The following is a 217,531-nucleotide window of genomic DNA, read 5'->3' as shown; positions in this document are numbered from 1 at the left end:
TCTTAACGCATGTGGTCTTTCCTTTGTCTGGATTAATCAAAGTTTTACTAGTATCAAATGGCTAAAATCTATTGTTAAAGAGACGCTCATAAATCAGTTTTTACAAGATTGGTTCAGGAATGTAGAAATTGCACCCAAATGTTTGAATTACAGAATCTTTAAGAAAAGCTTTGGACAGGAAATTTATCTTATGAAACTTCCAAATGATTTAAGATGCATATTTACAAAATTTAGAACCTGTAATCATAAATTACTTATTGAAACTGGAAGATGGAATAACATAGAAATATGTCACAGAATTTGTTCATTATGTAATAAAAACACTTTGGGTGACGAATACCACTCTGTTATGGAATGCCAAGCATTTTCTTTATTCCGCAACAAACAAATTGAAGAAAAAAATTCAACAAATGTTAATACTTATAAATTTGGGAACCTTATGAATACAAATGACATTGATTCATTAAAAAAAATTGTCCATATTTAAAAAAAATATATTTGCTCGTTTTATTTAACTCTGTACTCTTTTGTAAATGTTTTTTTGTACCTCATGTACCACTGATATGGTTTGAGAGAAATAAACATTAATTCATTCAAGTTTCATAAGAGTAAACTATAATTAACACTGAAAACGATCATTACGTTTAAAACAAAACATACCGTATTTTATCTAATAAATATAGTTTCATGATTTGTTAAACCATTATTAACAACTATTATCTATATTAAACAAATGTTGTTCATAGTTTACAGATACGAGAAAAATTTATTGTTAATGTTTTATGAACTTAGAATTAGCATTCATAAACTATATTTATGTCTTTCATATAAAAACTATCATTAACGAATCGTTTAACGATAGGTTACAGTCGACAAACCTAGTTTATTAACTGTGAACTACGTTTAATTCATTTGTTATGAATTGTCATATATTTAAGCATCTGAATCTATTCCAAACCTCACTAGCGAAAATGAAGCTTAAAATAGTTTAACAGGTGAGATGGTTTATAAACCGTAAACTGTAAGTAAAGGATCAATAACTGTTGTTACCTGTAAATCAATTCATTTCATTTTATTCAGATAAATATATCACATAATGCCATGATTACATTTTTAAAATATAACAGATAGAAAAACAAACATTATCTCAGCACTATGCAATTATATTTATAAACTGTGAATTAAAGATCAATAACTCGTAATTCATAGTGAACTACATATATTGTTATCTGTAAACAAAGTTAATTAGAGTTATCTGTAAACAATAGTTAATTAGAGTTATCTGTAAACAATAGTTAATTAGAGTTATCTGTAAACAATAGTTAATTAGAGTTATCTGTAAACAATAGTTAATTAGAGTTGTCTGTAAACCATAGTGAACTACATGTATTGTTTTAATTAGAGTTATCTGTAAATCATAATAAACTAATTGTTATCTGTAAACAATAGTTAATTATCTGTAAATCATAATGAACTACATGTATTGTTATCTGTAAACAATAGTTAATTAGAGTTATCTGTAAATCATAATGAACTACATGTATTGTAATCTGTAAACAATAGTTAATTAGAGTTATCTGTAAATCATAGTGAACTACATGTATTGTTGTCTGTAAACAATAGTTAATTAGAGTTATCTGTAAACCATAGTGAACTACGTGCATTGTTATCTGTAAACAATAGTTAATTAGAGTTATCTGTAAACAATAGTTTATTATTGTTATCTGTAAACAATAGTTAATTAGAGTTATCTGTAAACCATAGTGAACTACATGTAAACTGTAGTTATCCGTAAATCATAGTTAAATGTAGTTATCTTTAAATTATAGTTAGCTATAGTTACCCCTTAATTATTGTTAATTATAGTTATCTTAATAATAAAGTAAACTATATTTTCATGTATTTGTAAATTACACTACAGTAATCTGTAAATCAATGGTCAACTTCAGTTATCTGTAAAGTATAGTTAATTATAGTAATCTGTAAATCACAACTGTCTTTATAGTTATTTCTATATCATAGTTAAATAGTTATCCGTTTAAGATAGAAAATTTAAGTTATTTCTAAATCACAGTTAATGCGTCATTCTGCTTAATCACCAAAATACATCTACTTCACAATGTATACAAACTTTTACGAATGAAAAACATATTTAATCAGATAGTATAGATTCAAGATTTTTTAACAACATCAAATTAACGAATGTTAATAATAGCTTTTGGTTAAAAAACTTTGTTTTATGAACAATAAGTACGCAAAATCCACAAAAAGATAAACACGGTTATACATATTAAAAAAATCAGTTTGGCAGCAGAATACCTGATTTTGTTTTGGAGATTTACAGTTTCCTGTGTAACTATGTTTTATGATGTCTCTATAGAGAGGAGATCACGATGAAAACCATAGTGAACAATAGTTAAAATGACATTTAAAAAACCGTGAACCATCTCAAAAATCCATAAAACGAAATACATATTCAAAGCAGAGCAACACGGACCTCCAAATAGATAGATATAGAATCAGTAGCCTAGGAGGAGTGAGCATCCTTTGCTGACTGGTCACGCCCGCCGTGTGCTCTTTGTCGTAATCGGGAAAAAATAAACGGAAAAGTCCGTAGACAATTAGGTGATTAATTATGGTATAACAATTAGCATGAAAAACGTCAGTCAGTCAAAATCAAACATTGAACACGTATATCAAACATTGGCGCCCCGAGATTTTAAATTTTAGAATCTTAATGAACAGAATGTTGAATTCATGATATATAATTATTTGAAAGCCGTAAACTGTAGCTTACGAAGGTAAATAAAAAAGTTCATACATGTGTATTGATAATCTATTATTGACGAATTTAAATCATAGCTCATCTCTCAAAACCAATGTCAATATTGTTTACGAATATAAATGACAGATTACTATAATATACTGCTGAAAACTACAATTTACGAATGTGAAACATAACTTGTATGATAAAATTTATATTGTTATACTTTCATGTTAAATACTAAAAATCTGATTGGTTAAGACGCAGTTCATAATCCATTCTATTACCCTCAGCGTTAGCAACGCACTTAGCAACGGGTAACATTACAAATTGTTACATGCGCGAAAATTATGCGCGTACGGTTCGCTGTAGAATTCACGTTATTCCTATATAAAAGCAGTAAAATTTTCTTAAAAATTAAGACATTCAGTATAACAAAATAAATAGTGCCTGTTTGGGAGGATAACAATACAAAAATAAAGAAATGCAAAAAAAAAAAAAAAAAAAAACCTAAACCGGAATTCTGCTCAAAACGTTTAATGAAAATGAAAGTGTAAATGACATGACTTTTTTTTTTTGGGGGGGGGGGGGGGGCTTTAAATTACACAATATGTCATAATAATAATTTCCAGAGAAACAAAATTACTGTATAAAAATGCCGAAAAAAGACCCAACTGAATGGATTGTAAATTCTAGTTAACGTTCGATAAATCAAGATAATCAACATGCAGTGAAACTTAGTTCAGTGCTTTTCAGGAAGGATTAATGGACAGGACACCAATAGAAAACTGTAAGGGTATAAACTGTTTTAATTCTTTAAACATAGATTTTTCCAAGCCAGTATCTATACTACTATATTAAAATAATAGACTCGATTTTTTGGGCTTTAATACCGAGAAATCGGAAGAGTACTGTCTTTTGTTTTATATATTTTTAACATCATTGGTACTTGGAGATTACCAATTTGTTTTTATTTTTTCTCAATCAGGCTTCGCTAATTAATAATCAACAAAAATTCCTTTAAAAAATCCGGAAATCGTCTGAATTTTTCGGATTTTACAATCTTGCGCATGCGCATTAGATTCACGCTAAATCACGGGATGCTCTTTAGTTTATGTTTCCACAATATCACATGTGCATGGATAAGCTAAAAAAAACGATAATACAAATACGTGTAAATTTTCATTAAAAATTTGCTATATATTCTGTTCATGTAAGAACATACGGGATATAACTCTAAGTGCGTTTTATATGAACAATTCCGAGAGTTCTGAATGTCAACATGGTGTGCAAATTTCATGCATCTATTCTAAAAATGCCCGACATAATATCCAATGTCAACCCGTGCACGCACGGGTCAAAGTCTAGTATACTTTAATTTCTGTAGTGTGAAATATTTTCTTATACAAGGAGCTGTCATTATTATGTAGAATGGCTAGTATTAAGTTTAGAATACTCTCTTCGTATAACCAGAACTTCTCATTCTGTTTCTGAGAACAATGAATCTCTGCAGGCTATTACTATAAGACCAAATTAAACTGTTCTAGCAGCATATGCATGTGGCTGACTCTTTTCTACTTTTTAAATTTGTTTTGGCCTTACAAATGAAATATATATTTGAGATTAGATATATGCGAGTACAGTATTTCTGAGTTTTTATAAGACCGTTTTTTCTTACTTTCATCACCATGTTCACAATGATGTCAATATGTTCAGACCATCCTAAATTGAAAGTCGAGTCGAACTTTTGTGCTTCATATTCAAGTAAACAATCGTCAAACTATCAAACTAAATCTATGAATTAGTTTAACTTTTTAAAACTAAAAAAGTAGTTATCTGCTGGTTGAATATTATAGTAGCAATTTTTTTAAACTTATATTACATTGTAAAATCTTAATCAATGATTTCTTTTACTAACTGCCTACTGTTTGAAAACTGTTGTAACGAGTTATTGGTTTTATATTTTAGAGGACCGATGACTATTCTTTGGGAACTAAAAAATATTTGATGGAAACAGATCGATTTTTGTTTTTAAACATGTATTTTGTGTTTTCTTGATTAAATAGCTTGTAATCCGGCAAAAGAGCAATTGTCCGTTTTCAACAATGCAGAGAAGAAGTCCGAGTAAGTGTAATGATTGGTTCAACATCAGGCTTGGAGTAATACTATATGTAATGGTAATACATGGCCATGTATTAATATGTTTTGAGAGTAATGTTAGGAACGTGTAACACCACAAATTTAGCATTAAAAGTATTGGTAATGTAATGCATTACTTTCCAAATGTACACATTAAGGTATTCCATTATCAATGTTGTTGTGTCAAGAATTTCTTGAGAAGTATATCATTGAATTTTGTAGACAAGGCATACTTAAAAATACAAAGATACTCGGTGATAGGGGTCAGTTTTCATCCCTCTGGGTTATGGCCACTTTAATTTGACCTTTTTCCACCTAAATTGCAATTTCAGCCTGATTAGGATTTGTTATCAGTATTTTTAATTCAGTAAAATTATTTTTACAATTTTTTTTTTAATTATGCACAATGGTCGCACTGAATACTGAGAGGAATTACAAAAAAATGATTGTACAAAGCTGCATAAAGAAGATGGGGGAATAAGATGGTGCAACTGTCCATTTGGTTTCGTTGTAAAATACAATTTCAAATTTAACATATTTTTCATTAAAAATATTTGATTTGTTATAATACAAGTTTACAAAAGGGTAATTTCTAACAACATTCAGTTTGAAATATTAAAAAAACGATAAAAAAAAATAAATCCTAAAGTTTTGGTGGTCTCGAACCCACAACCTAAATACTCAAGTTCTATAGAGTTATCTAATGTCTGGTGCTCTAACCACTGAGCCATTTCATTAAAACAAAGTGCGTTGTTTAAAGAGGTTCGATCCTCTGATTTTGGGCAGCCATTTTGTGTCACCTCTAGTCTGGAAATTCTGTGTCATATATGAATTCTACTTGTAAATTCCTTTTTTACAATGCCAAATAAACTCTATTGAATAAAATAGTGAAGAAAAAATTCCATATTTAGAGAGTGTAGTAAGGGACTATATTTTGTGGCGGAAGGTTTTTAAGAAGAAAATGAACATTTTTCATAACTCAGTTGTTTTAGAGTACCGTAATTTTAGCTTTCTTATTTTCCGTGCAGACCAAATTTTCAGTTAGTTTATGCATTGGGATATCTTCGTATTGTTTCAAAGAATATATTTCAACAATATTTCAATATTTCTATCGACATATATTGGCATGTTTAAGTGATATTTCATAAAAGTAAAGAAAAAAATCAACTCCAATTTCCCCCTAAAATTAGCTTATTTCATGCCATATCTCAAAATTTACATTATAGACCCATACTTTTGGTTTTATTTTCTGAATATTTAAGTTTCTTTTGACAAGTCTGTCATAATTTGAGAAAAAGTTTGAGACTTTTAAATTATTTAATTGCATTTTGAATCGTTAATGAATAAAAAAAAAGTATTTTTTCAGTGCAAAAAGGTCAAAATATCAATAGGGTGAAAAAATTGCAAACTTTTTCATTATGATAATTTTAATTTTATTAATTCTAAATAATGTAAATTTGTATTTGATACCATGGTTCATTTCGATAAAAAATTATAGAGGGAAAAGCGATTTATGTGCAATTTGCATTCTCAGTGCAGAAAGGTAATATTAAATACACCGTAGCACCGAAAGGAGCATATAGACCCAAAAGTTTTGTTTTGAATTTTGGTTAAGATATGTGTGTAGATATTTAAAAAATACTTTAGAAAAAAACTTAGAGACTTTTGATCGCAGGATCCAACGTCCTTTTAAATGCCTAATGAGACGTTGGTCACGAATTTACAAACTTGTATTATTTTTCTAAAACGTTCAATTTCTGGGCTACAAGATGACATTTTTAAAGTATTGTGGGTCATCTCTCCAGATTTTTGTTGATTGAAATCGATCGGTTTAAATTCCATTAAACCGCATTTAAACTATGACAAGAATATGGAGTTCAGACCCACTCACGAAAGGAAAGCCATTGAAGTTATAAAAATGATACTATTTAGAGGTTTTGACATGCACACGTCAGTTTGAATCAACCTATTACAAGTATTTAAAATATTTAAGAGTTACAAACTGATGTTACGTTAAATATACATTGTTTTTATTATAAAAAAAAATTATCAGATTTAATATTTTAATTTTGCAGTATCTAATCATTCCTCATATGGGCATATTACACGCCTTATTCTCCCATCTTCTTTTTGTGTGACCTTTTCGCACTTAATAGACGATTTCTATAATAGTTACAATTTGATTTGAAATGAAAACTTTTTGAATATCAAGAATTTTTATAATATTAATCCAGTTTTCCTTAATATGTATTCAGTATCACTTTGACATACTAGTAATAAAAACTGGGGGTCAGTGATGTCAAATTTTAGATATATGGCTTCAAAGGCAAAATTTGGCTTTAAAAAATTGAGATATTTTCTGCATTTTTGCATGATTTTGTGCTAAACATCTATCACTCTCTCAATATTTAATTTTGTTCATGTCACACAGAACATATATAATATGTTACAAACCTATCAAATGTTAAAGATTTGAATAATGAATAAAGTATAATAAAAAGAAAAGTATATTGAAAATTCATAAAATTTCTTATTTCTGCCATTTTCGTCTTAAAACCTTCCACACGAAAAAATAGTCCCCTCAAAAGTTGTTTGTTTCTTGAATTCAAATGGATTTTCTTGATGAATGCTGTGTAAATATGACATAATAATATTTTTGTGGTGATTTAATAAATAAAATCACATTTATTTAAAATATAATGAGCATCTGCGCAAAGAAATCAAAACAAGAGGAGTGAGCTCGAGATACCGTGTATATCCGAGTTTTTTTCGCGTGTCACAAAATTTGCGAAAATGTGGAAAATATGTAGCATTTTTAATTTGCGTCAGTCATTTTTTTTGCAATTTTAAAAGTTTTTTTTATAGAAAATAATACAAGATATAATTTTTGAGTATTCAATAATTTGCGGTTTAAAAGAGATCGCGAAAAAAACCCGGAAAACAGATCATCGCGAAAATTACCGGATATACGGTACCTTAAGGTTTTGAAATGGTTAGTTAAGAGGGGTGAATTGTCATGGCCATTTTGAAAAGAAGAGCTCTATGGAGAGATATTGGAAAACCTTAAAAATTTAAAGTAAAAATAAATGGAGTTTTTCTTTATTAAATACCGGTAGTAGTTTATAGCTAGACATATCACTCTTAAAAATGTACATCTTCATTCCCTAAGGACTTACATGTATTTGAGATATTATACTCATGTACAACAGGGCACAAAATTACGGAAGAAACTAGTTTTTTATATTTACAACATTAAAATATCAATTGTAATGAATTATTCTTTTCATGTACAGAGTTGAACACTGGTAGCAATTGTTAATTGATAATATGCCGTCGATATACCTGAATGTTGAGTGAAACGCTGCGAGTGATATTTTTCACGTACATGTTTTTGAATAAATTCTGCTTCGTATGGATACAAAAGTAGGTCTGCTAACAATGGGGCACAATTGGTACCAATGGGAATTCCAACAGATTGTTGGAAGACCTGATTTCCCAAAACTACATAAATGTTGTCTATCAGATGTCTATCAAACATCTTTTAATATTCACTTCAGAGTACTTGTGTGCACAATCCGAATGGTTTTTAACAAAATAGTTTTGTAAATGACCGATGACAAGTTAATTAAATTTATGTGATTCGTTTTTATTGAAAAAGCAGCTATCAATGATGTCAAAAAGCCTGGACTTTAATTTATCGTGGGGGTGGTTGTATAAAATGTAGAAAAGTCGTAAGTTTTGATGCTAGTGATTTTGGGATTTCAAATTTTGCAAAAGTTCCTTGGAATTCTTAAGTATCCACATCTAATTTACACATTTACTATGACACAGTACACTACTCATAAGGTTTCTCCTTTACTGCTGTTAATATCTTGGTGAGGAGTAAAGAAAGAGGCTTGGTAGCACGTTTACTGGGACCCGCTATATATCTTTGTAAGGATTTTTATTAAGTTTAGGTCTCCAAGATAGGTAAGGTAATTAAACTTGAATTTGTGGGGTTTTTTTTTTGGGGGGGGGGTATTGAAAAAATGACATATGATTTTGAAGAATTTCCTCCAGAGAGAGAGAGAGAGAGAGAGAGAGAGAGAGAGAGAGAGGGGCTATGAGTTGGATTTCCACTTGTGGAGTCACGATTTTGGTGAAATTCTATTTTTCTATTTTTATTATTTATAATGCTTAAGAAATGCATTTCTAATGATCAAACGAAATTTGAGAGTCATTCGTGGAGTTAAAAGCAAGATACAGGGCTGACAATTCTTTGTTATGTAAACAAGGCTCGTGCCCTGTTTTTGTTTACATAGGTTCAATATACGAGTAAAAAAAATATTTAAACCTGATTTGTATATCTTTTAATTTATTTTAAGCATAACTAAACAGTTTCTAACGTTTAACACATTCATTTTGGAATTCTCACTTTAACATTCAAAATGTAAACAAACGCTTTGTTTACATAGCAAAGAATTTCAAGCTCTGTAACTTGCTTATAATTCAACGAATTACACTCAAATTTCGGTTTCCTAGTAAGAATGCCTTACTGAAGCATTGTAAATATTAAATTTGGAAAAATAATATTTGACCAAAATCGTGACCATACCCCTTTTAATCTAAGTTCTTCTAATATACAATTTATCTATTGAGCCTAACAAACAATGTTGTTTCCTGCTTTATCAGCAGGAAATTTCTACGGCAAACTGATCGTGTAATCGATCTACTTCTTTTTCACTTCTAAAATATCAAATTTAGAAGGATAGATGGTTTTCATATTACGCTTAAATCTTTTAATACGAGATTTTAACATGCATCGAACACCTTTAGTCCATTCCGACAACGTGCCAAGGTCTTATTTTCGTGTTTGCTCCATCGTGTTTTACTGTACAGAATTCATAATCTGTATGAAATAAGAATGCAAGTTGAAAGATCGGGGTTCCCTAAATTTTGGACCATTAAGAATAAGTAATTTAAGGTCATCATTATTAACTATATTAACTTCACTTGTAATGAAATGTCCAGCAGGACTATAGTCGAAGGGAGAGGGAAACAATAACACGTTGGAGGACTACCTCTCAGCTGCTCGATGTCGAGGCATTCTAAGGGTGTTTTTTTTTGTTGGTATAATTAAAAAGTTTGGATTCAATGGTCCATGTATCATTGAAGGAAACTAAAACAAATAGACCTTAGCTTAAAATATGGTGAAATACAAGACTGAACCTTTTTGTGATTGAATTGTCAAAATCAAGAGTAGGGTTGTTCACCATTCCCTTGTACAACTAATCACTCAGTTGTTCAAATCTGTATGGTTTACATGTTAACAGTGAACCATTCCTTGTAAAACACATCACTGAATTGTCCAAATCTTGGTGTATACTAGTTTATGTGTGGAACTGTGAACCATTTCTTGTACAATATATCCCTGAATTGTCCAAATCTTGGTGTATACTAGTTTATTTGTGGAACTGTGAACCATTTCTTGTACAATATATCCCTGAATTGTCCAAATCTTGGTGTATACTAGTTTATGTGTGGAACTGTGAACCATTTCTTGTACAATATATCCCTGAATTGTCCAAAGTTTGCCAAGATCTCCTCTGCTGTGCGAGATTGACGCTGTTTCAGTGAAATATACATCTCTGGGTGAAGTCGGGCGAGTGTCAATGCGTTCAATATATTCATATCTATTAGCCATTTACTGGACAGTTCACCATCAGAAGACCCCGCCCTTGTCAAATCGGAGTTTGTCACGTACTGCTCAAAGTCCAAGCTCTTGTTAAAACGGTTCTATTTGTAAGGCTGATCGAGAAGCGTTTTATGGTACACATCAATCCTAACACAAGGAATGAGAATGTCCGCTTAAAGACGAGATGTTTTGATAAGAATCAACACCATCCATCCCAATGTAGTAACTGTACATGCAAAACTCACCCCTTCATCCACAAACCAGAGTTATCTCTCTTGACATGAAAAAGCAAACAAAAGCCATGCTTGTATATCTCATTGTTTTATTATCTGTATTTTTTCTGTCATTTTATACAAAAAAACATTACCTGTGTAACCAGGTAGGATAAACCATTCTCCAACGAAGCATAAACGCTGTACAGCTCAATATTACAAAACACGTTAATTATTGTACTATGTAACAAATGATCTGTAAGAGTCAATAAAAATATGTAAGTATTCAGTACAAATGCACCAGGCCCATCCACCACGTGGGCAAGTATTTCATCATGTCTAAAAATAAACACTATCTTTTTTGTTTTGTCTATGACAAAGTTAAAATTGATCTTAACTCCAACTGGTACAATACTATAAATCTAACATTGTTCATGGTAAACAGTCTTATGATTATGTACAGAAGAAATTTAATCAACTTTCCTCCTCACTAAAATGATCCTTACATCTCAACAACATTGAGAAATGTAACATAGATATGCGAGATAAAAATATCCATGCATTTTTTTTTCTAAACTTGGATGTTTGGTATCACCAGTGCTAAATTGGACGCAAGTTTACACAAAGGCACTAGAGAGCAACTGGTGGGGGCGAAAAATCTGCATAAACATATACGTCTTGTAATAAAATACACAAAAATATAAAGGTTATAATAAAATGCACCAAAAGACTTACTAATGGAGATATACAAATGCAGCATCATTAGATGGCTTTTCTGTCAGCCATCATACCAACCCCTGATTCCACTGAATTCTCCTATACCACCTAATGCAGTGTCACCACCTGATTTAGTGTGACACCACCTAATGCAGTGTGACACCACCTGATGCAGTGTCACCACCTGATGTAGTGTCATCACCTGATGTAGTGTCAGATATCACCCAGCTCCGTGTTCTCAATCAAGTAAGTTCTCTCTTTGAAAAGTTTCATCATTTATCTGCCAGTTAACCATTCCCTCCCCAAACTTTTTGATTGCATATGGTGTCACTTTTGAATTTGTAAAACTTCCTATAAACAAATGGAATCGGTAACATCAGGGAATCAGGCGTTGGTATGACAACCTCACATTCACTCCACAAAAAGAAGGAACCTTAGAAACTCAACAGTTGGTATACAGCTCGCAGTCTGTACTTGCATAGAATACGATGGACAGTGAAAGGTCCACTGGTTTGGTAGAAGGCAAGATATCATGTCCTTGATATAAAACAATGAATAATCCTAGAACATTCCTGACTCTGTACAAGAGCTGGGGGTGTTTGTATTACTCTACAGGTGACAGGATCAATGTTTATCACATCAAACAGAATGGAGGGGGCGGGGTGGGGGTCGTAATGGTATAGTATGGTGTACATGTAGATATAGAGCTTATACTTCAGCATGCAATGATTACACATTTCATGATATATGTACACAGATCCAACAGAATACAGAGAACATCATGCATAGTTGTAATGGCGTACAGCGGACAGGGACAGGTGATGTGTACAAGTGGGTCTGGTGAATCGGTGAGGTTCAATGCTCGAATGACAAATACAATGCTTATTATACATCTGAGATCAAGGTTCAAGAATTAAATGCTACTCACTCTTCACTCTCAGCAGCACCACCTAGTGTCAACAAATGCAGAATAATGACTGCTCCCTAGCTTTATCAGAAGAAAGAATCAAGCTGATTGGTTAATTCAGGCCATGTCCTACAAAGTTATCAGTTTAAATGAAATATTTTATTTTGTTTTGTGGATGACTTCAAAATTCTGAAAATGGAAGTTATGTTCTTCTGAAAAGTTAATGTGTAAGAATCTTACGGATCCTAAATTCGTGGATGTTTATCTTCCCCCATTAGATCAGATATGAAACAGCAGTTAGTGAATCACATAAATAGAAGAATAAAATGTATGCCCACGTTTCTGTTACAACCTGGAGACTCTTAACAACCTAAAACATTGTCTCAGTCACAATATGTAAAAAAAATATCTCAACAAGAAATTTTCAACCACTTCATAAAATTTACAACTTCCTAGATTAAAATATTGTCATGTATAAAATATCAACATAGAAATGTAAACCAACAGTCAAGTAGAAGAAAGGGGAGGGGTATCCCTTTCTCCCAATATGTAGCATGATCAATCCATCTTTCTCTCTCTCCCTTTCTCTCTCTCTCTGTTTTCAATCATACATTCTTTGATTAAGCAAGGAAGAATTCTTCATAAGAAAGCTACAGAATGTTCAACGTTATCATCAGAACTCTTTTGCACAATTGTTAATTATAATAAAAAATTTTGTACACTTGTATGGCAACGATCTTAGCTATATTTTGTGACAGAATTCTACTAAATAGTACAAATCATATTTTGTGCAGAGTTTTTGTAAATAAAATCTGTTCTTTTGTACAACGGTAAAAACATAGCCAGTTTTGTTACATTAACTGTATAATATATTAACAAACTAATGATTCATATTTACACAATACTGGTAGAAATAAAATATTGATAAAAATTGTGCCAAAACAAATATATGACTCCACTTTAACATTGTAAAACAATGTTACATGACCCATGGAGATGAGGCATTTCAATTAGTTTACACCAAAGGATGATCTTTAACAATATTCATCATTTCATTTGAAATTACAATGAAAAGTGAAGGAGAAATCTTAAACAACTGTAAATTAGCACATAAGAACAGATTCAGAGTTAAAAATTCAGAAACGAATGCACAAGGCAAAAACCCAATACTTTATAGGAAAGTAGAAAACTATTCAAACATCTGGAAGTCAGACAAAGATGGGGGGGAAACAACAGATAAGCATCTTTCTATACAATAAATAGCTTTGCATATATAAAAAATTATATGGTTTCCAACAGTTTGCACATGATCTCTGTTTCCATGACAACAAATTATTAATTTTTCTGTAAGCAGTTCTGTTCCTGAGCTGCCTCGTGTGTAAAACTTTTGACGCGTATGGGGGCGGGAAAAATCGCCCAATCAGACGGAAGAGCCATGAGGAGAGGGACGTGGCACATTCTGTAAGCGACTTCATCTTGTGGCACTAGTTGCTGAGGCTATTTATAGCGTGTTTTTGGGGGGTGGGGTGGGGGTGTTAGTCTTTCACCAGTCTGTATATGTGATGCTGAGCCCCGTGTTCACTGGTGGACACTTCAAACACGTATGATATGCACATTAATGTTTCCTGGGTGTCTCTATTGCTGACAACCTGCAAAAACAACGTAAAGTTTCCTTTGAAGGATGAAATGGAATACACAAATTAAAATATTCATGTAGCAGAAAAGAATTTAGCTCAAAACAACAATTTTTTTCATCTTAATTAAACCTCCATTAACAAATCACAGCAAAATTGTAAGCCAAAAAATAGAAAGAAGAAAAAACACATAAAAAATTGTTCAAAATGTTTTAAAAAGGCAAATTTTCCTTAAAAATTATAGGATTTCTTAAGCAATATACAAATTTCAAACCCAAAACATTTTGATTGAATTGAAAAAAGTTGGTGACAGCAGAATAGTCTCCCTTTCTAAACATGTTCACTATATTCTTTTAGAATGTGTTAGATATAGAGCAATGGAAATTAAAGTTGTCAACCCTCAGGATTACCTTGTTTTTTTAATTTATTTCCCCGCCCAGTGTTACCTAACTTCCTGTATATTAGCGATACCATTCAGTACATTAAGACCATACAGTCCTATAAGACATACCTGTAAAATGGTTTACAGTTCTATAAGATGTACCTGTAAAATGGTGAAGTTTTCCAGTGTTTACAGTACTGTAAGACATACCTGTAAAATGGTGAAGTTTTCCAGAACACTGTTCATCATGTATTTCTCCGGTAGATGCTTCAGTTTGTGGATGAAGTTGATCATATATTCACACATCGGCGACCGGTTTATTCTGTACACGTATCGCCCATTCTCGTATCGAGGAAACTCCGTCTGAAAAATTCACAAAATAACCAAGTTGAAGACAATCTTCACACAACAAAATTGAATCACCATCAATCTAAACAGAATATATTACTGATAAAAAAAATCTTCCTATGTATCATTGTTTGTTACATTAGACAAACAACAGAAATACAGACTCAATTTTGATGCCGCGTTTGTGTAATAAACCTGACATACACTCACCTCTACCTTCTCCACGACCTGTTTACCAAATGAACACACTTTGGTGGAGCAAGTTATTGCCATATTCTCATTGCTTTCATACCTACAACACATAAACAACTATTTAAGACAGTTCATTTCATTATCTCTAATACATGTAAAATTTCAATTCAGCTTGTGAAAAATGCTTTGACTTTGTAAAACACATAGATATCAGTAAATTTTCTGTTGAATAAAAATAAATAAATGTACTGTGGAATCATTAGAATTCATGGTGGCTTAATTTTCATAAAAATTTTAGGTATCCTTTACATCCTTGACAAAAACAAATTAGAGTTATCTTTCTTACTGTAGCTGAAGCCGACACATCTATGAAATTACATCCCCACAAATAAGCCAAAAACCAACAATACAGGAAAATTGGCGCCCATGATTTTAATTGATGCCACAGTATATTATGAAAAACAAAAAGTATCTTTAGTAGTACAACAACACTTAAAAATACAGCTGGCTAAGATTGGACAACCGTAACAACTGGTTCTAGCAGGACTTAAATAGTAAACTGGTCCCCGATACTTACTGACTGGTGACTCCATAAAACGTCCCACTCTCGTCCTGTACATTGGTGTTAATGTCCGCCTACAAAAAACAAAGTCACAACACTTAAGACAACGGTTCAAATTAAAAGCAGTTTCAAGAATGATTTGGTTTTTCTACAAAGAAATTAATGAAAGAATAGCAATAGACTTTTATAAAATAAGAGTTTTTTGCTGGCATAACCATCTTTGTTCACCAGTGGTATAGTATATTTTCAACTTAGGAATATGAGAATAAACAAATGGAATTTTCGACGATCCGAAATGTGGTATAATTATCTGTTAAACAATGAGGGTAAAAAAAGAAGCTGTCTGATACACACCCAGAACTTGACAAGAAAGAACGCCGATTGTGGGCCTTTATCATACAATTCTTTGAGTCCGCCCTTCTTCTCTGGAAATTTGTCGTAGATCTGTCGTATATCAACCGCCTGCAAGAAAATTTAAACTTCAGGGGTTGTCTTTCTTGAATTAGAGTGGTCCATTTTTTACATGTATTTAATGTCAATACAGTTGTATTCCCTGTGGGAGAATCCATTACATGATAGCTTACCTCTAACAGAGGATCCGAGTAGCTGGCATTAGAACCAATGTGTACAAACAGGTGCTTGTGAAACTGAAACAAAGAAAACAAGGTACTTGATACCTTTCCAGGTAATTTGTCACCTAAAACATAGGTAAAGCCATCTAGTCACCTGTTCCAAATCCATTTATATTTCATGATAAAAACCCATTTACCCACCCCCTCATAATGAAAGTTCACACAAGTTCACCTGACCCAGGTATAGAATACTGTTGAAATAGAGTCGAGTTGCTCTCTCTGTCAAAGCGACTGAGAGCCTTACGCTACGCTGCTGCTGATTGGAGTTTAGAGTTTTGGGTACATTGGATGAATTATTAAACACAATGGATTGAATCATAGAACACTGTCTGTTTAAAATTTAACACAAGTTATTGACAAATAAGCCAGATGTTTATACATGATCAATTCTGCAAAGTTTGAAATGAAAAGTTCTTGGCAGATTTAATTGCTAAAGCAATGGTACAAAATCCAGCTCTACATGGACTTAACAGAATCTGCAGGACAGATTAGAACATATCCAGCCCAAGGTCAATCGTAAAACCCAGCTGTAGAGACCTGCGGTTGTCCAGGGGGAACTCACTACCGACTCACCGTATCTGGGTCGCGGGTTTGTTCTAGGAAGGCGGAGAACTCGACGAGGCGTAGTTTGGGGCCAGCGATGGATCGACCCTGCCAGGCTGGTGACACCGACTCGCTGTTCATTGATGTGGGTGGCTTCACATCCGGGTTATAGTTTCCAAACTGAGGCTTCACGCTACAACCGAACACATCGATATTAACCACTACAACAGTTTACACATAATCAAACACATTATGCACATTTCTTCTAATTGTACAAACATAGTATGTTTTCATCATTACTTGGGGTGTCCATAAGATCTTGGAGTCAATTATATAATAAATAAAGAACATTCACTTGATGCTTAAAAGTAGGAAAAATAAAAGTTTGTAAAAGGGATCGAAGAAAGTAATTGATCAAAACAATAAAGATTGAAAGTGATTATCAACAATCTACAATAGCTTCTAGATATACTTACTCCTCCTGGGGTCCCATGTTGTTTTGCCAAAACTGAAAGTAGACACAACAAATAAAAAATGATAAATAGAATCAAAACCTTCCAATTTAAAGGAATCTAAACAAATCCAGAAATGTTGCGTTGTGTTAAACTCGGCAATGTTTATATTTAGAAGGTATTGATTATTGGATATAGATTCTTTATTGAAAGAGCATCAGTTATACTCATCCGAAAAAAAAACAAGAAATAGTCTCTAAAAGTGCTTCACACTTCTTGGCAAAGTAAAATTTCTAATGTTCACTTGAATTATATCATACATAATCAATAAACTGGCTTTCTAAACATTTGAGTGCTTGTCTGATCCTGGCACTGGCCTTGAGCTACCAGGTCCTGACCTTCATGACCCAGATATACAAGACTCTGACCCTAATGACCTTGATCTACCTGGCACTGACCCTCATGACCCAGATATACTAGATTCTGACCCTCGTCACCTACATCAACCAGATGCTGACCTTCATGACCTAGATCTACTCGACACTGACCTTCATGACCTACATCTATCCTCTATTACTCAACATCATTTATAGCTTTATCTGATAAGTAAGTAATGTGTTAATGAAATCTAAATGTGCAAATTGCACTTTCAGTTCTTTGTTTCTCACAAGTACTTTTGCTGCTATTTACAGGAAACTATTTATCGTTTCTCACCTGGGAGCCGCTGGGTCCCCCTGGGTAGGAGGGTCTGACATTGGGCATTGGGATGCCCTGGGCCAGGGCTTTATTGTGGATAGCACTAGCGGACACGATCTGAGCCGATGACATGGATGCCATACTCTGGAGAGCCTTGTCTTTCGCGGCCTGATCCTGCATTGGGATGGACTGAAAACCAGAAAACAGAACTGACCTTAATCAACCGACATTACACCCCACAATGCAAATATTACAACTCACATATATTCCAATAACTTTCTTTAGATATGGATTATTTCAATGAGGTAATTCAGATACACACATTTAGCTAATATTGTAATGAAAGAAAACTCTGTATCAGCAATATGATGCTGTACAGGATTAGTTGTAGCTTAAAGTACAAAACTATGTGTCTAATCTCTATCTTTTAAAAGCTTGTAATTTCACTTTCTACATGGGTTGACAAAAAAAATCAATTAAAGATAAAATCATGGTTATGGGTGTAACAAAGCAGTTGGATCACCTTTTACATATAATTTATTTTCTTTTGTCAAACAAGTGTTGCTCTTTTTTGATAGGAGATAAAAAAGGTCATATTATATTTGAAATTATCTTTGGTGATTATTGAATTTGTTTGCCTTAGATAATATCTAAACAACAAAAAGATTAAAAATGCTGTGGAGTCACGATTCTGCACTTTACATGACAACATTTAATCAGAAAACTTGAGAGATGTCAACTATAGTCTGACTGATAAACAAACTTCTTTCATTAAAACTTTCATCTAAAAATATTATCTTGTTTCTTGGTTACATATAAAAATTTATGTAAGAAATAAACTACTAAGATTGAGAGGAAGACTGAGATTCATATTCTAGTCTGTAAAATCTACAGCTGAAGATGAGAATGAGACAAGAGTAGTTTGTCGATTGACCCCGGCCCTCTGTTTCAGGGAAGAGCTGAAGAGGACCCCCCCCCCCCCCCCGAGTGGGCAGTCCCATGTCGATTGACCCCGGCCCTCTGTTTCAGGGAAGAGCTGAAGAGGACCCCCCCCCCCCCCCCCCCCCCCCCCCCGAGTGGGCAGTCCCGGGCCTCACCTTGAGCTGGGCCTGGATCTCCTTGGCTTTCCGCCGCGCCAGCACCTGGATATGACTGGACACTTGTTTCCGTGTCCGAGTTTTTCCCGTCCGTAGTTTGATGTAACGAGCAATTAACTCATTTCGACCTGCAAAGGATCAAAAACTTTATTCAATAAATTTTATTTATGCATGATTCATAATTTAGATATAGTTATTAATGAATTCATGCAATATTGAATTGACCTATGTGTCATAAGTTAATCTTGAATTTATGCACTGAGCATACATATCTAAAATAGAAGTTAAACCGAAATAATTCAGAACTATTTGGAAAAGACACAATACTTATGTTGCCTTGATTAAAAATAACCCTGAATGTTATGATTTTTAATAATCTGAGGATGACAATGCTCCTTCTTTATTTTGTATGCTATCAACAGTTGGATTACTAGAGTTCTTATCTTAAGTTATTGTTAAGTTTTTATTCTTGTGATGGAGTAGAATTAATATTAAATAGATTTGAAAATATTCTTTCACACTGACAGAATACTCTCAAATAAACAGCTAAACAAATAACAAAAGAGCTAATTTTTTCTCTCATTCAAAGGAAACACTCAATGCAAATTGTCTTGATATCTTGACTATAGAGGTGTGTGCAGGGATTTCAGGTGTGCTATCTCTATGAAGATTTCAGGTGTGTGATTTCCACCTGTCCACTTGATAATGCAGAGAAGAAGATAACTCAGCTATCGATCAGGGCTTCCCCTAAAACCCAAACACCAGGGTTTGATTGACGCTAAGATCAGCCCCTATCTCCTCGCCCCGCTCACTGCTGGTCACACAATCCCCGATATCTAGCCTCACTCTGCAGGCTCAGGTACTATTTATTTGCTCCGATATTAATTTTCTGTCTGACTGACAAATCATGGGTCACTCAGTAGAAGCTCTCTCCCAGATAAGTCCTGATAGTTGTCATGGATAATAGGCTTTGATTCAGTCATCCCTACCCCCATGCAGTACAACTGTGGAATTGACAGAGGGGTGGGGGGGGGGGGGGGAGGTAGACAACCATAGGGGAAAGGGGGAATAATGGAGGGAAATGAGGATTAGATGGTGAGAAAAGCAGCACAAAATTTGGTGAAAAAGTATGTGAAAGGCCCTACAATCATTTCTCCCAAGTAAATCTTCAAGTGTGTAAGCACTATACCAGGGTAGGGAGTGAACAGGATGATAAATCTGTCTCCTTATTACCCCTGTGCCGGTCAGTGGCCCACCCTTAGCATTGTTGTCAGTGGGCACATATTCCCTCAACAATGGTCTCCCACAGACCCGCCCTCTATCTCACAACAATACTGGGTGCTTTACGGATCTACAAAATGGATTAAATTTCATTGAACGGCCAACTCTAGTTGCTCACTAGTATGTTGAATAGAACCAAAAAATAAAATTCCCCTTCAGGTTTTCTTGAGAGCTCCATCAAACCTGCCAAACCATTGAAAACATAAGACAGAACAAAACCCAGTCTCTGTTGAACAGCAAGTAGGGTACCGAGATGTGTGTTTGTGTGTGTGTGTGTGTTTGTGTGTGTACGTTCTCTCTCTTATCTCCCCCTAAATCTCACCCTCTCAGTTTGTCTATTAATGTGTTCTTACTGCACACAGAAGAAAAATCATCACAGCTTTATCAATTAAAAACTTTCAAATTAAAACTGAATCAAGAAAATAAAACCAAATCTACCAGCTTCTACTGTGTGTATTAGATTCCTATTACTGCCCATGTCCTGTCTACAACAGAGTAAACAAATGGTGCATATACAACCAAGTTGCACAATGCGCCTGTCCCCAATATGACAGGTACATGTTGACGAGCTCATTACCTACTTTAAGGTAGAGTTACAACCTGCCCTATCAGTCACTTAGGTAAACAATATCTCTCTCTATTAGTTTTGCCCTAATTTTTTCCCCCGTCTTCCTACAGTGTATGCTTTGGCGCTTAGAAAACAGGTTGTGAGGTAGATCCCTGGCAGAGAACCAAACCTTGATCTGCATACGGAGAAGGGGTTTAACAGGGGGGCCCAAAGGGGGGAGGGAAATCATCGTCTATCTAATGTCAGGAGAAACATGAACTACTGCCCTGCCCAGGGATATTTATTTTCACGGACTATTTAAATGACTGGACAGAGAGAATTACCTGTATTTGCTCTGCTCTTGAAATGAATAAACTTTTGGTAAACATTTGTGTTGGGTTCTGTGTAGTGAATCCTAATTTAGGTAACAGGTATTAGTCATCGTTTACGTACACCTTGGCACTGCGAGATGACTCATCCGTGTAAGAAAAGAGCCTTTTTTTTCTCTTCCCCCGGTTTCCTTTACCTAACTATTGTCCTCGTGCGGTGTCTTCAGAAAACCTGGGGATTCAATTTCTCACTGTGGCTCATTAACCAAGATTTAAAACTGAAACCTGTAGACCTGCCTTACACATATAAATAGTATGGGGGATTTTTTTTAATGTTTTACAAAGTGCATCATGTAGATAAACCTATCGTAGCAGCACATCTATTTGAACTCTGTGGGCGTAATTTTTGAAAAACTTATCAGCTGTTTGTATAACATGCTCACCAAACAATATCACTAACTGAGGTACGCTCTCCAGTTAAAACTCTGTATAGAAGATTGACTTTCTTATGAAATTAAAGTACATGGTATTGCTCAACAGTAAAAATACATTGTAAAATCCTATAGTTAGTGGAGAGAGAATAGAGGCATCTAATGGTTACATCTAATCTGTTCATCAGTTGTAAACAATGGATGTCTGTGTACAAATAGAGGGGATAGGGGGGTGAGCATGAAACATAATGTCCCTCTGTAAAAAGTCTCCCTCTCTAAAAACAAACATGGCCTTTGTTGTTCACCATGGGCCCAAATGTTGATCAAACCCCTCTTCTGACGTGTCCACCTATCTCGGACAGAAATCTGTGAAACCTGTTCCGTATCACCTGGTCGGATTAGCAGGCGAGGATCATCCTACATTATCCCTCACCTGAACAATATCCCAGTGTCTAACAGGGGGACCGCAGACCGGGGTCAGTACTCAAACTGTAAAGTCAACCACCTAGCTAAAAGATGTCAAGTCAGCACAGAGAGAGAGAGAGAGAGAGAGAGAGAGAGAGAGAGAGAGGGGGAGAGAGAGAGAGAGAGAGAGAGAGAGAGAGAGAGAGAGAGAGAGAGAGAGAGAAAGAGATGCTTTGTCAACCACCTAGCTAAAAGATGTCAAGTCAGCACACACAGAGAGAGAGAGAGAGAGAGAGAGGGGGGGGGAGGTCACCTCATTAACCCTGTACTTTGATGAATCAGCTCTCAGTTATGACTGAGCTGTAGCTGAGTTTTCACATATTCAGCATATCTCTGTAGGCCTGTCATCAGCTGTGCTGACATTTCACCCCTGATAAATGTCATCAATAGGTGATCTTAGCCTCCTGCCTTCAAATTATCAAGTTATATTTATACACAAATGAAAGGCTGTCCAATTTTTTTCCAAAACAACTAATTGACTTTGTCATCTTTTTCTTGAACCTCAAGTTAACCCCCTACCAGACTCGGAGGGACCCAGGTATTGACCCAATAAGTTGTGTCTCACCTGTACAGGTTCTGCTAATAGAAGGAAATGACCCAGCACTCTCCTGACGCAATCAGAAGCTCTGTCAAACCTGATTTACGTCCAGTCATCAAAATCTAATTATTGAGGCCCAAACACAACAGAAAGAAGTCTACAGGCACTGATAGTAGTGGAGCCCATTAATGAGATTCACTCCTGATGTGTGAATAGAGGACTTGATTTAATAAATTAACTCACTTCCTTATATGATCAATTCTATTATTTATGTAGCCCACTTAATGTTCAATGGCTTTACATTGAGGAGTCATTCCATGTGTTTTTTCTCTAACTTAGTGATTTAAAAAAAAAGGGTCCCAGTGTCTTATCACTTCACCTGTAGTGTCCTCACAATATCTGTTGTGCGCCTCATCCCTTCTAGCATTCTTTTAATCTCTCTCTCTCCTTACAGTATATCTCTCCATCCTCTTACTCTCCTTTTCCATTCTGTACATCTTCACTTAACTGGACTAAGATGCATCAATTTTCTCTCTCTTTCTCAATTCCTACCATACATCTTCCTCTTTCACTCTCTTGATCCTACCGTACATCTCCTTCTTCTTTCACTCTCTTTCTCCTTACCGTACATCTTCCCCTCGTCGGACAGGATGATTTTCCGTCGCCCGCAGGGTGGATAGATTGCTAGTGCCTCCTGAAAGCTCTGTTCAATGTCTGGGCTCCACACCCCCTCCGCATCATTGGACAGGTCATCGTTGTTGTTGGCCTCGGGGCTGTCCGGATCATCTTTGGGGAGGGAGTCCCCCAGATTCTCGCTGTTCCACGCTGAAGACATCCAGCCCCCTCACCTGTAAGGAGACACACAGGTCAAAAACAACCCAACGAAATGACAAGTACTTTGTACAAGAACATATAACTCAAAGCAAGAATCTACAGACATATTCATCCCAAAACAACTCTCAGATATACGGGATGTACAATTCTGTTTCACATCATGAAGAAAATTGATTAATAAAATCCAAATTGATGAGACTTCCAAGTTGTGAACTTTTTTGGGATCCACAAAATTTCATAAACCTTAATCAAGTAAATATATTTAATTCCCTACATTAGAGTGTTGACATTTCATTTTAATGCTACAACTAGTGTTCTACATGGCACAAAGATAAATTTCCTATCTCAGGTTTATAAATATCTTCCATTTTAACTCGTTTGTGTTAGACAGTCATTAGATTATTTTTACTGTCATACACAAAAGATACTTTGTTATCTGTGACCTTACCCCCTTTTTTCCAGGGACACCTGGACCAGTGACAAGAGATTTGTTTTATTAAGACAGCCCCAAAACAATAGATTTCGAGGTTTACTCATGTGTTTGTCTTTGAAAAGAAAAAAAATGATCAGAAAAGCCCTAGCTCTGTTCCAATGTATTGTCTGTTTAATAATTAACGATCATTAACAAAACAATTACACAATTAAGCCTTTTTGTGGAACAATTACCTTGGACCCATTTAAAAACTTCAATGACATCATTTATAAAGTGTCTATAATTAAGACCAGGATTAAGAAATAATTGATTGCACCAATTTAAAAAAACATTTAACAAAGTTTCCAAAAAAACCAACTTAATTTTCATTATTTTACCCACATGCACAAAGTAGTCTCTGTGGGTCTCTGTTCTGGCCGTGAAACAGGACATACCGATCTCCAAAGCTCTCAACAGTCAAGAGGACTTGTCCTGCCTCAATGGGAGCACAACAAAAACATATTATCCAGCCTCTCTCTACACCCTCCCCCCTTCCCAAATCCATTTTTACCTTCCCTTCCCTTCACCAACAAAGGACCAACTTTCATTTTTCATGTCTTTCTTCCTCACTTCACATGGCAACTGTACTATGTATTTCACCACACCCGACATAAAACAAATAATTCATAGGCCAATATGAATTTATTGACCTAACTGTATAAATTGATTAAATGCATGTTTTAGTAAAATTGTGTAAGAAAATGGATATAATCCTTGAATAAACCAGACTTCATTTTGTCTGTTCACGAAGTTGTCATAACACGTTTTAATAACAAGTGGTCACGATAAACACAATACCAAAATGTCACAACAAAAACCAAAATCACCTCTACATATCAGCTGATTCCGAAACATTACGAAAAATGAGCATATAAACAAAAAAAGGCCAGATCTCTCATAGAAATGGCACAGAGTAGGTAAATCCAACGAGAAATTCCTGTACACAAATCGCTGGCCCGACTACCATACCTCCATTGCTACACCTCTGATATGCATTCGGCGGTCGGCCATTCGCTGTTTCACGGGACTCTACACCTTTATATTTGGGTCACGTTCGTTTTCCCGAACATTCAAATTTCATTAAAATATCCCACATAAATGATCTCATAACTTTTCGCTCAAAATGGAACTGCATCCCTGGAAAGTTCCAAGACGACTCAGGTGAACTTTGTAGAGGCCGGAAGTTATGCGAAGAAGTATGACAAGTATTCGAGGGATGCCAAGCTTTTCACGACATTACAGCCATGCCTTGCATAGACCGGCAGTTCTCGGGCGAATTTCAATGAAATTTGACTGTAACAAGTACACACTTACCTCTTTACGATAATTCCAGACGTTGTTAACACCTTATTTGAAAAAATTAAAATTTAAAACTCAAAAAAGACTCACTTCGAGGTATGCAAGGAATGGCACAAAAGAATCTGGACAACGTACTGACTCACTGCGCATTCACCTCGCGCATGGGCGGTGCTTGGACAGGCAGTTCGAAATGTAGACTAAGCTGTGATTGTTTACAAAACATTAACTCCATAAAAACAAACTACCATAGCTAAATATAATATTTTTATTATCGAATCATTACGCATATACAACAATGATTGGTATTCAGGCGACATATCTTAATATTTTGTTTATCATTACAATTTTGGGGAGCCAGAATGAACTACGAATTTCAGATTCTCCCAAAGGAGGACGCATTCGTAGCGGGGGCTTTTGTTTTTATGCGTAACAGGTAATCAGAAGTTTTGAGCGGGAAATGCGAAAAAAGTAAAAATAAAAATAAATAATTTAAAAAATATAAGCCCCTATCAAAAAAATAAAATATATAAATTAATCAATATTACTATATTGTTTGCTTTTTAAGCTACAAAGAGTTACAACGTTAGGTCAAAGTGGTCTGGTAAATGCTCGTTCTTAAAATGTAGTCAGCATTTAAAATACCCTTCGTCTGACAATAATCTAGAGATAAACTTGCGGATTGAATTTCTACACCTTTGTTGAATTTAACGATTACAATTTTAAAATGAAAAAAGTTTTAATAGTATCTTTTAAAGAATTAAGAGGATATATGTGTGGATTAAAATGAAAGAAAATAAGGAAATTCTCCATTGTTATATTCATGTATCAGAAATGAGAACATTAAAGAATTAATCTGCCCAGAATAAATCTACCCTTTTTATAACGGCGTGGGAGTAAATGAAAACAAAGCAATATAATTGGGTCAACCTTTTAAATAAACGAAGTGTCTTCAATTCAGAGGAAATACCAATAGGCCGTTATTACTCCAAAGTTTTAAATTAAATTTATGTTTAAGTGAATAATTTTTCATATGTGTAGTGTAAAATGAAATGACAAAAAAGGTATAAGATTCGTTCATTTGAATTTGAGTGCATCAAAAATTAGACAAATTGTTTTTTCTTCCATTTAAAAAGCTATCTCAAGTTAATATCGAAACAATCAATATCATATATAATTATATATAATTTCCACAAATTCTGTTTATTAATTTATTCTTTAAAACTTGGATAAGTGACTTCTTATGCACTTAAAAAATGGATAAGAGATTTTGACACCTGATCGCGCGACAGATATGGCGCATTTCACAGAGTCAATATTTTGCCATCAGAATGCAGAACCATTCGTCACTTCTGAACCAGGCTCTGTGACTCCCAGCTACAATATCACAAGTCCCATCACAGCGCGACCCGTGCCTAGGACCAGCCAATAACCCCTCAAACTCGAGATTGACAGTTTGTCAATTTTAAAAGCAGCGCTCCCCGAGGATATATCAGAAAATTATGTCAAACTGCCGGTAGATATCACGTTAAGCTGGATTACGCGGAAACCTTGTGATAAAATTAAAATTTATACTCTTTTTAATTATGTAGTATACACCATTGAAGATTACGCCTGCTTACATTGCCGTGTGCAATTTGGCGGTCTAGATATACATAATTTGGTGCTCGGCAAAAATTGATCAAACGCGCGGTTCGGTAAAAACGCTGTCCTTTACGAAACATTGCATAAAAATCATTTGAAATAACAATAATAATATATCGATAGTATAAAACTGTGTAACACTGACATGCAGCGAAATGCCACGTGCGATGTCCCTCATTTTTAACGTAGAATTACACTGAACTAAAATAATAATTCGGCGACAGAGACAAACATACTTGGCGTGAGCCGAGAGAAGTTTATCTGTGAAATTAATGTTCCAAAGATTCCTCGATCAGTTTCCTCCTGTCGTAATGATGATTGGGAGAATTAGGGCGCATTCCTTGGGATCGAATTTCCCCCCGTTTTAATTAACTAACCGAAAACACTAAGGGAAGGAGACCTACCCCCTGCGAGTTAATGTGCAGTTCATCCTTCACCGGGGCTGCAGTCGGCGAGTCCACCATTCCGATGTGGAAAGCTTCCTCACGAAGCAAGGGAGGGGAATTCTTACTATGTACAATAACTCCCCGTGAGAGAGTACTGACAGACATCAAGAGAGAGAGAGAGAGAGAGAGAGAGAGAGAGAGAGAGAGAGAGAGAGAGAGATTGCTATCCTGTACGGGATGTTTGATCACCACAGCGATTTATGAGAGAGAGAGAGAGAGAGGAGAGAGAGAGAGAGAGAGAGAGAGAGAGAGAGAGAGAGAGAGAGAGAGAGAGAGAGAGGAGAGAGAGAGAGAGCATTGCTACTAGTTAATAATAACTTTATTGTCGTGTGGTTATTGATAACATCAGTGAAGTACAGGCCTGTGTTGTAATATTAAAGTGATACCATATGTGAAACAATTGGCCCCGAAAGAGATAAACTAAGTCAACATTTGTTGAGGTTATCAAATAGAACAGAAGCAAAAGACAACTGAACTGATACATGTATTAATAAAAACAAATAATTAAACAATAAATAAATAAAATTACATAATGCAGTGGCTGCTGCAGGTACCTGTGAATCATGCATACTTGGTGGCTATACAGAACACTGCCCTGTCATTTCCTTGCTTCAGTACTTGTGTGCATCGATACTGAAGTGGACGAAAAACACAACACACAACAAAAATATTTGTTTTTGTTAATAAATCTCATTTTCTGGCTGTTGTAAAAATATTGGATGGTTCTTCAGCACTCTTTTTTCTTTTTCTCCTCTGTTTTAATATAACACACACCCTGTACAGAACTTATAATATTTAATACTTTGATAATTCTGTAACATGTAACAGAAATACTGGTGTAATAGATATGAGAGAGAGAGAGAGAGAGAGAGAGAGAGAGAGAGAGAGAGAGAGAGAGAGATCCTGTAACACAGAATACTGGTCTGCATTGTATATATTTTCTTGAAATAAAAGTCTAAATATTTACATAGGAGTTTTTGAGAGAGAGAGTACTGACAGACATAAGAGAGAGAGAGAGAGAGAGAGAGAGAGAGAGAGAGAGAGAGAGAGAGACTTATACATGTATTGTAGAAACAATTCGATTTATCTCTCATCAATGGATGGATAGCAGTTAAAATAGAAGGCATCCAAATTAAGTCAACCAAGAATTTTACCAGAATTAAACACAAGGAAACATGTCATAATATATTCCATATTTTTTATTTGCGGACAATAAACACTTTCTATAGCGGACTATATAAAAATATTAATAAAACATTTGTCAAAGTAGCACCATAAATAATAATGGATATAAAAAAGTACAACGATAACACACGCTATGAATTTCTAATTCAGACATAGAACAGACATCTTCTAAATGATACCATAGTACATAATAAATACATACACATACATTTCATCTTTACCGATTTTTCTCAGGTTAAGTAAACACATTGTCAGCATAAATGGTTTTGTTTTTAACTTCAAATAAATTTAGCAATCTATCAATAATATATTCCAATGACTGGAATCTGTACTTCTCAATTAAAAGACCAATGTTCTGAACTCATTTGATGCCAAAAACAACCCCGGTGCTTGAATCTTAGTGATGGGTGTTAATCGCTGGAGCATGTGGGCATACTATACTAAACGGGCTTGGGGCATACTATACCTAACGGCTTGGGGTATACTATACGTATCGGGCTTGGGGTATACTATACTTAACGGGCACGTAGGAATACCACACTAGTGATGGAAGCTGTTGGGGTATACTATACTTAACGGGCACGTAGGAATACCACACTAGTGATGGAAGCTGATCACCACAGGACAAACATCTTTTCTTTTGTTTTATCAATCTTACATAGCCTCCAACTCAGGTACCCAGAAATAAAATCGGAGGCTGAAATGATTGGTAATCTGGGATGTAATGACCCTATTAAACAGGCAGTTAAGGGGATCCATGCCAGCGTTTGTAATGCAGTGTCATTTACAATGACTGTGTTAATTTAGGTTCCTAGCCATAACCACCACTTTTTGGCAGTTGGTGTAATTGAAAAAAGGAATAAACTTATAACTGGGGCCTAACTTACAGCAATATTAAAAATCAGTGACATTTAGGCGGGATTAGAAAAGGCACTCCGTTAGATGATTAAAGTAGGCCTAACTCAATTACTGCCAGTCTCCACAGCACGGAGAACGCGTATCACTTCAGCATCAGAGGAACGGAACAAACATGTACGGGCAGGTATAACAAAATGTGGTAACACTGCGACATTAATGTCCCCTGTAATTGTCGTAACAACCAACAAAAGTTTGTGCTTTTATTTGGTCTCTGTCTCTGTACATTAATCAGGGTCCCTACCAACAGTAATTCAGCACAGGCATCTAACGGAATAAAAAGTGGCCGTAGCCAGCAGAGAGTAAAAAATTTACACAAGGTACATGTGTGTAGGTCTTACAGATAGACAGACCATCAAAGTGCATGTTACGTAACAGAGCTGGTAGCATTGGGACTGTTTCCCTGATGACTCACGAGTTGTCACAACTTCCGATCAAGGGCCTTCTCTGTTTTCTCTACAACAAACTTATCAAAGCTCCCGGGTTATCAGGCATGTCATAATTCTAACGACTCGGCACTAAACAGGCCAGGTAAAAAAAAAAAAAAACCTGAATCAATTCAAACGGGGTATACCTATTGTAATTCAGTAAATCTGATACAGCATATTGGAAATGACCTTGAAGTGAACTAATATAGTCAGAGGTCTTATGAAAAATCATCACATTGAGATATCTGTAACAGTCACACACAAAATGTTTTTTCTTAACAATAAAAATAAAATTTTGGAAGCCCACATAAGTCGCTAATTAAAATTGTCTCTACAAAAAAGAGAAGAAAAGAGTATAACTCTGTATTTCAGTTTTCAAAGCTCGAGGCAGTGAGATATGATTAAATGAGAGTTTTTCATTTTTTCTGCAGAGAAAAAACCCCAAGTCCAATTCCAACTTTGAAAACCGTTTTGTCTTTCATGTGGTTTCTGTGTCATGAGTATTCTTTACATCCTGATTGTCTTGGTTACAGTTTCCATGGTTACAAGCCTTGACCTTTGTACTTGGTGAAGATGTTGTATAAAACTCTGAGGGTGGACTTCAGATCCTGGTTCACAACATCTACAATACAGCAAAAATACGGGGAAATATCAGACAGGCAAATATAAGCTGTATCATTTAAAAATCCAAAAAGGAAAGATCACAAAGTGATAAAAGATGCGTTTAAGTCCAAGCACTTTAAATGGCTGAACAAATCATGTCTTTCTTTTTAATGTGAAACGTAAAACATTTCTAATCTAGACGATATCTATTGTAATTTAGTGGGGTTATCTGGAACCAGCCTGAATCCGACTGCCCCTGTAAGCTGGTACCCGCCCCCCGCCTCCACCTAACTACAGCCTATCACCGCGCACATTAACAATTCATCACTATTACTTTGAAAGGTTCATTAAACTTTTACTTAACAAATTTTTGATTTTGATCGAGATATTATCACTTTATTACTCAAATTCTACGAATCCAAATAGATACCATCAATACTTTATTTAGAAATTAATGTTTAATGAGCAAAAGAAACACCTATTACTCAAAACTCATATATTTACTTTGACAGAGTAACACACTGACTATAAAATGGATATATCTAGATAAGTTTGAAACATTCTAAGAAATCTTTAATTATAAGAAGAATATTTATTAAAAAATTAATCCATGGCCTTAACACTCCCTCCCCTCTCACTTCAGACATTTAACAAACACTGTGGGGTGGGTCATTACCTTCAGGCCGGGCCTTTGGTTTGGCGAGACCAGCATCCTGCATTAACTCAAAGGCAAAGTTCACATTATGGACCTGTAAAGAAAAAGACAGGGGATTAGAGAAAATGTATCATTCACGCAGAAGAGATAGAAATGTCATAAAAATCTCGGCTTCAGCATAAAAACTCGGAGGATCCCATCATAAAACGGAACGGAGGCCTGAGAACTGGTTCCCTTCTCTGACCGTGGGCGAAGCGGGAAAGGGGGGGAGAAACACCGCTGAATGGAGAAAGGAACATGAAGGATCTTAATGGGCCGAAGCCATTGTGTGGTGCCAGGCAATAAATTATCAATGAACTTGATGCTTACTGTAACTTATCTCAGTGAACTGAAAACGGCAATAAAAAACTCGTATAACCAGCCATTCAATTCAACCAGTCATCCAGTCTAAATGTCTTTGAGGTTTTTTGTAGGACTGAATGTGAAAGTTTTCATGAATGAATCTTGGTTTAGGTAAGAAGTAAATTATGTAAATGTTTCCACCATTTTTTTTTTTTTGTCCACGACAACAAAGGGCTGGCTCTTGTTTGTCTTTCTCCTATCTTTCTATAGCACTCCATCACTTCATCAGCTGCCTGACTGTGTATTAAAGCTTTTACCTCTCAGCAAACGGAAACTAATGCGTTCCCTACTGAATTTTAAACATAACGGATGATAACAAACTCCACTTATGAATAATTCATGAAATAAAAGGAGACTTTTTGGTCTTTTTCTCAGTATTTTTATTATGCCTACCTGTAGCCATGAATTAAGGTAATATATCATAAAACACATTCACATTTAAGATCTATTCAAATAATAAATTTACAACAATTGCTTGTCAAATTGTTTTTGACTCCACATTTTGCTTGAACAGAGATGTGCCTCATTAAGTATACATGGCCACAGATGGATGACACAACAGTACATCACCTGTACACTCCAACCTTCAGCACTATCTTCTGTGATTTGAGTCTTCCTTACTGAGTTACTTTAGAATTAGCAGAGGCAAGCTTATCACTATCTACAATTTTACTTCATTGACCTACCAAGCTTACTCCTATTATTTTTTAAATTACAGATCAAATTATACAAATGCAATTCTTTAAATTTAGTACAACAAAAATAAGTTTTGGACACAAATCTGAAAACTGAGAGATTGGCCCTTATTCATGCCCTGTAAAAGAAATTCTGCATTGATCGGTATGCTTTCATTACATCACATTTTGAATTTGATGTACCATTTAAACATGGAACATAATATTTCATTGTTAGACCCCCATGAGCCAGTGTTAAACCCCAGTTCAAAATCTATTTTAGTTCCAAAATTAAACCATATTTTATTTCTCTATAACCCCCTCCCCCTCTTTTTTCTTCCATCCTCCCCCTCCAAAAAACTCTCAGTCAGCATCACAGAATCCAGATAAAGTGCAAAATTCTGAAGATAAGGCGAAGTAAACAGACACTTGGCGCATTGCGTAATACAGTTATTTTTCTCAACGGGAGGGGCGAAACTAGGTTTCAATAAAGCCAGGCACTTTCCACTTTGTTTTCCTCCTCTGTTTACACTGACACTAATTCTAGTGACTTGATTTGCCCCTTACCTACATCAACTGTTCACAAAAAGGTTTTCTATATATATATCAGGTTTTACAAAAAAAAAAAAAAAATAAAGAAAAAAATTAGGTGTTGAAAATATCCCTCTACATGTAGCCCCAGCTCTGTTTCTTTTTTTACATGCTTCAGAGAAAACTTTTTTGAAAACTATTACTGAAATCATTCAGAGTTTCCAACAATTCGAATTTTTAAAATTTTCTCAGCATAATTCACCAGGACAATTCTGTGGATGTGCTCTAGTGGATAAATCCCCCATTCCTTGTCTTATCTAGTCCCATTCTAACTTACTAACCACTGGAGCCATCTTGTGCTGCTGATGCAATCTGTTTTCTTTGAATTATTTACTATTAATTAAGCTTAATTTGTTCTAACAAGTTCTCAGCTTTGAACATTTGCTTTTAGGGTCAAGGTCAAATGTTTTGTTTTCAAGGTCAAAATGAATCAACTCTTGCCAGTGAGTATAAACACTAGGTTAATATGGTGTACCGGTATACCCACTTTATCATCATTTAATACACTTCAAGAGTAATAACAGGTTCCCACTCTAGAAGATTAAGTCATTTTTAAAAAAAAAGTCATCACTTCAGACAAAAGTTTTTATGTGAACTAACTGAGCTATGATGGCATTGCTATATGTATCATGGCAAGTTCAAAATCATAATACATGTACTTAGAAGTAAAAGGTTTCAGGAGGGGGGGGGGGGGGGGGTGCCACGTATAGAATTTGACTTGTTTCAGGGTAGTTCCACTATTCAAAGATTTGTGTTTCAGGTGCTGATTTCTAAGTACACTAGGATATGTTATAGGTAGACAGGGCTGCCATTTCATTGAATCGGACTTGTTTCAGGGTGGTTCCACCATAAAGACACTCAACTACTGCTATCTTCCCCTACTGTCTTAAACAAAACACACAGAAAATGTATAGAAAATCTCACAAATCCATGTTTGAACTTTTTCAATAGAGTTCAAAAGGTCAAATTTGATCTGTGAGATTGGACTGTCTTATCTGAGCAATTGGGCCGATTCAAAAGATTCCAAAGCTCCTTCTTCTTGGTATGAGTCATTTCCGGGTCTTGAATCAGCGAAACAATAAGGTACCAATAAAATCCACAGAGCAGAAAAAATTATTTAAAGCCCATGAAACATTCATGCATATGCTTATTACATAATAGGGTACAACACCAAAGCAAATAAATTTTTTCCTTAAATCTTTGGTCACTGTCCAGATCAAGGGGTTTGGTACCTGAAATAAATGACTTCATTCTCTTATATACGATCTCTTATATCCTCATCTCATCAATTCAAGTCCTAAATTAGATCAGATACATGTATTCCTTATACTTGGTAATTTTTGGATAATTTTTCTAGCTATTTTCACAAATATTTCATAATCACACAAAAAAAATTGTGATATATATATATATATATATATTTATATATATATATATATATATATATATATATATATATATATATATATATATATATATATGAAATATTAGTAATTGCAAAAAACTAACTAAAAAAATTTAAAAAGATAACAGATTTACTTCTGTTTCACAATATTTGCAACTTGCATACAAAAAGGTTAATAGGTGGAATACATTTAGTCAGTATTTGTAGGTAGACCATTTTATAGACCATCAGTACTCCTCAGCTCTACCCCAAGATTAGCTGTAGGAGTGGGGTGGGGTGGGGGGGGGGTGGAGAGTGACAGGTAGTAAAGGGGTGGGGTGGGGGGCGGGGCGGGGCAGGGGTCAGGGTTAGAAAAGATGAAATGAAGATCCTAGCACAGTCAGGCTGCCAACAAACTACTCCACAACTTCAGATTCTTCCAAAGCACAACATGACCAGAGCTTCTCTTTTTCAATTGAGGCAATAGAAACCAGAGCTGCTATGGCTCCCACTTAAGCAAAAGAAATGTTCAAGGGCCCTCGACAGAGGGAGACTTCATTGCCCTGAATTCTGCTGGTCCCCAAGGTCATCCATTCATTTCATCTCCGACCTTAAAGTGTGCCAACTCACGGCAATAACACGGAGGACCTGCTAACGTACAAACATGGATGGCGTTACCTGCTAACGTACAAACATGGATGGCGTTACCTGCTAACGTACAAACATGGATGGTGTTACCGAGTTAATTTATTTTTCGATATATGTTTTTGCTATATAGGTGTTAATGAGTTATATTTATTTTAGTTAAAGTTAAGCATAAAGTGTGTTATATTAAGATCTATATGATTTTGCTAAGGTAATTTATGGAGTACGTATGTTGACAAGTTATTTTCATCTCTGATATTTGGTTAAGCTAAGGTTTAGCATGGTAAGTGTTTGAATATTAAGTTATTTCTATCTCCATTACATGATTTTGCTAATGTCAAGCATGACGAATGTTACAGATTTACTTTGTTTTTTCTTAGGTATAAGCCGAGTGTTGCTGAGTTATTTTCATCCCTGCTATTATTTTTTTCGCCTCTCCATCAGGGAAGTGATTTCATCATCAGGATGTACTGACCACATTCCAGATGACAAATCTGAAGTACCGTGACAAAGCGCCCCCTGTCTCAGCCCAGCGTCCCCCTCACACAGCGTAACACCGCGACCAGCAACCAAACCACAGAACCCCCCAACAGCCAGCCTCTCGCGAGAGTCAGCGGAAACCCCCACTCTCCGCACCAACTCGTCAACCACTTATATCTACATTCCTCGTCTGTAAAGGACCAGGAATTTTAAGATTTTTAAGTGTTTAGTACTTTTCATATAGGTTCAATGACAAAGATAAAATAACAACACAAAACTGATGACTTATATAATCTGTTGAGCTGCAAGACACTTGATGACAGTCAGCATATTAGGGGATTAAATAAAGAACTCACTTCTTCTTTGTTTGCTTAGTATTTTAAAGGTTTGTCTGTCTGTAATTAGATAAAAATAAAAAACTCATTTATCCTTTGTTTTCTTAGTACATTATGTTTGTCTGTCTTTATTGAACAATCAGTCATCCCCTGGTCAGGGAGTAGTCTATATACCCACAGGGAGCAGTCTATATACCCACAGGGTGTAGTCTATATACCCACAGGGAGTAGTCTATATACCCACAGGGTGTAGTCTATATACCCACAGGGAGTAGTCTAAATACCCACAGGGAGTTGTCTATATACCCACAGGGAGCAGTCTATAAACCCACAGGGTGTAGTCTATATACCCACAGGGAGTAGTCTATATACCCACAGGGAGCAGTCTATAAATCCACAGGGTGTAGTCTATATACCCACAGGGAGTAGTCTATATACCCACAGGGTGTAGTCTATATACCCACAGGGAGTAGTCTATATACCCACAGGGTGTAGTCTATATACCCACAGGGAGTTGTCTGTATACCCACAGGGTGTAGTCTATATACCCACAGGGTGTAGTCTATATACCCACAGGGAGTAGTCTAAATACCCACAGGGAGTTGTCTGTATACCCACAGGGTGTAGTCTATATACCCACAGGGTGTAGTCTATATACCCACAGGGAGTAGTCTAAATACCCACAGGGAGTTGTCTGTATACCCACAGGGAGTAGTCTATATACCCACAGGGAGTAGTCTGTATACCCACAGGGAGTAGTCTATATACCCACAGGGAGTTGTCTGTATACCCACAGGGAGTAGTCTATATACCCACAGGGAGTAGTCTATATAACCACAGGGAGTAGTCTATATACCCACAGGGAGTAGTCTATATACCCACAGGGAGTAGTCTATATACCCACAGGGAGCAGTCTATATTCCCACAGGGTGTAGTCTATATACCCACAGGGAGTAGTCTATATACCCACAGGGAGTAGTCTATATACCCATCGCAGACTTTTCTAATGTACAGCATTAAGATCAAACTTTTGTCAGTGACTACTGGTTTCAGTTCCCTAAATGTTTCTACTCTGTTGACAGCAGACTGCAATTCTAGCAGCCTGACGTGGGACATGTGTTTAGCATGTTTCTGACACAGAGACTTGTAGGAACGACAAGTATTTACCCAAACTCTGCATGTTGACAGCATGAATGTAATCCACATCAGATTGTTTCATAATCAAAATACATACATCAGCTAAAAACACTGGAATCTGTTTACAGAGTCACATGGTGTGAGCTATCCATAAACTAGTCTTGTAGTTTAGCTGATTGTACTAGTGTTGTAAAGTATAGACTGATAAAGCTAGTGTAGTAGTGTAGCCTGACAATCTAGTGTAGTAGTGTAGCCTGTTGTACTAGTGTTGTAAAGTAAAACCTGATAATCAAGTGTAGCCTAATAATCTAGTGTAGTAGTGTAGCCTAATATCTAGTGTAGTAGTGTAGCCTGTTTTACTAGTGTTGTAAAGTATAGCCTGATAATCTAGTGAATCCTGATAATCTAGTGAAGTAGTGTAGTCCATTTATCTACTGTAGTAGTGTAGTCTGATTTTTTAGTGTAGTAGTGTAGTCTGATAATCAAGTGAAGTAATTAAGCCTGACAATCTAGTGAAGTACTGTAGCCTGTTGTACTAGTGTTGTAAAGTATAGCCTGATAATCTAGTGAAGTAGTGTAGCTGATAATCTACTACAGTACTATAACTTGATATCTAGTGAAGTAGTTTAGCCTGACAACCAAAAATAAAATGAGCCCGAAGAACTAGTGTGATAGTGTTATCTTATAAACCAATGCAGTACAGTGTAACCTGGTGAACTAGTGTAGTTTAGTGTAACCTGATAAATTAATATGGATCATAGCCTTAAGAACTAGTGTGATAGTGTTATCTCATAGAGTGTTACCTGATGAACTAGTGTAGTAGAGTAGCTTGACAAACTAGTGTAAAATAAAGGCCTGTGTAGTTAAGCCAAATAAAAAAGTGTCATGGTGTAGTCAAATAAACTAATGTAGTGTAAAATAGACTGATTTACTATTGTAGTACATGCATTGTTTAAGTAAGTGTAGTAGTGTAGCCCAATGTACTAGTAGTAAAGCTTGATGAACTAATGTAGTAGTGTAGTCTAATGAACTAGTAGTAAAGCTTGGTAAACTAGTGTAGTAGTGTAGTCTAATGTACTAGTAGTAAAGCTTGATGAACAAGTGTAGTCTAATAAACTAGTAGAAAAGCTTGATGAACTAGTGTAGTCTAATGAACTAGTAGTAAAGCTTGGTAAACTAGTGTAGTAGTGTAGCCTAATGAACTAGTAGTAAAGCTTGATGAAGTAGTGTAGCCAAATGTACTAGTAGTAAAGCTTGATGAACTAATGTAGTAGTGTAGCCCAATGTACTAGTAGTAAAGCTTGATGAACTAGTGTAGCAGTGTAGCCTAATGAACTAGTAGTAAAGCTTGATGAACTAGTGTAGTAGTATAGTCTAATGAACTAGTAGTAAAGTTTGATGAACTAGTGTAGTAGTGTAGCCCAATGTACTAGTAGTAAAGCTTGATGAACTAATGTAGTCTAATAAACTAGTATTAAAGCTTAATAAACTAGTGTAGTAGTGTAGCCTAATGAACTAGTAGTAAAGCTTGATGAACAAGTGTAGTCTAATAAACTAGTAGAAAAGCTTGATGAACTAGTGTAGTCTAATGAACTAGTAGTAAAGCTTGGTAAACTAGTGTAGTCTAATAAACTAGTATTAAAGCTTAATAAACTAGTGTAGTAGTGTAGCCTAATGTACTAGTAGTAAAGCTTGATGAACTAATGTAGTCTAATAAACTAGTATTAAAGCTTGATGAACTAGTGTAGTAGTGTAGCCTAATGAACTAGTAGTAAAGCTTGATGAACTAATGTAGTCTAATAAACTAGTATTAAAGCTTGATGAACTAGTGTAGTAGTGTAGCCTAATGTACTAGTAGTAAAGCTTGATGAACTAATGTAGTCTAATAAACTAGTATTAAAGCTTGATGAACTAGTGTAGTAGTGTAGTCTAATAAACTAGTATTAAAGCTTAATAAACTAGTGTAGTAGTGTAACCTAATGTACTAGTAGTAAAGCTTGATGAAGTAGTGTAGCCTAATGAACTAGTAGTAAAGCTTGATGAACAAGTGTAGCCTAATGAACTAGTAGTAAAGCTTGATGTAGTAGTGTAGTCTAATGAACTAGTAGTAAAGCTTGATGAACTAATGTAGTAGTGTAGTCTAATGAACTAGTAGTAAAGCTTGATGAACAAGTGTAGCCTAATGAACTAGTAGTAAAGCTTGATGTAGTAGTGTAGTCTAATAAACTAGTAGTAAAGCTTGATGAACTAGTGTAGTATTGTAGCCTAATGAACTAGTAGTAAAGTTTGATGAACTAATGTAGTAGTGTAGTCTAATGAACTAGTAGTAAAGCTTGATGAACTAGTGTAGTATTGTAGCCTAATGAACTAGTAGTAAAGTTTGATGAACTAATGTAGTAGTGTAGCCTAATGAACTAGTAGTAAAGTTTGATGAACTAGTGTAGTAGTGTAGCCTAATGAACTAGTAGTAAAGCTTGATGAACTAGTGTAGAAGTGTAGCCTAATGAACTAGTAGTAAAGCTTGATGAACTAATGTAGTAGTGTAGCCTAATGAACTAGTAGTAAAGTTTGATGAACTAGTGTAGTAGTGTAGCCTAATGAACTAGTAGTAAAGCTTGATGAACTAGTGTAGTATTGTAGCCTAATGAACTAGTAGTAAAGTTTGATGAACTAATGTAGTAGTGTAGCCTAATGAACTAGTAGTAAAGCTTGATAAACTAGTGAAGTAGTGTAGCCTAATGAACTAGTAGTAAAGCTTGATGAACTAGTGTAGCCTAATGAACTAGTAGTAAAGCTTGATGAACTAGTGTAGTAGTGTAGCCTAATGAACTAGTAGTAAAGTTTGATGAACTGATGTAGTAATGTAGTCTAATGTACTAGTAGTAAAGCTTGATGAACTTGCGTAGAAGTTTTGTGTAATGAACAAGTAGTAAAGCTTGATGAACTAGTGTAGTTGTTGAGCTTGATATCAAGTACTGGTAGTCTGAAGAGTGATCAGATGTGGCCGTTCAGGAGTATATGTTTGGGAGTGTTGGGGGTGGTTGTGGTCAATTTTCAGTTGGTAACAGGTTAATGTTTGTGGTAACATTATTCAAACAACTACAAAACAGAACCTTTCATTTATTAATCTTTAAATGACAAGGTCCTGAAAAAACAGTATTATCTGATACAAGGATTGTACAGTGTCTTCAAAACCTTGGAATCTACTCATCCGGTGTAATTCAACTGGAAAATTTGGTCCAACATATCTGTTACTTGTGATTTCGATTTTGCATCATCTTGGTTGCATATTCAGTGAAATATCAAACTTCCTTTGCCACATTTCATTACATCTAACACAGAAGGTGCCTATTTCGGTTCCAACCCATCAACCCCCTTTATCCATCCTACAAGATCCATAAAAACTACACTATCTGTTTTGCTTTCAACCTTAATGGCCTTTTTGACAATAGCCATCATGTAAGTCAATCTTTACTATGGAGAACTCCCTGATCTCTTTTGATTGACAGCGACAGTAATGATTGATGGGCCCCCAGACCTAATTGATTTCTCTGTGATTGATGGACTGCCCCAGTTGTTTTGATGGTCCGTGTCTCTCCCGGTTTCTTCTCACTCCCGGGACAATTTTGTGGGCCGCCCCTGTGAGGGGCCTTGTCACCGGTTTGTAATTGATTAAATTGTGATTGTGTCGTATCTATTGAAATCATCACACCTGTATCAGCACACCTGTTGGATATTGATTTAACACCGAGAAATACACTTTACAAAAACTCTACATCAAATTATACAGTGAAACAATAACTTCAGGTACCTGCAGAGCAGACTTTAGTATATAAGGATTACAGTAGAGAAACAGTGCCTTTTCTCCTCACCAGTTTTGATCCCTTTAGTTCTATTCCACTCCATTATATTTTCAAACAGTTCCTTTCACCAAGAGACCCTTAAGTACACTTTGGATTAAAGTAAGAACAAATACAAACTTCAAACAAAACCTAATTTAAGTTTTTAAAACTATTCAAATTTGGATTGTTCTGTCAACACTTGCATTATCATTAAGCCAAACAGAGCATTTATATAGTTATAATGCAGGGTATTGACCTGCTAGCTAACAATGATCCAACTATACCAAACAACACGTGAGCTGTCTGTGGAAGGAATTGTAGGATCAAATGTTTTTTGTTGTTTTAAGTCACTTCCAGCTCATTTATTTCAATTCTTATTTAAACCTTTCTAAACTCTAGCAGTTCGGGTAAATATTGAAACATGAAAATATTGTTAGTAATTTCCAAAAAATAAATCTTTAATTATAGATTTGCATGTCTTTAGGCTTAAGAAACCCTGAAGGACGTAATGACGTACAATTCTTCTTCACATATTTAGTCGTTTTTCTGTACAGTAGAAAATGAACATAAAAATCAAGCGGAAAACAGAAAATGTCTTGAAGTGTGTTTTCCACGATATAACCCTAGTGGTTACGTCATATTTCTGCCAAAATAATCGTAAAACTCATTTTGTACCTGTTAGCCTGTGCTGTTGGCAGATTGATAAGTGCCCGCTGATCGTACACAGGTTTGTGTTTGATATGGAGAGGGCACATCATATTAAGGTATAATAATTACCATCACTCTGCCGACACTTAATCACTGGAAAAGGGTGAAAAACAGTTACATTGCAGACAATAATTTGCATTTAATTATTCTAATACAATCACCTCTTGGTTTGGCTGTTTTAAGCTGAGATTTTGATTGATATTTCACATACAGAAGTAGGATCTGTATTACATGAAATCAAAAGGTCAGAAAAACTAGCTCTGGTCCAAGATAGCAAATGGCATACCAAACGAAATCCATGCAGTGAGTGTAATACTGAGGAAATGTAATCAGTACACTAATACATCTGTACCCCTGTAATCCCAGCTAGCCGACAAGTTCATTTATTTAAGATATGATCTGGGGAGCGTGGAGATGAATTAAATGTAGACAGATAAACCCAGCATCATGGAGACATCTAGTGTTGGAGCATCAAGAGGAAGGGGAAGTAAGCAATGTTAATCAGAGGAGGTGGGGGCTCTGTACCTGGACAGGTGACTGAAAGCTTCTTACATTGTCTGTTATGTAGTCATCAATATGTCTATACAGACAATCAAAGCTAAACTTTGTTCAGATGAGTTTGTTTCTCCATTTACATGGTAGCTTAGTAATCACAAGTCAGCTAAGTGTCTGTGTCTTCAATGATAATAGTAACCATGGTTACTAGTATCATGAGCCAGAAAAAAGTCTCTGTGTCCCCAGTGACAATGGTAGCCATGATAATCATGAACCAGACAAGAGTGTGTTTCCAATGACAATGGTAGTCATGGTAATCATGGGCCAGACAAGAGTCTGTTTCCAATGACAATCGGAGCCATGGTAATCATGAACCAGACAAGAGTCTGTTTCCATTGGCAATGGTAGCCGTGGTAATCATGAGCCAGACAAGAGTCTCTCTGTGTGACAATGGTGGCAGCTATGGTAATCTTGAGCAAGACAAGAAACTTGGTCTATAATGACAACAGTTGCTATGAATATCATGATGTATGTAGGACTTTTATCTAATTTATCAAAGTCCATGGTAACAAGTAACGAGAAAAAAATGTGAAGTCAGACAAATTTTCTAAGGTTGATTGAATTAAATTTTTTATATCCATAATTTAATCATTAGTTTTCAAAATCAATTTTAATTGATATCCTTTCTTTTGTTCCACACACAAATCTTAGAATAATATTAAGAGTGCAATATGTTTATAAGAGTACTATATGCATATTTCAAAACTTGTTTGTAAGTTCTTCTTACTACTTGACTTGTTTTTTAATAAAAGGAAGCGATAACTGAACAAACAATCTTGAATTTAGTGCATTGAATACTCCACTTAAGCACTGATGATGCACATATTTATCAGAAAAGTTAGGGCACGCTAACTTGTTGTTTAAAAAGTAAACTACTATTGTTGTACTTAATATATTTTAAATTTTCACTTTTTCAACTTGAACTTGATACCGTTCTTCACCAAACACTATGCGACATAAACAGTAACAAGAATAGAATTCCAGGGTCCCCCGCCGGTCAAGCAGTATACTAGTATACTGTATATTGGAATATTTTCAAACATTCAGGGCTGTTCCAGAATTAAATGTGTGGGGAGGTTGGGGGAACATTTTTTTACCCCCAACACCCATTTTTTTTTTCTATTTTTCCTGTCGCAAATATATCCAAAATACTACAATCTAAAAGAACTTGACCAAAGTATTAGCAGTATAAACATTTGGTATAAATTTAATAAAAATCCGTCAAAATTTGTAGGCATGAGAGCGCTTACAAGGTCACAAAGTCCCATAACTCCAACAAAAAGTATCGACCAATGCTAATTTTCAACTTGACCAAGATAATAGTGGTATAAACATTTGGTATAAATTTAATGAAAATCCGTCAAAATTTGTAGGCATGAGAGCGCTTACAAAAAAGTGTGATAAATCCGTCACAAAGTTCCATAACTCCAACAAAAAGTATCAACCAATGCTGATTTTCGAACTTGACCAAAGTATTAGCGGTATAAACATTTGGTATAAATTTAATGAAAATCCGTCAAAATTTGTAGGTATGAGAGCGCTTACAAGGTCAATTTTTTTATAAAACGGAGTCGTTATTGTGGTCGAAGTCCCATAACTCCAACAAAAAGTATCGACCAATGCTGATTTTCGAACTTGACCAAGGTAATAGTAGTATAAACATTTGGTATAAATTTAATGAAAATCCGTCAAAATTTGTAGGTATGAGAGCGCTTATAAGGTCAATTTTTGGATAAAACAGAGTCATTATTGTGATCAAAGTCCTATAACTCCAACAAAAAGTATCGACCAATGCTGATTTTCGAACTTGACCAAAGTATTAGTGGTATAAACATTTGGTATAAATTTAATGAAAATCGGTCAAAATTTGTAGGCATGAGAGCGCTTACAAAAAAGTGTGACGGACGGACACACGGACGCACGGACACACGGACGCACGGACGGACGCCCGGCATTTCTATGTCCCCGCACCGCGTTGCGGCGGGGGACAAAAAGATTCTGAGGGAAAGAAATCAAACCTGAATATTCTTCATCACCACATTTGTCAAAAATACTTTTTTCTCACCTGCCTTCCGACCCATTGAAACATTATACTTTTTTCTTATTAACAAGTTTTATAGGTTCTATTTAAATTTCATAGGAGTAAAGATCAACAGAGGCTCATAATGAGCAACCAGTTGTCTCATTTTGGGGGTTTTATATTCTGACCTTTAGCAACCTGTTGTCTCATTGTGGGGGTTTTATATTCTGACCTCTGACCTTTAGCAACCTGTTGTCTCATTGTGGGGGTTTTATATTCTGACCTCTGACTTTTAGCAACAAGTTGTCTCATTGTGGGGGTTTTATATTCTGATCTTTGACCTTCAGCAACCTGTTGTCACATTATGGGGGTTTTATATTCTGACCTTTGACCTTTAGCAACCTGTTGCCTCATTGTGGGGGTTTTATATTCTGACCTCTGACCTTTAGCAACCTGTTGTCACATTATGGGGGTTTTATATTCTGACCTTTGACCTTTAGCAACCTGTTGCCTCATTGTGGGGGTTTTATATTCTGACCTTTGACCTTTAGCAACTTGTTGTCACATTATGGGGGTTTTATATTCTGACCTCTGACCTTTAGCAACCTGTTGTCACATTATGGGGGTTTTATATTCTGACCTCTGACCTTTAGCAACCTCTTGTCACATTGTGGGGGTTTTATATTCTGACCTTTGACCTTTAGCAACCTGTTGTCACATTATGGGGGTTTTATATTCTGACCTCTGACCTTTAGCAACCTGTTGTCACATTGTGGGGGTTTATATTCTGATCTTTGACCTTTAGCAACCTGTTGTCTCATTGTGGGGGTTTTATATTCTGACCTCTGACCTTTAGCAACCTGTTGTCACATTGTGGGGGTTTATATTCTGATCTTTGACCTTTAGCAATAACACATGTGTTCATTTCTTTGTGACTACAATATTTCATTCCAACTCAAATAAAACCTCTCAAAATGGATAGAGTCCATTCGTCTTCACTACTCAGTTCCACACACCTGATGTTATGTCCTATGTTTGTGTCCTCATTGTCCAATAAGATTCACCTCTTAGGATCGGGATATTAGCTCCAGGGATTGTGTAATTTAGTTCTTACTAGAATGAGGAACCCGTTTAGGCTGCGGTGTGTAATCCCCTATCTTTCTACACGCCTCCTCTTGTTTACCAGTATCAGTTTCTCTCATGTTACATTTAATGGGACCTTAAGTTAGAACCTCAAAAACTTCTTTAAAAATAATTTATCCCCTCTCTTGAAGTTACAAAAATAACTGATGAAAATTTGGAGCATGCAGCTGAAACAAAGCCATGCTGATTCCACCCAGCCATTCAGACAAACTAAACCTCTGGGGACTCAGCTCTTTCTTTCAGAACTAACATCAACCTATGAAAGGTGAATTTAGATCATTTTAATTATGAAATATAGACAGGCTAATCCAACTGGATATTACGATGCACTGGACCATTGGACTCTGACCTTGACCAGTGGACTCTGACCTTGACCTTTTCAGAACTACCTTCATCTTTAGAAAGGTGAATAAAGATTTAGTTAACACAACAGAGAGTAAGGACTTTCTATCATTTTCAAAACACTTTGTCATCGCCTCACTGACGACAGGTATGTATGTGTAATAAAGTCCGCGGTAACAAGAGTCTGCAGTCACATGACCACGGTAAGAGTGCATGCTGCTTGTCTGACCACGGAACACAGTGCATGTCGCGTAATCCATCATCATATCAACCAATCTCATATTTATATGACATAACGTTTTCTATTAACAAAAACTGAATTTCTGGGTGCAATATAAGGTCCTGCTGTTTTCCATACAGAATATAACTCTGCCAGCTTTTCTGAATAGTTAACACACATAGGTAAATATATAATTAACTTAGTTACAGAGATTTGGAAGCTGAAATAAAAACAGCTTTAAACAAATTTGTTGTTTTTATCCAGCTGAATCTTGATAAGAAGGAAACCACTTTTTAGTGACTATGCCGTGATTTGACAGCAATGAATATCTAATGTAAAACTGGAGATAAAGGGGCCCCTCAGGGGGAAATCAGAAAATGCACACCTGTCAAAATCTTTCATCTGATTTTTCATGTTGAAAAGTACACTGCAGAAATGATTTATTGCTTGAAATCTAGGGCAAGCTCTTCATAAATAGGCCCTGTGTTATGTCCAATTCTCCGATTGGTTGGGATTATTTCTAGTTATCCGCATCATATCTTGCATGTTATTGGTGATGCAAACATGGCAGCTTTTTTGATTCTTATTACAGGAAACCAAGGAACACAAACTACTTACAAACTACTCTTCAACAACTGACTATTACCTCAATATTCTGTTTTGCAAGAAAAAGTCTTTGTTGATCTCATAAAATCAACTTTATTTACAACTACATGAATGCTGTGGATGTGTGGTCATCACCACTATCCTCTATTGCATTGCTTCCTCCACCTGGGTAGAACAGTTCTCCACCACCTCTCTAGCACCCTATGACCAGTGACCAGTATTTCCTAGTGACCTAGAATTCAATTGGCCCTCTTAAGGGTCAATGACCTTTTGATAAAGAAAGACAACTCTCTCAATGACAATTTCTTCTTTATAAAACTATAAAATGGAAATGTGACCTTGGGCTAATATTGTCATTCAATTTATGCTGAAATTTTATGCACCTGAGTCAAATTAAGGTTTTGTGAGAAAATTCTATGCAGTTTATAAAGCATCACTGCCTAAAGTTATGTTACACCAAATAAGATGAGTAAAATCATATTCAATCCCTAAATTTATGTTTGGAGAATGCGACCAAAAACCTAGACATTGATGAATAATTTCATCACTCTAATAATAGGGCTTTATCAAAGCTGTTACTTGACTTTTGAACTGTGCGTTAGCTACACATCCTACAGATTGTTTACATCCCAACATGGCCCTATGAACGAGTGGGGCTACACTTCATCACATCAGAGCAAGGTCTATAAAACGTGGGGGGCTACACTTAAATGCATCACATCATAGCCCTATGAACAAGTGGGGCTACACTTCATCACATCAGACCATGGCCCTATGAACAAGTGGGGCTACACTTCATCACATCACATAGTAGCCCTATGAACAAGTGGGGCTACACTTCATCACATCAGACCATGGCCCTATGAACAAGTGGGGCTACACTTCATCACATCACATAGTAGCCCTATGAACTTGTGGGGCTACACTTCATCACATCAGACCATGGCCCTATGAACAAGTGGGGCTACACTTCATCACATCACATAGTAGCCCTATGAACTTGTGGGGCTACATTTCATCACATCAGACCATGGCCCTATGAACAAGTGGGGCTACACTTCATCACATCACATAGTAGCCCTATGAACTTGCGGGGCTACACTTAATCACATCACACCATGGCCCTATGAACAAGTGGGGCTACACTTCATCACATCACATAGTAGCCCTATGAACTTGTGGGGCTACACTTAATCACATCACACCATGGCCCTATGAAGAGCAAATTTTTCATAACTTTACTGAACATACAACACATACATGCATAGGAAAACAAATGTTCAAATGAATGAAAAATATTTTGAGAAGTATGGATGCCTCAAAATCTTATTTAATTAGGAACCTGCTCTTAACTTGCTTTTTTGTATTATTTTTTTAATTACAGCAAAACTCGTTTATAGCGAATATCAGGGGACAACAAGAAAAACTTCGTTATAGCCGTAATTCGTTATACGTTTATAGCGAATTCGCAATTTTTTTATAGCGAATTCGCTATAAAACAGCACTTAAGCTGACAATTCTTCAAACTATTGTACGTTTATAGAGACCATCGTCAGTAAAAAGGAATAGTCAATACAATATTTTACTTTATTCATGTGATTGTTCAATTCAACGATGTTGTTTGTAATATCTTATCTGGTTTTTTAAAATGTTTTTAACTAGCAAAAATAAAGAAATAAAACTTATCATTATCATACCACAAACTTGCAACCGGATACATGTCTGGCAAATTAAAAATAGAACCAATTCAATAAAGATATATAATTTCCGGAATTTTTTTTATTGTGGTAGACAATGAAATTGTATACAATTTATTAACATTTCTTTTATTGTGGCAGTCAATAAAAATAAATTAGATTTATAAACATAGATACATGTACATGTGTTCACGACATAAACCGGTTTTTATCTCGGGCATTATGCCACGTTAAAGTAATCGTCGAGTTTTGACTGCTTTGATTTACTGGCGTGTATGACCTTTTCAATTTCACACAGATAAGTAAAGAGACGTTCTGGGGCATTTACACTTGTTTTAAGACATTGCCTCAACAAATGAATAGAGTTAGTGCCATCGTCCAGATTTGGAAAATCTGTTGATTCTACGACTTTGTTAACGTTGTCGCTATCGGCGCTGTTTGGTTCAGAGTTAAGAATATCGTTGACGATGTCATCTTCTGGTCTTGTCTCAACACTTATCATGTTCTCGTCCACACGTGTACCGAGAGGAACATTGAACACAACTCAAAACTCCTAAATTCCTTGTAAGCCCTTGAACACTTTACTAACTATTTACATCACTACACAAGACAAATTTAAAATTCTTATGTATATTTTTTAACAATTTTTGTTGAAAAAATATATTCGATATAGGAATTTTCCCGTATCTTAAATGAATTTTGTAGTGAAAAAAATTCGTTATAGGAATGATAAAAAACGTTCAAATTTCATCTGCGGGGATCTTAAAATTACTTCGTTATAACCGTACATTCGTTATAGCCGTGTTCGTTATACGCGACAGTTTTATAAAGGATTATATAAGGACTCTGCCGGGACTTGGAAAAAAATTCGTTATAGCCGTAAATTCGCTATATCTGTGTTCGTTATAAACGAGTTTTGCTGTATAACTTTAATATCATTTTCTTGAAGCAGGATCTTAGGTTGTAAACACTGACAGCATATTCAATACATCGGTAATGCTGTCAAATTCTTTTAATTTTTAAGCCTTGTTACATCCGACACATAAAACTTTTGGAATCATGTAATTTTCAAAACTCTAATGACTTTAGTTACCCTGAAACCATGCCAGATATTTTACAGTTTTTTCTTTTATTCTCCTTTCTTTGTTTCAAATAATGTCATCCAACCAGACCATACAGCTTAATAGTTTATTTCCATCTCTAGATGGCAGATAAATCTGCAATTTCTCTCACAATGAATATCACAGTGTTCGGGTCACAAGTTATGTTTTCAAAAGATCAGAATACTAAAACAAGCATCACCGAAACTCAGAGGAAAACAGGTTTTCCTTTGATTCTCTTTTGGGGTCGGATTGTCACTACAGTTTATAATTACCTTCTGATCAAAGTCCTCAGGTGTCAGATGAAAATCATACAGTGGTACGAAGTAGCCCTCCAGTAATCCCATCAATAGAACTAGGTGAACTCCATCATGAAACTGTCAATAAGAATTACAGAGTTATTCCCCTTAAAATCAAACAAGAGTTACAGAGCTGCTCACTAATAAATACACTGATTCCATCAAGAAACAACAGTTACAGAGTTATCTCCCTTCAAAGACAGATAATTCATAATCAGCTGATATATGACTTGACATGCTTTTGTAACACTATAATGTGAGGTGTTTCACCCATAGATAACAACAGCATCAATACAAAATTAGAAATATTGCACCAGAATGTAAAAAGATGACTTCTGGAGCCGGGTGTAAGAGGCTCTCACCTGGGATTCAATGTCGGCCACCTCCAGGTTTATCTTCATCAGCTGCTTGTTCACAAATGTCACCAGAGTCTGCAGACACAGAAAGCGTGTTACAATAAACTAAAAAGTCATAAACTAGAGGGAGACCTGTAAACTATGTTACAATAACCTGGTCTTAAGTCACCAGAGTCTGCAGACAAAGAAACCCTGTTACAATAAACTACAGGACATGAACTAAAACCTGTAAGTCGTGTTATATGTATATCAAATGGATCTAATTAAAAGCTAAAAGGGATATGATCAAAATATAACTTCACTGCTGCAGTTTGTTGTGCAGTTAATAAAGTGTAAATTGCACAAACCCAGTTTGTAAGAGATGCTTGTCTAAATATTGAATAGTAAATCATATGATATGAAAATATCATGAAAAAAGTTAACAGGCCTAGAAAAACTGGCTACACAGTTCTGCACAAAACTTAATATGGCTATGTGGTCAAGGCCATTCTATCTAAGTTTTTCACATCAAATCAAAGAGAACATGTACATGTATGTTGCAAAATTAAATTGATAATCTAGCACTATCCAAGTGATTTTTTGGATATGTCCAATACGTCAAATGTGAATAATAAAGTAAATTTGATCATTTCAAAGATGAACAATGATTCATCACATACTGTGGTTTCATCAATATTCGTTGAATACCCATTTTCGTGGATTTCGTTGTTAAGTTGATCCACGAAATTAAATGTTCATTGAAGTTCAATTTCAACTAACATTTTGTATTGATTGGATCATTGGCCACGAAATAACGTATCCTTGAAACTGTGGTTTTTAGAAAATCCACGAAAATTGATACCCACGAAAATTAATGAAACCACAGTAATTATCTTCAGGAGGTTTCCTGTCTGTCGGACACCTTACCTTTTTGACGAGATTGAGTTTATCTGGGGCATGGTCAAACAGCGTGTCGAACGCATCTCGCTCTGTAATGTTGACAGAAATAACAGTGAGTGACGAGGGGGAGAGACAGAAAAATTAATTATCTAAGTTCAGGTTTTATTGCTCTCTCCTTTTACGGTAAACAATGATCAAGACTTAGTCTAAAATTAACAAATCTAGTACAAGTATAATTGCATTCTTTTTAGATATAATTCAAAAATCCAAACTTACCAAATCTCGCCCCTATATCTCTGAAAGAGTATATTAAAACACAATAAAGAACACAAATCGATAACATGTTACTAGGTTATTACCAAAATCTATTCCTTATCAGAATTACAGAAATAAAAATAAGCCAGGCAGTTTTTACTGTTGAGTCTAATTCAATGTTTGTTTCTATGTACTGGGTATATGTGAATTATTTATTATACTAAAAAGATTTACACCTACTGAAAAAAATTAATAAAAATTTCCAGACAAAACACACAAATAAAGCAAACTAAAAGTTTCTGTGCCCCAAGATTCATTTCAGTTTCCAAAATTTTCGTTATTTCATTCTACCAGAAGTTGAACTTTCTAAACAATTTACACCAACTGAAATCATCAGACTCAGTAATACAGTCCGTGTATATATGGTAAACATACTCGTTGACAGTAGTGATATCCTCGGCCACTCTCCGGGGCTGTAACATTCCATCTCGCTTCTGTGTTGATATAAAAAGAACAGATTAAATCAGTTATCAAAATTATAGCATTCAAATTGTTCAATCACAAGTACTATGTTGGCTTTGTATTTAGTCATGGGGCAAAAGTTTTTACTAGCGTTTTTCAGTAGCAAGGCAGACGATTGGATCTCGTTGCTTTATTATCACTACACCAAGAGTTTAACTGTCTCTGTTACACCCCTGTGAATGTGTTCGGAATGTTTTTATTATCATTGCTAAGGATGTAATTAATCAAGAGGTGCTCAAATGAAAGTTCACGAGACTTCACCGAGATTTGTTCAGTTCCTGTGAAATTTTGAGTGGAAGTATAAGTGTTTGGGTATTATTCTTAAAATACGTAATTACTGGTTGTTTTTTATATCATATCCTACTTTGATTTATGTTCAAACATGAAATTTCATTAAGATTTATGTCTTATTTCATCATCTAGTGGTTATTTAAACTAAACGATGTTATTAAGATCAGATTTATCATTCGTGTTCAACCACTCTACACGTGGTTGAAAGTATAAACATTGGGCTGTTTAATAAAATTATAGCCATTTCTTATGCTTTTGGTGTGCAAAACTATGCTTTTTAAAAAAAGAATGGGTGTCTGATTTTTATAAAAACTCATTTTCAAGAAACATTCTGCAGGAAATAATATAGTCTGTTTCACTATTGATGCTATTACTAGGTCATGCACGGATCCAAAATACTGCTAAGAAGCATGTTAATTGTTGTAACAGCAGAAAAAAACCTATATCTTCTATTGTCACATTTATTTCTAGAACTCATTTTATCCATCAATTAATGGAGATAAAGTTTAAAATTAATAAACGTTTAGATTTTGTATTTGACTTCAGTTACCTAGATTCCATAAAAGTGACTATAAATAGAGCAACAATTTTTACTGCGAAACTGTAAGGGTCAAATAAAACCACGTGTTCTAAATTTTAATGACAATAACATTCGCAAGGGTGTGTCATCAACAATTGATACTGTTAAGTGTCAGATCAAATTAAAAATTTTTACAAAAATTACATTACAAAATATTTACTATCTAGCATTTCTTAAACTTTTAAGACAATGAGAGTGCAGTTAAATGTTTTTAAAAACAGTAAAATCTGATAAAAATAAAATCAAGTTTCAACCAAAAACAATGTCCGACTCACCGTGACAACGACTAGGTTTACGGAAACATTTTCTGGCAATCTGATTGGAGCTCGGAAATGTCTGGCCAAGGCAACCAGGAGATGGAGAATGGCCACCAAGTTCTTAGAGTGGACACCTGCCACAGAAAATCAGTGATGTAAACAAAGAATGCAATGAAGTCAGCCTTTCCTGACTTAAATGATCAATTTTTATTGTTAAAATCATTGATGTAGATATAAATTGTTCACACAAAAACCTGCAAAGAAAATTTTCCTACCAAAGCTTTACTGAATCTACAACAACTTCCTATTTACTGTATACTGGGAAATATTCGCCCCCGTTTTATTTTCGCCCCTTTTGCTTTCGTTGTCAACAAGCAAATTCTAATGTCTTAACCTGAATGCAGCATATCCTTCTGATTTTATATACAACATGTCACCCACGCTCTATTATGATTCATAAATAACTATCTATGCCTAAAAAAATCTATAAATAACTTACTGTCCACGCTCCATTTACACTGGGTCTCGGGGGGACTCTGTTGTAGAATTCTACAAATAACTTACTGTTCACGCTCCATTTACTTTGGTCCAGGATGGACTCTGTTACAACATAGATTTCTATAAATAACTTACTGTCCACGCTCCATTTGGGGGCTCTGTTGTAGTATTCTACAAATAACTTACTGTTCACACTCCATTTACTTTGGTCCAGGATGGACTCTGTTACAACATAGATTTCTATAAATAACTTACTGTCCACGCTCCATTTACTCTGGGTCCAGGGGGGGCTCTGTTGTAGAATTCGGTTGATGACGGTGAGGATAATTTGTAGTTTCTGTTTCTGACCTTGCTCTGACTGTGTGACCTCAGGAACTTCGACTCTCAACCCTGCCAACTTTTCTGCAAAGAATGGAAATAAGTTTTCATTTTATATATCAATTTTTTTATTTCTTATCAGAAATGTCTATGGCTGGGCACTTTCATTAATGTCCATGCAATGGTCTGTTTTGAATTTAACTTAAAATAAAATTACACAATTTGACCTATTGATATTAATAAGAGGTAAAATCTTTTTATCGTTAATAACATGACAGTGGAATCATTAGAATTCAAGGTGGATTCATTTTATGGATTTTGTTGGTCTCCCTTATCCACAAATTTACATCACCAACAAATTTGCACAGAAATGAATCATTTGACAGTACTTTGATTGGCAGGGGTGGGGTGGGGGGGTTCTCACCAATCAGCTTTTGGAGAATCTGTCCGTCAAATAAATCCTCCTCAATGTCCTTGACAATGATCCGGTCATCAGCAAGAACGTCATTGATCCAGTCCAGCAGCATCTGTCCAAACAAACAGAAAACACACAAAGTGCTTAACTCTGGCATAAAACACAGAAAGTGCTTAACTCTGGCATAAAACACACAAAGTGCTTAACTCTGGCATAAAACACACAAAGTGCTTAACTCTGGCATAAAACACACAAAGTGCTTAACTCTGGCATAAAACACAAAAAGTGCTTAACTCTGGCATAAAACACACAAAGTGCTTAACTCTGGCATAAAACACACAAAGTGCTTAACTCTGGCATAAAACACACTAAGTGCTTAACCCTGGCATAAAACACACTAAGTGCTTAACTCTGACAGAAAACACACAAAGTGCTTAACTCTGGCATAAAACACACAAAGTGCTTAACTCTGGCATAAAACACACTAAGTGCTTAACTCTGGCATAAAACACACTAAGTGCTTAACTCTGGCATAAAAAACCACATACAGCATATCTTTGGCATAAAACACACCTATACCTTAACTCTGGCATAAAACACACATATACCTTAACTCTGGCATAAAACACACCTATACCTTAACTCTGGCACAAAACACACCTATACCTTAACTCTGGCATAAAACACACAAAAAGCTTAACTCTGGCATAAAAAAACCACATACAGCATATCTTTGGCATAAAACACACATATAGCTAAACTCTGGCATAAAACACACATATAGATTATAACTCTAGCATAAGATACACTTAGCATAGCTCTGGCATACAACACACAATTATAGTAACACACAAAGTGCTTAACTCTGGCATAAAACACACAAAGTGCTTAACTCTGGCATAAAACACACTAAGTGCTTAACTCTGGCATAAAAAACCACATACAGCATATCTTTGGCATAAAACACACCTATACCTTAACTCTGGCATAAAACACACATATACCTTAACTCTGGCATAAAACACACCTATACCTTAACTCTGGCACAAAACACACCTATACCTTAACTCTGGCATAAAACACACAAAAAGCTTAACTCTGGCATAAAACACACCTATACCTTAACTCTGGCACAAAACACACCTATACCTTAACTCTGGCATAAAACACACAAAAAGCTTAACTCTGGCATAAAAAAACCACATACAGCATATCTTTGGCATAAAACACACATATAGCTAAACTCTGGCATAAAACACACATATAGATTATAACTCTAGCATAAGATACACTTAGCATAGCTCTGGCATACAACACACAATTATAGTAACTCTGACACAGAATAAACGTACATAAAAACTTTGACAAAAAATTTACTTCAATCAAACTCTTATTTCACACAACAATTACAAGCAGAAAAATTTGTTGACTCAGGAAGCAATTTTCTGTGGGAAGTCCAAAGTCAAGTGATAAGTTAAAGGGGCATGGTCACGATTTTGGTCAAATTCTATTTTTCTGTTTTTACTATTTATAATGCTTTAGGAATGCATTTATAATAATCACATGAAATTTGTGAGTCAGTCCTATAGTTACTGTGGAATCATTTAAATTGTGGGGGCCAATTTTCATGGATAGCGGGTTTTTTGTTTATTCATGGGGATGTAATTTCGTGGATGTGTCGGTTTACAGTTTCAGTGAGAAAATGAAATCTTTCTGTTTCAAAGTTTGTTTTTGTCGAGGATGTAAATTTATTGGGGAGGGCTACCCACGAATACCACAAAAATTGAGCCACCACGAATTTTAATGATTCTACAGTATAAGCAAGATACAGAGCTAACAATTTCTTGTCATGTAAACAAGGCTCGTATCTTGTTTTCGCTTACATAGGTTCAATATACAAGTAAAAATCTTTTTCACGTATTTGTCTACCTTCTTATTCATCTTAAGCTTAGATAAACAGTTCCTAATGTTTAACACATACCTTTTAGGGCTAAAACAGGAATTTTCACTTCAACATTCAATTTGTAAACAACAGTTTGTTTACACAGCAAAGAATTGTAAGCTCTGTAACTCGCTTATTACTCAACGAATGACACTCAAATTTTGGTTGCCTATTAAAAATGTCTTACAGAAGCATTGTTTACATTAAAATCAAAATTTAAAGATAATTTTTGACTAAAATCGTGACCACGCCCCTTTAAGACGTGAAGGTGGAATTTCAAATTTCATATACAGACCTCTTTATAAAAAAAACTTTAAAAAGAACAAAAATCTAACAGTATTCACAGGATGTACAATGGTGGACAATCTAAGGATTCAGATCTTAAAACACAAAGGCTTTAAGCATAAAAACTTTTTCTGCTGGATCTTTCTAGATGTACCTTTATCAGGTCTCTGACTTTGGGGTCATCCCTTGACTGTGGTTCAATCATGGACCGCTCTTCATTTTCATCTAATAAAAATATCAAAACATAGTCATATCTAAAAAGGTATTATAATACAATAGTGTAATGATCCAAATGTGAATTTAAATTCAAAGCATTTATCTTCTCTCTGTCTGTTTTATGGAACTTCAACAGAACGCGAGTAGATTTTTTATGTAGCCAATGCTTAAGTATTAAACAAATGATCCAGTGTGTGGTTGATATATATGGCATGTGTTTTTAACTACATACTATCCATAATGCTGCTATCTTACCCAGTGTGTAGCCCTCGGGCCCGATGTCAGGGACGGTAGGGCTGGTTGGAGCTTCTATGGCATGCTTTCCCTCTTCCTGTAGCTCGCTTACTGGAAAAAGAAACAGCAAAGTTGTTCAAGGACTTCCTTATTTATACTATAAGACTCACTACTATTGTAACCATTCTGCAGTCTTTTGTGGAGCAGGTTGTCTGCTCCATTCAAAAAAGCAAACAGAAACATATAGCAAAATTAAGTCATCACTACAAGTTATATTGTCTCATCAATGTGTTATATCCTAAGAATTTAAAAGATCTGCTTCTATTCTGTTTGCTGACACTGGTTTAAATGACAATATATATTATCCACTGCTTTCTTAAAGTTCCTATGGGGAAATGATTTTAATCCCATCGAAATTGCAGAATAGGTAAAGACTCAAAGAATTCACCATTCAGTGTACATAGTACATTGAATGAAATAATGAAAAAAGATAGTTAGACTGAGAAAAGTGAAGGATCAATATTATCAAAAATAATCATTTCTTTAATGAAAAAAAAAAAAAATACAGATCAGGAGAAACCCCCTGAGCTTGCTGAAACGCCATAAATAGAAAAAAAAATACAGCACGATATCAATTAGATCCGGAATGCGGATCATATCATCTGTATCATAAAAAATGATAGATCTTATAAATCTATAAAAAAAAAATTATCAACGTGAAAACTGTCAGTAGTCAATATCCTTATATGGAATGTAAACAAATGTTGAACTTGATGAATTTTAAGCTTATCACTACCTTTATTCATTATAAAATATTATAACAAAGCAAAGAACATTGAAGACCTTCTTTAGCTTTCTTCTTTCTGGCGAGGGTCCCCCCTAACTTATCCAGAAACGACTCGTCTTTCTTTTTCGGAGTTAGAGTACTTGTAGGAGAAGTAGCCATTTCTTCGTTTCCGGTCTACCTTTAACATTACTAATTGACGGAAAATTACGTAAAAATGGTATAGAGTAATTTACATTCACAAATCCTTATGATAAATTTACAGTTTGATATAAAATAAAAAGGAATATTAAAACCCAAAAGATATATTTTGAATTATCAATTTAAAAACTTTTTTATCATTCATCCCTTTAAAGATTTATAATCTCTAATATTAAACCTAATGTAATAAAAAAATATCTCTTCTCATTTGGTAATTCAGTAATGCAGAAGATGACACATAATGATAAGTTTTTTATAAGCCCATGGTAAGTGGTGTAATTTCTAGCGAAAAGAGGAAGTTTTTCAAAATAACATATAGCTTAGAGAGTATAAAAGTTCAAAGGTCGAATTCGTCTGCTTGAAGTGGGCAAGGGCACCTGTGACAGTAGGAATCGTCTGAGTTTTTGAAAAAAAACTACTACATTATTCAAAGGTAAGACGTTAGCTCTAGTTAAGAAAAATAACACTTGAATTATTACACACACTGTCGTTTATATGCTGTGATTTTATGAGCACATTGTGTATTTTTTATAATGCGCAGAGCTCATGATGTAGACGACACACACTTCATTACAATTCCGGTCAGTGTTCGACATGTCTGATGAAACAGAACAGTTGTTTAGAATGTTCCAGAAAAGTACCATCTATAGGGCAGACCTGTTCAATGGGCTTTTCACGAAAATAATTTAACTGAACCGTGATATTATAGTTAACTAAAGGCGTGAAAACGTTAAAATAAGTTTCGTAATTTTAGGCTATGTACATGATGTATGGCAGATTGTAGGTATGGAAGATCAAAGAGCGATAACTCTCGATTTTTGACCTAAATTTGTTTCCAAAATGGCGTTGTATTTTTACTATCGGGTGGTCTCTGATTACGTCCTTGTACGCTGTGTCAATTGCAAAAGTAGTTCCATTATTTCTTAAGATAGATACCCAACATGTTGGCGCATTTGTATATCAAGGAGAAATTGTTGATGGCTGACTTTTAGCGGGAAAAAATTTCTTCCGAAAGTTTTGAAAGAAGCGTAAAAATATAAATCACGAATATACAGCTAAATGTTATGTTTATTAATGTTATTATAAATGTTTTTTATCGCAAATAATTATTTTTTAAAAATTACAACCGCGTATTAAGGATATACGAGGCAATTAAAAATGCCCTATATTTCTGTCGCGCGGAGTTATGTGCCCTTTGTTTTGGTTTGGCGTAGCTAACAGTGCAGTCTGAGTCTACACGTGGAAATCAAATACAGTAAATTACAGTAAGTTTATTGATGTTTTAATTCATCTTTTGTAAAGTTTATCGTATTAACGTATTATTAAGATTCAAATTCTTGTATTTCACTTGAAAGCATCAGCAGATAATGACTTCCAGACGGAGAAACCTCAGCCCAAGTTCGAATTCTCTCAGCAGTTTTTTGACTACCAGAGAAACGCATGGAACTGTAGAAAGTCGAGTAAGTTTTATGCAACTGATGATATCATTATGCGATTTTGATGAATATAACATGAATGAAAGCAATATGAAAGTTCTACTTGGACGACTCGTCCTTGGCAAAGATGAAAAAGCTAGGCATATCCTCAGTCTCATTGAAAACTATTTCATGTCCATGGCATTTGACCGACCAACCGTAGTAGGAATATACATGCACATAGAGTCTAAACTGGAATCTATTAGAGAAATGCGAGAATCTATTAACACCAGGGAAACTCTCAAAGACCTAGAGAAGCAATATGCTTATGCATTCATGTAAATGGAACCATTATGAGTATCACAACTTTTGAAAAACTGTTACCACTTTTAGATATTAAAGACCTCTCTGAATTTGACATACTGTTAACAAATAAACTGGCATTAGATTTATTTGATTATGCAAAATCAAAAGGCATTAAGGAACAGAAAATGTGCAACTGGTTCCAGCAAATAGTTTCCATCCCTATTAATATGAGAAATTTAGTTACAAATTTGCATCGTTTGAAGAAAAATACACAGAAAAAGAGGGGCCTTTTAAAGGAAACTTTTCTACAAGAACCTTTTAAATGTCCAACCCTGAATGAAAGTTCTATATGTACAAACAAAAGTAGATCCTCTGATTCTACCTTGGCTACATCTATAGCTGCAGACCTTCACAAAATGCAACAAAAAAAGGATGCTGAAATATCATCTTTAAAGAGAAAGTTATTGGATCAAAAGGATGAACAAAAGAAAACCCTGAAGAAACTACGGAAAGAGCACGAACAAGAAAAAACCAAAATCAAAGGTCAAAGCAGCAAGTTAAGATTAACAACCAAAACCTCAAAACAGAGAGAAAAAATATCTAAAATTTATTTTCAGAGAGAGAAAAACAAGGTTATTAAGATGCGCAAGCAATTTTTTGATGTACAGAAAGTTTCTGGTAATAATGTTAAAAAGTTACAAACAATGAAGCAAGAAAATCGGAGTTTGAAAAATGAAAATGAGACCTTGAAAATGAAGATAGATGAGTTGAATGAACAAGTGTGTGAAAGAGAGTCAACAGTAGGTAAACTTTCATCAGAATTACATCAGTTGGAGACAAGTTGTCAGTACCTTGAGACTTTATTACATGATCATGAAAGCGTTGCTGTGTTCGATAGTGATAGCAATTCTTATATACCTGCATATAGACAAGCAGTAATGAAATTAACTAGTCTTAATGTGGCAACAAGTAAAGTAAATGATGTAATTAACACCTCCTTGAAATTAGTGGGTAAAAGTTTAGAAAATTGTCCCTCTCGCAAAACTGTAGATGCAATAGTTAGTGAAAAAATAGCTGTCAGTAGTGCTCAGGTAGGGCAAAAGCTGAAGGGGGAAAAAAATACAACTTTGTACTCGGATGAAACTAACAAATTTGGCAAAACATATAATACATTTTTGATATCAGATGAAGACAAGAATGTGTATTGTTTAGGCTTAAGAGATATGTGTAACAAATCATCTCATACTACTTTAGAGACATTCAAAGAAATATTATCTGATATATCAGAGGTTTGCAATGAGAACATTGATAACACTATTGGTGATAAAATATTGTGTAACCTTCAGAATTTTATGTCTGACAGGGCCAAAACAAACATTGCCTTTACTGATTTGTTAGTAGATTATAGAAAAGAAATTATGCCACAGATTTTGAAATCATGGGATGATTTAGATTTTGAACAGCAAGATGCTTGTTGTAGAGTGAACAATTTTTTCTGTGGTTTACACTTGCTTGTAAACTTTGCAGAGTCCTCATCATCTGTTCTTAAGAATTATGAATCTATGTGTGAAAAAATAGATAGTTCAGAGTCATTTAAAGATTTTTATTCTTTAGACTTTGAAGAAAATGATGATGTCAATATTTCAAAACTAGATGGACATGTTATTACTTTCTTAAGATTTTGTGCCAAATGTTTTGGTAAAGGTGTCGATGAAAGAAATGGTTGTTATGCAGATTTTTGTACTTATTGTAGAGACAAAAAGGAGAGGAACTCCTTCATTTCTTTTAGAGGTAATAGATTTAATGTTATTTTCCTTATGGCAGAATTTGCATTTTTTCATAAGAACCATGTATTAGACTTTTTAGACAATGTCCATGGTGCAACCAACTTTGTGCAAAAAGCAACTTTACAGTTGTGCAAGTCTAATGTTGTCGTAGCTGAGTGTAAAGTTCTTGGTTTGATTTCTAAATTAATAACTGCTCCTTTGTGGCGAGTTATTGAAAGGAATAAACATGTTTTGGATATGAATAATTATTATGAGTTGTTGCTTGATTTTTTGAAAGAACAAGGACAGTGTGCTTTTGATTTTATAAATGCAGATAAATATCCATTTGAAGAAGAACTGATTGTAAAAGACAAATTTTATGATTGTTTATGTATACAAGATGAAAAAATTGATGTTATAGCTGTGCAGGTTGCACAAAATTTGTTCACCTCATATTACAAGATACTAAATGCTGCAATGAAAGAGCAGCTACCAGGAGGAGCCTTCTATACATTAAATTCAGAAAAAATCACAGAAACATCATCGGTTATTCCCCACAACAAGCTTCCAGAGAGAGCCTTCGGAATGTTGGATTTCCTGATTAGAAATCGACCAAATGCAACAACGCTGACAAATGAAGCGTTTATTTTATTTGCTTTTAATAAGACTTGTGACTGGCTTGAGGAATTACCTTTAGATGAGAAAAACCACTTGTTGAATATTTCAAAAACACAAGGAAGACAAATAAGAGAGAAATTTAAAGAAAGATATAAAGAAATAGAAAGACAGAGACTAGAGTCACTCAAGAAAAAGCAGGAAGATTTAGTAAAAAGGAAGGAGAGATTGTATAAAAAAAGGGAAAAACAAACATCAGAAATAATATATTATGGATTGTGGCAGAACAACACCACGATGGAACAGATGCTCCAGTCTATTCCAAAGGTATCCGAGAAAAGAAAAGCTCTTGTTGCACAACTACGCTTCCGTTCCAATGTTTTGAAACAAGTTGTGAAAGATAAATCCATTTTTAATGCGACTTCCAAAGGTAAACATCTCTCCATTGAACAGCTAACTATGAATGTGCGGAAGCTTATAAATGATGCTACAACAATGGAAAAAGAGCCCAAACACGCACCCCCTCCATTTCTCGTAGGAAAAAAAGTAAAGCACACTTTTAATGAAGGGATGTTTACTGGAAGAGTAATAAGCACTGTCCCAGGATTTCATGATTTTTTTAACATTATTTATGACCATGACCTAGATGAACATGGCAAAGTTACAGAGGCAACTGCTATATATACATACAAGTTGATGAATGACTATAAAGCAAACAAACTTGAAATAATTCCAGAGGTGGTGAGTGGAATTAGCAAGCATGAATCTAAGTTCCCAGTCGATGAAACAAGGAGTTTCATTTCTTTTTTATTTTTATCCCCTATCTAACAGCACAGATTGCCCCTCACACATTGCCCCTCACTTGCTTTTAAATTGGTTTATCATTTCTTTTTACTAAATTATTTTTACGAAATTATTAACAATGCTTATACAATTTAATCAATATAATTATGAGACATATCAGATTTAGTTTTAATATGTCACACTAAATATATTTTATCAGTTTACTTTCAAACTTCATTAGTATGTGTATTGTAGAATTAAAACATAAACATTTACTTGGTTTATTTTAATAGCAAATTATATTCTTATTTACAAAGATTTAAAAAAAAATTGATGTTTAAAGCTTGGGGAGTGAAGAGAAGGTTTGCTAATTCATTTCATTTATTGTTTTTGCAGATATCCTGTGCTTTGTGAAAGTGTTTGGTGGCCCTGTGAACTTTGCAAATGGTCGAAGTAAAACAAAATTGGTGTTAAATAAAATTTTGGAACCATATTTTATGTGTTTGTATTTTTTTTAAAAATGGTAACAGTTTTTTCCAAAACAAACATAGAAACGTTCAATATTGAATTTGCTGTATTTCCCTTATTTGTGAAGCAAATCTGGAAAATAAAACTGTTTTGTAAATGCCATAACTAGAACTTTAAGGTAGTGCAAGCAGTTTTTCTAGAATTTGTGTGAAAAAATATCGTCTTCCATACCTACAGATTGAGCAAAAGTATTTGGCAAAAATATGTCAAATCCGCATTAGAATAGATACGATGTAACAACTTTAGGTGAACCAAGTTTTCTGGAATTACAGTCAACTCGTACAGTGAAGTCGCCAATTCCGGGTCGTCTCCAATTCCAGGTCACTCGTGTGTATTTCATGTCACCTTGTTTAAATTGAAGCCAAAAAAAACCTAAATAATAAATACATTGATCACGAGCTATAGGCTTTTCTGTCTTTGATCATGTAATGATATTTGAAAATTAACACTAACAGACTCTCCGAGAAACAAATTCAGAAATCAAGCTCTTTCGAGATGGAGATTTTCACACATCTTAAATTCTTTGACATGCTATTTTTATTATATACGCTGCAGGGTGGTTAATGTGAAAGTTGTGGGAGGGTGTCAATGGAGGAAAAATATTGCACATGCATTCAGTTATATGTCAACAATTATTCAGAATGATAACTGCTCAAATAAATTTACACCATTGAATTAATCAATCAGGAGGGAATTTCATCGATTGCGGGTCACTTTAGTTCCTAAAACATTTTCTGCAGATTTACGAAAACGTGAAAGCGAAAAAAGAGATTCAATTGAATATAATGATCCATCCTGATCAGGTGTCATTTTATTATACCCCCCGCAAACGAAGTTTGGGGGGGTATATAGGAATCATCTTGTCCGTCTGTCAGTCCGTCTGTCCGTCCATCTGTCTGTGCAATCGTGTCCGGTCCATATCTTTCTTATGGAGAAACAATGGAAGTTCTTACTTCACACAAAGATTGCTTATGACATAAGGGTGTGTCTTGACCTTGACCCAAGGTCATTCAGGCAAGGTCAAGGTAACTGGCAGAAAAAATACAAAATTTGTGTCTGGTCCATATCTTTCTTATGGAGAATTATTGGAAGTTTTTACTTCACACAAATATTGCTTAGGACCAAAGGGTGTGTCATGACCTTGACCCAAGGTCATTTGGCCAAGGTCAAGGTCACTGGCAGAAAAAAGTGCAAAATTTGTGTCCGGTCCATATCTTTCTTATGGAGAATTATTGGAAGTTCTTAATTCACACAAAGATTGCTTGTTACCTAAGGGTGTGTAATGACCTTGATCCAAGGTCATTTAGGCAAGGTTAAGGTCACTGGCAACAAAAATATAAAGATTTGTGTCTGGTCAATATCTTTCTTATGGAGAAACATTGAATGTTCTTACTTCACACAAATATTGCTTAGGACCAAAGGGTGTGTCATGACCTTGACCCAAGGTCATTTGGGCAAGGTCAAGGTCACTGGCAGAAAAAGTGCAAAATTTTTGTATGGTCCATATCTTTCTTATGGAGAAGCATTGAATGTTCTTACTTCACACAAAAATTGCTTATGACCAACAGTTTTTAAAAAAAATAGAGCAGTTGTTATTTATAGAAAATGGACGGTGAAATAGATTCATGCAATATTTTCTATAATTGGAAAAATTCACGCATTATGATTTTTATCTTAGCAGGGGGTTTCAATTGTGAGCTTGCTCACAGTACCTCTAGTTTATCTTGTTTGTTATTTTTCTTAAGGTTTATTTTTCTTTTTGTCACAATGATGACATAGTGATGATCATTTCATTCTGAATCACAACTATCATTTACATTTAGAAATTGGTTCCTGTTACTTGAGTATCAGTAGTTGTAAATATATTTTTCTTATATGCTGCAAATTTATGAAAATTGTGTTCTGACATTACTGACACTTTGAAGTCACATGACATGAAAATGCACGGAGAAAATGATTCGGAAGTGGGGAAACCATGACTTGTTGAAATGCCTCTATAAATATTGTTTCCGGGAATTTATTTTCAAAAACAAAATGAATGCTTAATAACTCACAAAATGTACTTTCAATATACATGTAGTATAAAATTTATATAGAACAACTTTGCAAAATATCAAAGAAACAGTCTGACATGACCCAGAATTGGCAACTTCACTGTACCCAAATTGACAACATACCAAAACTGAATTGAAACCAAATGGTCCAGTCATACCCAAAACTCTTTCAAATTGGTGTTTTGAGGAGACTGTTGACACTGAAGTCTATCCCAAGGTATCTATGGAGCACATTTGGATGATTTTTAATAAAAAAAAAAGATACACATACCTGTGAAAGAATTGCAATATTGAAATCGATGAAAGGGAAAATATTTTTCATACGTTTGAATGAATTAACAATGTTTGAACTCTGAGGTATTTACAAATAATCATTGACAAGTAATTGAGCAAAAAGTGAATAGACTGAATATCAAATTGGAACAAAGTTGTCATTTTAGAGAGCAACATCTGCCGAGGGCTAATGATAGGTACATGTAATGTATACTAACAACAAAATAATGATGTGTGGTTATTTAAGGAGATGTCAGAGTACCTAAAGCCAGCAGCAGCCATTGCTTTGCCCTTTTTAGGTGGAGCAGCTGGATCTGTGATCTCAAGAACAAACATTTCTCAATGGTATGAGGTGAGTTATATGTCAAATCAGGTGTGTGGGCTTTGTTATAATCACCTCATAATTGGAAGATGCGAGTAATGTGTTAGCTAGGTTTGTAATTTTAAGCACATTTGTGAGGTAAGTGATGTCATATCAGTTATGTGAGGTTTGTAATAAGCAGCTTACAGTGGTTTGGTATGGGGCAAGTTCTGTCAAATCAGCTTGATGAGGTTTGTTATAAGCACCTCACAATGATGTGAGGTAAGTGATGTCAAATCAGTTGTACTAGGTGTGTAACAAGCACCTTACAATGGTATTAGCAGTGAACTCTTCCCACTGAGATAAAAACCAAAATATTTCGGAGATATCTAGAATATCTCGGTGATAGATCAAAGGAAAACAGAAAAGACAGAGTCAAATAAAATGAACTTAAGCGTCTTGCAGCTGTATGACTATACTTGTTTCAAACACTGGGAGAGCATGCAATGTTAGAGAGGATTACAGAGGGTACACAGTCAATGTAGTTTCATATCTGAGTCAGTGCACTTACTCAGCTGTAAATGTATTTAGATACATCTAGGATAAGTTAACTATGAGCTTTGAACTTTATCTGAGGCAAAGAATTGCTAGAACAATTGAGATCAATACTGCCAGGGTAAAAAATCTTACAGGTATAAAAATTATAGCTTGTTAGGTTATTTATTCCAATTAGGAAAACATTTCCAAGTTATAAGAGTTTTTACAGTAAAAATATTATTGGTGTCATGAGATTTTATGTATACACTATGACTATATTGTATCTTGTGCAAAGCTTAATATCGCACATAGAAATGAGATTAGTCATACTGATACAGGATTTTGTTTACCATTGTGAGATTTGGTAATCTTATTTATCTCACAACGGTACAACTTCAATCAACAGAGAATAAGGGAAGCATGATGTCAATCATCAACATGTAAATACATATGATGCAGAATAAACGGAAACAATCTAGAATGGCATATAAAATCTAACATATGAAGTATTAGCCAGGTAATCAAGAAAAAGATGAACAGTAACGTATCTGAAAAAAAAAATTGGGGGGGGGGGAGGGGGGGGGAGGGGATCACTGGAATTTGAGGTAGTGACATTTTCCTTCATACTGTTCTGAAATTCTGAAGTATTTTCCATCAGAATTAAATCTTGCTGAACATTCCCATCTCACTTTGGCAAGAGATATAGAAACATGTAATGAATATCTCAGTGATCTACCCTGTGTTAAATCTGTAATTTAAACCATCTGGGAGGATCCAGATGTTCATTGCAATACTTTAAAATCTCCCTGATCTGCAATCAGCTGCAATATGTCTCCTGACCTTTAACCCATGTGGCTTGTTGTGGCTTGTTGATTAATCTTCCAATATTGAGATTCTGTAGTTTTACTGACCGTTAGATAAACAATTAAAGAGTTCCTTACCGTTGTCAGAGGACTGGGCTCTCTTCTTCAGCGTGTTCATTTTTAGGATTCCAGGGCCTGGAGGAGGTTTTTCCTGTTGAACTTTCCTCTGGTTTCCTCCCCAGCTATTTAACACAGCCTTTTTATTAGTACATGTAATGCCTAGATCATGTACACAATATGTGTATTATCAAGGAAGTGCAAATCAAAAGTCGATTGTAGCTATAACAAACTTTTACATGTAGTGAAATTAATTACATACATCAGAGGATAATAAGCATGGTTTATTAATTTAGAAATCATGTGCTGTTGTTTCATTAATATTTGGGGGCATCAATTTTCGTGGATAAAGTGAAAATCACAGTTTCAAGGATACGTAAATTTTATCCTAACAACACATCATATTGTTAGATATTGCATTTTAATGAACATTAAATTTGAAATTAGTGGATCAACTCAGTTGAGTGGATATACTTCGCTATATCCATAATTATACCCTTGCTCCTAAGGAGAAGGGGGTATACTGTTTTACCCTTGTGTGTGTGTCTGTTTGTCTGTCCATCTGTCTGTCAATTTATGTCTCATTTTTCTCAGCAACTATTCATCACAGGTGCTTGAATTTTAACACACTTTTTGTTTAGGCATGCCCACAGGGGCCAAGCCCGTTTTAACATTAATTTCAATGTAACCATAGGTAAATTTATGGTTACATTGAAATTAATGTTAAAATAGGCTTGGCCCCTGTGGTAATGCCATATAGTGAGGTTCAAAGATTTCTCTGCAACTTTATATTGCAAGTGCTTGAAATATAAACACATTTTTTTCTTCAAAGATTTCTTTGCAACTATTCATTGCAGATGCTTGAAGTTTTAACACATTCTTTCTTCAGACATGACATATAGTGGGATCTATTTTTGTACCAATCAAATTATATTGGTGTAAAATTTGTTAATTTTCATCAACAAAGTTTGTTATAGTCACAAAAAAATTGCTAGGATTTGAAAAGAATCTCGCTGGGAATTCCGTAAAACTTTGCTATATCCAAGATTTTGCTATACCCTTGTTCATACTAAACGAGTTTTGCTGTATTCAACAAAAAATATTGATGAAACTTGTAGTAAGGAACATATCTGCACCTGGAGATAAAATTTGTTCTGATTTGAATTCTATAATTTTTATAAAACACGTACCATGTTACCGGTAAGTAAAAGTTTACAAAACTCTAGAAAGTGTTAAACTTGAGAATTAATCTTCAACAGTAAAAGTTGATTGTGACAGAGGCACTTTTGGGATTGCTGTGGTTTGGCAGTAACATTTTGAAAGAGTCGAAAGTTGTGAAAAAGTAATGGTGGTTGTGACAGAGGCACACTTGCATGAGCTGGTTCTGTGATTCTGATGGGTCAGGTAGCTCTGACTAGCTTTAGGTCAGTGTTAGAGCGACCAACGAGTATAACAAAGTCCCCAGGTTTGTCACAGGGACTGTAATACCAGTACTATACCTACTGCATGAAATTGTGCTGTTTATTACGGAACATAAAGTGCCTTTTTTAGAGACCTCCATATGAACATTTTGTTTCCTTATATTCTTTATTCCAGAACCCCTCTTAGAAACCTCGTCATAATAATATTGTCCTCTTTATTCCAGAACATAAAGCACCCCTCTTAGAGACCTCGTCATAATAATATTGTCCTCTTTATTCCAGAACATAAAGCACCCCTCTTAGAGACCTCGTCATAATAATATTGTCCTCTTTATTCCAGAACATAAAGCGCCCCTCTTGGAGGCCCCCTAATTACATATTTGGACCAGTGTGGACAGCCCTGTATGGCAGCATGGGATACGCCTCCTACCTGGTGTGGAGGGATGGAGGGGGATTCCAGGGGGAAGCAGCCCTGCCCCTGGCTCTCTATGGAACACAGCTGGCTCTTAACTGGGCATGGACCCCCATCTTCTTTGGAGCTCACAGACTGGGCCTGGTATGTACTCTTATTTGATAATTGGATTTTGATATCCTGTGACCTTAAACTCAAGGTCAGATTGTACTTTGTTTGAAACCTTTATTGGAAGCCAATATCGCATAGGCCTAGCTTCTCTGAGCTAATAAGTCATGCTGAACATCTCTTGGTTTTGAAAAAAAAATCATTATTTTCAATCCACCAAAGATTTGTTGTCTATAGTCACATTCACCAATATTTACTGACTGTTCTAGGCGACCATAAATATTGGTGGTCTATATAACAATGATTAATGTCGGGTATACTTGAATGTTATATATCAATGTTATTTGCCTGTTGTAGACTACCATAAATATTGGCGGTCTATATAACAATGATTAATGTCGGGTATACATGTATGTTATATATCAATGTTATTTGCCTGTTGTAGACTACCATAGAGATTGGCTGTCTATATAACAATGTTAAATATCCAGTATATGTTATATATCAATGTTAATTGACCGCTGAAGGCCTCCTTAGATATTGGCCATCTATATAACAATCTGAAATGACTGTCGTAGGCTACTATGAATAATGGCCGTCTAATAACAATAAATAATGATAAAATTGACTGTTGTAGGCTACCATTGATATTGGCCATTTATATAACAGTGTTAAATGTCTGGTTTATGTTATATATCAATGTTAATTGACCGTTGTAGGCTACCATAGAAATTGGCTGTCTATGGGGGACCATCGTGGCCACAATCTTCACCTTCCACAAGGTCAATGCTACAGCGGCCCACATCTTGTTTCCTTACCTGGGCTGGGTGACCTTCGCTTCAGTCTTGACCTTCAAAATCTGGAGAATGAACAAGGACGACAATGAGGAGAAGGACTCAAAGTCCTCTTAAAGATACCTTTGTTGTTTTAGGTTATATATGACATTTACAATCTAGTCTGGAAGACAGTACAAACTCTGTGTGACAGTGTGATTAACTGTATTCAGCAGCAAGGCCTTATCTTGGTGCACATGTACTTAGTCGAAGAATTTGAATAGCAGAGCTATGAATAAACTTGTAATATATATAAAGAAAGGTTTTTTACTTAAATTTCATCGTTATTTATCTCTCCTTTTTCTGCAAAGAATATGGTAGATTCCTTAATTTATTTGAGTACTTAATTCCGCAATTCAACTGGTTTGCATCAGATCGTGAGAATATAACAACGCAAATGTCAAATTTTTATCAAAGTGACATTAAGTTAAAATCTATTCAAAAAATTAAAGCCGCAAGATGTGCCTCAGATCTTGTAATTTTAGGCGGATATTAATTCCTCATGTTTAATTAGGAATCTACAGTCATTCAAGGTACACTGCCCCTATGACAAGGGAAAAAACTCTTACTAGAATATAATGTTAGAATAGTCAGTTGAAGACAATTTCTGTTTTAAAGAAATTCTACAGAATATAAGAAACCAACTACAAAGGCACTCTTTTAAAATACTTAAGGGTGAGTTTTAAAGGGTTGCCATTTTTTTTATCTTGTTGTTGAAGGTAATTTTAAGGATTCTTACACGTACTAGTATAAGGAAAAGTTATCAAATTTCATTACTTGTAAAGATTAAAATATTAAAATTCAAGCTTGGGAAAGAAAGAGGGCTTCAAAAGCTGTGCTTTTAATACCTGGGAGATAAAGGTGACAAAAATGATTGTTTACAAAACACTTGTGTATATCAGTTAGACAGTCTTAGAAACATGATGAAATGGATTTTTATCACATCAGAAATCTTCATCAATATCCATTTGCTATACCTGCTTCATAATATCAATAAAATGAATTAATGTTTTGTATGCTTGTACAGAAAAAAACAAATGTAGAAAACAAGCGGCCCATGGAGGGCAATGTTTACCAGTAAGTTTGATATGTGTACAGTAATTTTTCTTTGTTTATTAAAACAATAAAATGCTTTCTTTGTTAATTTTATGTGGGTATGAAGGTGGCAAGCTTTTAAAAAAAAATTGTGTTAATAATTTTTCTGCAACAATTGCCACCTTCATACTCTCATGAATTAAAATTAAATTGGCCGTTAATATTTGTATCTGCCTTCAATTAAATTTCCATGGAAAATGTTAAAGTGTTTCCACTATTACTATTGTCTGTCAGTCATTCCTTCACATAAAGGCATAATTTACACTAAGAGGACAGAAATGGAGATAGAAAAAACTATCAACCTTGACCTTTCAGGTTTTGGAGGTCTTTCTCAAGTCATGGAAATTGAATACCTGATGTTTTATCAAATTTTTCATTGAAGTTATCATCTGAAAATGATGTACACGGGAATAGGAATGTTTAAATGATGTACAAGGCAATAGGAATGTTTAAATTATGTACAAGGCAATAGAAATGTTTAAATGATGTACAAGGGAATAGGAATGTGTAAATGATGTACAAGGCAATAGGAATGTTTAAATGATGTTACAAGGCAATAGGAATGTTTAAATGATGTACAAGGCAAAAGGAATGTTTAAATGATGTACAAGGCAATAGGAATGTTTAGATGATGTTCAAGGCAATAGGAATGTTTAAATGATGTACAAGGCAAAAGGAATGTTTAAATGATGTACAAGGCAATAGGAATGTTTAGATGATGTACAAGGCAAAAGGAATGTTTAAATGATGTACAAGGCAATAGGAATGTTTAGATGATGTACAAGGCAAAAGGAATGTTTAGATGATGTACAAGGCAATAGGAATGTTTAGATGATGTACAAGGCAATAGGAATGTTTAAATGATGTACAAGGCAATGGGAATGTTTAAATAATGTACAAGGCAATGGGAATGTTTAAATGATGTACAAGGCAATAGGAATGTTTAAATGATGTACAAGGCAATAGGAATGTTTAAATGATGTACAAGGCAATAGGAATGTTTAAATGATGTACAAGGCAATAGGAATGTTTAAATGATGTACAAGGCAATAGGAATGTTTAAATGATGTACAAGGCAATAGGAATGTTTAAATGATGTACAAGGGAATAGGAATGTTTAAATGATGTACAAGGCAAAAGGAATGTTTAAATGATGTACAAGGCAATAGGAATGTTTAAATGATGTACAAGGCAATAGGAATGTTTAAATAATGTACAAGGCAATAGGAATGTTTAAATGATGTACAAGGAAATAGGAATGTTTAAATGATGTACAAGGCAAAAGGAATGTTTAAATGATGTACAAGGCAATAGGAATGTTTAAATGATGTACAAGGCAATAGGAATGTTTAGATGATGTTCAAGGCAATAGGAATGTTTAAATGATGTACAAGGCAATAGGAATGTTTAAATGATGTACAAGGCAAAAGGAATGTTTAAATGATGTACAAGGCAATAGGAATGTTTAATTGATGTTACAAGGCAATAGGAATGTTTAAATGATGTACAAGGCAATAGGAATGTTTAAATGATGTACAAGGCAAAAGGAATGTTTAAATGATGTACAAGGCAATAGGAATGTTTAGATGATGTTCAAGGCAATAGGAATGTTTAAATGATGTACAAGGCAAAAGGAATGTTTAAATGATGTACAAGGCAATAGGAATGTTTAGATGATGTACAAGGCAATAGGAAGGTTTAAATGATGTACAAGGCAATAGGAATGTTTAAATAATGTACAAGGCAATAGGAATGTTTAAATAATGTACAAGGCAAAAGGAATGTTTGAATGATGTACAAGGCAATAGGAATGTTTTACCTTGGCCCTTCATATACATGACCTTTAATATTTTGGCTTCAAAATCAAAAGTGTTCATTTCTGAAAATTGCCATGTAGTTTTATTGCAAAAGCTGAAAGAGAACCCACGTTTTCATCTGAAAACCTTTTTATACAGAATACAGTATTTAGCCTTGTCCTTTGACCTCGAAATAAATAGAGGTCAACACACAGTTATGGTATAAAATTGTAGAGTATGTTTTGAGCAGTTGTCTGATTAAAACCAAGATGTATATCTGGTTTAAGATTATCGATTAAACCTTTAACATTCTGGGCTCAAATCAATACAGGTCTTCTTGAACTAGCTATAAGGAGTTGTGATATCAAATTTCTTTGTAAAAACGCAAAGGTTCTCCTACATTACAACTGTCTTTTTCTTTCCTCTATATATGCATGGTACATTAATTCACCCAAATTTTTTTTCTCGCTCTTCTACCCTTGCAAACAGTTTTGCCCCACCTTGAATTTGCCAAGACACATTTGTGCAATAGAACCACTTTCCTATTAACACAGTACTTTTAAATTTGTTTTGAATTTGCCATCTTAAAGAGGTTTGTTCCTCTGATTTTGGGTAGCCATTTTGGGTCACCTCTTGTCTTGACATTTTGTGTCATATATGAACTCTACTTGTAAATTCTTTTTTTACAATGCCAAATGAACTATATTGAATGGAATAGTTAAGGAAAAATTACAAATTTACAGAGGTTAGTAAGGGACTATATTTTGTGGCGGAAGGTTTTTAAAAAGAAAATGATCATTTTTCATAATTCAGTTGTTTTAGAGTACCGTAATTTTAGCTTTCTTATTTTCAGTGCAGACCACATTTCAAGCTGGTTTATGCATTGGGATATCGTGTTGTTTTAAAAAACTTATTTTAACAATATTTCAATATTTCTATCGAATATATTTCATTTAAGTCAAGAAAAAATGAAATCCATTTCCCCCTAAAATTGGCTTATTTCATGCCATATCTCAAAATTAACAATATAGACCCATACTTTTGGTTTTATTTTCTGAATTTGTAAGTTTCTTTTGACAAGTCTGTTATAATTTGAGAAAATGTTTGAGACTTTTAAATAATTTCATTGCATGTTGAATTATTTATGATTAAAAATAATGTTTCTTCAGTGCAAAAAGGTCAAAATATTAATTATGTGAAAAGATAGCAAACTTTTTCTTTATGATAATTTTAATTTTATTAATTCTAAACAATGTAAATTTGTATTTGATACCATGGTTCATTTCGATAAAATTTTTCAGAGGGACTAGCGATTTATGTGGAATTTGCACTGGCAGTGCAGAAAGGTCATATTAAATACACCGTAGCACCGAAAGGAGCATATAGACCCCAAAACTTTGTTTTGAATTTTGGTTTAGCTATGTATGTAGATGTTAAAAAAATACTTTAGAAAAAAACGCAGGATCCAACGTCCTTAAATTTGCTCACTAACAACAAGAGCAAAAGAGTAAAAATGAAGTGGGGGCGAGTGTTTCGTTGTATAAAGTAGCTTTTTCTTTGAAAAAAAAAAATCATAACTACAAAAAGTTTTTGAACCAAAATCCATTTTCATCAAATTGTCAGTTCAAGGGAAAATAACAATTTTGCAATAAAAATTTCACATGAAAATGTAGCTGATAATGTTTATTCATAAGAAGAATTTAGGTACTTCACTACACCGAGACTTATACTTTTTAAGACACTACATCACAAGATGGCGATTTAAATGTTTTGTTAAACTGTTTATATTGTTTAATTGGGTTGCATATCGTCATAGCTCAGTGGTTAAAGTATCAGGCTTGTGAACAGCAGATCATGAGTTCGAATCCACCTGGGGCTTTTGTTTATGTTTACAGAATGAAAATTTTGAAAATATCATTTTTTATCTAAAATTGCACATGTTTTGCCTATTTGACATATATACTTCTTATCCATCATGCTTTCTATCCTAATCAAGTAATTTTCTGCTGATTTGAGAAACTATTTTAAGGTGTAGTGAGGCACCTTAAGTAGCTATTAAAGAATTAAAATTGCTCATGGACGACAGATGATGGAACAAGGACCAATGATTAACTCAGCTGATCTAAAAATTCTACATGTATCGTGATTCTTGGTGTACAAATAACTTTATACTGATTTAAATACGGTAAAAGTGGTTATTAGCCCTGCTGATTTAATACACAAACAATATGCGTGAGTATTAAATATGCGGATGCGTGATTTACCACTCTAAAGTTTTAATTTTTTATCAAAAGAGATGTCTTCTGCTATCGAACTAAGAGACACAAGCTCCAACTTGCCACTCAACGTCTAACAATATTCACCAGTACATTGAAATGCTAGTAACTAATAAAATCTAATGGCAGATATTTTATTACTATCATCTAAATGATAATTGTAAATACATGTATATGATTAGATATACAGAAATCAAAACATATTGGGAAGAAGCTTCCATCAGTCAAACTTTTTGGGGTTTCTTCTTGAAATTATCTTCTTCCTGCTCAGTTAAATGTTTGTTTTATTTTCCTGTCGAGTTCCCTTGTTTGAGTTTCTCTGTTGCATTGAATTCCCTGAGATATACAGCATCCTTTTGAATACAAAACTCAACACCAATGGAGTTACTTCCTTGCACAAAGCTCAGCCTATAGTCACCAGAGTATATTTCTAGGAAGAAAAAATACAAATTGTTGAAATTTTTATAAGTTATCAACTTAACACTCTATGCTACTGTAGATTCAGTATTAATAAACAGTCATGTAATTATAAAATCGCAAGAAGCAACCATCACAGATTTTAAATTTTCAGACATTTTTCAACTGTATGAAATTATGATAAAAAATTGCCATTTGCAATTTTTAATCTTTACGATTTGATACAAAATAGCGGAATTGCAGAATTATGTACTCGCGTAAAATAAGGAATTTGCAGTACCCAATATACCATCACAGTCCAAGGGTTATAACTCTGCTGAAAAGTTGATGACTGGAGCTTAAGGCATCAACAGAGAGAACATACTGGGTAAAAGTTAAATGTCTGAAAATCTTGAAAACTCTTAAGACAAAATGGCATGCCAATGGAAAGGGGTCCCAGTAATTAGATATTACTCTGACCATTCCAAATTCGGGAAGAGAATTGATATTATACATATTTGTCAGAGGAACCAACCTTTAAAGCATTAGTATTATGTGACTGGTATCCAGCATAATCATTCTCTTCGTCTAGCTGTCATCCATGATGAAAACAATGAATATCGTACCCATCAACCAAAAGTCTATCATAGCTTATCCTGGATCAACCAGCATTAACAAAAGCTGAGACAATTGTATGGATCCATAAACAATCTATAGCCTACAGAGCTATAGATAAAATTCGATTGGATTAATCCGTGCAATACAGTTCTATAGCTAACTGAACTAATTTGATTTGATGAATCAATTCATAAGACAAATCTATAGCTTACAGAGCTTATTTGATTGGATGAATCCATACAAGACAGTTCTATAGCTCACTGAACTAGATATCTGTGAGCCAATGCTCACTAGTAATACCCCCGCTCTGATGTGAATGTGCAAAATAAGCAAAGTCGACCTTTAACAAGAAGTTGATGTCCGATTGGTACAAAAATATATCCTACGATATAGCATGCCTTAACAAATAGTGTGTTAAAATTTCAAACATCTCCGATAAATTTCACAGGCAACATCTAGCTAAATTTCAATCTGACCCATTTGGCATTTCAAGAAATAATTATTTTAATCCTATTCTATTTGACTTTGTTCTATTTGATTATTGTTGATAATTCATAGTTAATTCAAATCACTTAATCAATAAATTGTGAAACCTGCCTTCGAGTTATAGATCTATGCATAATCGACTTAGAGGTCAATTTAAGCCTAATAACTATAGGCTGACCCCCTGTCTCTTAGGTTGGACCTGTACTAGTTAGTTCCCCTTATCCTATGGTGCCCTTTCCCCCCTCTGTGACATATGCCTACACAAATAGTGTTTTAAAATTTCAAACATCTCCAAGAAATAGTTGCTGAGAAATCTTTGACAAAATTTGTTTGAAAATATTTTAAAAAGTGATCATTTAACAGAAAAATACCGTCCGATTGGTACAAAAATATATCTTATAATATGGCATGCCTAAACAAATAGTGTGTTAAATTTTCAAGCATCTGCAATGAATAATTGCTGAGAAAAATGCGACAGAAATTTTCGTTATGGTCAGACAGAAGGATGGACAGACAGACACACAAGGGTAAAACAGTATACCCCCTTCTCCTTCTGAGTGAGGGTATAATTAATTTGATTGGATGAATCCATACATGGTAAATCTATAGCTTACCTTTAATATTAAAAATCTGTATACCAGAGCTCTTAAACACAGAGCTCAAATGATTGGATGAATCCATACATGACAAAAGCAAACAACAGGACCCACCACTGAAACAAGAAGAAGCACTTTAACGGTGGTTAACGTAAAATTAAAGTAATAATAAAACCTGTCTCTGTGTTATGGTGTTTTGAATGCTATAAAGCTTTTCATTAACAATTTACAAGAAAAATATTTTTGGACTGTTAATATTCATATTTGATAGCAAGTTTTTGTGTAAATGATGTTCATATTTGATTCTGACTGTTTGATATTATTGAATATTCATATTCAATACTGGTTTGGTGTTAATGAATATTCATATTTAGTATTGTCAGTTTGATGTTAATGAATATTCATATTTGATACTGACCGTTTGATGTTAATGAACATCATCAACTCCAATACCGACTGATTGTTGTTAATGAATATTCATATCTAGTATTGACTATTTGATGTTAATGGATATTTATATTTAATATTGACTGTTTGGTGGTAGTGAATATTCCCATTTAGTACTGACTGCTTGATGTTAATGAATATTCATATTTAGTACTGACTGTTTGGTGTTAATGAAAATTCATAGACACTAATACTGACTGATTGTTGTTTATGAATATTCATATTTAATACTGACTGTTTGGTGTTGATGAAATGGACAGCATCACAGAGAAGTGAGCACAGCTTTGCTGCCTGGTGTTCTGGACACGGTCCCTACAACAATACATGACGACATGATATCACCAAGGCATAGAGGACAATTACCAATACCCACAAAATAGAAGAGTCAGAATCAAGGGAAAACATCATGAAACAATGAGCAAGCAGACCAAACTACACCAAAATAAGTAAACAGAGGATTATTAGCATGATGATAATGGTTGATGAATTCAATTTTTTTTAGTTGTTACAAATACATGTATTAAATGTAAAAATAAATTTGTTTCAGAGGCAAATGCAATGAAAGATATGTTCATATCACTGGTGCCGTGACCAGGATATAATGGGATGGGAAAAAACATAACTGACAAGACCAGAATTTAAACCCTGATTCTTTGAACATTTATAATCAGGTGCTGTATCAACTATTAGATCAATCTGGTCTAACCATCACATCAAATACTGTAGATACACATATATTTGTTGGATTAAATCTTCATTGTTTTTTTTAACCAAATAAAATTTCATTTGGTTTAAATTTAGTCATATCTTAATCTTGAAAATGTAGGACATATCAAATCTGTATTTAAGAATGCTTGAGTTAAAAATTTCTTGTGGGTTTAATTTCATTGATTTATATTGCCAACGAAATAACAAAATTAAATCCTCAACGAATATTTCTGCTTCTGTAGTAAGTTACATACCATACAGTAAAATAACTTTCTTTAAATAGTCTTGCCAATTCTTTCAAATTTCTTAATCTGCCTAGGACAGATCATGAAACCATATGATGCACATTTATTATGTGTAGTTGTTTAACATGGCAATTAACAATCTTGCTTCTGTGGAGGTTTTGACCATTGATGTATACAGCGTGTAAATATGACTCTCACCTCCCTATGCTGGTAAAGTACCATAGTAGCTATTAAGAGTTATTGCCCTTTGAATCCTGCCTCAAAATTTTGAAGCTTTACAAGTAATCAAGCTACAGTTATGAGAAAATATTTATCATATTCCGTTCTATTATTCATTAATAAAACATAACAGTATTTTGGAATCCATTTCATAGTTTACTTATTAAATAATAAACAATTTAAAGGAACTTTTCTTACACATACTGAAAAGCATTTATTATGTGTAGTTGTTTAACATGGCAATTAACAATCTTGCTTCTGTGGAGGTTTTGACCATTGATGTATAACAGCGTGTAAATATGACTCTCACCTCCCTATGCTGGTAAAGTACCATAGTAGCTACTATATAAATAGTGCCTGTTTGGGAGGGTAACAGTTGAAATTGACACCCCGAGAAAACCATTGTCAACCGACGCGAAGCGGAGGTTGACAATGGTTTTCGAGGGGTGTCAATTTCAACTGTTATCCTCCCAAACAGGCAATATTTATTTTGTTATACTGAATGTCTTTTTTAAAATTTTTAAGAAAATTTTACTGCTTTTATATAGGAATAACGTGAATTCTACAGCGAACCGTACACGCATAATTTTCGCACATGTAACATTTTTTAATGTTACCCGTTGCCAAGTGCGTTGCTAACGCTGAGGGTAATAGTAAATATTATTAACTGCGTCTTAACAAATCAGATTTCAGTATTTAACATGAAAGTATAACAATAAGAGTTATTGCCCTTTGAATCCTGCCTCAAAATTTTGAAGCTTTACAAGTTATGAGAAAATTTTCTATTATTCATTAATAAAACATAACAGTATTTTGGAATCCATTTCATAGTTTACTTATTAAATGATAAACAATTTAAAGGAACTTTTCTTACACATACTAAAAAGCAAATTTTGTCCACTGTGTCATTATGCAGTTTAAAAATTGATTCAGAAAACCAGAGTGAGGAGATCTAGAAGACATGGGACTGTGAAATCCTCCACATGTTATACAAGTATATACATGTGCATTACACTCCCACTCTGTCACACTTTTCTACACAAAAGGCTCACATGTAGGGTACATCCTACTGACACTCTCCTATATAGTCTCCTAGTCCTCTACACACAACTACCCTACTGGGTAAATAATAAAACAAAAATACACACCAGAGGAACGTTACACTACTGGTTATAAAAGACTTCTCTGAGAGGAGCAGAGAGAATTAGTGTTGGCTAGCAATGATGTTTACAATACTTTCCTCAATGTTTAGTGTTGGCTAGCAATGATGTTTACAATACTTTCCTCAATGTTTAGTGTTGGCTGGCAATGATGTTTACAATACTTTCCTCAATGTTTAGTGTTGGCTAGCAATGATGTTTACAATACTTTCCTCAATGTTTAGTGTTGGCTAGCAATGATGTTTACAATACTTTCCTCAATGTTTAGTGTTGGCTAGCAATGATGTTTACAATACTTTCCACAATGCGTGTTCAGAACTCTACTTCTCCTCACCTTGAACTGTTCGATGTATCCGTCAATGTCATCCACAACGATCAGGTCTGGCCCAACAACTTTGTTATGGATGCTGGCACAAAACTCCACCACCTCATCCACAGTCTTCAAATACCTAAAAAGTCAACACAGTCAGTTCTGATCCATCACGTCATAACTTCAGGGAGAAAATATCTGAAATCATTCAGCTTATCAGTTTAAGGACTGTGTTAACTCCCTTCGATTTATTTCTGAATTGAACATCTGACATTTAATACTATAAAAATAATGTCAGCGATAAACCTAACTTAATTGAAATAAACAGAGAACAACTTGTATAGCATTGTTAACCCACGTTTCAATGTCCTTTAACAAAATAATATTAACAATTGTCTAACTTCATCAAAGTTGTTTTCATGAATAAAAAAAAATAACTGATTTACAATATTGCAACTGGTTCATGTAATTTGATGTTTAACAATCATCTCAGTGAACTGAAACTTTTTCATGCAGTGGCACAAAAATAGATCTTCTTTACTCTGGTCAGTGATATTGGATGTCAAAAGTGAGATTGAATTGTTAATAACATACAAAAACTTGACCGATTTGAGAACATCTGCCTCAGGGCGCGGCATTCCGTGAACGCCCAGCGGTAGCGTGTCCAAAGGCTGCCTGCAAATATACGTCACATCAGACTCCTTGGTGGCATGTGAAACAGCACATTGGAACAACAGGTTCCGTACAGTCCTACAAAAAATTAAGTTTAAGGTCAGGTTGATCCTAGCTGCAATAATGTAGCCCTCTCCGATTTTTTATATCTGATGTTTACTGGCCAAAAATCGGGAGAGGGCTACAATATTGCAGCTAGGTTGATCCTATCACCAGCGCCAAATAGCTCAGTGGTTAGAGCACTTCACCAGAGATTCAGGAGGACCGGGTTCAAATCCTGGTCTGGCCCATCATTATCTCTCCTATCTCATTAAAGTTTTAAAGCTCCACAGAGCTCAGTGGTTAGTAAAGTTTTAAAGCTTTACAGAACTCATAAAATACAATTAGTACCATTAAATTCTTCATGCAATTTACTACTGATATCATCTGTTCACTTGCCTCGGATAGTCTTTTAAACACCATCATCAGTACCGTAAATTCATGTGGTGCACTTTGTTTACATGTAAAAATGGCGACTCTCGATCTCGATGTAAATTCAACATACTTGATTTTCCGAGGTCGGTAGCGTGTTTCGTTGAAAGTCTGAGGCAAATAAAGAGGCGATATCAGTAGTCTATTGCATGAAGAATTTAATGGTACTAATTGTTTTCACAGAATTTGCGTATAAATAAGGTAAATCAGTCGAAAACTAGCGCACGTTTTTCTGCGCAATAAATATACAATTTTTTCAATGGGTGGCCCTGTAACTCTCCTGTCTGTCAATATTTTTTTTCCCGGAGAGCTACAGTTCTGCAGCTAGGATGTGTATTGAAACCTGAGGCAGTCGAGGGGGCGTTTCAAAACAGATAATCTGGACATTTTTCATATAAGTGGATGAACGTAGTTTGAGCAGAAAGGTATTTATGATTATCGAAACATCAAGCAAAAAGTGGTGGAAGCAAAAACTCGGGACATGTATAACAATAATTCATAGCTGAATAAACTTAATTAATCTTTTAAATCTTATAACATTGTTAACATAGATTTTTATGAAAAATATTTTAAACATATAACAAGTGTATGCATAACCAAGCAGTGATACATGTACTTACACGCTGTTAGGACATTTGAGAACACAATATTCAGTGAATTTCGTGATAAGGGAATTAACAGGAGATTCGGATTTCCCCGAAAACTGGCAATATGGAGATTCTATTGGGAAAATGTGCGATATGGTGATCATCTCCTTATGTCATTTTAGATCTTCCAGTGTTCTGATTTTCGTGTTTTCCCTCTCTTTTTATGTCACAAACCCCCGGTGTTTTCTTCTCTGCTCAGTATGCGCTTGTCTGCAATGAAATGTAAAGTGAAAGTAGATTAAACCATTTTTAAGAATGATGATTCAAAGAGACGAAGCAACGTGCAACAATATATTATTATGATTTGAAATCAAATCAACAAAATTTTCGCATGAAATTTATTCTTAATATATCTGTAAATATTGCGAATTTGTACTTTTTTATGAAGTTTGAACGAAGTTTCGTTTTGTGTTAAATAATCATGGAAATCTTTTAACCCAATTACCTTGCGGTTTGATTGGATGGCGATGACTTCATCAATATGGTAAATGAATGATAAAAAAAAAGTATTTGATCGGTTGAGTATGACCTCACCTGTGTAGACGAAAATAGATTACCTAAATCCCAGCTTAAGGATATACATTCATAGCTGTAAATCAGTAAGTAGGTAAGTATCCAACTTCACATATTTAAAAAGTAGATTATAATGTCCAAGGTCACCTGAAAATGACGTGAAGTATATTTCAATTTTTTGCATATATTTCAGATGTTTTTGGTATTCGTTATCGTTATCTGCAGTGATGTAATTTACGGATGCTGGAGGTTCTATTCAGATATTAAATAGATCACATCTTAACAAATTTAAAAGGTGAAATACAGTTATGCTTGGCTGTTTAATGGCATTTATAAATGCATGGTCATGATGATGTTGGCTGTTGGATACTACCTTGGACATCCATGGCTTATTTTTGGTTAGGTCCACGGTAACAAGCGGTTTATTTAGATCTTCATTTAACTTTGTAAAACATCTATATATTCGATAGTTGACGTAAGAAAAAGTAGTGTAGTATAGCTCTCGGCACGGTCAGTGGCCAATGCTTATAACTGACACTGTAATGATTTGTCCATTAATGACCAGAGGTTAGGTTATGAAGCAGAAATGGGGTCAGGATATGTTGACTTACTATAGGGTGAAAGTCATAGAAAATAACAGGAGAATACTTGAAGTTTATCACATTCACCAAAGAACACAAAACATGTATATTATGATAGTGAATGTTTTTTGCATACTATTCAATCTTAGAATTTAAGAGAAAAATCATTTTAATATAATGATTTATTTTGTCTAGTGCTTTGATCTGATAACATATATCACTGGAGACAAGTAGCTCAATTATTTGCTAAATTACCAATGATTACTGATCTTAGACTAGACACCATCTCTTATCTTGACTGTCTCTGTCCACCCAGAGACAAACACATGCTGCTCTTAGAAGAGCACTCCCAATTCTCAGTTCTATAGCACATAGAGAAAAAAATCCCATTTAACTACATGTATTAGAAAATGATTCAATATAATAGGTTAAGCTAAATCTTGTGTTTGTTGAATAGGGATTTATATAACATTATCATATTCCTAAAAACAGACGGACTGAGAAAGAGGAGAAAAAAGAAGCCACGGAAATTATGATGATGCAAGTTTTTAGGAATATCTTGACTTTTAGTGAATTGTTTTTGTTTTGATTTCTGACTTTAAGTGTATTGTTTTAATAGTCAATGTCACTGTAGTGGGATTGCATGATCAGAACAAGATATATAATAATAAAGTCTAGATGAAAACAATATGGTATAATGACCCACAAATTCTCTGTTCCTGATTTACGGAACAGAAGTGAAATAAATGAGAACTTGAACCAGTAAACAGCATATAAAGTTGTTTGAAGAAATGAAGTGTAAACGCGGTCGACAGGGGACAGGACTAGAGCCTGTTATGTCGTCTCTCTGTGGGGGCTGACTCACGGTTTTATCAGTGTTTATCAGGTAGGCACGCAGTGACTCAGGCCTGATGTCAAAGGCCTAGATTTTCATTCACCATTGTCCAAACAGTTTTATATTTTTTCTCAAAAATTTTAAATTGATCTTGCTTTCATTACAGGTAATAATTTCACAGCCCATTGTGCTATGGGAAATTCCACTCTATGCATTTTTTATGAACAAGAAAAAGTCTTCGTCATGCTTTAGCAAACATACATTTAAATTCCAGGGAAGTGTTTAATGTTTAGGATTCCGAGTGATTTAAATTCTTTGATATTGCAGGAAGTGTTGGGAGTATTAACAAGGAATAAATGTGGAAGAAAATGAAGCCCCAGATGACCCCTGTGTGTGACCTTGAGGCTGGATCCCCTGGTCAGTCCAACCAATGACTAGGCAGTAGTGTCTCCCAAACCGGTGACCATGACAACCAGACTTTCTGTTGCCTAGGCAACAGAATGACCAACAGTGTGATGGACAATGTGGACCCCCCAGGGCCGGTGGTCAGTGGAGACTGGAGTGCCCAGGAACTTGAGGAGGAGATGCTCAATGGAGAGGAATTGTTGGATCTAGACCAGAGTGACAGCTGGATTCTGTTGGATCCGGATATTCTGGCATCGATGCTAAGGAATGGGCTGGATAAGGTAGGAAAACACTCATCCTCAATACACTATACCCTCTTGTTGGACAGAGTCCTTGTCCATTAATCATATACAGGATCACAGGTTGTGTTAGGATTTAAATGTTTGTAGTCATCTCCTTAGACTTGCCAGTGACAAAATGATGAAAGTTGTCTGCCTAAACTTTAAATTTTTACAAGCAACTTGAATTCAATAAACTGTAATTAACTAAATTAAGCAAATGAATCTTCAGAAGACTCCCATCTGATCAACCCCCCCCCCCATCCCCCACCCCACTTGAGAAGAATCTCATGTACCTGTATATATTGTAAAAATTACTGCTTCCAATTATTACATAAACTTTGACCTTTTTCGGCCTGTCTGGACCTTATGATTAAGGTCAAAGGTGAAGTCAGGCCTCAAAGCCCAGACACTGAGTACATGTACATATCAATCATGGTTCGTTTATCAATCAAGGCTTGGCCTTTGTTGGCTGAATTGTCCCAAGCTGACGTTGAGTCATGGGTCTCAATGATGCTGCAGAAAATATCCACCAACGGAGTATTGTGTTGCCTGTATTATACCAGGTAAAGGAGGTTGCCCTTACAGCTCATGGTGCTTCAGAATAAAACATAAAATGTCGAAAGGAGCTGAAAACAGATTCAGGACAAAGTTTGATGATTTGAATTGTAAAATTATTTAAAACAAAATTAGTCATGTAAACTAAACAGGGAATGCACAGGACTTGAATTCTGCACTTTGTAACGGGAGAGACACCTATAGACATGCTGAGTCGTTCATTAACATCAAGATCATACCTGCATATATTTATTATACACCTATCTCATACCTGTCAACAGGTGAGCAAGGAATGATGTGGAGATTTTTCAGAATATTCAAATGAGATAAATTCCTTCAAACTAGAAAAGCCTCCTCAAATGTGAATGTTAGACCATGTTCTTGAATAATCAGGGGGAATCGTAAATCAATAATCTAAAAATTGCTAATTAGCATGAATACACTGATGCCAAATATGTACTGCTTGATAAATACAGTAAACATATTTGATAGCAAATTATAAGTAAATCTACTAAACTGCCTCATCTTTTGAATCGATGAGTTTTTAAGGGATACCTTTGTTATCTCCGGGCGCTGAATTAATCAGGCATAACTAGATGTCCAATGTTCTAAATATATAGTGACAGTTCTTGCAATGCAATCAAGCCCTGCAGATTGTAGAACAAATAAGATTTTTGTGGAAATACCCAACACCATTCACGATTCGCATAAACCATGGAAGGACCAGCAAGTAGCACATTATTGAATGTTACGTTGAAAATGAAATTAAATTGTGAAAGCACAAATATATGAAAGTACTACTTGGATAACTCTATCAAAAGTCCCTCCCTTCCCCCCTCCCCCTGGTCCAGTAATTGACTGGGCAGAATTGAACTAATTAGCAATCAGCCTGGCTGACAGTGAATTTAGTTAATGGCCTCCAGAGTAATTTGTGTTTTGTGGAGTGTTTCTGTCTGTCAGGGAGTTTACAGGGTGAGGGGTGAGTCATTGGTTAATGTGTGTGTGCCTGAGGGAGGGATTATTCTCTATCCAGTGTACACTCATATACACACACTCTAGAAGAGGGAACTCAGCTATCTATTGTGTACTTAACCCTCACCTATATCCCTATTGTTCAACTCCCTATCCATTCCAATATGTTTGTCTTCAGGAAAAAAAAATATGGCTGGGTGGTTAGCTGGTTTTGTTTGATTTCAGATCATGAATTTCATGTACTTTTGGCTGGAAATAAACTTGATGGTAGTTTAGTGTAGGACACCAGCGGATTGTAGTGGAGCTGGACCATTAATCTTGTGTACATTTGTCAGAGAGGGTCCACATTCCAGTCCGCTTTGTCATCGCCTTGTCATTGCTAATCATATCCTGCCGTTCGTCTGCTTCTCTTTTAACTGCCTCAGTGAATTTCATGCATGATCTGTTTAATTTATGGCTAGGTAATTTTGTACACATAAAAATGGCCGTTTTATTGTTTTTTCTTTCCCCCTTATTTTATGAGTAGAAAAATCAATTTTGGTTCACACTGGTTTGTCCGTGTTATTGGAGTAGGAGTCACCGAAAAGCATGGATGTGAATGTGCTTCACCTCAGAATTCTAATGTATTAATGATAATTTTTATAATCATGTAAAAAACAAATACAACATAAAAAATGTAATCTTCAATTGTTCAGTTAAGTTATCTGGATGTTGAACCTTGATTGAGCCTGTGTGGTTAATAGGTATAGAGTGTATCATCACAGAATGACCTTGACTTTGCTCCATTAGCTTTGAGTCTTTGTAATTATTTTTTTTTTAATTAGCTTAGGTTATTCAAGTTATAAACTTCAACATGACCCTATGACCTGGTAAGTCGAAGCTCATTCAACTCCCCTGATTAAAGTTGATGTCATCTTTAACTGTTTGACCTTCAGCTGTCCTTGAGTCATACATTGTCCCAAAGTCAGTGGGTGCATTCCTGACCCCTGACCAGGTCAGCTGATGCACAGTCAGCTGATTGTGGTGTACCAGTGTACACCTGTACACACTCACCTGATACTTGTACACATGGACGTCTTTTTGTCACATGTCAAGTAACTGACAATGTACTGTAATTCCATCTCCAATGGGGGTTTTAATTTACTAAACACTTCTAATATATTTGCAAATTAGTATTAGAAATCAATTCTGCAAATTAGAATAACAATTCAAATTAGTCTGTTTACATGTACACCCCTTAATTTTGATATAGAGGGTTGTTATTGTGGTAATGTACCCCAAGAATCTAAATCTCTGAGTGGGTCTGAGTCATCTCGGGCCTGCTACAGTCTCTAGGGTTACACTGACAACGTGAAGAATACTGGAGATTAAGTGGGTTTTAATTGATCCACGATACAGGCCCTCTGCTGAGATGTTTGTTATTAATTGTATTCAGGAAGCTGTTGACAGGAATCATATGATTGATTGTTGTCGGTACGATTCTTCACCAGAATGTTTTACTGTAAATAGAAGTCATTTAGTTAAAGTAGAGGACATATTTCTTAATATGTTGTCCCAAGATTTTTATAGCGCTTCTTTGTGTAATAATGATCAAGTACCCTCTCCCATTAGAAGTGCAATGTTTTTTATATCGTTTTGCAAAAGAAGATATAAATTCTTTGTAACTATTAAATTTTAAAAGTAAAATCAGTGAGCACTGGAGCATCAAATTAAATAAAACTGTATCAGCCCCAATGGGCACCAGAAGAAAAAAAGCCCCACCCTAGACAATACTCAGAATACAGCATATTTATATAATTGATTATGCAAGATTTTGCAGTGCATAACAGAGTTGGCCTAGTCTTTCAGCCTGCAATATGTAGGTTTCAATGTGTCTATCACCTTCCTGACAATATGTAGGTTTCAATGTGTCTATCACCTTCCTGACAATATGTAGGTTTCAATGTGTCTATCACCTCCCTGACAATATGTAGGTTTCAATGTGTCTATCACCTTCCTGACAATATGTAGGTTTCAATGTGTCTATAACCTTCCTGACAATATGTAGGTTTCAATGTGTCTATCACCTTCCTGACAATATGTAGGTTTCAATGTGTCTATCACCTTCCTGACAATATGTAGGTTTCAATGTGTCTATCACCTTCCTGACAATATGTAGGTTTCAATGTGTCTATCACCTTCCTGACAATATGTAGGTTTCGATGTGTCTATCACCTTCCTGACAATATGTAGGTTTCAATGTGTCTATCACCTTCCTGACACGCTTCATCTTTGATTGGACCTTTCTTTTTTGTCAAAATTGTTTGACCCAGTTTGGGATTGTGACAATGATTGGGTTATGTAAGTACAAGTTAACTGTGAGAGCATTTAAAACAAAAATTAGCGTACTGAAATCACTGAAGTTCTGTGACCCTATGCTCAGATGTCACTCTTACTATTGCAAGTTACTACTACATCATGACGAATGACCGTTCAACTTTTACACCATAGTAAATGACTATTATGCCATGATGAATGACTATTGATTTTACACCATGATAAATGACTTTTGACTTTTACATGATGATAAATGACTATGGCTTGTGACTTCAACACTTTGATAAATGATTGTTGACTATCACACCATGATAAACGACTATTGATTTAACACTGTGATGAATAACTATTGACTATCACACTATGAAAAATGACTATTGACTTTTACACCATAATAAATGACCATTGATTTTACACCATGATGAATGTCACTATTGACTTTACACCATAATAAATGACTATTGATTTTACACCATGATGAATGTCACTATTTACTTTTACACCATGATGAATGTCACTATTGACTTTTACACCATAATAAATGGCTAATGACTATCACACCATGATAAAAGACTATTGACTTTTACTACATAATGAATGACTATTGATTTTACACCATAATAAATGACTATTGACTTTACACCATGATGAATGTCACTATTGACTTTTACACCATAATAAATGACTATTGATGTTAAAACCATATTAAATTACTATTGACGTTTACACTGTGATAAAAGACTATTGACTATTACACCATAATAAATGACTATTGACTTTTACACCATAATAAATGACTATTGATGTTTACACTGTGATAAAAGACTATTGACTATCACACCATAAAAAATGACTATTGACTTTTACACTGTGATAAATGACTATTGCCTTTTATACTGTGTTAAATGACCATGATACCATGATAAATAACTACAAACCATGACAAATGACTTTTAAACCTATTTTATAAGTCAGACCATTTTTGTTCAAATTCATGCTGACAGGCATGCTGATTTGGTGTGCATCTATGTGTAAAATCCTATTGAAAAACATTACCAATTTCACAAAATTGTAACATTATATGAATGTAAAGGTGTAAGATTTTTCAAGTTGAATTTTTTTTATCCATTTGTGAATAAAATGATACTTAATAGGACAAAGAACTGGCTACTTTATTTAAGGAATCAATTCAATATTTATTTGTTTTATACCATATAAAATGGTTTGGGGCAGTTTACGCTTTATAAACCGCGAAGCGGTTTATAAAACAGCGTAAACTGTTTCAAACCATTTTATATCATATAAAACTAATAAATATTGAATTCATTGCCTATAATTTAATTTTTTTACTCTTCATTGTAAATAAAAACAATCATTTGACCTTTAAAATGACGTAAAATTGTACAAATTCAAACGTAACGTCAGGCATATTGATACGTCTCTGACGTAAGTCTTACTATGACGTAGGCAACATTCTTTATAAGATATAAAATATCTTTTAGCCAATCAGAAAGCGAGTTACAACCAGAATTAAATTATTAAAAAATACATTCTTTAAACACTGAAAAGTGATGACAAGAAGAGTATCTTATAACTGATATATTGAGTATCCAAGACATTCCACTACAGATATTTTATTGAAATAAACTCTTCAAAGCTCTGTGGTATATCAGCTTCAGTATTGAAGACATCCCTGTGAAGGAACATTGTAACTAAAATCATTGATGCTCCTGACAAAGCTAGAGTCAATTACCATCAGAGGATTAGACCTATTTGTCATGCAAATTAACAAAGTCTTCACAGAGTTTACCAGAAACTTAGGGGTAATTAAGTCAACAGACCCCTATTGACCAATCAGATTAATTGTCCAATAAAATCAGCCGATTTCCTCACATTGCCTAGCAACCAGAATCTGGCTGATCCTCAGCTGGTGTGTGGCCACATAAAACTAAGGTTGATCAGGGGCTTCATGAATTTCATGACTTGGTTATTACCTTGTATAAGCATTGACTTAATACAATAGGTTCTGTGGCGTCTTAATGGGCCCAGTAATTAAGCATAGCATAACAAGAGCTAAGAAAAAAAAAAAAGATAAAGTGTGTCCACTATTACCCTTTAGTTTCTGAGCAAAAAATTAAACAAAATTTCCTTACAAAATAAATCTTATGACTTTTTATGACTGTAAGTTTATCCATGCTGTAATGACTGACATCTTGGACATTTTTTTTGTGTCTGCAGGTTTTGTTGATAGACAGCCGCTCCTTCCTGGAATACAACACTTCCCGCATCCAACAGTCGGTCAACCTGTGCTGCTCAAAGCTGGTCAAGCGCCGCCTGCAGGTGGACAAGGTACTTATCATTTCTAGTGTAATGTATAGTGTACATACATGTATCCACTGAAGTATGTTGTATAGTGTAGATACATGTATCTACTCTAGTGAAATGTATAGTGTACATACATGTACCTACTCTAGTATATTGTATAGTGTACATACATGTACCTACTCTAGTGTTGTGTATAGTGTACATACATGTACCTACTCTAGTATATTGTATAGTGTAGATACATGTACCTACTCTAGTGTAATGTATAGTGTACATACATGTAGCTACTCTAGTATGTTGTATAGTGTACATACATGTATCTACTCTAGTGTTGTGTATAGTGTACATACATGTATCTACTCTAGTGTTGTGTATAGTGTACATACATGTACCTACTCTAGTGTTCTGTATAGTGTACATACATGTACCTACTCTAGTGTTCTGTATAGTGTACATACATTTATCTACTCTAGTGTAATGTATAGTGTACATACATGTATCTACTCTAATGAAATGTATAGTGTACATACATGTACCTACTCTAGTGTAATGTATAGTGTACATACATGTACCTACTCTAGTGTAATGTATAGTGTACATACATGTACCTACTCTAGTGAAATGTATAGTGTACATACATTTTTCTACTCTAGTGAAATGTATAGTGTACATACATGTATCTACTCTAGTGTTCTGTATAGTGTACATACATGTATCTACTCTAGTGTAATGTATAGTGTACATACATGTACCTACTCTAGTGTGCATTCATTGACATGTCCATAACATTGGTTTGACTTGTTCTGTTCTCTGTGGACATTCTAATTCTGACCATAAGTACACTGTCTCTTTATCGGTTATATACCTTCTCTGTCAAACAGGAACTCCATCAGGATAGGGTCTGTTGTGTACATTTTACATTTTATTTAGTTCACACAATGTTGCTGAATCTCTAGAAATTCAATCAAGATTTACAAATCTGTTCACATAATTTTTTGTTGGAAGTATTAGTTTGGAAGGGGGTGTTTCAGTGATTGCATTGTGCTGGTAAATGGTAGGTTATAGTACTTTGAAGAAAACCCTACTGGAGAAACTGGAACCTTGGAATGGGGGTTCCCCTGCCTATGCTTTCCACGGGGGGCATCAAAAGACTGGTTATTGGCAGAGCTGTATATGTAACTCTACAACTTCTTAAGGTGCCTCACTACACCGTGAAATAGTTTCTCAAATCAGCAGAAAATTACTTGATTATGATAGAAAGCATGATGGATAAGAAGTATATGTGTCAAATAGGCGAAAAAATGTGCAATTTTAGATAAAAAATGATGTTTTCAAAAATTTCATTCATTAAACATAAACAAAAGCCTCAGATAGATTCAAACTCATGACCTGCGGTTAACAAGCCTGATACTTTAACCACTGAGCTATGACGATATACATCTGAATCGATTGATACAAACAGTTTTACAAAACATTTCAATCACCACCTTGTGATGTAGTGTTTTAAATAGTGTAAGTCTCGGTGTAGTGAAGTACCTTAAAGGAGAAATAAAGTATTTGATGAAAAACTGATCCTGATTCAGGGCTAGAGAGGGAGTTAGGATGAATTTAGGCTTGATTGACCTCATTTTAGGGGAGAGGGTCATTACTTGACCTTTGACCTTCTATCACAGAGTGCATCCTGGGTAGGGGGTGGGGGGGGGGGGGAGGGGTGAGAGGTGAACAGAGGCCATGTTTCCTCACAGTATGAGGTGGGGGTTTTAATCCTCTCTGTGAAAGGGAAGTTGAAGGAGGGGTATTATATCTGTAGATGATGATAGGTCACTATAAATGGGAATGTTGATAAATCATGATATAATAAATATCTCTTTTTTCTGTTTGACTCCTTTTAAAGGACAGACTTATTTTGACCTATATGTCAAATCTATCTTAGACATCTTGTTTGATGTATGACAAATATTGGTCAATCTCTGTTGATTCTACATCAGCTTTAGTTGACTCTGTGTCAGGTATTACATCAGATCTATATTAAAGTTTTAACAAATATCATCACCTGTATATTTTACCATATCTACCTGTATAATTAACATATCTTTGTATATAATTTAATATGAAATCTGTCATTATTTTGTTGTTACTTGTTTATAAAAAAATTGTTTAAAGAAAGCAAAGAAAAGATTTCACAAGAGTACAATTCATAAAGAGAAAGTGACAGAAACGAGAGAGCTTTGTTTTCTTCCCACGATTCCCGGTTATTGGATTTTTTTTCACTCAGCGGGTAGCTCTTGGAGTTTTTTCTGTTTCATCATATGTTTCTCTGCCACCGATGATTCATCCCATAATGGCTATTGGTAATGGGAAGGAAAGAGAATTTGAAGGAATTGAGTCGCAATTAAAGAGGAAAGATCAACTATAGGAAAAAAAGGAAGATCAAAACTGTCTATATAGCATTGCCCTGGACCTAAAGAATTACATGATTGACTTGGATATTTTAGAATATACAAATGGAAACATATAGACATTTAATTACATAAATATTTTTTCATTATTTTAAGAAACTTATGTACCCAACCAGCAAACTTGATAATACACTTTATTTCCTATGTAGCTTGTAACACGAGATTTGATTGGGTAACAAGTCGGGTGTAAATTTCCGTACACCCGATTTGAGCCGGGTTAAAATAAAATGTGATGTCACAATGCAATTCTTGTTAACTTTAAAAATGCACCTATACACCCAATTTGAGCCGGGTTAAAATAAAATGTGATGTCACAATGCAATTCTTGTTAACTTTAAAAAATGCACCTATAAATCTTTGCACAAAATAATGTAATGTTAAATGAGGTAAAGGAATAAATTATCTGTTAAATCCCTCTTTCTTAATCCCTCTCTTTCTAAATACTTCTATTGGTATGAATAAATCGATTTCAGCATAATTTCAGTTGATATTAATTGATTTTCAAGTTGCAAAGCACTGATAAAACAGTATATTTTAAAAAAAAATTTAACATAGGAAATAAATTTGCTATCCTGAGGTCCAATTAAGGGATTTACCCGGATTGTATTCCATACAACCTTCGACCTGCGGCTTCAGGGTATACACCTGTATCTGTATCCCCATACACCCTTAATTAGATCTGGATAATTAATAGTATCATAATTATTGGCCTTACTTTGGGCTTGTAAACTAGAGTTGCCCTCAGTTTTGTACTTTGTGTCATCCTCATATTTTTATTATCAAATTGGGCAACTGGATAAATTGATTTTTTGATGAATAGTGCTGACCTTGGATTCAATTTTTTACATGAATATAGTATCTTTGAATTTTGTTTACAAAAAAATATATTGGCTCATTGATATTTCTGATCATTGCCTTGATTGATTGTATTTAGTTCCATTGAGAGTCACACTTTTATTTTGTATCACATATATTACCCTGACTTGTGATTTAATGTAACTGCCTTCATTTTGGGTTTTGTACCGATTCCCTGAGATTTTTTTGTGCCGTTTATTGCCATGAGAACAAGACCTAGATTGGTGTCAGGTTGAATTGTGAGGAAGTACTGGCGCACACTGAGAGCACAAGGTCTGCGTGAAGACAGCGATGAGTCATCGCGTGGCGAGTACAAGGACTCGTCGTATTCACAGGTTGTTTCTGGCAAATAGCTGCATCTCGGATGTAAACACACGTAAACAATGCACAGCGTATTAAAAGTGCACCAAGGCTCTAAGGTCAAGGTCAGAGCACCTGTTCTAAGACAGATGATTAGTTAAGGAAGATCATAATTAACTCACAATTGAACCAGGGGCCGTTCCGTTGGGGTAATGATAAGTGGGTGACCTGTACACATAAGCTGCATCCCTTCAAACACACCATGTTTTTACCTGATGTAAATAAAGGTCCTCTCAGGTAGATGTAATTTAAGGTCCCCCTCAGGTAGACACTACAGAGAAATATGATTCAGACCACGTTACAGCTGATTCATGGAGTTACGATATTTTTATCAATGGAATGTGGGATAAGACATGCTCCAGTGAGGAATCGCTAAACAATGTACTGAAAGAAAGGTAGAAAGTCAGCTCTCAGACAAGTGTAGAGAGTCAAGCAGGCAACACAGACAGTTGTAATTACCACTACTATCTGTTATCCGTGTTAATTCTATTCTTCTTTTTTTTTGGGGGGGGGGGGGGGGGGAGGTTCTGATTCTTTAATTCACAGAGTTGTTAAAGGAAGGGGACAGGGGGTTCACTTCACTGTTGTTTTTAATTCACAATCTCGATGAACTATTAACAACAATACATTTCATTTATTCTGTGTAATTTTGGAATGACTATGAATTCTTAACTCATACTGAAAATGGATCTTCATTCTTAGTTGGTAGAGTAACCTTGACCTTTGATTTCAGGTTCACGTTGGTGACCTTCTGAGCCAGACCTGTCACCTTGACATTGAAGAGTACTCGGAGGTGATCGTGTATGATCAATGTACAGAGTCGCCGGATACCCTGACCGCCGACAACTTCCTGTTTATTCTGCTACGAAAACTCGTCATGTGTACCACATTTAACAGTGTATCTCTCCTCAAAGGTAGGTAACGCCACTTCTCTGTGGAAAGAAAATTCTGGGGAGGGGAAGGAAACATGTTTCTGTGGATAGTTAATTTTGTGTGGGGGGGGGGGGGGGGGATTTCTTAAAAGAAGATAAAATAATTAGAAATTTGAAGTGGATTCCAAACTATTTAAAAAAAAATCAAATTGGTTCAGTGATGGAGAGGTTACACTGTATCTCACAGGAGGAATTCAAATGGATCGGTGAACAAAGTTCTGATTGATTATACGATTGATTTCAGGGCTCTAAATTTACAAATGGTGTTGGGTAAACATAGAAAAACAGTAAATTTATAATGCAGAAAATATCTACAATGAATATATTCCCCATATTTAGTCATTGAAAGGGGGTGTCAAGCTCCCTCTTTCAGAAAAATCTTGAAATAAGGCGATTTAATTGACATTTTAACAAATACATGTAAATTAAGTTCCCGTTTTTTATGTAAAAAATTATAGTTCCTTAATTTTGCAGTCCCAGTCTATTTGATTATTTGAAATTGTATAGGTTAGAATTCAGCTTTATCATCAATACAACAAATGAATCTGTTGTTAAATAGTAATTGTGAATTCATTATCTGTAAAGAAAGCTGTGATAGGGAAGAACTTTGGAGGAAGGGTTAGTGTCAGACTTCTGGACTAAGTATAGGAATGACTCGGATACAGTCACCTTATAAAAGAAATGATTAGCTGTGATTAAATCGACAGATTTAGAGAAAATGAATGATCATAAATCCATTAGTCTGTGACTTAAAGACTAAATATAGAAATGACTTGAACACACAACATTTCACACACAGTGCCAAATGATAATGTGACGCCTTAAATGGGTAAAACCTGCCACCATCCCCCTAGTCACTGCGCGGTACAGTCATCCAATACTCATTCTATCGAGCCTCCGAGAGGGTCCCTGTTCTTAACTCTGGGTTTAAATCTCCGTCCGTGACCCTGAACTTCAGTACACCTGGATTAGGAATCTCTCAGGTGAGAAATAGGTACACCGCGGTCTGACCACAGGTATGTAATCCAGCCACAGAGGTGGCTGATTGTGTAACCTTGGGGCTCAGGTGTTAGCAGACAGGTGGGACCCTAAAATGTATCCTCTCGCTGACATCAGATAATGGTCCAGCCAATTTGGAGTCAGTTAGTGTGGATTTTCCCCTGCATATTTATAGATGTAAGCTACCTTATTGGCCATTTTAAACATCCTTGTTTGTGAGTCAATCCCACGAAGAATTGTGTGGAAATATCAGGACTTTCCTTTTCCTTATCCCAAAAATGGTATTTAAAAAAAAAAACCCAGAAAAATACCCAAACAAAACAATCAGACTACTCCGCGCACCTGTTATGGCCTCTTTGTACCAGTGGAGGTCTGAAGGTTGCTGTGTTGTGTCAGGATTCGGCGAGGGGGGGGGGGGGGGTAGGATTAAGGGTGGTTCAGATCCTAATCAGGCCACCACCTTCTGCAACAACAGGTTCCTCAAGGGAGGTAATTCTAACAAGTATTGCATAATGCTTAAGGTTGCTTAATCTTGCTGATTCATTGAACAGGTATTGGGTACCCAGGTAGAGGGCAGGTAGAAAGCAGTAAAATTTTAATATACCTGTTTCAAAGTACAAGGAAATATAGCTGGCTGATACACCTGATAGCTGTCTACAGGTATTGTGTGTGCCTGACAGGTTGAGGACATGCTCAGTCATTGTGAGTCATCGGTGATACTAGTGCATCCAGTATTATACAACAATGGCCTCCATAACACTACACAGGAGCTTGTAACACACAAACATATAACAACACAATGGCTGTTCATCAAGCTCTCTACCTATCCATTGTTTTGTCTGAATGTGATATCAATTTTAATGACCAATTTTACTGATCAATTCCAACGATATCAGAGCTTGTAATGTCTCCTGGTTTGACATCTTCCCTTATTGGCTCAGCCTTCAAAAGGATACATGTTTCACATAACTCTGTTGGTTTGGAGATTCACAAATAAAATGAGGTAATGAGATGAGGTGGGTAGATATCCAGATATCGTTTAGTCTATTGGAGTGAAGGGGTCCCAGGAGAGCTTTACTAGTCCTGACATTATATAAATAGTGCCTGTTTGGGAGGGTAACAGTTGAAATTGACACCCCGAGAAAACCATTGTCAACCGACGCGAAACCATTGTCAACCGACACGAAGCGGAGGTTGACAATGGTTTTCGAGGGGTGTCAATTTCAACTGTTATCCTACCAAACAGGCACTATTTATTTTATTATACTGAATGTCTTAATTTTAAGGAAAACTTTACTGCTTTAACATAAGAATAACGTGAATTCTACGGCGAACCGTACGCGCATAATTTTTGCGCATGTAACAATTTGTAATGTTACCCGTTGCTAAGTGCGTTGCTAACGCTGAGGGTAATAGAACGGATTATGAACTGCGTCTAAACCAATCAGATTTCAGTATTTAACATGAAAGTATTACAAAAGAAATTACAAGTCTCTCAATAAAGGTGGCTTGACTCTCCACTGCTGGTATAGGCCATGACAGATTGATGAGAAGAAACAATGAGGGAACTGAGACCTGCTCTGTGTGAGCTTGCCTTGTGTCTGACCTATCTGTGGGTGATAAGACAATATTACTTATGTTGTCAGATCTATTATAGTCAGGGGTTTTCTCTTTAGTCCAATACCGGGAGCATCAACTTGTGTAGAGATGTGTTAGTGACTGAGCAGTCTGAAGATATGACTTGAGACAGCCTTGACTTTCCTGGAGTTAGGAGAGGGCACACCCTCAACCATCTTATGATGTGAAATCTTCAGATTGCCTGATCTGTCGATCACCTTAAATAAGTTGAAGGTTAAGTGGTAGTCAAAGACCAAAGTGGAGTAAATAAATTGTTGTCTATAGGAGAAGGACTCATGTTCAGTGCATGTGTACTATCCAGTGAATTATGAGTGAGGGATAGGGCACTATTGGAGTTAATGATGAAAAGGGAGAGGATTAAGCTCAGTAGAACTCTTGCAGGGCCGATATCTGTTTCATTCCTTACAGAGGTCTAAGTAAAGAACTGGAGACTACATCATATGTCCATTACATAACCACCAGACAGACAAAATTCTCTGTAGGTCACTTGTGTGACCTTTTCACTGTGAAGGTCAGCTAGGGTCAAGATGATTATATACCTCAATTACCTGAAATGTCATTTATGTTCTATCAGTGGTATTGGTCTCCCTGAGAGAGAGAGAGAGAGAGAGAGAGAGAGAGAGAGAGAGAGAGAGAGAGAGAGAGAGAGAGTTTATTTGGCTGGGGGTGAGAAGGATGATAACTGGTGTTAATAATATAATGGCCAAAGATATTTAAAATCTGTGGTAGGACCTGCAGCCTTGAAGATTAAATTGCCCAAGTTCAAACCATGCTGAAAAGTCAATTCCTTTATAATCAGTAGGTCATTAGGATGTAGTTTAATTACTAGTGCAATATTGATCATCATTCCTAAGGTACAAATTAATGGAAGCCAGTAAGATGAGCACAGAATAAGTTTGTCAGTGACTGGGTCAGTTGCAGATGGCTGGAGCAGTGCAACTGACCTAATTAACATAAGTCAAGTTTAAAGTAATTAATACTCTGCTTCCCTTTGTCTGCTCATTATAAGGCAGTATGCTGTTACATAATTAATGCAGTTCTCTGTGCCCCCTTGTCAGGGCCCCTCTCTCTGTGTAGTGAATGAGTCATTCCCTCAATAACACAGCATATTGATCCATACAACAACAAAAAAACAACACACAGGAAACCCAGCTGTAGTACCCCAGGGAAATCCAGGACCTGGGTGAGGGCAGGAGGACCCGTCCTGACAAACAGTCCCAGAATTCCCGGCGCTGTGAACGGTGGACGCTGGCAGAAGAATCAAGAATTCTGCTCAGTCACTGAGAGCTTAGGGTGTTATATCCACATGTATTAGTAATGTATTAAGACGTGACGTCAGTATGAGCAGGAGAGAAATCAGCTGGGAAGTCTTTGCTTGGATTGTGTTTACATTTTTAGTTGTGATCAGATTGACTGAATGAACTAGTGTATAGTTTTCTGACTGTGTAAACTGATTAAGGAACTAGACACTGTCCCCCTCACTCTAGTCCCTGACCAGGGTTGTATATGGAACCTCCCTCCCCCAAAAACAGTGTACCTAGTTGGCGGACGGTGCCCCATTTATACTGAGGATTTCATTGGGGGGTTTCATAGAGTTCACACTTTTACGGAAGCTGATTGTAATGGGATTTACGTGGGAATTGATCGGATTTATATCAGAATCTGAATGACTATATTTTTGTAATGATTGATTTTATATGGAATGGAATATTAGTTAATAGAAAAGGACTTTAGCATCAATGAAAGGTACAGGAGAATAGATGTTGACTTTTTAGAAAATGATTTAATTAACATAATTAATTAAACACTTCACTAAGTTATGTAAATGTTGTGATTCAGATGTTTACTGTTCCTCTGACAAGAGCTATGTTAACAGCATTGTGTGTACTATATACAGATATTACAGGTAAGCCTCTCACTCACCTGTATGTGTTTACAGGTGGTTACCTGGCCTTCCAAGCCATGCATCCGTCTCTGTGTGAGAACAAGCCCCCCAGCAGCTACAAGTGCACCCCCCTCACCTCCCTCTCCCAGCCTTGTATGCCGGTCGCCAATGTTGGACCCACTCGCATCCTCCCCTTCCTGTACCTGGGATCTCACCGGGACGCCATGTCTCAGGAAACAATCCAGGTCAGTATCTGTCTGTCTGTCTGTCTGTCTGTCTGTCTGTCTGTCTGTCTGTCTCTCTCTCTCTCTCTCTCTCTCTCTCTCTCTCTCTCTCTCTCTCTCTCTCTCTCTCTCTCTCTCTCTCTTCATTTTATCATGCATTAATATGTCTATATGAACTCAAACTTTATGCAGGCTAAAAGCTGTGTAATTTTTGACAAAGTGCATTAACTCTAGTGTAAGTTTTGATTTCACCAGATCTTTCAAGCACACACTGTGGGTGGGGTTAAAATGGAACAGATATTATTCTGTATAGTCATATTTCTTAATATGTAAGTCTCCCTTTCCCGATGGTGCATATTACACTGTCCCTTTATTCTTTCTTTATTTATAACTTCATCCCTGTGTAGTCCATATTTTCTCACTAATTTATGAAGTTTGCAATGATTTCAAACCATAAATGTAGGTAATTATGTCAGGTCGAATATCCAGAGGTATTTTCAACTAGACTTCTTAACACACAATGACAATATATAAAATAAACCAAAAAATTAAACGAAATAAAATGGGCCTTAGACCTGTAGGATAGCTGCACTAATTAATATAATGAAAGATGTAAAGGAATTAAAATCCAAGAAATGTGATAGAGGTCTGGGCCGACAATAAGGACTCGACTGACGTTCTGGGGGTGATATGTGTCCTTGGTCCAGGTGCTCCAGTTCTGGATGTACTCAGCTTTATGTGCAAGAATCAGTGATCGATATCTCACCAATACACTGCCCCCTGTAGTACAGTAAAGGCTGGACAATACACTGCCCCCTATAGTACAGTAAAGGCTGCCCCCTGTAGTACAGTAAAGGCTGCCCCCTGTAGTACAGTAAAGGCTGCCCCCTGTAGTACAGTAAAGGCTGCCCCCTGTAGTACAGTAAAGGCTGGACTGTGATCAAAGATGGAAGGACTGCAGCTAACGGGCTCAAAGACTGCAGCTAACGGGCCTAAAGACTGCAGCTAAGAGGCTCAAAGACTGCTACGAACTTGCTCAAAGACTGCAGCTAATGGGCTCAAAGACTGCAGGTAAATGGTCTCAAAAATGGCATCCTCCATTGAGAACTTGGGGCCGAGATGAGCTCACTGATTGGCTGCTGTTGGAATTGAATATGAAATATTTAATAACATCTGACACTTTGAGGTGCAGGTGATGCATTGTTATCCTACACTGGAGGGGGGGGGGGGGGCATGACATCCTCGATGTTGTTGATATCATTAATTACATAGCTAGCTGAGAGGAATCTTATTGGGGGTTGGTTAATGATATATTTTTTTCTTCTGCAATAGTGATTATCATTGGGATATCAAATGCCTATCCATCACGATGAAACAATGGCTCACAGCTCATACAGAGTACTGCTCATCAAATAATGATTGATCCCTGGTCCTGGTTTAGTTTTATAATACAATTATTCCTTTAATGAATATTTAATGACGCAAAGTTATTGTGTTGGACGTGTGACAGAATATTTAAAGTTTTCCAAAGAATGGCTTACCCAGTAAACCTTAAATTCCAGTGAATAAGTACAGGTAAAATATTTGGTTGTTAATTAGTCACGGTCGTTTGACCGACCTTGCGCTTTTAGGGAGCAGTATATAAGGGAGACGTCATTGTAGGGGACCCTCCCTCTAAGAATTGTAAACAGACATTACTCATGTCTCCCCCCCCCTTTGTTTTGACTACTGTGACCTTTCCTTCTGACGTAAATGTAAACACAGTCTGGTTTTAAAAAAAACCTAAAGTATTTGTATGCCGTATTCAGTTGAATGTTTGTTGATGTCATTCTGAAAGACAAATGATTTCACGTCAACCCTGACGGAGTCTACCTACGATTGATTGCATTTTGATGCCTGGGCTAGTTGTGAATATACAAGTTAAGAAAAATCAATTTTAAAATGACGTAAAATTATACAAAATTTTAAATGTAACGACAGGCACATTGATACGTTTTTGACGTTAGTCTTACTATGACGAAGGCAACATTCTTTATACAATATAAAATAATTTTTTAGCCGATTGAAAGCGCGTTACAACCAGAACTAAATTATATATATATTATTCTTTTCCAAACATATTGAATATCTTAGATACAATGTAAATGATATCACTCTCTGTAGTAGTATATCTGTTCTCATTATAGCTAAACAGGACTCCTAACAGATTGCATAGTCCACCATGTTTCTTTCTTCTTGTCCCTATCCCTACAGCCCCGTTATTAATAAAGCCTCTGACTTCTTCATACTTTGAAGTTTTTCACTATACAGTTCCTGTCACACAAAACAATGATTTAAAAAAGCAGAATGTAACAAGTTGACCATGAGTTTCAGGTGTTCCATCGTTTGTAAGAAATATATATATACCCATTTATATATACATTTATATATTACCCATATTCTGGAGTCAGAGATAAGAAAACTAGAATTTGTATATGTATTGAACTTGTAGCGTGTCCAGCTTTAAGGATGTTTTGTATCATTCATGATCATATATATGATATTTGTGTCTTTTAGATCAGCAATAAAACTTAAACATATCTATTGCAGATAAACGACATATCTTACATCCTGAACGTTAGCATCACGTGTCCTCAGTCTCCGTTTGTACAGGACGGACATTTCCATCGCATTCCAGTCAACGACAACTACAGCGCCAAGCTGCTGCCATTCTTCCACCAAGCATTCCAGTTTATTGGTAAGTGATTCCACCAAGCATTCCAGTATATTGGTAAGTGATTCCACCAAGCATTCCAGTTTATTGGTAAGTGATTCCACCAAGCATTCCAGTTTATTGGTAAGTGATTCCACCAAGCATTCCAGTTTATTGGTAAGTGATTCCACCAAGCATTCCAGTTTATTGGTAAGTGATTCCACCAAGCATTCCAGTTTATTGGTAAGTGATTCCACCAAGCATTCCAGTTTATTGGTAAGTGATTCCACCAAGCATTCCAGTATATTGGTAAGTGATTCCACCAAGCATTCCAGTATATTGGTAAGTGATTCCACCAAGCATTCCAGTTTATTGGTAAGTGATTCCACCAAGCATTCCAGTTTATTGGTAAGTGATTCCACCAAGCATTCCAGTTTATTGGTAAGTGATTCCACCAAACATTCCAGTTTATTGGTAAGTGATTCCACCAAGCATTCCAGTTTATTGGTAAGTGATTCCACCAAGCATTCCAGTTTATTGGTAAGTGATTCCACCAAGCATTCCAGTTTATTGGTAAGTGATTCCACCAAGCATTCCAGTTTATTGGTAAGTGATTCCACCAAGCATTCCAGTTTATTGGTAAGTGATTCCACCAAGCATTCCAGTATATTGGTAAGTGATTCCACCAAGCATTCCAGTATATTGGTAAGTGATTCCACCAAGCATTCCAGTTTATTGGTAAGTGATTCCACCAAGCATTCCAGTTTATTGGTAAGTGATTCCACCAAGCATTCCAGTTTATTGGTAAGTGATTCCACCAAGCATTCCAGTTTATTGGTAAGTGATTCCACCAAGCAAAGTAGTTTATTGGTAGTGTATGGTCTAGGGGATCTGTATTTTCTCAGGTCAGTGGTGCTAACTATAGACACTCTTTCTGTAATCTTCAGGCATCATCCTTCTAATTGAGGAGCTGATGCCATAGGGCCTTATAAGACCTAACTGTGCTAAGTTTAGTCCGGGGTTATATTACACTGCAGCCCTTTATGCCTGATGGGGAGATAGGATTCAGAAATCAATATAGTTTACATTCCCAGAATCCAGCAGTGCAGTGTTTACATTCCCAGAATCCAGCAGTGCAGTGTTTACATTCCCAGAATCCAGCAGTGTTTACATTCCCAGAATGACTGCTAGTACTGATTTACACAGTCTACCCACGTACTAGGTCACTGACTTACACAGTCTCCTCACAAATTAGGTCACTGAGGTGTTCTAGGGGTTAAGAGGTCACAAGGAATGTCACATATTCTGTGACAGACAAAGATGATGTATAGGGAAGGTCACATATTCTGTGACAGACAAAGATGGTGTATAGGGAAGGTCACATATTCTGTGACAGACAAAGATGATGTATAGGGAAGGTCACATATTCTGTGACAGACAAAGATGGTGTATAGGGAAGGTCACATATTCTGTGATAGACAAAGATGGTGTATAGGGAAGGTCACATATTCTGTGACAGACAAAGATGGTGTATAGGGAAGGTCACATATTCTGTGATAGACAAAGATGGTGTATAGGGAAGGTCACATATTCTGTGACAGACAAAGATGGTGTATAGAGTTCTGATACCAGGTCCTGAGATAAAGTTGGAGTCTTTGTTAACTAGCATCTTACTTATCAGGTCTTCTCTCAATAGAAAACATGAAAGGTAATATAAACAAAAGCATTTAGAAGAAATAAAAGCAGTAAGGAACATTCCCTGATCCTCTGACAGTGACAGTAGAGGACTCGGCTGCTAGTCATCTGGTGTATTTACATGATTCATGTATTGATTTATGGTTTGTTTTGGATTGTCGGGTTGCACTCTATCACATCTCCTGGCTTTTTTCTCCACTGTTGAATGTATATATTGATCTGATGAGCAGAAACTGGGCATAAGGAGCTTGTGTAATACAACAACAACCCCCAATATCTAATGTACCTGTCTATTTTATTTTACAAAGAACAGTTAAAGGGACATGGTCACGATTTTGGTCAAAAATTATTTTTCCAGTTTTAGACCAAAAATGAATGTTATAAATGTTAGGAACTGTTTATTTATGCTTAAAATGAATAAGAAGATAGACAAATCAGCTTGAAAAAGATTTTGTACTGATATAATATTGAACCAATGTAAACAAAAACAGGGCAGTAGCCTTGTTTAAATGACAACGAATTGCGAGCCCTGTATCTTACTTATAACTGTATGACTGACTCTTAAATTTCATTTGATCACGGGAAATGCATTTCTTAAGCATTGTAAATAATAAAAACAGAAGAAAAAAATTGACCAAAATCGTAACCATGTCCCTTTAAGATGTATAGTCAATTTTATTCATATTGATTAAAGTATGATAGAATATGTGAGTGGAATTATCCCTTGTTAAAACACCAGGTACTTGTAGGGGGGGGGGTTTACGGTAAATTTGGCATGATGCTAAAAGTGTATGCAAATTTTTATTTAATATTCACACAATTTCACCATTAAATTCTTTCTGTAGTACTGGTGTACATCTTTATTTATAAAACTTCAATTTTAAAGTAGCTTTAGTACCATATAATATAATGTTTATGCAACACTTATTAACTTATAATCAATTATTTTCTTCCTGATAATAATAACCATGTATTGATTAATGTAGTATGTTTTTTTGGCATTTTTGCAGAAGAATTTTTCGACATTTGTCTTTGTTTTTCCAAACATCAAGACATTTCTGTGTGTTCTTACAGACCATGCAGTGATCTTTCGTTGCTTTTTGTGTCATACAAAAGACCAGTGACATTCTGTTGCTTTATCTATATGGCTTTCCTGTCTTATTACAGACAAGTGATGTTATGTTGTTTTATTTACAGACAAAGTGAGGGAGGCCAACGGTAGCGTGATGATTCACTGTCTGGCCGGGATATCCCGATCTCCCACGCTGGCCATTGCTTACGTAATGAAGCACCTACATATGTCATCAGACGAAGCATACAGGTAGATATCTAGATACATGGGGCAGGAGTGTATAGATAGATATCTAGATACATCTAGATACATGGGGCAGGAGTGTATAGATAGACATCTAGATACATGGGGCAGGAGTGTACAGATAGATATCTAGATACATGGGGCAGGAGTGTATAGATAGACATCTAGATACATGGGGCAGGAGTGTACAGATAGATATCTAGATACATGGGGCAGGAGTGTATAGATAGATATCTAGATACATGGGGCAGGAGTGTATAGATAGATATCTAGATACATGGGGCAGGAGTGTATAGATAGACATCTAGATACATGGGGCAGGAGTGTACAGATAGATATCTAGATACATGGGGCAGGAGTGTATAGATAGACATCTAGATACATGGGGCAGGAGTGTACAGATAGATATCTAGATACATGGGGCAGGAGTGTATAGATAGATATCTAGATACATGGGACAGGAGTGTATAGATAGATATCTAGATACATGGGGCAGGAGTGTATAGATAGATATCTAGATACATGGGGCAGGAGTGTATAGATAGATATCTAGATACATGGGGCAGGAGTGTACAGATAGATATCTAGATACATGGGGCAGGAGTGTACAGATAGATATCTAGATACATGGGGCAGGAGTGTACAGATAGAAATCTAGATACATGGGGCAGGAGTGTATAGATAGACATCTAGATACATGGGGCAGGAGTGTATAGATAGATATCTAGATACATGGGGCAGGAGTGTACAGATAGATATCTAGATACATGGGGCAGGAGTGTACAGATAGATATCTAGATACATGGGGCAGGAGTGTATAGATAGATATCTAGATACATGGGGCAGGAGTGTACAGATAGATATCTAGATACATGGGGCAGGAGTGTACAGATAGATATCTAGATACATGGGGCAGGAGTGTTAAGATAGATATCTAGATACATGGGGCAGTAGTGTACAGTTAGATATTTGACCCTGCAATGCTATGCACAAGAAACTACTTTGATATCTTTTATAAAAGTAGCTCTTCATAGATTTGGACATTACAACAAACTAAAAGTCTCATTAAAACTGATATAAAAGAAAAAGAAAGAAATATATGCTTTTGAAATTTTAAACCTTTGTTTCTCTGTGTAGGTAAGATTTATATCCTGTGCATTATCCTTTTTCTCTGCATTGACATGAAACCTGTATATCATCTGTTTCTGTGTAGGTGTGATTTTCATCATGTACATTGTCTCTGTAGGTATGTGAAGGACAAAAGGCCAACCATCTCTCCGAACTTTAACTTCCTTGGACAGCTGCTGGAGTATGAGAAGTGGATAAAGCAGGAGGAGGAGGAGTTAAGGCAGCGACAGGAGTCCCTGGGCTCGCTGACCGACGGCAAGACCACGCCCATCATCATGGACCTCCAGATGTGTAGCCCTTCCTCACCCATCGCCAAGGCCACCAAGCCCTTCACCTTTGACCCCCAGTGGGAGCCTCGTGTACAGGACCGTGATTTAAAGCGTGACACAAACGACAACCTGCCGTTGTTGGCCGATTCCGACTCGTGGAACAATTTTCAGTGTTCTGGAAAGTCGACATCATCAAAAATGGAGACGGATCTCCCAGAAAAGAGAAAGTTTAGTGATTCTAGTACGTTGTGTAGTGGTTATCCACACATCTCAGACAGCAACCCAGTGACTCCCAGCGCTGAGTTATCCCCCTTTCCTTTTGGTGTATCAACCCTAAATAATGGGTCTCGGTCTGATTCACCACAGGAGTGGAAAGTTCAGAAAGACTGCAAGAGGAAGTCTCCTTCTCCCACTCCAAAGTCGCCCGTAAGTCGATCCTTCACACTGTCTCTGAGTCCAGTGCCTCTCCCCTCAGAGGGAATTGGTGCCCCCAGAGACAGAAAGAGGTCTCTTGGATCTCCCATGACAAAACCATCTACCTTGATGTCTCCGTTATCAAGATCTCCAGGGAAACCCTTTATCAAACCATTTTCTCTGCCACTCTCCCCTGTTTTGTCACCGGACACCCCAGAAACCAGTGACCCCGTGAACTCTGACCCACACATCAAGGACTCCTCCAATCATCAACAGGAAACTGCTGCTCAAAGGAATGATAGGAAGGCAGTGTCAAAACCCTTCTCGTTACCGCTGAGCAGTGTGAACTCTCCAGACGTCAGGGACAGTACTAACAACCAACAGAAAAAGTTCAAACAGGAGAGAAACTTTCACCTGCCATTGTCTTCTCAATCTCAGCGAGATAACAGTCAGAGCGAGCAAAGGGAGAGCAGATCTCGACCGTTTGTCCTCCCTGTATCTCCTCTTGTCTCTTCTGAGAAAAGTCTGTCCATCACGGATGGCAACTCACCCTTACCCTCACCTGCGCTGACTCCAGTCAAAAGTCCATCGAGATCGTTCACTCTGCCACTGTCAACAGTCAGTCTACATACAAATGAAAGAAACAAGGCCACAGTGGACCTAGTGAGTCCCTGTCGCCCCAGACAGTGTCCAGAGCTACCCAGTCCACGCCTGGAGTCGGCCGAACACTGTCACATGGAAACAACATCACCAAGTCTACCAGACAGCACCCCATTATATATTGTATCAGAATCATGTAAATCTCAACAGAAATTTGATCTCAGTCTCTCTGTGTCTCAGTCAAAGTGTTGTGAAACATTGACCGCCCCCTCCTCCTCCCCGCGACCCCCCTCATCACTACCCCATACCCTGGGGGTCCCCGGTAGAACCTCTGAGCTTCGTTGCCCCCCATCACAGACAATTTACTCCCCCTCAGCAGCTCTGGCTGAGCTTCATTTCAGTCACTCTGTGGTGGAGAGGATCGACAAGCCTACTCCTCTACAGAAGTTTCCATCTACCTCTCTCGACAAACTTAACTTTACTCCTTGTTTTGCAACGGAAAACAGAACCAAGGAATCAGTGTGTTCAATGGAGGCGGATCACGGAGAGCCTGGTGAGGGGACATCCCTCGCCTCCATTGGCTCTGGCAGTAGTTCAACCGTGACGTCCCCCGTAGGTCATCAGGTGACCCTGAGAGTCAGGGAAAATAGGGCAAAACGACCTCTCATAAGGCCGAACAGTATTGCATTTTCTAAATACCCGACCTTTGATCTTGGATCAGACTGTCAGGAATCCCCCAGCTCAGCCAGTAGTACGTCGCAAGACGATGCGGCCGATACATACCTTCTACAAAATGGAAAACGCTCCAAGGCCTCGGACTCTCACACCGGAAGATACACTGAACGAGACGTGTACCGGAAAATCACAGCAGCCATGGAGAGTGCTATGTTTAGAACACAGGTGTACGAGGCGAGTCGTAAGGCCAGAAGCCTGGATGACATCCTGGTCTCAGGAGACCATCTGGTGGCAAAACAAGCTGGAACCGGGTGCTCACCATTTGGGAAATTTCCACCGCGATGTGGATTAGGACCACAAAGGTTTAATTCTCCTGGAATTTACGAAAATATAACATGTCATGCATCGTCAGAAGTTTACCAGTCCAGCAGTAGCATATCATCTAACGGAAGTCATGGCTCACTGCACGGGAGCCTGGAAATCATACAGGTATCCTAGCAACTGAGTGATGCATGCTGGTCCTACTTTGATTTGATTTGTGATCCTGTTCTTTATTTTGGTGCTATTTTTGATGTTTTTTTTTATTTAATCACAGGAGCTGTTCGTAGCCTTTTGGGCTGCTATTGCTATTGATTTTGTTTTATGTAGAATTATTGCTTTGGTTTCTTTATTGCAAAAAAGAAAGTTTATTATTTTTTTTTAATATCCAAAAGTCCACGACTAGTTTCTGTGATTTAAATGTCATTGACAATATTTGCTTCATTTTATTTTGAGTTTTTATTAGCATGTTCTAGCTGTTGTACAAATTTGTGTAAAAATTCTTGACTTTTCGGTGCACATGTCCTTGTGAAAATTTTACACCACTCAAACCTTTTCTGCTTCTCTGAATTATGAATAATGGATAAAAGTTTATTACTGTGTTTAAAAATATTCATTATAAAAGCTTCCAAGTATCAACATGTATAACGATCTTTAGATGATAGAATAAAGTTTTTATTTGTTAACCCTGGCTATTGATTTACCCATAGCTCTGTTGAATTTTCTTGTTGAGATAATGAGGATAAATGAAGAAATGCTATAGCTAAGTGAAACATGGTTAACATGAACACTTTTATAATGATTTCATGTCTACAGGAAAGTCATTTTTATTCCTCAAAGTCTTTAATCGTATTATAAACTTTTTGGGATTAAAGAAATGACCTCTATAAGGAATCGAGGCATCTTGTCTCTGGCATTGTTAGTGTGGTTCACTGTTTCTCACTTTTCATGATTATTGTAGAAAAAAAATCTCCATATGATCTATCTTTTTTACCCTGTATAATTGTGTGGGGGATATGCTTATTCTTTCCAAACTGAAAGTAGACTGGGGAATTAATGGTTAGGGGATTGATGAGAAGGGGGTGGTGTTTGATTTGTTAGTGAACTATTTCTGTCAAACTGAAAGTAGACTGAGGAATTATTGGTTAGGGGATTGCTGAGAAAGGGGGAGGTGTTTGATTTGTTAGTGAACTATTTCTGTCAAACTGAAAGTAGACGGGGGAATTATTGGTTAGGGGAGTGCTGAGAAAGGGGGAGGTGTTTGATTTGTTAGTGAACTATTTCTGTCAAACTGAAAGTAGACTGGGGAATTATTGGTTAGGGGATTGCTGAGAAGGGGGAGGTGTTTGATTTGTTTGTGAACTATTTCTGTCAAACTGAAAGTAGACGGGGGAATTATTGGTTTGGGGATTGCTGAGAAGGGGGAGGTATTTGATTTGTTAGTGAACTATTTCTGTCAGCTTGTTTTTACAATGCCAGTGTCTTGGTTTCTTCTTGCATGGTAGTGTAGAGCCCAACATTTCTGTTTGTTAGGAGAGCATTTTGTTTTGAACGTTTGATTGCTTATTCATTATTAATGTCATAATGTTACCACATTTACAGTTATCTTAGACATGGGAAGGTTAATTCCCGAGATATTTTTGTAGATTTTAGAGTTGTCAACCAAGTAATTCCTATGGAATAAAACAATTACAAAGAGCTCTTGTTACAGGCTTTCTGCTAATGGTTATATTGCAGACAAAATTCTATAATTAGTGCATGGTCCTCAAAATTTACATTCTCCATATGCTGATTTGAAGAGAGAGAGAGAGAGAGAGAGAGAGAGAGAGAGAGAGAGAGAGAGAGAGAAAGAGAGAATCTCAGTAATGAAAGGTGTCTAAAATGAAGAAGAGGTCGTAAAGTTCATGCGCATACAGTTCATGTATTAAGGGTTCCTGCTGTAACTTTCTAGTTATGGACCAGTTCAATAAATTCGTCACCAATGTTAACTTTAAGTAATGGACCAGTTCAATAAATTCGTCACCAATGTTAACTTTTAGTAATGGACCAGCTCAATAAACTCGTCACCAATGTTAACTGTCTTCTTTTTTCTACCTCACCAAGGTCGGGGAGTGCCCCAACAAGCGCCGGAAAACCTCCGACAAGTAGCGGGGTAAGGGGAGACCACTGTTGTTCTGTGGGTGTTGTTGGACAGTTTGTGTTGTATTTCGGACACCTTAATTATAGCAACGAGTCGGAAGATATAGCTTTGTACAGGGATTACATGTATCGCCTCCTCTTTATAAACAACAGACATTGTTGGCATGTTTGAAACAAGGGGGTGGAATTTTTCGTGTATGGTTTATATCTAGCGACTCGTTGAAAATTCAGGTGTCTGTGGTTGTATAGATGTTGTTTAAAATTTCCAGATTTTTTTGAGAGTGATAAAAGGTTCCCTTTGGTCTGTGCTTTCCCTCTGGGTACAACCTTTGCGCCACAGCATTTGTTCTTCCTCTCGTTATTTTAATTCTAAACAAAAATATTCAGTTGAAATTCAATGAGTTAAGGCAGTGATATAGTATTTTTATTTTTTGCCATTGTTTCTAGAAGTACCCGATTAAGTTTAAATAAACTGACATTTTTTTGTTATAAAATATAAATACAAAATTTTAAGTTGTTTTTAAAACAAACCCAATCGGCCTCTTGAAGTTCATCATGCTTTTAGTCCAGTCACCATTTATTGGGCCTCATAGCCTGCCAGAAAAACCCATTGGCCAAGAAGTAGCGAATGATTAAACAGCAGAAAATGGGAGGGTGCACGTGAAATAACCTGATCAAATAACCACGATCTGACTTAAGTTGATAGGAAAAAGTTATAAGGGGAAAAATAGACAAACTAGCTCTAACGTTTCAGCGGACTGCACGATTGATGATGCATTATTGATGGGACCAGAAGGTAACATTGTAACACTGCATGTGCATGAGGGTGCTGTGTCCTATTACATTTCGTTATCAAAAGAGAAAAGGAAAGACAACTCTTTTGTGACTGAACTTATTGCAAACTGATTACATTGGATGAATTTTGTTTATTTTTAATCATTGAAAAAAAAATATTAAAAATTGGTTTGCAAATGTATGTCAAAATTGAATTACGCGAATAATTATGTATATAAGAAAACAATTTCAAGTTCATAATTTTGGACATCATTCATTTCTAACATCTTCGCTAGCCAAGGGTTTTTGGTCCACTTTGCTCGACCGAAAACCCTGGGCTAACGAAGATGATTTTTAAAGAAGTTGATATATCTATAAAGTTTTGACTAATGATAAGTAAGACAAAAATTATTTCATGATTTGGTACATTAAAAAATTGTATTTACCTTCTCAGAGACATATGTGTCTCTGGTCTTTTCAAAGAATTAGTTGAGTCGGAGACATAAATAACATACTCTCTGGTTGAGTATACAGCCATCGGAGGGTGTTTTAATTGAGATAACTTTTTAATGGTATTTCTATATTTAAGGTGGCTCTATACACCCACAGTTTATTCCAATTTTCAATAGAAGACCACAAAACATATACTTATAAAATTTTAAAATGACGATAGGGATACTATAGGTATTTTTAAAGAATTTTTTAATGTTTTTTCGTGTTTTTGTAAAATATTTTTTAAAAAGACAGCTATCAACAAATTGAGAGAAATTATTTTGTCATATGATGGATATTTCCTTCGGACACATAAAAAAAAATATAACACTTCTTAACATTCAAAAATGTTATTATTGCAATTTTTTTTAGTATTTCCCCAAAACATATTTTTTCATATTTTCTTACTCTGTTGACAAATCATCTGAAAAAGTTGCTTGATGTTATAAGAAAATGTATTTTAATAAATGTGAAATAAAAAATTGAATGAAAACAATTGCAAATAAACACAAAAAATATTTTAAATTTTATTTGGTATGAAAGTTCCTCATGTAAGGGTTATCGTTCCTAAGTCCCAAGGCCCAAACACCTTGGGGACTTTTCATTTCTGAGTTGAAGAAAATTTCCTAAATATAATGTTGGAATGATAAATACATGCATATTTCATTATAGACTTTGCCCTGTATAAGTGAATATATTCGCTTTAGTGCAAAACTAAGTCAAATAAATAAAGGGGAACATTGACTAGGCTAATAGGATTTATGTATCCCAACCTGAGAGAAATTCAAAGCAACCCTCTCATCCCCGTTAGGTGTCGATATTAATGTGCATTAAAGTATATTATAATTGAAATATTTTCACCTGTTTAGAATTTTCTTTCACGGTATTCAACCAAAAAATACGTTTTAGAAATTTTTGGAAAGTTAAAAAATTTATTGTTCTCGATGGGAATCGAACTCATAACCTACTGATTTGTAGTGAACCCACTAACCCACTGCGCTACGGTGTAACATAACGATAATGCTAAAGAAACTCTTTAAAAAAATTTATATTTGATTTTATTGTTTATTTCGATAAATAATACCACACAACGTGAAGGTGTCACGTACCACATTACTTGTAAGTAATGAATTTTCCAATTATCAAATTAAATCTATCCATTTAACAAATTTTTCAAAATAGCGGTTCCCATACAATTCACCTCAGTTTAAATCAGCCAGTACCGGAAATGCATGTTTCCAGATTTCTTTTTTGCGTACTGCGTCATCAAAAAGTGGTGTATAGAGCCACCTTAACCTCCGATGTCCGTCGTTCTTTAAAAAAAACAGTTGTCATGGTTACCTTCTTCTTTATCACAATCTCACTCTTCTTCAGGACGACTGACAACAATGTCACACCTACAATGCATTAAATTTAAATCAACCAATCAACAACCAGAACGACGGAAATGACGTCACAGACCCCGCCACGGACATAGCATTGTGCCTTATGAAGTTCAAAGAAGCACGGGAGGAAAAAAAGAACGTAATTTGTCTCCCTTGTGGAGCAGCACTTTTCAGTTCATTGATTATTGTTTCAGAAATTGTTTGTAGAAAGTCCGCTAGTTTGAAGAAGCTGTTTGTTCTGTGGAGGTTACTGAAAGCCTCTTCTCGCCCTAGGTAGTATGAGAAGAAATGACCCAGATTTTTAGATTTTATGCAAAGCCAGTAGCCTCCCTTCACATCCCCTCCACCAAAAATCACCCCCCCCCCCAAAACGCAAACACCAGTGCCCACTGAAAGGAAGTTAAGAATCCGAATCCTTTCTTTTCACCCCCCCCTCCCCCAGCTCTTGTCGTTGTCAATTATTTGAGGTCATGTGATCGTTGTTGATAAATACGTAGATTTTAGAATTCTCAGGAACTTAAAATCCAATAATCAGGAGAGGTCAGAGGTCAGAATTACATTTTATCCATTTGATTTTCATAGATATGAATGGATATCGTTTTAATGAACACGGTTAATCGTTTGATAATATGTCAGTCATTCGTATCAACCCTCTATATCTGTTTATGTACAAGACTAAATACGCCTCAGAGCATGGATAGATTTGGTACAAGTGAACATAGTATGTTAAGTTGCTGTTATTGTTCTTGATCAAGTTGGTACCGTAGGATAGTCATATTCAGCGTCTCTTTCTTTCTCTCGTCTGCCTCTAGTTTATCTGATAGATAATTTTTTTTTCAACGGGAGAATTGTAAGAATCGGGAAAATCAATTTAGAAAAAAACCAAATCTCTCTCTCTCTCTTTTTCTCTCTCTCTCTCTCTGAGAGATGATGTCACGTGTAAGATTTGCAGATGTCATTGTCACTCAGAAATGACTGATTTTGTATCGGACAAATGTTACTTTACGTAGAATGGGAGATCACCCTTAATTCCTAGAGATAGTTGTTCGTTAATGTATTCAGTGGTTAGTTAACCTTTGACCTGTTGTGAATGTTTACCTTGTTATGACACTGTATTGAGATATTTTTGTAGAAATCTTGGATAAGCTGTGATTTTGTACATAGAAAATTCCCCAATGTGAATGGAGAGCATTAGTATATTTACAGACATTAATATATACCGTAGAAAATGATGTCGTTTATTTATAGATGTGGACATTACCATGGTTATGTTTACCTTGTGTATCAAGTTCCCGGTCTGACTCTCGGTTGTGTTGAAATATAACGTCATAGTCACGTGGTATACATGTCACATAAAATTTGTCATTAGATAACGTCACAAAGATATCACACGTCACGACGAATGTCAAATTGTATTATGTCATAGCTCATCATCGTGTTTACACTTACGCCACAGCACATGACGTCATAAAGCATATCAACAGAGTTTTCTCAGAAGATGTTAGCACAATAAATGGCGTCATGGAAACTTTTCTTGACTGTTTATCAAGATTTAAAAGATTCAACCCTATTTATACAGAAAAGAAGTTACTGGGGTAACCCCTAATAACAAATCATAATTGAGATAACCATGCAAGATGCCGTTGTGATAATAAAATCATACCGTTTTGACATAAACTTAGAACACCGCTATGACGTTTGCATAATACTTCGTTATGACGTATGCATAATACTTCGCTGTGACGTATGCACAGTAGACCGTTGTAACGTGTGAATGCACGCATCATTGTAATCATTGAAATGTTGGAATGTCTTTGATACCACATGTCATTGAGGAAACTCTTTTTCATTGTAACGTCTGAATGAATGAATACAATATAGTGATGACTTACAGAAAGCGTCTTATGGCGTCTTACTGTTACGTCATAATGACGTCTTACTGTTCCGTCATTATGGCGTCCTTCAAAGCACACCAATTTGTCAAAGTGGAACACAACTTTTGTCAGTACATTTCTATTGTATTTGTTACATCGTACTTTTCATATTTTTTAACTTTTTTTACATGTACATTGGACACAATGATATTGAACGTTATTGTAAAACTGTTATAATAATTTGTATACACTTGTGTAGAAATTTTATACAATTTGTAAAAGTCACCTGTTTTTTTAAATATATGTACATGATATTTAACTTTGGCCAATCAGTCAAAACCAAACTGTTAAAATTATCAAGACAAAATAGTCGGGCAGCTTTTTTTCTTTCATCGTATGTGCAACACAACTTTATAACCAAATTATTACAAACAACGTATTTGTTACTTGAACCAATTGTTAAAAAAACGTAATTCAAAATCTTTTTGTTAAGGACAACATTTGTGCAATATTTAGTTTGTTAAACTGTGGTTCTTATTCAGCTGTAGATCTACACAACTGGACGATGTTCTTTTCTAGTCGTGACATATAGGCGTTCGTTCTCCGATGAGAGGACTCGCTCCGTTTTTATCCGTTTTTATCTGTGATTGTCGTACCTCTAGTTTTCTTATTTATGACATGACGTCGACATACAGCCAGTGACGTATCGCAGTCACGTGGTTATTGTCGGCCCGCTCATGTTCTCTGTGAGTTAGAGGCGAGCGTTGTTTTTTCAATAGTCTACTGTAATCTACCTATATTAAATCGTTGTTTACACTTACAATGTGTCATTGTTTTATTACATACAAAACATCAGACTACTAGATGCTTTTTCAGTGTAACGACCAGAAGAAAAGGCCTGTGCTTGGATTTGAACCGAAATCTTCTGACTTATGAATCCTTTACTCTATCAAACGAGCCAATAGGTTAGTTGAAATGCCATCAATTGTGTAGCTACCATGGCCCTCCCTTGAAAAGAATCGCCAGCGACTATCACTGGATGTCATTACCTGTGTAGTTTTGGAGATTTAGCCATTCAGAGAATACCCAGGATTGTATGTCTGTAAAATCAACAGGTCCGTAGACAATTAGGTGATTAATTATGGTCTAACAATTAATATAAAACATAGGTAATCACAGATTACAAAGCTCACCGAGACGAGGCGTCACTTTTATGAAGCATCATCTTTATGAGACCACTTTAATCATATTATATGATAATCATAGTTAATGATCTTGGATAAACATGGATACTGTTTTGACACAATATCGTATTACTATATCATATGTTAAACACTTGTATGATAATCATATGTTCATTTCATATTGATTTATAAGATACAGTGTTAAGACATTAATATAAAATACGATATTGCATCCTATGATACTTACCATATACATCATAAACAATAAAATACTGTAATAAATAATGATGCAATATGAAATTGTAACACTTGATATTACTTGTATTGTGTTATACATTATTGAATTTGATCACATAATACAATATTATAGTTTATGATACAATAAAGTATTACATGAAACAATATCATATCACATAATACATCAACATTTTTTAATATATGATATTATATTGTATAATATTATTACTTATTAGGTTAGTTACTGACTCACTACGGAAATATATTGGGTTGATCAATCTCATAGATGGCGAGGCGAAGCCGAGCCGTCTATGAGATTGATCAACCCAATATATTTCCGTAGTGAGTCAGTAACTAACCTTATAAGTGTTTTGTTTTCCCGAGGACTATCAAGCGACATATTCATTCACAAATAGCGGTGATCTACGCAAAGCCATGTACAAGATGCCTTACATCTCGTCCAATTAAACTCATTTAAACTCTTCAAAATTATCAATACCACCTTTCAAATACGCTTAAAAAATCTTTGCTTCAGCCAATTTGAGCAAATTTAGACGCTGCCATTTTGTTCTGCTCCAGACACAACAATGTGACGTCAATAATCAAAGGGCAACTACTCTAATTTAAAAAATAATTCCAAAGGACCACTACTCTAAATATTTTAATGACTTACTAAACACGATTTCTGTGTTAAATAATATGAAATATCGAGATGAATAGGCGAGGCGGCGGCCAATGACGGCCATATTGCCTAATATTAATCCTCACAGAACCTACATAGTGATATATGAGGCAATCACGTGCCATGTTTAATCCAATGAAAATGTGACATTTCAGTCCGAGGGAAAACAACATAATTTGTTTTCCCTCGGACTGAAATGTCACATTTTCATTGGATTAAACATGGCACGTGATTGCCTCATATATCACTATGTAGGTTCTGTGAGGATTAATATTAGGCAATATGGCCGTCATTGGCCGCCGCCTCGCCTATTCATCTCGATATTTCATATTATTTAACACAGAAATCGTGTTTAGTAAGTCATTAAAATATTTAGAGTAGTGGTCCTTTGGAATTATTTTTTAAATTAGAGTAGTTGCCCTTTGATTATTGACGTCACATTGTTGTGTCTGGAGCAGAACAAAATGGCAGCGTCTAAATTTGCTCAAATTGGCTGAAGCAAAGATTTTTTAAGCGTATTTGAAAGGTGGTATTGATAATTTTGAAGAGTTTAAATGAGTTTAATTGGACGAGATGTAAGGCATCTTGTACATGGCTTTGCGTAGATCACCGCTATTTGTGAATGAATATGTCGCTTGATAGTCCTCGGGAAAACAAAACACTTATAAGGTTAGTTACTGACTCACTACGGAAATATATTGGGTTGATCAATCTCATAGACGGCTCGGCTTCGCCTCGCCATCTATGAGATTGATCAACCCAATATATTTCCGTAGTGAGTCAGTAACTAACCTAATAAGTAATAATATTATATTGTATGATATTGATACATAATATGAAATTGTATCATATGATGCAATATTAAATTTGATACAACATTGTATCATATCATATGACAAAATCATGTGATATAGTTATATCTTTATATAGGCTAGTACAATATCATACTATACAATATCGAATATCATTTATTTAAGGATTGAATTTAATTTTTACTTATGTTAAACGATATATAACATAACTTGGGGCAGTTTAAACTTTATAAACCGCGAAGCGTAAACTGTTCCAAGTAATGTTATACTCGTATAACATAGATAGAAATTAAATTTATCCCTTATAATTTAAATTTCTACTATTTAAATCAGATATTAATGCCCATTAATAAGTTAAAATATGTTAATTTGTACAAATTTTAAACGTAACGTCAAGCGGATTTATACATTTCGCACGCGCGTCGTATTGTGACATAGGCAGGTTATGTTATATTATACGATATATATGAATTTGTTTAGCCAATCAAATGAGGCGTTACAATCAGAATTAAATTATAATTATATATTATACAGTATCATATCATATGAAACAATAGTATAGTATTGTAGAAACAATAGTATATATTGCAATATCACATGAAACAATACCCTGTGATAAAATAGAATATTTTATCACAGAATAGAATATTATACAATATTGTATCATAATATACAATACTATACATAACATTATCATTATACACTATTATATCATAATGTACAAACAAATTTATTCAATATTATATCGTATCGTATAACTTTTTACAATAGACTATATATGTTTAATTTTGTATCATATAAAACAATAGTATATCAAATCATACAATACTATATCATAGGAATCATCTTTAATTATTTAAAACAAACACATCTAAAAAAGCAGGTTTGAGTGATTCAGGAATTTCTTTTTCGCATCCTTGATAATGGAGATCAGGCTCTGCATCTAAAGCAACCTCTGCAATTCATTTATATTATAGTTATATCAACTATGCCAGCTATTATCTATAAAACATGTGACCTGTTCAAAAACCTTAACCTCATCCAGCATCCGAAGCCTATGGCTCAGATTCAACATTCACGCCTGCCAAGTGCATCAGTATCAAAAGACGCATCATCCATGCACGTTTGGTCAAGTTTGGACCAGTAATAACTATGATATAGTCATCAGAGAGCACCTGCTCCAAAAACCTTAACCGGTTCTTAAAACTATAACCTCCTCCAGCATCCGAAACCTATGGGTCAGAGTCAGCATTCAAGCTTGTCAGGTGCATCAGTATCATAAGACTCATCATCCAAGCAAGTTTTATTATATGAAGTTAGGACCAGTAATAACTAAGAAATAATCATCAAAGAAAGACACTTGCTCCAAAACTTTAACCAGCTCTAAAATTAACCTCCTCCAGCATCCGAAACCTATGGCTCAGATTCAACATTCAACTTGATTCAAGCCTGTCGGGTGCATCAGTATCATAAGACGCACCATCCATGCAAGTTTGGTGAAGTTAGGACCAGTAATATCTAAGATATAATCATCAGAGGGCACCTGCTCTAACAATTTTAACCCGCTCTAAAAACCTTCACTTCCTCCAGCATCCGAAACCTATGGCTTAGATTCAACATTTAAGCCTGTCTAGTGCATCAGAATCATAAGACGCACCATCCATGCAAGTTTGGTGAAGTTAGGACCAGTAGTAACTAAGAAATTGTTATTAAAGGGGCATGGTCACAATTTTGGTCAATTTTTTTTTTTCGATTTTAATGTCTAAAATACTTCAGTAAGGCAGTTTTAATAGACAATCGAAATTTGTGTGACATTTATTGAGTTATAAGCGAGTTACAGAGCTTACAATTCCTCGCTATGTAAACAAAGCTTTTGTTTACATTTTGAATGTTGAAGTGAAAATTCCAGTTTTAGACCTCAAATGAATATGTTAATCGTTAGGAACTGTTTATTTATGCTTAAAATGAATAAGAATTTTGACAAATCATCTTTAAAAGGATTTTTTACTGGTATATTGAACCCATGTAAACAAAAACAGGGCATGAGCCTTGGAAGGAACAATTGTTAATTAATAATACGTCGTTGATATACCTGGATGTTGAGTTGAATGAATCAATTAGCATATGATTGATGCTAATTAACCATCTTTAGGATGTCGTACATTGTGATATTTTTGAAGGTCCGTTGTGCCCAGGATGTCGTACGTTGTGATATTTGTGATGGTCGGTAGTGCCCAGGATGTCGTAGTACATTGTGGTATTTGTGATAGTCTGTAGTGCCCAGGATGTCATATGTTGTGGTATTTGTGATAGTCTGTGGTGCCCAGGATGTTGTACATTGTGGTATTTGTGATAGTCTGTAGTGCCCAGGATGTCATACGTTGTGGTATTTGTGATAGTCTGTGGTGCCCAGGATGTCGTACATTGTGGTATTTGTGATGGTCGGTAGTACCCAGGATGTCGTACGCTGTGGTATTTGTGATGGTCCGCAGTGCCCAGGATGTCGTACATTGTGATATTTGTGATGGTCCGTAGTGCCCAGGATGTTGTACGTTGTGGTATATGTAATAGTCTGTAGTGCCCAGGATGTCGTACGCTGTGGTATTTGTGATGGTCCGTAGTGCCCAGGATGTTGTACGTTGTGGTATATGTAATAGTCGGTAGTGCCCAGGATGTCGTACATTGTGGTATGAGTGATGGTCCTTAGTGCCCAGGATGTCGTACGCTGTGGTATTTGTGATGGTCCGCAGTGCCCAGGATGTCGTACATTGTGGTATTTGTGATGGTCCGTAGTGCCCAGGATGTCTTACGTTTTGATATTTGTGATAGTCCGTAGTGCCCAGGATGTCGTACGTTGTGGTATTTGTGATAGTCTGTAGTGCCCAGGATGTCGTACGTTGTGGTATATGTAATAGTCTGTAGTGCCCAGGATGTCGTACGCTGTGGTATTTGTGATGGTCTGTAGTGCCCAGGATGTTGTACGTTGTGGTATATGTAATAGTCTGTAGTGCCCAGGATGTCGTACGCTGTGGTATTTGTGATGGTCCGTAGTGCCCAGGATGTTGTACGTTGTGGTATATGTAATAGTCTGTAGTGCCCAGGATGTCGTACGCTGTGGTATTTGTGATGGTCCGTAGTGCCAGGATGTTGTACGTTGTGGTATTTGTGATAGTCCGTAGTGCCAGGATGTCGTACGTTGTGGTATTTGTGATGGTCCATAGTGCCCAGGATGTCGTACGTTGTGGTATTTGTGATGGTACATATACGTAGTGCCCAGGATGTCGTACGTTGTGGTATTTGTGAAGGTACATATACGTAGTGCCCAGGATGTCGTACATTGTGGTATTTGTGATGGTTCATATAAGTAGTGCCCAGGATGTCGTACATTGTGGTATTTGTGACGGTCCGTAGTGCCCAGGATGTCGTACGTTGTGATATTTGTGATGGTCCGTAGTGCCCAGGATGTCGTACGTTGTGATATTTGTGAAGGTCCGGACCCCAGGATGTTGTGCGTTGTGGTATTTGTGATAGTCCGTAGTGCCCAGGATGTCATACATTGTGGTATTTGTGATAGTCTGTAGTGCCCAGGATGTCGTACGTTGTGATATTTGTGAAGGTCCGGACCCCAGGATGTTGTGCGTTGTGGTATTTGTGATAGTCCGTAGTGTCCAGGATGTCGTACGTTGTGGTATTTGTGAAGGTCCGGGTCCCCAGGATGTCGTACGTTGTGGTATTTGTGATAGTCCGTAGTGCCCAGGATGTTGTACATTGTGGTATTTGGATGGTTCATATAAGTAGTGCCCAGGATGTCGTACATTGTGGTATTTGTGATGGTCCGCAGTGCCCAGGATGTCGTACGTTGTGGTATTTGTGATAGTCCGTAGTGCCCAGGATGTCGTACATTGTGGTATTTGGATGGTTCATATAAGTAGTGCCCAGGATGTCGTACATTGTGGTATTTGTGACGGTCCGTAGTGCCCAGGATGTCGTACGTTGTGATATTTGTGAAGGTCCGTAGTGCCCAGGATGTCGTACGTTGTGATATTTGTGATGGTCCGTAGTGCCCAGGATGTCGTACGTTGTGATATTTGTGAAGGTCCGTAGTGCCCAGGATGTCGTACGTTGTGGTATATGTAATAGTCCGTAGTGCCCAGGATGTTGTACGTTGTGGTATTTGTGATGGTACATATACATAGTGCCCAGGATGTCGTACGTTGTGGTATTTGTAATAGTCTGTAGTGCCCAGGATGTCGTACGTTGTGGTATGAGTGATGGTCCTTAGTGCCCAGGATGTCGTACGTTGTGATATTTGTGATGGTCCGTAGTGCCCGAATGTCTTACTTTGTGGTATATGTAATAGTCTGTAGTGCCCAGGATGTCGTACGTTGTGGTATTTGTGATAGTCTGTAGTGCCCAGGATGTCGTACGTTGTGGTATTTGTGATGGTACGTATATGTAGTGCCCAGGATGTTGTACGTTGTGGTATATGTAATAGTCTGTAGTGCCCAGGATGTTGTACATTGTGGTATTTGTGATGGTCCGTAGTGCCCAAGATGTTATATGTTGTGGAATTTGTGATAGTCCGTAGTGTCCAGGATGTCGTACGTTGTGGTATTTGTGAAGGTCCGTGTCCCCAGGATGTCGTACGTTGTGGTATTTGTGATAGTCCGTAGTGCCCAGGATGTTGTACATTGTGGTATTTGTGATGGTCCGCAGTGCCCAGGATGTCGTACGTTGTGGTATTTGTGATAATCCGTAGTGCCCAGGATGTTGTACATTGTGGTATTTGTGATGGTCCGCAGTGCCCAGGATGTCGTACGTTGTGGTATTTGTGATGGTCCGCAGTGCCCAGGATGTCGTACGTTGTGGTATTTGTGATAGTCCGCAGTGCCCAGGATGTCGTACGTTGTGGTATTTGTGATAGTCCGTAGTGCCCAGGATGTCGTACATTGTGGTATTTGTGATAGTCCGTAGTGCCCAGGATGTCGTACGTTGTGGTATTTGTGATAGTCCGTAGTGCCCAGGATGTCGTACATTGTGGTATTTGTGATGGTCCGCAGTGCCCAGGATGTCGTACGTTGTGGTATTTGTGATAGTCCGTAGTGCCCAGGATGTCGTACATTGTGGTATTTGTGATGGTCCGCAGTGCCCAGGATGTTGTACATTGTGGTATTTGTGATGGTCCGCAGTGCCCAGGATGTCGTACGTTGTGGTATTTGTGATAGTCCGTAGTGCCCAGGATGTCGTACATTGTGGTATTTGTGATAGTCCGTAGTGCCCAGGATGTCGTACGTTGTGGTATTTGTGATGGTCCGTAGTGCCCAGGATGTTGTACGTTGTGGTATATGCAATAGTCTGTAGTGCCCAGGATGTCGTTCGTTGTGGTATTTGTGATGGTCCGTAGTGCCCAGGATGTCGTACGTTGTGGTATATGTAATAGTCTGTAGTGCCCAGGATGTCGTATGTTGTGGTATGAGTGATGGTCCTTAGTGCCCAGGATGTCGTACGTTGTGATATTTGTGATGGTTCGTAGTGCCCAGGATGTCTTACTTTGTGGTATATGTAATAGTCTGTAGTGCCCAGGATGTCGTACGTTGTGGTATTTGTGATGGTACGTATATGTAGTGCCCAGGATGTTGTACATTGTGGTATTTGTGATGGTCCTTAGTGCCCAGGATGTCATATGTTGTGGAATTTGTGATAGTCCGTAGTGTCCAGGATGTCGTACGTTGTGGTATTTGTGAAGGTCCGGGTCCCCAGGATGTCGTACGTTGTGGTATTTGTGAAGGTCCGTAGTGCCCAGGATGTCGTTATGTGGTATTTGTGATGGTCTGTTTTTCTCAGTATGTCGTACGTTGTGATATTTGTGATAGTCCGTAGTGCCCAGGATGTCGTACGTTGTGGTATTTGTGATGGTCCGTAGTGCCCAGGATGTCTTACGTTTTGATATTTGTGATAGTACGTAGTGCCCAGGATGTCGTACGCTGTGGTATTTGTGATGGTCTGTAGTGCCCAGGATGTCGTACGTTGTGGTATTTGTGAAGGTCCGGGTCCCCAGGATGTCGTACGTTGTGGTAACACATGCGTCCGATTTGTCCAGATATAACAAGGTTGTACCATTCCTGCAGCGAGGACCAACTCTCCTACACCCTTAGTGCTCCATGCATGATTACAAAGGATGTGAACTCTATTGTAAACAGTGTGATAGTCCTGTTTGTCCTCGTTTTTTTCTGGACATCACGAGGGCCACACGTTTCTCGACATTATCCAAGCAATGATAAGAAGAGAGAAATTATCAAAAATTAAAATAAATTGATTTCAGAATGCTTTACTGTTTATAGAAACATTGCATCTGAATTACAGAATGAAAAATCCAACATAGACATAGAATGCAATGATTTGTTAACAATCTGATATGTGCATTTTTAATAAAAATCATCAAAAAGTGATGGAAGCAATAACTTGGGACAGAGTATAATAATTATGTAAAGTACAAACCTATTACTTTCTTTTAGAAGTTGTAAAAAAACGGAAAATTTTAAAGAATGCATTTGTCAGCACAGCTTGTTTAAAGATTATTTTTTTTAATTTCGAAAAATGATAAAGGCTAGAAAGCAACTAAAAATGGGTGAGATTTTATCCGGATAGGTACCTTTCTTCTTTTGCGTAACTATGGTAAATGGGGGAATGAGTGTGGTTTTGAATCAGTGACCTCTTTTATAAATTCGTGTTTCTCTTTGACTGGAGGCAGCAGCAAAACCATCTTAATTAACGGTCTTTTTATGGCAATCAAATTTTTTCTTGAATTATTCTATATCGCAAAAGGTAGAAGTATTTTTTTTCGCAAGCTGGGTTTTGTGGGAAGATTTGAAGGTGGGAATGGAAGAACGTAACTTAGGACGTGACTTGGAACTCTTGATGTGTTCTTATTAAGGCTAAAGTCACGACCAAAGGTGCTGCTAAAGCTGAACAAAACCATATCGTTCGTTTGGAAAGTACCAATTAGAGCTCTCAAACAGCATGACACGATCCACTTTCTGATTGGCTAGATTTCGTTACAGCGTGGCATTTGAGAAGGAAAATATTGTTGGTGATACCTACTGTTGCTGTAGCTTTGACATGGGGATATTTACCATCAGGGAGCTTTCAGCGTGGATATTCTTCCCATCTGGTTTTCAAGAATTTCGTTCTTATATGTCATAAAAATTTGCATTTTCTTTTAGAAATGTTCTGTCATGATATGGAACGTCTAACTAACGACTCAAAACCCAAATTTAAGGTTTTTCTCACGGGTTGAAAAAATTGAAACTGGTTGTTTGATGTCGATTAAAATCAAAAAGTATTTTGAATGATGCAAAAATGACACTTGTGTTCCCATGATGAGTTTTTTTTTAGTTCCTGTGCAACCTAATCACTATGCACTTACTTTCCTCCCACAATATCCTCCATCCAGAACGAGTTACTTTTTTGTCTTTGATTCACAATGCTGCTCAGTCATGACCAGTGTTACTCAGGTGAGTGATGTGGCCCCCAGGCCTCTTGTTCAAATTCTCTTTTTTCCTGATTTGGAAAGTCCAGCGACCAGTGTGGCTATTTTTTAATGTCTTGTATCCATATGATAAATAATTTAAGAAAAACGCAAAGATTTCGGACCTCTTAAAAAATAAAAAAAATTACCTGTTGACAAAAAGTTTTTATTAATAAAAAGCATCTTACATTCCCATTTATAAGTTTAGAAGCAATGTACAGATATATAAGACAAGACTGAAAATCAGAATACATCTATGGTATGAGAAAACATAAAAAATATATTGCAAACAAAACAAAATTAATAAACTCAAATAAAATTAGTTTGAGACATCTTATAGGGACTAGCAGAATATTTGTCTTAAGAGACTATTAATACAATTATATCAATACAATCATATCAATAATTTCAGTAGCTGTCAATTAAAGAAATGAAACAAAAAATGAAAATAAAAGATGGCTTGCTTTGGTTCATCATCCCTGAATTATTTGTTCTGAAGCATGGCTGGCCATTATGAAACATTTCAATCAATTTTCATTTGTGAAAATAAAAATTGGTTAGTGAAACCAATAAATTTCATCCTGATATTTACTGTAAAAAAAAATCTGTATAGTTTGTAAACAAAGACCTCTCATGAAAATAAGCAGGAATTAACAGGATTAAAAATAACAAAATACCTTACACAATCAACCACTTCATGTATTTCATAAGCTTTCTGAATAACTGGTCATTAGCTTTTGGTTCTATATATCGTAAAGGAAAAATGAGGACAGTTTTAGATGAAGAACATTAAGAAAGAAAAGATAATATATGTTTAGATCTAGGCACAAAGACTGGGGTCCACTGAAGACAGGCCATGTAATGACAGGATGCCGGCAGACTGGTGTGAAAGTTTGGGTGGGGTGGTGGGGGTCTTATTGTGGAGGGGACGGATATTGGGGGTTAACATGGTCAATTGTAACATAGAGAGCTTCCACTGGAAATGTGTGTTCATTAGGCTAAAAAAATTAATGATTTGGTTCTCAGGTCAAAAAGTTCAAAATATAATGAGGAAGGTTTGTCGAGATTTGCAAAGGGGAATAACTCAATTTTAGAATTTATAAACTAAGTAATTCCCCTATTCAATATGGCAATAAATCTAATCTGGCAGCGTTTGACCTGATAGTGTGGTGCCTGAGAAGCAATACATTATTTTTTTGGCCTTAGGTCAGCAATGTCAATGACATACACCTTGGGGTCGATTCAATGATTAAACTTTTCATACGCGACTTCTCAGTATCACTATATGTATCAGTCTTCATAGTAGACCGAGGAATTTGGACGTACACTGGAAATGATAAATGGATTATTGCACATTTTAGTATATAAATATATATATATATATATGCATGTCAATTTCATTACCGTAATTAAGTTAACTGAATTAGGAGGTGTAAAAACAATGAATTCCTATAATGTAATAATATTCACTAAATGCAGTGTTTTCTTGCATATCAAAGTCACCATATTTATGAATTCAGTACAAATTTGAATTGATGAACATGTAAGTTTGGAAAAGATGTTAAAGTGGGATGTTCTAAAGGCTGTGTTTAATCTAGAAAACAACGTAAACATACAACCCAGTCAAATAGGAGGAAAACAAACTGGAAATGTGACTTAGCAGAAGTGAAGCACTTGTAGGTCACTCAGTCAAATTGCTCTCAAATTCAAAAATAAAAAATAGACAAAAACTGCCTCAATGAGACTAAGAAGCACTGGGCATGCTCAGGGAAGGAACACAGCATGTCCTCCTCATAAAATGCTGCGCTCGCATTGGAGCACTTTCTTTGTGAATTCAAGGTAAAAACATTTCAAACTCGCACAAGATAAACCCTTTAAAAAAGCAAGGTTTTTTTTCTCAAAAATGGAAATAGATCAAAGTCACAACAAGAAGACCAACGGAACAGTGAACACCGAACACAACGGAACAGTGAACACCGAACACAACGGAACAGTGAACACCGAACACAACGGAACAGTGAACACCGAACACAACGGAACAGTGAACACCGAACACAACTCCCTCTCACAACATGTTCTCTTTAAATCGTAAAACTACACGTTATAAGTGCTCCGATTAAAAGAAAAAAAAGAGAAAAATTGAACAACAAATATTGCAATGTAAATCATGACATGGATTCAGCTGCTTGTTAGAATTAAGCCACGCTCTGCTAGGATCCCTTGTCACCGTAATTATGCTCCACGACAAAGAAGCAGTACTCGGAGCCACACATCTCCCCATCGCTGTCCTTCCTCCCCATCACCTCCTCCATCGTGATGTCACCCGCTGCCATGGAGACGTCCGTGATGGTATCACTGTGGATAATGTCTCGAGATATGCTCACACTTGGTGTGGGGAGGGGTTCAGAGGCCGGAGACTCGCTGCGGTCTGAGAACACGCTGTCTACGTCTGAGGACACAAGGTCGAGGGCGGTGCCTTCCGAAGATGCCTTCGTCACCGAATTCCCCGACAGTTTTTGGTGAAGTTTATCAGCGTTGTAAGAGGCCTTGGAACTAGAGTGAGATATTTGATCGGGGGATAATGCTGGCGCCCCCTGGTTGTTCATATTTGGTCCTAAGAACCAGTCGGATCGCTGGCGAAGTCTCTCCAACTGTTTACGTTTCACAGAATTGAATCGACTAAGGCTAGGGCGCGGCTGGAGCTGCTCGTCTGAATCATTCAAGTTGTCCTCCAATGACTTGGGTCTCTGAAAAGAAAAAAAACTCACACATAAAAATATTAACGATAGTGACTTGTATCAAGATATTGTATTTTTAATTTAGGTCATCAAGGAAAAAATTGGTTTTTTAAAATGCAACACCTTATATGGACCCTGAATACACTATAAAATTTTTTTTTGATATAAACTATCAGAAAGATGAACACTTAAAAAGTGTTCAAATACTTATCTTTATCTTATCTCATGATCAGAAGACTTAAATTGATTATATGTAATAACTTAACAATAACAAATAAATTTTTTTGTCTATTTTATATCAAATGAAAGATTACTCTAACTTCCCAAATATACCCTGAAATTAAAGAACACTCTAACTACCCAAATATACCCTGAAATTAGAGAACACTCTAACTACCCAAATATACCCTGAAATGAAAGATTACCCTATCTACCCAAATATACACTAACATCATTATATAATGCAGAAAAGTTAAATGAATCCATGAAAATTGGTGCTTAACGAATTAAGATGAAATTCCTGTTACCTTGGTGATAAGGCCGGGTGAGGGGACCAGCGAGACCTCGGGGGCCGAGATGGTGGAGGCGGCCAGCTGTTTAGTCGCTGATTCGCCGTCTCCTCTTGGACTCAGGTAGTGTCTCAGGTCAGGTGACTGGTCCGAGATATCCATCACTTCCTGTTGCTGATCCTGTCGTCGTGACGACTCATAAAACCCTTCCTCCGTTATGGCTACAAAATGAAGAGAGAATAAGTAAAAAATTGTGTACAATCATCAGCTCTATTACTCTGCTTTCTAATGAGTTAAATGGATGATGTACAAAATTACTATATTCAGATAACTAATCAGAAAAACTGTTTGTGCAAATGATAAAATACAGCATGTCTACGACAAACATTTCTGATATCAAAGCAACACCTTTATTTAAGTGAAATAATTCTATGTGAGGTAGTCGAACTTTCACTGTATCATTATATTACTTGTAATTAAAATGATTTATGATAATCAATTTAAATTTACTTGTAACACAGAATTAACAATATGACCAATGAGATATTGATTTCCGAGATACAAAGTCTTGGTTGTGATATCAAGATATCAGAGATTTACCTGTGACACAGAAACAACAATATGACCAATGAGATATTGATATCAGAGATACAAAGTGTTAGTTGTGATATCTAGATATCAGAGATTTACCTGTGACACAGAAACAACAATATGACCAATGAGATATTGCTATCAGAGATACAAAGTGTTAGTCGTAATATCTAAATATTAGAGATTTACCTGTAACACAGAAACAACAACATGACTAATGAGATATTGATATCAGAGAAACAAAGTGTTAGTCGTGATATCTAGATATTAGAGATTTACCTGTAACACAGAAACAACAACATGACTAATGAGATATTGATATCAGAGATACAAAGTGTTAGTCGTGATATCTAGATATCAGAGATTTACCTGTGACACAGAAATAACAATATGACAATAACATAGAAATAACAGAAATAACAATAACAATTAAAGCTGGCTTGAGGTATACAACCAAAGCAGAAGCAATTCAAGCCCCAAGCACAAATCACGAAAGATCCCATACATATCATATACACAACATATTGTATGCAGCTTCATTTAATGTCTTGAAAGTTTAGGTTGAAGGTGACTTTACAGTTTATAGTTTGTTTTGAAATTTATTAAGTCATTTCATTTACGGTAATAATGGGCCTAATATTCCAAACTTAGTTGTAAAAAATTAAATGATAAGGAATGAATATTCTGTCTATGTTATACAAGTGTAACAAGTTTACACTTTTTTTTATAATTTGCATTGTGGTTAATACAGCATAAACTGACCCACTTTTTTATAAACTGCAGTAATTTTAATTTTATGCTGCAAAAAATGGTGCAATGATCAAAGTAAAAGCTTTGAAATGTTTTTTTAACACTAAGGATATTACTGTAAATTCCTAATATTACGCGCGTACTTAATTCCGCGATCCTGCTGGTTTTTATCAAATTGCGAAAATATAAAATTGCGAACGTGGAACTTTTCTACTTATAACTTATAGTTTTCAACTCTCAGAAAACAATGACGAGATTTTAAAATCCGCGAAGGGTAATTCTCGTGATTTTACGCGAGTATCAAATTTTCGCGTTTAATGAGGAATTTACAGTATTTGTCAGGTTTATATTCAAAGAAATATTATAAAACGCGAACATGGTGAAATCAAAACCATTATGATTATTTGCCAATCTACAGTATGTTTTATCATAAAACATAGGTAGAAATTAAATTCATTCTTTAAATATGCAAACTCTAAATTTAGCCCATAAAGATTTAGAAAAGATGTCCAATCAAGATGATAGACAGCTACTGAAAAGCCATCTTTGCTAATCAAAGGTGAGATTCATTTAATTTTATCTACTTCTTGACAGATTTCGTAAGATGTTTTGACTTTGTGGGGAATGCAGTTAGATCACTCCATTTCTTCTGTCAAGTGAAAAGAAAAATGGCACTGTTTTAGAGGTAAATAAGAATATATCTAATGTTGGCAGACAGATATGTCAAAAAGTAGCAAAAAAATATCATCTATACACTGTGATCTGATATCAGTGATTAAACGTCAGACAATGGTGACATTGATACAGACAATCATCATGTGATGAACAGATGATGATGCTGACAATGGTGACATACGGACAATCAGTGTTCAACTGATGATGTAGCTGACAATGGTGACATACGGACAATCAGTGTTCAACTGATGATGTAGCTGACAATGGTGACATACGGACAATCAGTGTTCAACTGATGATGTAGCTGACAATGGTGACATTGATACGGACAATCAGTAGTGAACTAATGATGTAGCTGACAATGGTGACATACGGACAATCAGTAGTGAACTAATGATGTAGCTGACAATGGTGACATTGATATGGACAATCAGTAGTGAACTGATGATGAAGATAACAATGGTGACATACGGACAATCAGTAGTGAACTAATGATGAAGCTGACAATGGTGACATTGATATGGACAATCAGTAGTGAACTGATGATGAAGATAACAATGGTGACATAAGGACAATCAGTAGTGAACTGATGATGAAGATAACAATGGTGACATACGGACAATCAGTAGTGAACTGATGATGAAGCTGACAATGGTGACATTGATATGGACAATCAGTAGTGAACTGATGATGAAGATAACAATGGTGACATTGATATGGACAATCAGTAGTGAACTAATGATGAAGCTGACAATGGTGACATTGATATGGACAATCAGTAGTGAACTGATGATGAAGATAACAATGGTGACATTGATATGGACAATCAGTAGTGAACTAATGATGAAGCTGACAATGGTGACATTGATATGGACAATCAGTAGTGAACTGATGATGAAGATAACAATGGTGACATACGGACAATCAGTAGTGAACTAATGATGTAGCTGACAATGGTGACATTGATATGGACAATCAGTAGTGAACTGATGATGAAGATAACAATGGTGACATAAGGACAATCAGTAGTGAACTGATGATGAAGATAACAATGGTGACTTACGGACAATCAGTAGTGAACTAATGATGTAGCTGACAATGGTGACATTGATATGGACAATCAGTAGTGAACTGATGATGAAGATAACAATGGTGACATAAGGACAATCAGTAGTGAACTGATGATGAAGCTGCAGCACAAGCATTCACACAAAGCAAGAACTTGGTAAGTTGTCCGTAATGTAGAGCAGGTGATGGTTAAGTTGTGCCTACTGTTATTCTTACCGTGATTTAGCGGGTGGAATTTTTTGTGCTGTGCCTCTTGGCACAGAAACAAACAGAACCATTTTAATGCTTCTCTTCCTAAACAACATGCAAAGAACATGCACAAATTAACAAGCCAGAAAACAAAACCAGATTGTTAAAACAAACATTAATGGACACTTTTGAGGAAGGGGCTATTTGACATCTTAGTGAAGAAACCCCTATAAAATAACTTAATACATCAGAATTTCTGCTGCTCTTTCATTATAAGGCCAGTTTTTACAGCTCTAATAGTAAAATAAAGCAAAAAAATTTGAAAACAGGTTCAATTTTCATAAGACTGCACTATTTGTAACATTGCATTCAAAAGACATATGACATAAAATTATGATTTTTGATTTTTAAATTTTGAATCTTTATTGTTTCATAAACATTTTCATAATGTGTCCAGTGTCTCTTACAACTTTCAAAATCAAAAGGAAATTAAAAAGGAAGTTAATAAATACAACAGAAACACAACAAATTTAACCAACAAACAGTGAACCAACTTTTATGTGCGTGACATAGATATCGGCAAGGTTTGCAAACACACTGTATACAGGGAAATATTCGCACCCGTTTTATTTTCGCCCCTTTCCACCTCATTGTCTGCGGGCGAATTTAAGACTGGGCAAATACCAATGTTCCAAGCTATCTCTTTAATACACAATCATGTCTGGGCGAATTTAAGACGGGGCAAAACCATTTGCAAGTGTAGAAGGAGGAAAAAAAAACAGGGGGCAAAAATAACTCTGTATACAGTACACCCCTCATACAAATACTTTTCTAAATCAGCTTTTATACATGTATAGTAATCAGTCATTTTAATAATTTCTCAATATTTTATTGAGCATATCAATTTCAAATGCAAAAAAAGCAAACACAAGCCATTTCTTGCATTAGGGTATTTTTTTTTTTTATCTAAGTCTTCACAAATAACAGTTGGTTTGCAGCACACAACATGTACATTTTATTGTAGAGAAATCTCATGCTTTATACCATTATATACGAGGGTTGTTAGAAAAGTTCACGGACAAGTTCGATTGCGAGCAGACTATTCACATGATACCAGCGAAACTTTTCATATTTAATCTTGACATATTTTCTAGGAAATATGTAAAGATTTGTTTATTTCAAATGCACCTAAAAAAATATGCAGATTAATTATTTTGACAAGATCTCCTTCATGGAGCATGTCAGTTTTTTAATGTTTTATACTTTGTACGCATTTTTCCTTATTAAGAAAATGTACAGTTTAAGCGCATAAAAATAAATTTCATATGAGATCAAAATAAGTTATGAAGGTCATTTTGTGAAAGTTTTAATTAAATTGAAAAATTTCTGACCGTTTTATCGCCAAATATGGACGACCAATACTAGAAAAATAAGTCAATAACGTTAATGTAAAGGACACTTTGGAGCACCGGGCAGTCATTCAATTTTGTGTGTATGCAGAAAAATATCCAATGGAGACCAACATTTTTTTAGATGCTGCTATATTTATAGGACAAAGGTTTACAATTGGAACCACAATTGGAATTGAAGGTTTGAAAATGGAAATACTGGTATCTTAAACTCTTGCAGCACCCCAACCCCCATACAGCCCGGATCTTGAAAATACATGTATGGATTTCGCTTTATTTTCTTATCTGAAGTCGAAACAGCGTGGACAGAGATTTTGGACCTAAGTGATCTACGATATGACAAAAAGGACATTATACAAAAATCTGACAAATAATTGCAGGAACATGCTTTTTATAAATGGGTTAATGGGATGAAAAAGTGTGTGAACTAAAAGATGTTTACTTTGAAAAAGAGTGACAGGTTTAAATTGCCTTTCAGTAGTTTGATGTCACCTGACTTCGTGGAAATATGAAATGGTGCTCCGTAAATTCAATTTAATATGCGAAATAAATATCGCTGTATCTTTTGAAAGCAACTTCAAAATCATATGATTTTTTTGCATACTTATTTTCAGTTGGTAGTCATTGAAAAAACATATGTCATCCTACAAATTACACAGTAATTTTACCGTAAATCACTTTGTCCGCGAACTTTTCTAACAACCCTCTTATGTAAAAGTGTTGTAGGAATACTCATGATAAAATATCTAGATTAAAAATTTACTAATCAGTATCTGTCATACAAAATGTAGCCCGGACAGAGACTTACGGGGAAGAATCTCCTCCGGGGGGTACTGGAAGTGATAACGGAACTTCTCCTTGATGTGGATGCTCGTTCTGGTCGTCTCCGCGAAGAACTCGATGTTTTCCTGGCCAAACATGCTGGCCACTCCAAAGTTCTCAATCAAGATCTGCATGACCTGGCTGGCGTGTTCCACCATCGCGGGGTCCGTGGCACAGGAATGGAACATGCTGCCCGCCACACTCCGGGCTAGGGCCTCGGTTGTCATAAAGTTGACGTGGCTGTTGTTGATCATAGTGAACCAGATCCCGAACAACAGAGAAACCAGCTGCTGGTGTCCTCGGGACAAAGTCGTGAGGAATCTGAAATATGTACTCTACTCTACATCAACGAATTTATGTAACATTCTCTAATTGACAAATTTTGATTGCTCTCTTTATTTATTCTACAGGTGTACGGGTTCTTCCAATCTGTTGTACTGACACAGACTAAAGCAGAGTCAAATTAATTAATCATATTATTGTTTAAAATTTTTCAATTTGAAAGTTGCCATTTCCAAATCACTCGCTCCAATTTCTTGACAATACAGAGAGACACAACCAGCCATAGAGAAACTAGTAAAAATTTCCTCTTCCTTTTTACAAAGATTACAACTTCATGTTTATCTACAGAGAAATATTTACGCATGAACTGCTTCAAACTGTTCCATTTTGTGCTGCAATGATAGAACCGACAAGAGAGTTGCCTCCCCTTCTTTTCCAAAAATGCCACCAGGGAGGCGCAGTAAGAATTTCTGCAAAAACAAAAACATCATGCTATAAAATGGAAAATGTACTGTGAATATATGAAATGTATCAATCAAAATTTAAACACAATAAATTTTCATGGTTTTCTTGTCATCTTTTGCTTCCAACAAATTCAAATCTGTAACTTTTAAGAGTAAAACAGATTTTAAAAGTATTGTTGAAACCTAAAAAATTTATATATATATATATATATATATATATATATATATATATATATATATATAAAACCATCTTCCAATGGAAAGAAGATCTTCTGATGACAGCTACTAATAAGTTATCAAACAGGACCTGCTCAGCAGGAGCTCATTGACAATCAAATTTTTGTGTTTCACATACGACAGTTGGAAATCTTGGCAAGGGCTTCCTCTACTGTACAGGCCTTGGGTAATGTGTACTGATTCCCAGACAACTGTTGCTAAGAAACCAGCTAGTTGTTAAGCTTACCTTGACAACAGTTGTTAGGGTATACAAGTTGTAGTTCTGGAAGATGACTGGCTTCCCTTCAGACATTCTCTTGACGATTCGTTGCGTGTCGCGGGGGTTTCCAGGACGACGAAACAAGTCCGCGGTGCTCATTCCTTCATGAGCGATGTAAACAAGCAGCTCCTAAAAACAGGGGATCAAATGGATGTCATTTGTTAATCATCAATAAGGTGACAAAAGAGGGCCCCAACATCTTCCCTTGTTTACACTCATCTGCTACAGAAGTAAAGGCAATACATGTAAATGCAAATATAACTTTACAGCATTTGACTTTTGGTTTTTACTTGTAGCCATTTGATACTGCCAGGTAATATATAATAATTTAATTCTGGTTGTAATGCGCTTTCTCAATGACTAAAATTTATTTTATATCGTATAAAATATGTTGCCTACGTCATAGTTAGACTAACATTAAAAGTGTATCAATACGCCTGACGTTACGTTTGAATTTTGTACAATATTATGTCATATTAAAGGTCAAATGACCATTTTTATGGTGTGAATCAGTTTACACTTTTTTATAAACCGCTTCGCAGTTTATAAAGCGTAAACTGACCCAAACCATTTTATATCATATAAAACAAGTAAATATTGAATTCATTCCTTAATAAGAACAGAAACCGGCAAACAGAGGGATAGGGAGGTAGCCATTTGATACTACTGGGTAATATATATGTAAGTAAGCACAGAAACCTACCATCAGCGGGATAGGGAGGTAGCCATTTGATACTACTGGGTAATATATAAGTAAGTAAGCACAGAAACCTACCATCAGCGGGATAGGGAGGTAGCCATTTGATACTACTGGGTAATATATATGTAAGTAAGCACAGAAACCTACCATCAGCGGGATAGGGAGGTAGCCATTTGATACTACTGGGTAATATATATGTAAGTAAGCACAGAAACCTACCATCAGAGGGATAGGGAGGTAGCCATTTGATACTACTGGGTAATATATATGTAAGTAAGCACAGAAACCTACCATCAGCGGGATAGGGAGGTAGCCATTTGATACTACTGGGTAATATATATGTAAGTAAGCACAGAAACCTACCATCAGTGGGATAGGGAGGTAGCCATTTGATACTACTGGGTAATATATATGTAAGTAAGCACAGAAACCTACCATCAGTTGGATAGGGAGGTAGCCATTTGATACTACTGGGTAATATATATGTAAGTAAGCACAGAAACCTACCATCAGCGGGATAGGGAGGTAGCCATTTGATACTACTGGGTAATATATATGTAAGTAAGCACAGAAACCTACCATCAGTGGGATAGGGAGGTAGCCATTTGATACTACTGGGTAATATATAAGTAAGTAAGCACAGAAACCTACCATCAGTGGGATAGGGAGGTAGCCATTTGATACTACTGGGTAATATATATGTAAGTAAGCACAGAAACCTACCATCAGCGGGATAGGGAGGTAGCCATTTGATACTACTGGGTAATATATAAGTAAGTAAGCACAGAAACCTACCATCAGAGGGATAGGGAGGTAGCCATTTGATACTACTGGGTAATATATAAGTAAGTAAGCACAGAAACCTACCATCAGTGGGATAGGGAGGTAGCCATTTGATACTACTGGGTAATATATATGAAAGTAAGCACAGAAACCTACCATCAGCGGGATAGGGAGGTAGCCATTTGATACTACTGGGTAATATATAAGTAAGTAAGCACAGAAACCTACCATCAGTGGGATAGGGAGGTAGCCATTTGATACTACTGGGTAATATATAAGTAAGTAAGCACAGAAACCTACCATCAGTGGGATAGGGAGGTAGCCATTTGATACTACTGGGTAATATATAAGTAAGTAAGCACAGAAACCTACCATCAGTGGGATAGGGAGGTAGCCATTTGATACTACTGGGTAATATATATGTAAGTAAGCACAGAAACCTACCATCAGTGGGATAGGGAGGTAGCCATTTGATACTACTGGGTAATATATATGTAAGTAAGCACAGAAACCTACCATCAGTGGGATAGGGAGGTAGCCATTTGATACTACTGGGTAATATATAAGTAAGTAAGCACAGAAACCTACCATCAGTGGGATAGGGAGGTAGCCATTTGATACTACTGGGTAATATATAAGTAAGTAAGCACAGAAACCTACCATCAGTGGGATAGGGAGGTAGCCATTTGATACTACTGGGTAATATATATGTAAGTAAGCACAGAAACCTACCATCAGTGGGATAGGGAGGTAGCCATTTGATACTACTGGGTAATATATATGTAAGTAAGCACAGAAACCTACCATCAGCGGGATAGGGAGGTAGCCATTTGATACTACTGGGTAATATATATGTAAGTAAGCACAGAAACCTACCATCAGCGGGATAGGGAGGTAGCCATTTGATACTACTGGGTAATATATATGTAAGTAAGCACAGAAACCTACCATCAGTGGGATAGGGAGGTAGCCATTTGATACTACTGGGTAATATATATGTAAGTAAGCACAGAAACCTACCATCAGCGGGATAGGGAGGTAGCCATTTGATACTACTGGGTAATATATATGTAAGTAAGCACAGAAACCTACCATCAGTGGGATAGGGAGGTAGCCATTTGATACTACTGGGTAATATATATGTAAGTAAGCACAGAAACCTACCATCAGTGATTATGGGGAGGTAGCCATTTGATACTACTGGGTAATATATAAGTAAGTAAGCACAGAAACCTACCATCAGTGGGATAGGGAGGTAGCCATTTGATACTACTGGGTAATATATATGAAAGTAAGCACAGAAACCTACCATCAGTGGGATAGGGAGGTAGCCATTTGATACTACTGGGTAATATATATGTAAGTAAGCACAGAAACCTACCATCAGTGGGATAGGGAGGTAGCCATTTGATACTACTTGGTAATATATATGTAAGTAAGCACAGAAACCTACCATCAGTGGGATAGGGAGGTAGCCATTTGATACTACTGGGTAATATATATGTAAGTAAGCACAGAAACCTACCATCAGCTGGATAGGGAGGTAGCCATTTGATACTACTGGGTAATATATAAGTAAGTAAGCACAGAAACCTACCATCAGCGGGATAGGGAGATAGCCATTTGATACTACTGGGTTATATATATGTAAGTAAGCACAGAAACCTACCATCAGTTGGATAGGGAGGTAGCCATTTGATACTACTGGGTAATATATATGTAAGTAAGCACAGAAACCTACCATCAGCGGGATAGGGAGGTAGCCATTTGATACTACTGGGTAATATATATGTAAGTAAGCACAGAAACCTACCATCAGTGGGATAGGGAGGTAGCCATTTGATACTACTGGGTAATATATATGTAAGTAAGCACAGAAACCTACCATCAGTGGGATAGGGAGGTAGCCATTTGATACTACTGGGTAATATATAAGTAAGTAAGCACAGAAACCTACCATCAGTGGGATAGGGAGGTAGCCATTTGATACTACTGGGTAATATATATGTAAGTAAGCACAGAAACCTACCATCAGTGGGATAGGGAGGTAGCCATTTGATACTACTGGGTAATATATATGTAAGTAAGCACAGAAACCTACCATCAGTGGGATAGGGAGGTAGCCATTTGATACTACTGGGTAATATATATGTAAGTAAGCACAGAAACCTACCATCAGTGGGATAGGGAGGTAGCCATTTGATACTACTGGGTAATATATATGTAAGTAAGCACAGAAACCTACCATCAGCGGGATAGGGAGGTAGCCATTTGATACTACTGGGTAATATATATGAAAGTAAGCACAGAAACCTACCATCAGTGGGATAGGGAGGTAGCCATTTGATACTACTGGGTAATATATATGTAAGTAAGCACAGAAACCTACCATCAGCGGGATAGGGAGGTAGCCATTTGATACTACTGGGTAATATATATGTAAGTAAGCACAGAAACCTACCATCAGTGGGATAGGGAGGTAGCCATTTGATACTACTGGGTAATATATATGAAAGTAAGCACAGAAACCTACCATCAGCGGGATAGGGAGGTAGCCATTTGATACTACTGGGTAATATATATGTAAGTAAGCACAGAAACCTACCATCAGTGGGATAGGGAGGTAGCCATTTGATACTACTGGGTAATATATATGTAAGTAAGCACAGAAACCTACCATCAGCGGGATAGGGAGGTAGCCATTTGATACTACTGGGTAATATATATGTAAGTAAGCACAGAAACCTACCATCAGTGGGATAGGGAGGTAGCCATTTGATACTACTGGGTAATATATATGTAAGTAAGCACAGAAACCTACCATCAGCGGGATAGGGAGGTAGCCATTTGATACTACTGGGTAATATATATGTAAGTAAGCACAGAAACCTACCATCAGCGAGATAGGGAGGTAGCCATTTGATACTACTGGGTAATATATATGTAAGTAAGCACAGAAACCTACCATCAGTGGGATAGGGAGGTAGCCATTTGATACTACTGGGTAATATATATGAAAGTAAGCACAGAAACCTACCATCAGCGGGATAGGGAGGTAGCCATTTGATACTACTGGGTAATATATATGTAAGTAAGCACAGAAACTTACCATCAGCGGGATAGGGAGGTAGCCATTTGATACTACTGGGTAATATATATGTAAGTAAGCACAGAAACCTACCATCAGTGGGATAGGGAGGTAGCCATTTGATACTACTGGGTAATATATAAGTAAGTAAGCACAGAAACCTACCATCAGAGGGATAGGGAGGTAGCCATTTGATACTACTGGGTAATTTATAAGTAAGTAAGCACAGAAACCTACCATCAGTGGGATAGGGAGGTAGCCATTTGATACTACTGGGTAATATATAAGTAAGTAAGCACAGAAACCTACCATCAGCGGGATAGGGAGGTAGCCATTTGATACAACTGGGTAATATATATGTAAGTAAGCACAGAAACCTACCATCAGCGGGATAGGGAGGTAGCCATTTGATACTACTGGGTAATATATATATGTAAGTAAGCACAGAAACCTACCATCAGTGGGATAGGGAGGTAGCCATTCTTCAGAGCAGTGGAGATAGGAGCACCAAATTTCAACCTGAAAGTAAAAGATTATTAAACATGTACAGATATCAATTTTCATAGAAAATACCTGTAGTTATATCTCTCACATATGTACAACAATAAAAGCAGAAGACTTGGTTCTAGAAATATTACTGTTGATCTGAGATTGATGAGGTTCTAGAAATATTACTGTTGATCTGAGATTGATGAGGTTCTAGAAATATTACTGTTGATCTGAGATTGATGAGGTTCTAGTAACATTACTGTTGATCTGAGATTGATGAGGTTCTGGTAACATTACTGTTGATCTGAGATTAAAGAGGTTCTACTTAAATTACTGTGGATCTGAAATTGATGAGGTTCTAGTAACATTACTGTTAATCTGAGATTGATGAGGTTCTAGTAACATTACTGTTGATCTGAGATTGATGAGGTTCTAGTAACATTACTGTTGATCTGAGATTGATGCGGTTCTAGTAACATTACTGTTGATCTGAGATTGATGAGGTTCTAGAAACATTACTGTTGATCTGAGATTGATGAGGTTCTAGAAACATTACTGTTGATCTGAGATTGATGAGGTTCTAGTAACATTACTGTTGATCTGAGATTGATGAGGTTCTAGTAACATTACTGTTGATCTGAGATTGATGAGGTTCTAGTAACATTACTGTTGGTCTGAGATTGATGAGGTTCTAGAAACATTACTGTTGATCTGAGATTGATGCGGTTCTAGTAACATTACTGTTGATCTGAGATTGATGAGGTTCTACTTAAATTACTGTTAATCTGAGATTGATGAGGTTCTAGTAACAATACTGTTAATCTGAGATTGATGAGGTTCTAGTAACATTACTGTTGATCTGAGATTGATGAGGTTCTAGTAACAATACTGTTAATCTGAGATTGATGAGGTTCTAGTAACATTACTGTTAATCTGAGATTGATGAGGTTCTAGTAACATTACTGCTGATCTGAGATTGATGAGGTTATAGTAACATTACTGTTAATCTGAGATTGATGAGGTTCTAGTAACACTGCTGTTGATCTGAGATTGATGAGGTTTAGTAACATTACTGTTGATCTGAGATTGATGAGGTTCTAGTAACATTACTGTTGATCTGAGATTGATGAGGTTCTAGTAACACTGCTGTTGATCTGAGATTGATGGGGTTCTAGTAACATTACTGTTGATCTGAGATTGATGAGGTTTAGTAACATTACTGTTGATCTGAGATTGATGAGGTTCTAGTAATATTACTGTTAATCTGAGATTGATGAGGTTCTAGTAACACTGCTGTTGATCTGAGATTGATGAGGTTTAGTAACACTGCTGTTGATCTGAGATTGATGAGGTTTAGTAACATTACTGTTGATCTGAGATTGATGAGGTTTAGTAACACTGCTGTTGATCTGAGATTGATGAGGTTTAGTAACACTGCTGTTGATCTGAGATTGATGAGTTTTAGTAACACTGCTGTTGTTCTGAGATTGATGAGGTTTAGTAACACTGCTGTTGATCTGAGATTGATGAGGTTTAGTAACATTACTGTTGATCTGAGATTGATGAGGTTTAGTAACACTGCTGTTGTTCTGAGATCAAAGAGGATCTTAGAGTCATTAACCAAATAAACACAAGATCCATACATAAATTGAAGAGAGTGTAAAAAAGTCTATCATAGAAGTTTCAATATCTATAACAAAAATTGTAGATTCTCATTAGCTGGGACTAAGGACTCAGAGGTAGTCTTCCTACTTAGGTTTTGTAACTCTACACATCCGAACACCTATTTTCACTGTAGAAGTACATATTTTCGTTGGGTCAAAATTTCGCTGTTTTTAAACCAAATAAAATTAAGTTGGCATTTGATTTCGTCATATCGTAATCTCTTTGTAATCAACTATACTTGAGTTAAAAATTCATCATGGATTTAATTTCATTGCTTAATACTGCCAACGAAAATAACCAAATTAAATCGTCAACGAATATTTTTGCTTCTACAATATTTTCTGATATTTTTTTTTTTTATAATTTATTTTTGAACTACAAGCATACACACAATTACACTCTACTATTAATAGCTTAGTATTTCATGATTTACAAATATACATATTTTAAAACTCCTTCTGAGTATCTATCTTTTATATTATATGCAGGTTCCAGTAACCACATCATCCTACAATTTACTTTCCTGGAGTAATCACTATACTAATCTTCTTAAAAGTTACTTTCCTGTGTGTACATCCTTCAAGTTACTTCATTTATACAACTTTCTAACTACTATCAATTGGTATTAATCCTTAGAATTAATTTTTGTCTTTTCATTCTACAAAATACTATATCCCTGTGTTTTCATCTCACAAGTTACTTTCCCTGTGTATTTATTCTACAAGATACCTTTATACAAGCCTATATCCATGTGTATTCATCTTAAAAGTTACTTTCCCTGTGTATTTATCCTACAAAATACTTTTATACAAGTCTATATCCCTGTGTTTTCATCTTACAAGTTACTTTCCCTGTGTATTTATTCTACAAAATACTTTTATACAAGCCTATATCCATGTGTATTCATCTTAAAAGTTACTTTCCCTGTGTATTTATCCTACAAAATACTTTAAATTTATACAAGTCTATATCCATGTGTATTTATCTTAAAAGTTACTTTCCCTGTGTATTTATCCTACAAAATACTTTTATACAAGTCTATATCCATGTGTATTCATCTTAAAAGTTACATTTCCTGTGTATTTATCCTAAAAGAAAATTTCCCCGTGTTATCACCATACAAGTTACTTTTTATGTGAATTCATCGTTACAAGTTTACTTCATTATGTTTTTATCCTGCAGGTTAATCTTGTGTAATACTATTCATCCTACCAATAATTTCTTGAAATACCAAAAACATACCTTTTCTCCTCAATATTCACTAAATATATATTTTTTTTGTGCAATTGTAGAAGAATATGTATTTCATTTAATTTTTAATTTGGGTACAAAACCTGACATTATACATAACCCTCTAGGAATGATGTTATAATGCTGACAATATAAAATTTGTGGGGTCGGTTAAGTCCATAGAAGGCTCAGCTACGCCTCGCCTTCTATGGACTTTACCGACCAAACAAATTTCTGTAAACAGTCAGTAACAAACCTAATAAGTGTTTTGTTTTGTCGAGGACCTAAAGTTTGATATGTAAACAACAAAGGATAATATATAACAATTAAATTCAAAGGCATATTCTCTAATTTTGTACCTTTCTCATCAGTCATCTGTGCAAACCTGGATGCCATTGTATATAAGATCGTTTTATTATGTCACGGGCAAAGGGGGTCACTCTAAATATTTTGGGGCTTAAAAATTAAAGTTATGGTTGAACATTTGTGTAAAACATCAGCTCCAATAACGTTACATCCGCCATGTTGTTGTATAAATTTTGACGCCCACTGTGTAAAGAAATTTATAACGCAATCACGTGGCGCGACTCATCCAATGATGTCAAGACATTCTAGCCTGAGGCAAAACAAATAACCCTCTAAGGATGATGTCACAATGCTGACATTACACATAACCCTCTAAGGATGATGTCACAATGCTGACATTGCACTAAGGATGATGTCATAATGCTGACTTTACACATAACCCTCTAAGGATGATGTCATAATGCTGACATTACACATAACCCTCTAAGGATGATGTCATAATACTGACATTACACATAACCCTCTAAGGATGATGTCATAATACTGACTTTACACATAACCCCCTAAGGATGATGTCATAATACTGACATTATACATAACCCTAAGGATGATATAATAATGCTTAAGGAGGGATATATTAAAGCATATTCATCTCTAGGTTTTTCAACCTTATAAGTTACATTTTCAATACTTTCATCCTTTGCTTCTGTTAAACATTCCTCCTACAATTTACTATTTCTATACTTTCATCCTACGTTGTGTAAACATTCCTCCTACAATTTACTATTTCTATACTTTCATCCCACGTTGTGTAAACATTCTTCCTACAATTTACTATTTCTATACTTTCATCCCACGTTGTGTAAACATTCCTCCTACAATTTACTATTTCTATACTTTCATCCCACATTGTGTAAACATTCCTCCTAAAATTTACTATTTCTATACTTTCATCCTTTATTACATGTTCTGTAAACATTTATCCTACAAGTAACTTTTCAGTGTATTAAGTTTTTTTCTTAGTTTCTCATCTCGTATGTTCATCTTAAATCAAGCACCCTCCATTCTTGTTCCATGCAAGCACTGAAGACTTACTGCGCACTCACATGAAAAATATACCGTATTTTATCCTACCTATTACTTATTCTGTACAAGTATTCGAGATATATTAATAAAGTAAGCCAATTTTGCTGTGTATATTGATTGACTTTTCTGTCTTGTATATTCACCCTGTATCACACATACTACACTCCCGTTCTGTGCATGCACTGTTGACTTACTTTTTCAGACGCATGGTCTCATGGCCTCTGTCCGATACACAGCCACCAAACACACTTCTCAACATGGCCATCTTACAGAGTCATCTCCCCTTGGCCCCCTAACTCCATGATGTCACTTCCTATTTAATGTGACAAATTTACATCATGTGCAACATTGTCACAGTTTCTCAAATTATGATGTTGGTGTCTTTCTGAAATGTAAAAGAAAAAATAATTATGTCTTCAGAATCATGTTTTAATAATATGTACAACAATACTTGATTAATGCTGAAATAGAATAGCTCTCCTGGTCCATACTCATATACTTCAAGATTTACATTGTAACCTTCCCAATAGATATATGGTGGGACAAGATTTTTCCCCCCTGCTGGTGTAGTCCCTTCCCTCCCTCAACAGTACAGACCACACTACAGCTGAGTCGGGTTCATCTACTCGGTTTAGCGGAGTAGAGTTCATCTACTCATACCTTCCAGCATCACATGTTTTTATAGTGTTTGTAAACACTGTCGATTATCACGTCGACATTGAGCCCTGAGTCATGGCTGTCGGTGACAGCTCCAGACAAGCCAATATCTCGGCCAGTAAAGACTTTAATTAACACTGCTACTATAAACAAGAATGTACTCCCAACATGCTGGGTACATCTTTCATAGAGCAGACATATAAACGTAAATATGACATTCAGAAGAAAAACTAATGCAGACACAAAGTTCATACAAGCTGACTTCATCCTCATAAACACACTTCTTGTAACTTCAAATTTCATTGAGAGATCTCATTTTAGGATTTTCAATGCAGGATCACAAAAGGGATTATCTAAGACACTGATGATCATCATCTGAACCATCTCACCAATATCTCATTCTAAAATATTACAATCTCTACCAGCCACCAAACACTCTTCTCAACATGGCCATCGTACAGAGTCATCTCCCCTTAACTCCATGATCAGATGTTTTATTAAGCAATTATCTTAAACTCAAAACAAACTATCTCACAATCGGGTTTTAAAAATTAAATAACACACTCTGTGCTGACAGTTGGACAAACATCATTGAATAAATATATCAGACAAATTCCAGTCACACAACAGTATCTTGAGATATCACTTACAACACTGTCACATATTAGTTGACATTTCCTGGATCCCTGCCCCTAGTTCTCAATAATTTGTTGACATTTCCTGGATCCCTGCCCCTAGTTTTCAATGATTTGTTGACATTTCCTGGATACATACCCCTTATTCTCACTGATTTGTTGACATTTCCTGTATCCCAACCCCTATTTCTCAGGAATTTTGTTGACATTTCCCTAGTTCTCAGTGATTTGTTGACATTTCCTAGATCCCTGCCCCTAGTTCTCAGTGATTTGTTGACATTTCCTGGATCCCTGCCCCTAGTTCTCAGTCATGATAGGTCAGCTATTAGTATCTTGTCTTGGGGAATGAGAAACATCTGTACAGAGGAATGCAGAACTTGCAGCAGAACAGCAAAGTGTGACCTCTAACAAGGTCAGACACTGAGCATCGCCTGCCTGGGCACAGACCGAGTCTGGCTGTAGTACCCTGACAGTGGAAGAAGAAGAGGCTCAATGTCACACGCTGGAGAGCTCGGGACTCTCTCTACATGCTTTAGGGTGGCTTTACTTCAATACTTGTGGACCACTCATAAGTCTGCTATCACAGGCCTCCAGAACTTTGACTCTTGAGGTGGATGGTCCCCTACATATCACTCAGACTCTCATCTTGTGTATATCTGGCCCTGGCCTGATGATCTGTGGCCCATATTAGTTATTTGAAACTTTATACCCAATCATAAGTGAAAATTTACTGTCCTAATATTTACCCTCTCAAGTATCTGGAAGACACCTCTCTCTCTCTCTCCTCTCTCTCTCTCTCTCTCTCTCTCTCTCTCTCTCTCTCTCTCTCTCTCATTCCCGATACAGGATCAAATTTTCTTTTAATGTTTATGTCGTTTGGTGGATACGGGCATTATTTATCATGGAAAGACAAAAGAAAAAAGCAGACTCCCACCCACCTATCCTGTGAGTTCTGTACAACGACAGAACGGTGGCAGTATTAATACAGTAATAGTGAATGCCCGCACCCACATTCCTTCCTCTTTGGAAGACAGAAGCTGTCACCCCTCCGGGACCCCACAGTAAGTCTAGTACACCCTGTTCCCACCAACAAATGGCATTGCATAGAAGAATTTTCCATCACAGTCCAGGGTGGTAGCTTTCCCCCCTAAACTACAAGACTATATGCATTGTTTCCATTTTAAGGAGGTAAGAGGTTTTTAGGAAAAAAATTGATAACAACCAGTAAGAGTAATGGGGCAATTGTAAGAGTAAGGGGGGGGGGGGGGGTTAAAGAATCCTTTTTAAGCCTTATTTGCTCAGGATAAGTCCTTCACTTTAGACAGTTTTTTAAAACATTTACTTTTCCTCTTATCATGCTTTGTAAGACCCACACCTTTCTTCCTAAACGAATTTCGATGACATAACATACCGATAACTTTTTTTCACCCTTCTTTTGTACAAAATGACCCAGGCAGAGATAACGGATATCATTTATTATATATGTAATGAATCATCCAAATGGAAAAGGCGGACCTAAAAAATCCCAGACATAATTGAGTGAGTTTACACCTGTCACCTGTACAAGCTGATTCCAGGTAAATTCAGATTGATAAAGGTACAACACTAAGTGCACTGGCACCCCACAGGGTGGAGTGGAGGGGCAGGATCAGGCTATCACATCATAATTATAGGTCTGCAGTCCTGGCATCACCCCTCACAGGAAATAAGACCTCTATTATTTGTCAGAATTAAGTCTTATCTTTGTTTTAATCACTTTTAAACACCACCCATCCATAGTTCTAATATATTCTCAAAGACACAGAGAGAGAGAGAGAGAGAGAGAGAGAGAGAGAGAGAGAGAGAGAGAGAGAAACCAATTTTGAATCATCATTATTGTACCCAATGCATATATTTTGCATGACGACAGCTATTGTGGTTTGTGTAATATACACTATTTAATAATTAATTACACTGGTAATCAATACAGCATTCATGTTGGTGTATAAATATTCATAAACTGTGTATAAATATTCATAAACTATACCTAACATTCAACACATTCTACTTGTTCCAAAGAAAAAAGAATATTGTTCTTGACTTCTGCATAATGAAAACTTGCATGCCTTGAGATCGAACATTTTACATTGTATAAAACAGTGATTTTTTTTGTGGTTACATTTGTCAGTTACATAAGGAAGCAAGTATCAGTAAAAACTGTGTCTATTGCCTGGTAAGGAAAATAATTCATGGCTGCTATTAGTTCTAATCAAAAGCTAATAAAGGGCAGTCATCAATTTATAAAAGTTTCAAATTTTAAAAAAACCCCACTCACCTCTTACCAATTGGTCAAGTCAATGTGTTTCAATCGAAATACAGGACACCAATGATCAAAGTTTCCTACACAACGCTGCATTACTTCCTCAATTCTATTGAAATTGATAGCTTTTTTGAAGTGACAAAAATAAAATAAAAAACAAACACAGACACACACATTATACCTTAACAAAAGTATCTCCTCTCTCCTTACAATCCCTCTTGGACTTGAATCCTCAACAGAAAAAAAATTATAAGTCCCTGGTTTTCAGCACTAAAATCTTGGTATCATTTAAAGAAACCCTTTGTACGTATAACAAGAGAACAAATCTTTGGCTTTTGTTAGTAGGCCATGTTGACATTCAAAGAAAAAAAGTTTAAAGATAAACGACGCAACGTTGAGATAAAGGACTACAAAAATTCACACACATCAACAAAGCGGATTTTCATTCACAAAATAGGGCCTTCCGACAGATCAAAAGACAAACTTGTGTACGAGGCTGTTGAAAGCCTCTACACATATATAACACACGCCTACCACTGCGACTCATTCATTCACAAAACATGTCAACTGCAAGCAAGCTGGGATGAAGATCACAACAAGCAATAATAAGTCAAAACAAATACAGACCAAGTCAGAAAGACAGGCTAAACATCCCCCACCCCCACCCCCTGTCTGGGCCCCACTGTCACGGTCAATGTACTCCTAAGTACGCAGGGGGTGGAGAAGAAATTAAAAGGGGGGTGTGGTAGCAATATATCAACATTTAGTTTCTCTATGTCCTAGTAAAAAAATGAACCAATGAAATGACTGTTCACTTGGGTTTTACATGTACATCATCTCCTTAAATGTGTTACAACTAATTCATTAATATCAGCCCTAGTAATGGATGACAATCTACCTTACCTTTCTGACATTAAGTGAACAACTGAAAACAACATCCACCATAAAACGATGCCAAAAAATGACTGGAAGCCCAAACAGTTACCAAATAATTAAGGGGTTTTGTTTGTGTGGGTTTAATTAGAATTCACTGACATCAATACCAAATGCAAATGAGGGCCACAATTTGACTTCTGAAGATGATCCTAATAAAACACACCTGTCTCTCACTGACAGGTACAGGTAACAGGTAGAGGCTCCACTTGGACCAAATCAAAGTTCACTCACCAAACAACAAACAAACCAACTGGGTGATTTCAAAAAATGGAACTGCGCTAACACTGACAATCCAAGTACATGTGTGACACTGCGTACACATTATACGTTATAGAACTTGTACAACACATAGTAAGGAAGTAGTTCCACTCGGGCCAAATCACCTTCAAACATCACGTACAAAAAACAATACAGAGAAGGAACTAGATCGACAGAAACCAAAACAGCAAGCACTTATCATTTAGAACTGCTAAGCAAGTATTGGTACATGTGCATGTTTAAGGAACCAACTATTGGTACATGAGCATGTTTAAGGAACCAACTATTGGTACATGAGCATGTTTAAGGAACCAACTATTGGTACATGTGCATGTTTAAGGAACCAACAATTGGTACATGAGCATGTTTAAGGAACCAACTATTGGTACATGAGCATGTTTAAGGAACCAACTATTGGTACATGTGCATGTTTAAGGAACCAACTATTGGTACATGTGCATGTTTAAGGAACCAACTATTGGTACATGTTTAGTCTGTTGACCATCCAGTCTCCTTAAGGTAGATCTGATGGTTAGTTTGTTGAGCATCCAGTCTCCTTAAGGTAGATCTGATGGTTAGTCTGTTGACCATCCAGTCTCCTTAAGGTAGATCTGATGGTTTGTTTGTTGAGCATCCAGTCTCCTTAAGGTAGATCTGATGGTTAGTCTGTGACCATCCAGTCTCCTTAAGGTAGATCTGATGGTTAGTCTGTGACCATCCAGTCTCCTTAAGGTAGATCTGATGGTTAGTCTGTTGACCAGCTGGCCTCTTTAGCTTAGTGTCATGAAGTGATACATGTACTCTGCTTATTGTTCTAATATCATCAACATAATATCCATAAGCATTTATTGTAAAAATAAAAATGTGTAACAAAAGCACTTTCTGAAAATCTTGTAATCTTACTGTCTGGTCAATCTAGTTTCTTTAAACTCTAGAATCGAAACTTCACACTATTATAAAGTTAAAGACAGTTAGTCATATCTGTGACATATCACTAGTTCAGATTGTTTTAAAAAATGAGGCCAGTTCACACTGAACCCAATTCTTTGTCATTTTGCTGTCTGTCTTTTCCAGAGTGATAATGAATGACTCAGATATGTCTGCCAATTACCAATCAGTTATTACCTTACTAAACAAGTTTCTATAGTTTTATATAACCAATAAAATTCATATTGACTTTCAATAAAAACACATAAAAGTGAGTTCTTTTTATAATACATATCGTACTTATGTTTTTAGTATAGCCAAAAAATTGTGACATTTATACAAGGAATCAAACTTCTACAACTCATTGATATTTTGGGGGATGAGACATATTTAATGTTTACTTGGTGTGTAAATCAAAACATGCATTCAACTCTGGTCTATGTGGGGTGTAGCATTATAAATTTGGCCCTCTATTGTAATTTGCATCCTAGGTCTGTACATTTTTAGATGTTTAGTTACATGGAATAAACCTGCTCCAAAAACTTCAAGCTGGGTTGTTGATGCTGGCAGTCTGGTGTCTCCAATACACTCCACTAATTTATTGAAGTGAGTAAAAATAGTAACAAAAAGACTATGAGCCACATTGCTCACCTGGACAGTAAAGTCGATCTAAGACCTAAGCAGTTATGGAATCATCATTGTTAGCTGGCTCAGCACTTGTGGACACGGCTTAATGGCATTAACTTGGTTCATGTATCATAAAATGCCAAAAATGGGCATTATCAAGCTGACCATTTAATTGTCACAAAAAAGGTGTTAAAACAAATGATATTAATTAAAATCATTCTTAAGATAATCAAAATATTTCTAAATCTATTTTACTATTTATGAATTATATTCCCTTCAAATGAGTTCTGGGTCCTTTAATTGAACAAATTTGAATATTTCCCTTCACATTGTTCAAAGTTTGGTTGAAATTGGCCCAGTGGTTCTAAAGAAGAGATTAAGAATGTAAAAATTTTACAGAGAAGAGAGGACAATTAGAATAGCTTGCTTGAATCTTCACTTCAGGTGAGTTAAAATAGCAATATAAAAATGAGTTAAAGGAATGACTAAAGGACTTTAGTCAAAAAGAATATACATGCAAAAATGTCAACGTTTTCAACAGATATACAAATATATAGAACTGATATACTGACATAGAGGGTTAACATGTATAGTGTTAGCAAATTTGAAACAAGGCGAGACATTTGTGCCACCCTTAACATTACGAGTACACATACACACATATATCATTATATATGTATATTCACTCACAGGTCAAGTGTTTGCCTCACTACTTCCCTTCAATAATGTGAGAACCAAACAGCCTAATTCATACAATCAGACGAATCAGGAAAAAGCAGAGGGTCGTACAGCACTCAGATTGTCACAGCAGAGGGTCGTACAGCATTCAGATTGTCACAGCAGAGGGTCGTTAAAACACGCAGATTGTCAGCAGAATAAACTCCACTATAGAGACATTGGTACAACACTCAGATTGTCAGCAGAATAAACTCCACTATAGAGACATTGGTACAACACTCAGATTGTCAGCAGAATAAACTCCACTATAGAGACATTAATGGTACAACACTCAGATTGTCAGCAGAATAAACTCCACTATATAGACATTGGTACAACACTCAGATTGTCAGCAGAATAAACTCCACTATAGAGACATTGGTACACAACAAATCTGAAGCCAATGTCCATCATGTCAAGGGAAGCAACTCAGTACCAGACAGACATGTTATAACAGCAGTATTTACACACCTTTAGCTACCATACACCCGCAGTCCTTGTTTTCATTTTTCTTTTTAAACAAAACCAGGGATGTCAATCATCTACTCTACAAAAGTGTTCCCTATCAATTAAACTTCAATATTCTGATAATGAAAGCCAAGAGTAAGTGGATGTCATCTATAAATAGGTCGGCGTCTGTCCCAGTTATTGACTGTTGACATCATAACGTTTAACAATTCACTGTATGATGCTACAACGGGAAGGCATTCTACAACCAGCTGTAGGGCAGCTCAAAGTCAAATTCAACAACAACATAATTTATCTAACTAAGACTACACTCATGATTTCAGTGACAAAGACTGGCTAAGCCTCTACTTGGGTTGAGCATTCATGAGGCCTTTGCAATCTACCATATGCCCCTTAAACTGAAGGCTTTGTTATTAATCACTTTGGCCAAAACTTCTGTACATCTAGTATGAATGCCGTTTTAACTGTCCACATATTCAAATCTTTATCAAAGAATATTTCAAGGCAGTCATACAACCAATCTTTTGGAAATGAAGTTTTCTGTGAAGGAACTATCTCACAAAAGATGTTAAGTTTTATGTATTTAAATGGTTTTTTTTATAACAAAAGGAAGCTGAGCACTGGTAATTTGTATTCCAAAAGGGATTACCCGATAACATAACCAAAACAGGCCATTATATTCCATTTGTCCAATTGGTCCCAACCTGTTCACCAGGGTTTTCCTAAAATTCCTGAACCAATGGGGGAATAAATAAGGATAGCGATGCACAATCTTTTATGAATATCTATAGTACAACTTGGTGGTAAATAAAATGAGTATGCTTGTTGGCTCAGAAAGGGATCAAACTTGAGGTCTCTATCTTGCAAAAACAAAAAAAGACCTTGTATATGGTCTGACTTACCAGGCATTAATCACTCATATCTATTGTGTTCTAACAAAATTGCTCGGATTCACATTTAAAAAAAAAAATCAGGCTTTAAAATTACATTCATTTTTTTTTTTTTGCCAAAGTCAGAGAGTGAGTTGTTTTTGTGCTGAAATTCATTAATTGGGGGGGGGGGGGTATCTTGCATGGAGACATGTCAGTTTTCCCAACCCAGATCAATCAAGATTTAATTTTTTTATTATTTGGGGAAAATCAGCTAGTCTTTCACATGAATCCTAGCTCTATCACTTCCTTGACGTGCGGGATCCGGTGTTTCAGGGGTGTGGGGGATCAATAATTTAAAAATCTTAAACGCTGCAAAACCAGGTGAACTATCCACATATTTTACATTCTTTACCCGCTTTCTTCTCGATCTGAAGAATTCTGAATGCATCGTGAAAACGATCTTACCTAGACCCCTCCTCAGACATACAGTTCCTTCACATTATCGCTAATTTTGATGAAATTTATCTTCAACAGATGACAGAATGGATAGATTACAAACGGTTGAGTGACCTTTGGAATGAACCGGAAGTACATTGGAGGGAGTATTTATTGTAAATTAGGTATGCCGAGCCCAATTGGAATTCGTTCAGGGAGCTTTTGTGACTTGCGTGAATTTAAATTAGATAGAAAGATTACTTTGTATTTTCGTGAAAGGCATTTCGAAATCGTAATGATTATTACCCAGTCAACTTATTTACACACATTTTTTTTTACTTTTTATAAAACTACAATAAGTACATATTTTAAATTTTGTTTAAACGCTACAGTAATTAAGTTAGCGGCCTTCACTTCAATGAACAGTGATGAAAGAAGAAGTATTCCTGAGTCGGTTTTAACTTTTTTTCGATTAATTTTTATTTGTTGTGGACCAAACGGTCAAAGAAGGGGGTCGGGATTCTTTAAATGCATACAAAATATAATGGAATGAATTTATGTAAAATCATAGTATATATTTATTTTCAATTGAAACTATATATCCGAATAGAAAAGATCATATAACATGAAAATATAATTTTGAATTAAGAAGTGGAAATCTTCACATTGCGGAGATAAGAAAAAAAAGAAATAATGGAAGAAAGGTCGCGCCTGACCTTAAACCAGGACATTTTGCGTGTCAAATGACTATACATATTCGATACCAGCAGTTGGCCAGTGCTAATATAAAGGTGACCTTTTTAGCACATGTGATGTTAAAGTTTAAATGTTACAGAGTGAAGAATGCATAAGAATGTAAAATAATAAGCCCTGTCTCTCTCCCGTTTTAAGATTTGGGTCCGCAACTGCCAGTAAATAAAAAAAAAATGATTGGACACTATATAGCTCGTATTATGTACACTGATATCTGGTTTCATTACAGTGCCATTAGAGGAGACCCCAGTGAACAATGATCGTGAAGTTAAAGATGAGATAATGTTTTCAGTGATTAAGAACCGTGTCAGAATCACGACATCTCAAAAACATGTAGGTCTTCAGTATTTTATTTCTCCCTGATTTCGATCCATATCAACCTGGAAAAGGAGGGGAAAATGAACTCGAATCAGTTGGAAATAAAAAGTGAATAACAACCCCAATATTTGCAAGAATTACTTGAGCATCAATGTTAATAATGAGCAAAAGTATGAAAGGTGTATTCGGTACGAACGGGCAATAAAAAACAATTTCCCTTTATTGGGGAAAAGTCGTGACAAATTCCGAAAGATACGCGAATGACCAAGCGAAGGGATTTTAAAGGGACTTGGACCCGATTTAAGATCAAAATGTTATTTTTTTTAATCTATGAAATAGTTTACCAAGACATTTAGAATTGATTGACCAAATTTCGAACGCTAGAAGTAAAGATACAAGTGAGATACAGAGCCTGAGGCGAGAAATCATCAAGAAGTCAAACAAAATTATAAAAGTTAAAAAAAATTCAAAATTCGATAACAATAACAATATTATGTAATTTTATTTGACAGTACGATCTTATATATCTAAATTGTTTAACCTGACAGATAACCTATTTCGAAGTTGGAAAATAAAAACTGTGTAGAGAAAAATAATTCGGTAAAATAACTTCTTTGACCAACGTTCTCTATGAACATCACACATCACGATTTTGGTTTGATTTTGGTTTGGTTTTTATTTCATTTTTTTTTGTTTTATTTGTTTTTTTTATCGAGGGAGTCTCTGGGTGGGTTGATAGAAAATCTAATTAAAATTAGAAAATAATATGATCTAGAACATGTAGTATTGATCCAAACGGTGAAGGTATTCATGGTACCATGAATAGTCGCGATCTTCAGTACTTTTCTTGTTATACTAATTCTACCAGAATTAAGAAATCGTTATAAAGTTGGTGGTTGGTTTTCAACAATGTAAGTAAGCAGTTAGCAGCTGTTAGCAATATAAACAACGTAAGCAGTAAACTGTAAACAATGTAAGCAGTAAACTGTAAACAATGTGAGCAGTGAACTGCATACATTGTAAGCAGTGAACTGTAAACAATGTAAGCAGTTAACTGTAAACAACGTAAGCAGTTAACTGTAAACAACGTAAGCAGTAAACTGTAAACAATGTCAGCAGTGAACTGTAAACAATGTAAGTAGTGAACTGTAAACAATGTCAGCAGTGAACTGTAAACAATGTCAGCAGTGAACTGTAAACAATGTCAGCAGTGAACTGTAAACAATGTCAGCAGTAAGCCGTAAACTGTAAACAATGTAAGCAGTGAACTGTAAACAATGTAAGCAGTAAACTGTAAACAATGTAAGCAGTGAACTGTAAACAATGTAAGCAGTGAACTGTAAACAATGTAAGCAAACAGTTGTAAACAGTGTCAGTAAGTAGTTAGCTACCAGCAAGTCGTAAAAGCCAAATGATAGCTGTCAGTTAACCGTAAAATATGTCAGTAAACAGTTGTCAATAAATCGTAAAAAGTGCGTGTAAAAAATTTAAAGTTAGCCATGAAAAGAGTCAGTGAGCAGTTGACAGTCTTGAACTGTCAGTAGAGAACTGGCCGAGACAATGTCAGTATTCAGAACACGTAAGCTGTAAACAGTGTCAGTAAACATTTGTCAGTATACCGATAAATGCCCGCAGTAAGCAGTTGGCAGCATATTGTAGAGAGTGTCAGAAAACAGTGTCAGTTAGATGTAAACAGTGTCGTGGCACAGTTGATAAAACTGTTAGAATTTAAGCAACGACTAAACAATGTCAAAAATATCAGCATAAAGTTGGTGATAGTCATAAACAGCGTCGATTAGAAAGTATTTATTAATAAGCCAAAACAATTGTCAGTAAACATTGTCAGACGACTTAAACAGTGTCAGTAAACCATTAGCATTGTCAGTAAACAGTGGCACTAAGCCGTTAACAGAGTCTATACATCGTAATAATTGTCAGTAAACCGTGACTTGTGTCAGTAAGTGATAAACAGTGTCAGTAAACCGTAAACATTGCCAGTAAGCTGTGAATTGTGTAAGTAAACGGTGCACAGTGTCAGTAAACCGTAAGCATTGTCAGTAAGCCGTGTGCTGTACGTTTAACCGTACAGATTGTCAGAAACCTATAAACATTGTCAGTAAACAGTAATATAGTAAACAATAAACAGCGTCAGTAAACAGAATCAGTAAAACGTAAACTGTGTCAGTAAACCGTGTTCAGTGTCAATATACAATAAACAACATCACAACTGACATTGTTTATGGTTTACTGACACTGTTTACTGACACTGTTTGCTGACAATTTGAACGGTTTGCTGACACAGTTTACTGACACTGGTTACTGGCCCTTTTAACTGACACTGTTTAAGGCTTACTGACAATGTTTACGGTTTACTGGCACTGTTTTATGGAAAATTAACACAGTTCACAGCGTACTGACAATGCGCGCATATATATGTTTAGGGTTTACTGACGACTGGTTACGGATCCTATTAACTGACTCATTTCACGGCTTACTGACAATGTTTACTGTATACCGACATTGCTTACTGACAATATTTACGGTTCATTAACACCGTTTACGGCTTATTGAAAATATTTATGGATTACTACCTTGTTTACTGAAATGTTTATGGCCTATTTATTCTATTGACACAAGCTCATTGCTTACTGGCAATGTTTACTGATATTGTTTATATTTTACTGACAAAGTTAAAGGTTGACTTACATTGTCACTAAGGAGTAAATAGTCTTAGTTAACAGTGTCAGTAAACCGTATTCATTGTCAGTGAGCTGTGAAATGTTTAAGTTAACCGTAAACATTGTTAGTAGGCTGTGGACTTTGTCAGTCAACAGTGTTAACTGTGTCAAATCAAAGTACTGTAGTACTAACGGGAGTTTATTTTATCTTTTATAATTAACTATAAAATCAATGATATGTTATTTTGCATGGCAAGTAGTTTTTAATCTGTGTTTGAATTACGCACATTTTTATAATATAAATTCTCGGACTTCCGACAAAAAAATCGAGAAAACACATACAAATCATGTTGTGTAATATTTAAAGATAGAATTAATTCCATCAAATTATGTATCAGTAATCGAAATATTTCTGAAAATTGTATGGATCCAAGCATTATCAAACTCTTGTCTCGTTAAACCATATGATCGGCTGTCTCCGTTAATCTCCGACAAGCAAGAGAGACTATCTTCCTGTCGGAGATTTACGGAGACAGCCGAGCGTCTGGATGAATACTATGGCGTAGGAATACATTCGACTACAAAAAATATCCGAATTGTTCGTACTATTTAAAATCTGACTGTTTTCAATGTATTCGTAATACGTTTCTTCGAAAAAACAATGGCTCAGCGAATTTATCGCTTATTTTTTCAAGACCTAAGTCTTGTCCGCGGTAATGATTCGTGCGTAGGTCCAAACACTGTTTCACTTTCGGTTTGCCAGAGTAACTGGATAGGAAAGTTGATTAAAATCAACTCCCAAAAACCGTAAACAATGTTGATATACAGTGTCACTATAACGTAAACAATATTAGTAAACATTGTCAGTAAACAGTGTCGGTAAATGATGTCAGTAAACTGTGTATACAGTGTCAGTAAATCATTAACAAAGTCAGTTAGCAGTGTCAGTAAGCTATAAACAATATCAGTTAACAATGTCAGTAAACCGTAACCAATGTCAGAAAACACTGTCAACATTGATAGTAATCAGTGTCAGTAAGCTGTTTTCAGTGTCAGTAAACCTTTAACATTGTAATTGTACAGTGTCGGTAAATGATGTCAATGAACCGTGTAAAGAGTGTCAGTAAACCATTAACAATATCAGTTAACAGTGTCAGTAAGCTGTATACAGTGTCAGTAAACCATTAACAATGTCAGTAAACTATAAACATTGCCAGGTAACAGTGCCAAAAATAGTAAAAAATGTTAGTATAAGTGTCAGACAACCATTAACACTGTCAGTTAACTGTTAATAAGCCGTTAGCAATGACAATAAACAGTGTCAGTAAACTGTAAACTATGATAGTAAACAGTGTCAGTTAATCGTAAACAACGTCAGTAAAAGAGTGTCAGTAAACTGTAAAAAGTGTCTGTAAACAATGTCAGTAAATCGTAAACAATGTCAGTTAACAGTGTCAGTAAGCTATAAACAATGTTAGTAAGCTGTATACAGTGTCAGTAAGCCATTAACAATGTCAATTAACTGTAAACATTGTCAGGATACAGTGTCAATAAACTATAAACAATGTCAGTATACAGAGTCAGTAAACAGTGAACTGTAAGTAAACATTGTCAGTAAACTGTTAACAATATCAGTAAATAAGATCAGTAAACCGTAAAAAATGTCAGTAAACCGTAAACATTGTCAGTTTACAGTGTCAGTAAACTGTAAACAATGTTATTAAACAGTGTCAGTGAATCGTAAACAATGTCAGTAAAGAGTGTCAGTCAACTGTAAACAATGTCAGTAAACACTGTCAATAAACCTAAATTATTGTCAGTAAACTGTGTCTGTAAACATTGAATGTTGTAATACTCTCGATTTCCTCACAGTTGTAGGTTTGTTCTCTGAATAAAATAAATCATCACTTGGCATCTAGCTTAGTCTAATTTCTTGCATGACGCTTACATTTATTATGATAAATATGTTGCAATATATCATTATGATATATATATATACAAAACACCAATAAATTAGTTGAAACAATTATCATATACTAATATACTAAACATTAATTAAATCAATGGTAGTAAAATGTTCTAGCGTTCTAGCATACATCTTTTTAAAAATTGTAAATGTCTATTCTCTAGTGCTACATTTTCACTCGTTGTATGAGTGTATCATCCAGGATAACTTCCGAAGTATAAACCTCTATGATATTTCCTCTATTATATGATCGAGTGTACTTTCTATTGTTCTTTAACCTCTCAAGATGTAGGAGAATATATTCTCCTATAGAGCATCTTCACTATTTCCTTTATTGTAGGATCGAATGTATCCTTCTACGTCGTGTAGGATTGTATCCCTTTTTACTATTTCCTCTATTTAGGATCGAGTGTATCCTTCTAGCTATGTATATAGTGCACTTTACCCTCTCAAGTCATATGAGTATATTCTATACAGCATCCTCTCTATTTGTAGGAGTGTGTCCCTCTTTATTATTTCCTTTATTGTAGGATCGAGTGTATCCTTCTATTGTATGTTATCCTCTCAAGTCAACAGAGTATATTCTCCTACACAGCATTCTCTCTAGTTGTAGGAGTGTATTTTTTTTACTATTAAATTCCTCTGTTGTAGAAGTGTATCCTTCAAGTGTGCTATCTTCTCTCTAATCGTAGGAGTATATATTCTCCATTACAGCATCTTCTTACATTGTGGAAGTGAATCCATCTGCTCTATTATTTGTCTAATTGTATAATCGTTATCTTCAGTATAATTTTCTACTTTGTTTTAAGAGATTTTTAGACTGTCATTAGAAATAGAAAGAGCTCTATATAAAATTATAGGGAAAGTATCCAAATTTGAAAGAGATCGGTCGGTAGGGATTTGTTTGGTATTGAATATTTAAACAAAACATTTAAGGAAATGAGGTTAATATGTCCAAAATTAGCGCATGTCTTTGTGCACCGTTAATTGCAAATTGTATGTCCAAGACTAAAAAAAGACTAAACAATCCAAGACTAATTAAAACTTTTTAACTTTTTTATTTCTTTTATTATATCATTATAAAATATATATTAAAATGGAGAAATGGAGAATCTTTATATATATATATATATATATATATATATATATATATATATATATATATATATATATATATATATATATATATATATATATAGGTAAATCCAGAAAAAATTCACAGTGGTCGGATAAGATATAGAAAACTTAAATGAATAAAAACACAAAGTCCGAGTAAAACATAAGCGCTTTCATTTTCATCTTCAGAAGATGAAAATGAAAGCGCTTATGTTTTACTCGGACTTTGTGTTTTTATTCATTTAAGTTTTCTATATATATATATATATATATATATATATATATATATATATATATATATATATATATATATATATATATATATATATATATAAAAGCACTAAAAATAACCAACGACACGAACAATAAAGTAAAATATTGTCAAATTTTCGGGACAACCCGTCTCTTCTTCAGGACAACAAAATAAAAACTACATAAAAAAGAAGAAAAACATCTACAAAACTAGCACTAAACTAAACTAAATAATTATAACCGTGTATCTTTTGATCCGACACTTTAGATAACGAGTGTTGTTTGTTTGCTAGTGCTTCTTATATATATATATATATATATATATATATATATATATATATATATATATATATATATATATATATATATATATATATATATATATATATATATATATATATATATATATAATTTTAAATCTATGAATACGATATAATTGTCAGACACTAACTGTAGTCCATCGGTCCTTCAAAACACCCTCTTTTGTCGTAGGAATGCTCCTCCTGTTTCGTCGTATGGTAGGAATGTATCCCTTTGTACAATATCCTTTCTAGGATTAGAGATGTTTCCTTATGTTTTGTCATGCATATTGTAGTAGGAGTGTATATACAACTTTGTTCAGTATTCTTTCTCGGAGTAAGAATGTTTTCCCCTGTTTTGTCATGTACAATGCAGTAGAAGTGTACCACTTTGACAAAATCCTTTTTAGGATTAGGAATGTTTCCTCATGTAGTAGAAGTGTACCACTTTGTACAATATCCTTTTTAGGATTAGGAATGTTTCCTCATGTAGTAGGAGTGTACCACTTTGTACAATATCCTTTTTAGGATTAGGAATGTTTCCTCATGTAGTAGGAGTGTACCACTTTGTACAATATATTTTCTAGAAGTAGGTATGTTTTTTCGTGTAGTAGGAGTGTACCACTTTGTACAATATCTTTTCTAGAAGTAGGAATGTTACCTCATGTAGTAGGAGTGTACCACTTTGTACAATATCTTTTCTAGAAGTAGGAATGTTTCCTCATGTAGTAGGAATGTATCCCTTTGTACAATATCCTTTCTAGAAATAGGAATGGTTCCTCCTTGTATGTCATGGAATAGGAGTGTATCACCTTGTACAATACCCTATATAAAGTAGTATGAATGTTTCGTCCTGATTTGTCATGTAGTAGGAGTGTACAACTTTGTACAATACCCTTTCTAGGATTAGGAATGTTTCCCCTTGTTTTGTCATGTACAATGTAGTAGGAGTGTACCACTTTGTACAATATCCGTTTTAGGATTAGGAATGTTTCTTCGTGTAGTAGGAGTGTACCACTTTGTACAATATCTTTTCTAAAAGTAGGAGTGTTTCCTATGTATTTATTAAAGGTATGATGACACGTGTGTCTATCGAACACGTGTTTTTGTTTATTTATATTTATACCGGAAACCAAATTTGATTGGTTTCTATAATAAGTATTTCACCTGTTATACAGGTATTTAAATTAGAGAGGCGCGACTTTTCGTGTTAAGTGAATAAAGAATTTAGCGCCATTCGAAGGCTCTCTCTTCGTGCAGTTAGACGTGGCCCCCACCCACCCACCCTACTTGTTTTCGTGTATCATTTTATTGTAATTAACAATTTTTCTCATTATTGTAGAGAACTGAGGAGAACTGAAGATATTTGTCTATAACTTTATTCGAATAAACTGCACTCTTGAGAGCGCTTCTGTACCTACACACTGTGTTTATTTATTTTATAAATTATTTATGTTCGGTTGAGTGTAACGAATTAGAACATAACCTGTTTTATCATGTAATAGGAGTGTACCACCTTGTACAATATCCTTTCTAGGAGTAAGAATGTATCTTTCTGTGATGCGTATTTCTAGTAGTATGTGAAGTTACGTATATTCATAACATATGTACATGTATATTATACGTGTAGTTGTACTACACACTTTATATATATATGTTCTAACTCGTTGCACTCTATGTAAATTATTAACAATAATAACGAACACGTGATTTTGTGAAAGAAGCCTTCATTTAGGTATAGTCCACTTATGCATTTTCCAACGGTAAATGTTAACGTTAGGGTTCATAGCTCCGGCCCTAATTTTCGTTCAGCAACGAGGGACCTCTTGAATGAAAGCTCATCAAATTGTCTCTTTCCTGTTAAAATTTCGTGGTTTGAAGTCAGATTCGTTTTCCGGCAAAATGCGTCTGTATTGAAAAACTCTGAAAATGAAAGTAAAAGTAGGGAATTTCTCAGTTTAGGAAAGGGTGTACATCAAACAATTTCAATTCTTTTCTTCAAATGATAATTCAATTTTGACACTTGTTTTTAAAATGAAAAATCCTCTTTTCTGACATGTGTCAAGCATTCTGATTTAGAATGTCCCAATAAATGTATATACACTCTGAAAGTATAGGAACTATTTTGCTTAAAGGCACTACTTTGTTGTCTTACCGATTCTAAAAATAGTTAAAAGGATATACCCATTTATGACAAATCTATACAGATATTCGATGTTATGACAGCCCTTTTGTGATGTTTTGTATACACTTGGCACAACACTTGAGTGGGGTGGCCCGGGCGGGGATACTATAAATGCTGCAAAGAAAAGCCTTAGAATGCGTGTGAAACTCGTGCTTGTTATGAATACTTGTTCTTCATGTTGTAGATATAAATAGTAACAAATAGCTCTGGCTATAATTATATGATCAAAATATCTGGATACGTGTTCTCGTACCCATGATAAATTGATCAACAGATTTAGGAGGTTTACGGCCGATAATCGCCTCTATATAATTGTCTTACTGTCTTCCTGTAGAACACCTCTCCGTTGCTACGTCCCCATAGCTGCTCGCATCTGGTCTTAATTTTACCAAAAACCCCCACTATCAATGCTGCTAGGAATCAATTATCTGATTATCACGATTACGCGTACATATAGGGATTCAGATCAAAACAAGTCACACCGCATTTAAAATTAACTTTGTTTTTTTAATTTATAAAATATTATTAAATTCATTGATTATTCTTACTCCTAACCAACTGCAAAAAATAAAAAAAATAAAGTAATAAACCAAGATATATTATAATCATATTCATGTAACTTATCGATTCGAATACCACAGTTGAGATCATTGAATATCGAACCCAAAACTTTCATAAAAGAATTGGAGATGTCATGAATTGTTCAAATTAGGGTTATTTTTTTTTCATAAGAAATATATTAATTCATTTATCGATTCTTATACCACAGTTATTATTTTTTTTGTTGGGGTGGGGGTAGTTCAAGGATGGGGGTATATATATCACCACTAGTAAAGAAAGGGAAATTATCCATGCAGGCCTTAAGTGCGACGATTACTTACAAAAGAACATCACAATAAAAGTACTCTATTGTACAAAAACCCTTTAATGATCAGTGTTTATATAAATAAACATGTTATTTTTTAAATGCGAAAAAAGGTTTTCTTTTAACGCGATTAACGCTTTTGATGCATTGGCCTATGTGGTCATCAAGTGCAGTAGGCCTATATGTAATGTTAACTATGCCGATAATGAATGATCCCCGATCACGTGACTGTTTCTTATGTTATTCAGAACCGCCATCTTGCTATTCGTACGGCACATCCTCCCCTTTTCAATTTGCACGGAGAGGGTTTCAAGGCCGTAAAAAGGGTCGCCCGGCCCTCACATTCAGTTTCAGTGGCGAAAGGCACGCTGAATTTGCAGCCATGTCAAAACAAAGCATAATGGACCGCGTAACAGCGGCGAAACACAGCCTGGCAGGGCAAGGATTGGCCAAGGTTGTATGTAAAGCTACGACAGAAGAGGTGATGGGCCCTAAGAAGAAACATTTAGACTGTAAGTACCCGTATGTTTGGTGAATTTATATAGTTCATTATTACAATACACAATCTGCTGGGGCGTACGACAATGTGATGTGTGTAAATGCGGCGCGTGAACTTTGGCGGCATATTTCAACGCCGCGGCAGTGGCGGACACGCTGACATCGGGTCTGGGTGTACACGCCCCTCCGTCAGCTGTCTGGGTCCGGCGTAATACTTGTCGGGTGTATTAGATAACGTAGCAGGCAATTACAGGATGAAAGCTGCGTCAGGAGTTGATGTTACCAGAAATTTAATCATAACTGATTACTTTCTATTTGATAACAGATTATAAATGAATGGATCTAAAATTAAGGTCCTGTGTATATTTTGTCCAATGCTTTTGGTAATCAGAAATAGTGTTCTGTTGCATACGTACCTATTATAGAATACTTTCCAGTGCCGCGTTACAAGAGGAAAGTATTGATCATGACTCTGAGATATTGATGTTTAAGTCTGTGCCATGTTAATGGTAATTGGCATAAGTTATGTATTCCTTTACGTAATACCTTTGTATTCCTAAACCAGAAAAGAAAATGATTTCTTTTCCCAGTGGATATAATGTGTTGTAGATTTTCATGTTGTCATTACTAATTTCTCTATGTACAGTACACAATCATATAGTTACTATGAATTTACATGAATTAACCTGCAATGCACACTAAACCCTCCCAGTCTTCCACCTATTGAATGAAAGCTATTACAAAATGTCAATTTTCGCAAGATTTGAATCTTTTTTAACATACAAGTCTCTTAATTGCCAGTATGTATGTATGATGTTTGGTAGAAATATATACATATTTAATGCTACATAAATGTACAAGGACCCTCAGAAAAGAGAGATAACCCTCCCTGGGGTGATTTCTGTCGGGCATTTATTGGTAAAGTGTGCCGTAATTATGTACGTTTTAATTAGGCCGTTTACCCTCCCCACCAACTGATGAATTAGCAACAGACTTGTATCTTATTAATTATTCTTTAAAAAAATCTTTGCTTGCCAATCTTTTGTCTAGTCATTGTATGTTTTTAATGCAGTGTAGGCTACCTTCCAACCAAAAGTTAAAATAAATAACATCTCTTAAAAGGGGACCTAATAATTTGGTTTTAAAAATTGCTGTTTCAGCCAAGATCTTAATTAAATAAAGGTACGGAGGAGCTGTGAGTCTCAATGGCCTTTATTTTGATAGGGAAATGGGGAAGGGGTAAATGATTGTTTCAGAGCCTATGATATGGAGGCTTCATTCTAGAGTTTCCTTATTGATTGACTGGAAGGTCTGATTTTAACATTGGCAGAAATTATGGCACAGAGTTAATTAACTTCCATAAAATTTTACACCAATTGGTGTCTGTCTGTCTGTACCCAATGTTCCTCTCAATCTTTTTTATCAGAAAGGACATGTTTGATGAGTAGAATCTCGTTTTATTTTTATTTACCCAAGACACAAGATGAATGGATTGACATTTCATTGAATTTTTGGGAGTTTAGCAAACATATGGTAAAGGGTACAGCAATTTCCCAATAACTGTAAATAAGCCATTTAATCATAACTGGTATCTATTTCATACCCAAAAGAAAGAATAAAGATGTTGATGAAGAACTTTCTTTAATGTTTTGTCAGTACACGTCTTTTGTTTTGTTGTGTAGCTTCAATAGATTATAATGTTTTGATGCATTTTTGCTTACTCATGACAATTATTACATTTCCTCTTTAGTAACATGTATTGCAGCCTCTTTCCATTAATTTGAAAATTTACTTATCTTAAAAAATTTGTGATTTTATTTATTTTTTAAAATATTGAAATTGAAACCTAACGTAACTGTTTTATTTATGCGGGTGCCATATAGTTGTAGGTAACAATTCCTGATTGGTTCATAATAAAAGTAAAGGATTTTGTTGTTGGCATTCTATATATTGATATAATCTATATAATAAACAAGGGTTATTTGTAAGGTGTGTGAATGTAGTAAGTGACTATTTACTATACTTGGTCCCAAAATGTTAATTATGTATAACATATTTTTTAATTACTTAATATTCATAAATACCCTAGGGTACAAGTGACATGTATATTCAATGCTGTGAAAAAATTCCCAACATTTCTTTGTAATGCTTCCTCTATCTTACTATTATTATTATAAAATTTATATAGTGCTAAAGAGAATAAAAAATTACTCTAAAGCGCTTTATGACTCTTGTGAGATTAAATAACACAACTTAAAAAATAAAAACTACTGAGATTTTGCAATGCAAATGACATGAGAAAACCCTGATGATATTGTCGAAAAATTGTATAAAGTCTTGCAAGAACTTCCAAATGGAAAACCAATATCAGATTTACAGCCATTAATCTCAGAAAGAATTGTCTGTTTTGATTCTTGTCAATTTCTTTGGATAAAAAGAGTAGACATATGTGTCAAATTGAATGAAGAAATCTTGGATTTTTTCCCCTATATTGATTTTAACTGTCCCTCTGTGACAGTTATGTGAATTTTCGTTAAAATTCATCAAAAATTAATTAGAAAGCGACAGTAATGGTTTACTATAAAAGAGTTGAAAGAAATCTATTTGCTAAATATTATTAACAATTTCTCCAATAATCAGTTATTGACCACCGAAATATTATAAGATTCTCACATTCCGATTAAAATCAGATCCTTGATCCAGTCCTTATTTTCTATTGCCTCGTGTTGCGACAATAAAAAATGAGGAGCAGATCGAGGATCTGATTTTAATCAGATTGAAACAGGGGATTCCTTACCCTAACCATTCTTGTCTTGACCACATTCCTCCCCCCCCCCCACTCACCCACCCATCCGAGTTTATGGCATATCTAGCTGCTTGACTGTACCTACATGGAGAATAAAATGGCTTGTCAGATCTTAGTCCTACAGTTACATATACATGTATACATGTGCAAAATAATTGTTATTTTAGTGAACGCAAAAACATGCTGTTATTTTGGACTTATTTCCCTAATTTTTGGAATTATTTCCCTATATATTATAGCCTGTGGAATTAAATTTTACAAAGACAATGTATTTTTTTTTCTGCCTCAAAACATGTTTGAAATGCCCTTCTGACCTAAGAAATTGTAGCGTGTTAAAATTCATGTGCTGATGGTGTTTGAACATAGTCAAATGGATTCAACCTTTTTTGGTATTAAATATTTCCACAGGATGCATTAGATGTGTGCTTTAAATGGCATATATAGGAAACAGTAGCTCTATGGCCTGGGGACCTGACTTCTCCCATAGAGCGTTCTGTTACTAAGTGTAAGATAGAGTAACCTAGCTCCAGCCCCATAAAAGTCAAATATAAATAAAGTTGTAATTTGAATATTCTAATGAGACAAATGCAAAGTCAGATTACTTGATATTTGAATATTATAATCTGTTCAGTGGGACAAGACCTAATAAAATAATAATGCGCAGTATAGTTTTGATTGATAATTTGTTTGGTTAGGTTTAGGCGTTTGAAGGTCACGGTATACAGTGTAATGTTGATTCTAAAGTGAAAATGATATTGACCTACTTCCATATATATTTTACACAATATCTACCTAAGGTAGACCAGCTATGTGCATGCTTGTTATGACTCAAGTCCACAGCATTGGAAAAAGAGCGCCCACTTACTGGAGAAGTCCTTATCAATAGGTTATACGACAGTCCATCTGACAACAAAGCCTGGATCTGGTTCTGGTAAAACTGTGACATAGGCCTGAAATCTATCCCATTCATCGCCCAACATGGGAGATATAAAATACTGGAGCCTTGTGCCTAGTTTTGTGTGTAGCTACCAATAACACAGCAGTATTGATCTTTGGTGTGCTCCCTATTCTCTGGAACTATGGGAAAGTTCAGAAACACTACAGACCTTACTCCTCCTCCTCCCACCCCCAACTGCTGTTATGTCAGACCAAGGACACCAATGACCTTGACATTGGTAGCAGAGGTCATTGCCCTGTGTTTCACAATGTCAGTGTTAATCTGTGTAGCTGTGGATAGGTCATCTATATCTAACATACAACAGTCCAGTTTTCGATGGGCTAGCTTGAGATGCAAATGTTTGGGGTCAGAGGCCAAAATTGTTACCATTTTGTTAGTGAAGAACATTTAGCCAAATGATTGATTTTGATAATGAATACCAAAATGCACATGTACACAGTGTTTCAAAATGGCCTCTTATTAATTAATGATATAGACTTTATAAATATTTAAAACGTCTCTAAGTCTTGAATAAATCAGAGGGATCGGTGTTCGGCTTTAAAACTGTTATCACAGAGTTCCTTCCTACATGGTTCATGATAGGTTAACATCAGTGTTGGGTTCTATTGGCAAAATGCAAATCTTCATCTCCGGGCGAGATGTGATCTGACCTTCCTGACCTGGGAGTTCAGGGAAATCTCAATCTGTAGATATTAATGAAATGTTCAACTGAAAATGAGAAAGTCCATGGCAGATGTTCAAATTCTTGCACAAAAATTCTCAAACGTTGTGACTACATGCCCCTCTGAGACAAGTTTGCCGTCACCATGTACTTTCGCCCTCTTTGAGACTTGCTATCACCATTCCATTGTGACAACTTGCCCCCCTCCATTACTTTCTGTCACTATTCCCTTTTGACAAGTTGCCATCTCTGAGATTTACTTTCACTGTTTGTCGGAACTTAGAAGATTCTTTGGAGACTGTGTTCAGCAGAGTGGTGTGTGTTCCTGTTGAAGTTCAGCGTCCATATTTCCAGGCTGGTGTGTAATCTCAGCATCAATAATTCAGTCATTGTGTACGAGGTACTTACCAGAGAACTCTAAAATGATGTAACATCAGTGGACGGATGGGCAAACTTAGATTACAGCAATGATAAAGCAGTAACTATTGTTTGTGATAGATCGCTGGTCTGTGTGAGTGTAACAAGATACAACATTTATAAATTCAGTGTTAGGTGGGTTTGGGAGAGGTTTTTATTTAATAATATTGAGGTTATTTGCATGATTCAGTAGAAAACATCCCCCTCCTTGCAAAAACATGCAATTTTTAGCCTCACCGGTTTTCCCCTCCAGATGTGGAAACCCTTGCATCCCCCCCTCCCCCTCCCCCCACCCCCCCTCCAACACCCCCCCCCCCCACCCCCCCCCCCCCCCCAACCCTCTATCCCCTACACCAAACCTGACGTTGTAAATCATAGAGAGAGTGATATGCATATAATATAAAAAACAAAGTTGAGGTGATACATGTTTAGGTAAGAGTGGAGTCACAAATGTGAGCAGTGCACACTCTACAATAGAAGTGTGTGCTCTCAATAGGTAAAGACAAAGATCACAGATAAAATGTACATACAGTAAAACAGGATTACAGCAGTCTCACATAGGAAGAATTCATTCTTACAGTGACCTCAGTTTCATTCCCTTTATCTCAACTTATTGGATAAAACAAATTATGGTTATAACAAATCCAATTGCTCAAACATGGTGCTTTTCTATAACTCTGTTTTATTTTGCTTTAGAATTATTTAACAAAATATGAATGTACAGTACAAAAAGAGATATGCTTTAGTCTATTTGGGCTGCATATTGTTATATTAAGATTTGATATACTTTCTGTTACAGACTTAATACAGTGTACCAATGAACCCAATGTCTCAATCCCACAACTCGCAGACTTACTCATTGAGCGCACTCAGCAACAGAGCTGGGTCATCGTCTTCAAAGCCCTCATCACAACTCACAATCTCATGAACTATGGAAATGAGGTAAGTTTTAATCTCAATATCTCATCACAGCTCATTATCTCATAAACTGTGGGTATGAGGTAAGTTTTAATCTCAATATCTCAACCTACTCCTAATCTCATAAACTGTGGATATGAGGTAAGTTTTAATCTCAATATCTCAACACAGCTCCTAATCTCATGAACTATGGCAAATGAGATAAGTCTTAATCTAGATATATTTCCACAGCTGCTCCTAATCTCAAAACTATAGAAATGAGGTAAGACAATCTAAGGATCTCACTCAACTTAAAATATCATGAACTATGGATATGATAGAGATGATGTAAGATCTTACGGTCAATGTCAGAACAAACAATCCCATGAACTATTGAAATCAGGTCCTAAGGTCTTGATCTCACAATCTCAGCACAACTCGCTCATGAGCTATGGTAATGTGGCAAGTCTTCATCATGTCGCAATACTGTAAACGTCTAAATTTAGGTAAGTCTAGATCTTATTATACCATGAACCATATACATTAAGTAGGCCTATTGCATATCATTTCACAAATTAAGAAAATGAAGCAAATTTACACATCAGATATTGGGGTTTGGTAAGCCTTTATCGCATAATTACATGAGGTACGGCAATGAGCTTAGTCAAGACATTACATCTTTTAAAAGAGAAATACAATGAAGTCGGTCCACATCATTTGCTAACTGTGACATTTTGTTGTTATTTATCTTAGTAGCGTTTTGTTCAGTGTCTGTGGTTTCATTTAGCACTCTTACTGTTTTGTTTCAGAGATTCACCCAGTATCTGGCCTCTAATAATTGTTCCTTTAACCTTGGTCAGTTTATTGATAAACAGGGAGTTCAAGGTAAGGAAAGAGAGAGAGAGAGGAGAGAGAGGAGAGAGAGAGAGAGGAGAGAGAGAGAGAGAGAGAGAGAGAGAGAGAGAGAGAGAGAGAGAGAGAGAGAGAGAATTCCTGTATTGTAGGTACCTACAAATCAAATTTCTATGAACCTCTAAATCTACAGTAGATAGTTTATAAATGTTGAACAAGAATAATGAAGTGATTTTCACTGACAGGTTTTTTTTTCTATGAAAACTGTTGATGCATTTTAATGTTTATATATATATATATATATATATATATATATATATATATATATATATATATATATATATATATATATATATATATATATACGAAAAAGAAAAGTAGAAACAAAGTTACTGAATATTTATCAAGTAAACCTGGGTTTAAAATTTAGCTAGATTTTCCCTTTGTTATTAGACATTTGGCGACTTGTTTACTACTCTGTGAAAATTAATGGAAATAGCACTTACTGAGTGGTCAATGTTTATTTAACAATTTTTGGTAAAGTGTGCAATTCCTCATTGTCTTGTGGTGGACCGTTATTTTGCATAAAACTAGCATTGGTCGAATTATTGATGAAGGATTCATTGATTACATGTTTGGAGTACTCGTGTTCTGTATTTGTTTTATCAGCTATTTATAACCATTGATTATATCGGTGATCATTTGTTCGACTCAATCGACTACCAATACATCTTTATATCATTTTTGATATTCTTTATCAGTTATCAATTACAGGATAATTTAGGCAATTGTATATATATTTCTAATTATTCAAACCCATAAAAAAGCCAATAATTTGTTTTAAGAAGCTGATATATAAATAATGGATTAAGATTAAAAAAAAAAAAAATTATATATGAAGGTAAAGGTAATGTCACTATTCCATTTGTCTGCAAAGTCCAGTGAGTTAAAGGCCCCCGAAAAACCCAGAATTTTTTTTTTAATGCTGAAATATTCTAGCACTCAGAAACCTGTTGAAAATTGGTGAACCACAAAAATTGGTGCATAAAAAAATTGCAATAAACCCTCAGTATGCAAGTTGAATTCAAGAAATACCTCAATTATTGGATGGATTCTGTGTGAATTGTTTTTTTTTGTGTGATTGTAGGTTATGACATGTCAACATTCATACGACGATATTCCAAATATTTAAATGAAAAGGCTGTTTCCTACAGACAAATGGCGTTTGATTTTTGCAAAGTCAAAAGAGGGTACGTATGAACAAAACGTTTGTGGTTCGTAAGGAAACTGAATTTTCATCAAGTATAAATAAACACTATGTGGATAATCCTTAAATGTGATTGGAAAAATAGAAAGAAACTTGAATTCCCTGCAGAGGAATGCAGCATTGTTCAAGGTTAACTCAAAGTTGTATTGATTGTGCAATACATTAAGTTCAATATTAAAGAACATCATAATCAACTGATGTAGCAATTGTATGATGAAGGAGGCAGAGAGTTAGAGCCTCAGCTGAACTAACACGTCCCGTTCTGGATGCCGGTCGGATCAATACCTCACATGTCAGTCAAACCTCAGCCAACTGAAGGCTGGCCACTGATCTAGACCAGAATGGAACGTGTGGAAAATCAATCCCCCTCCTGTAGCCCTACTACTACAGTATTCCCCCGTAATCTATATCTAGCTGTATAGACCAAAGCCGATTGAGAGTCTGGGTACTGTTTGTTTAACCTGTTGTTTTAGTTTACTGCTGACTTACTGAGTACAAAGTCTCACTGCTGACTTACTGAGTACAAAGTCTAACTGCTGACTTACTGAGTACAAAGTCTCACTGCTGACTTACTCAGAGCACAGTCTCACTGCCTACATTCTCAATCAGTACACTATCTCACTGCTGAGCTGAATTCCTCAGAGCACAGTCTCACTGCCCTACTTTCTCAATCAGTACACTATCTCACTGCTGAGCTGAATTCCTCAGAGCACAGTCTCACTGCCTACATTCTCAATCAGTACACTATCTCACTGCTGAGCTAAATTCCTCAGAGCACAGTCTCACTGCCTACATTCTCAATCAGTACACTATCTCACTGCTGAGCTAAATTCCTCAGAGCTCAGTCTCACTGCCTACATTCTCAATCAGTACACTATCTCACTGCTGAGCTAAATTCCTCAGAGCACAGTCTCACTGCCTACATTCTCAATCAGTACACTATCTCACTGCTGAGCTAAATTCCTCAGAGCACAGTCTCACTGCCTACATTCTCAATCAGTACACTATCTCACTGCGGACTTACTGAGCACAAGTCTCACTGCCAACTTATTTGGTACACAATCTCATTGCCAACTTATATATACTCAGCAAACAGTCTCACTGCTGACTTACTCAATCAGTACACAGTCTCACTGCTGACTTACTCAATCAGTACACAGTCTCACTGCTGACTTACTCAATCAGTACACAGTCTCACTGCTGACTTACTCAATCAGTACACAGTCTCACTGCTGACTTATTCAATTAGTACACAGTCTTACTGCCAACCTAGTTCCCAATCTCCCTGACAACTTACTTAACACACGGTCTCATTTCCGGATTACTCAGTACACTATCTCATTGCTGACGTACGTGTACTCAATTAGTACACAGTTTCATGTTCACAACATTTATTTGATTTTTTTCTTTTTGCAGCAAAGATGATGGATTGCTGAGAACAATGAATGCAGACAAGGTACAGAATAAGGAATCTGTGGTGACAAAGGGAAATCAGAGAGAAATTATATAGTATCAACTGAAGGGCATAGTAAACTGAAAGAGAATATATGTTTATGTATAGATATAAAGGCACTGTGAAAACAAAGAGAAATTATTTGTATGAAAACAAAATGCATAGTGAAATTAAAGAGACATTGTAAATATAAACAAAGAGATTCATTGTATTGTAAAATGTTCTGTTTAAATATAATGACACCAAGAAATCTAAGAGACTTGACATATTAACATTGAGATTAAGTGAAATCTTTGAGAATGTGTTTATGTATGAACATTATGAAATAGTAAAATCAGACTGTAATAATACACTAAATCACTACATTATTTTCTGTAGCTTTTGAAGACCCTGCCAGCCCTACAGAAACAGCTGGACTCGTTGCTAGAGTTTGATGTGAGTAGCAATCAGGCACAGACTGTCAACATTTGTACAGTCAAACTTAGTTATCTTGAACTAGATGGGACTGTTTAAAAACCAAGAGATATCCGAGCATTCGAGATATCGAGGGATGTACAAATCACTTCGACATTTCACTTGTATTAGAGATATCATAGTTCAACTGTTGATTTCTGTGATGGTGGCCCATTTGTGTATCCATACATTTGTGTATCCATACATTGCTGTGTATCCATACATTGCTGTGTATCCATACATTGCTGTGTATCCATACATTTGTGTATCCATACATTGCTGTGAATCCATACATTGCTGTGTATCCATACATTGCTGTGTATCCATACATTTGTGTATCCATACATTGCTGTGTATCCATACATTGCTGTGTATCCATACATTGCTGTGTATCCATACATTGCTGTGTATCCATACATTTGTGTATCCATACATTGCTCTTTGTTTAGTTTGGGTCATTTGACACTGAAGTATATTTCTTTGTGAACAGTTTCATTGTATTTAGTTGCTTTTTCCCATTACTTTGACCCTGTCTTATCTTTTGAAAAAATGAAGTTCAGAGGTCAATGTTAATATAAGGTCAGGGTCATTGAAATATATAAAGATCAAGTTTTTGTAATTGGATATGGTCATCACTCTAGATGTGAAGTGTAATACAGTGGAGCCTCAGTTATCCGGATGCATTCGTTCCAAAGTCCAATCGTACGGATAGGTGAAGCGTCCGGATATCTGACAGGTGTTTATTGTTGTCAGAATGATAATGTATTTGTATACAATGGGAGCCATTGTTGATACTGTTTTTTTGGCCTTTCTTACTAAAAAGCAACACATTATAGAGTTTTCCGTTGAAATGAACATTTTTAAATATTAAACCCCACTTTTTCTTTATTTTGTCAGGAACCATTAACCGGAATATAATAATAAAAACTGAATTTAGCTGAATTCTTAGTGACCATGTGTGAATGTGCCTATTTACATGTATTAATGTTTTCAACTATCTATTTCTAGACATACCAATTTCCAAAATAATAGATTTACTTTTAAAATTTATTTACCATTCTTAAAAGAAAGTCAATTTTATTGATAAAATTAATGTGTACTAGTTGGAAAATAGCAAGATCCACCAATGCACTCCTGATGAGTTGACACGCTTTCATTTTGTTTTCTTCCTGTACTTCCAGTTTTGACTTAATATAACAAGGCATTCATGAGACAATTCGTTTTAAAATAACGTTTGAATAGGTTGATAAAACACGTAGCTATGTAAAACTTTCCAATTTTCTTGATTTACTAAGCACATTTTTTTTAAAATACAGGGATGTTTAAAAAAGCGATGGCACTTGACAGGTGCACAGGTTAAGATATCCAAGCCACGTTTTGAGTGACGTGACTAATCCTGTCTGGCCAGCACTTTCGGTAATTTTGAAAGAGATCTGGGAAGTCAATGTTTATACAAGCTACTCATGAGGGTCTAGAAGGTAAAAAAGGTGTGAAACTCAACAGGCAATTGAACGGGGTATCATCAAATTTTACTGTCCGGTTATATGAAGCAAAATTGATAGTTAAACAGTGTTTTGTGGTAAAAACAGACTTTGGATCCGGAACGCAAAATTCTGGATAAATGAGACAAAATAACATATAAAAAATCTGTTCCCAAATAAAATCGTCCGTAAACTGAAGCGTCCGGTTATCTGGCGTCCGGATATCTGAGGACCCACTGTACCAAGAAAAGTTATAGAAATATACCATACATCCATTTTATGAATTTGCAAGCTGAGCCTATATCCTGAATATGATCAGTGTTAGTTTTTACAGTATCAGGACACATTTAGTGTTGGTTTGTAAAATACTTATTTTGATGACTCGATAGAGTCCCTGAGTTAACTAGTATAAGGAAGGAAGACAGTGATGTCATCTTCATGTAGGAAGTTAGAGGCCTATATCTGTATGATACAAAATTTGAATTGCAATCCTGAAAACAAATACTAAAACTTGTCAAAACCGTGCAACTTAACATACAGTTCACCTTGAGCCAACTACACATCTCACAATCACAATAATCAGAAACCAAGAACGTTGGGCCCCCTGATGATATCCATCTGTCTGTCTATCCATATATCTGTCTATCCTTCTATCTTTCTATCAACATTGGCTGTCAGATTTCATCAAATTTGTTTCCTTACACTGTCTTTTTGTAGATTCTTTTGCATTTTTGTTAGGATTCAGAAATTTTTTCCAGAGAGGGGGGTCCAAATGAGCAATTTTGTTTGCAAGCGAGGTCCAAGGCCTATTTGCGGTAATTTTACTATGTAAATAATGAGTGCACTTATATATGGGCCCCGATAAAAAGTAATAAAAAGGAAGATTCAAATTAAGCATAATTTTTTATCTCACAATATCTATTGATATTTAAACCATAAGAAACAACAAGTTTTAACGCCGAATTTAGTGTATATCAAAAAGCATTAATCTTTACAACATAGTTAGGGTCAGCCAGCTTTCGTGATTTTATAAAGTAAATTGAGGAAAAGCATTAATTTTACAGTCCCTGTTTACTCTCGTCCTAACCTTGTACAAACTTGTGGAAATGATAAATTACACGTTATACATTTATAAAACTCCTGTAAATATAGAAGTTTGTTCAACATTAGGCTATTGCTTAAAAAAATCTTCAATTATTTTAAAAGTATGCTAATTTTGGTGTAGTTAAGCGTGCATTTATATCAGAAGTATCACAAAAAGAAAAGGAATTTGTTGATATTTTTCTACATAAAAACGGCACTGAAAAAAGACACATTCTCTATAGCTTAAGTGCACTTTTTCTGTAAAGCTGAACACCGCTTGTAAATAGGCACCGTCACACAGGTACCTGGTATATATATGCACCGTCACACAGGTACCTATTATTAGCTCACCTGAGCTGAAAGCTCAAGTGAGCTATTCTGATCACTTTTTGTCCGTCGTCCGTCTGTCCGTCCGTCCGTCTGTCCGTCTGTCTGTCCGTCTGTAAACTTTTTACATTTTGAACTTCTTCTCTAAAACCGCTTATCCAATTTCAACCAAATTTGGCACAAAGCATCCTTATGGGAGGGCGAATATAAATTGCAGAAATAAAAGTCCGATCTGTATTGAAAGCGGAGAAAACCTTGAAACTGTAGAAAAAGGGGGGTGCATTTTTAAAAATCTTCTTCTCAAGAACTACTGATTCCAATTCAACGTAGTTTAGCATAAATTATCCTTATGGGAAGGAAAATATAAATTGCAAAAATTAAGGTCTAATTCTGTTTCAAATCTGAGTTATTACGAAAATAATAATAAAGGAAAGGCGTGTTTCATTCAGTTTAATAGCCTCGGATTCGGCATCCGGTAAAATGGGTAGACAAGACTTGGCCTGGGCAAAACAAAAGATAAGCAGTTATTAATCTGCCAATCTCATTAAAATTTCAGGATATTTGATGGACCAGTATATTTGTATTTGCTGTAAATATTGCTGCAAAATAATGCGTATTTGGAATTGACGATTGCCGATCTGCCCCGGCTTTTATTTTGCCACGGCCTGGTTTTGCTTACCCATTTTACCAAGACTCGTATTCCATACTTCTAAAACGAGGTTCTTTGTTTAAAGCAGCCATGACATTATACGAAAAAGGGTCGATCTGACTATGATGAATTTGCTTGTTGTGCAACAGTTCGTGTATGAAGGGAAATTTTTGAAACATGAAAAATATATTGGTGCCGATTTTGTGAAGTAAATTGAGGCTAAATATTTCAATGCGTTGACAGTTTTCACACATGACGTTGATGTTAGCTTGTTCTGATTTTCGTTTCATTTTCATTATTTATGCTTTGTAACCTGGAAACTGTCGTCTGTATTTCGTGATTTTTACGTATCAAATCAAACAGAGACTTCGGTAAATCAAACAGTTACGTTAACTGTTTACCTGCGCAAATTAAGCAAAATCTGATGTAGGAGTACTGAAATACAATTCATTCTATCGGTAATTCGGCATTATTTTTTGCGTAATCAGTGGTGGATCCAGGAATTTGAAAACGGGGGGCGCAGTTAAAGGCAGGGGGTCTGGGGGCCGCCTTGAGGCCCCCAGTGGGTCCAGGGCGAAGCCCTGGTGGGGGTCCAGAGGGCGAAGCCCCCGAAAGCTCCTGAAATCTAGATATTTTGAAAGGCAAAATCATGTTATCTGGAGGGCCAATTTTTACTTATTTTCCCGTCATTTTAGTCACTAGAAATGTTACCAAAATGTTATGAGACATTTAATTTTGAAGTAACAAAAGCTGCAGAAAGTTTCAATTGAGCTCTTACAAATAAGAAGTATTTATTTCATTGTATCTGGGATAAGACTTTTAACTAAATTTTGTTCATTTTGTAGGCTTTTGCAATTTTACTCAATAATATTGTTATTTGTCATAATTGTCCAGGAGAAAATTTGCACCAATGAGTTTGTCGGTCGTAAATAATTAAAATAAATAAAAACAAGAAATACTTCAAAATATCGTACACAATTATAGCTGTTTTATTTAAATGGATTGTTAGACACCATTCTTCTTGGGTTTTTGTTAATGAAGATGTCAACAATTTTCTTGTAGTCTAGGAGAATATCTCTGTGAATTTGGAGAAGAGTAAGGGCGTTTAACCGGTCCTGTCCCATAATACTTCTCTGGGACGATTTAATACGTTTTATTGCTGAGTTTCCTCGTTCAACAGTAGCACTCGACACAGGATTAAGTAATAGAAGAGTAATTATTCTGTGAATATTATGTACTACATAAACCGAGTCTTACACAAGAAGTCCACTCGTACACAAGTTGAGCCGTTCCTATTTTTTTTTTAATTACTAAACTATATCGAATGAAATAACACTTCTACATGAATATGCCTACAAATTATAAATCTTTGTATTTTTCATTTTACAAATTGAATTTAATATTAAAGTAAAGCATGACTTTATATGATCAGAAAAAAATCATCCACAAAAAAAAAAAAAAAAAAAAAAAAAATCAAACGGGGGGGGGGGGGGGGGGAGCCCGGCGCACCGGCGCTGGATCCGCCACTGGTAATGGTAGATTAATGCAATAGGTTTTTGTTGAGATGCTCGGCATTTTCTCTAGTTTATTCAGTTTAAATAGAGTTTGATATCGCTTACGGAAATATGTAGGTATATACATGTATATATATGATTCATTTCGAAAAAATAAATTATGTTCTTTATTTGTTATACATGTAGTGCATGTTTCTTGTGTTTAATTGTTAACAATTTCTATTTACTAACCATTTTTGAGTGTTTGCTTCGAATTATAAGCAAGATACAGAGATTTGCTAACAATTCTATGTTTGTACACAGATCTTAAAAGCTAAAGATTAAATCAAAGTACTGATAGTACTGAAAAGCGCTAACCCAGCTTCTGTATGTATATAACAGATATATGTATATAGCATTTCAGCTTCTGTATACGCACTATATTTCCTCATCACTGCATGACAGTCCCTGCAATGATGTATGTAAGCCCCGTACATTAATTTCACAATAACCCGTAAATTAGATTCACAATAGCCCGTGCAGTTATGTGCATAAACCCCTGAAACTGGTTCCCTAACCAGTTTAAATGATGTATACTTTTGCTTAGAGGGGGCGGTTATTCGATGCACCGGAAGTTGAAGTCTAACGACAATAAAGGGCTGAGCTATGCTTAGCGCTTTAAAAAGTAAAAAAATTGTCAATATTTATTACGAAAATTTTCAAAATCTGTTCTTCCAGAAACCAACTTATTGAATTGTAAACTTAACGTTTTTAGCTCACCCGAGAATGGGGCCACAATGGGGGGTCGAAGTTTAACAAATGAATAGAGTAAATCTTTAGAAATCCTCTTCTCAGAAACTAATTGGCCAGGAAAGCTGAAACTTGTGTGGAAGCATCCTCAGGTAGTGTAGATTCAAAGATGTGAAAATCATGACCCCTGGGGATAGGGTGGGGCCACAATGGAGGGTCGAAGTTTAACATATGAATATAAAAAGTAAATCTTTAAAAATCTTCTTCTCAGAAACTAATTGGCCAGGAAAGCTGACACTTGTGTGGATGCATCCTTATGTAGTGAAGATTAAAATTTGTGAAAATCATGACCCCCGGGGGTAGGTTTGGGCCACAATGGGAGATCGACGTTTTACATAGGAATATACACAGTTAATCTTTAAAAATCTTCTTCTCAAAAACTAATCAGCCAGGAAAGCTGACACTTGTGTGGATGCATCCTCAGGTAGTGTAAATTCAAAGTTGTAAAATTCATGACCCCCGGAGGTAGGGTTGGGCCACAATTGGGGATCGAAGTTTAACATAGGAATATATACAGTAAATCTTTAAAAATCTTCTTCTCAGTAACTAATTCGAAGGCAAAGCTGGAACTTGTGTGGAAGCATCCTCAGGTAGTGAAGATTCAAAGTTGTGAAAATCATGACCCCTGGGGGTAGGTTGGGGCCACAATGGGGGATTGAAGTTATACATATGATTATATACAGTAAATCTTTAAAAATCTTCTTCTCAGAAACTAATTAGCCAGGAAAGCTAAAACATGTGTGGAAGCATCCTCAGTTAGTGTAGATTCAAATTTGTGAAGAGCATGACCCCTGGGGGTAGGTTTGGGCCACAATGGGAGGTCGTTGTTTTACATAGGAATAAACAGAGTCATCTTTAAAAATCTTTTTCTCAGAAACTAATCAGCCAGGAAAGCTGGAACTTGTGTGAAAGCATCCTCAGGTAGTGTAGATTCAAAGTTGTGAAAATAATGATCCCCAGGGGTAGGGTGGGGCCACAATGGGGGGGGGGGGGGTCAAAGTTTAACAAAGGAATTTATAGGGTAAATCTTTAAAAATCTTCTCAGAAACTAATCAGCCAGATGATTCTTTATAATTGTTAAGACTTTGGCCCCAGGACAATTCTTTGGCCTCACGAGAAGGTTGAGAGTTTACTGTACGTTTATATCCCATATATAAACTATTGTTAGGGATCTTTTTGAGAACTGCAATACTCAACACATGATATGACCATAAATTCATCCTGTTAGAAAAGGGACTAATGATTATAAACATAAGAATATCCAGGGGAAAATGGATTTTATTTATACAGGATTTACATGAATTATTGTATATTGTCCAGATAGTTTGTATTATGACTCCATTGAGCTGATTTTATCATACCTGTTGTTCCTCAGGTGAGCGATGTGGCCCATGGGCCTCTTGTATATATAGGCACCGTCACACAGGTACCTGGTATATAATACACAGGTACCTGGTATATATAGGCACCGTCACTCAGGTACCTGGTATATAAACCCTCCACCGTCACACAGGTACCTGGTATATAAATAGGCACCGTCACACAGGTACCTGGTATATATAGGCACCGTCACACAGGTACCTGGTATATATACCCTGCACCGTCACACAGGTACCTGGTATATATAGGCACCGTCACACAGGTACCTGGTATATATAGGCACTGTCACACAGGTACCTGGTATATAATACACAGGTACCTGGTATATATAGGCACCGTCACACAGGTACCTGGTATATATAGGCACCGTCACACAGGTACCTGGTATTTAAATAGGCACCGTCACACAGGTACCTGGTATATATAGGCACCGTCACACAGGTACCTGGTATATATAGGCACCGTCACACAGGTACTTGGTATATATAGGCACCGTCACACAGGTACCTGGTATATAATACACAGGTACCTGTGGTATATAATACACAGGTACCTGGTATATATAGGCACCGTCACACAGGTACCTGGTATATATAGGCACCGTCACACAGGTACCTGGTATATATAGGCACCGTCACACAGGTACCTGGTATATATAGGCACCGTCACACAGGTACCTGGTATATATAGGCACCGTCACACAGGTACCTGGTATATATAGGCACCGTCACACAGGTACCTGGTATATAAACCCTGCACCATCACACAGGTACCTGGTATATATAGGCACCGTCACACAGGTACCTGGTATATATAGGCACCGTCACACAGGTACCTGGTATATATAGGCACCGTCACACAGGTACCTGGTATATATAGGCACCATCACACAGGTACCTGGTATATAGGTATATAAACCCTTTGATTTCTTTACACACTATTGCACACCTGAAACTCGTGTCCGATGTGTAGTGTTCCTTTGGTAGTCTTCAGATTTTATGCATTTATTTCTTTTTCTATGTGCATATTCTGTTTGTAAATAATGCATCGACCTATTTATTTGATGTTGGTATTCTTTTGGCTTAAAAAATTGCTTCAAGTTTGATAATTTCATTGCAACCGAGTAACGACAAGACAAGATGTTCATCCACACAGGTGACAAAGTACTTTGAACTGTTTAGAGGCCTGTGCCTTTTATAGGGGTCGTAGGGACAGCAGTGATGAAAGAGAAATATGGCGGACAGTGCCTATGTACGAGCTGTGTTCAGCTTTATTCATTTTGAATTTTGAATTGTTCAAGGGGCAGGTGAAACTGGTCCACAAACCCCACCTGCCCCCATCCCCCCCCCCCCCTCCAAAAAAAAGACCCCAAAAAACTACCACAATTATAAATAAAATTTGATTAATAGATTTTTACAAAAATTTGCAATGCATGAAAAAAAAAACCCCTGGTATATTCAGTATGTGGACACTAACGACCTCTATGTGTTTCAGTGTGCTCCCAATGAGCTCACCAACGGGGTCATCAACGCCTGCTTCCTCCTGATGTTCAAGGATCTGATTCGTCTCTTTGCCTGTTACAATGACGGAATTATTAACCTACTAGGTACGTCATCATCAGGACAGCACAGTATCGCATTTTCTAGCAATGATAATCTGAGATTCTATTTAATTAAAGCTTTAAAGTTTAGATTTTTTTCCAACTTTAATTGAATATTCTAATTTTGCAAAGTAGTCAAAGTGTGTATGATTGACTCTTTTTATCTTTGCAGAGAAATACTTTGATATGAATAAAAAGCAATGTAAGGATGCATTAGAAATTTACAAGAGGTTTCTGGTCAGGATGGACAAGGTCTCCGAATTCCTGAAGACAGCTGAGGTAGGTATTGGTGAGATTGTCTGTTACATCATCCAGTAGGCAGTGCGTGACCATATCACCTCTTATACGGGTGACTGGGTTTGGTGGGGTGGGGGTGGTATTGTGTGTACCTGTTTGTGTATTGGTGTGTCCGTCTCTCTCGTAGGTACGTATAAGTTGAATGTTCATAACCACCATTCAATAGGCAGTGTGTAACTTGTCTCTCCTCTGGGGGAGGGGGAGGGGGTGGATATTGTGTGTGTATATTTGTGTGTATTTCTATACCTGTCTCTCTGAGGTATGTACAGGTGAGACTGTATGATACCTGCACCACCTGTCTCAAATCTGAGGGTAGAGGTAGGGGTAGAAAGTGTGTATTTCTGTGTCTGCAGTCTCTCTGTTCTGTTCCACAGGCTTCACACAGATATCAGTTTCTGTTTTACAAGTGGGGGTTGTGTGACGGTTGATTTCAATCTGTGTACGTGTGTTTGCCTATTATTAGTCTTAAGTTGTGTGTGGTGGTAGGGAAGAGTATGATGTGTGAATGAAGTCAGCTCCCTGTCTCTTAATTATTATAGAACATAGCCATATACCCCAATTTCTTTTTTAGAGTAGAGCAGGGATTGGGTAGAATATTTTATATTATTTTGCTTGTCATGCACAAGTAAATGTTTGATAATAAGGGGAAAGATGTTTCTGTGATTAAAACGTGCATTCTTGATTATCAGGATATCCTCGGTTTGACATCTCAGGTTGAAGCACTGTTCGTATAATTCATCTCCTCATAAGCCAATCCAAAGAAAACTTTTAGAAGATAACGACTGAAAGTTTGCAGTTGATGCCAGTCTAGCTTATTTGCTGTCTCTGATTTTGTGTTTAAAATTTCTGTACAAAATTTTTGTGTTTTATCATTTTAATAAATCTCACTCTAATTTTGTTTTCACGCCGGTTTAGACTGCGGAGTCTAAATATGGGAAGGTTGTATACTGTAGTAGACACACTGTGTAGTCGTTTTTTTGACGCTCTGCTAACAAGCATCACTGCTAAGCTTCTCTCCGTATGCTTTTTATTTTTAAGTTTTAATTTGTGATGAGATTTGTTTATTTCACAGAATGCCTCCAAAAACCCCCAGCAGGTATATTTCAGTTGCCATAGCAACATCCTTTCTGCTTTCTGTCATTGGTTGTATTGTATACATGTGATCAGTGATATCCATATAATCAGATTTTCTGTATGGTTTAATTTGTCTCCATCATTTAGCAATGGTAATGCGATTTAACAGCATGCATCAGACATTCAGAAGGTTACAGACTCTGTAACACTTTCAGGGAAAGCCGAATATAAAGAATAAAGAACATCTAGATGTTCATACAGATATAGATAATACAGATTCGGACTGGGTGCTCCAACAAACTGATAACATATAAAAATCGAATGAAATGATTCTCGATGCACAAAATTTACTTGAAACCATTTGAATCTTCATTTTAAGTATTTTTCTCTTGTATTGAGTCAAATTGAATTATTAAAAGTTAGCTTTTATTAACTTGGTCTTAAGTCAAAGGGTACAAGAGAAAGTTTCATTACAAGAATAACATCAGAAAGTTTTAGTCAGTTTTAACACACTAATTCATGAACCAAGAAGAAAAGGTAACAAAGAACAGACTCCAGCTGTTTCAGGAGTTGTTTGATTGCAGCAGCAAGGTCTTCATCATTAAGGTGAAGCAAAGCTAGGAGAGGGGAGTTAACTCTGTTGTCAACACACTGTCAGTACACTGTGCACTTGTCTATATTGGTACCAGGGGAAGATCGGACCACATACAGATGTACTATAGACATGGTTTCTACTCCAGGAACTAATCAGGCCCACTGCTACTGTTGATTTCATCCATTTACACCTGTTTATTATATACCTTTTTGTATTTTTCATCCTTAACTTGCTACCCATTTGGAGCATGTAACTTTCATTTATTCTGGAGTCTGTATGTCGCGTTTATTTCTTTGAACTTGATAGATAGCCGATTAAGCTGCTTCCACCCATGATGCATGTCATTTCAAACTTGTTTGTGGAACTTGAGCCTTATGTTTGATAATTCCTGAAGTCTGTACTAATTCAGAAGTATGAAGATTTCAAAGATACTGTCTGTTTTTGATTGTTTATTTTTGTTTCTTTGCAGAGTGTTGGTATTGACAAGAGTGATATTCCTGACCTAGCCAAGGTAAGAGACTCGGACCCTCTCCCCCACCCACTACATTCCCCCCTCAACCTTGCTTCTGTGTGATCAAAATGCCATAGATAGTCCAAAGTGTGTTTACAGAAGTCCTCAATGAGACTCGTTTTTAATTGATTTTGTAAGCAAAAAGAACAATCTAATTTTGAATGAAGGATAAGAATTTAGTACCCCTCCTAAAAACAAAAGAATCTTGAATACTGGGATAAATAGAGTAAATGCATAAACACTGAAAAACAGGAATTTCAAAAAACAAAACATGAACAATGTGATAAGAGTCTGGTAGATGTCCAGCACAGACAGTGAATAGAGCTGTAGATATTGGGTTCAACCCCAAGACCGAGACAGGGACACAGTGAAAACTGAGGCTTGTTGAGCAGAGCTGGCCCTCACAGGGATAATTTAGCCCTCCAAAACACTTTGGTGATAGGGATAAGAAATTCAGCAATTGCTGGAGAGTGCTTGCGATCGCCCACTCTGCCAAACATGCCTGGGTTTTGTCTGGTGTTGTCCGAGTCCATAAGCAGGTCTATTCCTCGCTGTTCTTGCTAATCTCTCTCTCTGGTTTTGTTTCTCTTGTCGATAGGGCCTGAAGAACAATGCTAATTCAGTAAGTCCATTCTATGTAGACCTGATTGCTCATCATATTCATTCATGCTTGTGAGTGTAGGCCAGGCATGTATGAATTTTGACGGAAAAACAGTGTGTACCCTGGGACCAGTTTCTGGGGGCTGTATAGAGGGGCTGCCCCTCACCATGACCTTGACCCTTGAACTCTCAGGTCACCCTCTGTTTAGTTTTGTTCCACTCTGTGTCATGTCTTTCCCTTGTTTTGATGTCGTATTCATACAAAGCCCGGCAAACTAACAGCCAGTTGTCCCAGTTTCTAACCTCTAACCTGTTTTTGTATTGCTTTCCCCTATACTAACTAATCACCCAGCACATAACGTTTACCAATATACACACTAACTGGGTATTTCTTTGGTACATTCAGTAAACTGGTAATATTGTGGTTAATTCAAGAAAAAACACGCAAAGTTGTTGTCAGCTGTCAATGGCTCTCTCACCAGCTGTTGGCAGTTTTCAATAACAGCAAATTCAACAATTGAAAAAAAAAATAGAGATAGACAACAAATTTGGGCGATGTAAACTGTTTCACAATGAGTTAAAATGGCCATGTTGTGACATTCCATCATAAAAATGGTGACAGAGTATCAGGATCCTTAAGTTTTTTAAGCAGTGTGCTTACAAATAAGTGGATTTATAAGAACCGTGATGATTGTAAGTCTATGTAACTGTGATGATGAAAGTTATCCACAGTGTGTTCAGCAAAGCGTGTGGTCATGAGCGCTCACCAACATTTGTGTTTCAGGTATAGGGAAGCACTCGCGAGCACCTGCTCTGGTGAACACGCCTATCATTTCACCCACCAATTTTCAAGAATTTAGATGTTCAGTCGATCTATGAAGTCAAATGTTCATTGAAGTATGAAATCTATCTGATATCATATTGTACAGAAGCGAACCTTGACCACAAGTTTACTGTGAATTGTAATCGGAAGATTTGATGCTTTGGTTATGTCGATAAAACTACAATAACTCACTTTTTTGTGTATTTCAGGACACCAAGGTTAGCCATTACAAACTTCTAAAGACTTTGATGCTTGTATCTTAATAATTGTCATCAACATGTTTGCTATACTCATCTTGGCTAGCTAGCATGTATCAATGAAACAGGCACTTTCATTTTCATTGCGTAATGAAATTATTTTGTAGACAATTAATTTAACAGTTGAGGCCTGAAAGTTAAAATAAAAAAGTTTAGATTTTTTGACAGTCAGGGTTTTTACTTAGTAATTTACAGTCATATCAAATTTGTAAAGATTGATTTAAGAATTACGATACAAGGAGCATATCTTTGTGTTGGATTATAAAAAGTTACCTTATTTATCAGTACTGTTAATGCTGTATAATGATATTCATAACTGTTTATTGTTATTGACCCCAATATAACTCAGTTAAATTCATACTAAATTTCCGTAAGAAATAGAAGGAATCATACTCGGTAGATGTAAATATAACTGTCATTGTTATCGACCCAGGGTCATAAAAGTTAGACAAGCTCACTTTTTATCCTTGTCTCACTTTTCCTCTAAGTATTAAAAGTGAGACTGAGATCAAAAGACCATCCCCCCTTCTCCTTAAACTTGTCAGGGTCTGACAGATATCGATAAGAGGTCATCTTTACACAACCTCTACATTTGCATACAATTTAAATATGCCCCAACCAATCACAGACATGCTTTCATCTGTTTTATCAGATGTTTAATTTTTCTATCTCCTTTTGAAGAGTTCTAAAGCATGGAAGCTCTTCCCTGATTGGTCAGAAGTAAAGATCGTGTGAAGATGACCTCCTATCGATATCTGTCAGACCCTGGCGAGTGTAAGGAGAAGGGGGAGTTAATCAGTCTGAGAATAATCAAAGTGAGCTTGTCCAACTTTTATGGCCCTTGGGCCAGATTATATTTCAGTGAAATTCATAGCTTTTGAGTTCATTAACATACCTTTTCACAATTTCTTTTTTCCCCAAATGGCTGAAGGGCGGGGAAGGGGCAGGGGAGGGGCGGGGAGGGATGATGGGAAGATGGTTATAAGGTCATCGCTGATTTGATATGTAATAAAAGAAGAGGAAGTCCACAACAAGGCTCAAACTCGGGACCCTTCTGTATAAAAACCAACGCTCTACCAACTGAGCTAAAGGGTTAACCCACTAGTTAGTGCTAGTAGGAGCGTGGTAGTACTGAGCCTTTGTATACACACTATTACAGATATATTGTAACCACTGAAAAAAGTAAACCAAAACTCTGTTCATAGATTCAATGATTATGAATAATTCCATTACAATTGAAGATAGGAAGATACATTCACTTTTCATAAAAATAACAGTTGTACTGTTACTTATATTACAAGTAAGGATATCTGAAGCTTGAATCATCAGTTTTATGTCTTATTAATGACAGTGATCACATGGAGATGGCTGGTATTTAATCTTTTAGTGGAGAAAATGGTGCCAACAATTCTATTCAGTAGGAATGATCTGTGACATGATAATAGTGTTTTTCTTTCACTGCGGCACATTCTCAATCCTGAAATAAAGAACTATTTACTTGGTCTCTTAAGTAATAGATAATTGAGCCTGATCTATAGAACTGTTGCTTTTAATTTTGGATACCCTTAGATTAATGCTAGAAAAAGGTATTGGTGCAGGGTATGTTTATTTTCAGGTATTCTACAACTATGAAGTTTTTTAAATCTGTACCTATCCCATTGACATTTATCTAATTTTAGATAAGCATCCGAGATGACTATTTAACCCTTCCTCATTTTATACCAAATATTTGCTAAATTTGGTGTGCTAGATATGTTTGCTTTTTGGCAGATTAAAGATAAAGCTAAAATTAAATCTCCAGCATTACCTCTAAGCTTGATTTCAAAATTATTTTGCTTAAATTAAATGGGAAATTGGCCAAAGTGTAAAGCTTTAATTTATTATTCGAAAAATGTTTTTCTTTAAATAACGGAATTCACCAAAAATATCCTTACAACAAAAAGGAGAACCAACCTGAATGCTAAAATGTCCTTCTTCTCCATCGTTTAAATTAATGCTGAATTAAATGACCAATACTTGAAATTCTTGAATATATATGTTCTCCTCTTCTCTATCATGGCTTAGATTAAATGGCATTTTGATCATGACATATGGCATGAAGTTAAGCTTGTAAACCAACAATATTTCTCTATAAATCTCTAAAGCTATGGTAAATATTTATTAATAATATTTAGATCAGCAGTGGTTGTGATAATGATTACTTGTGAACCAACATGATGTACAATGTGTTACTAATGGTCTTTTGTTGATATGTAACTTAAGGATACTTGGCATTCATCTATTCTTCTTTAGAATACAGATTCCTAATTAAACAAGAGAAAATAATATCTGTGTAAAATTGAGAAAAACACTTCTTGCAGATTTTAAGATCTCATTTTTTTTCATTTTTGAGAGTTGTGAACTATAAGAAATTGAAATTGAAGTTTGGTGTTCGCAATTTTATATTCTCATATTCTGGCACAAAACTGTAAATTTGCTGTATTAAGTAATTGCCTAAAATTAGACAGTATCTGTACTGTTCTGTTTTATATATATATTTTTGGATTTTTTCTCCGTTTTTTGCAGGCCCCTTCTAGTCTCCTTGATGCCTTAGAACAGCATTACCAGTCCCTGGAAGGGAAGAAAGGGGTGACAACTCCTGTCAGTGGCTCAAAGTAAGTATGACATACCCGTGGATGAAAAAAAGAGATTTTTTATTTTTATCAGTCATCCATCTTAGTAGTATTTCCTATAAAAATCGGTGACTGGCACACTGGCTGTAGTTTCCATGGTTTTTGTTGAATGATTTTAATGAGTTCATGGTTTTCTTCAAGGTTTATATTTGAAATATGTTGTAAGTTTTCTTTGTATGAAAATATGGAACTCATTTTCAACATTAAATCCTTTAAAGGTTAAAGTTTGATTATAAATGAATGAATAAAAAGATCAGTAAAATCACGAGAACGACCATAATTATGTTTCAGCTTTTCTGTACAAGGTAGTTTTGAGTGTGAATGAGATGCTGCTGAAAAGAAAAAAAAATAATTTTAAATCATTGACAGATTAAATCATATGCAAATTAGCAAATCATTAGCAAAATAATGATTCAGAAAAAGAGGAGAGGGCAAACGGAGCTGCATTCAGATGGGTGGTTTTATTATTGTTTGTTACAGTTTGTATATACCTGCGTAAGTATATTGTGTCTGGAGACCGGAGTGGGTGTGTAAGGGGAGTAACTCCTCCCTGATCTCTCTCACTCTGACTGTATGGTCTTGGTTTTCTATTAATGACCTGCTGATTTCACTCCTGTAAAGTACTGCCTCTTATCACTGATTTATAAATCATTATAATTATTGTATAGTTATAGTAATAGATGAGATTGATCAATATCTAGACATTTCTTTATAAACTACATTTGAATGAATTTGAGCCTTGTAACATGTAGTAAAGTTTGTAAATTTTTCTTGAAAATACAAAAAAAAAATTCTTCTGATTTTCACTATACAAGCCTTATATGCAGTTAGTTACCGGTATACATTTTGTCTTTCAGAAGCATATGAATGGGAAAAAAAATTAGTTGTTATGAATGAAATTCAAAATATTTTATATGTGCTAATACATCATATCAAAGCGCTTCTTCTATTATATAAAGTAATCCACATGACCGCTATATAATTTAACTGTTATCTCCCTTTGATTGTTGTTTTTTTTCTGTAGTAACACAGTTTGTTTGGAGTGTGTGCAACAGTGATCACTCAAAGACATAGGGGTTAAAAACCCCGACGGGTTTAGCATCCATCTCTGACCCATTTCCATACCTTCATTGTTTATCTGAAGAACATTATGATTTCTATGTTTTTTCTGTAATAGGAAAGTATCAATTGAACATGTGGATGTTTTTTGTTAGACCCGTGGGGTTTGCTGCGGCCATTAACACCATTTCTAGTAACACACCCACAATCAATGTGTCGGAGGAAGAGCGACAGCGGATTTTAGACGAGGAAAATGCTCGCCTTCAGCAGTTAAAGGTAGAGAACTCTGTCGTCAATTCCTCTCCATATGTTGCTTGATGGTTTGCTAGTGGCCAGATTTTGTGAATGTGCCTTGTTCATTATCTTCACTTTTTTTTTTCACTGTCACACAAATTTTTTCTTGTTTTTAATACAACTTGTGTTAAGGTTTACTGATTAACGAAATCTTTAATTAATACACCGTTCACTCTTTACTTTTTAAATTACTTTTTTAATGATCAGTACAATCTGTGTATTAACCAGCACATTTTTTCTAATTGTGGTTTGAGACACAATTTTGTTATTGGGTATTGTTCATTTATAAGAACAAACTAGAAATATTTATAGAAAAAAATATATATGTGTATTAAATGAGATATTTTTATGCATGTATTTTTTTTAAATTGTTGATCAAATGAGATAATAATGTTTGGACATAAATGCTTTCAGCTAGCAAAAGAAATCTGAAGCAGGCTTAGTCACACACACAAGAAGAAAATTTTTCAAATTTCGACATATTGAATAAGCTTGTACGATTTGCAGGGCCTGCTTTGGATTTCTCGTGAATTGTATTGGCTACATGTATAACTTCATCCTAAAGCAGCTAGGAATGGTTGACTCAGTTGACCAATCAAACTGACTGCTCTGCACATTGTGCCATCTGTTGGATTGATTGGTTACTGGCAGGCCTTTGATTGCATTTGATTGGACAGTGTCGACCCTTGTTGCATTGATTGGATAGTGACGACCCTTGTTGCATTTGATTGGTCAGCATTGACCCTGACTGATTGCTGTAGTTTGCATGTTGTTATGCTGATGTCTGACTCTTCTCTTTCTTATCCACTCCTTCAGAAGGAACAGCTTGGCAAGAGCACTGCTGACTCTCCAAATCAGGTAACTACTTCCTGTGTAGGACATGGGGATTACTGGGGGGTCATCTCAGCATCTGATCACATTGGTCAAGGTATCAATGCAGGCTTCAGCAGATTGAAATAAGGCCCAAAAAAAGTTGTGTGTTTAGGGTAACCCCACCAAACCTACAAAAATGCCCCGATCCTACCATTTTTAGATGTCTGTTTTTATCCGATTGTAAATTTTATATTAATATTAAAAAATCTATTTTTAAATATGACACAAACAAAGATTCTTAGAATTCATGCAGAAAAAAAATATGATAAAATAAAAAAAAAAATCGCTACCTACCTAACCTAATTTTTTCATCAGTGTTACCCTAAACACGCAATTTTTTTTAGAGGCCTAACATACAAAATGTGACATCAGGAGTCAGAAACCTGCAGGACGTGAATTCTTTTCTTGCTCATTTTTGTGTACTAAGTATGCTGGAATGGAAAACTTTTCCTATGACACAATATAATAAAAACTTTGCACATGTATGTTTTCAATAATGAGATAGGCAACTTCTACATATGCCATGTTTACTTCCCAACAATCCCGCAAGCCTTGACAAGTTCTTAAGACTCAGTTGAGTCCCATAAAATTATATGATTTTTTTAATTTTTTTTTTCCTGTTGTTAATGGGGATTGCTTTTGGAGTTTTTAATCATATTCTGTATTAATTTAGTTAGAAAGAAAACAAACGCCAATTTTTATCTAATCTCATAAATGGGGCAACAACGGGTCTGTGGGTTCTAAAAACTCCATCGTAAGTATGATCCGATCAGGGATATAAAGTACAAATAACAATTCTAGGATAATTTTAAGATAGTTTTTGAAGGTTTAATATCGATATATTAGAAAACAATATAGATATAAGAAGTTAGAGTTGACTTATGAAATCACGTTCTGCATGATTTTGGTGAGACATTCTGTAGTTGCTTAACGCGTTAGTATATACGTCCTTGATTATTTGAAACATATCACAATGATCACTATGTTAGTGCTCTTTTAATAAATTTCAGTTTGAAGAAATGTAACAAACAAACATTTACTAGTTTGTTAAATTTATTTAAGGTGGAATAACACATCATCACAAAATGGCTGACCTCTTATCGAAACGACATTTCGTTTTTTTAAAAGGATTAATTGACGTCAACATGTAACTTTCTTCATAGCCGAGTCGATAAAGTGTCAGGGTTGTGATCCGTACATCCTGAGTTTAAATCCTGCAGGGGCTTTTGTTGTTATTTACTGAATTGAATTTTTTAGATATTCATTTTTATCCAAAAACTGCAATTTTTTGGCTTATTTGACATGTACAGTTTATTTATCATTATATTTTTCATAATCAACTCATTTTCTGTTAATTTGAGCGACTATTTCCAGGTGTATTATTCCACCTTAAACTGAAAATTACAACCCCCCCCCCAAAAAAAAAACCCAAAAAACTTTCAAACATCTGGATCTTAACTAGCTAATGGCTTTTATTTGTTTGGATAAGCTCCCTTTACCATTTCTAATTTCTAAAGCAATTACCATCTCTTGCAGCATTAAAAAACAAGCAAACTCAAAAAAAGAAAACATGAGCAAGGACATAATTTTAGATTTTTCTTGGTTTCCAATAAATGCGATTTCAACCTTATTATTGCTGTACTTTTTAAACAAACATGTTCAGACTAGTTGTAACCGTAACCGATAGACAGTAGATAAATAAGCTTTTAGAGCCTAGAGAAACCTATAGAGTTCGTGAATAGATCTGTTTGTAATGCTGTGTGTAGTGCAGGTGGTAGAATTTAGCACTGACAGGTGGGTATATGCATACAACTGTGTTAAACCTTGTCTCTGATTGGTTACACAACTGTTTTAAAGCTTGACTCTGATTGGTTTAGGTTTTGCTTGTTCTCCATTTAGATTGGTCTATTTCTTCAGAGCACCATTTTTGATTGGTCCATTAATATAGAGCTTGAATGTGACTTGTGTCAGTATCTTTGTGAACTTTTTGTAACACTTTATAAGTTAACATGCTTTTTAACATTACTCGTTATGTGTTGTATTGTAATGTGTCTAGATTTAGTCATGGAGTTATGTTTGAAATGAGTAGTAATTACCAGATGAACTATAATTGATAAGATGAATTAATTATATAGTATAATATACGTTAATGTTCCTTGTAAAAAAAAAAAAAAAAAAAAAAAAAAAATTCTTCTTATTCTACTTATCTCTGGACTAGATTATGTTAATACAGCATTTCTGAGGACGAAATCCAAGAAACAGACTGGGTGTGAATTAGGTGGTAGCTGACTCTTTAGTTAACTGTGCATGCTTTTGTTGATGATCTTGTCACCTTGCTACTAACGACTCAATTTTACTTGGACTAGTTTTGTTTGATAAAATGGTGCCACATTTTCCTAAAGTCTTGTCTGAATTGATAAATAGAGACTGTTCACTGCTTTCACTTAATACATGTACTTACTGATTCTCCTTTCTTGGACAGGAGCAGAGAATGAAAGAACTCGGGCAGTCACCTCAGCCTAACCCCTCAGCAACAAATCCGTTCGCAACGCAAACACCAAATGGGACGAGCGATTTGTTCGGGTCACCCACAAAGTCGGCAGCACCCCAGAAGGCTAGCGACGACCTTCTTAGTTTGTCAGGAAACCCCTTTGTACAGAACGTTCAAAACGTCATGGCGATGCAGAATGCCACACAAGCGATGAGTCAGCCCAACTCGTTTGCTCAGTGGAATAGCGCCCCAGCTACCAGCGTTCCCGGTAAGGTCACAAGACATAGAGGATAAAACCCCAAAACTTGTTTTTGTTGTTGGGAAAGTTGTTTATTGATTTTATTGATATTTATGTTAACCAGTTCTGTGTGTAATTACCCCCCTCCCCCTCATGTTTATCCTGCTCTAAGTTCTCCTTGTAAATAACATGATATGAGCCTTTCAACCCTTGTACTAGGGTTGTACCAAAAAACGTAGACAGGACAAATAACGTAAAATCTGTTCACTGCAATTTCATTAGACTTCTATGGTTTCTTCAATTACCCTTTGGGCAATAATACTGAAAGAATCAAATCTGTATTTTATTCATTTCTTTAGCAAATGAATAATTATTCAGGCGGCACAATGTGCGACGTCGCCAGTCTTTATGTTGTTGCTAAACCCTAAAAATCGATTACGATAAAATTTAGGTTTTTTTTCCAAAAATGTCTTAGAGAAAAAACTTTCTTTGATTATCTGAGTGCACATTCAACATATATTTCTAGTTTTGTTTTTTTAAAATATTTCATAAGTATAAACGATCGGACGACTCCAAACCTGCCCTGTATTACTTGTTGTCTAATGTCCATCTTACCGAAATGTAACGTTCAGCATTTTGACATCCATTGATATCAGTCGAGGTTTCTTTTTACCACTTATTGTTATCAATTTTGTCCAAATATTTTCAATATTGTTAATTTCATTTACTTCCAAAGCCACTTAGGATTTGTTTCAAGGTCTTTACAAAATTTTATCGGTTACTGCTGCGCCACCTTAAACACTGATGTCGCCATTTTATTACGAGTAAACTCTACAACTTGTCACAAAACGCATTATAAAATATTCAGAAGTTCTTTTTTAGCCAAAATATTTTTTAAGTAAATAAAAGAATTATTATCAAATATTAATGTATGTTTTATTTGAATTTTTTTCATTCGAAAAGTACTTTTCCTTGCAATTTTCATTTTGATATTATTGTGCCGCATCTCAAGTTTCTGATATAGCATGCTTTCATTTCACTAATTTAATCTCAAACAATATTTGATTTTAAAACATTATTTGATTACAAACTACTTGAACCGTTTGTGGCACAAATTTCATCTTCCTGTTTCTTCAATTAACTGAATAACGTCACTTGTCTACGCTTTTTTGGGACAACCCTCGTTCTTTGAGAACAACGGCATGAAAATTGAATATTCCCCCATAAATGTAATCAGGATATTTTTTCTGTTGTTTTAAAATTTCTTAAACTAGGGTGGGCATGTAAAGATAAACTTTTTTTGAAACTTTGAATATTGTTCCTCCCCAGCATCGAGCAGTATGTTTACATCCGACGTTGACTTTGAGAAAGTGTTTCCCAACCAGTCATCCAACACCTCCGCTGGTAGGACAGACTTTTGAGCATGCTCGGGCTTGTCAACATGACACATTTTCTTAACATTTTTGTGTGCTTTTTTCACTAATACATTACTGCTTTTAGATTTTGAAGGAAAGGGGTTTCTAATTATTAGATTTGATTACACCTTTACCATATATTGGTAGAATTATAGGCCATATGAGATCACTTTTCTGTTTAAATTGTTGAGTCTCAGGCTTGCTTTCCATAGGAGTTTTGGAAAGTTTTGCAAGCCTTTTGTTCGACTTGTACAGTTTCTATAACCCTCATGCATGCGTCCAGACTAACTGTTGCTGAGAGAAGTAATTTTAGCAGACCCCCACTTCCTTTGTTTTTTGACAGCTTTAACTAATCATCTCAACTAATTTTCTCTTTGTTTTACAGTTCATTTGCTCACGTTTTAACAAAGATTGACTGCATGCATGTCCAATATCCAAATTAGTATGCCATTGCTCTAATTGCTTCAAAACAGAAAAAGAAAATATAAAGAAAATAGAGACACATAGGCAATTAAAACAGGAGTAGGGTTGTTGGTTTTGATATATCATGATTTTTATACTAAGATATATGTTACATGTTACCCTGAAGTAAATAGGGATATTTAAACTTGAAAATTAGCAGCTCTATTTACATCATACAAAAGTCGGGAAAAAATTTGGAGTAACGTGCTATGGTTTACTGAAGATATGCAAATTTATACTAAATGTGAAGCTATGCAGTCTGTTGGAATGATTCTCCAATAAAAGAAGTAATAAACAATGCAATTAGAAGAAACTGAATTATAATAATAGGATCTACATAATTCATTCTCCAAAATTAAAAGGGCTAGATGGTCATGGTCATTATAAGACTTTATTTATCTCCTAAGAAGAAGAGTTCTGTTTTAAAGATAGAGGAAACATGGAAATTTTAAAGCTAATTTATATGTAATTTTTCTTTACAAAATATAAGTTTCTAGCTTAAAACAAAGTTAAAGGCAGATCTGATAGTTAGTTTGTTGACCACCCGCAGTCTCCTTAAGCATAAGTGCAACTTTTACATAAAATGAAATTATAGCAATGGCATAATGATTGGTCTAATACTATAACTGTTGTACAGTGGCTGCACTAACTGCATGTGGTACTTCTCTCTTTGGCTGTAGGACTACTAACCGATGCTACAGGTCTCTTAGTTCCTCAGACCTCGGAAAAACCAGGTACAGTTGTAGAAATAAGTAGATCTATACTCGCAGGAAAAACCCAAGGTATTGTTGTAGAAATAAGTAGAAGATTACACAGTGACAACAGAAAAAAAACAGATTCTGTTAAAATATTAAGAACTATTCTCAATAGAAAAACTAGGTACTGCCACTTAAAAATGAGTGTAGAACTATCCACAACAGAAAAAACCAGGTACTGTAACTTAGAAATAAACTGTGTGAATCATATGTTGTGTATTTCATAAGTATTCACATTAATCCCTAGTTGAATTTCTATGAAGCTCATTCATAATTACAATAATATTTTAAGATTGATTTAAACACAAGATCACTTTAATCTTACCCTCTGTATAAAATTTATTATCAGGATAATAATAATTAATTGAAGTATACAAATCATAAAGTATCTGTTTACAATATATTAACTTTCATAAGGAGCTTACAATTGACAAAATGTAAATGTTTTTTTTAAACTATTTTTCTAAAATTAATGATGTCACTACCACCTCTTGCCTCACTGATCACTTCTTACCTCTATGATATATATGTAATATCCAAATCAAGAAAAAAGGCTTTGTTCACCATAGACTTCATCAGGAGCAGCATGTTACAGAAGACATAAATATCTTTTCATACAATTTCTTCTATAATTAATGATGTAACTACTGTGGAATCACTAGAATTCATGGTGGCCGAATTTTCGTGGTTTTTGTGGTTAGCCCTCCCCCACGAATTTACGTCCTCCACGAAAACAAGTTTTGAAAGAGTTACTAGAACTGAAAACTAACACATCCACGAAATTACATCCCCACGAATAAGCAAAAAAACCAACAATCAACGAAAATTGGCCCCCAAGAATTTAATTGATTCCACAGTATCACTTTTTGGCCTCACGTGTCACATATATCACATAGAGCATTTTTCATGCATACAGGTTTATTTATCATGTTAACGATCGAATGCAGAAATGAAGTGGGACAAGTCTTTTTTTTATCGGAGGGAGATAACTGTATTGTTTTGTTTGTTCACGCTATCAGACCTGCTGTCACATGATGAGGATGCTGCAGGATCTCTAGATCCTACCTTAGAATCTCTAGATCCCATTCTGCCTATGACAACCACTCGATCCCCCACTGTTACTACCTACAGTGGACTCGCCTCGGGTGGTATCTTTAGTGTGGATGATGCCGAAGTCGACACAGATCTGTCCTCCCTCTCTGCTATGACAAGTTCTGATGTCCACGGCTCCGGTCTATTGGAGACCTCCAACCTGGCCACTCTTTCTTCTTGGGGAACGGGAACCAGCATCTTTGGAGCAGGTGGTTCCCTGATAAGTGACCAGGGCACCCCTGGTCTGCCCCAGGGTAGGGGCTCCGTGAGAGGAAACACTGCAGGTTTATTGACCGTCCTCTGGTAGAAGTAGATCAGTGAATGTCTAGGATCCTTTGTTGTCGTGAGATCACTCCGTAACTCAGTCTATTACTGCACTCTCTCAAGTCCAGTTTATTTGTCTCAGTTTGAGTTTCATTTTTTTGTAACTTTAGAGAATTTCTTTAACCTAGACCTCAGAACTTTGATTTAGCAATTAGAATTCTTTGTGTTATTGATATAAGGTATTGATAGATTAGTGTCTTTCAGTTTCTAGCTATCTGTTGATTTGTTTAAAGACAAGTTTGTATAGGCTGATTCTGTTCTACAAATATATATATACCGGTATCTAGAATTAAACAGAAAATCTGTGATGCATATCAATTATTCGTTATTCTTGTCTTACAGATATGTAGTTTTCATTGCAGTAGTTTTGTTTCTGTGAAAAGCTGTTAGTAATTTTGTAAGATTTGTTCTGAAGCTGTGGTTAAAGTTGTAGTTAAAGTATTGTAACCAAATATAATGAAAACAAATGTTTATATATATCTGTATTAAATTATATAAACCTGTACTTCGACATCCAAGCGTTAAGATCTCCTGTATAAATAAAAACAGAACAGCTAGATAAACAATGCATACACAGATTTACACCTGTTAACACTAAAATCCTCTGTAAAAAGAAATTCAGAACAGTTAGATATACAATATAAACACAGATTCACAGCTATAAACAACACTAAGGTTCATGTAAGTAATGATTGTAGGCCAAAAACTGCCCATTCTGACAGATATTGTACAGGCCGAGCAATGTCAGCGCCAAGGATGGTACAATATCTGACAGAATACAGATTTATACAGATATACAGCCTTTTAAAATAAAATTATCTCTAATCGCATGTACTTATAGCTGTACACAATGATACAAGTAGACCTATTTTACAGCAGATAATATCAAATGTAAACAAATAGACCAATTTTACAGCAGATAATATTTTCAACTGTAAACAAGTAGACATATTTTACAGCAGATAATATCAAATGTAAACAAGTAGACCAATTTTACAGCATTTAAAGCTGTACATTTTTTAGTGAGATAATATCTTCAACTGTAAACAATTAGACCTATTTTTCAGCTTTTCCTGGACCTCCCATGCCGACTAGTCCAGGTTAGTTCAAGTTTCAGTTTTGTGTTCTTTGGTACACAGTGTGGTTATAGGGATGTTCTGCAGTGGAGCTAACATCTTAACTTTGCTTCTATTAATCTGAGTGAATTAATATATATTATTCTATATTGATGTTGCAAAAAAATAATAAAAACACATTTGGTGCCATTTACGTTTTGTGTTGAAAATTTGAAAACATTTGCTTGCTATATGAAGACTGAACATTTTCTGCTTTGCAAGCTCTCCATCAGAGGAGTTTAACTCCAACCATGAATGAGTCAGGTATCCACCAATACATTCTACAAGTCTTTGTGCTCTGCATAGTAAAGTAATTGGTTGATTTGAGATAAGAAATAAACAAAGACAAACTACATTGTGTAATGTGATTTATTCTGTACTGAGAACTCTGAACTGTTTAATTTCTGCAGCACCGGGCCGCCTAAGTCCCGCCCTCATCTCTTCTGACCAATCAGGTGACAGTCGTAGAACTATGTTCCTTTCTCAGTTCTCCAGAGTTGGTTTTTGTTCTTCTGTTACACAGTTGTGTTTGATTACATTATCAATATTGAGTTGTGTTCTGTGAACCTTTTTATTTTTTTAAGTTAATATTATGATTTTCTAAGTTCACATACAAGATAATTATCTCATAGATATTCACATCGAATAATGTACATATATTATGTGATATTTTGCTACACATGTGTTAGCTATAAATGGCTAGAATATCAATTCACTTTTCTGGATAGTATGTCCTTGCCTCACGTGTGTCTGGATAGCGGACAATTACGTAGCTTGGGGACCCTTTTGCATTTCTTGATATATGATGAAAATGTAAACTATGGCCCCCACACAGTTCTTACTGTAATTATGGATACTGAATATCATGCCTCATTTTCATGTACATTGAGGAGAATGGATACTTATATATTGCCATGCTTCATAAACATTTCAGTTTTATGAATAGTTATATATAATCAGGACTTACACACATTCTCAGATAACTAAGATGATGTCTTGCATCTTGTTATTGTTAAACACGTTTCCTATTATGTCTCAAATCAATTTCTTGATATTAATAGATGCTTAAATGACACATCTTCTTGTATATTTTTTGATATTACTAAGTACTTGAATATTTGACATTGTATTTAGTATATTTATTGATACTAATGGATACTTTAATGACACATCATCTTATATATTATCGGGTATTAATAGATAATTTAAATGACATATAAATAATCTTATTTAATACACCTCCACTGGAAAGGGTGTTAGCTGATAAGGATGAGAGACACAATGGTTGTACATAGAAACTTCAAACTCAGTAAAATGCTTGCTTCTTCCGAACAAGTCATTTCTTCATTTCATTATCATGTCTAGTACATTACAGGTTCATTTATGAACCAAATTACCTCACATTGTGTAGAGACTGAAACAATGTCATAACAGCCTTATTTGTATGAGACAGGTATAATTTTTTTTTTTTGCTGTGTGACTTAGTTGACTTGTCCTCTTACTTTAAACAGATAATGATTCTCTGGTCTTCAAAATATAGAAAGTTGTACAAACATTTTTATTGTCTGCTTATTTTGTTGCAGGATTTGATGCCTTTGGGGAGGTCCTAAAACCAACCTCCAATGTTGGGATGAACAGCGCCACACAAGAAAAACTCATCAACAAAGATCTGGATTCCAGTCTGTCACAGCTAGCTGGAAACCTCAACATCAAAGGGTCAGCGTCGCAGGTCAAAAAGTGAGTCAATGTTGCCCAGGTTACTGGTCACAAAAGTAGGTCAACTAAGTATGTCAAACTTTCAACTATCAGAGGCATGCTATAAATTAAACTGAAAATTTGGTTAATTTTGTTTGCCAATTTTTAAACACCTGGTAGAACTTTCACATCGCCAGGAATGGAGATTGTAAAAATTGTCATATGTGCTCTAGACGGTTTTTTAAGTATACATAAATCAGAAATCAGGCAAAGGTTTATATAATAAACACATGGTATATGACAGCTTTAATAAAAATCAGATTCAAAAGCGAAAAAAATGTTAAGATACGTTTTCAATATTGTTCAATTTCTATCACGGAAAGAGAAGCCGGTATAAGTCTAAGTATGCTGTGTTTATTTTATGCCATATTGGGTTTATGTCTACAATTCAATTTTTTATCAGTGAAACATTCTTCAGTTACAGTCCAAGTATGCTGTGTTTATTTTCAGACAACAACATGACTGGCAACCGAAGGGTGAACAGAAGAAGACGGGTGGTCAGAGCTGGCAGGGGCTACCCCCCAACATCTCTTCCTCTACCTGGACCTCACCCAGCTACGGACAGCCCATGGTAAATAGTCAGTCCAATATGACAACACAGTCTACAATGATAAACTCTCAGCAGCCTCCGGTAAATATAGACCCCCTGTTGTCTTGTTCAATGTTGTCTCCACATCCCCACCTTCTACCGCCTCTGCTAACCCGCTGGTCTGCTGGTTCCATGGTTAGTTTACCTGGGTTGTGTGGGTTGTCACGATGTGCTGCACTCATGCTAAAATCCTGAAAACACCGTCACATAGGTATAGCAAGGGCAGGGATTCTGTTACCCCAAATTTTTTTCTACAGTCAGTAAATTCAGGATGAGCTAGTTGGTGACAAGTGAAAAAAATAGTTTTGCCTTTTTTTATAGGGGCTGCAAGTTTTTTTCTATACAACTACAACATTGAACAATCTATCTAGATTAAATTCTTAGATTAATTTTAAAAAATGCTAAGAATGAGTGAGGTTTATGCATGGTATTATTTATTGACTGCAATAAGCTTTAAGAGGGTTGTTAATAAATCTTTCTTCTTAGAGATTAGCAAATGCTACATTGGGGAAATTCTTGATTAAAAACTGTACAACATTATCTTTCTAATACAGAAATCAAGATTATATGATGTTTCAGATTTACTCAAAATAGCAAAGCTTAATAGGTTGGTTTGGACAGCAAGCTATTGATTATTTATGGAACAGGAATAAACTCAAACGCAAAAGTGTTTAGAACTACACACTTTGTCAAATTTCATATTGTATGAAGGCTTGTACAATTTCACTTTGTATTAATTCTTGTCTAATTCCACGCAGTACCAAATTTTGTCCTTTTTTACAGTGTGGTGTCTTTCTTGTTCAATTCCATATGCAGTAGTTTCAAGGCTTTTTTTCATGTTTTTCTGCAGCACACATATTATGTTTTGTACAAATACATGCAGTATTAAGTCTTGTACAAATCTATGCAGTATTAAGTCTTGTACAAATACATGATGTATTAAGTCTAGTACAAATACATGATGTATTAAGTCTTGTACAAATACATGCAGTATTAAGTCTTGTACAAATACATGATGTATTAAGTCTTGTACAAATACATGATGTATTAAGTCTTGTACAAATACATGATGTATTAAGTCGTGTACAAATACATGCAGTATTGGGTCATTATCAAAATATGCAGACTTTTGAAAAATGAAAAATATGAAAAAAAATTTGCTGAAAAAATTACTTTGATTGCAAAAAACACATTTAACAAACAATGAAGTATAACATCTAAAAATTTGCAAACATTGGAATCTACCATTTGGATGATAATTAGACTGAAATTTAATGAACTGTGAACATTTTGTCAGTGGTGTAACAAGGTATATAGTATAGGAAAAAATTCTTAAATAAAATAAAATAATTCTTTTAAAATGATGGACATAAAGTTTATATCAACAAACTTCATTTAAAGTTATTAGAATTAGATAACAGAAAATATTTGACACATTTACATAGTGACCAACATAACAATTGAGACAAAGTCTTGATGTTACTCAACAAATTTTTAATTTGAGCATTAAAAAGAACACAACTGGATTTTTCTTTCAATGGAGCATAAAAAAGACATTACTATAAATGCACTGGTGTTTTCAAATATACATGTATTATTTTCAGTTAATTTTATTTGGAGAAAAATGTACATGTTACACCACTGATTATTATGTTTTACCACTGCCATTAAAGTTACACCACTGACCTAGCGATAATAAATAAGAGATAAGCGTGTTAAATTTTGTAAAATAAACTAATTTCTATTTTTGATTGCATTTAAAAAGTGATAAATTTGATCTTAAATAAAAGTTTTCATGCCTCATTCTTTCATAATCTGAAGATAGACACACTGTTACACCACTTATAATCAGTGTTACACCACTGACAGAAAAATTGCATGTAAATGTTTTTTTTACATTAAATCACTCATTCTTTGATGTAATATTTTTTACTATTGGCATCCACACACTTTTATCCACCTTGTACCGAGTTCGAACTTTCTTTGCCTCATCAATCTCACAAACAACATTGTCAATACTATACCAGCTCATATCAATCATACATTTTGGACAATAAAATTGAATTTTCTCCAATTTTCTCCAAAATCAATGCATACAACGCATATACACTTCCTCTTTGTCTATATATGTTTGTTGAAGCTCAGCTAGCATTTGTTACCTTTAAGCATTTGAAAGATTTTAGCATAACATAATAGGAAATGTGATATGTCAGTGGAATAACATATCTTATAATACACTATAAGTCATTAAAAAGTTTGATTTTTTAATAAAAATAAAATGTGGATAATTCCATTTCTTTATTAGATTAAATTTGTTTTTACTTTTATCTTTTAATCAAGTATTTAAATGAGTAAAACATAATTAGAGCATACAAAATGTCAATGGTGTTTCAAATAATGTCAATGGTGTAACAGAGCGCAATAGGTCTCATTTTCCAGATTAAGAAAACACAATTGCAATTAAATAGTCAAGCTTTCTTTATTGTGACAGTGTCTAACTTGTAAAATTGATAAATAACAATTGTTCAAAATGCTCAAAATAAAAATGAAATGGAAGAAAAAGTAAAATAATTAAATAATGTCATGTGGTGTAACAGTTTTTTCAGTGGTGTAACAACAATTTTTGGTTACACCACTGACCGTTATACCACTGATGTATCCATAGTAAATGTAGCAGTATGACCCAAGAGAACAGATACTACACAAAGCTACATAGCTTATGTTATAATGTGATAAACATTCATCATTAATGTGAAAAACTTTTTTGTTCTTTCATAATAGAAAACCTTAAATAGCACGTTATCCCACTGACACAGTTTACATTGTATTTTTCAGAGCATACTAACATTTTCTGCCATATTTTCTATCACAATGATGTCATCACTGATACATTTATCTTTTTAGTAGCAGGGAATGATGTCACTATGATCTGGGGGATTCCAACTGTAGTACAATATTATTTACTTGATGTATTTTAAGATATTTTTATATAATTTGCCTTGTAACACCAATGACAAAAATTTTTTGTACAAGCATATATCTCATCAAATTCATTGTTTTTAAAAGAGAACTTGTTAAGGAGCATAGCAGAAATTAAAATATGAATGTTGTTTTAAAAATTAACGGTGATTTTTGGAATAAAACATCGATATTATTGAAGATATTGTAGGTTAAAGACGTTGGAAAAATTTAATGACAACATAAATTCACTGAAATCTCACAACAAATAATATTTTTTTTATACTTTAAGCAGTAAAATTGTCAATTTATTTGTTCAACAATATAGGTTTAAGTTTCTAAAATCCAATGGTACTGTATATATTTTCCAGAACATTATTTTCCCCCCTCTAAATTGACACTGACACAAAAGGCTGCATATTTTGATAATGACCCTAATATTAAGTCTTGTACAAATACATGATGTATTAAGTCTAGTACAAATACATGATGTATTAAGTCTTGTACAAATACATGATGTATTAAGTCTAGTACAAATACATGATGTATTAAGTCTAGTACAAATACATGATGTATTAAGTCTTGTACAAATACATAATGTTTTAAGTCTTGTACAAATACATGATGTATTAAGTATTGTACAAATACTTGCAGTATTAAGTCTTGTTCATATACTTGCAGTATTAAGTCTTGTACAAATACTTGCAGTATTAAGTCTTGACAAATACTTGCAGTATTAAGTCTTGTACAAATACTTGCAGTATTAAGTCTTGTACAAATACATGATATATTAAGTCTTGTACAAATACTGATGTATTAAGTCTTGTACAAATACATGCAGTATTAAGTCTTGTACAAATACATGATGTATTAAGTCTTGTACAAATACATGATGTATTAAGTCTTGTACAAATACATGAAATATTAAGTCTTGTCCAATTCCATGCAGTATTAGGTCTTGTACAAATACATGATGTATTAAGTCTTGTACAAATACATGAAATATTAAGTCTTGTCCAATTCCATGCAGTATTAAGTCTTGTCCAAATACATGATGTATTAAGTCTTGTCCAAATACATGAATTATTAAGTCTTGTCCAATTCCATGCAGTATTAGGTCTTGTACAAATACATGATGCATTTAGTATTGTACAAATACATGAAGTATTAAGTCTTGTTCAATTACATAATTACATGCAGATTCAAGTCGTGTCCAGTTCTATAAATTTTCAATTAATTTCTATTAGACCAGAGGGCAATGGAGAAGGTTTAAGTTTAATTTGGGTTGGATTAGTTTTTAGTTTGTCATATGTTGTTGTTGTTTTTTTTTATATCTAGATTTGACTCTTTATTTTTCTTGCTGTTGTTGGGTACATATAAAACTTGTTCTTTAGTTGCACAGTTCTGTTACACTTTGTGTTGCTTCTGTCAATTTGTTGTTGTGTAAGACAAAGAGGATAAAACAGGCCCCGGGGCCATAAAACTTAGATGAGCTTACTTTTGATCTAGGTCTCACTTTTACAAAAGAAACATATAGTGGAAAAGTGAGACTGAGATCAAAAGTGAGCTCGTCTAAGTTTTATGGCCCCAGGACCAGAACTGATATAGAAATCATTCAAATGTCTCTGGAGTTATGCAACAATGCGAACATTTTTGCTGATAATTACATTCTGTCTTCTAAATGTGCCTTATTTAACAGTTTCCTTATGTAATATTTGGTAAGTTTTTTTACATGAAAGGAGGTAAGCATCATGTTCATTTTCCTTTTGAAATTTATTTGCAGATGATGGCACCAGTGATGGGATACAATGTTCAACCAATGATGCAGGTAAAGAATATAAATGCTGACATCTTTGTATCGGTAAAGCCAGACAACTTAAAAATATTGACCAGAATATATACTTAACATAAATGCTGAAACCTTTGTATCAATAAAGCTAGACATCTTTTAAATACTGACCATAAAACATACGTTAGTAGTCATACTGTGGTTCAATCTTTTGTGTAACCATGGATTTGTCAAAAAGAGTTATAATAAATTCTTAACTATCATTATTTCAAAGAAAATCAACTTTATATATATCTCAGATCCTTGTATATTTTGTAAATGTTATTATGTTTATCCTTTCCAAATTAAAAGATGTGTTAATCTTTTGTTTCCCTTTTTGGAAATATTATGATCTTAGGCATTTTTTTAAAATTAAAAACAAGTTCCTTTGGAAAATCTGCTGGATTTAGGTATACCTATACCTATATAAAAAAATTCTTTTGAACATGTGTTAGTCCTATGTATTCCCCAAATTGAAAACTACATATATCACCTTTGAAATTTTTTACAAAAAATATATGTTATGTACAGCAACCAGGCATGATGGGAGTGAGGCCAATGGGAATGCAGCCCGCCATGGGAATGCAGCAGCCAATAGGAATGCAACCTGCTATGGGTATGCAGCAACCCATGGTGTTTGGCATGCAACCTGCCATGGGAAACATGATGTCACAGCCGCGCCCACCCGCACAAACCAATCAGGATCCATTCGGAGCGTTATGAGATTCCATTAGTAACCATAATTCAGGTAAATACAAGAAAATATATAGATCTTTGAGTCTCTTAGTCTTCAATAGAAGTCCCTGGGGAAAAAATATTGCCGAAACAAAGTATGTGCTTGTAATATATTGGTGCAAGTGACAGTTATGTTTGATGTTACAATGAACATAATGTCCTATTTTGTTGACAAATATTTCTTTGTATTGCATTTAATGACTTTTCTAAACAGATTGTTCCTGATTTCAGGGAGTCGTAGTCAAATGAGTGTTTGTGAACCAGAAATAGGCAGGGATCAAGAATGTGTGTCATCACCATGGCAACCATCAACTTCAACATTCCTATTCAATCCATATCTGATCTATGCATGTGAAAAAAAAAATACACTACAAAATTTGATTGAATCTGACAGGGACAGAACAATATCAATTACATCACAGTGACAATAAGAGGTCAAGAATAAAAACACTTGACCTTTGACCCCACCAGTTGTAGAATGACAAACTCCACTCATGAAATTATAAGCCTAGTCATTCAGTGGTGCAATCTTAAGTAACTGTGGTGATTGCGAAGTAAGCGACTGAAGCACTACCTTTTATCTTATTGGAAATGGTACCACTCAGTTTTAATCAATGTTTATAAAATCTTCTTGTTATCAACAAGTTGAATTTCAAATTTGTTCTAGAAAATCTAGATTGTAAATAATCATGAGGGAAGTGAATGAGATTGAAAGAATGGTTGTGTTTATTTTCTGTTGGCATGGTAACTGTGTTGCCATGATTTTGTTATGGTGATTATCTGACATGATGACTTCTTAGATGTATTCATTTAGGTTGTTTCTTTCTGAAATGTGCAGGCTTATCATGATTTTACAGACACTATGAGGACCTTCAGAAGATATATATTGGCAGTGTGTTTATTAGATAGTTGTATTTATTTGGAATTAAGCACACAATGTATTGAATGGTAGATGGCTGTTCCTTTGTACACCCTTGTAAGAATTACTGTATGAGTGCTAAGCAAATTTCACTGTTATGTTTATTTGTTACATGTGTATCGTATGTGTTATTGTAAAGTCAATGGGAAGTATTCTTATTTGTTGAAGTTTCCTGGCCTAATAATGCCAAGAAAACATTTAAAATCATTAATACACACATATAGTATATATCCATGTATTATTCAGTGTTGTAAGGACCATTATAGAACTGTATGGGCTGATTTTCACAGATGACGGGATACACACAGTGTATAGGGGCAGTTTTTAGTCCTTGGCACACTATTGTATGCATGGAAGTTGCCAGCATCACTTGTTTCCAAATTGTGGTTGAAACATGACACATTCCAAACCCAGCTTCTGTCTATGTGATAATACAACTGTATAAATTGCCCCGCTCTGACGGCACAGAAAACTTTATCAAAGTATTAATGATGCACAAGTGTTAATGACTTCTCAGAACAAAAAAACAGATTTTTTTTCATGTGGAATAATTAAGGCATTTTGAAGTTACATTTATTAGAAGCAATTGTAAAAACAAATGGGAAAATGTCTGCTAGCAAAGCAGAAAGTTGCAAAAGCTTACATGTAACAATTAATGAATTGGTTATTCAGGGGGAAAGTTGGTATATTCTCGTACTATATATAGACAAGGAGAAATTGATAAGAGTCAAAATTGACGATTTTACAGTATTTTTGTTTCTCATTATTCTTGAAATCAAAAATAGCACTTCAGCTTTATAAGTTTCAATTTGAAAAAAAAGACAGAATTTAAGCCATGTTGCTGTGTGGAATCTCTGATGACAATCAGCCAATATTGAATGACTGATCATGCCATAAATCTATGTGATAACATGTCAGCCGTGTGGAGTACATAATATACAATCTGTGACTGTGTTTCCAGTCTTTTGGTAGGAAACTGTTTCTGTTGACCAGATGTAGTAGTTCCTCTAGACACAATAAACTCATGCTGCATCTCCACTTTCTTCAATTGTCGCCCTTTTTCCAGCCGCTAAAGCCAACATGAAATAAACAAAGCACTTGGTCGCCATGTTGTTTTGGATCAGTCCTTAAGGAGGCTGGGTGGTTAACAAATTAAGCATCAAATCTACAAAACGACCCTGAATTTATGAAAGTGAATTTTGAAATTATAAACTTTTATAAGATAAAGAAAACTTTGAAGAAACGTTTTGAAAAATAAAAGTATATGACAGCCACACTTGTAAGGAACATCCAATGAAAGACTGAAATACAGGCACACATATTTAAAAAATCCACGGTGATTGAAGAACGTTTTCAATGCAGTGTCGTACTGATATATTATCGCACATGCGCAAAATATATACTGTAGAAGATCGGACAGTGATATAACTATGAACTCTTCTAGTTACAACGGACGAACCTCTGTAGATAATTATGAAAATCTTTTAATAAAGGATCTGTTTACTCAAGAATTATTCCGGGGGTTCTATGCACAAAAAATCGAACCAAGTGATTATAGTCTTTTTTCTAAAATTTGGATAATTGTCAAATATAAAATCCAAACGTATATTGATTTTAAACTTTGTCTTCGTCTTTGCAATATAACATATTTTTGTTTCTGCTGTTGGGACAATTAACATGCGTAGTAGCGACCCCCCCCCCCCCCCCGGACACACACGCGCATTTCCACCATGACCAACACATTTTATTCAATTAAATAAAACACAGCTCATTGAACCCTCAAAAGCAATGTCCATTAGCAGGAACGTATATACACTGTACTAACGAGATAGACAACTTCTACATTCGCCATATTTACTTCCCATACTATAACGTGAGCCTTAACAAGTTTGTATAACTATGTTCATTCAGGTTTTTAGCTCACCTGAGCTGAGCTATTCTGTTCACATTTTGTCCGTCGTCCGTCTGTCTGTCTGTCTGTGTGTCTGTCCGTCTGTAAACTTTTCACATTTTAAATTTCTTCTCTAAAACCACTTAACCAAATTCAACCAAACTTTGCTCAAAGCATTCTTATGGAAAGATGAATATAAATTGCAGAAATGAAAGAAAAATGTTCATTGAAAGCGGAGAAAAAAAAGGGGGGGGTGCATTTTAAAAAATCTTTTTCTCAAGAACTACTGAGGCAAATTCAACGTGATTTAGCATGAATAATCCTTTTCAGAAGGAAAATATAAATTGCAAAAATTATGGGCTAGTCTTTTAAACACCATCACCAGTACCGTAAATTCATGTGGTGCACTTTGTTTACATGTAAAAATGGCGACTCTCGATCTCGATCTCAACATACTTGATTTTCCGAGGTCGGTAGCGTGTTTCGGAGAACGTCTGAGGCAAATAAAGAGGCGATATCAGTAGTAAATTGCATGAAGAATTTAATGGTACTAATTGTTTTTACAGAATTTGCGTATAAATAAGGTAAATCAGTCCAAAACTAGCGCACGTTTTTCTTCGCATTAAATATACATTTTTTTCAATGGGTGGCCCTGTAGCTCTCCGGTCTGTCAATATTTTTTTTCCCGGAGAGCTACAGTTCTGCAGCTATACAATGAGTAATGTGAAATGTGAGTAAATAAAAACGACATCGTTAAAACAGTTTCCATAGTTCTGACACATTTCTTTTGCGGGGATAAAAAAATTATCGCTATTCCTAAGAAAATATTACAGCGGAAAATTATCCTGGTTTGTAGCCATTTGTTATTTTTGAGTAAAAATGAAAATAATGGGTGGGCCACAGTAGATTAGAGTGATGTGCCTGTCAATACGATAACATTGATTTTTATAGGTCTTAAACATGTTACCTGACAACATTTTTCTTTCCATTGTATTCATCAATCAAGTGTAAGTAAAGTTATAAAAGTCACAGGTTTACGCGAGGTAAACAACAGTCATTTTATTATAATGGAGAAGACAAATTAAATTGTTGAATATTTTTAATTTGACAAATTGAGCGCATTGAGGTGCAATTTTCTTCCATACATATATACATGTAGGATATAATATAATAATTTTAATAAAAATGATAATTTTATCATATAATGATAAAATACAATAAGTATTATATTTTAAAAAAAGATACAATAACTAGTAAGTAGTTGAGGAAGAAAATGTACCTATATAATGCTCTCATATATTTTGATCGCTTTATTAAGTGAGGGAGGGGGCAGAGCGAAAATACAGGGAATTAGAAGTTATATAACAGTGTACCCCTACCAAATATTTAGTTCTATATCTGGCGTAGGATTTTCTTATTCTGTGTAAAAACAGTATTTCATGAAGGTACAATGTCAAAGATTACGTGTATGCAAAAATAAGTGTAAAATTCGAATACTTTACAATATTTATTTGTTTGTTATTCTACAGAGGGTTATATGGCATAACATCTTTTGAACGCCCATTGCTGCTAAGGTGAGCGATGTGGCCCCATGGGCCTCTTGTTTTTAAAGCGATCTTGTTAGACCATCCTTGTGGAGGCACTGTATTCGAGAACTTGTGTCTCAGCTTGTTAAAAGCACCGAATGTTTGACCAAAGATCACACTTGTGTTTATATTTACCAGCACTGCGATTGGATCTGCTACTCGCAGCTGCAGCCAATCATAAAACAGAGCTTGTCACCGAGTTTTCGTAATGAAATCCGCCAAGGGCTTATGGGGCGCAAAGTTGCTAGCGAAGATGGGCAACAATGGACTTGGAAATAGTTGAATTCCTATACTATATCATACTATGGTTTCTCCAATATGATATTAATACCCCCGCAAACGAAGTTTTTCTTTTTTTTTGGGGGGGGGGGGACGGGGTGGTATATAGGACTCACCTTGTCTGTCCGTCCGTCCGTCTGTCTGTGCAAAATTCGTGCCCGGTCCATATCTTTCTAATGGAGAGACATTGGAAGTTCTCACTTCACATAAAGATTACCTATGACCTAAACGTGTGTCATGACCTCGACTCAAGGTCATTCGGGAAAGGTCAAGGTCACTGGCAGAAAAAATTGCAAAATTCGTGTCCGGTCCATATATTTCGTATGGAGATACATTGGAAGTTCTTACTTCACACAAAGATTGCTAATGACCTGCATTAAATTGTACAAACAGTTTAGATATTTTTTAACGTCGTATGTATTCCTACGCTCTCGTTCAACCAGACGCTTGGCTGTCTCCGTTAATATCCGACAAAACAGAGTCTCTCTTGCTTGTCGGAAATAAACGGAGACAGCCGAGCGTTTGGTTGAACAAGACAAGAGTTCAATCTAGCCTGGATCCATGCAATTTCTCAGAAATATTTCGATTACTGATACTACTTGCCATGCAAATTCACATATCGTTGATCTTAAATAAATGATTATCGATAAAATCAACTCCCGTCAGTACTTCAGTACTTCGATTTTTCAATTGTACATAGGCTGTAAATAATTTAAGGTACTTCACTACACCGAGACTTATACTTTTTAAGACACTACGTCACAAGATGGCGATTTACATGTTTTGTTAAACTGTTTGTATCAATCAATTCAAATGTATACCGTCATAGCTCAGTGGTTAAAGTATCAGGCTTGTGAACCGCAGGTCATTAGTTCGAATCCACCTGGCGCTTTTGTTCATGTTTACTGAATGAAATTTTTGAAAATATCATTTTTTATCTAAAATTGCACATTTTTTCGCCTATTTGACATATATACTTCTTATCCATCATGCTTTCTATCAAAATCAAGCAATTTTCTGCTGATTTGAGAACATATTTCAAGGTGTAGTGAGGCACCTTAAACATATTTTTTTTTTGGGGGGGGGGGTTGTTTTATGTAATATTAGTATAATAAGGCCATTAAAGTGAAGCAAAAGTTTCCTTCCATGGCCAAATGTGTAGCTAATTATTGATAATTATTATCAGATGAATAACGTGCATGGTGTGACCCCTCCCCAGTAGAATTATAATATAATGGATAAGTAGGTTGTACACAAATTGCGTGGTGTGGAATGTGAAAAAGAGTTAAATGACCGATGAATGATGAAATCTCATGGCGTTAGTGGAGGATACTATTCTGTTTTATTGTGTGAATGTTATATATGTATATGTGAATGTTTATATATATATATATATATATATATATATATATATATATATATATATATATATATATATATATATATATATATATATATATATATAAACCGTTATCACACAGGAGGCGCAGATTAAGGACATATTTCCGTAAAGAGGGGGGTCAAGGAGTGTTCATATTTACTAGTGGAGTCCAAATCCTTTATTTTGGTAACTACATGAACCTAATTATTCCATGCTCCTCCTCTTCCATTAGTGCTTGGTACATTCAAAAATGATAATAAAGTATTTTGTATGATTTGGTATTACACCACGCGCTGCTTACATTACTTTGGCATTTGTACATTGATGATCTTATTTATATCTTCTTTGTACAATTTTAGGATTTTGAGAGTTTAGATGAAATATTAACATTCCTTGTCACTGTCTGATCTGTTTGTGTTGTAACATTGGCTCCAGTCTCTACATGAACGAATGTTAGAGTCTGCACAAAAGGAAAACATATATTTGAATAGATGATTAAGACGGCGCGATCAACTCATATTTGTTAATTCATTTTTAGAAAGAAAATAGTGCAGACAGTTTTCATGCATTTCAGTTAATATGTATTATAAAAACACGCATTAAATCCTTTTAAGTCGTCTGTGTATAAACAAAATTCTATTTAGAAAATAAACAAATAGTTTTATTGATCAAAATATTCTTGCTCGGGTTCAAATGTGGAATAAGTTACGTAACTGAAAGCCCAGCGCCGTTGACGACTCAATTGGTGTACGAGCTCATTAATCAATACAAAAGGTTGATGGTGGAATCGAAATTAAAGTTCCAAAACGCAATGTGCCATTTTTGAAAAGTTGTGAAATTTATTTGGACAATCGTTCACCTTAGTACTACCAAACTTCATGCGCAAGCCGGAGTTAAAATCGGGACGGGTTATACACAGATGTTTTACAAATTATAATAGATTATACATTTTGGAAGACTTATACATCATATAATATATAAAATCTTAACGATTGAAGAACCAAGTTAAATGTTAATGTTCATGTTTTCCGGCTTAGTTGGAATCAGGCTTGGGGTGAATTACATTGTAAAATAATGCATTACATTACCATTACTTCATGAATTAGGGCATTAAATTATCATTACCATTACTTAATTTCCTTGAAGTAATGCATTACATTACCATTACATAAGTACTTTGTGAAAAGTCAATAAGTTTTAAAAAAGTAATTTAAAAACTATATAAAGAGTTTTTGTAAATATTTCATAAATAAAACATGCTTAAAATATTAACAGGTTCATGTTCATGTTTACTATCAGGTTCAAATTTAATGACTTATACAAGATTGCTGTTGCACTTGTAGTTTTTGTTGTGTCGTGTACTATTTCAATTATTCTCTACCAGACTTTGTGGACTACACGTATTAAACTGTTGTTGTTAATGAAGCGACATTACTAAGTGGTCATACAAGTGGGATCAAAATCAAGGCACATAAATAGTACCAACACTTTCATTTTTCTTGTGGAGCGGATGCATTTTGTATCACGCCATTCGACTCCGGAATAGAACCACTTTCTACTAAGGAAACGCTCTTCAAATCACAAGATGAGGCTCTTGAGATTAGGACGGTTTGGTATCGAGTGTAGACAGTTTTGATGCAAATGTAGATCTATTGTTAATCTTTATATCAGGAAAATAACCAGCGACCAGGGAAAGTTTGAAGTGTTTGACAAGTGTCTTTTATGGAAAATCCGTTCTTGTGTTCATATATTTAGACCGTTCTCCTTAAAATACATTCTATCTTCACATCAAGGAAGATTTTGTGTGGTGGAAGAGAGAGAGAGAGAGAGAGAGAGAGAGAGAGAGAGAGAGAGAGAGAGAGAGAGAGATTTCCCCCAATACGACAAAGAGCACACGGTGGGTGTGACTGGTCAGCAGAGGATGCTCACTCCTCCATGGCACCAGATCCTACCTCTATCTATTTGGAGGTCCGTGTTGCTCTACACTTGTATTTCGTTTTATGGATTTTTGAGATGATTCACAGTTTGTTATTGTCATTTTTTCATGAAGAGAGACACAGAGAGAGAGAGAAAAGTGTGCATAAATCTTTGTTCAAGAAAATTGAACAAAGGTTTTATTAGATATAAATTATTCACCCATTACATGGTTAAAAGAATATTTATTTCTTCTCTTCAGCGTTTTACTCTAATTGCCAATTCAACTCTGAAAGAACAATTTGGGGTTTTGAATGGCTATTTCACTGCGTAAAGAGCAAGAGAATTAATAAACAGGTCATTTTGTGCCTTTCAAATTTATAAATTTGAAAATGAAAACGGGTTTTTCTTGTTCTCATTGATGTTAATTATTTTAAAATTATATGAACAATAATAAATATAAACTAGAGCAGAGCTCGTGCCAAAGCCACGAGTAGGTATTTCGTTGTTGCTGCAAGTTGAAAGTATATATGATTTGGTGGCAAACTATTATAATGACTAAACTTTCAGTTCTGCTTTTTGTTATAAAAATATATAAAAACATGTTGTGATTGAAAGCCTGTATAAAAAAACGTGTTTTGAAAAAGACAGCAAGAAAATGTCATGTACTCATGATTCATGTCAGGAATTTTATTTTAAAGAAAAACGAACCCGCCTTCAAAACACGTAACCTTTCTTGTAAGACAACTTCTGTATTAAAGTCTTTCTAAATTTTTGAATTCTATGTGCAAGTTTGAAATTTTTGCGTGCTGTCAAAATTTACTGATCAGTGGGAGAATTTATGCAAAAGTGAGCATCTAAATTTTACACAAGATGGTGCTGTATCATAGAGACACCGCTATGTAACGTGAAATTAAATAACATTATTTACAGAAATGAATATTACTTTTTTCGACGATGCAATAATATGTAAAATCCTTATTTTTTGTCAGTGGGTTGACTAATTAAATTGAATAAAATTTCTTGACGATGCAATAGTACTCAAAAGTCCTTATCTTTATGTCAG

The 217,531-nt window shown here is 35.4% G+C and overlaps 7 protein-coding genes and 1 long non-coding RNA gene across 47 annotated transcripts; 4 read left to right on the top strand and 4 right to left on the bottom strand.

Annotated features, from left to right (window-relative positions):
• Positions 1-10,882: 10,882 nt before the first annotated feature.
• Positions 10,883-25,319, bottom strand: LOC128184463 (transcriptional enhancer factor TEF-1-like). 5 transcript variants are annotated; one of them, XM_052853955.1, is made up of 12 exons: positions 25,238-25,319; positions 23,167-23,390; positions 18,952-19,079; positions 17,873-18,043; positions 17,183-17,214; positions 16,737-16,899; positions 16,116-16,178; positions 15,886-15,993; positions 15,547-15,605; positions 14,988-15,069; positions 14,640-14,792; positions 10,883-14,062 (listed from the first exon to the last, which is right to left on the bottom strand). In XM_052853955.1, exons 2-12 carry the CDS (start codon positions 23,375-23,377, stop codon positions 13,949-13,951), a joined length of 1,284 nt encoding a protein of 427 aa, XP_052709915.1. In that variant the 5' UTR covers positions 23,378-23,390; positions 25,238-25,319; the 3' UTR covers positions 10,883-13,948. The 5 variants fall into 5 exon arrangements, with proteins under 5 accessions (XP_052709915.1, XP_052709913.1, XP_052709912.1 ...); XM_052853953.1 differs by having other exon boundaries at positions 25,163-25,296; XM_052853952.1 differs by lacking the exon at positions 25,238-25,319 and adding an exon at positions 24,191-25,120.
• A 3,096-nt stretch (positions 25,320-28,415) lies between these two features.
• LOC128184465 (beta-parvin-like) lies at positions 28,416-67,345 on the bottom strand. Of its 2 annotated transcripts, none has more exons than XM_052853958.1 (13): positions 66,753-67,345; positions 56,270-56,359; positions 55,953-56,023; positions 53,581-53,683; positions 53,094-53,240; positions 52,359-52,474; positions 51,126-51,184; positions 50,712-50,731; positions 50,463-50,524; positions 49,563-49,631; positions 49,177-49,278; positions 31,042-31,114; positions 28,416-30,384 (listed from the first exon to the last, which is right to left on the bottom strand). In XM_052853958.1, the coding sequence occupies exons 1-13, from the start codon at positions 66,790-66,792 to the stop codon at positions 30,305-30,307; spliced, it is 1,032 nt and encodes a 343-aa protein (XP_052709918.1). In that variant the 5' UTR covers positions 66,793-67,345; the 3' UTR covers positions 28,416-30,304. The 2 variants fall into 2 exon arrangements, with proteins under 2 accessions (XP_052709918.1, XP_052709917.1); XM_052853957.1 differs by lacking the exon at positions 66,753-67,345 and adding an exon at positions 57,092-57,220.
• Positions 31,122-35,623, top strand: LOC128184469 (uncharacterized). Its single transcript, XR_008243735.1, has 2 exons — positions 31,122-31,533; positions 35,097-35,623. It is a non-coding gene; the product is annotated as an uncharacterized LOC128184469 (long non-coding RNA).
• On the top strand, positions 57,510-69,781 carry LOC128184468 (translocator protein-like). The gene is made up of 4 exons (XM_052853960.1): positions 57,510-57,666; positions 65,221-65,325; positions 68,493-68,708; positions 69,392-69,781. The coding sequence occupies exons 2-4, from the start codon at positions 65,224-65,226 to the stop codon at positions 69,581-69,583; spliced, it is 510 nt and encodes a 169-aa protein (XP_052709920.1). The 5' UTR covers positions 57,510-57,666; positions 65,221-65,223; the 3' UTR covers positions 69,584-69,781.
• Positions 69,782-74,790: 5,009 nt separating this feature from the next.
• LOC128184467 (uncharacterized) lies at positions 74,791-81,875 on the bottom strand. Its single transcript, XM_052853959.1, has 6 exons — positions 81,621-81,875; positions 80,452-80,607; positions 79,882-79,996; positions 77,451-77,527; positions 76,787-76,884; positions 74,791-75,102 (listed from the first exon to the last, which is right to left on the bottom strand). Exons 1-6 carry the CDS (start codon positions 81,749-81,751, stop codon positions 74,957-74,959), a joined length of 723 nt encoding a protein of 240 aa, XP_052709919.1. The 5' UTR covers positions 81,752-81,875; the 3' UTR covers positions 74,791-74,956.
• A 214-nt stretch (positions 81,876-82,089) lies between these two features.
• On the top strand, positions 82,090-116,375 carry LOC128183275 (uncharacterized). 6 transcript variants are annotated; one of them, XM_052852220.1, is made up of 10 exons: positions 82,090-82,254; positions 83,904-84,262; positions 90,344-90,454; positions 94,838-95,018; positions 99,613-99,803; positions 102,372-102,519; positions 105,367-105,490; positions 106,731-109,059; positions 110,992-111,040; positions 113,668-116,375. In XM_052852220.1, exons 2-9 carry the CDS (start codon positions 84,077-84,079, stop codon positions 111,034-111,036), a joined length of 3,315 nt encoding a protein of 1,104 aa, XP_052708180.1. In that variant the 5' UTR covers positions 82,090-82,254; positions 83,904-84,076; the 3' UTR covers positions 111,037-111,040; positions 113,668-116,375. The 6 variants fall into 6 exon arrangements, with proteins under 6 accessions (XP_052708180.1, XP_052708183.1, XP_052708182.1 ...); XM_052852222.1 differs by lacking the exon at positions 82,090-82,254 and adding an exon at positions 82,794-83,627; XM_052852221.1 differs by lacking the exon at positions 82,090-82,254 and adding an exon at positions 83,643-83,742.
• Positions 116,376-126,808: 10,433 nt separating this feature from the next.
• Positions 126,809-154,323, bottom strand: LOC128183869 (uncharacterized). 8 transcript variants are annotated; one of them, XM_052853065.1, is made up of 9 exons: positions 154,197-154,323; positions 145,530-145,720; positions 141,015-141,078; positions 135,956-136,117; positions 135,389-135,498; positions 134,733-135,067; positions 132,543-132,620; positions 129,261-129,463; positions 126,809-128,742 (listed from the first exon to the last, which is right to left on the bottom strand). In XM_052853065.1, the coding sequence occupies exons 2-9, from the start codon at positions 145,598-145,600 to the stop codon at positions 128,206-128,208; spliced, it is 1,560 nt and encodes a 519-aa protein (XP_052709025.1). In that variant the 5' UTR covers positions 145,601-145,720; positions 154,197-154,323; the 3' UTR covers positions 126,809-128,205. The 8 variants fall into 8 exon arrangements, with proteins under 8 accessions (XP_052709025.1, XP_052709029.1, XP_052709026.1 ...); XM_052853069.1 differs by lacking the exon at positions 154,197-154,323 and adding an exon at positions 152,863-152,884; XM_052853066.1 differs by lacking the exon at positions 154,197-154,323 and adding an exon at positions 149,108-150,132.
• A 10,517-nt stretch (positions 154,324-164,840) lies between these two features.
• On the top strand, positions 164,841-210,452 carry LOC128183029 (phosphatidylinositol-binding clathrin assembly protein LAP-like). 23 transcript variants are annotated; one of them, XM_052851819.1, is made up of 26 exons: positions 164,841-165,110; positions 170,738-170,880; positions 171,645-171,720; positions 172,835-172,937; positions 174,371-174,410; positions 174,786-174,842; positions 183,578-183,689; positions 183,856-183,962; positions 185,053-185,076; positions 186,119-186,160; positions 186,759-186,782; positions 190,406-190,494; positions 190,993-191,007; positions 191,727-191,847; positions 192,682-192,723; positions 195,221-195,497; positions 196,797-196,871; positions 198,025-198,078; positions 200,583-200,615; positions 200,853-200,894; positions 201,041-201,085; positions 202,214-202,367; positions 202,836-202,956; positions 207,716-207,760; positions 208,292-208,508; positions 208,727-210,452. In XM_052851819.1, the coding sequence occupies exons 1-25, from the start codon at positions 164,981-164,983 to the stop codon at positions 208,481-208,483; spliced, it is 2,163 nt and encodes a 720-aa protein (XP_052707779.1). In that variant the 5' UTR covers positions 164,841-164,980; the 3' UTR covers positions 208,484-208,508; positions 208,727-210,452. The 23 variants fall into 23 exon arrangements, with proteins under 23 accessions (XP_052707779.1, XP_052707769.1, XP_052707771.1 ...); XM_052851809.1 differs by having other exon boundaries at positions 202,836-203,016; XM_052851811.1 differs by lacking the exon at positions 185,053-185,076 and having other exon boundaries at positions 202,836-203,016.
• The last annotated feature ends 7,079 nt before the right edge of the window (positions 210,453-217,531 follow it).

This window comes from Crassostrea angulata, chromosome 5 (genome assembly GCF_025612915.1).
Source record: "Crassostrea angulata isolate pt1a10 chromosome 5, ASM2561291v2, whole genome shotgun sequence".
Classification (NCBI taxonomy): Eukaryota; Metazoa; Mollusca; class Bivalvia; order Ostreida; family Ostreidae; genus Magallana; species Magallana angulata.
Note: the sequence above shows the minus strand (reverse complement) of the source record. Positions and strands in the feature narration are given on the sequence as shown.

What these genes read in the sequence shown, in the direction of transcription:
- LOC128184463 (XM_052853955.1), bottom strand. Translation starts at nt 23,377, where the DNA reads ATGTCTTCAGCGTGGAACAGCGAGAATCTGGGGGACTCCCTCCCCAAA. An exon ending in CGACGAGGGGAAGATGTACG is followed by an intron (nt 19,080 to 23,166) that starts GTAAGGAGAAAG and finishes GATCCTTTGCAG; the next exon opens with GTCGAAATGAGTTAATTGCT. An exon ending in AAAACTTCACCATTTTACAG is followed by an intron (nt 14,063 to 14,639) that starts GTATGTCTTACA and finishes TTGTTTTTGCAG; the next exon opens with GTTGTCAGCAATAGAGACAC.
- LOC128184465 (XM_052853957.1), bottom strand. Translation starts at nt 57,194, where the DNA reads ATGGCTACTTCTCCTACAAGTACTCTAACTCCGAAAAAGAAAGACGAG. An exon ending in AAAGAAGAAAGCTAAAGAAG is followed by an intron (nt 56,360 to 57,091) that starts GTCTTCAATGTT and finishes TTCTTTTTCCAG; the next exon opens with TAAGCGAGCTACAGGAAGAG. An exon ending in GAGTAAATGGAGCGTGGACA is followed by an intron (nt 52,475 to 53,093) that starts GTAAGTTATTTA and finishes TTTCTGTGGCAG; the next exon opens with GTGTCCACTCTAAGAACTTG.
- LOC128184468 (XM_052853960.1), top strand. Translation starts at nt 65,224, where the DNA reads ATGTCAGAGTACCTAAAGCCAGCAGCAGCCATTGCTTTGCCCTTTTTA. An exon ending in ACATTTCTCAATGGTATGAG is followed by an intron (nt 65,326 to 68,492) that starts GTGAGTTATATG and finishes TCTTTATTCCAG; the next exon opens with AACATAAAGCGCCCCTCTTG. An exon ending in GAGCTCACAGACTGGGCCTG is followed by an intron (nt 68,709 to 69,391) that starts GTATGTACTCTT and finishes TGACCGTTGTAG; the next exon opens with GCTACCATAGAAATTGGCTG.
- LOC128184467 (XM_052853959.1), bottom strand. Translation starts at nt 81,751, where the DNA reads ATGATCACCATATCGCACATTTTCCCAATAGAATCTCCATATTGCCAG. An exon ending in GATACATCGAACAGTTCAAG is followed by an intron (nt 77,528 to 79,881) that starts GTGAGGAGAAGT and finishes GTATTGTTGTAG; the next exon opens with GGACCGTGTCCAGAACACCA. An exon ending in CATTTCATCAACACCAAACA is followed by an intron (nt 76,885 to 77,450) that starts GTCAGTATTAAA and finishes TTCTTGTTTCAG; the next exon opens with TGGTGGGTCCTGTTGTTTGC.
- LOC128183275 (XM_052852220.1), top strand. Translation starts at nt 84,077, where the DNA reads ATGACCAACAGTGTGATGGACAATGTGGACCCCCCAGGGCCGGTGGTC. An exon ending in CAGTGTATCTCTCCTCAAAG is followed by an intron (nt 95,019 to 99,612) that starts GTAGGTAACGCC and finishes ATGTGTTTACAG; the next exon opens with GTGGTTACCTGGCCTTCCAA. An exon ending in TCATCAGACGAAGCATACAG is followed by an intron (nt 105,491 to 106,730) that starts GTAGATATCTAG and finishes TTGTCTCTGTAG; the next exon opens with GTATGTGAAGGACAAAAGGC.
- LOC128183869 (XM_052853065.1), bottom strand. Translation starts at nt 145,600, where the DNA reads ATGGCCATGTTGAGAAGTGTGTTTGGTGGCTGTGTATCGGACAGAGGC. An exon ending in CCCTAACAACTGTTGTCAAG is followed by an intron (nt 135,499 to 135,955) that starts GTAAGCTTAACA and finishes TTGTTTTTGCAG; the next exon opens with AAATTCTTACTGCGCCTCCC. An exon ending in CACCCGGCCTTATCACCAAG is followed by an intron (nt 128,743 to 129,260) that starts GTAACAGGAATT and finishes TTTTCTTTTCAG; the next exon opens with AGACCCAAGTCATTGGAGGA.
- LOC128183029 (XM_052851809.1), top strand. Translation starts at nt 164,981, where the DNA reads ATGTCAAAACAAAGCATAATGGACCGCGTAACAGCGGCGAAACACAGC. An exon ending in ACTCGTTGCTAGAGTTTGAT is followed by an intron (nt 174,843 to 183,577) that starts GTGAGTAGCAAT and finishes TATGTGTTTCAG; the next exon opens with TGTGCTCCCAATGAGCTCAC. An exon ending in ATGTTCAACCAATGATGCAG is followed by an intron (nt 207,761 to 208,291) that starts GTAAAGAATATA and finishes TGTTATGTACAG; the next exon opens with CAACCAGGCATGATGGGAGT.